Raw genomic sequence first — 276,578 nt, forward strand, 5'->3', positions numbered from 1 at the left:
ACACATAACCCACAGGGGAACCAGCAGAGTGAGGTCACGTGAGGGGAATCTAGTCCAGGAAGAAGAACATGGTCCAGGCCAGATGGAGCTGCTAATAGCCTCTGCTTCCTTGGCCCCACCTTCCCTGTCCTCCCGTACCTGCCCCTTTAAACCTCGAAATTACAGTGAACTCTCTGCTAATGTTGGTTAGAGAAAATATGGGAAGTACAAAAAAGTTAAAGGAAAAAAAAGAAAAACATCAAAGTCACCAATGACTATAACTTAGAGCCAAACATAGATACCATTTTGGCATCAGTCCTTCCTATCTGTTACTTTAGACATCTTTGGAGTATTTTTGGCATGTCCTTTCCATAGCTAATATATCATATTCAATATACAATTTCAAATTCTGCTTTATCAAGTTATTTAACTACATCAGCCTTTTCCCAAGTACTGATGACAACGGCTGACGCAATGGGTTTTCCCTTTAAATGCTGAACCTACATTAATGCATTTAACCCTCACTGCAACCCTATGAGATGAGTACTGTTACTGTGCAGATTTTACGGATGGAGATACTGAAGTCCAGAGAAGTTAAGAGATTTTCCCCAAGGTCGCACAGCTCATAAGGGGCAGTGCTGGGATTAAAACTCAGGAGCCTAGCTTAGCACCAGCTGGCTGCTATAGAGTCTTAATGGAACACGGTATTACGAACTGTGCGGCGTGTATTTGGCTCTGTAGAGTTAACATCCCTTCCTCTCCCCTATCCCCTCAGGTCCTGTTTGGATGAGGCTGTTGTCAACAAGGCTATAGGACACTCATCATGGGAACAATTTTTCGTGTGTTTCGGGTGGTCTCCCAGACCAAATCTCTCAGTCAAAGCCTGGAGCACCTTTAAGGCTCTTGCTCCATGTTGTTCAGCAACCTCAGGAAAGGCTGCATTATTCATGCCATGGATGAATAATTATTATTCATATATTAATATATTCATATATTAATTCACATATTAATCATTATTCATGCCAAGGATGAAGGCTCCCGCTTTGCCAACAGGTAGGGTGTAAGGGGAGGGGGCAAGACCCCAAGGTGTAGGGGACATGAAGCCATATTGGCACATGAGAATTTTGTAGAAAATGGTCCGAGAACCATCTCCGCAACTCCTGGACCCTTCAGCCATTCAAGGCTTGAAAAAAGAGAGTGTAAAGGGGGAAAGAGGTAGGTGAGAGGTTTTCTTTGGAGAGAACTGTTGCCTCACTGTGAGCAGTCTTGCCTTTGAATGAAGATGGAGTGGCCCTCTTCTCCCCACACCTGTTCCTGCAGGAAGTGCCTGTAAAAGAGACTGGACAAGAGTTCCCGTCGTGGCTCAGTGGTTAATGAATCGGACTAGGAACCACAAGGTTACGGGTTCAATCCCTAGCCTTGCTCAGTGATTTAAGGATCTGGCGTTACTGTGAGCTGTGGTGCAGGTTGCAGTTGAGGCTTGGATCCCATGTTGCTGTGGCTGTGGCGTAGACCCCTAGCCTGGGAATCTCCATATGCTGAGGGAGCAGCCCTAGAAAAGACAAAAAAAAAAAAAAAGAGAGAGAGAGAGACTGGACAAAGCAGAGGGGAGCAGGGGACCCTGAGGCCTTTAAATCCACAGGTGGAAACCTGAGGGCAAAGGGCCGAGTACCCAGGTGTTCTGCTCCAACCTCAGCACCTACTCTGTGCCCAAAGCTTGACCCATGTGACCTCAACTTTAAGCCCATTGCACAGATTAGCACACTATGAAAGGATTGCAGGCTGGTCAGTTTTGTGATGAGCCAAGACCATCTATTGTGACCTGTCACCTCCAGACAGAGACAAGGCTGTGGAGTGATCGGAGAGTTGCTCACATTATCTTCCACCCCATACCTGCTGGTGGTGATTAAAGGAAGATAAAAGTGGGACTGCCCAGTGCTTACATGCTGCAGATATAGCTCCCATCTGACATTTGCGGTGTGGACATCATCCCAGCCCAGGGCAGGAGCCGGCCAGCTGGAGCATGTGTTGGATTCTCTGCCTGAGCCTCACCCTCTGCCTAGAGGTGCAGGCCACTCGGGTAAGCCCCCTGCTTCCTAATGGTATTGGACAAGAGGGACATGAGGGAAACAGGGACAGGCCCCCAGCTCAACTTCTTCTGGGGGCAGTGGGGCAGGGACATACAGAGATCTGGGCAGGTAGGGGGGTGGGCAGCTGGGAGTATGAACATTTATAAAAATAATATTATATAATTATAATTATAAAATATATCTTAAAATTTTATGTTTATAATTTATGATGTATATCTTTATAAAATTAATGATATGTAAAATTAGTATTATATTAGTGTGTATATATATATATAAAAGCATGTGTGTGCACATGTGTGACCATCATGTAACTACCAACCAGATTAAGATCTAAAACATTTCCAGAACCCAGCATACCCCTTCCCAGTCAATACTCTCAAAGTAACCACTGTTCTGACTTCTATCATAAATTAGATTTGTCGGAGTTCCTGTCGTGGCTCAGTGGAAATGAATCTGATTAGCATCCATGAGGACACAGGTTTGATTCCTGGCTTCACTCAGTGGGTTGAGGATCTGGTGTTGCCATGAGCTGTGGTGTAGGTCACAGACACAGCTCGGATCTGGCATTGCTGTGGCTGTGGTATAGGCCAGTGGCTACAGCCCCTTTTCGGCCCCTAGCCTGGGAATCTCCATATGCCATGAGTGTGGCCCTAAAAATAAATAAATAAATAAATAAATAAATTAGATTTGTCTACATAAATGAATTAATTTTTTTTGGTCACACCTGGTAAGTTCCTGGGCCAGTAATCAAACCCAAGCCACAACAACAACCTAAACCATTGCAGTGACAATTCCAGATTCTTAACCCTCTGTGCCACAAGGGAACTCCTAATTTTTTTTTTTTTACTTTTTTTGATTTTAATTTTTTCCATTATAGCTGGTTTATGGTGTTCTGTTGATTTTCTACTATTCAGCAAGGTGACCCAGTCACACATACATGTATACATTCTTTTTTCTCACATTATCATGCTCCATCATAAGTGACTAGATATAGTTCCCAGTGCTATACACTAAATTTTTTTTAACTTGGGGGCAAGTTTGCTAAAACCACTTTTAGCATTTTGGCACATTTTCTTTTAGTTTTTTTACTGCATATTTGTACATAGCTCTGATATTAGCATATACACAGTTTTTTTAAAATGATTTTATTTTTTCCATTATAATTGGTTTGCAGTGTTCTGTCAGTTGCTACTGTACAGCAAAGTGACCCAGTCGCACATACATATACATTCTTTTTCTTACATTATCCTCCATCATAAGTGACTAGATATAGTTCCCAGTGCTATACAGCAGGATCTCATTGCTTATTCATTCCAAATGGAATGGTTTGCATCTATTCACCCCAAATTCCCAGTCCATCCCGCTCCCTCCCCCTCCCCCTAGGCAACTGCAAGTCTGTTCTTCAAGTCCATGATTTTCTTTTCTGTGGAAAGGTTCATTTGTGCTGTATATTGGATTCCGGATGTAAGATATCATATGATATTTGTCTTTCTCTATCTGACTTACTTCACTTAGTGTGAAAGATCCATTCATGTTGCTGCAAATGGCATTATCAGTTTTTTACTCTGTTTTGTTTTGTTTTTTTTCACTTAAATCTTACTGCAAATAGGAGTTCCTGTCGTGGCACAGTGGTTAACGAATCCGACTAGGAACCATGAGGTTGCAGGTTTGATCCCTGGCCTTGCTCAGTGGGACCCTTAAGGATCCAGCATTGCCATGAGCTGTGGTGTAGTTTGCAGACGCGGCTCGGATCCCGCGTTGCTGTGGCTCCAGTGTAGGCCAGTGGCTACAGCTCTGATTAGACCCCTAGCCTGGGAACCTTCATGTGCTGTGGGAAGCAGCCCTAGAAAAGGCAAAAAGACCAAAAAAAAAAACAAAAAATCTTGCATAAACTGTTCATAACTTGAGTTTATACCTATTTACTTTGCCTGGTCCCCAGATGTAAACAATGCTTCCCAAATTCACTTCAGCATATATGACTATGGTTCATAAAGGTCTTTGTTTCAATGCATTTCTGACTGTTTTCATAGGGAGGGATCTAGAAATGAAATTACTGAATCAAAGCATGTGAATATTTTATGGCTCTTTTATATTTTGCCAAATTATTTTCCCAAAGCATTGTATCAACTTATCCTCTGCCAACAGTATATGTAAATGTCCTTTCATCGTATCTTTGCCAGAACTGAGTGTTCATCAGTTTTAATTTATTAGATAGAAATTGTGACTCCTGGTTCTAGTTAGTGTTTTATACTACTAAAAACGTGGAATATTTTTTTCATATGTGCTAGCATCTTGCCTCTGGGTAGCAGCACTGGGATGGAGACCACTCCATGTCAGCTCCCCGTTCGGGGTTCTAGAACACTTTTGTCACATGCTTAGGTGCCCCCAGAGGCTGGGGTGAGGACAGTAAAACCCTACTGTTAGTGTGAAACTCTGACCTGAGACACTGTTTGTGACCTTGAGCAAGTTATATGCGCCTTTGAACTTTTGCTTCCACATTTGTGTAGTGGGAAAGTAGTAACAGTTACCTTGTACATTTTTTTAGGAGGATGAGGGGAAAGCACATGTCAGTGTTTGGGCACAGTACCAGGCCATAATAAAGGCTCAGTAAATCATAGTTGTTGGCTATTCAGTCATGAATAGACCCAGAATTCAGGGCAAATCTGGGTAATGTGACAGACTTTGGCCTCTTGGCTCTGTCCCGTGAGACCTCAAGCTAGTCACTGAACACCTCTGGGCCTCTGGGCCTCTAGGCCTCACCCGGCTCCTCCCAGGGACAATGAAAAGCCCAGGACCAGTGAGAGGGCCATGTGAAAGAGCTGTGTAAATTGCAAAAGGGCTAATCACACAGAGGAGGTTTGCAATGGCCCCTTGCCCCCACTGGCCTGAAGGACCACCGTTACAGCCACTCCTTTGTACTCTAATATTGCTTATGGAAGACCTAGAGAGACCTGGAGATGTGGGCAGAGAGGTATTTTTGGCCACCTGCAGCTGCGATGTGACGGTGTGTTCTACCACACCTGTACCAAATGCTATTCCAAAAACCAGTTGCATCAAAATGTCCTGGAGGGAGTTGTAAATCTAATTTCCTGATGCAACCTGAGATTCTCTTTCAGAAGTTGTGGGACCTAGGAATCTAAATTCTCCAATGATATTTACCAGATAATTCTTTAAAAAAATTTTTTTTTGTCTCTTTAGGGACACACCCATGGCATATGGAGGTTCCCAGGCTAGGGGCTGAATCATAGCCACAGCAGCCAGCCTACCCCACAGTCACATCAATGCCAGATCTGAGATGCATCCACAACCTACACCACAGCTTGAGGCAATGCTGGATCTTTTTTTTTTTTTTTTTTTTTTTTGCTTTTTAAGGCTGCACCCGTGGCATATGGAGGGTCCCAGGCTAGCAGTTGAATCAGAGCTGTAGCTTCCAGCCACGCCACAGCAACACCAGATCCAAGCCGAGTCTGCAACCTACACCATCACGGCAATGCCAGATCCTTAACCCACTGATCGAGGCCAGGTATCAAACCTGCGTCCTCATGGGTACTAGTCAGATTCGATTCTGCTGAGCCACAATGGGAACTCCTCCCAGGTAATTCTGATGCGTAATCAAATTCAATAGTATTTGGATCAGGAGTTCCTGTTTCGACTCAGTGGGTTAAGAATCTGACATAGTGTCCGTGAGGATGTAGGTTTGATCCTTGGCCTCGCTCAGTGGGTTAAGTATCCAGTGTTGCTGTGGCTGTGGCGTAGGCCAGCAGGTGCAGCTCTGATTCATTCCCTCGCCCAGGAACTTCCATATGCTGCAGGTGTGGCCATTAAAAAAGTATCTAGATCAGATTCTCTTTCTCTCCCTTTGCAGTATGAGCCCCAGGGGACCAGGGCACAGAAAAATTGTTTTGATGAGGGAGTAGAAAAAAGAAGTGACAAAGGTGCTTCAGGAAGGAGCAATAAATGTGAGGCCTCAGCAACCCTTGGCAATAGGAGTGAGGATGAGAGCCTAGCAGTGTCCATAGGTAGAATCTAAATTCAACTTGGCCTAATTTGCATCCATTGCAAGAGCTGGCTATGGGGTAGGTATGCTTGTAGTGCACCCCTCCCCCATATAAGAATGGATACATTGTAACCCATGTATAACTATACTTATAAGCACATGGGCACACATTTAATTCTTTATTTCCCGTTTATTTTTTTGTAAGTGAGCTATGCTCGGAGTTCCCGTCGTGGCGCAGTGGTTAACGAATCCGACTAGGAACCATGAGGTTGCGGGTTCGATCCCTGGCCTTGCTCAGTGGGTTAAGGATCTGGCATTGCCCTGAGCTGTGGTTTAGGTCGCAGACTCAGCTTGGATCCCGCGTTGTTGTGGCTCTGGTGTAGGCCAGTGGCTACAGCTCTGATTACCAGACCCCTAGCCTGGTAACCTCCATATGCCATGGGAACTGCCCTAGAAAAGGCAAAAAGACAAAAAAAAAAAAAAAGATGTACCCAAGTATACATTTGTACATACATATGAGTATTAATGCGAGTGTGGATTCGAGTGAGAATGTATATATTGTGATTTCTTCTCAGAAATATGCCGGGCAGATGTTAGCAACAAGAAAGTGATGTAGTCATATCAATATCAGATGATCAGAAATCAAAATAAATGATACTTTAAATAACTAGGAAAAAGTATTCATATAACAGACATGAACTTTTATGCACCTACCAATATAGCTTTGAAATCTTAAATAACAATAGAGAAAAATACTAAGAGGAACACAGAAAAAGTAGGCAAATACACAACTGTAAAAAGCTTCAAGCTAGTGCTGGTGCCCATGGCAGATGGGCCAAAGTCTCTTCCGTGGCGAGGATGACCCTTCTCCTCTCTTCCTAGGTACCTTGCACTCCAGGGAGCCTCTAGTGGTTACCAAATAGGGGACCCTCCAAGGAAAGCAGATATGCATGGGGAGGACACCCATCAATGTTTTTCTAGGAGTTCCCTTCTCCAGACCTCCTGTGGGTGCCCACAGGTTTGCTGCCCCAGAACCCCAGAGCCATGGAAAGAAATGAGAGATGCTACCACCCATGTCCCTGTCTAAGAGCCAGAGGCATGTCACCTGGGAGGTGGGCAGATCCTGAGGAAGGCAGTGAACCTATGCCTGCCTCGGGGCCAGGGTTTGAACAACTCGCTGAAAAGAGTGCATTTTATGGCCACAAGCAGGCCTGGGACCATTCTGGGCCTCGGTTTCCAAACCTAAAAAATGAGGTGGTGGGAGTTCCCGTCGTGGCTTGGTGGTTAATGAATCTGACTAGGAACCGTGAGGTTGCGGGTTCGATCCCCGGCCTTGCTCATTGGGTCAAGGATCTGGTGTTACCATGAGCTGTGGTGTAGGTCACAGACACGGCTCGGATCCCGCGTTGTTGTGGCTCTGGCGTAGGCCAGTGGCTACAGCTCCGATTCGACCCCTAGCCTAGGAACCTCCACATGCCGCGGGGTGCAGCTCTAAAAAGACAAAAAACAAACAAAAAAACAAACAAAATAAAATGAGGTGGCTTGGTGTTTAATGCTGTTCTTGATTCTCATGTTAGAGCTCCAGGCAAGGAGGAGGTACTTACTGAAGTGCCGCCAGAACCTGCCAGGGAGCTGAGTTTTCCTAAATGTGTGTGAGGAGTAGTACACACACACACACACACACACACACACACACACGCACACGCACACACACACACACACACACACACACACACAGAGTAACCCCTGAGCTCTTCCCTCTTCCTTGGTGCTTGAGCCTAAAAACAGGTTCACATGGCACCCCCAGCCCTTCCCTGCAGAAGGAGCTCCAAGATAGGAAGGGCATAGGCTCAGTTGCAGTTTTAACGTCCCCAGGTCTTAATGCAACCTCTCGCTCAGCTCAAGCCCTGAATCACATGAGCATGTTGGGACAATGGCTGCCCTTTGAAGCATGAGGCTTGGCAGTTTATCCAGAACAAGTGTATTTACTGTTTACTCGAATCACCGAGTAACCCACTGTCCAGAACATTTCACGGTGAACATTAACAATGTTCAGCATCAGTTGGATAAATATTGGATTTAGAAAACTGTCTACTGTGAGACCTTGGTGTCAGTTGATTAAACAACAAGTACCACCTTGGGTAGTTATTAAGAACAGGGTGTCCGCTGTTAGAACATGGATGACTTATTGAAACACTGGGTATTGGTTGTTAGAACACTGGCCATCGTTGAGAGAAGCCCAGGCATTCTGAGCATTGTGTGACTGTTATTTGGAAGTCCATGGATCAGGTGACAGAACATGAAATAACCATGACCATCAGGGGGTTAGAGATTGGGGTGTCCATTGCATAGAAGTCTGGATGTCAGTTATTGGAACATTGGCCATGAGCTGTCAGACCCTGGCTCTTTGGAAATCAAAGTGTCAGGTATAAGAATTTGTGGATGGCTTAGGACAGACTATGTGGTGGTGATGAAGGGGGGAACAGAGAGAGAGGAAGTTGTTACAGAGATGGTGGCTTCAACCAAGGTAGTTATAGTGGAGATGGTGGGGGTGGACAGACTCCAGATTTATTTTGAAGGTAAAGTTGACAGGATTTGCTGGAGTACGGGATGTGAGTCACGAGGGAAGGAGAGTAATCAAGGATAATGAGTAGTTTGGGGGCAGAGCAGCAAGGGGACTGGAGGTACCATTTATCAAAATGGAGAAGACTAGGGCAAGAGCAGGTTTGGGCAAAACCATAGTTCGTTTGGGGCATGCTAAGTTTGACATGTCTCATAGATATCCATGTGAAGATGTGGGGTAGGTGGTTTGGATAAAAGGAGCTGGAAGGAGATTGGTCTTCAGCATGGTGTGAAGCCCCGGGCCTGGAGGACAACAGCTCAGGAAAGAACAGTCAGCATGAAAAGAGTAATAAGCATTGACGCTTGGAGCACCCCCAGCCCCTGCTTAGGCCTGGAAGAAGAGAAGGAGTCACCGATGAGGTAGCAGGAAAATCTGGAGAGCAGAGTTACAGAAGCCTCGAGAAGCAAAGCTGTTTAAGAAGGAAAGTATGGTCAACTATAGAGGGCTGCCAGGGCAAGTAAGATGATGACAGAGGTTTAGAAGCTGGAAGTCATCGGTGACCTCTTGATGGGAATGGCTTTGGTGGTAGGCTGGGGACAGATGCCTCAGCTGCTTATAACCCCAGTTCTTGGCAATAAGAACCTTGGCTTTCCTGCTAGGATACTGGATGCGATCTATTGGACAGCATCTTACCAACACTGGCTGTGGCTGAGAAGTGAAGCAAGGAAGGCGAAGGCAATCTGTGGAGATAGAGACAAGCTGCCTGCTGGTGACCTTGAAGTGGCTAGTGGGGGTGGAGGGAAAGACAACTTGTTGAAAAGTTTGGCCTTGAGGGAAAGAGAGAGGATAGTTGCTGGAGAAGGTGGGTGGTAGAGGGTAGGTTTGGGCTGAGGGAAGAATGAAAGGGAAGCAGGTACTTCTTTAGGGTTGGGGAGGTGGGAATGAAGTGCACCTACGCACGCATTGCCTGGATTTTGCTTAGGGTTCTAGTCCCTCGCGGTGACAGAACCTGGTTTGGAATATTCTCCCTATTATCATCTCGGCGCTGGGCCCCAACTCACATCGCACCCGCAGATGCCCTCAGGAGCCCCGGGGGAGATCACCTCCATGTACTTCAACACACAAAAAATACGAGTGGCAGCACTTCAGTGAGGACTGTCTGTACCTGAGTGTGTGCGCGCCAGTGTTAAGTGCATGGGGACCCTCTACTACCGCTGAGTACTCAGCCTCTCACCATGCACCATCCCTGCGCTCAGCATGGGCGACAGCCAGGCCCGCGGGAACTGGGCGCTATTGGACCAAGTTGAGGCTCTGCGCTGGATTCAGGAGAACATCGAAGGCTTTGGAGGAGATCCGGCCTGTGTGACTTTGGCCAGTCATAGGGGGCCATGTGCATCTCGGGACTGGTGAGTGCAGTAACCAGATAGACTCAGGCACAGATGCAGGCTCGCGTGTTCTTATGTGTTCTGCGTAGATTACATGTGCAGATTTGCGTGTATAAGAACGTTCTGGTCCGCAGACCTGCCCTCACCCCTGCCGTGGGTACTGCCCTTCACAGCCAAGGATGTCCGTTCCATTCAGTGGGTGGCCCTGGTGAGAAAACCAAGCCAGCCCATGATGGGCAATGCTGAGACTATGGATACTCAGCCAATCAGTTGTGGGCCAGAAAGATACACCGCACTTCCTGCCTCACCACGTTCCCCCCAGAGCTCTATGCCCAGAATAGAGCCCACCATCTGCCCTCTCAACAGGGTTGGGGCCACAGACTAGGCCTGAGTCAGGCCTGGGTTAGAAACTAGGCTTTGCCTCTGACTCCTGGGGCACTGCTGATGTGGAGTGTCCCTGGAGTGCAATTGTGATAAGGTCAGGTGTCCTGTGAGGGACATATGGCTAGGCAGTGATCAGGGACCACATCGGACAGGGTCTTGTGGCCCACAGTGATTATACTCAAAAAACTTGAGCACGTTCTGTGTGCCAGACTCTTTTCTAAGCATTTATATATATTCATTCATTAAATCCCCTCAATAATCCAAAAAGAGAAGTATTCCCTTTCTACACTCAACAAAAAGAGAAGTGTTCAGATGAAGAAAGTAAGGCCCAGAGAAGTTAAGTAACTTTATTAAAAATGCACTGAAGAACAGGGAAAGGGTTTAAGCAGGGGAGTAGTGCAATCAGATTGGCTCAATCTGCTGGGACTGGGGTTAAAAAGAAGCACGAGCTGAGGCTTGGAGATCAACTTGGGGGTGGGGAGTGTTTTATCTAATGGGACCTGGTTCTGAAATAGAGGTAGGAAGAATGGACAGTAGAGGATGTTTGCCGAGTGAAGCAGGAGGCCAAGTGGACAGCATGGGGGCAGCTGCAGCATGTGATGAGCAGAGGAGAGAGGGAAGGTCCCTGGGGCCAGGTGGATGGTGCGGATTAGGAAAGTCTGGAGCAGGTTTGGGGCACATTAAATCTGAGGTGCCCAAGGGGTAGGATGGGAAGGTCCCTGATATAGTTGTTCCCCCCAACTTGGGCAGCAGAGAAAGGCTAGGAGCTATCAGTGCAGGTAATTGGGGCCATGGGAACCATGGGGTCCACTCTGCCCACATTTCTAGCCCAGCAACAGAGAGAGGCCCTTACTGGTTGTTAAACAGCAGAACCATCGCAATGTCACCAGATCCCTCTGGGACCCCTGGGGAACATTGTGCAAACCAGGACATGGATGCCCAGAGGCAGGAAAGCACTGGCTCTAGTACTCTGACCCAGAACTCCTGACTCCCTCTCAGCTTCTACCTTCACTGGGCCCCTTCAGGCTGCCCATCCATGGCCAGATGGACCCCACTTGTGCATCTATGGGTACCATGTCCCCCCCCCCCCCCGCAGATGACATCACCCTTAGCCTGGGGTCTCTTCCATCAGGCCACTTCCCAGAGTGGCACTGCAGTACTCAGAGTCTTATCACTCCTGACCCGGTGAAGGTGGCCAAGGTAGGGACCTCCTCTCCCCCAGGGTCCAGCAAGGAGAGGCAGGATAAAGGCACCCCTGAGCACATCCTCTCTTCACAGAAGATTGCCCGTCTGGCAGGTTGCAACCACAGCAGCACAAAGATTCTGGTAGACTGCTCGAGGGCACGATCAGAGACCGAGATGATGCATATGTCCAAGAAGATGGTAGGTGGAAGTTCCTTCCAGCTCTCTGACCCAGCTGCCTGCAAACAACTCTTCTGACCTGATACCCAGCCCACCCCAGGGACCCTGACTCAGGAGCACATTGGGGAGACTCCCTTTAACTCTAGTCCACTTCTCTTCCCAAAGAGATTCTTCCACCTGAACTCCCATGAAGACCCGGAAGAGATGAGCAGGCTCCATTCTGTAATTTGAGCAGTTATTGAACATCTACTGGGCGCCAGGTATTTAGGATACTCAGTAAACTATTTAGGCCAAAGTCTTTTGCCCGGGGGGCTGGGGTTCCAGTGAGGAGAGATAATAAACCCTACAAATAAATGAATATTCACCTCTGTAGGGAGTGATAAGTGAATAGCAACAATAGGAGCAGGACAAGGAGGCTGGGCATGTGGGGAGGGATGGGGTTTTCTTTTTTCTTGTTTTTTGTATTTTTTTTTTCAGGGCCTGACCCAGGCTCAGGTTGCACCTGTGCCCTACCTTTTGGGTGTCAACAACCCGGAGTTCAGTTGGTTCTTGCCTTTTGTAAGTAAAGAGGAGGGCTGCCCGCTGCAGTGGGGGTAACAGAGGGTGCCTCTTGAGCAGGGCTGGGCACTAGGTCAGATCCCAGTGGCCCCTCTGGGGATGCCCCGTGCTTGGGGGCTTCCTGCAGTCCCTGTGTAGTGAGAGCTGGCTAGGAACAATGGGGGGAGAGAAGTGTAGTCTCTTGGACGTTTGGGGCCCCAGAATCTTAGGTCATAGTTTGGATGGGTTATCCTGTCCATTTCTTATCCTCCAGGCAGCTGTATATCCTGAGGCCCTCCCTTGCTCCTGCGTCAGGGTAGATGACCCAGCTCAGGAGTGGGGGACCCTCCAGGCCCCCACTTCATTGGTGGTGATGGACAGGTTGGGAACAGAAGTGCAGGAAAGGGTCATGGGCTCTTCCTGGGCTTTGTGCTCTGAGAACTCACCATTTACATGGGCAAGAGCCTTGGGGCCTGGTGTAGCACTGGCGGGAATCCCTCCTGATGTTTGGGATTGGCCTACACCTGGGTCTTTGTCTTGTGGAGCAGATCATGACACTCCCGATAAGCCAGCGCCCTCTGAGGAAAGAAACCATCTCCAAGGTGCACTGGCATACCCGCACCCTTTTGGTGAGGGGCTGTGCTGTCAGGGGTTCTCAGTTTGGTTGGACAAGGCTGACCGCCACCCCCCCTTTTTACCTAGTAGCTTCTCTTCACAAAGGGCTCCCAGCCAGAACAGAGGTCTTTCTTGGGAGGCCTGGGGTTTGGCACGGAATCAGATGGCTGCTGGTGGGCAAGGCTCCTGGGGCTTCCTTCAGGGACAGTTCTCATGCAGCAAAAACATAGGGGTAAGAATCATCAAAGAGGGAGACCTTCCTGGGAAGCTCCCTGTCTCCCTTCCCCCAGGCCAAAAACCCCTGGGGCTGCTGAGCCTGGGTCCAGTTACTGGTGTGCCCACCTCTGGCCCAGCTGGCATCCCATACCTCAGGGTGGATGTGGCTTCCCCAGCCATAATATCTCCAAGGAGCAATTACCACTGGTGATGGAGGAGTACCTGGGTGATATCGATGACCATGACTGGAAGATGTTACAGAGCCATCTGGAAGGCCTAGCTGGGGGTGCTACCTTTGGGCACTCCACGCTGTAGGCTGCCCGCCATCACCGAAGTATGTGGGGTCCCTGGGAGTGGACACCCCCTGCCACTGGACTTACCAAGTGCTCACCCATGCTCTCTGTTCCTCTGGGCTGGTGTAGGATTCCACATGGCCACAAAAGAGGCAGCATGCTATCAACTGTGAGAGAAGAGGGGCTGTTCCCTGGGGCTGAGGAGGGCAAGACCAAGGTCCGCCCAGAGGAGACAGCCTAGCATGTTCAGGGAAGACCTGACACACTTAGGGGCACCTTGGAGATCCTGCCCAGGCTGACCAGGGCTTGGGCAACATGTGGGTGAGAGGTCACAGGAGGGGCTGCAGAGGTAGACAGTGAAGAACCATAAATGCTAAACGGAGAGAGGCAAGTTCAGAAGAGGGAAGAGAAAGGCTTCTGCGATCCTTGCCACAATCCCATGAATTATTTTCATGTCCTCAGTTGGCAGATGAGCTACAGCTCAGAGAGGTTGAGTGAGTTGCCCCAGGTCACTTGGCTAATGAATGGCATGGACAGGATTCAAATCTGCTCCCTTGGTTCTGAAGCCCAAGCTCTTTACCCAGCTTGATGCAGGTGGGTGGAATTCGTGGGTTGGATGAGAAGCCCAGGCCAGGCCATTTCCTGCAGCCCCTCTCAGTTTCCCTGTTCATAGATGCTGGCTTCCCTGTCTACGTGTACAAATTGAGCACCACACTCCCAGCATCGTTACCAATCCCGCACTGATGGTGCAGACCATGGGGATGAGATCGGCTTCATCTTCTGGAAGCCCTTCTCCAAAGGGGCTACAGCCCCACCTGCCACCCACGCTGGGCTTCCAGTCTCCCCACCTTTGTATTCTGACCCACCTTCCATTGCTGATCACATGTCAGCACCCCATGCTCTGTTCCAAACGCCACATTCCATTCTGCCTCCAGGAAGGAGAAGGTGCTGAGCCTCTGGATGATGAAATACTGGGCCAACTCCGCCAGCACAGGGTGAGTCTGGGCCCCTGACACATCTGGGCAATCACTCTAAACCTGATGACCAGCTGTTTCAGATACTTGTCCTTGCATGTCCCACAGAAAATGTGTGATCAACCCAAGCAGAATGTCCCATCTTTCCCTAGTCAGTCACCAGGTCCTCGATGTCCCTAGAATATGTTCCTCTTTGTCCCATGACCACACTCTTCACTCACTCAAGCACTCCACAGTCACTGTCAATGCTCTCTCATGCCCAGCTCAATACTGGGAGCTGGAGTTCAAGGCTATCACAGACATGACCCCCTTCTCCAGAGGCTTGTTAATGTTTAACAGAAACATCAGGGGAGTTTCCATCGTGGCTCAGCAGTTAACGAACCCAACCAGTATCCATGAGGACTCGGGTTCAATCCCTGGACTCCTTTGATGGCTTAAGGATCCAGTGTTCCCATGAGCTGTAAGGTAGGTCTCAGATGCAGCTCAGATGCCACATTGCTGTGGCTGTGGCGTAGGCTGGCAGCTGTAGCTCTGATTTGACCCCTAGCCTGGGAACCTCCATATGCCTCAGATGTGGCCCTAAAAGCAAAACAAACAAACAAAAAACATCAAATTACAATCTGGTTTAGTGAGGATTGTGTTGCGGGATCAGAGGCACTTTGAGAGCATCAAGGGGTGTCTGACCAAGCTGGGCTGTGGGGGAGTGGGGGGTTCCCTGGCAGAGATGCCTAGTTCCCCATTTCCACATTCTCTCTCCATTCTGTCCATCTTCCTATGACACTCAAGGGATCTTTCTGAATTATCACCTCTTCAAACTCTGCATGGCTTCCCTCTGCTCCCAGGTAAAGTCCCATCCCCTTAGCTTGGCACAAAATTTTTTAAAACACTTCCTGTTTCAACTCCTCTCCGGATCCATCCTCTTCACACATTCCGTGTTTTTACCTAACCCTGTACTTGCGCTTCCTCCCAAAGCCCTAGGCCTTCATACCTCCAACCCTTTGCCCATACTGTTCCCTCTGCCTGGAAGGTGCCTCTTTGCTATACGCTTTCCTCTTCTTTCTTGAAGATCTAAGTGTCATCTCTGTAAAGCCTTCTTGGACCCCCAACTCCCAAGGCAAGGTGAATGAGGGAAGGGTGAGAGAAGGAGGCAAGATGCACAGGAATAATCCTCTCTTCTGGGCAGAAACCCCAATGGTGGGAAGCTGCCCCACTGGCCACGTTACAACAAGGATGAGAAGTACTTGCAGCTGGATTTAACCACGATGGGGGTGTGAAGCTTAAGGAGGAGAAAATGGCCTTTTGGATGAGGCTGCACCAGCACTAAGGACTGAGAAGCAGGGCAGTTCTGAGGCTGGCTATGCAGGAGGGAGTCTTAGGGGTTGTCCCACCTCCCAGGCCTTGAGGAGATTAGCCATAGACACATCTGGGACAAGCATCTAGGCTCCCTGTTGCTTCAGTCTAGAGCCAGAGCTTTAGCCGTTGTTTGGGGCCCTGAACCACCCCCTTTAGCCTGACATGCCAGAATGCCCACCTATCTCACTGACCATCAGTTAGTCCAGGCCCTTTCACTGCCCTACTATGCACAGCTACTCAGACTCAGAACAAATGCTTCTCCCCCTTCTCCAAATCCTCCCACCCATCAAGGTCTACTTAAAGCCACTTCTTATGGGAAGTCCACCCAGACTGCCACCGCTCCTATCATTGCACCTAGCTTGCTATTTACCATTTAATCCTGTGCAACTTTATGCCTGTTCCCATTGGCCTGAGGCCTTGGGCAGGTTATATGTTACAAGGAGTGAAGCTTTGATAGCTTGGAATCTTCTGTCCCCTCCATACCCATTTCCCCAGGGCCCCTCCAAAGCCTGGACGCAGGAATGATCCTCAGTAAGAGCATATGACTTTCCCTGAATGTTTCCATCTGTCAGATGGTTGGGTGAAGTAGATAGTTTCTCAATGGGAGACCATGGAGGAAGGGAGCGCTGCCACCTGCTCCTTGTGAGGCTTAAGCCTCCTCTGCTCACACAGTCAAGGGGAGCTGCAGCAGAGTCGCCTGGCCTGCAGAACACTTGGCTTTTTTCCTTGTTATCTCAAGTGCACCCCTCAGGACATCCACATTCTGAGCTCTCTGTCCATTGGATTAGGTCTTGGTGTTGCATCCAGACTCCTCACTCTCTGGCGTATCTAGCAACCTGACCTGGGCACACCCCAGCCTGTCCCACAGGTTTTTGTTTGGTTTTGGTCTCCCTCCTTCCTTCCTTCTTTCCTTCCTTTCTAGGGCCACACCTGCAGCATGTGGAAGTTCCCAGGCTAGGGGTCCAATCGAAGCTGCATCTGCCAGCCTACGCCACGGCCACAGCAACTCAGGATCTGAGCCGCATCTGAGAACTACCTCACAGCTCATGGGAACACTGGATCCTTAACCCACTGAGTGAGGCCAGGGATCGAACCCACATCTTCATGGATACTAGTTGGGTTCCTAACCGCCTGAGCCACAACAGGAACTCCTGTTTTGGTTTCTTTGTGGGGTTTTTGAGTGCTCAAGTATGCCTAACACAAAATGTACCATTTTAACGATTTTAATTTCAGTGACAGTGAGTGTGGTCACATTACCATCACTACCATCCATCTTCAGAACTTTTTCATCATCCCAAACTGAAACCCTGAATCCATTAAACAATAACTCCCTATTTCCACTCATCCCCAAACTCTGGTACCCACTCTTCTACTTCCTATCCTATAATTTGTGTATTCCAGGTACCTCATATAAGTGGAATCACACAATATTTGTCCTTTTTTGTCTGGCTTAATTCACTTAGCATATCTTCAAGGTTCATCCACATTGTAACATATGACAGAATTCTGTTCCTTTTTAGGACTGAATAATATTCCATTGTGTGTACATACCACATTTTGTTTTGGTTTTGAATGATTTTTATTTTTTCCATTATAATTGGTTTGCAGTGTTCTGTCAATGTTCTACTGTACAGCAAGGTGGCCCAGTCACACATACATATATACATTCTTTTTTTCACATTATCATGCTCCATCATTAGTGACTAGATATAGTTCCCAGTGCTATACAGCTGAATCTCATTGCTTATCCATTCCAAAGGCAATAGTTTGTATCTATTAACCCCAGTTTCCAAGTCCATCCCACTCTTTCCCCCTCCCCCTGGGCAACCACAAGTCTGTTCTCCAAGTCCATGATTTTCTTCTCTGTGGAAAGGGTCATTTGTGTTGTATATTAGATTCCAGATGTAAGTGATATTCTATGGTATTTTTCTCTTTTTGGCTTACTTAGTATGCGAGTCTGTAGTTCCATCCATGTTGCTGCAAATGGCATTATTTTGTTCTTTTTGATGGCTGAGTAGTATTCCATTGTGTATATATACACCACATCTTCTTAATCCAATCGTCTGTCGATGGACATTTGGGTTGTTTCCCTGTCTTGGCTATTGTGAATAGTGCTGCAATGAACATACAGGTGCATGTGTCTTTTTCCACATTTTGTTTATCCATTTATATGTTTGTGGATATTTGCCTTGTTCCCACCTTTTGGTCATTGTGAAAAATGCTTATGAACATTAGTGTAGCATACCAGAGATTTTTATGTCCCAAACTACAAAGTTGACTTTATTTTTAGGGGTTTCCTGAGTATCTGAGATAACTAGAGGCTGCAAAGACCCATGTAATAGGGGCACCTGATACTTCATACCCCAGCATTTCAGGCCCCAAAGCAAAAGGATAGTTGGAGGAGTGGAGAGAACCCCTTTCAAGCAAAAGTTTATCTTCACAACAATGTTGTCACATGGATTTCATTAATCCTATTCTACCAATAAAGAAATCAAGGCAGGAGATGAGCTAGTGGTGGCAGAGTGGGAATTTGATCCATACCTGTCCGACTCACCCTGCTACCTCCATCCAGACCTAGAACAATCCCTGAGGGAGTGTGGCCTCCAGTGGATGTGTGACAGCTCCAATTTCAGGGGAGGCATAGCTAGAAGAACATTTCTGCCCACTCCTAACCAGGGGATAGGCAACTAAATAGCCACTCATCATAGAAGCCAGAGTGAGGACTGGGAGCTTAGGCCCCCTGGGCAACCTGTGAAGAACTCAGGAGGCTCTGGCTGGGGTCTGGTTGGGCTTGATTCGTCCCAGTGCCTACAGGGGACATCTTGCCCAGGAGATCCTGAGGTCTGACCCCAGGCTGTTCCAGGCCTGCTTTGGAAGGTCTCTCAGTTCTCCCCTCCTCAAGCTTTGCCACACAGGTCTGCAGAAGGGGTCTTCTCCAAGCAGCCACCCACCCGCCCAGAGGCTATCCTTGCCCAAATTAGAGGGAGCGCAGCTGAGCTGGAGCCAGGGCTGGCCAGGCTGGGGCAGAAGTGAGAATTCTAGAGGACTCTCCCAGAACCCTGGGACATCCTCAAGGAATTCAAGCCAGTAAGAACTCGGGTGGGCAGGCTGGGTGCTGGGCTGGGCCCCTGCCTCCCATAGTCCCTGCCTCATACCCTCCTCAGCCATCCAGGAGAGTACCCTTCTTCCTGTCTGCCCCTCCCCATAGCACTGCTGGAAGAGGGCATTGTAGAGGCCTACCTGCTGCCCTGTCTCCACCCCATCTTCACACCCTCACCCAGATCCCTTGAGGACCCCCCAGAGCTTTTCCTAAATCCCCTGCCAGACCCCGCGCCCCAGGGAGAGGTTCTCAGAACTGACTGGATCTTGGTGAGGATCCCAGGACTCTTTTGTGGCTTTTCCCCAAGTTCACCTCCACTCGCCAGGGCCACTTTGAGCACGAAGGCGCCCCGGAGCAAAGCTGGCCTAGGAACGGCGCGCACACGCGGCTCAGCTCAGCCTGAGCCCCACTCCCTGCTCCGGAAGCGGCGCCCCTTCCTCTCCTCCACCACCCCCAGCTTTCCACCCCCGAAGCAGCAATTACCGGCTGGGGCGGCTGAGGAAGGGCCAATTAGTGCGGGAGACGTGGCCCCTCGGCGGTGCCTGCGCCAACCGCAGCCCCCGCAGCGCCGCCGCCGCCGCCCGCCCCCCGGCCCGCCGCCAGCGCCAGCCGCCTGCGAGCCCCGGGGGACGCGCCGTCCCGGCTCCCGCCAACTGCTGTGATGGATCCAGTTGCCTGGCGTGGGGCCAGGGCCTGGGCGGACTCGAGGGCGCCGGGAGCTGTAACTCGCCGCCGCTGGGTGGTGGGTGGGGGCGAGGGGAGCGGGGCTCCCCTCTCTGTGAGGGCTCCTGCGCCCCAGGACTGCCTGCGCCCAGACGCCTGCCTTCAGTCGCCAGGCAGGCGGGCAGCAGCCGGCGGTCTGGGGGTGGGGCCCCCCCGGGGTGGGGCCCTCCCCCAGTAGTAGGCTAGCGATGGAGGCTCCAGGCAGGGGTGAGTTCTGCCCAAGCTCTCTTGTGGCCTCATGGCCCACCTGGCTTGGCACCTCCAAGGCCCAGGCCCAGGCTGACCAAGCCCGGAGCAGTTCCCTGTTGGTGGCCCTGGCTGGGCTTGGCTTTAGAAACCCTCCTCCCATGCTGGATAGAGCCCACTTGGCAGAGAAGTGGGTAGAAGGATGGGTGGGCCAGGCACGGCCTCTGACCTTTTTCCCTGAGGAGTGAACACAAGGACTTAGTCTCCCAGGTCCCTGTCCTGTACAGCCTGCCTCGCCAACCTGTTGGGAGACCTAAGAGGGATCTTGCCCTCCTGGAGCCCTCAGGCTGCGTGGGCAGAAGCTCCAGGTGCTTGGTTGGGATCCCAAGCTAATGGCAGCTCTGAGGTCCAGGGAGGCTTCAGGTGAAGGAAAAGGAGACAGGACACCACCACTTCAAGGCCTCCCCTTCCTCAGCTGACTCCTTTCCAGGCCAAGCTGGACACGCTGGGGCCCTGGAGTGAGAGACAAGGTGGGCCTATGCCCAGGACACACTCTGGATGAGGCTGAAGAAGTGAAGAAACAGTGGGGAAGGCTTCAGTAGGAAGGTTCACACAGGGCCTTCACCAAAGAGATCTGCTATACGATACTTCTCTTTCCCCCACAGGCACCACAAGGGACTGCATTAGAGGCGCCGAGGGCCCTGAGCAGCCCTGGATGCAGTGGCATGGATGCCCAGGTGGCCTTTTCTCTTGCTCCCAACCCCACACAGGTCTGACCTTGGTAGGGAAGGGCTGGGGTCTGCCTTGTGCCCTAGAACCTTATTCTATGACAGAGAGGGGATCCCCTCTCTAAAGGAGTAAGAACTCCTCTTTCTACGTACCAAGGTCATTAGCTGTGGGATGAGAGGGGACAGAGAGACTGTGAGAAATCGGGGTTGGGGACTGAGTGAGGACAGGAGATAAACACACCACTTGAGTCCTTGGTGGAATGAGGTGAGAGAGCATTAAATTAAAGCATGAGGAGGAGTTTCCATTGTGGCTCAGCAGTTAACGAACCCAACTAGCATCCATGAGGATATGCGTTCGATCCCTGGCCTCACTCAGTGGGTTAAGGATCCAGTGTTGCTGTGGCTGTGGTGTAGGCCAGCTGCTACAGCTCTGATTGGACCCCTAGACTGGGAACCTCCTTATGCCATGGGCATAGCCCTAGAAAGACAAAAAGACACACACACAAATACACAAATTAAACATGAGGAGAGGCGTGAAGACCGGTAGGAGAGACAGTGGAATGATCTGTTGAAAAAGTCAGGGAGTGGAGGAAAGAAACAGAAGCAGATAGACACAGGCCCAGGCAGACAAGTGGACAGAGAGCCAGGGCAGTGCTGGGGGCTGCTCAGGCTGGAAAAGGGGAGCACTCGGGTTCTCAGAAGGTGGCAGTGGGCAGGGAGCTGTTTCTCATCCGAGTTGTCTGACCGCTGAGACCCCCCGGGACACTCTAGAAAGGGTCATGGAAAAGCTGACCTGTCATGGGCTGGGCTAGGTTGTCGGGAAAGGCTTCCAGGAAGAGCATCTGGATAGGAAAAACTGGAGGGGGTGGAGGTGGAGAGGGAGGGGGAGCTTTCAGAGGGTACAGTGGGAGCCAAGGCCTGGAGGCAGGAGTTACCCTGTTCCATCCCACCAGTTCTGAGTCACACTGAAATGGGCCCAGAGCTGGAGCACCAGGCCTGTAAGCCTGGGAGGGAGCATGGCCTCTACCCTGAGGCACTAGGGAGCCATGGAGAGGAGTGTCCTGGTCAGACTTATCTTCCAGAAGGAGGTTACAGAGTACAGAGATACTGGAGGAGGGGAGGGGAGGAGGAGAGGAACGGGGGAGGGTGCTGCAGAACTGGATGATGAGTCCTTCACGGAACAGAGCAATCGAATCATAAAGCAGGTGGAGCTTGGAGTTCCCATCATCATGGCTCAGTGGTTAACGAATCGGACTAGGAATCATGAGGTTGTGGGTTTGATCCCTGGCCTCACTCAGTGGGTTAAGGATCCAGCATTGCTGTGAGCTGTGGTATAGGTCGCAGACGCGGCTCAGATCCCACGTTGCTGTGGCTGTGGTGTAGGCCGCTGGCTATAGCTCCAGTTAGACCCCTAGCCTGGGAAACTCCATATGCCACAGGTGCAGCCCTAGAAAATACAAAAGAAAAAAAAAAAAAAAAGGACAGATGGAGGAGTTCCTGTCATGGTTCAGCGATTAATGAACCTGACTAGCATCCATGAGGACGTGGGTTCGATCCCTGGCTTCACTCATTGGGTTAAGGATCCCATATTGCCATGAGCTGTGGTGTAGGTTGCAGAGGCAGCTCGGATCCCACATTGCTGTGGCTGTGGCATAGGCTGGCAGCTACAGCTTCAATTGGACCCCTAGCCTAGGAACCTCCATATGTCGCAGGTGCAGCCCTAAAAAAAAAAAAAAAGGCTAAAAAAAAAGAAAGAAAGAAAGAAAAGGCAGATGGACAGGACTTGATGACAGATGAGGCAGGGGAGGGAGAAGCTGAGAGAGATTCCTATGTGTCCTATTGTTCCAAGGAGCTTTGGGTCAAAGCAGGAGGTCAGCTCTGAGTGCTCCCCACCCCCAGCCACAGGATGGCCCCTGGCTCAGAGGTCTCCCACCCACCACCTAGCTCAGCCTGGGAACTCACCAAGTGGAACCCTCCCAAGGCCTCTATCCCAACAAACTGGGGCCCAGCAAAAGCCCCAAGAGGGAGTCCAGTCCAGGATCAGGACACAGGCAGGGTCCGGTGTTGCTAGGGAAGTTCCACCCCCACCCAGTGCCATGAGGGGTTGGGTTTGGGCCTATTTTGTTTGTGGAACAAATTGGAGGGTACAAAGGCCCATCTGCGGCCTGAAGGAACTCAGAGGCTGAGGTCAGATGGCCTCACGGAACAGAACTCAATGTGTCTCTTTTAGGCAGAGTTTGGGAGCATGGGTTCCTGTCTGGGCCTGTGCCTCTGTGTGTGTCCTCAGGCAAGCCACAGGCCTCTCTGGGCCTGGTTCTCCTCATCTGGGAACAAGCTCTGGGGCAGAACCCTGCTCCAGCCCCAGGGCCCTCCAGCCGTGGTCCACGACTCCTGTCTACCCCCACCCTCTGAGCCACAGGCCCCTGGAAGGGCATGCCCGGGGACCTCGCTGAGGAGCCGAGGGGATATGGTTACCTGTCTCTTACCATGAAAGAGCAAGGACCCTTTTGAAGGGAAGCCTGAAGCTAGGAGAAAGCCTTTCAGGAAATTAGCAACAGTGGCAGGAAAATTCATTAAAAGCTGGCAGAGGCGCCTGTTGCTGATCCATGTCTCTCGCAGCTCTTCTGGCCTGAGGGGAGGACTGGTAGCCTCCAGGGCCTTCCAAAGACCCAAGACGCCGAAACACCGGCCCTGTTGCTAGGACTCTCAGCACTTGGTGGGGCACCACCATCAGTTTTTTGCTTCTGAGACATGGAATGCTACAGTGCCAGGAAAGATTGCTAATGAAGAGGTCTTTGGTTTGAGTACAATTGTTTCTTCTGCTGTGTGATCTCAGACACTCAGTTAACCTCTCTGATCCCCTCTTCCAGAAAGAATCCTGACCTTGCCTGCCTTCTAGGTGACCAGTACATCTATAGTACTCAGCATGTCTGGAAAAGAATAATTTTCTGAAGAGTGAGGATGCAATCATATCTGAACAACAAACTCAGTTGTGGGACCAACATAGCAAGGAAACAGCCTCCAGGTGTTAGCTTTGTTTTCCCGCCATGCCCACATGCAAGTGCTGCAGTGATAACACCGGATCCTTGACCTCCTGCACCACAAGGGAATCTAACATGGAACCCATTATTCTGGGCAGCACACACCTCCCTCCCGCAGCACCCAGATGCGGCAGGCAGAAGAGCTGCTGCAGGACACACCTCCAGAGGGCACCACTTACCCGTTTTATGGTGTGAATGAGCCCTGGGATGTAACCTGAGCTCCATGCCCTACCTCCTCTGCATATGCCACCTACCTGCACACTTAGACCTCCCAGGCCTCAGAGAAGGCTCTGGTGGAACCTCTTGGGTACCACCTACCACAAAGCATCCACGTTAGGCAATCTTTGCCACCCCTTTCTCTTCTCCAGCCTATCCATGGCTTCCTTCAGCTCCCAGAGCTGGTCCAGTCCCCCAGCCATCCAGGTCATCTGATGCTAAGCAGCAGGATCCTTTGAAGGGGCTATGGGTATAGCCTCAGGCCCCAGAGCCCCAGGGGATCCCTTTCAGGGCCACACTGATCCTGGCACTGCCACTGTCCCTGGCTCAGCTACGGAAGGAGGGATACTGCAGGCACTTACCCTCTGCTGTAGAAGAGCAGGAACACCCAGCCCTGCTCAGCCAGCTTCCTTTTTCAGGTCTGTCTGAGCTCATTTTATGGTATTTTGTTTGGACTCAAGTTGTATGGACTCAGGTTGTTATCCAGTTCTTCCCTTGACTGCCAACATTTACAGTTGGAGTTGCATCAGAATATAGAGTTGTACAAATCCTAGAATTGCAGAGCTAGAAGGAAATTTAAAGATCATTATAGCCACCATTCTTTGAGAGTTTATAACTTTGTGCCAAACATTAACTTTATGCAGATGTTTTTGCCTGCCTAGTGCAAACTTTCCTTTTCCTGTGACATCACTCTTCCCACAGAGAGACACAGGGTCCACAATGAGCAGGTAACCCAGACTGGGCCTATTAAAGTCAGTCCCAAGATTTTTGTAGGAATATTAGGAATGGGTAGTCCTTACCACCTGCAGGTGATTCAGCATGTGAATGAAGATAAAGCAGTAATATAGAACAGAGAGAGAGCTCTGGTTTCAGTGCTTGAACGCCTGAACCAAGAATTTTCAGCTAAATGAGCTGATATGTTCCGGTTTTTTTTCTTATTTATATATTTATTTATTTATTGCTTGTTAGGGATGCACCGGTGGCATATGGAGGTTCCCAGTCTAGGGGTTGAAGTGGAGCTACAGCTGCTGGCCTACGCCACAGCCACAGCAACTCAGGATCCGAGCTGTGTCTTCAACCTACACCACAGCTCACAGCAATGCTGGATCCCGGACCCATTGAGCAAGGTCAGGGATTGAACCCACATCCTCATGTATACTAGTGAGATTCATTTCCACTGCACCACGACAGGAGCTCCCACATTCCCTCTTTTGTGAAGCTAGTTTTTGTGGGGGGTTTTTTGTTTTTTTTTGTTTGTTTGTTTGTTTGTTTTTTGTCTTTTGTCTTTTTAGGGCTGCACCTGAGGCATATGGAGCTTCCCAGCCTAGGGGTTGAAGTGGAGCTGTAGCTGCCGGCCTATACCAGAGGCACATCAGCACTGGATCTAGCCTGCATCTGTGACCTACACCACAGCTCATGGCAACACCAGATCCTTAACCCACTGAGCAAGGCCAGGGATCAGACCTGCAACCTCATGGTTCCTAGCCCAATTCGTTTTTGCTGCGATACAACAGGAACTCCTATGTAAGCTAGTTTTAATTGGGTTTCTGGCTCTGGAAACCAAAACAGTTGTGACAGGTAGGAATAGATATCTCTGTCCTCAATTTTTTTTTTGCCAAACCCAGGGCATCTGGAAGTTTCTGTGCCAGGGCTCGAACCTGCAACATGGAAGGGACCCAAGCCACTGCAGAGATAATGCTGTATTCTTAACCACTAGGCCCACAGAGAGCTCCCATCTGTTTGAAGTTTTTTGATTAAAAAGTGAGAAAACATCTGGCTCTGAGTTCCCAGGCAAATCCCTACTCTGACATCAGGTCGCTCTGACAAAGAATGAAAGGACTAAATTTCTTCAACTTTAGGACTCCTTTGCTCTCCTGGGAGCTCTTTCTCTGGAGCTACCTGGCCATGTGCCCTTGTCACTTGTTCTGTCTCAATTTTCCTTTCTTTTATTTATTTATTTATTTATTTTTACAACTGCAACCCAAGGCACATGGAAGTATCCAGGCTAAGGGGCTCAAATCATAGCTGTAGCTGCCGGCCCACGCCACAGCCACAGTGATGCTGGATCTGAGCTGCATCTGCGACCTACACTGCAGCTTGCAGCAGTGCTGTATCCTTAACCGGGTGAGCGAGGCCAGGGACTGGAGTCATATCCTCATGGATACTAGTCGGGTTCTTAACCTGCTGAGCCACAATGGGAACTCCTGCAGAATGTTTTTTAATGAGTGCCCTTGGGATCAAAACCTGTTCGTGGGAGCAGAAGGAGGCACAATTGGATAGAGGGGGAAACCAAGCTCTACTGCAGGCCCAACAGCTGACTCCACAGGGAACTTTAGAGCTAATATGGCCCATCAGCATTGCCCTGCTGGGCCTTTATACCCTCTTGATCAGCCAAGATCAAGAATTGATCTTGAATTGAATGTGAACTGCCCAGGAAGGAAGAATGACCTGCAGGTAGCTTTCTGCAGCCGAGGGAATCCCTGAACGGGATTAAAACATCCCAGCTGCTGGGATAACAAGTCCTTCACTGAAAACAGATCTGGGTGGTGCATCTCTGTGTCCATGTCAATCAGCAACACTGTTCAAGCTGCAAGACATGTTGGGTGCTCCCCTTGAGCAGGAGGGAGCAAGATGAAGTTAGCATCAGCTGGGGCTGGGGAAGCTACCTAGACTGTGGGGCGACTTTGAGGAGGTTGGGTTTAGTCTCCAGGGCAGGCATTGTGAGGATATGTTGTGGGGGCAGTCATTCTGCCCAGCACGTTGAGAAAGGCTTCTCAGAGGCCTCTGAAGCCACACCTAATTGAAGTGTACGAGTTTGCTTGGCTGCGAAGGGGTAAGAAGCAAGCTAAACAGAGGAATTTAGCCAGGGCTGGAACAGCCGGAAGCCAAACTCCTTGCCCATTCACTCAAAAGTGTCATCTAGAGGAAGAGAACTGCTGTCTGCCTTATCAACTGTCCCTCTTGTGTTCCCAGAGGGAAGGCAGGCTGGGGAGATGGCCGTGGGCTAGTAATTCTGCCTGCCTATTTGTAAGGCAATATTACAGCATGATGGGAAACTACACACAAGGATGGTTTACATGGATTTTTTTTTTTTTTTTTGAGGATGGTTTAGAGCTTTGCAAATTTGGGAAAGAATCCAAGAACAGGGCAAGGTGTCAAGGTATCATGAGCAGGGAGACAAAAAAAGAGAAGGTAAAAGAGGATGCATTTGGACTCAAGACTTGATAAATGAGCCAGAAGTGAGTGTTGAATTATTCAATCTCCTTTATTGATCCATTGATCTCTATTTGCAGGTCTTGGTTTATTCTTGGTTGGCATTTCCTGTGTATGAGACAGCGAGAAGAGGAATGGAGGGCGGGAGGGAACATATTTTTAAGACTTAAGAAGAGAAAAGAGGCAGTACCAAAGAGAAATTTGGCAACACATATCAGGAACTTCAAAATGCCTGGGTCTTTTGACATAGTGGATCTATATCTGGAAATTGACCCTAAAAACACTATGCAAAACATTTAAGAAAAAGCCTTAAGCACCACAGTGTTCACAGAAGCCTTATTTTATAACAACGAATAATGGGAAACAATCTAAATAAATATCCAGCAATAGGGGATCGGCCAAGATGCCATTCCGAGTCTTACATGACTACATGGGGAAATACTTATGCCATAGGATTAGGTCATAATGCAGCATTAAAAACTGTATGTAAAGAATGTCCTAACTGTGTGAAGAAATGTGGATTGAAAGAGGCCAGAGAAATTATAGTGAACTGTCAGCAATGATTGTTTAAATATGCACAAGTTTTAAATAGTTAAAACAGAATGTAAGGGTGAGTGAGAGACTCTCATATGAAAGCTGCACAGTAGTAAAATAAACACAAATTCAAGAGTTTCTGTTGTGGCTCAGCAGGTTAAGAACCCACCTAGGATCCATGAGGACGCAGGTTCGATCCCTGGCCTCACTCAGTGGGTTAAGGATCCAGTGTTGCCACAAGCTGTGGTGTAGATCAGCTCCAGTCCTTCATTGCTATGGCTGTAGCATAGGCCGGCAGGTGCAGCTTAGGTTTGACTCCTAGCCTGGGAATTTTCATATGCCATGGATGTGGCATTTAAAAAAAACAAACAAACAAACAAAAAAGTTTGTGGGGAGCCAACTCCTTCCAGAACCCAGGGTGTGCTTGTGTTGTGTTCTAGGTGTGCTCACCATCTCCCTGGCACATTGTATGAACAAATAATAAAATGAGATGATGCTGTGGGACAGTAGGACAATTAAAGCCCCCTGAACTCCTATTTAAAGAAAGAGTATGAGGACTTCCTGTTGTGGCTCAGTGGTTAACAAATCCAACAAGGAACCATGAGGTTACAGGTTCAATCCCTGGCCTTGCTCAGTGGGTTAAGTATCCGGCGTTGCTGTGAGCTGTGGTGTAGGTCACAGAAATGGCTCAGATCCCATGTTGCTGTGGCTCTGGCATAGGCTGGTGGCTGCAGCTCTGATTAGACCCCTAGCCTGGGAATCTCCATATGCCACGGGAGTGGCCCTAGAAAAGGCAAAAAGACCAAAAAAAAAAAAAAAGCATGAGGTTTTCTCCACAGAGAAAGGGGAAGAAGTCATGCTAGGTAGAGGGAACAGTTAGAACAAAGGCACTGAGGCAAGTTCGAAACGCAAGGAGGCCAGTGTGGCTAGATTGCAGGGTGCCGTGGGGAGAAATGTTTGGACATGAGACTGGAGAGGAAAGTAAGGACTGCCAGGGCGTCATGAATGCCAGGCTCAGGGCCTTTACCTCTCAGCCATGGGCAAGCCCGAGACTTGGAGGAAGGGTTTAAGCGCGAGGGTGGTGTGGTTAGTACTGCACATTCTCCAGTCCCCTAGTCTAGTCTGGTTCCCATCACCCGCCAGAAACGTGGAGAGTAGGGGAGGGGCAGGGGGGCTGTCCAGCAGGCCTTGCAGATGGTCAGCCAGGCCTCCTGCTCCCAGCCTGGCCCTCTTCCCACCACACCAGGTTCAGTCCCCATCCCCAGCAACCCAGACAGACCCCTCCACCTCCCATGACAAAGAGGCTCATTTGGAGCCCAGGCAAGATTTGCAAACGTCAAACTTGTAATTACAAGGATGAAATCATCTGGTTCCTTTTAAGCAAACGGGTTTATTGATTCCCAACGCTGAAGAAATGCTATTCTGGGGAAACTTGCTACTCTCTGCTTTCCTCTCCCTGTGGGATGGCTGAGCTGATGGGGGGAGGGTGGCAGGGGAGTGAAGAGGGGAAGAACCTCCTGGGGGAGAAATGCTTAAGCGCCTAAGGGTGCATCGTATTTTATGCAAAATTATATCTCAAAAAAATTATTGAGGGCTCAGGAAACTGCCTCATTTGGGCAGATGACTCCCTCATCCTGAACTTAAACCCATCTCCGTCCAAACACTAGAAGCTGGGTGGAGCCAGGCTTTAGGCTCTTTGCCAACCACTAGTTCCCCTTCTCTCCCACCCCCTTCAACATTCATTTGTGGCTCCAGATCCTATTTCATCTTCAGGATGGTACGGTATTTCCTCAGTAACTGAAGGGGAAAATGTTTTGTTAGAAAAAAATGCACTAGAGGCTTAGGGACCTATGGGGACCTCACCGCCCTTTCAGGAGAGGCAGATGTGGGTGGTTGTGGACACCGGATCTGGATAAAGCAATCCTTTCTGTTGGCCCCGGAAGGATGTCTAGGCCTTGACCTTCCAAGTCAAGGGGGGACAAACAGTTGGGCTCAAGGGGCAGGAGTGTGCAACCATCTGGGGGAAGAGCCACATCCTGCCACAAGGCCCACAATAGGACCCCTTCATTCAACCTATTGGGACCCCTTTGGGAGCATGGTAGAGTGCTCCAGGAGGAATGACCCCAGCCACAGCTCTCCATGAGCTTTCAGTTCAGTTAAGGAGACAAGTGGGACTTTTGGCATCTCTACCAGTAGAGGCCTTGGAGTGGATGGTTAAGGGCACCAGCCCCTCTGAGCCTCAGTTTCCTCATCTGTAGAATAGGGTCAATAATAAACTTGCAGTGTGATGGTGAGGAGTGAACAAAGAGGATATACCCCCAAATGCTTAGCCATTTCATTCGCTCTAATGGGTCAGGGTCTTTTCCACGTCTTATGGTCATTTCTTTACCTTTTCAGAGTCTCTATTTCCTTATCTGTCAGATAGTGACAAGGAGAGCTATCTTAGAAGGTGGTTTTGTGAATTAACTGAGATGAAGGGCATAAAAGCACCCAGCTCAGAGCTTCCCAGTTGGGCCAGACAGTTGAGGCTTCCCTCGATGCCCTGCTCAGTGTTGTGCTTTCTCTGCCCACCCATTCCAGTTCAGTCTGGGAATCCTGCAGAAGCAGCTGCCCACCTGGGAAGGTAGGAGAGAGGAGGCCCTGGGCTAGCTGAATCCTCAGAAAAGGAAGGCTCCAAGCAGCAGGGCTTCTGAGAATTCCTGCCAGGTCTGGGGAGGCTGGGAGGGTGTTTCTAGGCAATGAACAGACACTCTCAGGCTTCCAGCTGTGGGCCCTACTAGAGCTGGCTCAAACTCCTCCATCGGTCCTCCCGGGCCAATCCATATCCAGCTGGACAGAAGCACAGAACTAAACATATCTAATGTGGATGAAAGTTTCCTTTATTAATTTCCTTTAGTCCAGTCTTTTAAATAAGAAAAAAATTAACAACAACAGGCATGCAGAGGTCAGCCGAGGAGATGTCCTCCTTCAGCCTGCGGCTCGTTTCCCCGTAGTCCTGGCCGGTTGGACGCCAGACAATGCCGAGTGTGGGTTACCCTGTGGCCTGGAGTTGCCAAAGGCTGTCTGTGGTGCTGCTGTTCTGGGTCTGCCTGGCAGGCTTTCCCATCCCTTACCCTCAGGACCTCCTTCCCCACCTCTGAGAGGCTGACAGTTAGTGTACTTTGTCCGCTCTGTACTCCCACTGCTCCCAGTCAGCTCTCTTGAGACTAGAAGGGATTTGGCTTGATCCTGACCCTTTTCCTTGTCAAAAAAGTTCATGGTGGCTTTCTGCCTTCGCTGCCCGGATGGTTGTCCATGAAAAAGCTTGTGGTGAAAGGGGACAGAAAAAAGGGAGCAGGTTCTGAAGTTTATCCTTGATTGCACCCACCTGCAGAAGATGGACTCCTGGATGCTGCCAATTTTGAGCAGTTTCCTCAGGAGAGAATCAAAGTGAATGGAAAAGCTGGGAAATTTGGTGGAGGGGTTGTAACAATCAAAAGAAGCAAGAGTATTATTATTGTAGCTTCTGAGGTGCCTTTTCCAAAGTAATTTGAAATATCTCACCAAAAAAAAATGTGAATTACCTGTGTGATTGGTTGCATGTAGTTGCTAATAGCAAAGAGAGTTACAAATTGTATTGCTTCCAGATTAATCAAGATGAAGAAGAGGAAGATGAGGATTAAAATTCAATTATCTGGCATATTTTTTATGCGTTCTTTTTTTTTTTTTTTGGTCTTTTTGTCTTTTTTTTAGGGCCACACCCGGGGCATATGGGGGATCCCAGGCTAGGAGTCTAATCAGAGCTGTAGCCGTCAGCCCACGCCACAGCCATAGCAATGCCAGATCCGAGCTGTGTCTGTGACCTACATCGCAGCTCACGGCAATGCCTGATCCTTAACCACTGAGCGAGGCCAGGGATCGAACCCACAAGCTCGTGGTTCCTAGTTGGATTCATTTCCCCTGTTCCATGATGGGAACTCCATGAGTTCTTGAATAAAAGTTGGGAACCAAAAAAAAAGCTGAGGTTCCCTGGTGGCTCAGCTGGTTAAGGATCCAGCACTGTCACTGCTGTGGCTTGGGTGACTGTTGTGGTGCAGGTTTGATCCCTGGCCTGGGAACTTCTGCATGCCATGGGCGCAGCCAAAAAATAAAATAATAAAACACTAGGGAAAAAAAGTTCATGGTGTCTGTCTGAGTGTCTAGGCCACTCTAGTAATATTTCAACTTTTATTTATTCTACATTTCCCAGGCCAGAAATAATTATTGCTAGAGTCCAAACACCAAGGTCAGCTACAGGTCTACGAGGCCTACCTGGACCCATTGTGGAGTAAGAGTGTTTCTTTGTGAATCATCTATTAGAGACAGAAATGAAAGAGTGTACACAATGTTTACCTAAACAGAACGTGGTTGTGTGGAATGCTATAAGATGGGATGCTGTTTTTTTTCCTACTGTAGAAGCCAACAGCTGAAACTCTGCTCCTCTGACCACAGTACTTGACTGGGAGCAAACTCATCATCTTCCCCTCATTTAAATAATGGCAGTGTTGTCTTAGTGCCCAAAGGTCTTCTTAGCTGAACTGGGAAGACAGGGAAGAGGCAACAGATGGATAAACTTTTCTTTCTTGTGAGTGACTTAGTTCTGCCTTCGTAACTTGGTGTAGGAGCTGCCTCAGTTACTTACCTCTCAACACAAAGTGCACGTTTTGAGGCTAGTTTTGTCTGCACTTTGTGCTGGTGTGAAGTTTCCCTCTTCAGTTTCTCCAGAACTTTTAGAAAGAGAAATTCAAATGGCACCTTTTGCCAGATGTAGTTGACGCAAATGGTTCAGTGTACTCTCCCTCCCTACTTTTGGGAAAACTGCTTTCTTCTGTTGTGAGCCACCCAGGAAGTCCACAACTGCTCTCTTCTTCTTTCAACCATTGGCTTCTCTCTGAAGCTGCCAATCTCAGGCTCCCAACTTGTGATGAGAGAGCATGTGACATAAACTGGCCAGTATCATCACATCTGTCTAGACATGATAATTTGGCAGAGGGGAGAGTTTGTGACTCGGATTGGACCAATCTGGGAGATGGAGACTTGGGAGATGGAGAAGTGGCTGCTCCCATCCTTTGCCAGGAAATAAATGCCATCAAAGAGGCTCCAATAGAATTGAGCAGTAAGAAGAAATGAAGAAGTAAAAGAGTCCCTCTCTGTGATATGTTTACTTAATATTCACACTTTGTAGTTTCAAGGTTTTTTTTTTTTTAATTGGTTTTCTGTCACTTGCAACTGAAAGACACCTGAGGGAAATATTCTGTGATGGCTGGAGGCCCAACAATAGTGGTCGGTGACATCCATATTTATGTATATAATTTCTGTTTGTATAAATACACGCATTCACACAGCTTGGTGTAGGCTGGAGAGCATGCCCTTGGAAGGAGTTGATTCTATGTCTGCCTTTCAGAAAGAGTACGTTTGTTAAAACCACCAGCCTACACATTTGACTTTGCTGAAAACTCCCTCCCTAACCTTGGGTAATCAATCACTAACTGGACTTCAGTTACAGTGACCAACCAATCCAGTTTGCCAGCGACTGAGTGGTTTCCTGGGACACAGGACTTTTATTGCTAAAACCGGGATATTCCATCAACCTAGCTCAGTTCCATATTGATGAAAATGAGATTGGACTAGACAGTGGTGGGAAATTCTGCCAAACCCTGCATTCTGGCAGACGTTGCCAAATGCCCTTGGCACTAATTCTTGTGAGTTTGAATATATCCTTACAATCCTTTGCAACAAGGCTAGCTACTGTCATTTATAGTCGGCACCAATTTACCATCCTTGGACTGAGTTTTTGACAAGCTGGGATTTTAAGGATAGAATCTATTGGGGACCAACTTCAAGTCAAGCTCTGCCATGAATCCCATGTCACACTCTCTCCAGCTTGTGCTCAATGACTTCCCTGGAACTTGTGGATCTTGTTTTTTAGGATTTGATTGCACATTTGTGTAAATATATGGACTGGCACTGGATTGTATAATTCAGCTTGTTCTTTAGAAATGTAAATTTATTGAGTGCACATCATGTGCTAGAACTATATAAAGGTTATCACTCTAACACTGTGAGCTTGTGACTGTCTGCGTTTTGGAAACAAGCACACTGAGGCTTAGCCCCAGTGCCTGTGGAAGGGCCCCAGCCCGCAGGCAGTGAAGGTGAGCGAGATCCCTTTTGAGTCCCTTCTGACTCAACAGCTCTGACCTTTCCACCATGATGTGGATTCAATCGGATTCTTTCGTCTCTTCCACCTTTAGCCTTTGATGTGCACAGCCCACACCCATCCAGGTCGGTTTTCAGACGCAAAGTCTGCAGGGACTTAAGTTTCCTCGCCTTCACGTGACAGTCTGGGGCTACTCCGCGCTGCCGGGGAGCCCAAAAGTTCCAGACAGTGGAAAGAAAGGACTCGCGCGGGCCGCTTCCTGTCTCCTAGAACCGAGAAGACCCCCACGGCGTGACTCCACACAAAGTGGCCCGCGGGCGGGCCTGAGGGCGAGGGCCGCGCGGCAGGAGGAGCTCGGTTTCGCTGCCGTCCTTGGGCGCCGCCAGCCGGAGGGCGGCGCATGCGCGGCGCGGATCGCGGAGTTGTGAATGGTGCGTTTTGTTTGCCGGAGTTTGGGGCGGGCGGGCGCGCGAGGAGGAGGGGTGGGGCCGACGGGGGCGGAGCGGGAGGGCCAGCGAGGTGGGCGGCGAGAGGAAGTGGCTGCGGCGGCGGCGGCGGCGGCGGCCGGGGGCGGCGAGTGCTGGGACCGCGCGGGCGGTAGGCAACGGCTGAGGCGGCGGCAGCGGTAGCTGCAGCAGCGGCGTGGGTTGGGCTCGAGCGGGCAGCGGCACCTCAGACTCCCGGGAGCGGGAGCCCACGCGGGCGGGCGCCTGAAACAAAGGGAAGCGAGAGTCAGGGCGCCGCGGGTGGGCGGTCAGTCGGTCAGCGCGTAGCCGGCCAGCGGGTGCCCGCGCAAGCCCGGAGCCCGGCCGGCCGGCACGGCCTCAGGGCGGGAAGATGCCGCGTGTCGTGCCTGACCAGAGAAGCAAGTTCGAGAACGAGGAGTTCTTCAGGAAGCTGAGCCGCGAATGTGAGGTGAGGCAGGCGGGCGGGCGGCGGGGAGGCCGCGGCGCGCCCCGAGTGGGCCCGGGCGGAGAAAAGTTTGGGCTGCGCGGCCCGCGGAGGAGCAATCTCGCCCGGGCAGCCGTCTGCCCGCAGACTCTGCTTGCCCTTATCGGCGCCGCGCGGGGCGGGCGGCGTCGCGGATTTGGCTCCTGATTTCGGGCCGTCTCTGCCTTACAGATTAAGTACACGGGCTTCAGGGACCGGCCCCACGAGGAGCGTCAGGCGCGCTTCCAGAACGCCTGCCGCGACGGCCGCTCGGAAATCGTAAGTCCGCTGGGCAGGGGAGCGGGGCGCGGGGCGCGCGCAGGGCACTTGTTGCGCGGGGGCCGCCGGGGCCCAGGCGGGTTCCGCGCGGCGCCGCGGACGCCGCGGCTCCCGGAACTGAGCGGGCGCCGTCTCACTTCCTACTCGGGATTCAAAATGCGAAACCAGACACTGGCGGGCCGCGTCCTCGCGGGGAGACGCTTCCCTGTGGCCCTCGGTGGGTGGAATCTGTTTCCCAGACACGGCTCCGCACACACCGTGCCGTGAGTGGAACTCGAACCTGAGCCCAACTAAACAGGGCAAGGCCGTTGTAAGGGCTGTGTCACTGCTTAAAGGGTCAGGGTGTTATTAGTAGGAAGAAAACAGCCGTACGGAAAAAGAATTGGGCTTCGTTCAAGGTTCTAGTTCTTGGGCGTTAGTTTGTCTCTAAGACGCTAGATTTTTAGTAAATCTGTATGTGGAGCTGTCCCACTTTCAGGATAGCTGAGAATAAATGAGAGTAAATCCAATTATCTGTTGTCCTAATAGAGGAAAAAAAAGTCCTCAAGAACGTGTCATTCTCTTCCTAGAATGTTAAGCCTCAGGAGACCCGGAAAGAAACCATTGGGTTTTTCCAAAGCTAAAAAACTCCCGTTTAGGCCTGCAATTCCTAAAGAATTGCATAGCTTTGCAAAACTCACAGTTGATCTGAGGCCGTATTTTAGGTGGTAGATTTCGTACTTCATGGCTACCAAACCTAACGTGAAAAAAAAATTCAGGTGTTCTAGTTTCTCCCATTTTCTGATTTTCCCTATTGGAGGTACTAATGAGGAGGAAATGATCCAAAAACTGGATAGAAAAAAGAGAAGAGGTTGATTATTATTTAAACAAAAAAATTGAAGCAGTGTATAATGGAATCTAATGGTTTCCATGACCTGGGCCATCACATCTCTAGACACTTGAAGTATGGGCACGGTTTGAATTTAGGTTAACAATAGGAAGACTTGAACGTTTACTTTTACCACCCCTTGTACAGTATAGAATCTATTTTTATTGAGATATAATTTACATTATAAAATTTTATCTTTCCATCACTGAAATCAAATTTATTTTTAAGAGTATTTTGATATTTAAAATGAAGGCTTTTTAGAGTTGTGTTACAGATAATGAGAAGATATTGGTCAGATTTATTAGGAGCTCTAGAATGTTTGGTCGTTATTTCCTGTTATAAAAGGAAATCTCTAGCTTTTCACCCACTTTCTTGAGTAGTTGTAATAGTTACATGACTCAAGTATATAGGACACATACTTTTTGGTTTTGGCACTGAGTGGTAGAATAATCATTCATTCATTGATTATATCATCCTTTTCTGGCTTTCCTTTTGGAAAAGGTGGATGGTATGTATACCTAACCAGTGCTTCTCTTGGAGGTAATTGATGTAAGTATGAAAGATGAGTTACAAAATGCTTTCACAGTTTTAGAGCTGAGGTTTTGGGGAAAACCTAATGAAACATAGCTAATAGGGAATCTTTTGTCATATCAGGCTTTATGGCATGTAGTTATGATTTGGAAGTATAATTTAACTCAGTGTATTTGAACTACTAAATTATAGCATGAATTAATACTATAGAAGTATTATAGGTTGCTTGTGTTTGTCATAAATTTTTCTTCAGGGACAGATCAGTCATTCTAATTCTAGGCCTTCCCCCTCTTCCAAATGGCTGATCCTACAAATTTGAATTAGTTATAAATTTCTGACAGTTATTAAAGGTGAAAGAAGCTAGATGGAATTCTATGTAAGATTTGTAATTAAGACAACTTGTTGAATAAATGTAACAGTATTTGAAAGGAATTTCACATTTTCCTCCTTTTCTAGTTTCCTCCCTTTAATTCAGTGTTACCCACATTTACCTTAAGAGATAATTGTTAGTTCTTCAAGGATGGAGACCACATTAATTCTATATATACCCCCACTGTATAGGTTTTGCATAGTGTCTTTTGCATCATAGTACTTGATTATTTGAATTTAGAGGTTACTTAATTTAATGCCCAAAATTTATCTTATGACTCAGGCTGTGGCTTTTTCTCCTTTGACTGTGGAAAATAGGTGTGGAAAGGCATTATTTTGTTTCTGTTTTGACAGCCATATATAGTAAAAATATACTTAGTTCTCATAACTGTTCCCAACCCTCCCCCCACCTTTATTCTTTTTTATTTTGAATTCTTTTTTTTTTTTTTTGTCCTTTTGCTATTTCTTTGGGCTGCTCCCGCAGCATATGGAGGTTCCCAGGCTAGGGGTCCAATCGGAGCTGTAGCCATTGGCCTACGCCAGAGCCACAGCAACGCAGGATCCAAGCCGCGTCTGCAACCTACACCACAGCTCACGGCAACGCCGGATCGTTAACCCACTGAGCAAGGGCAGGGACTGAACCTGCAACCTCATGGTTCCTAGTCGGATTCGTTAACCACTGCGCCACGACGGGAACTCCTATTTTGAATTCTTTTAACTTATCAGGTTAATGAGTTTATTTTGTATTTAGATATGAAACAATGTAAGAGCTGTGTTGCTCATCTCTTCTTAGCTGTAAAACTTATCCAGACTCCATGTCATAGCATGAAACAAATGTGATTATGGGTGAGGAGTAGAATCTATTTGGTAAAATCTGATTTGTTCCTTATATAAGTTCTTATTGTAGTAAGAATGTTAGAGATCTCTTCAATACTAATGATTAATTTAAAGAAAAAACTTGGAGTTCCCGTCGTGGCGCAGTGGTTAACGAATCCGACTAGGAACCATGAGGTTTCGGGTTCGGTCCCTGCCCTTGCTCAGTGGGTTAACGATCCGGCGTTGCCGTGAGCTGTGGTGTAGGTTGCAGACGCGGCTCGGACCCCGAGTTCCTGTGGCTCTGGCGTAGGCTGGCAGCTACAGCTCCGATTAGACCCCTAGCCTGGAAACCTCCATATGCCGTGGGAGCCGCCCAAGAAATGGCAAAAAGACAAAAAAAATAAAATAAATAAAATTAAAAAAAAAAACTTATGAGAGGTATGGTGATTCTGTTGTGAAAGCAGTAAAAGTTATATATTTTTAATCCTGAAGATAGAAAAATAAAGTGTATTGGATGGACACAGGTGTGCTGTTTTACAGTTCATGAAACCTATGCTATATAGTTAGGATGGTCTGAAAATCCTACACGCAGATACTTTTACCATTGTGACTTTGTTTTGTTTTCAAGTAGAATTTTCCTGACTCATATTTGTGTAGGTATTCCATTAAAAAAAAAAAAAGTTCTGTGGTCACATTAATTTGGGAAATGCTATTCTAGAATGATCTGTTTTTACCACTTTTGTCTCAGAGAGAGTGATGTTGATGAGATAAAGGGCATGAAGTGATGAAACAGGAAATCTCTTCTGAGGTTGGTCTTCAGGCAGGAGGTGAGGTAATAAGAACTGCAGAATGCCTTTGCTTAGTACAGAGCTGATTTGGGGTACATTGGTGGCAAAAGATTCGTTACAAGATGAATATTGGAGAAACTTGCTTGGGGAATTTTGACAGCATATTCATGGGCAGAATCTCTTACCTGCTGTCACGCTGCTCTGAGAATTTATTAGCCGAGGCTGAAAAAGTTGGCTGTCTTCTCCAGCTCAAAATTATTATTATTATTTATTTATTTATTTTGTTTGTTTGTTTGTTTGTCCTTTTGGCATTTCTTGAGCGGCTCTCGTGGCATATGGAGGTTCCCAGGCTAGGGGTCTAATTGGAGCTGTAGTCACTCACCGGCCTATGCCACAGCCACAGCAACACGGGATCCGAGCCAAGTCTGCAACCACAGCTCACGGCAAAGCCAGATCCATAGCCCACTGAGCAAGGCCAGGGATCGAACTTAGAACCTCACGGTTCCTAGTCGGATTCGTTAACCACTTCGCCATGACGGGAACGCCCTCAAAATTATTTCTGTTATTTAGCAGATACATGTAGCATTTACTTGGCACTGTCCTCAGCGCTTTATAAATACCGAAACTGAAGTTCAGAATTAAGTAATTTGCCTCAGTCATACAGCCTAGGAAGTTTGCCTCCTAGTGTCTGCTTTTTATTTGAACTATTATTAGTTCATTTCATGTCACATGGTTGGTTTTTAAACTTATGCTAAAGTGGGCAAAGTTTTTTTTAAAGGTTAATCTAATGTTGATGTTTGTTTAGTCTCTATTCATATAAAATATTTACCAAAAGAAAAGGTATTTCAGTTGATCAGAGAGATGCCGTTAAAGATGTCTATAGAGAGTTCCCGTTGTGGCTCAGTGATTAATGAACCTGACTAGTATCCATAAGGACCCAGGTTCGATCCCTGGCCTCACTCTGTGGGTTAAGGACCCCGCATTGCTGTGAGCTGTGTTGTAGGTCGAAGATGCAGCTCGGATCCCACCGCAGTTGCTGTGGCGGTAGTGTAGGCCAGCAGCTGTAGTTCCGGTTTGACCCCTAGCCTGGGAACCTCCATATGCCTTGGGTGTGGCCCTACAAAGACAAGACAAAAAAAAAAAAGATGTCTATAGAGATTTAGCAGTTAGGTTGATAGCTGTACCTATAGTTCTATGCATAGAAATTGGAAATACTTAAATAATTTTTATCTCTAAAGAATCTAAGCTGTTAATTATTAGGGAACTAGTGGATAACTGACTCAGCGAATGCTTTAAACAAATTGCCAAAATTGTGAACCTCTTGCTTTGAGATTAGGACTCAATGCTTGGAAATAAATTATGCTTTAGAACTTTAATTAGTGAAGTAAAACAAAAAGTTCTCTGATTTCAACAGAGTTTACAATTAGACGATGAAAGTGTTTTTTGTTTTTTTGTTTTTTTTTCCAAAATGCTTTTTACTTATTTATTTCAGATTTTCCCTGAGAAAAAGGGACAGTGTTATTTCCATTTTTTAGTGTTTTTTTCATTTTTTACTTGGGGGAAAAAAGAGTTAAATTGCTTAGGGGCTACACAGAATGACACTTTATTGAAATGGTTTTAGATTGTTCTGTTTGTTGAGCTGTAACATCCAAATCTTTTATAAATATTAGATGAATACTCTTTTGTTACCATTAGATCCAGTTCTCCTAAAGTCGAATTTTAGAAGAAGCATGTTTTTTTAATCATCCAAGGTTTTAGAAAGATGAGAAGTACTGTCACTTCACATGCTATATGGTTTATCAGAGCAGAGACAGTCCCAAGTGCATTTTTAACATGAGCGTTGGAGCATAGTGTTTCCTTGAGCAAGGGAAATCAAGAAAAATTAAAATGTCTCATTTATACAACTTTCAATTATGGTGTGCTTTAGAATTTAAAATATTTAGCTCTTCAGTGATTTTCACATTTGAAAATAACAAGTTTTTAAATTCGGTGATGGTGACTTCTGTTTAGACACGAGCAGTGTGCAATACTAACGTCAGCAAAAAATGTCCTGAAAGAAAGTATTGATTCCGTGTCTGATTTTATATTTAAGCAGCCAATGGCAAATGTCCTCAAAATGGAATCAGATGTTTGTAACTTAATACTTAAGAAAAATGATGAGTGCATGTTTTTTACTTTTAAGTAATCTCGGTACTGCTTGGCTTAAGACAGAAACTGATGTAAAAATAAATGACTGCCTGCATAATTTATGTAATGTCCTGCTCCTGATCCTGTTTGTATTGATTTTTCTAAAAGGCTTTTGTGGCCACAGGAACCAATCTGTCTCTCCAGTTTTTTCCGGCCAGCTGGCAGGGAGAACAGCGACAAACACCTAGCCGGGAGTATGTCGACTTAGAAAGAGAAGCAGGCAAGGTAGGAAACATTTCTTTGCAATTTGAAATTCTGTGGACTGTTTTCTATTAGACATTATCTGATGATTTACATTTTAATAAAGAAATCAGAGATCTGATTATATAGGCATATGATCAGATTTGTTTTCTTTCCATATTATAAAGATACAATGCAGTTTTCAAAAATCAATTATTTAGTGTAATTCCATTACTAATTTCACGTATATAACATTCACCATAGAAAGTTCTAGCCCTGGAGTTCCCTCTGTGGCGCAACGGGATCGGCCTCAAAGACAGTAGAGTACTTTCTTACATGTAACATTTGAAACAGTTCCTTTAAGTGTTGACAAGAAGTTTTTTGTTTGGCTAAAATGTTTGTGACTATAGTGTTGTTAAAAAAATGAAATTTAGAGAAAAATGGGAAAAGGCTCTAGGCTTAAAATTTAATATTTAGAAGCAGTTCTTGGTTGACTAATTCTGTTAATATAGCAAATTTAATTTTGAGAAAAATAATATGAAAGTGTTAACTGAAATAATTTTTCTGTTTTGAGGAAAAGCTTCTGGGAAAACAAATAAATGTCTTAAAATTTGTATGTTGGAAGTCTAGGTTGAGATATGAAAAATGCAGGTAGAAATGTATAGGTTGAGAGCCCTATTGGGATCTAAATTAAATGTATTGTAGGGTTTTGGTGAAGTGTTAATAATATCTTGGATTGGTTCATCTTTCAATGTGAAATGTTCTTGAAATAAAATCTTTAAAGGAAAAAAAAGTTTGACCTCATTTTATGCTAAGTATCTCTCCTGTTTGCTTTTCAATTTGTTTCCATAAATGTTTTTATTAACTTGCGAGATTACTTTTCTAAGTGTCAGTGTGAATGGCATAACCTGCTACTTTATCTGTAAAACATGAGAAGCAGCTAAATATTCCTTTGATAAACTTAAAACGTTTTTGTATTGGGCTGTATTAGGAAAAGGATTTTCTTATCTTGTATATATACAGTGAAGAGTTTTTTGTTTAATTTTGTGAATCAAGGTTTAATCTTTTGTCAGTGACAAATCAATTTTTTGATTGGGAGAGGAAAAATAGATTACAGAATTTAAAAATGATTAATAAGTAAGAAATTGGCTCTTCTATGTATTAGCTTGTTTTCCTGCAAGATTAAAAGCAAATGTTCTAAGAGTTCCTGTCGTGGCTCATCGGAAACGAATCTGCCTGATATCCATGAGGACCCAGATTCCATCTCTGGCCTCGCTCAGTGGGTTAAGGATCTAGCAGTGCCGTAAACTGTGGTGTAGGTCACAGACATGGCTCGCGTCTCATGTTGCTGTGGCTGAGGCTTTGGCTGGCAGCTATAGCTCTGATTGGACCCCTAGCTTGGGAACCTCCATGTGCCTTGGGTGTGGCCCTAAAAAAGCAAGAAAAAAAAATTTTTTTTTTCCTTGTTGGAAATACTTCCTTGAAGTCTGTTTTACATGGTAGCTCAGATACTAAAGACAGAAGCTAAAAAAAATTCCTTTTCTCTCAACTTTCGTGCTAAATTATTTTAAGACTTCAAGATTGACATCTCAATGTTTCTGAAAGTTTCTAGTATTTAATAACTGTTGGCCCAAATTAATTTAATGATTTCTGTTTACTGGATTGAAGACTATTATCCTTGGACTTAAGCTATTGAGATATTTTCAGTTATATGAGCCATAAGAACAAAAACATTTGGTGGTTTATTCTAGAATTTAGAGGGTATGTTTTCAAATAATCAGGAAAAGTGATTATTTGAAAACATACTGATGCAAGAAATCAAGAAACTTTTATTTTATTAATATTTGTTTTATGATTTTTTTTCTGTAAAGGGCCAGATAGTATTTTCAGTTTTGTAAGCATATAGTCTCTGTTGCAGCTACTCAGGTTTGCTGTTATAGTGTGAAGGAGCCATAGACAATGTGTAAACAAATGAACGTGGCTATGTTCCAAAGAAGGTAATGCTGGCAGAAATCTGTATCTTTCCCTCAGGTTTAAATCTGTAAATGTTTATGTATAGATGGTCTATTTCTCAAATATAATTTTACTAACACCTTTACTACACCAATGGAATCTACAAGAGAAAGCATTTTGAGGAAACAGACCAAAAACCCTGCTAGTATATTGCTCTACGCCACTGGAATAAGTATGCCAGTGAATTTAAAGAAAAGATGGTGACCTGTGTTTTCTCATCCATAGAGCTCAGGCTACAGGATCTCTTATTTCTTTCTCCTTTTTTATGTTATCTTTCTGATAACCTTTGGGCATTAATTTCTCTCCCCATAGGACCAGGAGTAGAAGCAAAGCAAATTGAAAGAATTTACCTAAATGGTAATTATTTGCTTCTGCTCCTTGCATTGAATCTCAAATCAGTGTCTCTTTTTCCATGTACTCTCAACCTGCTTACCTCCTATAGCAGCTTAGTTCTTGTCCCATTCAAACCCGCCTTTGAGGAAATGAGTGGTTAAGCCTTTTGAGTTAGGCATAATGAAGTCCTGGCTTCATATATGTCTTCATTTACTTTTAGGTAACTTTAGAGAAGTTTTTAATCTTTATGGTCCTCGGTTATAATAGGAGGTTAATAAATACCTGTCAGGGTTGCCGTAGTGATTAAATCAAATAGTGTATATAAAGTGCATAGCTCAGTCCTTGACACGGTTATTCAGAAATTCATTCATTCCTATGGTCTTTGTTGAACACCCTTTTTTTTTTTTTTTTTTTTTGCTTTTTAGTGCTGTATTCATGGCATATGGACGGTCCCAAGGCTAGGGGTCAAACCGGAGCTATAGTTGCTGGCCTACACCACAGCCACAGCAATGCAGAATCTGAGCTGCATCTGCAACCTACGCCACAGCTCACGGCAACTCCAGATTCTTAACCCACTGAGCAAGGCCAGAGATTGAACCCACAACCTCATGATTCCTAGTCAGATTCGTTTCCATTGTGCCACGATGGGAACTCCTGTTGAACACCTTTTATGTATGTTGAGTGAGCACCGTCCTTAGCACTTTAGATACATCAGTGAACAAAGCAAAGATCCTGCCCTAGAAGGTTTTTTATGGAAGGAATGGAGGAATAGACAATATGCATAGTACATAAGTTATGTAATATGTTATAAAGTGGTAAGTGCTCTGATAACAAAGGAAAAGTAGAGTAAAATAAGGGTTATCAATGAGTGGAAATGTTTGCAGTTTTGAATAGAATGGTCTGGGTAAAAAAGGTCATATTTGAGCTTAGACCCAAAGGGATTAGAGAATGATGAGCCCTGCAGATATCTGAGGGAAAGATGTTCCAGACAGAGGAGACAGCCTTGTAAAGGCCTGAAGAGTGGGAGCTTGCACAGTGTGTTTGATAAATAGGAAGCAGGCTGATGCGGCTGGAGTAGATTGAGAAAGGAGGAGAGTAGTAGGAGAGGAGATGAGGGAGATAACAAGCAGCTAGTTTATATGACTGTGGAAAGCCATTGTGACAACATGGACTTTTATTCTGAGTGGAATGGGGCATAGTTTCTTTTGAGTAGATGATGATATGATCTGCCTTAGGTTTTGAAAGGATCATTCCAGCTGCTGGGTTAATAGTAGGTTTAGGGAGCAAGAGTGAAGCAGGAAGACCAATTGGGCTGTTGCAGTAATCTTGGCGAGAAACTAAGGTGGTAGCAGTGGAAGTGGTAAGAGGTAGCCATAGTCTGGATGTATTTTGAGATAGAGCCAACAAGATTTGCTTATGTATTGGATGTGGTATGTGAATGTAAAGAATGACTCAAGCTTTTTTGGTTAGAACAGCAGGAAACATATGATTGCTGTCATGTGAGGTGGGAAAAGCTGTGGGTGAACAATTGAGGAGCAGTTTAGAACATGTGAGTTTATGGTGGTCATTTGTTTCAGCTTCTATTTTCTCACTGCTTTTTCATAAGTGGCTTTTTCTTAGCTCAAGATTTCAGTGGCTTTTTTTTTTTTTTGCCTTTTCACCTTTTTCTTGAGCCGCTCCCGCGGCATATGGAGGTTCCCAGGCTAGGGGTATAATCGGAGCTATAGCCACCGGCCTACACCAGAGCCACAGTAACACGGGATCCAAGCCATGTCTGCGACCCACACCACAGCTTACCGCAACGCCGGATCCTTAAACCACTGAGCAAGGCCAGGGATCGAACCCACAACCTTCATGGTTCCTAGCTGGATTCGTTAACCACTGCGCCATGACGGGAACTCTGGCTTTTTTTTTTTTTTTTAATCAACTTTATGAAGTTTAGTTTACTTACCAAAAAAATGTACTCATTTTAAAGAATAATTTGAGTTTCAACAAATGTGTGCACCCATATAAACACCACCCACAGTCCAGATAATGTTTCAATTGTCCCCAAAAGTCCCCTCTTAAAGGAATCTGAGCGTGGCTTGGCTGGGTGGTTCTGGCTCAGGGTCTCCCATGAGGTTGCAGTTAAGCTGTTGGGTCTGTGCAGTCTCTGAGGACTTGACCGAAGCTAAAGGATCCACTTCCAAGCTCGTTCACTTGACTTTTGCTAGGTGGTTTAGTACCTAGTCATATGTTCCTCACCAAAAAGAAAAAGAAAAGAATGAAGTCACCCTGCTTTTTATGACCTGTTCTCTGATCTCTTGTGTCTTACTCGGCTCATTAGAAGCGAGTCAACTAAGTCTAGCCCACACTAAGCAGGGAGGGGGATGGTTTATAGGAGACTGGGATCACTGGGGCCATCTGGGAGGCTGGCTATACAGTGTTTCCTTAAATTTGGTGAATTCTGAAAAATTTAAAATGCTAATAGGAAACAGAAGCTCCATGTTCCCTTTGGTTTGAAATATTGGCTTTATGATCCAAGAAAATAAGCTTAGAAAAATCAGTCCTTTTATTCACTCTTTCTGCCTTTTTGTTTGTAGGAATATTTTCAAACTAAGGGTGTTCATGCAGTAAGGAAGGTCTGTTAATGGATAATTGACCATCAAGTCAGAGCACATAATTTTACAGTCTTTCAAATGTATTTGAAACTTTTGTACCCAGGTATCTAGTGAGCTGTCTATGTTGAGCTTTTTTTTTTTTTTTTTTGGCCATGCCTGGGCACTTACAGAAGTTGCTGGGCCAGGGATTGAATCCATGCCACAGCAGCAAGCAGCCCAAGCTGGAGCAGTGACAGTGATGGATCCTTAATGTGCTATGCCACAAGAGAACTCCTATGTTGACTTATTGTTTTGGGGGGGGGGCTGGGGTGGCACCTGTGGCATGTGGAAGTTCCCAGTCTAGGGGTTGAATCAAAGTTGCAGTTGGCTGCCACAGCCAAAGCAGTGCCAGATCGGAGCCACATCTATGACCTATGCCACAGCCCATGGCAACACCAGATCCTTAACCCACTGAATGAGGCCAGGGATCGAATCCGAATCCTCATGGATACTAGTCGGGTTTGTAACCTGCTGAGCCACAACCGGAAGCCTCTATATTAACCTTTTTTTTTTTTCTTTGTCTTTTTGCTATTTCTTTGGGCCGCTCCCGCGGCATATGGAGGTTCCCAGGCTAGGGGTCGAATCGGAGCTGTAGCCACTGGCCTATGCCAGAGCCACAGCAACTCAGGATCCGAGCCACGTCTGCAACCTACACCGCAGCTCACGGCAACGCTGGATCGTTAACCCACTGAGCAAGGGCAGGGACGGAACCCGCAACCTCATGGTTCCTAGTCGGATTCGTTAACCACTGCACCACGACGGGAACTCCTATATTGACTCTTAATAAGGGTCTTTCTTAGAAGAGGTTTAAAATAATACAATATATTGGAGAGAGCTCTGGATATGAGCCAAAAGACAATCATAACTGTTTTCCTTACCCGTGAATCAGAATGTCTGCCTTATTCATATACCTCATGTGAAGATTAAATGAGGTACCAGAATATGCGAAAATGCCTTTTAAATTGTTAATCCCTACCTAGTTAGCCTATTTGATGGGTTTGTAGGATGAGATTATAGATAATCATAGAGTTTTAGTACTATCAGGTGCCTTAGGTCAGTATTACTTCAGATAGCTGTACAGTGTTGGGAGACTATACATCTTTCCCTAGTGGTTTATCCTGGTATTTTATAAGCCTTGACACCAAAATGTTCTTAATTCTTCTTTAATTTCAACTGCTTCCTGGAATTCTTGCTGTGGTGTTGTCTCTGTGGTGGCTCGGGTCCCTGCTGAGGTACAGGTTCAATCCCCGGCCTGGCCCAGTGGGTTAAGGATCCAGTGGGTGCAGCAAAAAATAAAAAAACAAAACAAAAATAAGAAACTGCTTTCCTCTGATTTAGCTGTCAGAAGACAAGGAAAGCAACAGGTCAGAATTTAAATCATTTTTATGTTAAATTTTTGTAGACTAGGCTTTCCTCTTAGAACCTATTTCCAGTTAATTTTATTTCAAATAAATGCACATGACCATAAGATATTAGTCTTTTATTTTTTATTTTTTTGGGCCACGCTCATGGCATGTGGAAGTTTCCAGCCCAGGGATCAGTCCAGAGCCATAGCAGTGACAATGCCAGATCCTTAACCTGCTGTGCCACAAGGGAACTCCACCTCCTTAGGTTTTTGAAGTAGTGATTGTTTATGCCTACTGCATGATTGTAGTTTGTAAGCATAAAGGTAAAAGGTTTGAAAATATCTTATGAACTACAAAAAAATGCATTTTATAGTGTTACTATTTGTTTATCATTTTTATTACGGAAATTGAATATACCATCTAGTTTTATCTAGGTATATCTAGAATATGCTCTCTGGTCCCAGAAAAAATAGTTAAACTCTTTATGATTGTTGCATTGCATTTGTAACTTATAATTTTAATTGATAGATAACATTAATAGCCGGCATTAGGAGTGGTTATGAAGTGTATGTCATTGGAGTAGACACTTTTCTTTTCCTTTCCTTTTTTTTTTTTTTTTTTCCTTTTTAGGGTCACACCTGCAGCATATGAAGTTCCCAGGCTAGGGGTCCAATCGGAGCTGCAGCTGCAGCTGCCAGCCTGCCAGCCTACGCCACAGCCACAGCATCGTGGAATCTGAGCTGCTTCTGTGGCCTATACCACAGCTCACAGCAGTGCCAGATCCTTAACTCACTGAGTGAAGCCAGGGATCAAACCCGCGTCCTCACAGATTCTAATTGGATTTGTTTCCGCTCTGTCACGAAGGGAACTCCCACTTTCCTTTTTAGGGCCAAACCTGCAGCATATGGAAGTTCCCAGGCTAGGGATCCAATCGGAGCTGCAGCTGCCAGCCTACACCACAGCCACAGCAACGTGGTATCTGAGCTGCTTCTGCGACCTACACCACAGCTCATGGCAGTGCCAGATCCTTAACCCACTGAGTGAGGCCAGGGATCAAACCTGCATCCTCATGGATGCTGGTCTTGTTGGTAACTGCTGAGCCATGATGGGAACTCCTCCTCCACTTTTAAATATTTTTATCAAGTTATGTGTTTTTTTGGGTTTTTTGTTTGTTTGTTTGTTTTGTTTGCCTTTTCTAGGGCCACTCCCGTGGCATATAGAGATTCCCAGGCTAGGGGTCGAATCGGAGCTGTAGCCGCTGGCCTACTCCACAGCCACAGCAATGCAGGATCCTTAACCCACTGAGTAAGGCCAGGGGTCGAACCCGCAACCTCATGGTTTCTAGTCGGATTTGTTAACCACTGCACCACGACGGGAACTCCACGTGTTTTATTTTTTTCTGACTTTATATTTAAAAGTCTTTTAGCATTTACTTTCATCAGCATAAATGACAAAGCATTGATTTAATCAATGAAGGTAGACTCTTATTTTAAAAGTCTTTTGCAAAAGTCTGTGACTGCTTCTTCTGGAGCATTTTGCTTACTTGCTTTAAGGATCTTTGTCACAAAATAAATATTGTGTCTGTTTATATACAGTTCACAATTTGGCAGAGTTTAGAGGACTCCTTGATGTTAGCTTTGAGAAATCCAGTTTGAGCTCAGCAGCAAGTTCCTTTTCTTCCTTAGAGAGCCCAGTCACTCCAAATAAAAGATACATGTGGTAACACTTCGGAATGTGTTTTATCCCCAAGAGAAATTGAGGCAACTTTATTTACAGCTAGCTTGTCAGATCCGGACTTTAAGTATTTCAATTCTACTAAAATATGAAATTATTTTCCAGCACTTAGTTATCAGTAGTTTAATGCACTGAAATAAGTAATCTGGGTTTTAAAAAATATAAGTACACTCTGTTAATAATCATAAATTTTAGAACTGGAAGCCTATGCTTATATTTTTAAAGAAAAGGTTTTATTTTGATAATTTTAAAATCCAAGGAGAGTTGACTGACTTCGTGAATAAGTAATAATGTTTAAAAATTAGAATGTCATAATACCTTTCAGTTATAGTTACATTGATTTGCATATATGGTCAGTGTTCCTCTGAAGTTATTTTAAAATAATATGCTCTTTTTTTGTGTTCTCTTTTTTCTTCCAGTTTTATTGAGATACAGTTGACATATAGCACCGATTTTTTTTTTTTCCCCTTCTGTTGAATTGAATTATTGTCTGGATTTTTCTTTTAGTGTAAAGATAAAATTTCAGTTTTGGTCATATCTCAATTATATATTCCAAGTTAGAGAAGTCAAAATAATATGTCCGAGGGAGACATCCTTAATTTTTCCTCTTTTTGCTTCTACTTCTTACCCCAGTATTTTTTGAAGATTATTTCAAACACTGTAAGGATAAAGACTATTGAAATGTTAGCAACTGAAGAAGTCAATTTTTGGGAAGGACTGCTGTATCCTAGCTTTACATCCTAGCTTTTTCTCTCATAATTGATTTTTCAAATGTCATTATTGAGATATAATTTACATACACCAAAATTCACTTATTTATTTTTTGTCTAAGGCCGCACCTGAGGCATAAGGAAATTCCCAGGCTAGGGGTCCTGTTGGAGCTGTAGCTGGTTGGCCATTCTCCCCTGCCCCCAGCCCCTGGCAGCTGCTGTTCTGCTTTCTGTCTCTGTGAATTTGATTGCTCTAGGTACCTCATATAAGTGTAATCCTATGGTATTTGTCCATGTGATCGTAACTGGCTTGTTCCACTTACCATGTCTTTAAGGTTCATCCACGTTGTGTCAATGCAGTGTTTTAAAGTAACTGTTTCATGGTGGTGCAGCAGAAACAAATCCGACTAGGAACCATGAGGTTGCAGGTTCAATCCCTGGCGTTGCTTAGTGGGTTAAGGATCCGGCATTGCGGTGAGCTGTGGGGTAGGTTGCAGACTTGGCTCAGATCCTGCGTGGCTGTGTCTGTGGCCGGCAGCTGTAGATCCGATTTGACCCCAGCCTGGGAACTTCCATATGCCGTGAGTGCGGCTCTTAAAAGAAAAAAATAAAGTAACTCTTTCCTGACAAAAGACATAAGGAAAATTTGGAAAATAGACTTTTAGAAAAGATGTCAAAATTATTAATAACTTACTTCTTAGAAAGCCATTGTTAATATTTTGTTATATTGCCAGTCTTTTTTCTGTGTATATTCAAATTTTATTTATTTTTTATTTTTGTATGGCTGTACCCACAGCATGTAGAAGTTCCTGGGCCAGGGGTTGAATCTGAGCCGAAGCTGCAGCCTCATGGTGGTTGTGGCAAGGCCGGAGCCTTTAACCCCCCTGTGCTGGGCTGGGATTGAACCTGTGCCTCCAAAGTGACCTGAGCCATTGCAGTAGGATTCTTAACCCACTGTACTACAGTGGGGCCTCCTGATTTTAAAACAAAAATTATGGTACTTGATATAACATTTACTTTTTATTTTTGGATTTTCTGCACATCTAGTTAATTGTCAGATTCTTTATCTAACATTAAAAATTTTGTATTTCCTGATCTTACTGTTATTACTAAAGAATAGAACATTTAGAAATAAATAGATCCTTTGTATAAGAAAACAACAGCAAAATGAATATCAGTGTTAATTTTTAGAATAAAAATGTGAGAAATATGAACATGGGTGTAAATAAGGGGCACACGTGCAATGTTCATCCATATAGGTAATGTTTCAAATAAATCTAGGAAACATTCAGTCAACCCATACACATGGCAATCATAAGAAAAAAATTTTTTTTTCCTACAGAAAATTTTGGGCATTCTAATAAAGGCATTTGGGGTGCACAGCTAGGGACAGAAAATGTTTATTAACCACCTCTGAATATATAGGACTCCCTTAGCTACTGTGTACTTTAATTTCCTCATTAAAGAACTAGAATAACCTCATTAAAGAACTAGAATAATAGGAATTCCCACTGTGGCTCAGCAGGTTAAGGACCCAGTGTTGTCTCTGTGAGGATGCAGGTTTGATCCCTGGCCTCACTCAGTAGATTAAGGATCTGGCGTCACCGTAAGCCGTGGTGTAGGTCACAGATTCAACTGGGATCCAGTGTTGTGGTGGCTGTGGTGTAGGCCCCAGCTGCAGCTCCAATTCAGCCTCTGGCCTGGGAACATATGCTGCAGGTACAGCTGTAAAAAGAAAAAAAGAAAAAAATTAGAATTATAATAGCAAATAGTTCTGCAGCACTGGCTATGTGCCAGGTGCTGTTTTAATAAATACATAGATAACTCAGGCTGATACTTTTTTGATATCCATTTTACTAGTAAGGAAACATTTGTAAATTTCAATGCTTTATAGCTTGAGCAGGCACAGAGACTTTATTTCTTTGCTATCACTTCTTTTACACTTCATTTTCTGCAGATTAAAAGCCACAGACTAACTGTGTTCATGTTATTATAGACAATGAGTTAGTAGGAAATTTAATTATTGTTACCTTATTTTATGAAAGTATACAATGTAAACAGTTGGAAATTGTTGTCTATTATGACCTTTTCAGTTTAGGCTGGGCCTTCTAAAGTTCATGTGTATTTAGGAGCCAAGAATTTAAAGTAATACTTAAAATGTGCCTTTTGGGGAGTTTCTTTCATAGCTCAGCGGTAATGAACCCAGCTAGGATCCATAAGGACATGAGTTCGATTCCTGGCCTTGCTCAGTAAGTTAAGGACCCAGCATTGCCGTGAGGTGTATGTAAGTTACAGACGTGGCTCGGATCCTGCATTGCTGTGGCTGTGGCATAGGCCATCAGCTGCAGCTCCGATTCGACCCCTAGCCTGGGCACTGCTATATGCCATGGGTGTGGCCCTTAAAAAAAAAAAAAAAAAAGGCCTTTTGGCAGTATAACTGTGCTTTTAGGACTTAGGCTTTGCTGTGCTATATTGTATGTCTTAAGGAGAGGGCCAAGTCTAGGAATGGTTGGCAGGTTTTTATGGATGAAAACCTTTTTTGCATGTATACAGTCAATACTAAGCCCGTTTGTATTTTAAAACTAAAGATGTAAAGGCAGATTAATCTTTGAATTAAAGAGTAGCTTAGGAGCCTTTGACTTCAGCATTTCCATTAGGAGAATTTAGATGTTTTCAAATAAAATATTCTGCCCATATTAAATGATAATTTTCTAATAAGTCTGGCCTTGCTTGGAGAATATTATTTTAAATAATGGCCCTTTGAGAGAATCCTAAATTTTTTCAGGGTATTGCTTATTCTAGTTTTTCAGACCTGGCTTGCCATCCCTTTGCTATCCAGACCATTGCTGCTGAGCCTTTTTTTTCCTCCTTCTTTTTACACTTGTACCTGCCAGACATGGAAGTTTCCTGGGCCAGGGGTTAATTGGGAGCTGCAGCTGCTGACCTACGCTGCAGCTTGCAGCAATGCCAGATCCTTAACCTACCGAACAAGGCCAGGAATCAAACCTGCATCCTCATGGATGCTATGTTAGGTGCTTTTCTTTTTCTTTCTCTCTCTCTCTCTCTCTTTTTTTTTTTTTTTGGTCTTTTTAGGGCTGCACCTACAGCATATAGAAGTTCCCAGGCTAGCGGTCCAATTGGTGCTGCAGCTACCAGCCTATGCCACAGCCACAGCCACGCTGGATGCAAGCTGAGTCCACAACCTATACCACAGCTCATGGCAACACCAGATGCTTAACCCACTGAGCAAGCCAGGGATTGAACCCAGGTCCTTGTGGATGCTAGTCACATTCATTACTGCTGAGCCACAATGGGAACTCCTATTTTGGGTTACACTGATACACAGCAGACACTCTTGAGCCGTTTTTTAAAAATTTTTTAAATTTTTTAATTTTTGTCTTTTTAGGTCCGCACCCTTGACATGTGGAGGTTCCCAGGCTAGGGGTCCAATCGGAGTTGTAGCTGCTGGCCTGTGCCATAGCAATGCCAGATCTGAGCCACATCTGCGACCTACACCACAGCTCACGGCAACACCGGATCCTTAACCCCCTGGATGAGGCCAGGGATCAAACCTGTGTCCTCATGGATGCTAGTCAGGTTCATTAACTGCTGATCCACAGCAGGAGCTTCTGAGCCATTTTTCTTTTTAATTGCCAAAAAAAATTCACATATCGTAGAATTCACCATCTTATCCATCTGTACAATTCAGTGGTTTTTATTACATTTGCAGTGTACCACCTTCATTATCCCTAATTCATAACATAACATTTTTAGAAGTCTGGACCATTTAAAATACATTTTGACAATCTGCAAACTAGTTTTTATGGTGATCACCACCATCAGTAATAGATATATTTATATCATCGCTAATTCTCTAGTCCTGCATTATGGTGAAGTCTTTTATTTGATATTGGAACACATTTAGTGATAGCTTGATTTTACAGCCAAGGAAACTGGGGCCTGGAGACGCTAAATAAATCTTCAGAAGTCTTGTAATCTGTTTCCTAGGTAGAGCCAAGATCCAGACCCAGGTCTTTTTCATACAAGAGTCTGTGTTCTTTGCAGTTTACCGCACTGCTGCTAATAAATAATCATTAGGTAAGTTGCCAGAAACTCCACATACCACCTTCCAAAGTCTTCCAAAGTTATTTTGGTCCAAGTTATTCCTCCCATTAGAGGGAATAACCATTCATTTTTGGGGGGTGGGGCACCGTACCTGTGGCATGTGAAAGTTCCCAGGCCAGGGATGGAACCTGAGCCACAGCAACAACCCAAGCTGCTGCAGTGACAACACTGGATCCTTTTCACACTGCACCACAAGGGAACTCATAACCATTAATATTTTAATATGGTCATTTTAGACCTCATTTTGATGACTTCAGAACAGTCTTTAACATCCATGTTTTTCCTTTCAACCCTTAACTTTTCTTGAATTATTTTTTCTAACTGGGAGTGTGAATAATATTTGCAGTGATAGGAGTTCAGCTGTGGCTCAGTGGGTTAATGAACTGGCTCATCTCTGATATTGCCAGTTCAATCCCTGGCCCAACTTGGATTCAATCCGTGGCCCAGGAACTTCCATATGCCTTGGGTGTGGCTGGGAAAAAAAGAAAAAAAAGAATGGGTTGATATTTGCAGTGATAATCAAGCTCCTGGAAAACACATAATCAATTTTTGTGTTAATTTTATGTTAATAATTTGGTGATGTAAGCTGTAATATTTTTAGAAATAATTCTTACAGAGTTGACTCAAATGGATGACAATAAGCATCTGCCTTTTTTATTTCATGACCTTTTTTTTGTTCTTAATGAAGAAACAGAGTTGAAGTTCCTGCCGTGGTGCAGTGGGTTAAGAATCCAATTGCTGCAGCTCAGGTTGCTGCGGAGGTGTGGGTCCAATCCCTAGCGCAAGTGCAGTGGGTTAGAGGATCTGATGTTGCCACAGCTATGATTTCAGTCCTGGCCCAAGAACTTCCATATGCTGTGGGTATGGCGATAAAAATTTTTTAAAAAAAGAAACAATTTTATAAATTAATTTTGTATGCTTTTCACTTGAAATTATTTCTTCTAGGTCAGAACATTTTAGAACTTTCTTAAACACACATTGTTTACTTTTTTTTTTTTTTTCTGGCTGTGTCCAGGGCATGTAGAAGTTCCCAGGCCAGGGATCAAACCCATACTATAGCAGCTACCCAAGCCACTGCAGTGGCAACACTGGATCTTCAGTCCACTGCACCCCAAGGAAACTCTTGCATTGTTTACTTTGAATCATAGAATGAAGATGGCAGAACTAGTTAAGCTGTCTATTTTGGGAGGAGGGGGAACTATTCATATGATATTCTAAAGTCATGTGAAGAGTTCTGTATTATTTATTGTTCTAGATGCTAAGGGTTTAACCATGAAATTGACTCTCTAGTCTTTTTTTTTTTGCCTTTTCTTGGGCCACTCCTGCAGCATATAGAGGTTCCCAGGCTAGGGATCGAATTGGAGCTGTAGCCACTGGCCTACTCCAGAGTCACAGCAATGTGGGATCCGAGCTGTGTCTGCAACCCACACCACAGCTCCCGGCAACACTGGATCCTCAACCCACTAAGCAAGGCAAAGGATTGAACCTGCAACCTCATGGTTCCTAGTCGGATTTGCCAACCACTGTGCCACGATGGGAACTCCTCTCTAGTCTATTTTTTAGGGAAATAGTCTGCTTTTACATACCCTATGATACTTAAAAAACAATAATGTAGTCCATTAATGCAACTATGGTTTGGGTGAGTTCTGGATGCTAGCTTGTACCACTTACTAGCTGTAGGTGAATAATTTTTCAGTTTTGACTTCTTTTAACTTTTTCTTATTGGAGGATTGTAAAAGTCAAATAGGACTTGGAAAAGTTTTGAAAGCTGTAAAGAATTTATATAAACTTAGAGTGGTAGTGTTCATTACTCTGAGTGAAAAAGTGCCAGGAAGAGAGAATTAAGGAATGAAGGGAGCTATATGGAGCTGTTCTAGGGTGGGGCAAGGACTTAAGCAAAGTCAGTTCAAAGTAGGTGTTTGGAGTTGCACATTCCAGAAATAGCGTTCAGGGTCTCACAGTGTTAAAGTTTATGGTGGTTTGTGATGCTTAGGCTAACATAACATTACTTTTTTCATACAGTGAGAAAGCCAGCAGGAATTTTAAATATACCTCCATGAAGAAAAGTTTTATGTAAGAATATAAATCATATTACAAATTACCAAAATTTATTTTATTTTATTTTTTTAATTATTATTATTTTTTATCTTTTTGCCATTTCTTGGGCTATTCTTGCAGCATATGGAGGTTCCCAGGCTGGGGGTCGAATCGGAGCTGTAGCCGCTGGCCTACACCAGAGCCACAGCCACACGGGATCTGAGCCAAATCTGCAACCTACACCACAGCTCACGGCAACGCCAGATCCTTAACCCACTGAGCAAGGCCAGGGATCAAACCCGAAACCTCATGGGTCCTTTGGATTCGTTAACCACTGTGCCACGACAGGAACTCCTTGTTTTATTTGTTTCTATTTTTTATTTAATTTTTGTTTTTTTAGGGCTGCATCTGAAGCATATGGAGGTTCCCAGGCTAGGGATCCAATCGGAGCTACAGCTGCCAGCCTACGCCACAGCCGCAGCAACACAAGATCTGAGCGGTGTCTGTGACCTACACCACAGCTCACGACAATGCTGGATCCTTAACCCACTGAGCAAGGCCAGGGATTGAACCTATGTCCTCATGGATACTAATCAGATTCGTTTCCACTGAGCCACAACAGGAGCTCCCCAAATTTTAGATTAGACTAAAAGTTTTCAGTTTAACCAAGCCATGTCTGTCTCAGAGTATGAGTATTACTGATGCATGAGCATCTTCTCAGATGGCTCACAGAAAAAGTGGCTCTTCCACACAGTGCGCCATCATTGTTTCTAGGTGGAGCATTCTTATGAAAAATGATGTTTAGTGAAGACTTAATAACACATGACATTAACTCTAAGTGGGACTGTACAGTAAAACCAGTATAATATTTCAGCATGCTTTTTGTGTTATAAAATGTGATACAGTGTGATTTTTGTTGTCATTTAAAATGCCTTATAAAATGTCCCAAATTCGGTGAGGTTATTCTATTTATTTTATTTTTCAAATGTATTTTTTATTTAATGCCTTTTCCATTTCAAAGCCAGTTACCTTTTCATTTTTAAATGTATCTTATAAAAGAGTAAATTAAAAACATATTATGGTTTTAGGAATAATAATAAAAGAAACATCCATGTACTTCCTAATTAAGTTAAGATATAGTATTTCTTGCATATCAAAAGTACAATGAGGGAGTTCTCTCATGACTTAGAGGGTTAAAGATTCGATGCTGTAAACTGTTGTGGCTCTGGTTATAGTTGTGGCACAGGTTTGATCCTTGGGCCTGGGAACTTCCGCATGCCACAGGCACATCTGAAAAAAAAAAAACCGAAAACTACAGTGAGATACCACTTCACACCAGTCAGAATGGCCTTTTTTTTTTTTGTCTTTTGTTTTTTTAGGGCCACACCTGCAGGATATGGAGGTTCCCAAGCTAGGGGTCTAATCAGAGCTGTTGCTGCTGGCCTACACCACAGCTCACAGCAACGCCAGATCCTTAACCCACTGAGAGAGGCCAGGGATCGAACCTAAAGCATCATGGTTCCTAGTTGGATTCATTTCCTTTGCGCTAGGACAGGAACTCCAGAATGGCCATCATTAAAAAGTCTACAAATAATAAATGTTGGAGAGGGTGTGGGAAAAAGAGAACCCTCATGCACTGTTGGTGGGAATGTAAAGTGGTACAACCACTATAGAAAATAGTATGGGAGTTCCTGTTGTGGCGCAGTGGTTAACGAATCCGACTAGGAACCATGAGGTTGCCGGTTCGACCCCTGGCCTTGCTCAGTGGGTTAAGGATCTGGCGTTGCCGTGAGCTGTGGTGTAGTTTGCAGACGCGGCTCGGATCCCGCGTTGCTGTGGCTCTGGCTGGCTCTGGCGTAGGCTGGTGGCTACAGCTCCGACTAGACCCCTAGTCTGGGAACCTCCATATGCCGCAGGAAGTGGCCCTAGAAAAGGCAAAAAGACAAAAAAAAAGATAGTGTGGAAGTTCCTTAAAAAAGTAAAAATAGAGTTGCCATATGATCCAGCAGTCCAATCCCATTCCTGGGCATATACCAGACAAAACTGTAATTCAAATAGATAATACACCTCTGTGTTCATAGCAGCACTATTTACAATAGCTAAGACATGGAAACAACATACATGTCCATTGATAGATGAATGGATAAAAAAGATGAGGTATATATGCAATGGAATATTACTCAGACATAAAAAAGAGTGAAATAATGCCATTTGCCACAACATGAATGGACGTAGAGATTATCATGTAAGAAACAAACAGACTCACAGACAGGACAGGCTTGTAGTTGCCAAAGAAAAGGGGGGTGGGGTAGGGAAGGAGTGGGAGGTTGGGATTAGCAGGTGCAAACTGGTATATATAGGATTGATGAATAGCAGAGTTTTATTGTATAGCATGGGGTACTATATTCTATATCGTATAATAAACTGTAATGAAGACAAATATGAAAAAGAATACATTGGAATTCCTGCTCTCATGCAGTGGGTTAAGAATCCGACTGCAGCAGCTCAGGTCACTGCAGAAGTGCAGGTTCCGTCCCTGGCCTGGCACAGTGGGATAAAGGATCCAGCCTTGCCGCAGTTGCTGCACTGCATAGGTCATAGCCGCAGCTCAGATTCAGTCACTGGTTCTGGCCCAGGAACTTAAATGTGCTGCAGGTGTGACCATTAAAAATATATATTGTATATGTTTATATACCTATACATACACATATGTAACTGATTCACTTTGCTATACAGCAGAAATTAATGAAACATTGTAAATCAACTATACTTCAATAAAATATTTTTATTGATACAGTATTTCTACACTAGGTAGTAGTATTTCTACTGCATTAGAACTGTGACATCTAGTGTGGTAGCCACTAGCCCACATGTGACTGTTGAGCATTTGAAATGTGCCTAGTCTAATTGACATGTGCTGTATGTGGAAAATGTACACATTGAATTTTGAAAACTTAGTAAAGGAAAAAAAATAGCAATAATTTTTATATTGCTTACATGTTGAAATGGTATTTTAGATATATTTGGTTAAATGGCATTACTGTAATTAATTTCACCTGTTTCTTTTTAGTATTTTAAACATGGCTGCTAGAAAATTTACATTTATGTATGTGAGTTGCATTTGTGGTTCCCATTATATTTCTTTCTTTCTTTTTTTGTCTTTTTGCCATTTTCTTGGGCCGCTCCCACGGCATATGGAGGTTCCCAGGCTAGGGGTCTAATCGGAGCTGTAGCTGCCAGCCTCCACCAGAGCCACAGCAACATGGGATCCGAGCCGCGTCTGTGACCTACACCACAGCTCACAGCAACACCAGAACCTTAACCCACTGAGCAAGGCCAGGGATTGAACCCGCAACGTCATGGTTCCTAGTCGGATTCATTAACCACTGCGCCACGATGGGAACTCCCCCATTATATTTCTGTTGGACAGTGATGCCTTAAAATACTCCACTCTCCTAGATCCTGTTGTGTAGCACAGAGAACTCCATCTAGTCACTTGTGATGGAATGCGATGGAGGATAACGTGAGAAAAAGAATGCATATATATGTGTGTGTATGACTGGGTCACTTTGCTGTATAGCAGAAATTGACAACATTGTAAATCCACTAATATAAAAAAATTTTTTAAGAATACAAAATACTCCATTGTTCCTATTCCCCCCTCCACAAAAAAACTTCTCACTATCTTGATTGATGTATTTATCTCTTACTTTTCTTTATCATTTTATTTTTATGCATATATTTCTAAACAGTGCATTGTTTCATTTTGGAAAACTGCATATAGCAAGCACAAACTTCATGGCACTGTAAATAAAGGACCATAATGTCATTTCTGCATGAAAGTTCCTAGAAGATAAGTTGAACAAAATCCCACCGCCAACTTTGGATTCAACTTCCCTGTGAAATTTAAGAGCCTCTCTGTGGAGGTTTGTGAGCAGAGTTCTGACTGGGTTGTGAAAACTTGGGGTTCATTATAGATTTGGGGAGCTGGCACAATGTGAGCCAGTGTTCACAGTATGCTGGAGGTATGGAGGAAGTAATGATTGGAGAGAGGGGGCTACTCTATATTTCTGAGTCTAGGCTCACCATGACTTACCTTTTTTTTTTATTATTTTTTTTTTTAACAGGAGGTTTTCATCTTACAAAATTGAAACTCTAGGAGTTACCATTGTGGCTCAGGGTTAACAAACCTGATTCCATGAAGATGTGGCTCCATGAAGATGTGGGTTTGATCCCTGGCCCAACTCTGTGGGTTAAGGATCTGGCATTGCCATGAGCTGTGGTGTAGGTTGCAGATGTAGTTTGGATCCCATGTGGCTGTGGTGTAGACAGGCAGCTACAGCTCCAATTGAACCCATAGCCTGGGAACTTAACATATACTGTAGGTGTAACCCTAAGAAAAATAAAAAAAATAAGAAAACCCCAAAAAACAAAACAAACAAACCCAACAACCAAAAAAACTCCTGAAACTCTATGCTCATTACACTGTAACTCCCCATTCCCTGACTCTCCCTTCCCATTGCCACCATTCTTGTGTGTGTGTGTGTGTGTGTGTGTGTGTGTGTGTGTGTGTGTGTGTGTGTGATTTTGGCTACCCTAAGTATGTCTTATAAGTGGAATCATACAGTATATGTCTTTTTACAACTGCCTTATTTCACTTAGTATAAAATCTGGAAGATTTATCCATGTTGTAGCATATTGTGGAGTTTCCTTAAAAGGTTGAATATATTCTGTTGTTGGGAGGAGGGACAAATTAGGAGCTTGAGATTAACATGTACACACTACTGTGTATAAAATAAGTAATCAACAAGGACCTATTGGAGTTCCCGTCGTTGCTCGGTGGTTAACGAATCCGACTAGGAACCATGAGGTTGCGGGTTCAATCCCTGGCCTTGCTCAGTGCGTTAAGGTTCTGGTGTTGCTGTGAGCTGTGGTGTAGGTCACAGACACGGCTCAGATCCCATGTTGCTGTGGCTCTGGTGTAGGCCGGCGGCTACAGCTCCGATTCAACCCCTAGCCTGGGAACCTCCATATGCTGCAGGAGCGGCCCAAGAAATGGCAAAAAGACAAAAAAAAAAAAACAAAACAAAACAGGGAGTTCCCGTTGTGGCGCAGTGGTTAACGAATCCCACTAGAAACCATGAGGTTGCGGGTTCGGTCCCTGCCCTTGCTCAGTGGGTTGACGATCCGGCATTGCCGTGAGCTGTGGTGTAGGTTGCAGACACGGCTCGGATCCCGCGTTGCTGTGGCTCTGGCGTAGGCAGGTGGCTACAGCTCCGATTCAACCCCTGGCCTGGGAACCTCCATATGCCGCGGGAGCGGCCCAAGAAATAGCAACAACAACAACAACAAAAAAAGACAAAAGACAAAAAAAAAACAAACAAAAAAACCAGGACCTACTGTATAGCTCAGGGAACTCAATATTCGCCTATATGGGAAAAGAATCTGAAAAAGAATAGATAGATTCACTTGCTATAAACCTAAAACTAATACCACATAGTAAATCAACTATACTCCAATATAAAATAAACATTTAAAAAACCTGTGAGTTCCCTGGTGATCTAGCAACCTGAGTTCAGTCCTTGGTCTGGGAACTAAGATCCCACATCATCTGCTGCATGCCATGACCAAGAAAAAAAAAAAAATTAAACTACTTGCTTTCACACACACAGAAGTTGTATATACAGATGACATCTTGCTTATCTATTCATCCGTCATTGGACACATGAGTCTTTTGCACATTTCAGTTATTGTGGATAACACTTGTGAACAGGGGCATACAAATATGTCTTTGAGATCCTGCTTTTAGATCTTTTAGGCATATACCCAGAAGTGGAATTGCTGGGTCATATGGTAATTCGCTTTTTAATTTTTTGAGGACTTGCCATACTGCTGTCCACAGCAGATGTTTTCTTTTACATTCCACAGCAATGCACAAAAGAGTTCCAGTTTCTTGTCCTCGCCAACACTTGTTTTCTGTTTTTTGTTTGTTGTCTTTTTAGGGCTGCACCTGCAGCATAGGAAAGTTCCCAGACTAGGGATTGAATCAGAGCTGTAGCCACAGGCCTGCACCACAGCCACAGCCACGCCAGATCTGAGCCATGTCTGCAACCTACACCACAGCTCACAACAATGCCGGATCCTTAACCCACTGATCAAAGACGGGGATCAAACCTGCGTCCTCGTGGATGCTAGTCAGATTCATTTACGCTGAGCTATGGCAAGAACTCCTGTTTTCTGTTTTTTGATGATAACAGTTCTAATGGGTGTGAGGTGGTGTCTCCTTGTAGAGTTTAAAAAAATTTTTATAACAGCTTTATTCTTTCTTTAGTTGAAATATAGTTGATGTACAGTATTACGTAAGTTACAGATGTTGAATGTAGTGAGTCACTTTTTAAAAGTTATATTCCATTTATAGTTATTATAAAAAGTTGGCTCTATTCCCTGTGTTATACAGTATTATCCTTGTACTTACTTTATACATAATGTTTCATCATAGATTTGATTTGCATTTCCTGGATGTTTAGTGATATTAGGCATCTTTTCATGTATTTATTGGCTGTTTATGTATCTTCTTTAGAGAAATATCTATTCAAGTCCTTTGCCTATTTTTGAATTGAGTTGTTTGGGGATTTCTTTGTTGTTGAGTTCTGAGAATTCTCTATGTTGGATATTAATCCCTTAATAAGTGTATGACTTGCAAATATTTTCTCCCATTCTGTGGGTTGCCTTTTTACTCATTGTCTTTCGATGTACACATATTTAAAGTTTTAGTGAAGTCGAGTTTGTCTGTTTTTGTTGTTCTTACCTCTGCCTTGTCATCGCCAAGAAATACATATAAATCCAGTGTTATGAAGCATTAATCCTTGTGTCTAAGAGTTTTACAGTTTTAGATCTTTGACGAGTTCTGAAGTAATTTTGTATATAGTGTTAGGTAAGGGCACAGCTTTGTTCTTTTGCATATGGGTAGCCATTTTCCTTGCACCATTTATTAAAGGGCCTGTCCTATCCCCATTGAATAGTCTTGGCACCCTTGTCAAAAAATGGTTTGACTGCATATGTGAGGGTTTATTTCCGGGCTTTCCACTGTAATCCATCAGTCTGTATATGTATGTCTTTAAGCCAGTACTACACTGTTTTGATTACTGAAGTTTCAAAATCAGGAAGTGTGAGTCCTCAAGTTTTGTTCTTTTAAGATTGTTCTGACTATTCAGATCCCTCAAGATTCCACATGATTCTATCCTGAAGCCAAAAGGATGGGCTCTCCTTTTGGTTAATCCATTTATTGAGTGAGTGTGTATCTGTGTGTGTGTGCATGCTTCATCTGTTAAGTTCCCAGGCACATTCTGTATTAAGCCATGTTATGATTTCTATAAGAAGTACTGTTTTTCTGTTTTGAACTGTAAGAAATATATTGGCAAATGACATTAAATAACTATAGAAGAAGCTATTTTTTACACTTAGATGCAACCCAATTATGATTCAGGGACAAGTGAGATTGAATGACGACAGTGATTATCCACCAGGCAAGCCGCTGACTGCATTTCTAAATGGGGAGGAACATGTGACTAAAAGGAGGATGAGTCAGAACCAAGTGTCTTCTAAAGGAATCTGTTAAATAGACTACAGAAGTGATTACAACTAAAGACAGGGTACATCCTTGGAGTTCCCATTGTGGTACAGTGGAAACAAATCTGACTAGTATCTATGAGGATGCAGGTTTGAGCTCTGGTCTTGCTCAGTGGGTCGGGAATCCGGTGTTGCCTTGAGCTGTGGTGTAGGTCAGTGGCTGTAGCTCAGATTTGACCCCTAGCCTGGGAACTTCCATATGCAGGTTTGGCCCTAAAAAGCAAAAGCAAAATGAAATGAAATGAAATGAAATAAAAACAATAAAAGACAGGGGACATACTCTCTTTCTGGAATATCTATGTTTATGTACATTGACTTAACTAACTTAACTAACTTTTTATGAAACCCATCTTTTTTACTTATTGAATTATAGTTCATTTACAGTGTTGTGTTATTTTCAGGTATAGAGCAGTGATTCAGTTATGCATAACATAAATCTTTCCAGTTTCTTTTCCTTCTAGGTTATTACAAAATACTAAATATAGTTTCCTATGTTATACAGTAAGTCCTTGTTGGTTATCTGTTTTACATAAAATAGTGTGTATATATTAACCCCAAACTCCTAATTTATCCCTACCCCTCTTTCCACTTTGGTAACTGCAAGTTTATTTTCTGTGTCTGTAAGTCTGTTTCTGTTTTGTGTATAAATTCATTTTGTATCTTTTTTTTTTAGATTCCACATGTGATATTATATGACATTTGTCTTTCACTATCTGACTAACCTCACTTGGTATGATAATCTCTAGGTCCATCCATGTTGCTGCAAATGGCATTATTTCATTCTTTTTATGACTAGTATTTAGTTGTCTAAATATACTGCATTTTCTTGATCCAGTTTTCTGTTGATGGACATTTGGGTTGCTTCCATGTCTTGTGCATTGTAGTCAGTGCTGCAGTGAACATTGGGCTGCATGTATCTTTTTTTTTTTTTTTAGGGCTGTACCTGCGGCATATGGAGGTTCCCAGGCTAGGGGTTGAATCAGAGCTGCAGCTGCCGGCCTACCCTACAGCCACAGCAACAGGATCTGAGCCACATCTGTGACCTACACCACAGCTCACAGCAATGCGGGATCTTTAACCCACTGAGTGAGGCCGGGGATGGGACCTGCAACCTCATATTTACTAGTCGGGTTCGTTAATCACTGAGCCACAACAGGAACTCCTGCATGTATCTTTTTGAATTATTGTTTCTTTGTATATATGCCCAGGAGTGGGATCACAGGATCTTATTTATGGTAGTTCTGTTTTTAGTTTTTTAAGGAACCTTCATACTATTCTCCATAGTGGTTGTACTGGTTTACATTGCCATCAACAGTGTAGGAGGGTTCCTTTCCTCCACACCTCTCCAGCATTTATTTGTAGATTTTTTTTGCTGATGGCCATTCTCACCGGTGTGAGGTGATAGCTTATAGTTTTGATTTGCATTTCTCTAATAATTAACCATGTTGAGCATCTTTTCTTGTGCCTTTTGTCCATCTGTATGACTTAACTAATATTTACTATTGCCTGTGAAAGAGGTATTATTTAGCCTTGATTTTGTTTTTATTTTCTATTTTATTTTTATTTTTGGCTGCATTCTCGACATGTGGAAGTTTTCAGACCAAGACTCAAACACCTGCCACTTTAGCAACCCAAGCCACTGCTGTGACGATGACAGATTCTTCACTTGCTGCACCACAAGAGAACTCTTCCTAGCCTTGATTTTATATGTGAGGAGTCTGATGCTTTATTAGCAAACGAAATGATTTGTCTCAAATACACTGATAGAATTTAAATCCAGATTTTATCTAATTCCAAAGCCCATTTAGTTTTCACTCTTCCCATGCTGTCTTGGGCTTAAATATAGTGATAATATTCCTTTTCTTTAAAAAAAATAGTTATAGTTCATTTTAATTTATGGTAGTTATCTTCTATAAAGTCCTTGTAGACAGAGTTAATGAGTACTGAACAACTACTTCCAAGAAAAGTATAGAGTTAGACTCCTGTAAGCCTCTGGTCGCAATATCTTCCTCAATCAATTAGTATGTAATCTTGTTTTTGTTTTCTTTTTTTAATGTTTCTGTTTTAAGGCCCCTTGTTTAATATGTTTGTTGGTTCAACATTAAACAACAAAATGTTGAGCATCTAGGGAGTTCCCTTCATGGCTTAGTGGTTAACGAACCATCCATGAGGTTGCAGGTTGATCCCTGGCCTTGCTCAGTGGGTTAAGGATCCTGCATTGCTGTGGCTGTGGCGTAGGCCGGCAGTTACAGCTCCGATTCATCCCCTAGCCTGGGAACTTCCATATGCCAGGGGTGCGGCCCTAAAAGGCAAAAAAAAAGTTGAGCATCTAGGTTATTTGTAGCCTTTTGCCATTATTAAAAAGCCCTCAGAGTTGCCATAGTGGCTCAGCAGAAACAAATCTGACTAGCATCTGTGAGAATGCAGGTTCGATCCCTAGCCTCACTCAGTGGGTTAAGGATCTCACATTGCCGTAAACTATTACATAGGTTGCAGATGCAGCTTGGATCTAGTGTCGCGGTGGTTGTGACATGCGCATATGTCACAGGTATAGCCGTTTTAAAAAGTTGAACAGCCTTGTAATCAAATGTTCTGTGTACATCTTTGATTAAATTTTAGGATATGGCCTTCTTGCTGTGGTGCAGGGGATTAAGGATCTGGTGTTTTTTCTCTGGCGGCTCAGGTTTTATCCCCTTCCCCCTGCGGTGGGTTAAGCTGTTGCTGTAGCTAAGGCATAGGTCCCAGCTGTGAATTGGATTTGATCCCTGGCCAGGGAAGCTCAGTATGCTGTGGGTGTGACCATTACAAACAAATTAGGATACATTCATAGGCATGACATTGCTAGGGCAAAGGAAGAGTCACACTTATTGTCAAAAAAAGCCCCCCCCAGAGTTGTTAACCAGTTCAATATTGTGAGTGAACATTTTTTTCCTATTTTTAACCATTTTATTTATTTTATTTCAAACTTTTTTTTAATGGTAGTCAGTTTTCCCATCTCTACTGATTAAATAAAATACTCTCTTATTGTTTTAAAATGTTGCCTTTTTCATTTATTAAATACTTATGTACTGGTTGTATTTATTTATTTATTTTGTCTTCTTAGGGCTGCAAGTGCAACATATAGAAGTTCCCAGGCCAGGAGTCCAATTGGAGCTATAGCTGCCAGCCTACACCACAGCCACAGCTACAGCAACTCGGGATCTGAGCCATGACCGCAACCTACACCACAGCTCATGGCAACGCCAGATCCTTAATCCACTGAGCGAGGCTAGGGATTGAAGCCATGTCCTCATGGATGCTAGTTGGGTTCGTTAACTGCAGAGCCATGACAGGAACTCCTAACATGTCTTTTTTGTTTGTTTGTTTTGTTTTTTGTAAATTCTTTTTTTTTTTGTCTTTTGTCTTTTTGTTGTTGTTGTTGTTGTTGTTGTTGCTATTTCTTGGGCCGCTCCCACGGCACATGGAGGTTCCCAGGCTAGGGGTTGAATCGGAGCTGTAGCCACCGGCCTACGCCAGAGCCACAGCAACGCGGGATCCGAGCCGCGTCTGCAACCTACACCACAGCTCACGGCAATGCCGGATCGTTAACCCATTGAGCAAGGGCAGGGACCGAACCCGCAACCTCATGGTTCCTATTAGGATTCGTTAACCACTGCTCCACGACGGGAACTCCATGTTTTTTGTAAATTCTTTTTAATTCATGGTGTATCCCCCTCTGCCTTGATGGTAATACCACTATACAAAATGACAGGTAATAAGCATCTATAGAAGCAGTGAATCTTTCCACACTGAAATGTTAGGGAATTTTCTAAGAAAAACATTTCTAAATGCCGGTTGTATTTCTGCTCTTTCGTTAATCATAATTCAGATGTTTATTGAGGGCCTTGGGGTATTGGTCATTCCCTATTACTGTTTTCCCTAATAGCTCACATTTATAGACTAGAGTCACAAGTGTTTAAGCTCTGATAGTTTACTACAAGAAAGTGAAATATTCTTTCCAATTGAAATTTTTTTTCTTTTTACAGTCACATGGCATATGGAAATTCCTGGGCTAGGGGTTGAATCAGAGCTGCAGTTGAGGCCTACACCACAGCCACAGCAACACCAGGTCTGAGCTGCATCTGCAATCTGTCACAGTTCGTAGCAGTGCTGGCTCCTTAAGCCACTGAGTGAGGCCAGGCATCAGACCTGTATCCTCATAGAGGTAGTGTTGAGTCCTTAACCCACCGAGCCACAAGGGGAACTCCCGAAATGGGTTTTTGAGAGTGAAGTATCTGCTTCTTGCTTTTATCAATACCTTTTTACACTTAGCCTTTGTGTATACTGATGTTATTTATGGCTCATTACTAATGTGCATGGGAATCTTTGCAAATTTACAGTTATTCGGTCTTTATTATCTTTATCTTCTTTTGAACTACTCAATAAAGGGAACTCTTTTTCCAAATTTAGATACTCCGAGAATAAGTAGATTCCAGACTTTCAGAGATAAGACTATTTTGTACAGGTTGATAAATGGGAAGTTGACAAGGTTCTCTAACATCTTTCCTCTGACACTTATATTTCACAATCCAAGGTCACTAATATTTAGCTGCTTAAGAAGTTTGGTCCCTTTACTAAATGAAGGGTATAATCATCTCTTCAGCCTGGGCTGCAGAGACCTTGGTGTCTGTGTGGGAAGGGAAAGAATTGCATTTTTACTATTATAGTTGATTCCTTTTTCCCTTGCACACCTCTTTGAGGATTTGGTAAAAGCATTGGACTTCCTTAGAAAAATGCACATGGGCACAGACACACATTTTTACACAGAATTTTGAGAGGTTTCTGGTCTTCTTGCAACTTATTTATAAGCCCAAACTCATGTAGGGTCTCTGAACTTCAGACTAAGAACTCCTGCCTCAGATAAGAGTATTGCTAAAAGTTGCAAGTAACCAAAAATCCTGTAACATGATACTTAGATATGTTATACATCTAACAAAGGAGAAATTTTTACTTGGGGACCTACAACTAACCTTTAGCCACTTGGCTCCTCACATGTTTTCATTTGTCCTTACTGGTTGTTCACAGCCTGCTCTGCTGAATTCTTTTCTACCTACCATTTAAAAGTTGGATTTCCTCAGGGTTCTTCATGCATCCTTCTCTTTTCTTCTTCTTATTGCTTGGGGAATCATTCCTTTCCCCTGGATTTAAATACCACTGTGTTGTTGATGGCTGCCAGATTTATATCATCAGCCCATATCTCTTCACAGAGTGCTGGAATTCCTATATACAACTGGCTGCTCCAAAGTCTCCACTTACAGATCTCATAGATGTCACCTATATAACAGATAAAACTTATTGCAAATATTTTTTTTGGTTTCTCTCTTTTTTTTTTAGGGCCACACCAGGGGTACATGGAAGCTCCCAGGCTAGGGGTTGAATCGGAGCTGCAGCTGGTCTATGCCACAGCCACAGCAACGCCAGATCCAAGCCATGTCTGCGATGTACACCAAAGCTCACAGCAACACCGGATCCTTAACCCACTGAGCGAGGCCAGGGATTGAACCCGTGCCCACATGGATACTAGTTGGGTTCGTTACCACTGAGCCACAATGAGAACTCCTGCAAATATTTTTATAACAACTCTACCTAGATAAAATTCATATACCATAAGAATTCACTGTTTTAGAGTGCAATTCAGGAATTTTTTTAGTATATTCACAAAATTTGCAGCTGTCACCACTCTCATTCCAAAACATTTTCATTACCCCAAAAAGAAATCCCATACCTATTAAAAGTCACTCCTCATTCTCCCCTTAGCCCCTGGCAACCACTAATATCCTTTCTGTCTTCGTATTTCCTTATGTCAAACATTTCATATAAATGGAATCATGTAACATGTGGCCTTTTTCTGGTTTCTTTCACTTAGCGTAATATTTTCAAGGTTCATTCATGGTGTCACTGCTTTATTCCTTTTATGGCTGAATAGTATTCCATTATGTGGCTAATGCCACAGTTGGTACGAAAGTGTTTTTGCTGAATCTCTCCTGCTTACACAATGTGAAAATAAAGTGACATGTAATTTGGATTGAAATAACATCACAAATAACGGATATTTAGAGTTTGAGTTAATTTAAAAAACATGCAATACTTTTGCCTTATTTCTAAAAGAACACAAAATAAGAGGCTGTGGTCACTTTTAACTTTCTATGAAATCATAAACATATCCTCTGATATTTTACTTATTTTGGAAAAGTATGCAGGCTGTTTTGTTGTTTCTGTGTTTGATTAGCCACATCTGTTTACCCATTTTAGGCTATATAGAATCCATTTTATATAAAACATTTCATTGTTTAGGGCAGTGGGTTTAATCTCTAGGTCATATTCTAATACATTTTCTTTTTAGTTTGAAATAAGCCATCATAATTTTCATTGGAAAAAAGTTTTAATGTGTAAATGACTTCATTAAATTATATTACAAAATGTCAAACTTGTTAAGAGACAGTATTACTTTCTTCGTACTTTGAGGTTTGGTATTCATGAATTATGAAAGTGGTCTACACATAAAACTGTATTTATTTGAATGTAAACATCTAACTAAATCATCAGATCATCTAAATAATATTTTAAATTACAATTCCAGGTACTAGTCTTGATGATGAACTGTAGCCATTTTCTGAACCCATTTAGGAATTTCCCAAAACAGATCACTGGTTTTCTTAATAAAGTCATTGATGATAGATATAGAGTCGGATCATGAAGTTGACCTTGTTCTGCTATTAGATATGAGAATTTAAAATAATGAGGTAGATCAGTAGGTGAAATGCTATTTCCTCACTATATAGCACCCCCTCCTCCACTAGAAAGAGTAGGTGGGAATTTTGATTAGTAGATGTGGTGAGTCAAGTTATATTGCTGGGCAGTACAGAGGGGTATTGTTTTTAGGTCTTGCGAGGTGTAAAATATGAGATTTTCACAGTCGCTTGCCTGACTAGATGCACACCAGTGAGTTTTAAATTCACAGAATGGAAGGGAATGAGCACTTATCAGAACAGAAGGAAATGTGTGGTTAAACGGTTTCAGCTATAACTGTAGACTGTTTCCCTTAGTCCAAATGGGAGGAGAACTGGGACATTATATTTTTGGCTTTTTTCCAGTATTAGTAGAAATTGATTCAGCAAAGTTTATTGGGGCCCTTGACAGGAAAAGTAACTGTGTTTAGTAGTGGAGGAGAATAAATATGTACTGAGAAGGTATAAGTCTTTTTGGTTTTTTTTTAATAGGTGTCTCTAATTTTTTCTTGCATATTTGTAATTATTGATATTTATTAAAATCTCTCTAAAAACAAGAATGCCTCAGGATTTTTTGTTGAAGAAACTGCTGATTTGAGTGAAGAAAAAGATGATGCTTCCAGCTTTCTCCTCAAAATGAGAAACCGTCTTACTGATTTTATATAATTATTGATAATAAATAATGCTAATTTTAGCTCACAAAAGCACTGGGATTATCCAAAGAAAGTATATTTGGAATGGGCAAATGAAGAACCTTATTCATATAAAGACATACTTGATAACCTGGGATTTTGAAAGTTCATTGAAAGTTATGCTTCCTCTGCATTTAAAAAATTTTGTTGAGGCATTAAATGATTTTTTTAAATGCTGATTTTCATTCAGAAGCTCATGTTAAATAAGGTAGAGAAGACCTAAAATAACAACGTTGGTTTTTTTAAGTAACTATTGGTTGGAATAGTGTGGTGTTACTATGAGGGAGAATGTAGTAACTAACAGATTTCTCTTTTCCGATCTTTTCTTACTGTATCACAGTAAAATACACACCTCAAGACAATATCATTAGCACCTTTCCTTCCTTCCTCTCTCTCTCTCTCGCTCTCTCGCTCTCTCGCTCTCTCTTTTTCTTTCTTTCTTTTAGAGTCACACCCTTGGCATATGGAGGTTCCCAGGCCAGGGGTCTAATCAGAGCTGTTGCTGCTGGCCTACGTCAGAGCCACAGCAACACCAGATCCCCAACCCACTGATTGAGGCCAGGAATTGAACCCACAACCTCATGGTTCCTAGTTGGATTCATTTCCACTGTGCCACAATGGGAACTCCACCTTTCCTTTCTTGATGGATCCTTAATTTCTCTTGAGAACAATTATATTTTCAGGCAATATGAAAATTAATTTGGGAGTTCCTGCTGTAGTGCATTGGGATCGGTAGCATCTTGGGAGTGCTGGGACACAGATTCAGTCCGCAGGCACAGTGGGTTAAGGATCCGGCATTGCCACAGCTACGGCTTAGGTCAGAGCTGCAGTTGGATCTGATCCCTAGCCCAAGAACTTCATATGCTTCCAGGCAGCCAAAAAAAAAGAGAAAAAAATAATTTGGTGGTCAAAAATGAAAGTAATTTAAATTTAGAAGTCATACCTAAAATAACTTGCTCTAGGTTTTTTTACTTGAAACAGATGAATTCTCTTATATTTAGTATGAATAAATAAATGTTGTATCAGTTAAAGTGCTTTGGCTAAAAACAGTAGAAATCAACACCAGCTAACTTAAGGTAAAAAAAAAAGAAAAAAGCAGCATTACCAGGAATCTATGAGGTAGCTTATAAAACTGAAAGAAAACACGAAAAGCATGTCCCTGGGTGGTTCTAGGTATCCAAATAGGGGAAAACACTATGTACTCTCTTCAGGGACTAGTGAATTAATGTCCTTCCACTTAAGATTCAAAAATCAAGGCCAGGAGTTCCCGTCGTGGCACAGTGGTTAACAAATCCGACTAGGAACCATAAGGTTGCGGGTTCGGTCCCTGCCCTTGCTCAGTGGGTTAAGGATCCGGCGTTGCCGTGAGCTGTGGTGTAGGTTGCAGACGTGGCTCGGATCCCGAGTTGCTGTGGCTCTGGCGTAGGCTGGTGGCTACAGCTCCGATTCGACCCCTAGCCTGGGAACCTCCATATGCCGCGGGAGCGGCCCAAGAAATGGCAAAAAAAAAAAAAAAAAAATCAAGGCCAAGTACCTCATTCTCTTGCCTCAGCTGCAAGAGAAATGATGTCTACTTCAGTATCACCTTATGTAATTTTTACAAAATGTATAAAATTTCCATTTTCTTTCCTTCCTCCTTCTCATTACTTCTTCCTCCCTCCCCACTTTTTCTTTCTGTCTTTCCCCTTCCTTCTTCCCTCCCTCTCTCCCTTCGTCCCTCCCTCCTTTGCAGCATATGAAGTTCCTGGCCTAGGGATTGAATCTGAGCCATAGCTGTGAGCTGTGCAGCAGCTGTTGCAATGCTGGGCCCTTTAATTCACTGCTCAGAGCTGGAAGGTCTAACCTGTGCCTCCACAGCAACTAGAGGTGCTGCAGTCAGATTCTTAACCTACTGCACCACAGTGTGAACTCCTGTAGAACTTCCTTTTAAAAATAATCTGAAAAAATTGTGAGTAGAAATAGAATCCTGGTAAACTAGATTAACTGAATATATATAATATGGCCAGAGGCTATGCTTTCCTATAATTCTTAATTTTGTATTTATTTTTCTTTTTCCAAAGAAAACCAGTTTTCTTAAGTAAGTCTGCCCTTTGTTTTTCATGTGTCTAATAGCTTATCATTGGTTTTCAAACTTTTTTTCTGTGTCCTAGGTATATTTGAAGGCTCCCATGATTCTGAATGGAGTGTGTGTTATCTGGAAAGGCTGGATTGATCTCCAGAGACTGGATGGTATGGGCTGCCTGGAGTTTGATGAGGAGCGAGCCCAGGTAGGGTGACTTCAGGCTTTACTGACTGTGGTCCCTTTATTTATCCCTAATCTTGCCTTTGTCTGGAGATCTGTTTCACCCAGTCTTTAAGAGTAAGTATAGAGTACCATCCTGGGAGCCCCAGCTGGTCCTGGTCTTGCAGCCTGCCAGGAAGGCTGCCTGGAGGAGGTGTCGCCTGTAGTAGCAGCAGTGGTGCATCCCCTGTTTCCTGGACCACAGCTTCCTTACTGCCAGGTTTGTCCATCTGTCCATCCATCTGCTGCGGTCCACAATGGCCACCTTCAGCCGTCAGGAATTTTTCCAACAACTGCTGCAGGGCTGTCTCCTGCCTACTGCCCAGCAGGGCCTTGACCAGATCTGGCTGCTACTTGCCATCTGCCTCGCCTGCCGTCTCCTCTGGAGGCTTGGGTTGCCATCTTACCTGAAGCATGCAAGCGCTGTGGCAGGTGGGTTCTTCAGCCTGTACCACTTCTTCCAGCTGCACATGGTTTGGGTCGTGCTGCTCAGCCTTCTGTGCTACCTTGTGCTGTTCCTCTGCCAACATTCTTCCCATCGTGGCATCTTCCTCTCCATCACCATCCTAAGCTACCTACTTATGGGTGAAACGTACATGGTGGACACTGTGACATGGCACAAGATGCGAGGGGCCCAGATGATTGTGGCCATGAAGGTGATATCTTTGGGCTTTGACCTGGACCGCAGTGAGGTGGGTGTGGTGCCCTCACTCATGGAGTTCTTGGGCTACCTCTACTTCGTGGGCACCATCATCTTTGGGCCCTGGATATCCTTCCACAGCTACGTACAGGCTATCCAAGGCCGCCCGCTAAGCAGACAGTGGCTGCAGAAAGTGACCCAGAGCCTGGTACTGGCCCTGCTGTGTCTTGTACTGTCAACCTGTGTGGGCCCCTACCTTTTCCCATACTTCATCCCCCTTGATGGTGACCACCTCCTTCGCAAGTGGCTGCGAGCTTACGAGAGTGCTGTCTCCTTCCACTTCAGCAACTATTTTGTGGGCTTTCTGTCCGAGGCCACAGCCACGTTGGCTGGGGCCGGCTTCACCGAAGAGAAGGATCACCTGGAATGGGACCTAACAGTCTCTAAGCCACTGAATGTGGAGCTGCCCCGATCCATGGTAGAAGTTGTCACAAGCTGGAACCTGCCCATGTCTTACTGGCTAAATAACTATGTTTTCAAGAATGCTCTCCACATGGGGACCTTCTCAGCTGTGCTGGTCACCTATGCAGCCAGCGCCCTCCTGCACGGCTTTAGCTTCCACCTGGCTGCCGTGCTGCTGTCCCTGGCGTTTATCACTTACGTAGAACACGTCCTCCGAAAGCGCCTGGCTCGGATCCTCAGTGCCTGTGTCTTATCAAAACGATGCCCACCAGACTGTTCACACCAGCATCGCTTGGGCCTGGCTGTGCGAGCCCTAAACCTGCTCTTTGGGGCCCTGACCATCTTCCACCTGGCCTATCTGGGTTCCCTGTTTGATGTTGATGTAGATGACACCACAGAAGAGCAGGGTTACAGCATGGGATACACTGTCCACAAGTGGTCAGAACTCAGCTGGGCCAGTCACTGGGTCACTTTTGGATGCTGGATCTTCTACCGTCTCATAGGCTGAGGCACAGCTGTGGACCTCACAGCTCCCTCAAAAACCCTCCTCCAAGGTTCTAGCTCTGATGGGGGATGAGGGAAAGCCTTCTAATTCTTGGCCCTCTCTCCATCCTTGATTCCTCCCACCAGCATCCCCCCCCCCCCCCCCCCCGCCACATACACACACCATTTCCATGTTTGTCAATCCTCACCTCACCGTAGGACAGGCAAGGAGTGGTCCCTGCTGTGGGCCTAGGAGTGGGAGATGCTTGGGGAAGCAGAAAGGGGGAGATCCAGGGCCTCTCCACCTTTCTTGTCCTTTTTTTTTTTTAGTTTGTTATTATCAGATGAAAGTAGGAACTTTTTAATTTTTTTTTTGTCTTTTTGTCTTTTTGTCTTTTTAGGGCTGCACCCGCAGTATATAGAGGTTCCCAGGCTAGGAGTCCAATCAGAGCTGTAGTCACCAGCCTGTGCCAGAGCCACAGCAACACAGGATCCAAGCTGCGTCTGCGACCTATACCACAGTTCACGGCAATGCCGGATCTTAACCCACTTAGCAAGGCCAGGGATTGAACCCACAACCTTATGGATGCTAGTCAGGTTCTCTAACCTCTGAACCACGTCGGGAACTCCGGAAATATTTTTTTTAAAAAAGAGTAAGTATAGAAAGTCTCATGTTCTTGTAATATTGAGGAATCCTGAAGAAGTTGAGACCCAAATTTTGGTCCTGGTTTTGGGAAAATTTTCCCTTCAGTGATTCTAAAGTTTGCGGGATTACTGTTCTTTGTTTAGTGGGGCACTTCAAAGTCCAGTAGGTGCTTTTGGTTAGTATTTGTTCTAAATCTTAACCACATTATGAGGGTTGAAAAGCCCAGTTTAAAATAAAATGTAGGAGGAGCCCTTTTGGTTTTGTTCATTTCTTTCTTTTTATGGCAGCACCTGCGGCATATGGAAGTTCCCTAGCTCGGAGTTGAATCAGAGCTGAGGCCTACGCTACAGAACAGCAACACCAGATCCGAGTCACATCTGTGACTTATGCCACAACTTGCAGCAGTGCCAGATCCTCAACCCACTGAGCGAGGCCGAGGATTGAACCTGCATCCTCACAGAGACAGTGATGGGTCCTTAACCCCCTGAGCCACAGTAGGAACTCCTAGGAGCAGAAGTTTGGGAATGGCTGGGTGAGGAGCTTGGCAGATTCTCTAGCCAAAAAGCAATGGTTAAACTTAAAATTGTAAACAAACATTTAAGGTCTCTGGAAATTAACCAAAGAACATAAATTGAGAGGCATTTATTCAAACAAAACTAGTGAATTTCCGTAAGAACAGTGATAGTCTGGCATTTTGGTCAGGAACTATTCCCATCTTCTCCCTTAGCTCTCTGGTCCCTAAAGTTCTACCCTGGACACAAAGGCAAGCCATGAGGACTGACAGCTGTGCTGTCCTCTTGGAGGAGCTGATTTCATTGAAATCAGCTTGAAAAAATCTGCTCAGGGATATTACTGAAAACATGGGAGTTCCCTGGTGGCACAGTGGGTTAAGGATCCAGCATTGTCACTGCTCTGGCTCCAGATGCTGCTGTGGCATGGAACTGATCCCTGGCACAGAAATTTTCAGATGCTGTGGGCAAGCCCCCTGCCCCTGTCCAAAAAAAAAGAGAACAGTAGTAGGAGTTCTCTTGTGGCACATTGGTTAGGGATCCAGTGTTGTTACTGCAGTGGCTTGGGTAAGTGCTGTGATTCTGGTTGGATCCCTGACCTGGGAACTTCCACATGCCATGGATGTGGCCAAAAATTGATTGATTTTTTTAAAAAATCTTAAAAAAGGAAACAAGTCTCTTTGGCAAACAATCTGGGAAGGCTGATGTTGCAGGAAGCAACAAAATAGACTAGCCAGAAATTTATCAGGGACATCTAGAGAAAGAGAACTAGGAGTTCCCTTGTGGTGCAGTGGGTTAAGGACCTAGTGTTGTCACTACAGTGGCCCAGGCCACTGCTCTGGCATGGGTTTAATCCTTGGCCTGGGAACTTCCATGTGCTGCAGGTACAGCCTAAAAAAAAAAAAGAAAAGAAAAAAGAAGAAAGTGATAGAGCCCTCTTAAGATCGTACTTAACTTCTCATGGTCCGGAAGGCTGTGTGCATGTATAAGGCTAAACCTATTCAGTAGAGGATAAAGAGGGCCCTTGAAAGTTACTAGTCACTGGCTGACCATAAGGTAGACTGATAAACTCCCTGTACTTTATAAAGGTATTCCCCTGAACCACACACACATCCAGTGGCAAAGGATGGAAGCCTTCTGGCTCAAGATGTTTTAAGTAAAACCTCTCACCAGTGATTGGCTGACCACCAGGTTTTGCTGACCCAGGGGTAACCCTTTAGAAAGCAAGGTTTAAGCAGTGAGCTCAGAGGCTACACACTACTGGGGAAACAAACTCTACAAAATTAGGCAAGTCACTGAGTAGGCAAAGAAACAGCAACAGCACTCTGGAGGCAGGAATGATTCAGTTGCTGTAGTATATTATCTAAAATATCCAGTTTTTAATAGGAAATTAGAAGATATGCAAATAAGCATGAAAGTGTGACTGATACTTGGAAAAAAGCAGGAAATAGAAGCTTTGAGAGAGCTCAAATGATGGTTCTTAGTGACAGAAGCCTTAAAAGCAGTTATTTTTCAGTATTTTCAAAGAACTACAAGAGGAGTTCTCTTGTAGTACAGCAGGTTAAGGATGAATCTGGTGTTGTCATTGCAGCGGCTTGGGTTGCTGCTGTGGCTCAGGTTCAGTCCCTGACCCAGGAGCTTCTACATGTCGCAGGTGTGGCCAGAAAAAAAAAGGGGAGCTCAGCAGGGGGGCGGCGGGGGTGGGGAGTAGTTCCCTTGTGGCACAGCAGGTTAAGGGTCCAGCGTTGCTGCAGCTGTGGCACAGGCTGCAGTTCAGGGTTCGGTCCCTGGCCTGGGAACTTCCACATGGTATGAGTGAGGCCAAAAAAACACTAAGAACTAAAGGAAAATTTTTTCTTTAAAGAATTGAAGGAAAATTATGACAGTGACTCATCAAATAGAGAATATTAATAAGGAAATGTAAATTATTAACAAGAATTACATAGAAATTCTAGAATTGAAAAGTACAATAACTGAAATGAAAAATTCACAGACTTAACAGATTTGACCTGGCAGAAGAATTAGTGAACTTGAACATAGATTAACAGAGATTATCTAGTCTCAAAAACAGAAGGAAGAAACAAAGAAAAACAAACAGTCACAGAGACTGAGTCACCAGCACACATACTAATAGATGGAGAGGAGAGAAAAGAAACCGGCAGAAAATACATTTTAAGAAATAATGGCTGAAAACTTCTAAACTTGATGAATAATAATCATTTCCATATTCAAGAAGTTCAGTGTACTCCGAGTAGGATAAACAGAGAAAACCCACGCATAGATAAATCATAGCTAAACTGTTGAAAAACAAAGAGAATCTCAAAAGCAGCAAGAAAAAGGCCTCGTTTCATACAAGGGACTTACAATAAGATTAATAGCTGACTTGTCTTTTGAAATTGTGGAGGCCGGAGTTAGTGAAATGATATACTCAAAATACTGAAAGAATTTGTCAGAGTATCTGATTATTAACAGTAAGGATAAAAAGCTCTCTCTGTTATTCTATCATCTCTTCCACGTTGTTCTCTGAGAACAGAAATGTAGGAATTTTCTTCTTAAGAGATTAAAAAAAAAAATAAAACCTTCCGAGTGAAAAATTCAGGTTCAAAGTTAAGTTTTGTTTTGGCTGTGGCATTCAGTGGTTTGATGTGGGATCTCAGTTCCCTGATCAGGGATTGAACCTGGGCCACAGTGGTGAAAGCACCAAATCCTAACCACTAGACAACCAGGGAACTCTCAAAAGTTAAAATTCCTAAGAATATTTGCTACTTTTTCATTTCCACAGGGATAAAAGACCTGATGCTTTCAGAAAAAATAGTAAATGGCAATTTAGAAGGTTGTTTCTGTAATTGCAGTTTGAATTTATATTATATGAGGGGGAATTTCAGATTGAGTTGATTGCTAAAATTAAAATATTTTATTAAAATAAGTAGGAGTTCCTATCATGGCTCAGTGGAAATGAATCTGACTAGCATCCATGAGGATGCAGGTTTGATCCCTAGCCTTGCTCAGTGGGTTAAGGATCCAGTGTTGCTGTCAGCTGTGGTGTAGGTTGCAGATGCAGCTTGGATCTGGAGTTGCTGTGGCTGTGGTGTGGGCCGGTGGCTACAGCTCCGATTCAACCCGTAGCCTGGGAACCTCCATATGCCGTGGGGTGCAGCCCTTAAAGACAAAAAAAAAAAAAAATCATAGGTAAAAATTTTTAGTTTAACCTGCAGCATTTTTCTTACTTAGAATTTTCCAGACCTTGTTGCCCTGGGCCACAAATTGAGCTTTATCACTATAAAGTAAGTGCCATCTGTCGTGGTAGTAAACTAATGTAATAATAGGTCTTAGCTATTATAAAAATTTTAAAGCATGTGATGCCAACCATCCAATTGGTAGTCAGCACTTCTCTGAAAATTTCCCATCCTTCCCTTTCTTCTGGAAGGTAGTAAAAGTAAAGAGGCAATGAAATATAGCAGTTAGGAGTAGGAGCTTCATAGTCATGTAATTGTGGTTCTTGGCCCCACCTCTTACCAGTAATGAGGACTGAGTGTGTTCTAAAATTCTTAGTTTGAAGCCCAAACTCCCACTATGACTGCAGTTGGAGATAGGGCCTTTATGGGAGCAATTAAGGTTAAATGACGTCTTTTTTTTGGGGGGGGGGGGGTGTCATACCTGCAGCACATGAAGGTTTCCAGGCCAGGGATGGAATCTGCGCCACAGCTGCAGCAACACAGGATCCTTAACCCATTTCACCAGGCTGGGGGTCAAACCCTCACTACCGCAGAGACAATGCAGTGTATTAACCCACTGTGCCACAGCACAGTCTTAAGAGTGGGGCCCTGGAGTTCCCGTCATGGCTTAGCATTAACGAATCTAACTAGTATCCCTGAGGGCTCGAGTTAGATCCCTGGCCTTATCCAGTGGGTTAAGGATCTGGCATTTCTATGAGCTGTGGTGTAGGTCAGAGACACAGCTTGGATCCCGCGTTGCTGTAGCTTTGGTATAGGCCAGCAGCGGCTACACTTCCAATTCATCTCCTAGCCTGGGAACTTCCATATGCCACAGGTGCAGCCCTATGAAGACCAAGAAAAAAAAAAGGGGGGGGGGGGGCCTGATATGATGGAATTATAACAAGATACACAAGGAGCTAGCTCATTCATTCTCTCTCTCTCTCTCTGCCATGTGAGTACAGAATTCTCTTTAACAGAAGCTAAAATAAACAGGATGGTCACAGTTCCATTTTTAAAATTGTGTAAATATTTCATCTGAAATATTTTCACAGGTATTGTCTTCTTTGCCTGTGTTCAGGGTACCTTTGAAAAACGTTGGGAAGGATGTGAAACAGCACTTGGTATGTTGTTTGATTACATAAAGTTGACACAACATTTGGAAAACTGGCAATAAATGCTAAAACTGCGTATGTATATGCCTGTGATTCGGCAGTTTTACTCTGAGGCATGATATGCAATAGGAATGAATACATATATTCATCGAAAGGTATGTACTAGATATGACATTTGTAGCAGCGTTATTAGTAAAAGCCAAAAGCTGTAAACTGCTCAATGCCCACTAACAGTAGAATGGATAAATTGCATGTTCACACAGAGAAATATAATGAAAATGAAAAACTTCAACTAGCATACCATATGGATGAATTTCATGAATATATTGAGTATACAAAGAAGCACATGCTACATGAATCCATTTATATATAAAAGTAACAAAAATAGATAAAACTAATATTACATGTTGTTAGAAGAAAGGATAGTGGTTTATCCTTGGAAAAGGAGGCTAGTTCTTAGAATGGAGGAGAGGGAGACTTCTAAGATACTGGTACTGTTCTGGTTCTTTATATGGCTTTTAGTTACATGGAAGGTTCAGTTTCTGAAAATTCATCAAGCTGTCCTTCAGGCCAGCGCTATCCAGTAGAATTCAAATGTGAATCACATTATGTAATTGAAATTTTTCTAAAAGCCAATTTAAAAAGGTAAAAAGAAATGCTATTGCTAGTTTTTATATTTTATCTCACCCAGCATATCCAAAATATTATCATTTGAACATAAAAATCAACATAAATATTTACAGATATTTTCCCTTTTTTTTTGTAATAAGTGTTTGAAATCCAGTGTGTATTTTCCACTTAGAGACTCAAATCACATTTCAAGTATGCAGTAGTCATACATGTTTATGGCTACCATATTGGAAAACACAGCCTTAAGATATGTATAATTTTTTTGTATGTGTAATATATTTCAATAAAATGCTTTAAAAGTTTCCTACAATTGATGAAGATATTTCTTGAGTACAATTACATAAACTCAAAATTAGATCCCGTTTGCTGATTGTATTTTTATTTCTTAATTTACTTACTGTAATTTGCAGGGATGAATTTCAATGTCTTTATATATTTGATTTTCAATAATTACAGGTCTCTGAAAGCTTGAAAAACTCAAAAATTTGGTGTTTCACCATGGAATACTTTAATCAGAGGTTTCTAACTAATTTTGAACAAAATGGAACTATAAGGACTCACTTACAAAAAAAAAAAATCAGTGCTACTTCAGGGACTAGGTTGACTTCAGCGGAGTTCTTTAAAGGCTCAAATTTCTAAAATCTGAAGTGCCTCTTGTAATGGCATGTGAGTTTTTTTGTATTCAGAAATTTTATACCTCAGTCACTTTAACTGTGGATACATAAGTGTATTTGTAACTTATGCAACCCTAACTTCTAAATGGTTGGCAGACTATCTCACTACTTTGAATAAGAATTGTTTGGATAACAACTATGAATTACATGTGTACCACAACTAATTCCTAGTAAATTTCCATTTCATAATTTTAAAAATTCACTGAGAATGTTTTTATGCAGTGTTTGCTCTACCAACATTTGTATTTGTATCGTCAATTTAAGAGTCAATAACTTATTTTCATTGTTACTCTTTTTAAATTTAGTTTAGCAGTTACAAAATTGTTTCACTTTCAATATAATAATCTAATCTTCCAAAAGTTGTTTTGATTTTATGATAATAGTAGAAAAATTGAACCATTATTGGGATGAACAGATTTTCTATTTGAAGTACCTGATGATACTGATGTAAAACTGATGTTCTTTAGCTTTTTGCAAGGTTTTCCCCTCAGCAAAACCAGCATATGAACAGCTTTGCTTTTTGTATGCACATGAAAATGTGCATGAAAACTTAGAAGAGTCATTTGATTTAAATAAAAAGTTATGTTCTACAGAATGGTGTTAAATGTACCATTTGCAGCTGCACATGTTAACTTGTCGCCTTTGAAGTGTATGTCGATGCTTCTTCAGCAGTTTTGTTTCTTTTGGTTTTCATATGATCAGTGATATCATCCTGGTCCCCACAGAGAATAGGAAATACCATTATTTTGTACAAATTACACATATATCATCAACTTTCTTAGAAACAAATTTAATTCTTAATATTTCATTAAATACATACTTCTGGAGCTCCCATCGTGGTGCAGTGGTTAACGAATCCGACTAGGAACCATGAGGTTGCGGGTTCAGTCCCTGCCCTTGCTCAGTGGGTTAACGATCCGGCGTTGCCGTGAGCTGTGGTGTGGGTTGCAGGCGCGGCTCGGATCCCGCGTTGCTGTGGCTCTGGCCTAGGCCGTAGGCTAGGTGCTGCCGGTGGCTGCAGCTGCGATTCGACCCCTAGCCTGGGAACCTCCATATGCCGCGGGAGCGGCCCAAGAAATAGCAAAAAAATATATATATATATGTATATATATATATTTGTGTATATACTGCTATGGTGCAATGGGATCGGCAGCATCTCTGCAGTGGCAGGACTCAGGTATATATATATATATATACACACTTCTGTTTTCTAAATTCATTGCACAGAAAGTTATTACCAAACTGTGACATATAGTTGAAGATTTAGCAATATAATAAAGACAGAATCAGTATAGCAAGAATGTAAAAGTATTCTATTTATATGCTCTATGAGTACTGCTGGGCCTTTATTTCAAAACGTGGGTTTTGAAAACACTTATCCACCTATTATGATGACCCCACCCTTGCGCATCTTTGTGCAGATTGTGGTATAGACCATGGAGTAGCAGACTAGCATGTAACAAGCACCTGGTGGGGGCCAGAGTGCTGAAAGCCTCTCCCACTACCACCTGAGACTGGATAGGGTTAGTTGTCCCGAACCATATGAGCATACTTTAGGGGTGAGTGTGTAGTTTTATCAGCAAGAACCCTTTGTGCTATTATTGAAGGAGAGCTGTTACTTAATAAGGTTGCAATAGGAAAGGATCAGGATAACACTGGTAATTGCTGATCATCTTTCAGATTTAACCATTTATTAAAGGGCAGACTCTGTTCATTGCACATAACACTTCACATCTCCCTAGTAAAGACCAAGACAGCAGCTGGAATTAGTAAAGGGCTACCAAATCGCTCATGGCCTTACTACAAATATTAGTAATACTCTTGTTTTATTTTAATAATATAACCTATGATCATTGTTATTTATTTATTTATTTATTTTGTCTTTTTGCCTTTTCTAGGGCCGCTCCCACAGCATATAGAGGTTCCCAGGCTAGGGGTCTAATCGGAGCTGTAGCCGCCAGCCTACTCCACAGCCACAGCCACAGCCACTTGGGATCCGAGCCGGGTCTGCAACCTACACCACAGCTCATGGCAACGCCGGATCCTTAACCCACTGAGCAAGGGCAGGGACCGAACCTACAACCTCATGGTTCCTAGTTGGATTCGTTAACCACTGCACCACGACAGGAACTCCCTATGATCATTGTTAGAATACACCTTAGTGGCTGCTAACTTCCTTTAGTAGTTAGATTACATCTCGTGTTATATGCTCTAATTTCATCCTGAAATTCTTCTCTGATGTACTCAGTCACAACTGATAATCATATATTGATTTTTGTAAGTATTTGTTCATTGTCCACCTGCCTCACTAGGCCAGAAACTGTGAGGGAAGACACCATTTGTTTCCACACATTGTACGCATGACAGTGACTTGGGCATAATAGTGAGTCACTAAATATTTGTGGGATAAATAAAAAAGTGAATGAATGAATGAATGCACAGGACAAAAGGATTATCTTGCTGTCAGCACACGTTCCACTTATATCTAAATAAGAGAAAGCCCTTGAGAGTTGGAAATAGTGTTCTTTCATAGACACCTCTGGCTTATATAGTACATTCTGAGAATACAGTTGATGTGTGTAATAGAGTTTAGTCAAATGCGTAAATCTTTTTTTTTTCTTCTTTTTTTGGCTTCCCAGTGGCATATAGAATTCCTGTAACTCTCACTGTGCTGGGCCAGGTATCAAACCTGAGTCCTGCCACTGCAGAGATGCTGCCGATCCCATTGCACCATAGCAGGATCTCCCACATATGTAAATCTTACATGTTACCTCATTTAATCTTGTGCAATAAGTATTCCTACTATGTACATTTTGCATGTGAGTTTTCTGAGGTTTAGAAAACAATATACCTTGCCCTGGATCATAAAGCTAGTAAATGCACAATAATAGAAACTTGATCACACCTTTCAGTTTTGTTTAAGTTATAGACCTGTGTCAGAATTACAAGTATTAAACAACCCTACTAACAGCCAAGTAAAGAATTTATCACACATGGAGTTCCCGTTGTGGCTCAGTGGTTAACGAATCCGACTAGGAACCATGAGGTTGCAGGTTTGATCCCTGGCCTTGCTCAGTGGATTAAGGATCTGGCGTTGCTGTGAGCTGTGGTGTGGATCGCAGACTCGGCTTGGATCCTGCCCACGTTGCTGTGGCTGTGGCGTAGGCTGGCAGCTATAGCTCCGATTCAACCCCTAGCCTGGGAACCTCCATATGCCACAGGAGCGGCCCTAGAAAAGGCAAAAAGACACACAAAAAAAGAATTTATCACACAGAACAAGATAGTAGCAGTACACAGTTCAGGCCTGGTATAGAACTTATTATTGGGGCTGTGGGTCTTTTCAGTTTTCTGCTGTACTGTGCTCAGCATGTGGTTCCATCCTCATTGTGTTTGCAAGATGGTTGCTGAATCTCTCTCTGGTCGTTGCATCCGTTCCCAGGAAAGTGGAAAGGTGAAATGTTCCTTAAATGACTCTTTTTTTTTTTTTTTTTTTTTGGCCATCCCTGGGGCATGCAGAAGTTCCCAGGCTGGGAATCAAACTTGTGCCACAGGAGCAACCCAGACCATAGTCGTGACAGCACTGGACCCTTAACCCCCTGTGCTACAAGGGAACTCCTTAAATGACTTTCTTAAAAGCCTCATTAGGTGACCTACACTTCTTATTGGCTAGAACTAGAGTTACCTGGCCATTCCTTGCTGCAGTGAATCAAGGACAGTGAATATTGATGAACTTTTTGATAGCATTTTGGTATTTTAATTTCTTCAAGTGTGGCATCAAAAATCCTAGTATTAGGGAGTTAGTTCCCTTGGTGGCTAATCGTGTTAAAGATCTGATGTGGTCGCTGCTGTGGCTCAGGTTGCAGCTTTGGCTCGGGCTTGATCCCTGGCCCCAGAACTTCCGCATGCCATGGGTGTGGCCAAAAAAAAAAAAATCCTAGTGTTGAGAAGTGTGTGAATACAAAGTGGTAGACAGTGAGGGAGCTTTTTTTAAGTTGCAGGGATATTATGGTCAGATTGTACTTTAGAAGGCATGCTCTAATAGCTGTGTTGTGGATTGGGGGGGTTAACAGAATGAAAGAGAGAAGAGATTTTGCAGTATTTTGGGCAAGAGATCTTAGGAGCCTGAACTAAGAAAATGTTTGTAGGAGTGAAAAGACTGAAGATTCAAAAAATATTTAGGAGGTCAAATGGATAGGACTTGGTGGTTGATTGGCTCTGTGGAGATAAGGGGAGAGTGAAATGTCAAAGGTGGCCCAGGTCCCTTGCAGAAGTGAGGGAGTGGTGCCACCATCCAGACGAGACAAGTATAAAGGGAAATTTAAACTGGTTACCTTACAGACACAAGAAGTTTGAGATATCTGGGTTCCGTTCATGTGCAGATCTTTATCGATTAGTTAGGAGAGGATTAGGATAGATTTCTTATCTTTCTTGATAATATTCCTTGAAATTTTATGTACTTTTTCTTGTCTAGAAGTTTCTAACATTTGTGCAGTTGATTCTGTTAGTATTCTCTTTTATATTTCTGGCTTTAGTGTCATAATTATCCTTATGTTGTAAAAGTATTTACTGATTTTTTTTTTGTACTTCTGTTTTAAATATTGACTTGATCAGGATTTTATTTTGGTGAATAGGATGAAGTAAGGACAGAAAAGGGAAGAACATTTTCAGTCGTAAGAATGTGATTGAACACCATAACTATTTACATGTTACAACAGAGCATGGAAATACTGAAGTTTCCTTTTAAAAGTTACTCTGACTTTTTAAAATGATTTTGATGTTTTGAGAAGTACTCTTGCTGTGCATTTCCTTCAAAAAATAAGATACCCTTAAACTTTATTTTTTATTATAAGTCAAAATTAAAATACCTATTTCATGTATTCTTACGACAGCAGGAGGATGCATTAGCACAACAGGCCTTTGAAGAGGCCCGAAGAAGGACACGTGAATTTGAAGATAGAGACAGGTCTCATCGGGAGGAAATGGAGGTGAGAGTTTCACAGCTGCTGGCAGTAACTGGTTAGTACTTTCCCCCAACTCTCAGGCTCTATTTGTGATGTTTATGCATAATGTTTTTTAATAGTTTGTCTTTCATTTTTAAAAAGTTGTGCCATGTGACTTTGTTTTTATTAAATGTAATTACTATAAAGAAAATGAGGCTTAATTTTAAGATCGTACGCGAAGCCTTCATTTATTGGTCTTTGTAAAAGTCATTTACCATGATAAGGTATGTTTTCTATTCATTGATCGAAATACCTTATCTCTTTTTTCTTAATTATCTTTCAGGTTATGTGTAAAAATTACCTGATGTTAATATAGAATACATTTTTTAGGACATTATTAAAGTTGTTTGGGAGTAACATTTTCTGCTTTTCAATAAATATTTGTCTTCGTTTTGTGACAGTGTAATTTTTAGTCCTTTGTGTAATCTCTTTACTGGAAGAAAATTTAATATTTTCAAGCTACTCAAAGAATGAAATTAGACTATTTTTCTTTTAACATTTTTATGGTAACCGTTTTCATCTGTGTAAAGTAAAATACACAGATGAAATCTACACCAAAAAAAATGTGTAGCTTAATTATTAGAAGCCTAACACCCTTGTAAATACCACCTAGGTAAAAAAATAAAAATGTGACAGTAAGTACCCAAGTAAGTACCTACCTCCATGTGTGTAACCATGACCTTCTCTCTCACCTCAAAAGTAGTCATTGTCTCAACTTTTTGAGACTCGTCTAAGTCACATCTGTGACTTAGATCACAGCTCACAGCAACACTGGACCCTTAACCCACTGAGCAAGGCCAGGGATCAAACCCACATCCTCATGAATGCTAGTCAGGTTCATTAATCGCTGAGCCACGATGGGAACTCCTGTCTCAACTTTTAAAGTAATCACTTCCTTGTCTTTTAATAATTTTATTACCCCTGTCTATATCAGTCTTAAACACCCAAATTTAGTCTTGTCCAGTGTTAAAATTTGATATGACTGTCATTGCCACAAGCTGCGGTGTGGGTTGCAGACGTGGCTCAGATCCCACGTTGCTTGGATGTGGCTTAGTCTGTCATCTGCAGCTCTGATTTAACCCCTAGCCTGGGAACGTCCATGTACTGCAGATGCGGCCCTAAAACAAACAAATGAAAAATAAAACAGCTTCTGTTCTGCATGTCTGAAAACTAGAGCCTGTACATTAAAGTAGAATAATACATGTTAATGGTCTCTGGAAAGATTTTAAATGTCTATAATTTGTTGGTTTATATTAAATAGGCAATTTATCAAGTAATGAACTGTGTTGTGCTGGATTCTGCTTCAGGGACTTGAAATATATAGATGAAAATGCATAGTTTCTGTCCTTGAACATCTATCAGTCTGGAGGGAAAATAGATATATAAATAGATAATTGCAGTCTGCTTTAGCAGCAGTCACATGTAAAGGGGAATAGTGGCACTGCAAAGGAAGGAGCACTTAAGTCTGCCTCCTCTTGGGGATTCGCAAGAAAACACACTTGAAGGGATTTGAAGGAAAATGTGAGTTGGCCAGCTAGACAGGCTGGGGAAAGTATTCTGGACAGAAGGAATAGTATGTGCAAAAAAGTGAAGGAGTAAGAGATCTTGCCATGTCAGAGAGTATGCCTGATCCATCTTTCTGGAGGAAACGAACCATGGCTTTAAATGATGATAAGAATTGCTTTATAAAAAGTGCTCTTCACCTGTATTACATTTGAAGAATAACTATTTGACAACTAATGGAACAGCTAGGTATTTTGTGTATATATTTTGCTTAAATAAAATTCTAGATTAGTTGAAATTAAGAATTATCTTTTCTAAAGTGTTACTTTGGTCTTAAAAATAACATTACTTGAAGAAAAACATTTTGGTGTGTGAGTATATTTGTGCATATGTTTATATTTGTGTGTGAACAAGAATATATTCTCTTGATAGAGGTGTCAAGTAATTTGTTGCTCAGATAGACAGATTCCAGTCAGTTTTATTTATGTCAGTAATTGAGCACTTGGGCTTTGTAGTCAGGCTTAATTGAGATTCCTGCTCTATCACTTGGCAACCTGTCTTAAGCCCTTTTCTCATAGAAATCATTGTGAGAATTAAGTGGGAAAATGCTTGTAAAGCACTTAGTATGGTGCTTGGTATGTGTATGCCTACAGTAAATAATAGCCCTGAATACTTCTTTAGCACTAAAAGCTCTACCGCAGTGCTGGTTCCAGTTAATTGAATTATCTGACTAACAAGAACATCCTTTTAGTTCTCTAAAGTGTATCAAGGCACTTTCTCTGCATTATGATCTAGAGCATAAAGAAAGTGGTTACATTTTCATCAATGATTAAGATCCTTTGGTCCCTTATGGTAGTAATTTTAAAAGTCAGTTTTCATAGAGAACTGTCATCTAGAAAATTGGGCTGGAATCTGACTCCAGAGCTTGCACTGGCAGTCTCTTAGGGGAATTTGGGGTATGCATGTCTTTTGGCACTTTATGCATGTGTATTTTGCTTCCCTTTAAAAAATATAACAGTTCATTTTTCTTGTAGTTCACCTCCTTTTCCTACAAGGAGACATTGGAGAAAAATATTGCATTTCCCCCCTGTGATTCAGACATCTCTGGAGGACCTTACAAATATAACCAAACATTCTTTGTATGTGTCTGTTTTTAACTTTTTTTAAATAACAATTTTATTTAAAAATTTTTCTTAGAGTTCCCACTGTGGTGCAGCAGGTTAAAGATCCAGTGTTGTCTCTGTGGTGGCATGGGTTCAATCCCCAGCCTGGTCCCTGACCCAGTGCAGGGGGTTAAGGATCCATCATTGCCACAGATTCGATCAGATTCGATCCCTGGCCTGGGAACGTCCATATGCCACAGGTACAGGGGAAAAAAAAATAGTTAAGTTCATCTAGGTAACATCCTCACTACATTTGAAGGAACTGGGACTCTGAGAAAAATTGACTCGCACTCTTTGAAATAGTTGGTTAATAAAAGTAGTGAAGACTCTTAAACCAGTTTCCTAACCAGAAAGTCTCTACAAATACAGCCTAGCACTGGGAAATGAATTTCCACATCACCCATAAAGATGATTAAGTTGAAAAATAAAGTCTGCCAGAAGAGGTTAGAAACTATTCTGCCTGGAAAAGAAAAAACTGAGGAAGGAAAGCATAATAATGGTTACAGTGGGTGGTCCTGATGCCTGACCAGAGACAAGGGCCAAGGAGAAGTGGTAACTCGTGGGTGGCAGTAACCCAGCAGATGGTCCTTGGAGGCTTAAGATCCTGGCAGCATAGCGGCTAGGGATGTCCCGCCCTGTTTGGATAACCTCTGAGGCCTCTAGCCCTGACATGGTAAGCTTGTAATAGTGGTGCTCATGAGCATTTAATATGTGTATACAGTTCAGTTTACTAACAGTGGAAAGCAGAACTCCAAGTGGTTTTGGTTTCCACCGGTGTTTTTTAACCTGAAATCAGTTCTAAAACTGATTCCTTTTCATTGTTTATCTTTCATACCTTTCGAATTTTATATGATCATCTATTACCCATTAAAAGAAATAAAATTTGTTGTTAGTGTTAACAGAGAATGATGAAAACAGAACTTGCTATCTGTATTTTCTCGTGTATAGGCAGTTTTTTAAAATGTGAAATCCTGTCTTCATTTGAAATTTTATGTGGAACCTTAATATAAAATAGATAAAAGGGGCGCTCTTCTGAATGAAGCTGGAGTAGGGATAATTCTGGTCTCCATATAGAGTTCCAGGGGTGTTTTCGGGGAACCCAGTAACTGACAGAAATGTAACTTGAGAACCTTTGAGGTAGTAGATGAGCATGAGATTTCTTTTTTTTCTTTCCTCTCCTCTTCTTTCCTTTCCTTTCCTTTCCTTTCCTTTTCCTTTCCTTTCCTTTCCCTTCCTTTCCTTCCTCTCCTCTCCTCTCCTCTCCTCTCCTTCCTCTCCTCTCCTCCCTTCCTCTCCTCTCCTCTCCTCTTTTTCCTTTCCTTTCCTTTCCTTTTCCTTTCCTTCCTTTCTTTTCCTCCCTTTTTTTGGCCACCCCGCAGTACATGGAGCTCCTGGGCCAGGGATCATATCTGAGCTGTAGCTGCTACTTAAGCCACAGCTGTGGCAATGCCCGATCCTTAACCCACTGTGCTGGGCCAGGGATGAACCTGTGTCCCAGTGGTCCCAAGATGCCATCTATCCTCTTGCACCACAGTGGGAACTCTGAGCATGAGGTTTCTAATAGATTGCCCTTTCCTCTCCTCTCCTCTCCTCTCCTCTCCTCTCTCCTCTCTCCGCTCTCCTCTCTCCTCTCTCCTCTCTCCTCTCTCCTCTCTCCTCTCCTCTCTCCTCTCTCCTCTCTCCTCTCCTCCCTTTTTTGGCCACCCCGCAGTACATGGAGCTCCTGGGCCAGGGATCATATCTGAGCTGTAGCTGCTACTTAAGCCACAGCTGTGGCAATGCCCGATCCTTAACCCACTGTGCTGGGCCAGGGATTGAGCCTGTGTCCCAGTGGTCCCAAGATGCCATCTATCCTCTTGCACCACAGTGGGAACTCTGAGCATGAGGTTTCTAATAGATTGCCCTCATTTTGAATCCTAGCTCTACACTTATTTCCATGTGACATTGGAAAAGTTGCTTATTCTCTTGACCCTATCTGTTAAATGGAGCTAACACCCTACCTCCCTGGGGTGCTGCCCAGCTCAGTATCTGCCACTTAAAATGGGGCTCATTGGAAGCTGGTTTCTTTACCCTCTCTTTCTGTGCACCTTGGCTCACAGCATACCTGGAGTGGCAGTAAAGGCAGGCATAATCTAACTTGAGTCTGTGAAAAAGTCCAAGAAATGTTGCAAACTGTTTTATATCCTGGTGGTGTTTGTTTGTTTGTTTGTTTTTTAACAACAGGAAAGGATTTTAAACTTTTCCAGCCTCTCTCGGGTTGAATAGTGACAAAGGGTACAAAGAGAATTTGCTGTGTTGGGTGATATTAATTATATTTCCAGTTATATGGGTGTGTTCACTTAGTGAATGCAACAGTCATATATTTATGACTTGTTTGCTCTTCTGTACTTTAATAAAAAGTTGACTTTAAAAAGAAGAAATACTCACAGGCGTTCCTTCTGTGAAGTGCGTATTCTTTGTTATTTGTTGCCACATGGAAGTAACACAGTGTCTTTTTACCTGAGAATCTGGCCACAATTTGAAAATGTTAACATGTTACTTGTGGCAGTCCTTCATGATTCTGTGAAGGAAGATTGAGCTTAATAAGGTACAGACTGAGTGCTTTGGTCATAAATAAGTTTGAAAGATACCTCTGTCATCTGTTTTATAGCAGCTCATACACACCCTGGCTATGTCTAGAGATTGCCTTCAGCTGGATTGGCCTCTTAACCTGAAACTGTAATGTACTACTGTTGGCTCTTAATTCAACTGCAGAGTGACAGGGTGCTGAAAGAGATTTTCTCTGTCATTATCTAAAAAATGCTTTCATTTACTTGGGTTATAAATCCTTAGCATAAATTGTTGTCTTTAATGTTACAGAATGGGTAAATAATTATTGCTTATTCTACTATAGGCAGTTTTAGTGCAGTTTAGCAAACCATATGAGAATTTTATATGGAAACTATTTGGAAATAAAAACAGGCAAAAGACTTTATGTGGTTTTTATATTTGTGTTTTGTATGTTTTTGGAGCCTTCGATTCTGTGTGGTCCAAGAAAAAAATCTCAGCCTCTATTTACTTTAAATTCCCACAGACTGCAGTTTTCAAATCACTTTATTCTACCAACACTTATTTTTATGTAAAGACAAATTAACATAAAAATCTATCTATACTGGACCTTCCTGAGGTGTGTTTTGTGTATAGGCAGTAGATGAGAGTGAACCACGAGTAGGAACTCAGCCTAGGAGTTCCCATCATGGCGCAGTGGTTAACGAATCCGACTAGGAACCATGAGGTTGCGGGTTCGGTCCCTGCCCTTGCTCAGTGGGTTAACGATCCAGCGTTGCTGTGAGCTGTGGTGTAGGTTGCAGACGCGGCTCGGATCCCGCGTTGCTGTGGCTCTGGCGTAGGCCAGCGGCTACAGCTCCGACTCGACCCCTAGCCTGGGAACCTCCATATGCCGCGGGAGCGGCCCAAAGAAATAGCAAAAAGACAAAAAAAAAAAAAAGGAACTCAGCCTAAAAATAAGAATCGGAAGAGGATTAATAAGGGAGGACAAGAATAGTAGGTCTGTCTTTTCCCATAATAAGAGAAAGACAGTTTTGGTTTGGTCTCTAACATAGGGAATTAAGCTTTATTAAAATTTATTTTGTTTTAACATTGTTTTAGTTGGTAAACATTACACTTATCTGCAGGATGTGAACTCTTTTAACATTTGAAAAGTTCATATAGGTAACCCGGGATGTGATGAGCAGCTTTGTTGTGATAGCAACAGCATGAGGCTTACTATGTGCCAGGCAGTGTACTCTAAAACAGTTGTTTTACACTTGATTCTTTTTGGGGGGGGGGGAGAAGGTTGTTGTTGTTTTTGGATTTTTTTGGTTGTTGTTTTAGGGCCACACCCATGGCATATGAAAGTTCCCAGGCTAGGGGTCAAATCAGAGCTGTAGCTGCCGTCCTACACCACAGCCATAGCAAAGCCAGATCTGAGCCATTGCTGCCACCTTCACCACAATTCACGGCAACGCCGGATCCATAACCCAGTGAGCAAGGCCAGAGATTGAACCCACATCCTCATGGATCTTAGTCGGGGTTCATTATCACTGAGCCACCATGGGAACTCCTACACTTGATTCTTAAATGAGCTTATAAAATGCATCTCCAAGGGATGCCTCTAAGTGTCACTGCCTCACTAAAATCCTGTTTAAATGTAAGGAGCACATTAAAGTAAGACATGTCCAAACTCATCAGAACTCATTTTCTATTTGAAAAGCGATTCGAACAACCAGCCCAGTGGATATCCTGATATACTTGCTCAAGGTAGCCACCTGGGTTTCTGAGGTGAGAAGTCATGGGGGAGATGCAGCAATTCAATCATGACCAGCCGTAAAGACATCTTTCCATAATAATGTCTGATATATGGAGAAAACTCAATTTTGTTGAGAAGGTGTAACAGATACTTTTGTAATTCTTGATTTGTTCTGTAATAAGACTAAAATTTACCATGAGGATACTGGGGGGGGGGGAAAAATCTATCTCCATTTTGAAGGAACTAGGCTGAAAGAGGATAAGAAGTTTGTATAAAATCACATAGCTAAAGTAGAACTGCCCCAATCCATGTTTGGAAATGTAGGTTATTTACACTTTTCTTTTTTATATTAAAATGCTACTTTATATTTAAAGTTCTCCTGAAGTTGTTTACTTGTAAGAACTCTAGTTTGTTTTTTGGGGGGGGTTTGTCTGTTTGTTTTTTTGGGCCATGCCCATGGCATGAAGTTCCCATGGCCAGTGATCAAACGCAAACCAAAGCAGTGGCCTGAGCCACAGCAGTGGCAGTGCCAGATCCTTGAACCACTGAGCCACATGGGAACTCCAAGAACTATTTTAAAAAAATTTTTTATTATAGTGGATTTATAATGTTCTGTCAATTTCTGCTATACAGCAAAGTGACACAGTTATACATATATATACATTTTTTTCTGTTATTAACTTCCATCATGAACTATTTTTTTGATGTGCCTGTTAGACCAACTCTTGCAGTCTACTTATTTGACAGGTGTTTGTGATTGCTGACCTTATTTTTACTTTTTTTACTTTTTTTTATTTTTTATTTTTTGTCTTTTTCTAGGGTCTCATCCATGGCATATGGAGGTTCCCAGGCTAGGAGTCCAATTGGAGCTGAAGCTGCTGGCCTACGCCAGACCCAAGCCATGTCTGCAACCTACACCACAGCTCAGGGCAACGCCAGATCCTCAACCCACTGAGCAAGGCCAGGGATCAAACCCGCAACCTCATGGTTCCTAGTTGGACTTGTTAACTACTGAGCCACAACAGGAACTCCCTTTTTTTTTTTTGTCTTTTCTAGGGCCACAGCAGTGGCATATGGAGGTTCCCAGGCTAGGGGTCTAATCAGAGCTGTAGCCGCTGGCCAGAGCCACAGCCACAGCCACAGCAACACAAGAGCCAAGCTGTGTCGGGAACCCCTATTTTTGCTTTTTTTTTTAAACCTTTTTTTTTTTTAATTACTCAAATGAATTTATCACATCTGTAGTTGTATAATGATCATAACAATCTGATTTCACAGGATTTCCATCCCACAACCCAAGCACATCCCCCCACCTCCCACCTATTTTTACCTTTTTTAATAAGTTTGGAGAAAGTGCATTTCTTTCTTTTGTATTAGGACTTAAAACTTCTGTTTTGAGTTCCCGTTATGGCTTGTTGTGGTTAGCAAACCCGACTAGGATCCATGAGGGTGCGGGTTCGATCCCAGGCCTCGCTCAGTGGGTTAAGGATCCAGTGTTGCCGTAGCTGTGGTGCAGGTTGGCAGCTACAGCTCCAATCAGACCCCTAGCCTGGGAATTTCCATATGCCGTGGATGCGGCCCTTTAAAAAAAATTTTTTTTTCTACTTTGTGTCTCTCCGGCCTTGGCAATCAGGAGAAATAGCAGATGACTCAGGAGGTTGATATTAGTGCTAGTTTTAAGTTAAAGGTTCATCTTCGTCTTTTTAAGAGTTCTGAGTGTGTTCTCACTGCTACCAGCTAACTGTGAAACCCCAGGGGAATCATTTAACCTTCTTGGTCTTAGGCCTATCATCTATAACATGAGAGTTGAGCTAGACCTCTCTCTATAAAGTACTGTGCCTCTAAAATTCTGTTTTTCTGTGTTCTGACTTTTAGCCAAATGTCACACACAAAGTGATTTGCATGTTATCTGTACATAGTAAACCCTCAATAAGTTGGATCCATTTTTAATTATTAGGGCATTTTCTCATGAAGAGTTTTCTCTAATTTGATTATCTTGATAATAAAAGAATGGAAATGACCAAGTTTTATTCATTTTTATTTGGTATCCCTGCTGTTGGCTGCTTCTACACAGCCCTGACCAGTAGGGAAAGCTCCAGAGTCTGGTTGCTATTCTTTGTCTTTTCTTTTCTTTTCTTTTTTTTTTTTTGTCTTTTGTTGTTGTTGTTGTTGCTGCTATTTCTTGGGCCGCTCCCGCGGCATATGGAGGTTCCCAGGTCAGGGGGTCTAATGAGAGCTGCAGCCACCGGCCTACGCCAGAGCCACAGCAACGCGGGATCCGAGCCGCGTCTGCAACCTACACCACAGCTCACGGCAACGCCGGATCGTTAACCCACTGAGCAAGGGCAGGGACCGAACCCGCAACCTCATGGTTCCTAGTTGGATTCGTTAACCACTGCGCCACGACGGGAACTCCTCTTTTCATTTTTAATACATCCCATGACTGTCATCTATAAATTGGGTTTGCCATGTTTCTGGGTGACCGTATATTGAAAGAAAGAAAACAGGAACAACTGGTAGTGAGAGGTCTGTAGTAAAATGTCTAGATTAATTCTTTATGAATATTAAGAACAGACTTGTATTCTGAATAGGCTCGTGAATGTCTGCTTTATATTAAAACTCTTTTCTTAAACAACTGTTAATATGTTAAAACCAAGGGCCTATGTGGTTTAACTGGGGAAAAGAAAACTAGAAATTACAGACTTTATTATAATAATCAAATTCGCAGAGTTCCTTTGCCATCTAGTTTGTTAGTCATAGAAGAATTCCTTCTAAAACATCCAACCTCCATTAGGAAACTACTGCAGAAGAAAGCACTGCTAAGGCAGTCATCTAGCTGTTGAATTCCAGTCTTGTGGAAGCTATTTCACTGAACCTAAATCTGTTTCTGTCTCCTTCATATGACAGCCAATAAATCTTCCCTTCTAGCGTTAAATTTCCTCCCAGTCTCACAGCTCTCTCATCTCCCCATTTCTGCTGTCATTCATCCTCTGTCAGACTTCCCCTTATTTTTTTTATTTTTGATTCTCATTCATAGTGTCTTCCTTTACATCTTCCTCATTCCTTTTTTTTTTTTTTTCTTTTTAGAGCCGCACCCGTGGCTTATGGAGGTTCCCATGCTAGGGGTTGAATCAGAGCTGTAGCTGCTGGCCTATACCACAACCACAACGTGAAATCCAAACTGCATCTTCGAACTACACCACAGCTCACGGCAATGCTGGATCCTTAACCCACTGAGCGAAGTCAGGGATTGAACCCACGTCCTCATGGATACTAGTCAGGTTCGTTAACCGCTGAGCCATGATGGGAACTCCGTCCTCATTCCTTCTTTATAATATAAGTATAAACTAAAAAAATAAAAAAATAAATAAATAGTAAAACAACTTTTCTTTCCATAGCTTTTACTAAAAATATATTTTAAATAAATAAACCCATGAAAGCTTCAGCACAGCTGTGACCAGTAGGGAGAGCTCTAGCTGCTGATAACTGGTTTTTTTCACTCATTTGGAGTCATCCCTTTATTAAAATAATTTGAAAATTACTGTTATTTGAAGACAAAAGCTGAAATACCTTTTCACAAAGCGTTATTGGTAGGTTAGTAGTAATTCATAGGTATATAATTAGGATTGATTTTTTTCAGTGTTTCTTCATTGCTCAGCCCCTTTCTAACCTTCATTGACTGAAACCAGATGCTCATATCACCATCTCTGATTTTGCAGAATTGATCTGTCCTTACACTACATTTAGCATTGATTCTATATGGAACATAAATTGTTTTTCTGATGCATGTGCATTCCATAGCTCTTTCAGTCTGTACCCATGCAGCATAACATTAACCTAACTAGTTAATTGAAAGAAACGTGCTAAACTTTAGTCAGTGTGCAGTCTGCTAGTTAAAAAAAAAACTAAGGTTTGCTAGAGAAATATATCACAATTTATAAGAAAGATCACAGAAGTTAGTATTGGGTTTTATGTGACTTCTTTGAAAGTGGATCAGGCAGTATCATTTCTTTCTAAACAGCATAATCCTCTTAACAAATTATATAACTGGAGCTTCTTACTAACCCTGATTTTGTAATACAAGTGAATGTGTCTTGCTGACATGATTCTTTGAAGGTCAGGGATGCTCTTTCTTTAACAAATGTTTTAGATCTTAAGAACTGAAATCAGAACATTTCGGGAGTTCTCATCATGGCTAAGCAGAAACAAATATGATTAAGATCCCTGAGGACGCAGGTTTGATCCCTGGCATTGCTCAGTGGGTTAAGGATCTGGCATTGCTGAGAGCTGTGGTGTAGGTCACAGATGTGGCTTGGATCTGGTGTTGCTGTGGCCATGGTGCAGCTCCAATTGAACCCGCTGGGAACCTCCATGTGCCAAGGGTGTAGCCCTAAAAAGACAAAAAAAGAAGGAAGTCAGAACATTTCATTTTTGGTTAAATTTGTTTCCAGCATTGAGGTATATGGAATGGGTGGCTAACGGGGACCTATTGCATAGCCCAGAGAACTCTACCCAGTATTCTGTGATAATCTATGTAGGAAAAGAATCTGAAAAAGAATGGACATTTCCTTTTTTTTTTTTTAGGGCTGCACCCGCAGCATATGGAAGTTCCCAGGCTAGGGGTTGAATCAGAGCTGCAGCTGCCCGCTATAGCCACAGCAATTCGGGATCTGAGCTGCATCTGTGACCTAACACCACAGCTCATGGCAACACTGGATCCTTAACCCACTGAGTGAGTCCAGGGATAAACCTGCATCTTCATGGATCCTAGTCGGGATCGTTAACCACTGAGCCACAAAGGGAACTCTGAGAATGGATGTTTGTATATGTATAACTGAATCACTTTATTGTATGGCAGAAATTATCACAACCTTGTAAATCAATTATACTTCAATAAAACTTTAAAAAATGTAAAAAAAATGTTTCCAAAAACTGACAATGGACAATCATTTGGTGATAATAATACATGACTCGGAGTTCCTGTCGTGGCTCAGTGGTTAACAAATCCGACTAGGGACCATGAGGTTGCGGGTTCGATCCCTGGCCTTGCTCAGTGGGTTAAGGATCTGGCATTGCCCTGAGCTGTGGTGTAGATTGCAGACGCAGCTCAGATCCCGTGTGGCTGTGACTCTGGCGTAGGCCAGCAGCTACAGCTCCGATTAGACCCCTGGCCTGGGAACCTCCATATGCCACGGGAGTGGCCCTAGAAAAGGCGAAAAGACAAATAAATAAATAAAATTCTTAAAAAATAATAATACATGTCTCCATTTAACTGAAGACTGCACGGGTAATTGCAGTTGGTCCCAATTGTTGGCATATAACAGGTGGCTAAAACAAGATCCAGATGAAAGATGATGGTGGCTTGGACTGAGATGAGAGTGGCAGAGGTAGTCTTAGAAGTGGTCAGATCCAGCATATATTTAAATGTAGAGATGTCAGAATTTGCTTTTGGGTGTGAGAGAAAGAGATGTTATGGGTGACCTCAAGTTTTTTTGCCTAAACAACTCATAAAAGTCCTTTACCTAACATAGGAAAACTGTTGCTGAAGGAACCAGGTTCTGTATACAAACAGATGTTTGCTTGACTGACATTCGTAGTCACTAAAGAACACTTAGGGCAGATGTATTGGACTTTGTGAAAGAAACTGAAAGTAATTATGTGTGGGAGCACTGTATCAAAACTTATGTTAACAGAGTGTCATGCACAATATGTTCTTAGATATTCTCTATTAAATAATTTTCCATAAATAGTTTAAATAGAAATGTTTATTCTAAACCAAAACTTGAAATCCTCAGTATTTATAAATGTCAAGCCTCTTAGCTGTTAAGTGTTGTAAAGATACTTCTGTGTATATAAGTGCACCAAGGGCTCTAATATCATATTTCTGTTTTTGCTTTTGAAACAATACTTTATCCGTAGTATTTCTTAATTTTATTTCTTGAGGTAGAAATTTCTGGTTAAAAGCCATTTGGCAGGAGTTCCCGTCATGGCGCAGCGGAAACGAATCGGACTAGGAACGATGAGGCTGTGGGTTCGATCCCTGACCTTGCTCAGTGGGTTAAGGATCCAGCATTGCCGTGAGCTGTGGTGTAAGTCGCAGATGCGGCTCAGATCTGGCATTGCTGTGGCTGTGGTGTAGGCTGGAGGCTATAGCTCTGATTAGACCCCTAGCCTGGGAACCTCCGTATGCCACAGATGCAGCCCTAAAAGGAGAAAAAGACCAAAAAAAAAAAAAAAAAGCCATTTGGCAGAGGCACTTCTGTGAGAGATGAAATTCACTACTATATTTTTATATATAGTAGGCCATACACTATGTGTAAATCAGTTCCTATATTTGTAAAATAGATAAATAATAGCACCTATGTAATAGTTGGTTGGCAGAGGTTAAATTTGTTTGCCCATGGAATTGCTTAGGAAAAATTGTCCAGCCTATAGTTGATTGTCAATAAATGTCATCTATTATTAAAATAAAGGGAAGTGGGGAGTTCCCGTCGTGACGCAGTGGTTAACGAATCTGACTAGGAACAATGAGGTTGCGGGTTCGATCCCTGCCCTTGCTCAGTGGGTCAAGGTTCCGGTGTTGCCGTGAGCTGTGGTGTAGGTGGCAGACGCGGCTCGGATCCCGAGTTGCTGTGGCTCTGGCGTAGGCTGGCAGCTACAGCTCCGATTCGACCCCTAGCCCGGGAACCTCCATATGCCGCAGGAGTGGCCCAAGAAATGGCAAAAAGACAAAAAAAAAAAGGGGGGGGGGAGTGGGAAAGTTTGCTTCTAAGGTAATTGGGTGATGTGTTCAAGTAAAAAGCCCTTTAGTCCCAAAACTGTAAATGTAGATGTGTTGTTCTTTTATCCATAGTACATATTTTGATTATGCACTTTTGAATATAAAGAGGTTTTTCCTCTTGGGTTGTTTTTTTTGTTTTGTTTTGTTTTGTTTGTTTGTTTGCCATTTCTTGGGCCGCTCCCTCGGCATATGGAGGTTCCCAGGCTAGGGGTCGAATCAGAACTGTAGCCGCCCGGCCTATACCACAGCCACAGCAATGCGGGATCCGAGCCGCGTCTGCGACCCCCACACCACAGCTCATGGCAATGCTGGATCTTTAACCCATTGAGCAAGGGCAGAGATCGAATCTGCAACCTCATGGTTCCTAGCTGGATTTGTCAACCACTGAGCCACGACGGGAACTCCCTTCTTGGTTTTTAAGGAAACTTTAGCAAAATAGTTTATACATCATCTAAATTGTTCTTTTTTCCTGTTACATGTCAAAATATTGGCTGAAAATTTTTTTGGTTGAAAACTTTTCTTATATGCTACTGTATCTTTTATTTATCTAGCATTTTGATATTCAAAAACATATTTTGACCCCAAATTATGATTTTGTCATTACAGGCAAGAAGACAGCAAGACCCTAGTCCTGGTTCCAGTTTAGGTGGTGGTGATGACCTCAAACTTCGTTAATTAGTGGCACAGAAGATGTGCCCCCGCATCTTTACATATTCATTGTTTCTAGTCTGCAGAAATATTAAAAGACCAGAAACTGTGATAACTGGAGGTACTACAGTCTGTTTCTCAACCTTAGGCAGTAACAAGACATCACAAACTGCCATGGTTTTGCACTATGATATAATACCTGCATTTCTAATTTTGTATGCATGTAGCCAGTAATAATTTGAAATTTCTTTCTATGCAAGCTTACCTTGTTGGCGTTATTTTAGTGAGTTGAAAGTATCTACTTGTAAAGCTTTGTTTTTCCATTTTAATTTAAAAGTTCATGTTATTTTAAAACAAGTCAAGAAATTAAAATTTTTATCAGAGGGTTTTTTCCCCTAATCAGTTGCTCTTTTTTTGGTAATTTTAGATGTGTTGGTTATACAGCTTCATTTTAGATAAGCATTTTTGGTTTTTTGTTTTGTTTCCCACATTTCCTTTTGTGTTTTTATAGTCTATGGCATTTTTAAACTGCTGATGGTTTGCATTATTTACAAGCTTAAAAACCTAGTAGCATAGAACTGTCTGCCACAGCCTTCTAACACAAAGTTTACAGTCATCAAAGTTGCAGTATCCTTTTAAATGTTGATAATCAGCTCTTTTTCTTTCCTTTTTCAACATAAAAATTTTTAATTGGTATTAACTCTAGTCTGCCCCAGAACTGTTTTAGATTCTCTTCTGTAATCATGAGTTTGTGTGAAGATATTCTTCATAGACGATAATTAATATTCTACTGAAATGCCTAAAGAAGTCGCAGGCTGGCTTCTGTTTTATTCAGGGATTTTTTTTAAAAAGTCAATCAGAAAAGGGATACTGGAGCTTCTTCATGTATGAAACAGCATATTAAACTGGAGACAGTGATGAATCAGCTACAAAGGTAATATTGTATTAAAATCATGTTTAAGATAGCTGCTTTTTATGTGTATTTTATAATGCATGCTTTTGTAAAAACAATGCTGGCTGATGATAGTCTCAGAGAGAAAATGTTCATCTGTGCAGAAGATACATTTTCTTCCATTAATTATTCTGGAGAAAAATTCACAGGTGTTATATATGGTATTTTCCAAAAGGACTATTAATGGAACCTTTTGAGATGAATTAGTATAAGAATATTTTTTAAATAGGTTCACTGTCAAATTGATTGCAACTTTTTTTTTTCTTCAAATACAAGACTGGAAAAAAGTGCTAAGTCATTAGCATCTCCTTACAAATATTTTTCATGGTCACATTCATTAACTGTTACTGTATTTCTGAATTTTTGCAAAAATGTATTTTATCATAATAGAATGGAATTATTTTAAAGAGTTTGAAAAACTGACATAGTCAATTCAGAAAATGAACTGAGGTCTGAATAAGGTCATTGCATTTAAAACATATGTATACTTAAGGGAGGTGTGTGACTTTCATTGTATATAGGTCTTATAATTCATAAACATATCCTGTATCAGAATAAAAATGTGTGTTATATATTTGAAATCATGCATGGTAAGGAGTGTGTTTAAATTGTTATAAACAATAATGCATCATAAAAGACCATGCTGATCTTGTGTAACTAAGTACCATGAGTGAATCTGATTGGTATTTGATGTGGTGCAGCTCACATGTTTACACACTTGGTGCCCTAATTTCCCCTGAGGGAATCGCCTTTTAAGTGGTCCTTACAGTGGTGTTTTAAGGTTACTTTATCACAAAAGCTCCTTGTTTTTTGACTTCTGCACTTAAATTTTTTTTTTAATAACATGATGATGGTACATTTTTCTCTATTGCTTCTAGCTAAGGGTTTTCAGTCCACCAGTAACTAAGATCAAATGTTATTAAATGTTCATCTTACCATCCTTCTGTATATACTGAATTTTTCCTGTCATTTAGCACTGTGCTGCTTCCATCTGTCTTAATGCTGGCATTAAGATCATGAGCCCTTTTTCTCCAGTAGTGCAGGCTTTGAAGATTACTTTTATTAAGTTATTGATGCAATTTGATATTTTTCCATAATCTATATTTAAACAAAATTACATCATTGCATCATTTTTTCTAAATTCATCTCCTTTAAAACTTGCCTTAAGCTACCAAATTGCTTTTGCCACCATTAGCCATATTGTGTGTTTGTATGTTTAATTTACTTTCACAATAAACTTCTGTGTAGTGAACTTCTGGGTCTTGGCTCTTCATTAACATCCAACAATTTCTGTTTTAGTATTTGTTATGACATTCAAATTGATTTTGTTGTTTCTAAACTGTTCTTGCATCCTTTTTCTTTTAACCTTTAAAAAAAACCACCATCACCAACAGTGGCATCTAGTGGTCATTTCTGTTAATTCCAAAGAAAACTTTAATGTAAATAATCAGAAAGAATACTAAGTTCCTGATGTATTATTATAGTTTTTTTAAAAAATCTGGCTTGGAGTTCCTGTCGTGGCGCAGCTGTGAGCTGTAGCGTAGGTAGCACACGCGGCTCAGATCCCACGTTGCTTCGGCTGTAGTGTAGGCCAGCAGCTACAGCTCTGATTCAACCCCAACCTGGGAACCTCCATATGCCATGGGTGCGGCCCTAAAAAGCAAAAAAGAAAATAAATGAAAAATATAGCTTGATTTACCCATCCTATGAAATATGACTAGAGTAATGACCTTGGAGGGAAGGAATAATTGCAAAAACTAAACATCCAGATAATTGCCATCTTTCAAACTAGTCATTTTAGGAATATACACAGAATTTGTGCTGGTGTCATATTAGACACTCATGCCATAAGCCAGAGTATGAATTATCCATTGCTGCATGCATTGCCCCCTAAAGTTTAGCCACTTAAAACAGTAAACAGGAGTTCCTGTTGTGGCTCAGCGGAAATGAATCTGACTACTATCCTTGAAGATGCAGGTTCGATCCCAGGCCTCACTCAGTGGGTTAAGGATCTGGCATTGCCGTGAGCTGTGGTGTAGTGGCAGACATGGTTTGGATCTCATGTTACTGTGGCTGTGGTATAGGCCACCAGTTGTAGCTCCAATTCGACCCCTAGCCTGGGAAGCTCCATATGCCTAAAGACCAAAAAAAACAAAACAAAAGGCAAAAGGAAGAGTCAAATTGTCAACCTGGGCTATAGTCATCTCAAATCTCAAGGCTTAACTGTAGCTGAAGGATCTCCTACCAAGCCCACTCTTGTGGTCATTGACTGGCCTCAGTTTCTCATGGGCCTTTGGATGAAAGTCCTTGATTCCTTGCTCGCTATTGGGAATGGAGACCTGCTTCCTTGGCATGTACGTGTCTCCATTGAGCAGCTCATAGCTTGGTAGCTGGCTTTCCCCAGCAGGAGTGATCCAAGGAAAAGTGCATGACTGAAATAAAAGCTGCATCTTAATAACCTCATCTTGGGCTGCCATATTCTGTAAGAAGTGAGTCACTGGGTCAGGCCCATACTGAAAGGAGTATTAAGCTTCACCTCTTGAAGGTTGAAATGTTAGAGTTTGTGGACGTATTTTTAAAACCATCACAGCCATACTGCTGTGTTTATATACTTAACAGTATTTATAAAACTTTGGCATTTTGATCTCCCAAACATTCCTTAAAGGTAAGGTTTCAGTCATTTTCAGGCATACTTCAAGGTATGATTCCTTCTAGATAGCATCAATTCCCTTTCTTGCATCACCACCATATATACCTATATGGCATTTCAGAAATGTTCCAGGGGGAGTTCCCATCACGGCTCAGCAGAAATTAATCTGACTAGCATACATGACAATTTGGGTTTGATTCCTGGCCTTGCTCAGTGGGTTAAGGATCTGACGTTGCTGTGGCTGTGGTGTGGACCCGCAGCTGTAGCTCCACCTCAACCCCTAGCCTAGGAACCTCCGTGTGCTGCCCTAAAAAGACCAAAAAAAAAAAAAGATGTATCTCATTTACTAAATACCCATTAAGTGATCAAACTGGGCTGACAATCACTGGAACACTGCCAGCCATATGACAGAGTCAAGGAGATCGTGTAATGGGGCACTGACTTTTTAAACTGTCACCTGAAATTGACGCATGTGACTTCCATTTGCATGTGACCTAGCAGATCATAGGAACATACCTAACTTGACCTGGGCAGGGAATTGCTATTCTACTTTTTGCCCAGGAAAGAGAATATATTTGAATAGTTCTAAAGACCACCCTTTGAATTATTAAGTATTAAATTTTACTCTCCTTCCCACAACAAAACATATCTACCATGGGAGACAACCTGAGAGTCCCAGCTGATCAGGCATTGAGCTGAAATTCTGTGATATGTGGTTATCTGTCTTCCACACACCCAATATCCAGTGGTGAAGCAGGGACAGGAAACACTTCCATTCAGAAAAGGAAAGAATAGTCATTGGTCTTCTGTGAAATGACAATTATGAAATATCATTAGGCAGACCCTTTGAGGGCCCTCTACTCTGAGAGGGGAATGTTGGTAAAGCTGGAACTTTACCAATGGAACTCTCCGGTCCATTACTTTTCATGACCCATGATCCCATAGTTTGTGGGCTTTTTTTTTTTTTTTTTTTTTTAACCTTGACAAATACAGCCAATATTAACCATGGTACTGAGATCCTATTTTCCAAGCTCTTTACCTAGGGCTTCAAACTTTGTACATTCCTGTCTCGTAAACTACCACGTGACAGTTTTACCAGAGGATTGGCATCCTTCCAGCCACTTTCCTGTCTGAGTGACACTGCCATCCCCCCAGCTACCCAAAGCTGGAAACTTGTATTTTTATTCTTGATTCCTTTTCTCCTTTATCTTCTACAACCAATCTGTAGATCCTGCCGGTAGATTCCATCAATTCTCTTGTCAGTATTAGATTGTTTTGTTTTGTTTTTGGCTGTGCCCACAGCAGGCAGAAGTTCCCCTGCCATAGCAGTGACACCAGATCCTTAACCCACTGAGCCACAGGGAACTCCTAGATTTTTTTAAAAAAGTTTTAGTTATACACAAAACTTTTACTGTGACTCAGACTCTCTTATAAGTGCAGTCCTCCTAACAAACCTGTGAGGTTGTAGACATTTCACAAATGAGGAAACTAAGGCATGGAGAAGTTAGGTAACGCCCCAAGCACAAAACTATTAAATGGCAGGATTGGGATTCAGAGTCCCAGTCCATGTGCTTAGCCACTCAATATACTCTGACCCGAGGCTGTCCCTGCATATTTGACTTGGCCCGCCTTGATGACTACCTGTTTTCCCCAAATAGTCTCGTAAGTCCACCAACAGCCAGTCCAATATTTCTGAACACTCTTCACCCTCCGTTGGGGGAATAGCAGTTGCTGACATTCTTCTAAATTGTCCTACTCCCCTGAGGCAGCTCCTGCTTCTGCTCTGTGTACCGGGGCTCTGGCCTCCTCCCGAATCACATTCCCACAGCTGTCACTCCTACCCCTGACAAAAACCTGGGTGGCTCACACTTAAGTCAAAGATTTAGGATAGCACAATGAGCAAATATAACCATTTGTTGTTGACTGAAATGGTTCACAGAAACCTATCTGCCTATTATCCCAACAAGGAATTTCTTAGGGGCCTCCCCAACATTGTTCTTCCTCTTTCTTGGGTTTTCCAAACTGAAACAATGTTTTTCACTCCTGACAAAAAAATTAATCAGTTGATCTAAAAAAGAAGGAGAATATTTTATTTGAGCCAAATTGAGGATTATAATCCAGGAACCACATCTCAGGAAGCTCTGAGAACTGTTCCATTAGAGGTCAAAGCACAGTTACGTTTTTGAGACAGCACTGTACATTAAATGACATGTCAACAATTCAGGTTCCCATTGTGGCACAGCGGAAACAAATCTGACTAGGAACCATGAGATTTCGGGTTTGATCCCTGGCCTTGCTCAGCGTGTTAAGGATCAGGCGTTGCCGTGAGCTGTGGTGTAGGTCGCAGACACGGCTCGGATTCAGCGTTGCTGTGGCTCTGGCGTAGGCCGGTGGCTACAGCTCCGATTAGACCCCTAGCCTGGAAACGGCAACCTCCTTATGCTGTGGGAGCAGCCCTTTGGCAAAAAGACAAAAAAAAAAAAAAAAAAATTCAGGCATTCCCGTCATGGCTCAGAGGAAACAAATCTGACTGGCATCCATGAGGACCCGGGTTTGATCCCTGGCCTTGCTCAGTGGGTTACAGATCTGGCATTGCCATGAGCTGTGGTGTAGGTCTCAGAGGCAGCTCGGATCCCAAATTGCCGTGGCTGTGGCGAAGGCCAGCAGCTGCAGCTCCAATTCAACCCCTAGCCTGGGAACCTCCATGTACTGTGAGTGTGGCCCTAAAAAGACAAAAACAAAAACACAAAAAACAGTTCACATAATCCAGATCACGCATGCCGGGCAAGTAATGGATCATGGGCCATTGTGGCCCCTTAAAGATTAAAAATGAAGATTGTCTCAAGGAATTGTGACCCTTGATGAGGTTAAAAAGGAATGTTACCTCCTGAGGAGGTCTGGGTAATGCAGATGCACAACACACACTGAAAGGGGAGGGTGGAGACCAAAATTTTATGTTAAAAATTTCCTTTTCTTAACTTAAAATGTGAATTTTATTTCACCATCAACATTGTTATCCATAGTGTGTGGGTTTCTTGTTCCTCTCTCACACCCCTCTTTGTCCACCAGAAATAAATCCTTCCAAGTATTTTTTAAATAGGAGAACCATTAGTCTAATTGGATTTGGGTTCGATTCAGACATTACAAATTGACTAAAATTACACCCCACCAACCTTAGAAGTTTTTCTTTCCAGGTCTCCTTCCCAGCAATATCTAGGCCAGCTGCCCAACAACATATCTTTATGTATTGTTTGAGTGTAGGTTTCTTTCTTTTTTGGCCACAATGTGCAGTGGCTAGATGCAGAATCTCAGTTCTCAGACCAAGGATTGAACCCAGGCCACAGCAGTAAAAGTGTTGACTCCTAACCACTAGACCACCAGGGAACTCCCTCCTAGACACATTTTTTTTGTCTTTTTTTTGCTATTTCTTGGGCCGCTCCTGCAGCATATGGAGGTTCCCAGGCTAGGGGCTGAAGTGGAGCTGCAGCCACCGGCCTACGCCAGAGCCACAGCAACATGGGATCCAAGCCGCGTCTGCAACCTACACCACAGCTCACGGCAACGCCGGATCGTTAACCCACTGAGCAAGGGCAGGGACCGAACCCGCAACCTCATGGTTCCTAGTCGGATTCGTTAACCACTGCGCCAGGACAGGAACTCCTTTTTTTTTTTTAGTGGCCGCAACCAAGGCATATGTAAGTTCCCAGACTGGGAGGTGAATCCAAACCTAATTGTGACCTACACCACAGCTGTGGAAATGCTGCATCCTTCAACCCAATGTGCTGGGCTAGGGATCAAATTCACGCCTCTGCAGGGACCTGAGTTGATGTAGTCAGATTTTTTTTTTTTTTTTCCCTAAGGCTGCACCCACAGTATACAGAAGTTCCAGGCTAGGGGTCAAATTGGAGCTGCAGCCGCCAGCCTACACCACAGCCACAGCAACACCAGATCTGAGCTGCATCTGTGACCTACACCATAGTTCAGAGCAATACCAGATCCTTAACCCACTGAGTGAGGCTAGGGATAGAACCAAGTCCTAATAGATGCTAGTCGGGTTTGTTACTGCTGAGCCAGGGTGGGAACTCCCTGCAGACAGACTTTTAACCCACTGCACCACAGCAGAAACTCCTAAACACATCTTTAATACTTGCCATGTGTGGTAAGAAGTAAATGTCCCTGGCCCCCAGCCTCCTTCCCAGTATTAGGTATTATTGATAATTTTATGTTTATCTTTCAAGAAATGTTGTCCTTTTTTCAGTATGGCCACTTTTATTTCTGTTTTTACAGAAAAAAATGGGTCATAATACTACAATTTCGCACCTAGTTTTTTTCTTGTGGAGGTCATTCCACATCAGCATACAAGGGACATACCTTATCTTTTAAAAACTCATCCTGTTATATATATATCAGAGTTTAGTTGGTCACTTCCCTACTGATGGACATCTCAATGACTCAGTTCTATTAGTCTGGCAAAGGATGCTGCAATTGGACAACCTCCATGTTTGTTTTAATACAAGTAGCAGTGACTTCAAGGTATTTTGTGTGTGTGTGTGTTTTGTCTTTTTGTCTTTTCTAGGGCTGCACCCACAGCATATGGAGGTTCCCAGGCTAGGGGACTAATCGGAGCCATAGCCACCAGCCTACACCACAGCCACAGCAACACACAGGGTCCGAGCTGCATCTGTGACCTACACCACAGCTCAAGGCAATGCCAGATCTTTAACCCACTGAGCGAGGCCAAGGATCGAACCCACAACCTCATGGTTCCTAGTCGGATTCATTACTACTACTGCGCTACGATGGGAACTCCTGACTTCAAGTTTTGATAGAGCCTCCACATTCCACTCCTACTAGTTTAAGAATTTAGCTTGTCATTTTCTCCCCTACTAAAAACCTTCCTCCACAGGCAATGTAATGTTAAGAATTTGAGTTCTCGGGAGTTCCCATCGTGGCGCAGTGGTTAACGAATCCGACTAGGAACCATGAGGTTGCGGGTTTGGTCCCTGGCCTTGCTCAGTGGGTTAACGATCCGACGTTGCCGTGAGCTGTGGTGTAGGTTGCAGACGCGGCTCGGATCCCGCGTTGCTGTGGCTCTGGCGTAGGCCGGTGGCTACAGCTCCGATTGGACCCCTAGCCTGGGAACCTCCATATGCCGCGGGAGGGGCCCAAGAAATAGCAAAAAGACAAAACAACAACAACAACAACAAAACACACACACACACAAAAGAATTTGAGTTCTAAGGCCTAGAACCACGAGCCATTCACCTTCTCTGGGCGTCAATTTTTTTTTTTTTCCTGTAAAGTGAGATATAACCAATCTTAGTCTCAGGGCGGATGTGACAATCCAGACACTGCGTCCATGAAGAGTTGGCTCCAGAAGATGTCAGTATTAGAGTGCCCAGAGCCCGAGCTAAAAGCTTTTAAATGAGGAAACTGAGGCATAAAGACGACAAGATCTTTGATCAAGACCCCAGAGACAGCGACACAGCCGACTCTTGCTAAGTCTGAGCTTCAGCAGCCTCGGGATCCCAGCCCTGGGGCCTGCGCACAGCACGAAGTAGTCAGTCAGGACGTCCTCCCCTACCTAGACCTCTCCCCTAACTCCCCCCGCCCCTACACACGCACTTTGAGTACGACCCGAGACCCAGGGGCTGCAGCGAGGAGTCATTCCTGGCCAACTAGAGGTAGCTGCTGCCGGGGTCGGTCTTGGCCCCAACCGGGAGAGGCAGGGCGCTTGCGGGCCTTGTGCTTTGAGACTCCGTGTCCTCACTCCCCGGTGGGCCTCAGAGGGTGCGCCCCCATAACTCGCCTTTTGAGCCCAGTGAATGTGGTTGAGACGTACGCGTAGACGGCAGACGGGTGCTATATAGCCGTGTTACATGTGTGTTGCCCGGTTCACACATCTTCGTGTGGAACGTGTGCGATGTGGTGTACAGATGTGGGGGTTCAGGGAGTACGATGCTCCTGGTTCCAAGAGAGCCCGCACTTCCGTATGGTACCGTAAGGCATCTATTACAGCCGCCTATCCGGAGTTTGCGCGTGCGTGACTCCGCCTTGGTCCCGCTCTAGCCGTGGAAATCCCGCCTTCGCCCCGCCTCCGCCACACTTTACGGCCCAGCACGCCACTTTTTGCCGCAGACGCTCCAGCTCCCGCTGCCGCTGCTGCCCCAAGCCGCCGCGGCTGCTGCCGGTGAGGTGAGGTGTGGTGAGGTCAGGTGAAGTTTGTGGGGCTGGTAGCGCTGGCGACTCGGTGGGAGGCGGCGAGCAGGGCCAGGGGGCGCGGTGGGTCACCCGCTACTTTGTCTCTTCAGCTCCGCTGCCATCTGCGCTACGGCAGGGAGGCCGCCTTGGCCCGGCGAGCCGAACCAATGCTGGATTTGGAGGTGGTACCCGAACGCTCTCTGGGGAACGAGCAATGGGAATTCGCGCTGGGTGAGTGGGATCCTCTCTCACGACCCTACTCGCCGATCCTTCCTTCCTTCTTGGCCCTTCCCACCTCTGGCCTCCGCCCCTTACCCTCCTGCGCCCACGGCTCCTCAGCTCTTTGGGCTCCGGGCACTAGACACCCTCTCCTATAGTCCCGACCCAGTAGCCTATCGCACAGCCGGGCCTTGAAGTCCCTTTCTTCGTTCCTCCGCAGGCCTCTCGAGGGGGCAGTGCTACAGTAATAATAACAACAATAATGGCTGACACACCCCAAACACTAAACTCAAGGCCAGGCCCTGCTCTCTGGTGTCTAATTATCTCAAGTATGCCTCCGGGGACTTGATGGTAGCTACTATTGTTATTACTATCCTCACTTTGTGGACCAATAGCTTAGGAGTGACTGACACCGCCACTGTAGTCTGTCTCTTTGCTTTTCTGGGCTGTTGATTGCCTCTCCGGAAGGAGAAACCTAGGCACCTTTACTATCATCAGATGTTGGGGATCTGGTCAAGAGAGTTGAGGAGAGTTTGTGTGCGTTAAAGGAACTTTTGTCTAGTTTCCTTCTTGTTTTTAATGTGGTCAATATGTTGTGTAATCCTAAACCTAATCCTTAGTGGACAGAGTTAAAAGTTGAATGAGACAGGAGTTTGGGGAAAGTAACATTTAGTTTGTGGGGAATGCAGTTTGGACATTTTGTGGGTTTGGGCCCATTTTTCCCTATCCTTAATGTCACCACTTTAACGTGTACAAGTATTGCATTCGGTAACCCCAGAGTGTGTTTACTTTTATTTTCCCGCACTAGGGAAAGGGGGTGGAGAGCAGGTGTCTGTGCTGTTTGTACAGGCTTGAACTTTTGTCACACTAATTATGGCTACTGGACTGAGTCAGCTGCTCCATTGGGCTATAGCTTATCCTTGAATCTGGAAGACTTATATTTATGGAGATAGAGTAGGTGAGAAACTGCAGAACAGATGTGCTGATAGGACTCTGCCGGTGCTCTGTGTCTCCATGAACTGAACAAGCCTCCTCTGGGTTGTGGGAGCTGATTTGGTTTATTGAGAATTTTCAGCTAACTTCTCTCAAAACTTATACCTCTCCTCAGAGTTCTTCACAGAATTTTAGCTGGTAGGAAATACTCCAGCTTCTTGTGAAGCACCAAGAACTTGATTGGGAAGCTAGTGATAGCTTAGTTTCCAAGCCCATTTGTTATGCTGATGCTGTTTGGCTTCTAGGTGGGAAGGAACCTTCCCTAACCTCAGCTTTGGCTCATACTAGGGTTTCACAGGGCAGAGTGAAAACCACAGCCATCGCTTCAAACTATGCTTGATGGTGCAACTAGGTTGTAGATCTCTGTGGTACAGTCTTGGTCACAGGTAATGATTAGAATGGAATTCCCTGGTGGCTCAGCTAGTGAAGAATCCAGGGTTGTCACTGCTGCAGTTTGGGTTGCACCTATGATGCAGGTTCAGTCCCTGATCCATGAACTTCCATGTGCCATGGACACAGCCCCAAAAAAAGTAATGATTTTAGGGTATCATTTGAGATTTCAAAAAATTGGGTGGGAGAATAAGACTTGATACACTAACCCCTACTCCTAACTTTGCCAGTTTCTAGTAACCAATGGTTTGGGTAGTTCCTTCAAACTGCCTAGAGAGCAACCACAAACAGTAAAAAGAGCACTTCTTTACCCTGGGTTCAGAATTAAACTTTGAGGGAAAGCTCATAGAGGGTACCTGCAATTTGGTGATTACTTTGTGTGTCTTAAAAATTACATCTGCCCAGAGTTCCCATCATGGTGCAGTGGTTAACAAATCTGATTGGGAACCATGAGGTTGTGGGTTCTATTCCTGGCCTTGCTCAGTGGGTTAAGGATCCAGCATTGCCATGAACTGTGGTGTAGGTTGCAGACCCGGCTTGGATCTCGAGTGGCTGTGGCTCTGGCATAGGCCTGCGGCTACAGCTCCGATTAGACCCCCTAGCCTGGGAACCTCCATATGCCGAGGGAGCGGCCCGAGAAAAGCCAAAAAGCAAAAAAAAAAAATTACGTCTGCCTTAGGTTACATTTTTAGGCTTAAGTCACCCCAACCCTGTAAGGTAACTTCTGTTTGCCAGATAAGGAACAGGCTCAGAAAGGTAGGTTAAAAAGTAGCTGAACAGGAGAGTTCCCGTCGTGGCTCAGTGGTTAACAAATCCGACTAGGAACCATGAGGTTGCGGGTTTGATCTCTGGCCTTGCTCAGTGGGTTAAGGATCCAGTGTTGCCGTGAGCTGTGGTGTAGGTTGCAGACTCGGCTCGGATCCTGAGTTGCTGTGGCTCTGGCGTAGGCCAGTGGCTATAGCTCTGATTAGACCCCTAGCCTGGGTACCTCCATATGCTGCGGGAGCGGCCCTAGAAAAGGCAAAAAGACAAAAAAAAAAATTAAAGAGTAGCTGAACAGGGACTTCCTGCTTCCCACTCTTGTGCCTTTTGCGGATGGGCTCAGCTTTGTCTCCAGACTTCTTTTCAGAATCTATGCAAATGCAGGTGTATCTAGCCCTTGCTATTATCTGCCTGGCATCACAATGCATCCAGATTTTTGGCTGCCTTCCTAGCCTTTATGTACTGTTGGGAGATTGGGGGAATGCCGACAACACAGGGACAGGAAAACCTAGACAGAGAGGAATCTTTGAGGGTGCCACTCATGGCTTGACCAGTGGTAAAGTAAAGGCAGTGCAGACTTGAAATGTTTTCAGTGAGACCTGCAGAATGTATCGAGACATCTTTTAATGTGTTTTTAAATTAATCTTGAAAATGCCCAAGCAGGGTAGATTTAAAGGGTCACTGAAGAATAGCCGCCTTCTCTAAGATTACCTTGTTCAGAGAGACTGAGGGCTTATTCTATTGAAGACTCATTCTGTGAACTCTGATTATAATCATTGAAAGTTGAGTAAGAAGTGGTCGTATGCCCTGAAGAGCTTAGTTGAATGGGAGGGAAGGATTACAGAAATAGTTCATTTTATTAAAATGAGGTGGAGGTTGTATAGGGTGCTATGGAAGGGGAAAAGGGACCTCACCTGGGAATTCAGGGAAGGCTTCCTTTCAATCTGCAGAAGTCAGCACCAATCCTGGAGCCAGTGAGCACCAGGGAGGCCTATCAAAAGTCTACTGACAAAAGTTTTCATCTATACTTCCATAGACATAAATCTTCCAGTCAGCTTTTTTAAAAAAGGGGGGGGGGAGAAAGGATAGATGGCGTATGTGGGGAGCTATAAGTAATTTGGTATTGTAATTAGTGGAAAAAGAAAAAGTACTAGTGGAAAAAGATCAGTTCCCCAGATTCCCTGTTCTTTTTGGTAGTTAGTTGCCTGGGATGCTATAAAAGAGTTGCTATGTTATATGGAAAAAAAGGATGTCTGTTAGTAAAATGGGCCTGGGTTTAGGAAGAAAGTTTGGAGACTAGATTTGGAGAGGTAAGGAAGAGGAATCTAGGGGTTTCTTGATTCAGTCATGAGTGACTGTGGATGTTAGAGATACTGAGATCCAGAATACAGAGGAAAAGCCAAAATACCACCTTTCATCTGTCAACTTTTTTTTGCCTTTTGATATATACAGAAAACACATAAGAGTCAGAAACTAGGTTGAGTGAATGAGGAATGGCAGAAGGAAATACTGCCTATCATACTTGGGAAAGTTGGAAGAATAGCAGGAGAGAATGGTATTAGTAGAGACAGGATGACACTTCTCAGAGGGGGAGAGTGGTCACCAGGGCCTCTACAATCTATATATTGTACTTAACTGCTTTGTTTTACTCATTCAGAGTCACCAAATACAGAGAGCCACTATTTTGCCAGGCGTGGTGAGTGAGCGTTGGGGGATAAAGCCTAAGACAGACACTGTCTCTATCCGTAGGATAGGAGAGATTCTTCCAAATAAATGGGGTAGGAAGCTTCATTAAATAAGGCAGCCAGGGCAGTGAAGTCTGAGCCAAGACCTGAAGAGAGAGAAGAACCAGCTATGGGAAGAACGTTTCAACAGAGTCAAGAGTTAGTGCAAAAGCCTAAGGTGGGAAGGAGCTTGATCGATGTGTGTTAGGAACAAAGGGAGGCGTGGAGAGGAGTGGAAAGGAAAGTGGAGGTGGACATGGTCCAGAGTATCCATAGCTTTTAGGTAACAGCGTGCTCTTTGGATCAGGTAGGACAGTGCTCTGGTTTCTTTGCAGTATACATGGTTGGTTCCCTTTCCAGGCCTTTGTAATCTTTCTTCCTTTACCAGCAGCTGTGTATGTGACCGTTGGTCATCAGTGGCTGCTTTGTCTCCTCTAGGTGAGTTACTCCCTGGATGGCTCAGGACCCAAATAGTCCAAGGCCAGGAATTTGATGTGGTTAGGTGGGAAAGAACCCTCTCTCAACAAACTCGTTTGTGCCATGTGGCCTCCTTTTTCTCAGCACCTGAGATTATTTGTCCCCCCCACTTCCCCTGGTAGATGCTTGCCCACTCCCTCTGAGAGAGACAAGAATAAATACGCCTCCGTTTTAGGAATGGCAAAGCGAGTGATGCCTCAACTTGTTCACATTCTCAACCAGCACTTACTAAGTCTCCACTATGTGCCAGGCCCTATGCTGTAGAAGGCTGAGAAGTTCCTTAAGGTCTGGTTGCCTCTAGTTTTCTTCAAACTGTGGACTGGACCATTGTTTTTGTTTTTGTGTGTTTGCTTGTTTTGTCTTTTTGTCTTTTCAGGACTGCACCGTGGCACATTTAAGTTCCCAGGCTGGGGATCAAATTGGAGCTGTAGATACCAGCCTATTCCAGAGCCACAGCAATGCGGAATCCAAGCTTCGTCTGTGACCTACATCACAGCTCACGGCAACGCCAGATCCTTAATCCACTGAGCGAGGCCAGGAATCGAACCAAGTCCTCATGGATGCTAGTTGGGTTCACTAACCGCTGAGCCATGACGGGAGCTCCTGTTTGTTTGCTTTTTAGCACCACACCCTCATATGAAAGTTCCCAGGCTAAGGGCCGAATTGGAGCTACACCTGCCAGCCTATGCCACAATCAGAGCAACACCAGATGTGAGCTGTATCTGGGACCTACACCACAGCTCATGGCAAAGCTGGATCATTAACCTACTGAGTGAGGCCAGGGATCAAACTCTAGTCCTCATGGATACTAGTTGGATCCTTTACTGCTGAGCCACGGCAGGAACTCCCATAGACTAGACCACTGAAAGAAGGCAGGATTAGATCATTGTTTAAATGTGGATAGGCCACACATTTTTTTAACCTGATTCGTTGTATGTAAGCTCTTTTCTGTATATCTTGAATCAGAGGTAAGTTGATCTTGAATGAGAGCCACCGTGCTGCCTCAAGGTCATATGATGGTACCTTTTTCTCTCATTACATGTCCCACAATCCTTCAGTCCCACTAAATAAATATTCAACAGCCACTGTGTGGTCAGCCCAGTGCTGGGGATCCAGAGTGGTGAATAATACAGACACACTGTCCTTGTATTCATGAAGCTATAAGTCTTTGTTTTGGATTCTCTCTGTGAGATTCTGCTTGTTTGAAATATAATGGACTCTGTGAAAACATACTCTTTGCTGTTTCCCATTAGTTCCTGGAATCTTAGAGATGTTATTGGAATTTGGGTTCCTTAAACTGGGAGCATATGTAAATTTGTTTATAATGGGCCATGAGTTCAAAAATCAAGTGTTAAGGGTGTTCCTGCTATGCCACAGTGGGTTAAGAATCCGACAGCAGTGGTTTGGGTTGCTGCAGAGGTGCAGGTTCAATCCCCAGCCCAGCACAGTGGGTTAAGGGTCCAGCATTGCTATAGCTGTGGCATAGGTCACAGCAGTGGCTAGGATTCAGTCCCTGGCCTGGGAACTTCCATATCCTGCAGGTGCCAGGGGAAAAAAAAAAAAGCAAGTGTTAAGATTTAGAGAATGAGGGAGTTCCCGTTGTGTCTCAGCTGGTAATGAACCTGACTAGTATCCATGAGGATGCGGGTTCGATCCCTGGCCTCACTTAGTGGCTTAAGAATCTGGCATTGTCATGAGCTGTGGTGCAGGTCGAAGATATTGCTCAGATCCCTAATTGCTGTGGTTGTGGTGTAGGCTGGCAGCTGCAGCTCTGATTCAATCCCTAGCCTGGGAACTTCCATTAGGGTGCAGCCCTAAAAAGACCAAAAAAAAAAAAAGAAGAAGAAGAAAAATGACGGCATCTACTTTGTTGGCCCCAAAAAAAACAGAGATTACAAATACTTAAAAAAAAAAAAAAAAGATTTAGAGGATGTGAGTTCCTACTGTGGCTCAGAGGGTTAAGAACCCGATAGTATCCATGAGGATAAGGGTTAGATCCCTGGCCTTGCTTAGTGGGTTAAGGGTCCTGCGTTGCCACAAGCTGCAGCATAGGTTGTAGACGCACCTCAGATCTGGCATTAGTGTGGCTATGGTGTAGGCCAGCAGTTGCATCTCTTGATTCAACCCCTAGCCTGGGAACTTCCATATGCTGCAGGTAAAACCCTAAAAAGAAAAAAAGGAAGATTTAGAAGATGTTTGTAGGTTGATAAGTGAGAATCCAGTGAAATCCTTCATAAAACAAGTTATGAAGACTGTGACTTTTCACTTTTTAAATGAGCCCTTACAAATCATGTGCTCCTGCCAACTCTTCATTTGCTAGATGAGAAGGCAGATAACAGAAAGGAGGAGAGAAGGAAACCGGCCATAGGTTATATGTAATCATAGCAGAGAATCAGAACCTTAGTCTCCAGAGTCATGTATTTCTCACTGTGTTCTTTGGTTCCTTGCTTTGTCCAGGCTTCTTGCTCTCCTGAGATCAGCAGAGAAGTGCCCATTTCCAAGAAGCCTTTATTTACTCCCTCCACTTATACAATCTGACTATTCCCTTAGTGCTTGCTGCTAACTTTATTCTAGCTCTTACTATTTATTAAACTTTTATTTACTCAATATATCTATAAACCTTAGTGGCCCCCACTCCCACCCCAGGCTTTACTGCAGGCACTGATGTCTCATAGAGTGATAGACATCAGTAAGTGGATAGCCTAGGTAACCACATAGGTGTCCTTGCTTTATTTCAGGAATGCCTCTGGCTCAGGCAGTAGCCATTCTTCAGAAGCACTGTCGCATCATAAAAAATGTCCAGGTTCTCTACAGTGAACAGGTGAGTGGTAGCTGGTTTGTTTATTGAAATAGCATCCCTAATCAGTGAGTCACCTCTAGGGGTTGATGCTCTGGAGATACTGACCGGCAGGAATTCCTGGGTCACTGTATTTGAATGGGATAATATTCAACAGTAGTCAGTTACCAAGTACATTTTCTTTGATTATGAAACATGTGTCATTTTGATAATCTAGTGCTGCCACGTTTGAAAGATCAGTAATAACTTATTTTTTTATTGTGTTTGACTTACCTATAAGCCCTTAAATGGATTTTTCAGTGGGAGGTCACCTCAAGGATTGTCTGGTCTTCTAGGGTGATTGCTTCCACTTTCATGTTTGAATTAGTCTTTTCTGCTTTGTTGGCTGCTTTGGTTTTGTCCACTGTTGAATAGCAGATTTCTAGCTTGTGGAGCATCCCAGACTTGAAAAAAAAGCAGGTATAGTTAACCCCTTTAGTGAGAGTGATCTGATCTGATATATAGAAATTGCAAAACATTGGCTCCAAATTAATGGACATATTTTACTCTTTTTTTTTTTTTGGTCTGATTTATGATGGTCTCTATTAAATATTGTGCCAAGAATTAACCCCTGTAGTATAATGTTGCTTGTACCTACATAGACCTTTTCAGTTTCCAGAAAGAGTATTTTAGGTTAACACCGGAGAAGAACTTTTCTGAACATCAGGACTTTTTGTATTAGGTTTTATAGGTAAAGTTAGAAACTTTAGAAATAGAATTCTTCTTGTCCTTCTAAAAAATGTAGTCTCTCTTTTATTGAACTCTCTGAAACCTGTGGTTCTTCTAGGATACAGACTGTATGCTGCCCTGTGGAGCAGCCTTTGGGTTCTGTGTGTTGTAAACCTCAGGGAATAGTTTTTGTTGTTGTTGTTGTTGTTGTTGTTGTTGTTGTTGTTGCTATTTCTTGGGCCGCTCCCGCGGCATATGGAGGTTCCCAGGCTAGGGGTTGAATCGGAGCTGTAGCCACCGGCCTACGCCAGAGCCATAGCAACGCGGGATCCGAGCCGCATCTGCAACCTACGCCACAGCTCACGGCAACGTCGGATCGTTAACCCACTGAGCAAGGGCAGGGACCGAACCCGCCACCTCATGGTTCCTAGTCGGATTCGTTAACCACTGCGCCACGACGGGAACTCCTAGGGAATAGTTTTTGATCCTACACAGGCTATAGGATGTCCTCGGTGCCTTTTCTGAAACCCTGTAAGTACCACTTTGATGATTTTAGTTCTTTTTTTTTTTTTTTTTTCCTTTTTAGGGCTGAACTCTCAGCATGTGGAAGATCCCAGGCTAGGGGTCAAATTGGAGCTATAGCCGCTGGCCTACGCCATAGCCACAACAATAGCAGATCCAAGCTGCATTTGTGACTGGCAGTGCCAGATCCTTTAACCCACTGACCAAGGTCAGGGATCGAACTTGTGTCCTCTTGGCTACTAGTTGGCTTCGTTACTGCTGAGCCACAGTGGGAACTCGTAGTTCCATTTGTTTCTTAATTAGTTTCAGATACTAAAGCAAATTACACTTAGTGTTTTGGGGGGTTTTGCTTTTTTTTTTTTTTTTTGTCTTTTTAGGGCCGCACAGTGGCATATGGAAGTTCCCAGGCTAGGAGTCAAATTGGAGCTGTAGCTGCTGGCCTACACCACAGTTCACACCAACACCAAAACTTCAGTCCACTGAGTGAAGCCAGAGATCGAACCTGCATCCTCATTCATGGCTGTTGTTCAGATTTGTTTCCACTGAGCCACGACAGGAACGCTACCCTTAGTTTTGTTTTGGTTTTTTGTTTTGTTTTGGTTTTTGTCTTTTTGTCTTTTCTAGGGCCTTACCTGCAACATATGGAGGTTCCCGGGCTAGGGGTCAAATCGAAGTTGTAGCCGCCGGCCTACACTAGGGCCATAACAATGCAGGATCCAAGCCGTGTCTGCAACCTACACCATAGCTCACAGCAATGCTGCGATCCTTAACCCATGAGCAAAGCCAGGGATCGAACCTGCAACCTCATGGTTCCTAGTCGGATTCGTTAACCACTGAGCCATGACAGGAACTCCTCCCTACCCTTAGTTTTGATGTGAAGATAAGAAGTGGGTGAGATTTCAATGAGGCTTCCCAGTTTGGCTTAGTGTCAGAATTGAGCCTGTTCCCAACCTAAACCCAGACATTACATGTTTACAGTACTGTACCCCTCTGCCAGTCTGGTGGGGCCCATGTGAAGGGCCCTGCTAAGATAAGGAATGCTTGATCGCCAAACAAGTACTTGAATATTCTTGTGTCTATCACAGAACACAGGACTTGTGGAAGTGGCCAGGGGTTCGTGGAGCCATAATGCCAAAGTGATGTCTCATTTATAGAGTGAGTGATGGTGGCTTTTCCTCTTTGTCACACTTAAATCATCCCTAACCTAATCTGACTTTCAGCATTTGCCCATGAGAAAATTATTCATGAAAAGCAGCAACCATCAAAACAGCTTTTTTCTTGAGCTTATATCCACCTGTACATTTAGTTAAATATGATTTGGGTGTCCAAGATTAAATACTTTTGAAAGTAGGTTTTAAAATTTCTTTTTCTTTCTTTTCTTTTTTTTTTTTTTTTTGCCTCCACCTGTACATATGGGAGTTCCCCAGCCAGGGATCAAATCCAGGCTGTAGCTACAGCAACAGCAGCACTGGATCCTTAATCCACTGTACCACAGTGGAAACTCCCTAACCAATTTTTTTACCTTTTTTTTAATCTTTTTTTTTTTTTAGGGCCATACTTGCAGTATGTGGAAGTTCCCAGTCTAGAGGTCGAATCAGAGCTGCAGCTGCCAGCCTATACCACAGCCACAGCAACTTGGGATCCGAGCCGGATCTGCAACCTACACTGAAGCTTGTGGTAACGCCAGATCCTTAACCCATTGAGTGGGGCGAGGGATCAAACCCACATCCTCATGAATGCTCAGGTTCTTAACCCTCTGAGCCACAACTGGAACTCCGTAACTAATTTTTTTTAATGAAGTTTATTTCTTTTATCATCACCTTTGTTTCTGTCATTCCAGTCTTTGGGACAAGTAGTAGTTTCAGCATTAAACTGATTTCTCCCAATTTCTTCTAAGCAGCTGGAATCACAGATTTGGTGTTTTTTTATTATTTTTTATTATTTATTTATTTATTCATTTATTCATTTATTTTGCTTTTTAGGGCCGTACCCGCGGCATATGGAAGTTCCCAGGCTAGGGGTCAAATTGGAGCTACAGCTGCTGGCCTACACCAGAGCCACAGCCATGCCAGATCCGAGCGCGTCTTCGACCTACATCACAGCCCACGGCAATGCCAGATCCTTAACCCTCTGAGCGAGGCCAGGGATGGAACCCAAAACCTCATACTTCCTAGTCAGATTTGTTTCTGCTGTGCCACGACAGGAACTCCTGTTTTTTTTTTTCAATCTGAAGATCCATGTTTTCCCCATTTCTTGGTTGTGTGACTGTGGCAAGTTAATAATCACTCTGGTTCTCCTTCTATAAAATGGATATAATTTCCTTATAATAGAATAATCTTTCGATGAGGATCAAAAAGAAATGGTCTCTCAGAGCTCTACACAGTGCTGCTTAAATGTGGGTCCTGTCCCCTCCTACTCTCCTTCCCTTTCTCATTTGCTTCCTTGCTTCTCATCAAGTGCAGAGGATCATTTGACCTCATTAAAAGTTACAGAAATACTGTTTAGCACTGGAAACTATATCTAGTCACTTATGATGGAGCATGATAATGTGAGAAAAAGGAATGTATATGTGTATGTGTGATTGGGTCACCTTGCTGTACAGTAGAAAATTGACAGAGCACTGTAAACCAGCTATAATGGAAAAAATAAAAATCATTAAATAAAAAAGTTGCAGAAATAGGAGTTCCCGTTGTGCCTCGGTGGTAATGAGCCTGACTTGTATCCATGAGGATGTGGGTTCGATCCCTGGCTCCACTCAGTGTGTTAAGGATCTGGCATTGCCATGAGCTGTGGTGTAGGTCACAGAAGCGGCTTGGATCCCATGTTGTTGTGGCTGTGGTATATGCTGGCGACCACAGCTCTGATTCAACTCCTAACCTGGTAACTTCCATATGCCACAGGTGCAGCCCTAATTAAAAAGAGAGAGAGAGAGAGTTACAGAAATATCTTGTTTTAGAGGGAAAAGATGTTAGACACTAGCAGAGACAGCTTTAGTGAACTGGAAGCGCCTGCTTAAACACCATATAGTATGTGTGTATTTGGTTCTGGAGATAGAAATTACTAATAAAACACTGATTGTAGAGTTCCTATTGTGGCTCAGTGGTTAACGAATCCGACTAGGAACCATGAGGTTGCGGGTTCCATCCCTGGCCTCGTTCAGTGGGTAAACAATCCGGCATTGCCGTGAGCTGTGGTGTAGGTCGCAGACTCGGCTCGGATCTGTTGTTGCTGTGGCCCTGGTGTAGGACCCCTAGCCTGGGAACCTCCATATGCTGAGGGAGCTGCCCTAGAAAAGGCAAAAAGGAAAAAAAACCAGAAAAACACTGATTGTGAGGGTGTTTGCTTGCTTTTGAAAATTGTTTAGTTATGTCCTGAATTGTAATAATGCCAGGAGAAAAATCTTGGACGTGCGTAAGAAAATTCAGATACTGCAAGGAAGGATCTTGAAAGATAGTAAAATGTTGTTTCATCCTGCTTACCGACTTGGAAAATCCCTCTCAGAAATAGAACTGTGTGTTCTGGATTGAGAATAAGTGACCTCAGGTCAGGGTTCATTATTCCATTATCTTATTTGAGAGCTAATGGTTTTAGACATTCATACCGACCTACTGGAAATTTATAACTCTAGTGTTTTTGACCTGTTGGTGGTACCTGCGCCTGCTCTCTTGTGAGATCAATGAGGTGGAGGGGAGCAGGCAACCTGAGCTAATCTCAGAAGCTCTTTGGAGAAAATTTTTCCAGTGAGGCCCATACCAGCTGTGGTACCTAGCCCTCCAGGCCCTGATCTCTATCTCTGACAAGCACACCTTATTCATTCACTGGGGCTTCCTTGAGAAGCCTTATAAAGAAACTTCTCTAAACCCTTTTGATAGCTTTGTGCCAGTTTCGAGAAGGGGCAGGGTGTTGGATGGTGGTATTTTTCTTCTACTACTGGGCAGCCTGGTTCAAGGCTATGGAGTTTTCAGACTTTGAATTGATTGTACTGCAGTAGAAGGAGGGAAATGGGACAGGCGCTAGGCAAGAGTACTGAATGCTGAGTGCTGTGCTAGGTGCTTTTTGACCTACAGTCTCCCCCTGTAGGGGAAGGGATGATGGTATTTCCATTGAGAAACTGGAACTCAGAGCAATTTAGAGAGTCATTTGAGGTCACCAGCTCACCGAGACTCAGCCAGCTCTATCCACTGCTCTCTACTGTTGCTCCCCTTCCCCCAGGACTCAGAAGGGGCAGATGTAGAAATATAACTCCTTAGTTCTTAGACTTAGTCTTTTAGGAAAGAAGCACATGTGATGTTGGATGGTGGGTGGAGGGAGGGGGGTGTAAGAGTGTCATCTTGGTACATAATCAGATCACAAGGTACTTTGTCCTGGAATATGGCCTAAAACAATTTAAGAATAAAAAGTGTTTTCCTTACAGCAGAAATTGACAGAACATTGTAAATCAACTATAACAAAAATTTTTTAATTAAAAAAAAAGTGTTTTCCTGCAGATGGTACAGACGGCCTGAGAGTGAAGGGACATAGGTTCAGTTGACGTGCATTGACCATTACCTGCTGATTTGGGATCCTGGCGAGGCCTTTTCATGAGGCTTATATTCGTCGTCAAATACTCTAGTTTTGACAGCAATAAACCCATGCTTACAGATGTGGACTTTGGACCCTTGAAAGAAAATATATTCACAAAATTTTGGCCCTTTCCCCCAAGTAATAACTCAAAGCCTGGGAGAGAGGCTCTTTTCCACCAGGTTGGATGGAAGTAAAGGACATGCTGCAGTCACAGAAGAGTTGCTGGCTTCCAAACCTGTCAGCTGTCTATACTTAGATATTCCATGTGCACTGCATTTATATTGTAAGGTTTTAGTAGGTGTTATTGAGTAAATTAGTTGTTCAGAGTGTATATTTATTTATTATTTTGTTTTTTATAGTCTCCTCTAAGCCATGACCTCATCCTTAACCTGACTCAGGACGGGATCAAACTACTGTTTGATGCTTTCAATCAGAGACTTAAGGTAACTACAATTGATAACTAAAGTTTCATGTTAGACTGATTAATGTGTTCAATTGCGGAATGTTTCTGAAACTCGTAAGTGGGAATAGACTTTTGTGGTTCAGAAACAATCATGATGTAGGGAACTAAAGCTGTGTCTGTCCCCCTAAAAAGAGAGAAGGTGGGGTGGTTGGAAAGCAGCTGGGAAGGGTTCTAGTCTTGAGCTCCAGAGGTGAAAGGGAAAAGGTGTTGGAGATTTAGGGAACATGCTTGGGGGGGGGTGCTTTATGTTGAGCAGGAAAATGAGAGGAATTAAGTATTTGGCATAGATTATCCTGAATCTTTTAAAAGGTACTTAAGATGGGGCCTGACTACAGAATAGGACCAAAAGACTTTAGTCAGGTTCTTTTTTTTTTTTTTTTGGCCATGCCCACAGCATGCAGAAATTCCTGGGCCAGGGATTGAACCTGAGTCATAGCAGTGACAAAGTTGGATCCTTAACCACTAGGGCACCAGGAAACTCCTGACTTTAGTCAGGTTCTTGTATCCTGTTGTTTTGCTTCATTCTTGGGTCAAACAATAAGACTTGGAAGATGAAAAATGGAACTGTTCTTCCTAAAATGCTGAGACTTGGACATTACCACCAGCAGCAATGAGTTGATTCTTTAACCCCTTTAAGGAAATATAAACAAACAACTTGCTTGTATGTAGGATTGTCTTAATTGGCATTTCAAATGTAGTTTACTAAGACCTATTTCAGTCCACGATGTTTTTAACACAGTGTTTATAAATGCCTGGGCATCACAGATTAGTCATGTGACTTCAGACTCATGCCTCAGTCATGCGGTTGAATGTTGCCCCTTGTAGTGGCATGCCAGAGCAGTCGTGCTGGTTAGATTATAGAGTTGCCTTTCTGAAAGACTTGAATACTTCCTAGTTCTCATCATCCCATCACAAGTAAGCTACTGAGGTAAAAAGACAGAACATGGGAAAAGAATCTATACATGGAATAAGAATTCCTCATTTATGATAGTTTTTTAAAAAGGAAAGTTTTTTTGGTTTGGTTTGTTTTTGTTTGTTTGTTTTTGTTTTTTGTCTTTTCTAGGGCTGCAGCATATTGAGGTTCCTAGGCTAGGGGTAGAATTGGAGCTGTAGCCACTGGCCTACGCCAGAGCCAGAGCAACTCGGGATCCGATCCGAGGCTTCGACCTACACCATAACTCACGGCAATGCTGGATCCTTAACCCACTGAGTGAGGCCACGGATCGAACCCACAACCTCATGGTCCGTGACGGGAACTCTTCAAGAAGGAATGTTTGATGTGAACATCCTTAGCCCTTCAGCTCCCATGCCTCTCCTTATGGGCTCAAGCATCCTGTTTTTACTGACGAGAAGTTCCATACAGGGCATTGGTAGAGAATGGTCTTCAGTATGGCTTCATCACAAATTGGGGGAAGTTAATCTGGAAACACCTTTACAAAGAGTCATTTGTCTCTAATTTGGTAAATCCATTTTTAGGAAACAACCCAAAAAGATTATGGGGAGATTGGGAGTTCCCATCGTGGTGCAGTGGAAACGAACTCGACAGGTACCCATGAGGATGCGAGTTTGACCCCTGGCCTTGTTCAGTGGGTCAGGGATCTGGTGTTGCCATGAGTTGTGGTGTAGGTTACAATACACCACTTGGATCTGGCATTGTTCTGGCTGCAGCGTGGGCCAGCAGCTGTAGCTCCAACTCGACCCCTAGCCTGGAAACTTCTATATACTTATGGGGGGATTAATATTGCCAGATATTTACAGCAGCAAGAATTTTAGTAGTAATGAAAAGCTGGAAGTAACCTAAGTGGACAAACAATAGGGGATAGATGTATTCTTTTTTTTTTTTTTTTTGCCTTTTCTAGAGCTGCTCCCACAGCATATGGAGGTTCCCAGGCTAGGGGTCTAATTGGAGCTATAGCTGCCAGCCTACACCACAGCCACAGCAACATGGGATCCAAGCCTCGTCTGCAACCTACACCACAGCTCACAGCAACGCCAGATCCTTAACCCACTGAGCAAGGCCAAGGATCGAACCTGCAACCTCATGGTTCCTAGTCTGGATTCGTTAACCACTGTGCCACGACTGGAACTCCGGAATAGATGTATTCTATCATAGAATTACAGTATAGTGAAGACAATATGAGACGTTCAGTAGCATTTAGTACATGTTAGGCACATACTGAGTACTTCCCATGCATTTCCTAATTTAACCCTAACAAGCCTATGAGTAGTACTAACCAGTGAAACGAGAGGGACAAAGGATAAGTGGTCTGATACCAAGCTTTTAACCCTATGTTATCAGAGTGTGGTGACCAACCACTGAGGGTAGAAATGGCTTAGTTTCATTTGATGAAGGTGGGAAATAAATGTGATAAAAACTGAAGAAAAGGGTGTGAACATACTATGTGGAAATGTGAGGAATGGAAAGTACATTTGAATGGGAAATGAAGTAAAATAGAACCTTCTTTCTGTCTTCTGTGGGAGCCCTATGAAAGAGAGGCTGGGGCCCTGCCTGAGCCTCTGGAAACTGAGGGCACAGTCCTTCAGGTGCCCTTGGTTGGAACCAAGTCTGACCTGACCCATCTGCCTGCCCCTCCATCCAAGGGCTTCAGAAGCCTCCTCTCCCCAGTGCTATCTCCTGCAGTTTTCCCATCCTCTTACTCCCTGCCTGGGAAAGAGCCCTATGGAATGAGACTACACAAGTCACAACCTTTACAGCCACTTATCTTTTCCTTTCCTATTTTGGCTGCTGCCATATCTCTTCTTCTGGGGAAAGCAAGGTCTTCCAGCCAGAGGGTAGAAAACCGTGAGCTTCAAGACTATCCCAACTACTTGTCCCTGTGGCTCAGCAAGCTCCATGAGCCAAAATCTGCTTGGTGATTCTGGCAAGGGACCCATAATGCTGACCATCTTAGAGTCCATGATGTCACAAGTGCCATGCCATAAATGTTGGTCTGGGCTGTTGGCAGGTGAGTGGGAGTGTCACAGGAAGAATGTCCTGGAAGCCCACCCCCACAAGATGGGTGGTACGAAGCCCTTAGAAGAGAGTGGTAGCAATCAGAGTGGCTGAGTTCCTGCCCCTGCTGTACAAGCAGGGCTTCTGACTGAGAGTTGAGGCTTCTGCCAGCATGGGACCCTGGTCTCGGTAAAATGGCATATCAGTTTGGCATAATATATTGCCATACCCAGGCTTTCTGAAGACTCACTGTCTTATGAATCACAGCTATTCCCCTGCTCTTGCACCTCTCTTGACACCTCTTGTAATGTTTTTGAGGTTCTTGTTGCCTTTAGCTAGCTTCATGCCAGGCAGACACCCTGACATGTGTTGTGTACCTCCTCTGTGTGAACTAATAAGCCAGACCTCGAGGGGCTTAACTTTAATGGGACCATGAACAGTCTTTTCTAATAGTGTAGGAAAGGGTAGATTGAAATATTATGACAGCCCAGCAGGGGGAGTGATTCTTAGCAGCAGGTAGGATCAGAATAGCTGCGTCTTATTATTTCTGCTCCAGTGACAATGCCAGGTGCTCCTGCACCCAGAAACCCACAGCCCTTTCCAGGATGAAGCCCTGATTGTCAGGGCAAACAGCCGTTGAACCAGTTCTGCTTGTTAGTCTACAGTGGGAGTCTGACCTCTCAGCTGGAGGATAATAGTGGTGCTGCTGGCTGCCTAGCCCTTGACAGCATTACATAGAGGACTTCAGAGTGCTCATTACTTGGCATCAAAAGAGGATGGGCGTTCAATACCTTTTCCTTTGTCTCCTCCCTGAATTCTTGGCATTTCATCTGACCCTTTGAAATTTCACAAGGGTCCTGAACTTCTCCAGGTTTGATCAGATGCTCTTCATTTAAATATGTAGCTGGGAGTTCCCGTCATGGTGCAGCAGAAACAATCCAACAAGGAACCATGAGGTTGCGGGTTCACTCCCTGGCCTCACTCAGTGGGTTAAGGATCCAGCATTGCCATGAGCTGTGATGTAGGTCGCAGACACAGCTCAGATCAAGCGTTGCTGTGGCTATGGCATAGGCCAGCAGCTGTAGCTCCGATTAGACCCCTAGCCTGGGAACCTCCATATGCTGCGGGAGCAGCCCTATAAAAAGATAAATAAATAAATAAATTTGTAGCTGACTGTTGTAACACTTGACCTAAGCTAATATAATATGACTTGTTTTCCAGTAGGATAGAGCTCCCTCTTTTTTCTTTTCTTTCTTTCTTTTTTTTTTTTTTATTGGTAAACCACACCCAAGCCACATCTAAGCCACAGCTGAGGCAATGCCAGATCCTTTAACCCACTGTGGTGGGCTGAGGATTGGACCTGTACCTCTGCTGCGACCAGAGCTGCTGCAGTCAGATTCTTAATCCACTGTGCCATGGCAGGAACTCCAAACCTTTTTCTTTTGGCTATGTCCATAGCATGTAGAAGTGCCTGGGCCAGGGATTGAACCTGCCGCCATAGCAGTGACCCAGGCTGTTGAATTGACACCACCAAATCTTTAACCTACTGCACCATGAGAGAACTCTTTGAAGCTGTTGTTTGTTTGTTTGTTTGTTTTTTGCCATTTCTAGGGCCGCTCCCTCAGCATATGGAGGTTCCCAGCCTAGGGGTCGAATCGGAGCTGTAGCCGCTGGCCTACGCCAAAGACACAGCAGCGCTGGATCGGAGCCATGTCTGCAACCTACACCACAGTTTATGGATCCTTAACCCACTGAGCAAGAATCGAACCTGCAACCTCATGGTTCCTAGTCAGATTCACTAACCACTGAGCCACGACAGGAACTCCCTGAAGCTGTTTTTTTAAAGTGGGTTTTGTTTTGTTTATTTTATTTTGTTTTTTCCTGTTTAGGACCACACCGTTGGCTTATGGAAGTTCCCAAGCTAGGGGTCAAAGCGGAGCTGTAGCTGCCAGCGTACACCACAGCCACAGCAACTCGGTATCCAAGCTGCAGCTGCAGCCTATATCGCAGCTCATGGCAACGTTGGATCCCCGACCCACTGAGGGAGGCCAGGGATCAAACCTGCATCTTCATGGATACTAGTTGGATTTGTTTCCACTGTACCACAATGGGAACTGCCTAAAGTGGGTTTTTATAATGTAGCCAAGTATGGAATAAAAGGAAGGGCTCAGTATCCCCCTTACAGGTTACAGCCTTAACAAGCTACATAAATTTGTTTCTGTGGCGCTTTCACTGTCCTATAGCATGGTATGTGCAATCTTCTGTATGACCCAGCAGTAGATGAAATATAAAAACCTGACTCAGAGGAGTTCCATGGTGGCTCAGTGGGTTAAGCAGTTGTCACTGCTGTGACTCAGGTCGCTGCTGTGGTGTGGGTTCAGTCCCTGGCCCAGGAACTTTCACATGCCATGGGTACAGTCCAAAAAAAAAAAAAACAGGGAAAGAAAAGAAAAAAAAATGAGTTCCTATTGTGGCTTAGCAGGCTAAGAACAAGACTAGTATCCATGAGGATGTGGGTTCAGTCCCTGGCCTTCCTCAGAGGGTTAAGGATCTGGCATTGCCAGTTCAAGCTGCAGTAGGTTGCAGATGCAACATAGATCTAGCATTCCTGTGACTGTAGGCCAGCAGCTGCAGCTCTAATTGACCCCCCTAGCCTGGATACTTCCATATACCACAAGTGTGGCCCTAAAAGAAAAGAAAAAAAATTGAGAACAAAAAGTAATCTTTTTCAACTACGAGCTTTTTTTCTTTTTTTTTGGCCACACCCAAGGCATATGGAAGTCCCCAGGCTAGAGGTCGAATCGGAGCTACTGGCCTATACCACAGCCACAGCAACTCGGGATCTGAGCCACGTCTGTGACCTAGACCAGAGCTCATGGCAACGCCAGATCCTCATCCCACTGAGTGAGGCCAGGGATTGAACCCGAGTCCTCATGGATCCTAGTCAGTTTCATTAACCACTGAGCCATGAAGGGAACTCCCTCAACTATAGAGCTTTAACAACTCTTAAACATTTTGTTTTTTTGTTTTTGTTTTTAGGTGATTGAAGTATATGACTTGACTAAAGTAAAGTTAAAATATTGGTAAGTTTTCTCATGGTATATGTCATAGGCTTGATACACATGAGCTTTATCTCCTACCCACGTTAAGTTAGTAAAGGATTCCCATCTACAACAGCTCTGGGATTATAGCCTGGTGTCATGATTTCCTCAGGCAGCCTTGAAACCTATCCAGTTTCCTGAGGAAGAAAGGGAAATCTCATTAACACACCGTGTGTGAAACACTTCACGTAAATGTCATTTATTTAATCCCAGAATAAAGCAGGACCTCAGCTCAGAGGTCTGTGACTCTCTCCTGGGTCATAAGTACCCTTCCCTTCATAGCCTCTTTTGACAGCTTGTGTTTTCATGACTCCCAGAGGTAGAATAAACCAAATAGATCAGACTCCAAAGCCTATGCTAAAGAGAATGCCAAAAAGATCACTACTGGGGGGCCAGAATCTGCTTTTTAGAATGATAGGAATTGACTGGTGTGCAAATATTTGAGCCCCCATTATGGTTAGGTGCTGTGCTGGCACCTAGAATATTCCATGCAGTAAGCTTCCTTAACAGACTTCCCTTTTCGAGGGTATGAAAGGGATCAGTTCCTGGGCTGATTCAAGCAGTGTTTGCTGACAGAGAAGTGGATAAAGCAAATGTGTAATAGCACTGACCCCACATATTCTTGTTGGGGCCTTCATACGTGGTAAGGTCTGGCTTCTCTTTACCCTCTTAAGAGTCAGTGGTGGGTAAGAGCAAGGGGTCTAGAATCAGGCTGCCCTGGCTTTGAGTAATGGCTTCATTTTATTACTCTCTGAAATTGGAAAAATCACTTAATTTCTGTGAGCTTGTTTTCTCATCAGAGAAATAAAACCAATAATGTGGTTGCTGGGTTAGGAAGATTACATGAGATAATGCTGGTAAAGCACATGGCACAGTGCTTGGTTAAAAACAAGTGTTCTATAAATTATATTTAAAAAATTATACTTAACCTTTAGACATTATCCTTAACGAGTTCCTGTTGTGGCATAGTAGAAAGGAATCCAACTAGAAACCATGAGGTTGTGGGTTCGATCCCTGGTCTCACTCAGTGGGTAAAGGATCCTGCGTTGCAGTGAGCTGTAGTACAGGTCGCAGAGGCAGCTCGGATCCCCTGTTGCTGTGGCTGTGGCTTAGGCCAGCAGCTCTAGTTCCAGTTCGACCCCTAGCCTGGAAACCACCATATGCTGCTAGTGCCGCCCTAAGAAGCAAAATAATAATAATAATAATAATCAACCATATCCTTAAAGTTAAAAATGACTTATCTTTGAGCTCATCATCTGAAATCATATGCCTCTCTTTGCTCCCAAGCCCACCTCCTTCCTAGATGTTTTTCCTTTGATTGGGATCCATTCCTTCCCATCTGCATACCTGTTCGCCAAGTCCATGAGTGCTGGCTCTTCTGCCTGTTAGGAAGACAAGCTGCCTTGCTTGCCTCTACCCTTCTTTTAAGACATTGATCCCTTTTTAAGAAGGTGTAGCTAAACTACTAGTTGACATCCTGGGAAACCACCTTAATACTGTTCACTGTTTAGTTTTGTTTTTTAATGACCACACCTGCAGCATATGGAAGTTCCCAGGCCAGGGACTGAATCCACGCTGCAGCTGTGACTTACACCACAGCTATGGCAATGCTGGATTCTTAACCGACTTGCACCGGGACAGGGATTAAACCTGTGTTTCTTCAGTGACCCAAGCCACTACGGTCAGATTCTTAACCTACTGTGCCACTGTGGGAACTCCCCACACTGTGTATTTCTGTGACCACTCTTGATCCAAGTCCAAATGCCATGGGGCTGAAGCCAGATATATTTCCTTCTGAACTGGGCCTGGTGGCCACGATCCTCTTAGGAGGACCTAGGGGACTAATTCTCTGTATCATCCTTGGGAGAGTTGACTATTTCTGACCTCATTAATTGTCCCTTATTTAAAAATCCTATAGCTAGGAGTTCCCATCATGGTGCAGCAGAAATGAATCCAACTAGGGACCATGAGGTCACGGGTTCCTTCGCTGGCCTCGCTCAGTGGGTTAAAGGTCCGGCGTTGCCTTGAGCTATGGTGTAGGTTGGATCTGGCATTGCTGTGGCTGTGGTGTAGGCTGGCAGCTGTAGCCCTGATTAGACCCCTAGCCTGGGAACCTCCACATGCCCCAGGGATGGCCCTAAAAAGCAAAAAAAAAAAAGAAAGAAAGAAAATCCTATAGCTGGAGTTCCCGACGTGGCTCAGTGGTTAATGAATCCGACTAGGAACCATGAGGTTGTGGGTTCGATCCCTGACCTTGCTCAGTGGGTTGAGGATCCGGCGTTGCCGTGAGCTGTGGTGTTCGTTGCAGACACAGCTCAGATCCCACGTTGCTGTGGCTCTGGCGTAGGCCGGCGAGTACAGCTCTGATTCGACCCCTAGCCTGGGAACCTCCATATGCCGCGGGAGCGGCCCAAGAAATGGCAAAAAGACAAAAAGAAAAAAGAAAAAAAAAGAAAATCCTATAGCTAAACTTTTATTTTGGTATAATTGTAGGCTTACCTACCTGTGTTTTAAGAGTAAGTCTTCCAGCCACCATCTCCAGTGATCTGTGAGTGAGCCCATCGTGCATAGCCTGGTGTTAAAAAGTATCTTTGTTTTTCAGTGGTGTGCATTTCAATTCTCAAGCCATAGCTCCCACCATTGAGCAGATTGACCAGTCTTTTGGTGCAACCCATCCTGGAGGTAAGCCAAATCTGTCTGATTCCTCTGGTCATCTGTAGCAGCCCACATTAATAAACCTGGCAAATGGTGCCAGCCCAAGCCCCCAAAGCCACGTTTCTCTAGGATGTGGGGGTTGGTCCTTGTGAAGGAAAGCACCTGCCCCTTGTTTTCTGCCTAGTAGGTCAATTCAGAAAGGAGACGCAAGGAAGGTATTGCTAGTCATTACTTCCTGCCAGACTGGTTTGTGTTTGCAACTTCTGATGCCACTCATCCATGTCATTTTCTTCTCACTCCCACAGTGTACAACTCTGCTGAGCAGCTCTTCCATCTCAACTTCAGAGGACTGTCTTTCTCTTTTCAGCTAGACTCATGGATTGAGGCTCCCAAGTATGAGGTTAGCTCTTCTCTTTGCTTGATATTGTTGCTTAGTGCCCAGGTGATAAAGGTCGGCAGACTGTGCCATTGGAGGACGCTGGATAGATACCCTTTCTTTGGTTTCCTCATTCTGAGGTCTTCAGGGGCCAAGGGGATGGAGTGGGTGAAGTTGACAGAACAAAGCCAAAGCTGGCATTCCCAGAAAGAGGGTGCTTCCAACTAAAATGTGAGCTTGACCCCACTTTTCAGAGGTATATCCATGTCGTGTGCTTTTTTGTTTGTTTGTTTGTTTTTGTTTTTAAGACCTCACTTGTGGCATATGGAAGCTCCCAGGCTAGGGGTCAAATCAGAGCTTCATCTGCCAGCCTACACCACAGCCACAGCAACTCAGGATCCAATCCTCGTCTGCGACCTACACCACAGCTCACAGCAACACCAATCCTTAACCCACTGACCAAGGCCAGGGATTGAACCCATGTCCTCATGAATACTAATTGGGTTCCTTAACGCTGAGCCATAATGGAACTCCCATGTCATGTGCTTTAAAACTCCAAATACCCCAGTTTTTCTTAATGGCCTTATAATTTGAGAGATTTTATCCTTAGGTATCAGCATCCTTACAGTTATGAAATAATTAAAGATGAAATTGCATGGGAGTTCCTGCTGTGGCGCAGTGGGTTAAGGATCCGATTGCAGTGGCTCAGAGTCAGTCCCTGGCCTGGAAACTCCATATGCTGCGGTGCAGCCATTTAAAAAAAAAAAAAAAAAAAAAGATTGGCATTCCCATTGTGGCTCAGCAGGTTAAGAACTTGACACAGTGTCCATGAGGATGCAGGTTTGATCCCTGGCCTCACTCAATGGGTTAAGGATCCAGTGTTGCTGGAAGCTGCAGCGTAGGTTACAGATGCAGCTTGAATCTGGTGTTGCTGTGGCTGTGGTGTAGGCCAGCAGCTGCAGCTCCTATTCAACCCCTAGCTGGGAACTTCCATATGCTTCAGGTGTGGCCCGAAAAAGGGGAAAAAAAAGATAAATAAAAATAAGAAAATTTTTAAAAATTTAAAAAAAAAAAAAGAACTTTACTTGGAGGTAGTTTGGACTGTGTGCTTTGGCCTGACCAGTTCTTAAAGACCATGAGTTTTTGGGGAAATGCCAGAGCCTGAGCCCCAGTGTGCTTTTAGTGAAATATTTGTCTTATGTTTGCAGCCCAATTTTGCCCATGGTCTGGCTTCTCTCCAGATACCCCACGGAGCAACTGTGAAACGAATGTACATATACAGTGGAAATAGCCTACAGGATACCAAGTATGTGTGGGGAAGCACGAACTTCATGCTAAAGCCATGAGCTCCCTGGGAGGGAGGGTGAAGCCTCTGCTCACTCTATGCCTGCACCTAGGGCTCCTGTGATGCCTCTGAGCTGTTTCCTGGGCAATGTGTATGCCGAGAGTGTAGATGTCCTTCGAGATGGAACTGGACCCTCAGGTTTACGACTTCGCCTACTTGCTGCAGGTCAGTTACTGGCTTTGGGGTGGTGGATTCTCTGTTATATCCTTATTGAGATAGTCTAAAATCCTATGTGGTTAGGGATAGTTGGTAGAAGACAAATCATGCTGATGTTTATGGTTAAAGGTTTCATTTAAATTTGTGAAGGGATAAGAAAGACATAGTCTTATATTGAGCAAATCTTACACAGTAAAACTGCTTCCCTCAGCATGTGCATAATAAGCCTTCTGTGTACTGAGGTAACTGTGTGGTTCCCAGGTACTGGAGCTAGGGCTATGGTATTGTCTTTTCTCCCATTTCCCACCCTTTGTGCCCATTTCTTAGATTGGACTGGAAAGAGAAAATTGTGGTTTGGCCATGCCCTGCTAGGTTTTGCTGGCTGTGAACAAAAATAGTTGCTGGAGTTCCCTTGTTGCACAACAGGTTAAGGATCTGGTATTGTCACTACAGTGGCTACGATGGCTATTGTGGCATGGGTTCCATCCCTGACCCAGAATCTTCCACATGCCATGGCCACAGCCCCCCCCCAAAAAAAGATTTGCTGCCTTCAGTAGCTTGTATCTCCAAGATCCATGCCTCATCCTGTGATTTTCTTGTGCTTGGACAAACTCAGCTCCTTTGGACCTTGGTTTATGCTTAGTGGTACAAAGATCCTCTGGTGTGGCGTGTGCCTTCATAAAAATGGCCTGGGGACTGTGAGTACCACAAAGGGGCTGTGCCTTCATGGAGCTCATAGTCTAGCCAGTCTTTGTTCATAAGCTGGGGTCTTGCATCACTGTCTGGGACATCAGTTCTCAACTGTTAGGAATCTGGTATGTAAACTCTGAACTCAATCCCCTGAACAGTTCAATAAGTTGAGAGCCTCCAGGTTAGAAATTTTTTAAAATGTTTTCTAGCCATGGCAGAACACCAGGTACTTAAAGGACTGTTGCCCTTGAGCTATGGTTTTTTAAGAGAATTGACATATAGCAGCCAGGTCAAGTGATTTAGGTCTGTCTTCTCAGGAGTATTGCTGCTTGAAACAACAGGGTAGTTAGGGATGTTGTGATTATCCCAGGTGACAGTAGGAGGAGCCTTTTGAGAGTGGAGGTCTCAGCCAGTTCTGACCGCCACTCTATATAGGACACTCCTAGCAGTCTCACTACCTGTAAAGTCAGTGGGGAAAATACTGAGTTGTTGTCCAACCCAGTACTCATTGAGAGTTTGCTTCGGCAAGCAGAAGGGTAGCTTGTCCCAGCCAACCCATTTCTCACATCTTTATCCTACAGAGTGTGGCTACAGTGATGTTTTACAGGAAAAGTCCATTCAGCTGTCTTTCCCCACCAGATTTTATAGGATTCACTCCAAGGAATCAGAAACTAAAATAGTCTCCTAAAACTAAGGGTGATTTACCTGAGGAGGCTTCAGGTGGAGTGAGACAAGAGAGGAGACTCACCTGTGAAGGGTGCCCCCCTGTAACCCTATCTGATCCATTCACAAGTATTTAGTATCTGGAGACTTTGGGCACATAGGGTTTTTTTTTGGTTTGGGGGGGGGGGTTGGCTGTACCCAATACATGCGGAAACTTCTGGAGTCAGGGATTGAACCTATGCCACATCTGCAGTGACAGTTCCTAGATCCTTACCCCGCTGTGCCACAAGGGACCTCCTGCACAGTCCAGCTTGGCAGGACATTTGGTGGGTTCCATAGGTCACCCAGGCTTGCTTGAGCTGCAGGATTTCTGAACAGGTTAAATGTGAACTCTGCTTTTTCCCAGGACCTGGTTAAACAGTTTTTACTCTGCCACTCAGTTTATGTATGCTGTGACGAAAGAATCTTGGGTTAGTTGGAGAACTTAGAACTTCAAAATTCAGATTTTGAATCCCTGAAATCTTCTATATGTAGCAAATGGATTGTTATACAAGAAAGAGCTTTGTTGGCTGTAAAGCCGTGTACAGAGGAAGGTGATGGTGGTGGTTCACAGTACCAGGAATCGCAATCCTCAGATTCTTGGCTTCTTTTTTTATTTTGGGCAAAACACTTTTGTCTTCCTATCCACAGAATGGGGGAATTTTTACTGTTGGTGTGTCTCTTGCTATTCCACAAGCACTTCTATGTATATGTGTTTAACTGGAAACATTTCTGAAATGTATTAGACAAAGTCAGGGTTGGTTTTTTTAGGTTTTTTTTTTTTTTTTGTCTTTTTAGGGCCACACCCGAGGCATATGGAAGCTCCCAGGCTAGCAATCAAATCAGAGCTGCAGCTGCTGGCCTACACCACAGCTCACAGCAATGCCAGATCTGCGACCCATACCTAAGCTCACGGCAATATGGGATCCTTAACCCACTGAGCAAGGTCAGGAATCAAATCTGCATCCTCATGGATACTAGTCAGGTTTGTTACAGCTGAGCCACAACAGGAGCTCCCAAAGTTGGGATTTAAGGATTCTTCCCAGAGGTCTCACTGTGGCACAACAGGATATGTGGTATCTTAGGAGTGCTGGGGCGTAGGTTCAATCCCCGGCCTGGAACAATGGGTTATGGATTCTGCATTGTCCCACCTGTGGCTTTGGTCACAACTGCGGCTGTGGTCTGATCCTTTTGTGTGTTAGTAGGTCTGGTGTTTGTGGAATTAGGGAGTAATTAAGTTAATGGGTGCTTTGCTTTTGGCTCTTTTATAGAGTTATCTTCAGGTCCGGTCTCTAGTTGGGGGTTACCATTGAGAAGTACTTCTTTTTGTTGTTGTTGTTTTTGTTTGTTTTTGTCTTTTTAGGGCTGCACCCACAGCAATATGGAAGCTAGGGGTCGAATTGGAGCTACAGCTGCCGGCCTATGCCACAGCCACAGAAACGCCTGATCCGAGCCATGTCTGTGACCTACAGCACGGCTAATGGCAACGCCAGATTCTCAACCCACTGAGTAAGGCCAGGGATTGAACCCGAGTCCTCATGGATTCAAGTCCGATTCATTACTGCTGAGGCACAACGGGAGCTCCCTGAGAAGTACTTCTTAACATCAATCCTTGTATCTTGTCGGGACCTGGAAAGTGGCTAGAGATAATAATAGCACCCTTTTATACACTTCAGTAGCATCTGTGCTCCTGTTTATTTTACCACAGTTGTGTTATGGTCTGATTGGAATTTTTACGCCATAAGCTCCAGCGTGGGCAGAGACTGCACCTGTTTTGCTCACCATTGTTAACTGAGCATCTAGCAAAGTGTCCAACCCCATGGTAAATATTTGGTGAGCCACTGAGTGTCATTTCCAGAGTTTCATGTTATTTTTATGGTATTGAATGAGTCTCTGACATTATTTTGAGTAGATAGTGATCTTTTGTAGCATCTCAAGTCCTTGTGACCTTATTTCTGCTTGCATGCAGTCTTGCCCCTAGGTGGACCTGATGATGCAACATGCAACCACTGGTCTCGCTGGGGCTCCTAGGACCCTGGGCTGAGGGCTAGCAGGCCCTGATTGGGACCATTCCTACCTTGTTCCCTGCAGGTTGTGGACCTGGCCTATTAGCAGATGCCAAGATGCGGGTATTTGAACGCTCAGTGTATTTTGGTGATTCCTGCCAAGATGTTCTTAGCATGCTTGGCTCTCCACACAAAGTGTTCTACAAGTCAGAAGACAAGGTAGGAGAAATGTGTTTGTAAAATGAATAGGTGTTCTCACTATTTTTTAAAATTTGCATTAACTTAATAATTGAGTAAATATAAAATATTTGCTATTTTCCCATAGAACCTGGTCTATTAATGTTGATGGAGAAGTAAATTAACAGCTCTTTTCTGAGCCTTGTTGGTCAAATGGTTCTGCCTTTCCTTGGGGACCAGGGCCCAGTCTGTAGTCACCCAAAGCCAGCTGGGTTGTTTGGCACCAGCATATGGGATTCCCACACTCTTGCTTACCCCACAGATTAATGTTATACAAGAAACACAGTGTGTAGATTCATTTAATCTAAGAATTGTATTCAGGAGTTGGATTTTAATTCATGGTAATTTTTTTCCCCAACAGATGAAGATTCATTCTCCTTCTCCTCATAAGCAAGTTCCATCCAAGTGCAATGACTACTTTTTTAACTACTTCACTCTTGGAGTGGTAAGTTGTGATTGCTTAGAGAGCATTCCATTTCTGTGGGGGTGAACAGTGCACCTGGGCACACCTGTGTGTCCACACACAGCTATAACCTACTCCAGCTGCCTTTACCAGTGCCATCTTGCATTGGCATTGGTACCCCAAAGTAGGCCTTTCTGGTCACCAAAATTGCTGAGAAACAATACACGAGTTCCCGAGTATATCTTGACTTCTCTTCTGAGAGAGACATGTCCCACAAGTAGAGGCGACAGAATCATTCAAGTTAAGTTTTGGGAACTGCTGTTTTGTAAAATATAGGAATCTCTTCTTCAGCCACAAAACAAGGATACGAAAAGGCCTTAAAGACTGGGCGTGTGCTTACCTATTTTTAGGGGATCACGCACAATGCATTGCTGCAGCCCGATGCCTCTGTACCTAATGTGCTGAATGGAGCTGTGGCCACCATCAGTGCTGACAGTCCAGCTGGTAGTTGTGATGCGTGTGAGAGAAATGACTGTGTGAACATGCACCAGCGGAATACATCTCAGAGGTCAGGGCTGGCCTGGATCTTGGGTCTTCAGACCTTTCAGCTTTCTAGGACCTGAGGTCCTGAAGCAGAAAAGAAAGAATCTACTTCAGAGAGGAATGAAGGAGGGGGACTGGGTCTGCCAATGTGGAAAAGACTAAAGAGGCACCAGGAGTAGTGGGGGAGTGGCACTGGGATCATAAAATCTTGAGGTTAGGATGATGGCAGGAGGGGATGGCAACATTATAAGCTAGACCTCTTTGAGTTCAAGGACCAACTTGATGATGAGCATTAGGAAAGATGGAGTGAATGGACCAGCCCTAATAGGACATGTTATACCTTTTTTTTTTTTTTTTTTTTAATGCTTTTTAGGGTAACACTCGTGGCATACGGAGGTTCCCAGGCTAGGGGTCTAGTTGGAGCTACAGCTGCCGGCCTACACCACAGCCACAGCGACACAGGATCCAAGCTGCATCTATGACCTACATCACAGCTTCTGGCAACACCTGATCCTTAACAGAGCGAGGCCAGGGATCAAACCCGCAACCTCATGGTTCCTAGTCAGATTCGTTTCCACTGCACCACCGCGGGAACTCCAAGACATGTTGCAGCTATCAGTGGAGGAGTGGAGTCAGGGGTAACCCTGGAGTCACAGACGTGACCAGCTGGCAGGAGACAAAGCTAAGAAGGGTGTGGTGGGGTGTGAGGAAGTGTTCAATAGGCTATGTCATATCCAGATCTGAGTCCTGGCTAGAAGCTGGAACTTCAGTTCTGGGGGTTGCTGACTCCCACAGAGAGGGCCTATGGAAGCCGAAAGGGTCGGCAAGTCAAGGCATTCAGGATAGCCAGGTACCTTGAGCCCCTTGAGAGTCAGGGGGCCCCTGAATCTTCTCGGTAGCCTTTAAGCCAAAAATCTATGCTTGGTTAGGTTTTTAATCAGGCACCTTTTGTCCAGAAAGATCTCCCTGATCGTGTCCTCAAGCAGTGGGAGCTGTAGCACTTTGTACCTGTTGGTCCCACTGGTACACGGTTTGGAATGGGGAAGCCTGGTTGGATGTGTGTCATCATCCTGTCACATGCGGCCTCCGCTGTTCCCTGGACTGTTATTTGGGAGAAAGCATGGGCATCCCCATTGTGGAGTAGGTGTCTCCAAGTTGGACATGCCCTCAAAAAGCCCCTGCCCTGCCTCAGTAACCTTCCCCACTTGGGCATCCTTCTTTTCTATCCCAGGACATCCTCTTTGATGCGAATACACACAAAGTGAAGAAGTTTGTCCTACACACCAATTACCCTGGACATTATAATTTTAATATGTGAGTATACCTCTTCCTGCCCCTCCAGGCAAGAGAGTTCATCACTTTGGATGTTTGCTGTTTCATGGAAAGTGAACATTTCCTGAGTGTTCGCTCTGTTCCTGGTATAGTGTCCCATGACCTTCTATCTCTCCATTTACACCCATTTTACAAATAGGAAGATGGGTTCAGAAAACTTAGCCTCTTAGCCAGGGTGATAGGGTCATCAGACCCTGAAGCTATGCACTTTTCTATTTGACTCAACTGCCCAAGTCCGGCCTCTCTCAGTGAACACTGTGTTGGTCCCAGAGCTGGGGCTTTGGGCAAGTGTGCTTGATTCTGTTTTTCCTGGGGTGCAGGGTTGCAATGTGGGGGTGATCAGTCCTCCCAGGGGAGGCCAGCCTTTACCTATCTGCCTTCTCTCTCTAGTTATCACCGCTGTGAGTTCAAGATCCCACTAACCATAAAGAGAGGTGAGTCCTCAGTGTCCTCAGGGTAAGGAAAAGGTGGGTTTTTAAAATTGTATTTATTTGTTTGTTTGTTTTTGGTCTTTTTAGGCCCACACCTACAGCACACGGAAGTTCCCAGGCTTGGGGTCAAATAGGAGCTACAGCTGCCGGCCTACACCACAACCACAGCAATGCAGGATCTGAGCCGCTTCTGCAACCTACACCATAGCTCAGGGCATTGCCGGATCCCCAACCCACTGATTGAGGCCAGGGATTGAACCTGCATCCTCATGGATACCAGTCAAGTTTGTTAAAGGAAAGGTTTTAGAGTCAGTCTCGCACCGTGAGAAGAGATGGCGATCCAAGCAGAGAGAGTGGTTGGGTTTGTGGCGTCTTTGCCCATCTGCTTCTGCCTGTAGCCTCAGCAACTCTGGGTTGGTCTCTCTGTTTTGGGGGCCACATTGTTCTTGATCTGTAGTCTCTTGGAGGCCTTCAAGGTCTTATCCTGTGACTGTGGGATTGCTCATTTCCCAACTTCAATCCCAGTCATAGGATGGCTAGGGCTGAGGTTACAGGTGGGCTCAGCCATCTATCTGAGCAGGTGTCTGAACTAAATCCAGGCCGGGCCAACTACCAGCCACCCTGTGTTCTCTTTCAGAAAACACAGATGGTCAGACAGAAACATGCACAACCTACAGTAAGGTAAGCTCCTATTTTCCCACCTAACACAGTCTGAAAATGAGGTTGGCATGAGCCTGTCAGCAGTCTGGATCCCCTCGTCCTTTGGACCAGCCATTGATTCCAAGTGCGGTTGGATCCCTGCTAATCCCCTGCCACTCCCACCCCTCTTACAGTGGGACAACATCCAGGAGCTCCTAGGCCACCCTGTGGAGAAGCCTGTTGTCCTGCACAGGTGAGTGAAAAGTTGCTGCCTCTGACCACCCCATCTAGATCTTCATAGCCTAGAAGGCCTAGGGAAGCCTAGCAGTAGATGTGGCTTAAATATGACAGAAATTTCTGGTCTTGCCACCAACATGCTTCCTGCGTGTTAGGACTGGGCCAACTGTTCTGCATGTTTACTTACACCAGAGAGGCTGCCCCATGGGGACAGCTAACCTCCCACCCCCCACCCCCACCTACCTCCAGGTATGGGGACCTTTTCACCTCTATTCAGAAAGGGAGGCAGTTTTGACTAGCTGTCCTGGGCTCTTTTTTCCCCCATCAAAATGGCTATGCCTGCTGTAGTTCACAGCCTAGTACCCGGTTGCCATGCTGTCTGAGGCTCCCTCTCCCTCCTGACTTTGCACCACTCCAGTCCAGTTGCGTAATAACTTTCTGTGCCAACTGGACTACATAGGATCCAGAGCTTGAATGAGATCAGTCACTCTGCTTGGGACCTCAAAGGCCTGTGTGTGAAGTAGGCACTCATAGCCATGAGGGACTACTGGCTAATAGCCCCCATCCCAAAGGGACTGGATGTCCCACCTGGCCTTGGCCTCTGTCTCCCTCTCTAATTCTGGCTTCCCTGGCCTCAGGTCCTCCTCCCCAAACAACACCAATCCATTTGGCTCCACCTTCTGCTTTGGTCTTCAGCGGATGATCTTTGAGGTAAGTCCTGTGAGGGGCCAGTGGTTATGGCAGGGACAGGCAGGAGATAGAGGAGGGCCTGAGGAAGCTTAATCCCACAAGGTGAGGGGAAATGGGGGTCCCACGTTTATATCTAAAAATGTGAGTACAATAGGAAAGGGAACCACAGGGCAACGGGGACTCAGTCCTGGGGTGTTGGGGGCCTTTAAATGCCATATGAATGAGCATGCTATGAGGTGATTGGCCGTGGAGGGCCCACTGGTTTGGGGGAAGAATGGCCTGCCCTGTTGTTGTCCCATCTGGATGCCATACCTTCAGCAGGTCCCTGGGGGTTCCAGCACTGGACACATGGTTGTGGTGACGTTTATGTACCCTAGAGGAACAGACAGGCGGGGGTAGAGATGACCCCTAGCATAATTTGGGGGATGTTCGTGAGTCAACCCAGTCCTGTGTGCAGGTGTATTGCACACACAACCTCCAACCTCTCTGCACAGGAGCTGCCTTCTCTGTGGTCACAGCCCAGTACTGTTCCCACTGGTGGTTTTTAGGGGTCTTGTTGCCTGCTCTGCTTGTATCCCCTCAGCGACTCCTTGACTTGCTGTCTTCTTCTCACATCAGGTCATGCAGAACAACCACATTGCCTCCGTGACCCTTTATGGCCCCCCCAGGCCTGGTGCCCACCTGAGAACCGCAGAGCTCCCTTAGGGACATGACCACCCATGTCCATCTGCCCCATGGAACTTTGCATCGCATCCTGTTCAGCGGGCCTCCCTGTGCCACCTTGTGGGTTTCCTTGGACACCTTGCCAGTGTGGAAGGGCTGTTGTGATGTTTTGCAGTGGGGCTCAGGCTGGGTGCTCTGCCATGGGCGAGAGACCCAAACGTTCCTCTGTCCATTCTCAGCCTGCTGGTGCCAACAGGAACACAGACTGCAGAGAGAAGCACAAACTCTGAGCCTTGATACTGGGACCCAGGAGCCTCTGGACTAACACATAGGGAGGCAGGGTTTTCTCTCCCCTGTCCCACATACATTGGGAAAACTTGGGGCGCTTACTGTGGCTAAGGAGACAGGAACAAACAGGACAAGGATAGGTACCTGCCTTTGGCACAGCATTGCCACATGACCGTTAAGCAGGTAGCATGTCCTTATTACTTCATTGCGACTTTTGCACTACATCCACTTGAGTTACTTGATGAAGCTGGCTGCGTGGCCAAGGTGGCCCACCTGCCCTCCCCTGTTCCTTTCTTGCACGCGCTCCCTGCCAGGCCCAGTAGGCACACCCAACTGGTTGAAACACAACTTTCTACCATCAAGGTACGTACCCAGGCCCGGTTCCCACCCTTCTTGGAGCCAGCCTCTAAGGTCACCTGTGCCCCCACTCTGCCCCAACCTGGCTGGCAGGGCTGCATGTTTCCATCCTGTTTGCCTCTTTTATTTAATGCCAAAGTTTTCGCCAAAGACATCTTCGTCCTTTTGTTGTGTTTCAGCATTCTGTTCTGCACTGTGGGCTTGGCTCCCCTGGCTGGCCCACTGATGGCTCAAGGCCTCTGGGGCTCGAGGAGGGCTGGGCTGCTCAGTCTCTTCTTGGGATTTGCTGAAGAAAGTAGCATATGGAGTTCCCATCACGGTGCAGCGGAAAGGAATCCGACTAGGAACCATGAGGTTGCGGGTTCCACCCCTGGCCTTGCTCAGTGGGTTAAGGATCCGGTGTTGCTGTGAGCTGTGGTGTATGTAGGTCACAGACGCAGCTCGCATCTGGCATTGCTGTGGCTGTGGTGTAGGCCAGCAGCTGTAGCTCTGATTAGACCACTAGCCTGGGAACCTCCATATGCTGCGGGTGCGGCCCCAAAAAAGAAAAAAAGAAATTAAAAAGAAAGTAGCATATGTGCTTTAAGAATATTAATCCTTTTGAAAAGAATTGAGAAGAGAAATGTATAATTTTATCCCATTTTTAATATTTTGGTCTAGTAACTTGTGATACATAGATGACAATTTTGTGAGTTTTTCAGATGTGTGTACAGATTTTTGTAAATACGACTCTTTTGTAATTAACTCATGTACAGCCTCATCCTGTATAGTTTAACAATGAACGTGCAGGGGACCTGCCCCAGGCTTCTTTGTGGTGCCTGGCCCTACAACCAGGCTTGTGTGACGTTCCCATGACTTTGTGACTGATTGGTGTGTCTTCCCATGTGGACTATGGCCTGGCCAGAGACCCACCCCCGCACTCCCTTCCGTGGGGCAGCCAGGACTGTTCCTGTCCTCCTAGAATGGGGGAGCCTTCTTCATTGCCCTGCCTATACCCCTTCTCCAATAAAGACCTAAGCCCCCAGCAGCAGCTCACCATGTGCTGTTGCCGAGATGTTTGTACTAAAATAAGCATGGAGGTGTTGATTTTTTTTTTTTTTTTTTTTTGAGAAAGGGAGTGGTTGAAGAATATGGGAAAATGTACAGCACAGCATTCTTAGAAGAGGTTCCTTGGCTCCTCTGAGGAGTGCAGGGCAGCACAGGCTCCAGCAGGAGACTGGCATTGTGTAGGTGAAGAATTTTTTCCCTCAGTAGCTGGAAGAGTAGGTAGGACAATGTGCAAAGTCCCTTTGTGCCTCCATCCCTGATGTTCCAGCTAGTCCAGGGCTCAGAAGGATTTGGTCCCAGGAAAGTAGGCATTAGAACATCTAAAGATCTAGACAGGGAGTTCCCGTTGTGGCTCAGAGAGTTAAACCCGACTAGTAGCCATGAGGATGTGGATTCGATCCCTGGTCTCACTCAGTGGATTAAGGATCTAGTATTGCTGCAAGCTGCGGTGTGGGTGGCCAAGATCTGCTGTTGGTGTGGCTGTGGTTTAGATCATCAGCTGCACCTCTGATTTGACTCCTGGTGGGGAAACTTCCATATGCTTCAGGTGCAGCTGTAAAAAGAAAAGAAAAAAATAATAAAGACCTGGACAGGTATACAAATCCAATTTGGAGGTGCAGGTTTGAGGCAAAAACAACTGCTTTCAGATTGAGCTATGGCAGAATGCTTGCCAGTTCCATGAAGACTGAAGCCAGACTCCTACCCCTCCATGTGGGGTCCAGCCTTGAGGGAGACCTACATTTGTCAGCATTACCCTAGCAGTTCCAAACTAAGGAGTCTGGTCCCATTCCATGAGCCTCTGCCACCACCACCCCACCCCCAATACACACATCCCTAGTAGGAGGACCAAACATGTTCACCTGCTTGGCAAAGAGCCTGGTGTTCCGCCGTCTCAGCCCTGGCTATCTCCAAAAGCCACCATTAGATTGGTTCCAGGTCACCTTCCAGCAAGGTGGGCCAGCAGGAACCAAATGCATTCCCTGGCACATCGTGGAGGCAGACGCCTGGATGCCCTTTCTAGGGAAGAACCGCATAGACCACTAAACGGCCTGGGAAACCTACCCTTCAAACTACCTCCCACTTTGTACTGGGTCTGAATGAGCGGAGTGAGGAGCTATATGATAGGTGCTAGGGGCCCCACTGGAAGGGGCCAGCAGCAACAGGCCATGGACGCGCACAGGCTGGCCCATGCGGCCCATGCAGCAAGTGCCACATAAGCCAGATGTCAGCAGCCGAAAGCCCGTGCACTACAACCAGCTCGCGGTAAAAGCAGGGATCGAAGGTGCGTAGGTGCGGGGCGGCTGAAGGTCGAGGGATACCAAAGGTTCGGAAAGCAGGGTGAGGCTCAGGCGTGAGACGCAGTCGCTGCAGACACATTCCCAGAAAGACATCGTCGATGGGGAAGAGCTCAACCTGCGCGCAGGCGCCGGCCAAGCGGTGCAGCGTGGCTCCAGAGAGCACGAAGCCACCGCCGCCTGCGTAGGCCGGATACGCCTGCAGGCCGTATACAGCCTCAGGGATGTAGTACTTGCTGGTCCGCCGGCGGATTGGCCGCGCCTGCACGATCACATCACCTGCAAGCAGATCCTGCGCCGGGTCCCGCGGCGCCAGGAACTCCAGCAGATTTCCCACGTGCACAAACACGTCGGAGTCGCCCTTAAAAACGAAGCGCACGTCGGGGCAGTAGGCGGAGGCCCAGGCCAGAAAGTGGATCTCCTTGAGCGTTAGGTTGAAGAAAGTGTCGTCGAAGGCCCAGAGCAGGATGTCTGCGTATGCGCGGCTCTCGGCACGCAACATAGCGCTCCAGTGCGTTCGAGTGCCCGCCCCCTCCGCGTCTGCTGCGTCTGCCCCGTCCGCGCCTGCGGCCCTGGGCACGCCCAGCAAGAACACCCGGCGCACGAGCGCCCCCTGCACACGACCCTCAGCACCCCATGTCTGGCGCACGGCTTGGCGCCGCTCGAAGTCCGCCGCCACTGACTTGACGGCGATGAGCAGGTCAGGTCCGTCAGCAGGTACGCCATTTCCTCGGCACTTGTGTGGCTGGTTAATGAGCAGAGGGAAGCGCCGCTGGTCCTTGGCACGTAGATAGCGGCCAAAGTCAAAGGGTCCCGTGGGTGTGGGCGTGGGCGGCTCCGGCGTGTCCCCTTCATAGACCGGCGGGGCCGCGCCCGTGTCCGGCGCCTCAAACACTCGGACCCCCGGGGTGGGCCCTGGCGCCGCCACTCCTTCAGCTCGCGGCGCACTCGTTGTCTGGGCCGAGCCATCGCGCTGCGCATAAAGCAGGAGGCCGAGGGCGGCGCCGAGGAGCAGCGTGATAGATGCTTCTCCACGTAGGCGCAGCCTCCGCCTCATGTCCGCGTGGCCGGCGCCCGCGCCCCCTGCGGAGAAACTGAGTCAGGGGTTCACGACACCGAGGGGAGGGGGTCTGAAGGCCACACGCCGGGGGTCTCCGGCTACCGACCGTTCATCTCCCTCCGGTGACCTCCTCCTTTGGGCCCTGTCCCCCCACCTGGATGGGTACTCTGCAAGGGCAAGAAGTGACTCCTAGTAGCCGACTCCCACCCCCTCAGCTCCGGCCCAGGACGGTGCCCCAAAGTCGGGGCAGGGAGACGCAGAACCGCGGCCCCACCCCTTTCCCGCGCAGAGGCCAAATCCCTTCTACCCATCCCTACCCACCACGGCGATCCTTGGGATCCTGACACACGTTCGGCCCTTGGGAGCAGCTTGGCCCCGGATGCCGGGGCCTCCGGGGCTCAGCGCAGGGTCCCAAGGGCGGCCATGGACGGGGCCTGGGCCAAATGCAACGTTGGCAGGAAGGGGGGGACTGAGGCTGCTGCCACGTGACCCTACAGCTGTACGCGCCCGGACATCTGGAGCTCAGCTCCGCCCTGGCGCCGCCCGAGTGAGCGCTCTCTCCGAGTGGGGACTAACTCTGAGAGGGATCCTCACCGCCATCTCTTTCTGGGTAAACTAAAAGGCATTGGTTCTGATCTCCATCCAGGCTCACAATCCCCAAATCTGGGGAACGGGAAGAAGCATTAGCCAGCCTTTGTGGTTAGTTTCCCCACCCCTGCTTCCCCAGAGCTGGGTAGGGGCTGGCCTGGCCTCAACCCCAGGGTATGCCAGCTGGAAATCCCTGGGGCCCAGTGTCTTTGGCATCGACCTGGCCCCTTCCAGCCCATCCTTGGATGCACCACTCCAGCTTACTAGGCCCTGGTTCCACAAGACAGGATCCAGATGGGGACGCTGCCCCTTAGGGAGTTAAGTGACTTGCCCAGGATCATACATGCAGAAAGTTAGAGCACTGCCCCAGGTTTTCTGGAATTTAGTCCAGGACTCTTTCCTCTGTCCTCCCTTGTTGTCCCTCTCCCTAACCATCCACTAGGATACAGGACAGGAGGCCAACCCTATATGCTTTAACTTTCCAGATGAGCGCTTCAGTCTGTCTCCCCAGAGGCAGTTCTGAGTCCCCTACCCCCTAGTGCCCGAGGCCAACATAGTCTCCTGCGGGTAGGAAAAAACAAGCCTGGGCCCACTGCAGGCCAGGTAGGCCAGTTTGTGAGACTCCTGAAGTAGGCCAGTGAGCAAAGGGTTTAATCTGGACCCAGGAAGACAGAGAGGTGCTCTGGAGATTGAGGGTCCAGGCCTTACCCAGTTCTCATGCCACTTCTCTCTTCCTGGAACTCAGAGCCCATGCACTGGAGTGGACAACCCCCACCTCCCACTTTGCCCCAGACCTTTTTTTTTTTTTTTTTGTCTTTTTGCCTTTTCTAGGGCCGCTTCCCACGGCATATGGAGGTTCCCAGGCTAGGGGTCTAATCAGAGCTGTAGCCGCTTGTTCTACACCAGAGCCACAGCAACTTGGGATCCGAGCCTCGAGCCGCATCTGCGACCTGCACCACAGCTCACAGAAGAGCTGGATCCTTAGCCCACTGAGCAAGGCCAGGGACCTAACCTGCAACCTCACGGTTCCTAGTTGGATTCGTTAACCACTGTGCCACAATGGGAACTCGCCTGCCCCAGAACTTCTGAGGGCAGACTACAGGAGCTGGCACTGCTGCCCAATGCCACCCTCTTTCCAGTGGCTATGACTGCTCCTTCTGACTTCTTCCCCCCAGTGTTCTCCCTTACAGAGTAAACCCTCCATTCTGAGCCTCACTCTCCTGTTCATAGACTTCTCAGGAGTCCTCTACTGCTTCTCCCTCTGGCTTCAGTTTGTCCCCACCATGTCCCAGAAACAACCCCCACCTGTTAGCCTTTGCCTTGACTCTTCAGCCTTGGGGGATGGCAGCCTCCATCACAGCAGGCATGAATTCCCCTGGCTTTCAAATCTAGGTTTCCTCCCTCCTCTTTGGGCTGCTCTTTTATTGGTCTTTGGGACCTCCCCTTGGGCACCCACTCCCACCTGTACGGTTCTAAATCCTTAGCCTTGACCCTCTCCTGAACTTAAAACCATAGGTACAGCTATCCTTGGACTCTCCTTGGATGTCATGCCCAACTTGTCCCAGACAAAGCAAGCACTTCACCTCCCCCAGGACCCCTATCTCGGCAGGCAGCTCCACCCTCCACCCAGCTGGCAAAGGCAGAAACTTTGAGGTCCTCTCCCACCAAGCTTGTTATCCTTTGTCCTGAACAGCTCTCAGGGTTCATCCCTTCCCTCCATCTCTGCTGCCAGCTGCTCCAGTCTGGACCACTGTCCTCTATCAGTCTGCATCCTTACCAGCCTCCCAGTCTCATCTACCAAAACCCTTTAAAGGCTTCTCACTGGCCTCTGGATAAAATCCAACTCAAAATGGCTTACCAGGCCCCATGCCATCTGCCTCCCCCACTCACCAACAGGTCTCTGCAAATCCACCTACCCCTAGAGCCAGCCAGTCTAAACCTTCTCAGTCTAAGCCCTCCCTCTCAGCTTCCTTAAGACCTCACCTGAGTCTGGCCATGCCCAGAATATTGACTTTCTCTTCCCCTCCCCCCATTCATACTCATTTCTCTCCCAGGAAGTTTCACCCCTGCTCAGCTGCAACCCCAATTCCTTGTATTTTTCACATCAAAAAGTGGGTAGTATTTTATTACTGATGCTTAATATTCAGAGTACCATACTGAGTGTCAACTGGGAGCAGGCAGGATTCGTGTATCTTGTTCAGCACAATATTTGTGACACTTAAGATGATGCCTAAGATACAGCAGGTCCTTAATGAATTAATGAATAATAATTGTTCATTCGGTGAATGAAGAGGTAAGGTCTGGCTGAAAGCCCCTCTTCTGGGGTGGGAGAGGGTGAGGCAGACTTCTGCAGCAGGTCACCGGTTAACTCTGTCTCTATCATAGTATTTAGAGCAGAACCTCCAGCAGGCATAGTGGATGCTTGTCCGTCTCCGGGAGAGGGCAGTCACCTCTGCCCAGCAGCTCCAGCAGCTCAGCGAAGTGGGGTTAAGTGTCATCTCAGAGTCCCATGGATGGACAGAAGATCAGCAGTAGCAGCAGAAGGGAACCTATGGTCATCCAGGTGCCCCAAACCCTGGCTGGGCAACCGGCTGACCACCCCCTTTCTCTGGTACTCAGTCTAGGCCAGGCTGCCATCGGGATTCGCCAGGCCCAGCAAGTCTTCTGCCAGGCTGGTGAGCTCGTTCTCCTCAAGCGCCTCTACCAGGCGCTGCAGCGTGGCTCGGCGGCCCTCGGCCTGCACAAAGCGCCGCAGCAGCTGGAAGGCCTGCTCGTACAGCCCTTCGCGCTCGTATTCATAGGCCAGTGAGTCAAGAGCCGGGTCCCGCAGCGCCCGGCAACCACGCTGCAGGGAGCGCCCCACCTTGCGCCACTTGAGGCCCACTGAGCGGGCAAACGTCAGTTGGTCCTGCAGGCTCAGCGGCCGGTTCACTGCAGGGGGAATGGGAAGTGGCGTGAGCTGGGGAGAGGAGACACTTCCATTCCCACCCTGCGACTATCCTGCCCAGACCTCGCCCCTCCCCAGACTCCATCCTACGGAGGACCCAGCCTTTGCCGCTCTCCGGGCACCTCACCGACAGGCTGACCCTGGAACAGAAAAGTCTGGCCAGACGGCGGTGGCGGCAGCTTCTCCTCCGCCGTAGAGGTGGCTGGAGCGCCCTCCACGTCACCCCCTTGGCCCCCTGAGCCGCAGGTCAGATTTCTGAGCGCATCCTCCAACTCTGTGAGTTCCTCATCCCGGAGCCGGTCAGGCTAGGGAGGAGAGTGCGGCATTGGTGGGGTCTTAGCCTCGGATCCCCACCCCACCTCACCCTGGCCCCAGCCCGGCCGCACCTTCTGGGCGAAGATGAAATTCAAACAGCGTTCCTCGTCTGTCAGCAAGGCGTCCAGCCGCTCTGCGCTGGCGCGCAGCTCCAGTTGCAAAGGCACGGAACTCAGGGCCAGAGCAGTCTCCAAGCACGCCTGCAGAGCGGTGCGCAGTGCCCCCTCGCGGTAGGCCCGGAGGAAGCGGCTGCAGGCCTGGCGCCCACAGAAACGCAATTGAACAATCAGCTGCGGATCGCTGCGGTGAATCTTGAGCATCTGCAGCTCCTCCGGGCTCCCGCCACTCTCTGCGGAGGCGGGCAGTCAGGCACCACGAGGTCCCCTATCGGGCCCGTTCTCCAAGAGGCCAGAGGAGGAACGAAGCCCGAGGTCAGACTCCCTCCCCATCCCCAGACCTGGGGGCAAGGGTATAACCCAGAGCTCCCAGCAGGGAAGCAAAATTGGGAGGCAGACAGCAACAACCCAGAATAAAGGCCAAGACCTCTCACAGAGAGCACCTTAAGACGGAGTGGGTGTCACTTTAGCCCCGTCCTTGAATCCTCAAATGAGGGTGGGCACAAGGGATGTGGGAGACTTTGCAGAGTAGAAAAAGGGGCATTTATCCTGGGCAGCCAAGCCTTCTGAGTAGGTGACTGTCGGGCCAGGGGAGGGGGCTGGAAGTCTCAGGTCTTCAGCCTCCTAGAGTGCAGCTCCCCTTCTCCCCCTGCCCAGAGGCTGGGGCCATATCCCCCCAACCGGCTAACCTCCTGTGGCCTCTGCCCTGAGATGGGAAAAGAGAAGCCAAAAGGCAGGTACTGGGGGTCTTTGGCAAGGAATGCTGCAGTGAGAGAGGAAAAGAAGAGAGAGATGAGCAATTAGTAGAAAGCAGTGAGCAGGCTGATTGGGAGAGTGGGGGGTATTGAATAGGGGCACTTGAGCACACACATAAGTAGATCATAGACAGAGGGACACAGATCTATGCCCAAGGGCACATGTGAAGAGAAGACAGAGCCTACACAACCAGGCGTCCTCCTCCTCCCTTCCCCAACACACCTCTTCCTTTAACCAGTGGTTAAGCACAAGCCCACAGAGTTGAAGAGTTGGGGGTCTCAGCCCTCGGCCCCACCCACAAAGGCCCCAGGCCACCCCTGCCTCTCCAAGGGCCCACCCACTCACGCACCTGCAAGGGCAGTCCGCAGGGCCCTGTACACTGCTGCTTTCTGCTGCTGGTGAGCGTAGGACTCTGACAAGACCACCTTGTCCAGCGAGGACTCCACAAACAGGTATGCGCTGCCCACCCATTCCTCGAGCCCATTTGGCCCAGCTGCCATTCTGCCTCCTGGGGACAGAGATCACCCCCCACCCAGTCGTGGAGACAACTGTCCTGTCCTATGTGGCATGGCTCAGCTGTCCCCACCCAGCTGGCACACTTACAAGGGGAAGTTCGTCGTCCCACAGGCAGCCCCCTGTGCTTCTAGCTCTGCATAACCCAGCCCAGCTCAGCCAAGATTTGCAACAAGGACCGTCCCTCCACTGCTTTCCCAGAAGGAGCTCAGGGTCACAGTGGTGGGAAAGGAGAGGGACAGTGTTGCAGTGGAAGCAAATTCTGCCCCTTCCTCAGGCCAGGGTACTCTCTTGTCAAAGCTGACTGGAAACATCCTTAGCCTGGGTGGTGCCCATGCCCCACAGCCAACCAGACCCAGGTCCTGGTAGGCCCTCAGCTTAAATTTGAGCCCCAAGGGTCCCCGAGGGCTCCACCCCACTAAGGGTTTCTAACTTGCATTCCTGCTATGCCTTCTGGCTTCACTTGAAAGGACACATGTAGTTTGTGCCTGCCCAGATCCTTCCCTCAGTCCTGACTGACCTCGGGGCCTTCCCGCTTCCTTTTTCTTAGTCCGCATGCTGTGGTAAGGGCTGATCCCACTCCCTAGCTACAGGCATGGACAAGTGAAACGGCCTGTTCAATCTGCATATTCCAGTCACCTCCCTGAAATGATTTGCTCAGAGGTGGGTATTGGATTCAAGTTGGGCCAATCAAGCTGCAACTTTGGCTGGACCAATAGGAAAGAGGTAGAAGTTTCCCCTCTGTATCTAGAAGCTGAACTAGAAAGAAGGGTAGTTGTCTTTTGCCACTGCTTGAGGGGAGGCTGACTGAGAATGAAACTGGCACAGAAGGCTACCGAGACAAGAGAGAAGTTCGCTCCTAACCACACCATGCTCCCTGGCTCTTGCTACACCCTGCACTTCCCAGTTATGTGAGCTAAATCATGCCTTTTTGTTCTGAAGTCCTTGGAGCTGGGCTCTTGTCTTATGCAATTCAAGGTTTTCTGTTACACATTCCTTCCCTGTCCAGCCAGAGTCAGGGCCCAATGGCACTAGTAGCTCCTCCATCTCTCTTGGACAAAATCCTAGCTCTAGACCAGGGGACAAAATCCTGTCAGGGAACCACTGCCCTGGCCCTCACCACAGTGGCCTGACAGTTACTGCACCATGAGGCAGCAGGTGGGGAACTGGCTTGCTTCTTCCTCCTGACCTCACCTGAGGCAACATCCCACCTTTTCCGTGGAAAATGGGTTCAAGACCCTACTTCCTGCCCCATCAGTCATACTGCTTTAAGCACCCTCTGGTCTTTAGCATTTATATATAGTGGGATAGGATGGGTGCTGAGCCCCCTCTGTGAGCCCTTTGGGAAGGACAAATGGGGTGGCTTTAGGTGGCATCCATTTACATGAGTGACAGGGAACTTCAAGGGAGGGATGCCAGGAGGAGCTAGGACCACAGCCTTGGACATTGTTGGGGAGAGAGAAGGGACCCTGAGCTCAAAGCAGAGGCTGTGTTTCAGATCTGCCCCCAGACCCTAACCTAAGAGCCAAAGCTGGGACAGTTTTGACCCCAGGATCACCCAGACCAGCAAGAAAAATGATATCTGGGAGTTCCCATCGTGGCGCAGTGGTTAACAAACCCGACTAGGAACCATGAGGTTGCGGGTTCGGTCCCTGCCCTTGCTCAGTGGGTTAACGATCCGGCGTTGCCGTGAGCTGTGGTGTAGGTTGCAGACGCAGCTCGAATCCCGCGTTGCTGTGGCTCTGCCTTAGGCCAGTGGCTACAGCTCCGATTCGACCCCTAGCCTGGGAACCTCCATATGCCGCGGGAGCGGCCCAAAGAAATAGCAAAAAGAAAAAAAAATTAAAAAAAAAAAGAAAAATGATATCTGATATATCCCTACCCTGGGTCTGAGCACAGAGGACATACCTTTGAACACCACCACCCCCATAACTTTTTGGTAGAAAACATATTAATACTTGTATGTTTACCCAAAACAGTGTGAAAGTTAACAGGAAGTATCCTTTACCTCTATTGGGGGAGGGGGAGATTTGGGGTGATTTTTATTTTCACTGTATTTAGCAATATTCTACTTTACGTAAAATGGACATTTCTGGAGTTCCTGTCGTGGCACAGCAGAAATGAATCCAACTAGGAGTCATGAGGTTGCGGGGTTTGATCCCTGGGCTTGTTCAGTGGCTTAAAGATCTGGCACTGCCGTGAGCTGTGGTATAGGTAGCAGACTCGGCTTGGATCCTGCATTGCTGTGCCTGTGGTGTAGGCTGGCAGCTATAGCTCCAATTTGACCCCTAGCCTGGGAACCTTCATATGCCGCGGGTGCTGCCCTAAAAAAAAATAATAAAATAGACATTTCTTTTGTATTAAAAAGGGAAATTTGGGGTTTTTTTTTTAAGCAAATACAAAAACAGAGTAGATGACAAGATCAAGATCAGTAAGGAGGGAGTTCCTGTCGTGTGGCTCAGCATTAACCATCCTGACTAGGATCCATAAGGACTCCGGTTGGATCCCTGGCCTCTCTCAGTAGGTTAAGGATCCAGCATTGCCCTGAGCAATGGTGTAGGTCGCAGATGTCGCTCAGATCAGGCATTGCTGTGGCTGTGGTGTAGCTACAGCTCCAATTGGACCCCTAGCCTGGGGACCTCCATATGCCTCGGGTACCGCCCTAAAGCCAAAAATAAATAAATAAATCAGTAGGTAGACAAGTGGGAAGTTCAGAAGGAGTGGCCCAAGGGGTGAAGAAGTAGGGGCAGAACCAGGCCATCGCCTATAGTCTGCCCAGTTGGCCTATGTGCCAGACACTGAAAACCTGGAGGAGAGGGGATGCTCTGTCACACTCACTGGGACTGGACAAATGGAAGAAGTCAAGCAGGTCTGCCAGGCAGGAGTCGAGAAGGTCAGATAACCACTGAAAAGCAGCCGCGGCCCTAGAATCCCTGGTCCCTTTGGGAACTCCTTTCTACGTGTCCTTCCACCGAAACCTCTCCTCGGGAAGCCCCGCGCCTCACCCACCGGGAATCTGCCTCTTTGTGGGAGGGGCCAGGCTGGGTCTCAGGAAAGCTTAGCTGGGCTGAGACTAAGGGACACATGGGTACCGACTAAAGAAAATATGCCCATGCCACCAGGAGCCAGCCGGCGCAGCGCTCCATTAACACAGCCGAAACAGTCCCCAGGTAGCCCCACCTCCGGCCGGTATCGGACAGTGACAGCCTGAGGGCGTGGCCCCACAAGGACTGAAAGGCTTTGAACCCCAGCTGCTCTGGAGCCTCCCCCAGCCCATCCTCCTGCTGGTGTTTTCGCACTTGCTGTTCCCTGGGGCCAGCAAGGGCTTTCTGCTCAAAGATCCCCGACCCGCCCTCTCACCCACAGGGCCCTGCCGTCCCTTGAAAGACCCTAACTGGGACAAGAAACCCGCGGGGATCTAGGTCCGTACCTTCTCTCCCGACTCAGCCCAATAGGCCACCGCCCAATAGGTGGCCTACTGGAAACAGCCCAGTAGGCCACCGCCGCCACCTGACCCGGGCAGGTGACAACTGTGCCGCACCCTTACTCCTGAGCCAGCTCCTGCCGGCTCCGGGAAGCCCCAGCTCCTGCCGGCACCGGGAAGCCCACTCACCCTCTGCACTAACCTGACCGCCTTGGCCCGGCCCGGATTCCCACGCCCGCCGGGCTCCACTGGACTGGCGCTGCTTCCGGGTGTGCGCGGAGCGCAGGGGCGGTGCCCCAGTCTGGGCCGCCCAGTCCGTCCCGGCGTCCCGCCCCCCAACTCCGCGCTCCCCGCGGTTCCTTCCCGTTACCGTCCTCTACCGCCAGTCCCCCAAGCCTCTGGGCCAAAGCCCACCTTGTCCACTGAGCAGGTAAGACACTGGCGCCCGAGTTAGAAGACAGGAAGAACTACCCGCGACGAGGGACTTGGAGGACTTGCCGCTCTTACGAGGCTGGAGGGTCCCTGTGAGAGCTGCTCCTCTTCCTCCAGCAGGGAACGACGGATCAACAAAGGGGCGCCCCTGGGGACTCGACTCTTCTGGTGCCTTCTGGGTGGTCGAGCTCACAGTTCTTTGGTCTTTGCTAACTCCCTGACACTCTAAACTCGGTGCCGGTTGGTGCCAAGTTCAAGCTTGGACCAGGATATCAAAAGCCCCAGGATACACGAGGCGCAAATTCCAGCAGGGCCCATTAGCCTGGACAATATGGAGGGAAAGGAGTTCCCTTAAGAATCCGGCGCAGTCACTGCAGCAACTCGGGTTGCTGCGGTGGTGAAGCTTCAATTCCTGGCCCGAGAACTTTCACGTGCCGCGGGTGCGGCCAAAAAAAAAAAAAAGAGAGAGAGAGAGAGCAATATGGGAAAATAGAAAACGCTGAGTGCGAAAACTTTTAAGCACCTTAAAATAAAATCGGCAACTTTAAAGATGACACACTTTCCAACGACGGCCGTACTCTGAGGTGGATCTGCAGAATCCCAGCTGAGCCTAATTTGCCCAAGGGGAACTTTAGGCTGCTCGGGGTTCAGGATTGGAACTTGAACCCAAAGTCCCTCAGCACCCACAACCCCAAGTTTTCTCCGCCCCGCCGGTCTTTCATTGCAAGTACCCGGAAAGCCTTCCTTTGTGATGTGGAGGAAAGAGCCTCCCTTCTTGGGCGGATTCAGCCGTGCCCCACCCGCACCCCTGCTTCCTGATTGGCTTGTGGTCCCTGCCAATTAAAACTTTTCCCTAATGCTCCCGCCCTATTAACCCTGCGGTCACCCTGTAGTGACCCGCGGGCTAGAACAGCGTTTCTCAACCTGGGACTTTCAGAATCCACGGGCTTTTCTTGAAATTCAGATTCCTGGGGAGTTCCCTTCGTGGCTCAGCGGTTGTTGAATCCGACTAGGATCCATGAGGATTCGGGTTGGATCCCTGGCCCCACTCAGTGGGTTAAGGATCCAGCGTTGCTGTGGCCTAGGCCAGCAGCTGTAGCTCCGATCAGATCCCTAGCCTGGACTCTTCCATATGCGGCAGGTGCAGCCCTAAAAACAAAAAAAAAAAAAGAAAAAGAAAAAAATATCGGATTCCTGGGCACCACTCTTTTCGGAGAGGTTGATTAGGTGGGACTGCAGAATCTGTATCGTGAACAAGTGTCTGGATGATTCTGGTTCCCCACACCCTTTGAGAAGCCCTCATTTCAATGGCCCTTGGTGCTTGGGTGCTGTCCTTCACTAGTACTCAGGGTCGAAGTTGGGAGGGAAGAGTTCAGTGACCCCTGCAAAATTAGTCTGGGCCGTCTGGAGGCCCAGGTGAGTGTGTAATAGAGGGAGGGCAACGGGGGGTAAGACCATCCCTCTGAGCTGAGGGAAGGATGTGGTTGTCTGGAGTCAAGGCCTGTGCAACCACCCTCTAACTTCCTTAGAGAAGACTTGGGAAACTGGGGGAAAGATCTGATAACATAGCCCCAAATCCAAGGATTCAGCTTTATCAAACTGCCATATAAGTGTATAGCATCAACTGTGGATTTGTTCAACAAATGAGAATGCAGCTTTAAGAAGCATCACAAATCCTCAGCATCCAGAGCCGACTTCATGGGTCTGAGACATGTGCAGCTGCACAGGGCCCATGCTTGGTTTAATAACTTTGTTAAATGATCTGCTGTCACTGCTGTCTTGAAATCCTTAATAAAGTTTTTGTTTTGTTTTTGCAGCGACCCCCTGGTGCAGCATGCAGAAGTTCCGGGGCCAGGAATGAAACCGCACCTCAGCAGTGACCATGCCAAATCCTTAACTGCTAGGCCACCAGGGAAGTCCTGAAATCTTTAATAGGGTTTTGAACAAAGAGATCCACATTTTTATTTTACAGCGGGCTCTGCAAATTATGCAGCAGCTCCTGGGCCACAAGCATTTCTACACATAGACTCCAGGTGTTCCCTTCAACATTTGGGCCTTCCTGAGCCCAGGGACATCCCTTCCTCTCCAGGCAAAGCACTGGGAGCAGTGGAGCCCCCAAGCCCGGCCAGACCATGGGCGAGCCTGGAGAACAACTGCCTGAGGAGGTGCTAGTGCTCATCTTCCGCCATCTGCCCCTGCGAGACCGAGCAGCGGCTGCCAGGGTCTGTAGAGCCTGGGCTGCCGCTGCCACGTGCAGCGCTGTGTGGCACAACACGAACATCAGGTAAGCCATCTCCTTCCCCTCCCACCTTCTGTCTTGGTGGAGTCGAGGTTGGGGAGATGCCATGACTCTCCCCATATTAAAAGGCATAATCATTTCTAACATTTATTGGCTGCCTACTGTGTACTAACCATTGTTCTGAGTGCTCTACATTTAATTAATTAATTAATTAATTAATTAATTTGTCTTTTCTAGGGCCGCTCCCTCAGCATATGGAGGTTCCCAGGCTAGGGATCTAAACGGAGCTGTAGCCGCCAGCTACAGCCACGCCAGATCTGAGCTGCGTCTGCGACCTACACCACAGCTCACCGAAACGCTGGATCCTTAACCCACTGACGGAGGCCAGGGATCTAGCCCACAACCTCATGGTTCCTGGTCGGATTCGTTAATCACTGAGCCACGATGGGAACTCCATTACATATATTTATTTAATCCTCACGAAAACTTTATGTGATAGGTATCTCCATTGCACAGGTAGAAAATTGAGGCAGAGAGATTTAATCAATTCATCAGCCGTGAAGTAGCAGAGGCCAGAGGCGTGTGATGAACCTGGCAATTCGGAGGCCACACTTCACCTCCTTAAAGACCCCTGGGAAAGCCTAGTTCCTAAAACATAACTGGCTCTCCCTGGCATGGTTGCATCTGAAGTCTTCTAAAGGGGTTAGGTGGGAGATCCCTCCTAGCATCACAATGGAGCGACCAGGCATGGTCGGGAGAGGGAGGTATGTGGGTAGTGGGCAGGAAGTGGCTATGAAAGTGGGCCAGGCTGAGAAGTGGGTGGAGGCCTCTCTCCAGGTCGCGGGGACTCTGCCGGCTGGCCGCTGGCCACTGACCGATGCCTTTTCTCCACCTTTCTACCCCCAAGTTGCGACTGTGAACTAAAAAGCATGCTGCCACCATATCTGTACGCCTGCCTGGACCAAGTTCACAATCTACGGCTGGAATTTGAGCCGTCGAGGGAGCCAAGCCGTCGGATGGCTACGGAGTTGCTGACCGCACTGGCGGGCCGTACGCCCGGGCTGCGAGGCCTGTGTCTGGAGTGCCGCGGAGAAAAGCCGCTCTTTGACTCGGGCCGCGACGTCCTGGACGCCGTGCACGCCCTCTGTGGGGCAGCCCGCGCGCTGCGCCACCTCGACCTGCGGCGATTGCCCTTCACACTTAGCGACACGCTGGTACTGCAGGTGGCACACGGCTGCCGCGAGCTCCGCAGCCTCTTTCTAGATAATGGTACGCTAGTGGGCAGCGTGAGGCCCGGCTCCGTGCTCGAGCTGGTAGAGGCCTGCCGGTGCCTGCGCGCCCTCGGCCTGCACTTGGCTAGCCTGTCGAGTACCGCGCTCGAGGCACTAGCGGCGCCAGACCGCGCGCCTTTCGAGCTCCTGGCCGTGCGGTGCGCGTGCCCCGAAGATGTACGCGCGCCCCCCCTGCCAAGCGAAGCCTGGGTGGCGCTGCGCCGCCGCCATCCTTGGTTGGCCGTAGAGCTGGAGCTGGAGCCGGCGCTGCCTGCCGAGAGCGTGACGCGCATCCTGCAGCCTGCCCTGCCTGTGGCTGCGCTGCGTCTCTGCCTCTCTGGGGACACCGTTGGGCCGCTGCGTTTCGCAGCGCGCCACTACGCCGCAACCTTGCGCTTGCTCGAGGTGCGCGCCGCCGCCTCAGCAGAGCTCGACGCCGCGCTGGAGGAGGTGGCGGAGCGCTGCACCGGCCTGCGCGAAGTGCACTGCTTCTGCTTGGTGCGACCTTCTGTACTGCACGCCTTCCGCGCGCACTGCTCGCGCCTGCGCAGCTACACGCTCAAACTTACGCGGGAGCCACATCCCTGGCGGCCCACGCTTGTGGCGTGATAGGATAAACCCTTTCACCCCGCGCCGACGTGTGGCCTCTGAGACGCTTCGTGGGTTTGCCCCGGGGCACGCCAGCTGCTATCCCGCTCCCTTAGGACTCTGAGGATAGGAGCCTTTGGGGTGGCATCAGTACTAAGCAGGCGCGCCCTGAGTCCACTCAGTTGCTCCCAACATCTGCAGACACCCATTGTTCCCGCGGTACCGGGATCACCCTCTTCAAACCCCAGTCCTCTGCAAATGTTGCGCTAGCTTGGCGGCCCCGGCATGGGGGGAGGGAGGGCACTGACACAGTGGTGCCTCAGGGATGAGTGTGAAATAAACAAATCAAGCATTGTCTCCGCGTCCTGTGAAAGGCAGGGTTGGCTCTGAAGTGGGAGGGCAGAGAACCGCCTGAGGCCGGAGGAAAGGGTCCCGCTAGTGCTGGGAGAGTTCCAGACCTCAAGGTCCCTTTCTACTGATGCTGCTGCCTGGGTCAGGGGCGGGGCACTCGCAGTTTTGGAAAGACCACAGCCCCTGGGTTCGGCGGGAGGTGGGCCAGTTTCTCCTTTCGCCCCCTCCCCCCCAACCCGGCTCCTATCAGCCTCTCGACCCGAGGCTTCACTGTGACCACGTCATTGCCTTATGGGACGGTGCCAGCCCACACCAGGCTGCGCACTGGCGATTTCTCCCGAAGAACAAATGAGGAAACAGCAGGCCTGAGAGGATGGAACTCGAACCCACATCTTACCCCCAACACACACTTAACCGATCCTCCACTGCCCTTTCTGTCGGCTAGTGCTGCGGCCTTGGTCAGAGCCCCGCCCCGCGGGTTAGCACGTGGCCCCCACCTGACCCCGCGCCCGGGAGGCGGAGTAGGGCGGGGCGGGCGGCAAACGCAGCACTTTCCGCGGCTTTGACAAGCCTGCGGCGGCCGGCCCGAGCGCTTAACGGGGCCGAGACTGCGCCATGCAGGAAGCGCCAGCCGCGCTGCCCACGGAGCCGGGCCCCAGCCCCGTGCCTGCCTTCCTCGGCAAGCTATGGGCGCTGGTGGGCGACCCGGGTACCGACCACCTGATCCGCTGGAGCCCGGTGAGGGCCGGGGCCCCTTGAATTCCTTAGTGGTCCCTGGGATCCCTCCACGTCGGGGAACGTCCGCGCTCACCCAAACCCTGCCTGGGACGGGGCTGTGGGTCCCTTGATTCAGCCGTCCAGGGTATGCGACAGTTTGGAGGGGGTGTTCGAGATGGAGGTGAGGCGACTTCCTCCGGGCAGAGGAAAGAGTAGGAGCCCTCTGGAGACCTAGAACCCGAAGGTCATTTCGTTCCCACTCTACCCTATCAGACAGATCGAAAGACAGCTCAGGAGAAGGGAAGGGCTGGGTCTGGTTCCAGCTCAGAGTCACATCCTGGGTTGGGGAGCCGTTAGGGCTGAAACCCAGGTCTGGCCTCCATTCCTTCTTTCAGAGAACCGAGTATGTAGTATAGGTGGGCCGGGATAAATCATTGTGGTCGCCCATGGATAGGTCTCAGAGCTGGTTCTGGCCTTGTCCCATGTCCCCGTGGACAGTCTGGGTACCCAGAGTGAGTGTGCGCGCGCGCCAGAGCGCTGGCTTGGCCGTGGGCGGGCTCGACTCATGGTGTCGTCCGGTCTCCGCCCGCACGGTGGGTGGGCGGGCGACGCTCTCTGCAGAGCGGGACCAGTTTCCTCGTGAGCGACCAGAGCCGCTTCGCCAAGGAAGTGCTACCCCAATACTTCAAGCACAGCAACATGGCCAGCTTTGTGCGGCAACTCAATATGTGTGAGTCCCCAGGGCCACGGCGGGAAGCAGGCGTGGGTGACTTGGTGCGCGGGGACGGGGCCATTTATGGCCCGGCGCCCCACACTCCTAGACGGTTTTCGGAAGGTGGTGAGCATCGAGCAGGGCGGCCTGCTCAGGCCAGAACGAGACCACGTCGAGTTCCAGCATCCGAGCTTCGTACGCGGCCGCGAGCAACTACTGGAACGCGTGCGGCGCAAGGTGGGGGCGGCCTGCAGGAACTAGCAAACCTGGGTGGAGATGGGACAGATGTTCCATGCGACTCTGACCTGAGGGTGCTTTCGCAGGTGCCGGCGCTGCGCAGCGACGACGGCCGCTGGCGCCCTGAGGACCTGGGCCGACTGCTGGGCGAGGTGCAGGCTTTTCGGGGAGTGCAGGAGAGCACCGAAGCGCGGCTGCGGGAGCTCAGGCAGTGCGGGGGAGGGGGCAGAGGAGGATGGGAGGATGGGGGAAGGGGGGGATCTGGGCGAAAGGACACTGGCCTTCAAGAGTTTCTGGGCAGCTCTTTTTTTCTCTCTGGCCTTGGCTCCTCCATCCAGACCAATGGGCTGTGGAAGGAAGTCTGTTGTCTATGGGTGGTTGATTATCTGAGTGGGCGGCCGGTTCAGGCCTGCCATTCTGGGGGCGGGGGCTGGTGGTAACTGGGTGAACTCTCAGATGCCTCAGCACCCTCCCACGCCTTTCCCCCAGGCAGAACGAGATCTTATGGAGGGAGGTGGTGACGCTGCGGCAGAGCCATGGTCAGCAACACCGCGTCATTGGCAAGGTGTTTGTCTCCCCCACCCTGCTATTACCACTCCAGAATATCCCCCCATCCACCTAGTCCTGGAAACCACCTGGAAGTGCCCTGTGAGGGTGGGGGCAGAAAGTCCAAAGTGTGAGTTAACTCTTTGCTTCTTCTTCAGCTGATCCAGTGCCTCTTTGGGCCACTTCAGGCAGGATCGAGCTGTCCGGGAGCTAAGAGAAAGCTGTGAGTGAGAAATCCCTCACCCCTTCCAGGACCCTCCCCGCCTCCCTTCTACCCCCAACTGTACCACCAAAACCCCCACTCTCAGATCTCGAAGTTCCAGGGCCTTAACCCCATCCTTCCACCCATCATCCCCTTCCCCCTCACCCCAAAGCATTCCAGCAGCCAAGGGTCTGGGACCCAAACCATGCTCCCTCCCTCCCAACTCTACCCCCAAAGGGCCCCCATCTCTGGGGGGAGCCCCTTCCACCTCCAGCATGTGACTGATGCCCTGGCAACAGGCTTCAGCTCTGCTGACTTGGCTGCTGGGGCCTGTGGGAGGGAGGTGGTGCAGGCTGAGGGGCATGGGAGATGAACCTGCCCAGCCCCCTGCCTGAGCCCTGGCCACCCTGCACAGGTCCCTGATGCTGGATGAGGGGTGCCCAACACCAGCCAAATTCAGCGCCTGCCCCCTACCTGGTACTCTCCTGCCGGACCCTTACTTTATCCAGTCGGTAGGTTTTTCCTTCTCTCTTCACTAGACACAGCTCAGCATCTGGAGAGCCTATGCCCTTTCCTTATTCCCCCAAAAGAAGAGAAGATGGAGGCCGGCCTTCCTCCCAGCTAGACCCAAGCCTCCCAGCACAGGCCAAGCCTCCCCTCCTTAGACCTGGTCCATATGGGTTCTGGCTCACCCTGTGACTTGAGGTGAAGGGCTGGGCCTAGTCTTCTACTTGCAGCCCCTCCCAGAGACCACCTTCGGCCTCAGCAGCCCTCACAAGGCCAGAGGCCCCATCATCTCTGACATTCCAGAAGACACTCCATCCCCTGAAGGAACCAGGCTTTCTCCCTCCAGTGGTAGCAGGAGGTAAGACGGACAGGGGCTGCCCTCTGAGGAGCCCGTGGGGGAGGGCCTGGCAGCCCAGATGGCTGTGGGGATAGGGGGCCAGGTCAGTGCCAGGGTCTGGTTGAAGCTTTTCTCTGGTGCAGGGAGAAGGGCCTGGCACTGCTCAAAGAAGAGCCGGCCAGCCCAGGGGGGGAAGGCGAGGCTGGGCTGGCCCTGGCCCCAAACGAGTGTGACTTCTGCGTGACAGCACCCCCACCACTGCCTGTGGCTGTGGTGCAGGCCATCCTGGAAGAAAAAGGGAGCTTCAGCCCTGAGGGGCCCAGGAATGCCCAACAGCCTGAGCCAAGATGCCCCAGGGAGGTTCCTGACAGGTGAGCAGATGGCCTATTCTTGACTATAAGCCCTGTGGGCCAGTTCTGTAGGGCTCAGGAACCTGCATTTTATTTTATTTATTTTATGCTTTTTAGGGCCACATGTGTGGCATATGGAAGTTCCCAGCCTAGGGGTTGAATTGGACCTACACCAGAGCCACAGCAACGCGGGATCCGAGCCAAGTCTGCGACCTACACCACAGCTCACGGCAACGCCCGATCCTTAACCGAGCAAGGCCAGGGATTGAACCTGCATCCTCATGGATCCTAGTCGTGTTCGTTCACCGCTGGGCCACGAAGGGAACTCCAGAATCTGCATTTTAAATGCAACTACTGGGTGGTTGTAAAGATTATAAAGTACACAACACTTTTAGAACCTTGGTACTGATCATTGCAAAGGGAGGGACACAACCCAAACCTCAGGCCAAAGAGAGACGGCAAAGGCATTCTATGTGTCTCTTTATGTGTGTGTGTGGATCTTCTTGCGGCATTTTCTAGATATCAGATTTAGATCCTGATGTATCTGGGTTCCTTAGGAACCTAATGAGGGTGGGGGGGGATGGAGGTAGGCACTGCAGGCCCATGGTAGTTCTCTATGCACAGGGGACCCCTGGACCTGGAGAGGGAAGGCAGGAGCCCAGAGAGTCTGCTGCCTCCAATGCTGCTTCGGCCCTCCCCTGAAAATGTGGAGCCTGCGGGGCCGCTGGATGTGAGTAAACCTTCAGCAGGGCAGGGGCACAGGACTCAGTGGTGTGCAGCTGTTTGAGCAGGCTGGGGAGGGCACCACTGACCCAGAGCTGCCCCCAGGTGCTGGGTCCCAGCCTCCAAGGGCGAGAATGGACTCTGATGGACTTGGACATGGAGCTGTCCCTGGTAAGACAGGAGTGGGGAGGGCGGAGGGTTTCGGGCTTGCTGAGCAAGCCCTCTGGTTCAGGGCTGTCCTCCCTCAGCCAGAGGCCCAGTTCCCCTCCCCACCTGCTTCCTGGGGTTCTCTTATGCAGTTGCAGCCCTTGGTTCCAGAGAAGGGTGAAGCTGAGCTGGCGGTCAAGGGGTTAAATTCTCCAGGCCCAGGTAAGGATTGTGGTGACTCAGGACCTGGGGGAGGCCTTGACTGGCCTGACCTACTGTGACTGGGTGGGCTGGGGAGTTGATGTTTTTGAAGGGAAATCCCCAGGTTTCTGTACAGAGTGCTGCTTAAGCTACTTAAGCCTCTGGGTCAGTGGGGAGGTTGAGAGTGGCTGTTTCATCCTAACTGACCAGAGGGCAAAGCGAATGAGGCTCTTCTTCCCCCAAGAAAGGTGACCGTTTCTCCCCACTGAGCACAACCCCACTCCTCCTAGGGAAGGACTCTGCGCTTGGAGCGCCTCTTCTGCTGGACGTCCAAGCGACGTTGGGAGGCCCAGCCCTTGGCCTGCCTGGAGCTGTAACCATTTACAGCACCCCCGAGAGCCGGGCCTCCTACCTGGGTCCAGGGGCCAACCCCTCTTCTTGAGACCCCCTCTCTTCTGAAGCCAGCCTGGCTGAAGGGCTGGCCCGCAGCAGCACGCCCTGCTCGGCTTCCTTGCGCCCCCTGGCGGAGGCTGAGTGAAGCCCCTTCTACTTAGCAGCCCCTCTCCATTACCGAGCCCTGCATAAAACTGCATTTTTTTCTGTGTTTCTGGTCTCTTTTCTCTACCGACCAGGGAGCACACAAGTCATGGGTGGGGGCGGGGGCGACTTTGCATTCGTAGACGCGTCCAGATCCCAGAGCTTTAGTCTTTAATCGAGGAGCCCCCAGAGAGTGCTTGGGGAGCCTGCCCCTAGTTCTCCGGCTTAGGCCCCATCCTCCGGGTCCGGATCCAGGGCCGGCCAATGGCCACTACGACCTCCGGGAAGCAGGGGCTTTGAGGGTCACATCCAGCACCACAGCCCAACCGCTTTGTGATCCTGGGTAAGCTGGTCTTGTTCTCTGGGCCTTCTTATCCGTGACAGGCAGAGAGGGGTTGCCAAGAGAATGGGTGTAAAATGCCTGGGGAAATTAAACAAAAGACGCCGGGGAATTGCTGGGGTACTAGGGGCTTTACTGTCCCCTCCCCGGCTCCTCCCGTGCGCCCCGCCCAGAATGTTGCGGGAAAGCGGACTCGGCGTGAGGGCCCGGCCGGCACGCCGCCCCTCGCCCAGCCTCACCGAGTCGGGAGAAGGACGCCCCCCCTCCCCCTCCCGGTTCCCGGCAGCCCCGGCCGCCCCGCCCCCGCCGCCGCTGCCGCTCCTACTCCCATCCCGCCGGCCCTTTCTGCCTCGTCATCTCCTGCCCCACCGAGGCTCGACCGGAGAGTGGGGCCGCCGGCAGCGCACGGACCGGGAGCTCCACCCCTACCCCCCGCTGGGGGAGGGCAGAGAAACTGAGATTGGGCAAAATCCGCGCCCCGACAGCACGAGCCGCTCCCAGAGGAGGTCTGTGAGCCCCGCCTCTCCCCGCAGGACTCCAGCTCTGGAACTGGGTGGAGGGTCGTTAAGGGTCCTACGTGCGCCAAGGCCCCCGCAGTTTCCCGCAACCTCCGCCCCTTAGCACACGAACGCGCGCAGCGAGGTGGGGAGGGCGGCCGCGACCCACGCCCCGCACCTGGAGCCGCCTGGTGCTTCGGGAGGGATCTGGGCCGTGACCATTGAAGGATGTAACTTCAGTGTTCGCTTCTGAGCGCTGAGGCCCAGAAATCCGGACCAGATGGGGTAACGAGGGGAGGAGGCTAAAATGAAAATAACTTGAGTGAGAGGGAGTCTGGTCCCTCCTTCTCTGCACCTGTACAGAGTGTGTCCTCTCTCCCTGCACTGGTGACTGAGGGAGAGGCTTTCTCGAAGCCTCAAGTAAAGAGGGCAGAGTCCAGCGTACACAGTGCTGTAAGCCTAGTAGTGAGGGTATATATTGGTCACTGGGGTCCAGAGGAGAAGGACCCAGTCTGCCCTTGGGACACTCAGGCACGTGGATAGACAAGGGGACCTTTGAGTCTTGGAGCGTAGGTGGATTCACAGTATGGAGGGAGGAAAGGGCATTCCAGACCCAGGGAAGAGCATCTGCCAAGTTTGGGAAGTGCTAGGGGCTTGTTAAGTTCTCCCAGGACTGAGTGGTACAGGGAAGGGGGGGGAATCTAGCTGTCCAGGGGGTGAGAGGTGGCTACTGCTGCCAAGCCAAAGGGTCTGGATTATCTCTGATGGGCCGGTGGGGGTGGGGGACAGGGAGTTATGGTTGATACTCTGCTTGGCAGGAGACCCTGTAGTTCAGGCTGGAGCAAGTCAGATTCCAGTTCTGCCACTTGGTCTCTCTGAGCCTGTCTCCTCATCTGCAAAATGGGGACAGTAATCCTACCCCAGAGAGATGTCAAAGTCACAGTTCTGCGGGAGTGATGGGATGGGAGTGAGAGATACTCAGACAGACTATCATAGGAGATGAGGTGACCATGGAGGAGTTGAGGGAGATGCTGATAGAGACTCACTGAGAGGTGGAGGAGCAACATTTGTCGCAATAGGACATGAAGGGAGAGGGAGGGCCGGGGTAGTCCTGGTCTCTGTTCATGGCCTAGGGAAAGGGCTGACATTCAGAATGGTCAGGAGGGGTGAGATGATGAGGGATGCATAACATGACACCAGGTAGTGAGAGACCTGGGGGGCAGGATAGGGGCTAGGACCAAATCTACTCTCTCAGACCTAGAACCAGCTAAGGAAGTAGAGGAGGGACCCCAAAGGGACGATGAGATCCAGGAGGGTGCTTTGCAGACAAAGCCAAGGCCTAGGGAGATGGGCTGAGAGAGGGATTAGTCCAGGGCCTGACCTACTTTCCTCTGGATGCCAAGGGCCTTGCTGCCTGGGTCAGGACACCCAAGAGGAGATGGGCCATTGTCCTTGGTTGTTAATAAGTTAACAAAGTAGAGTTCCCCTTGTAGCTCAGAGAGTTAATAACCTGATGCTGTCACTGTGAGGATGCGGTTTGATTCCTGCTCCTGCTCAGCGGGTTGAGGATCCAGGGTAGCCACAAGCTGCACTGCATGTCATAGATGCAGCTCAGATCTTGTGTGTCTGTGGCTGGGGCGTAGGCCTGTAGCTCCAGTGATTCGATCCCTGGCCCGGGAACTTCCACATGCCACAGGTGTGGCCATAAAACAAACAAAAAGAACAAAGCAGGTTAATTTCTGCCTAATACCTGCTGTTTGGTGGGGACAGTCTCTCAAAATCAGAGGATCCGTGGAGGAAAACAGTGAAAAGTCAACATTTGAAGTTAGCTTTTATAATTTGGGCCCTGGATATGATGGCTGTGAATCATTCCCAGGGCAGCTGGGAGACAAGTTTGGTCTCAGGTGATGTCAGGAGATCTTGGTCAGAGGTAGGACTCAAGAAAATTCAGGTCTCCCTGCTCAGGTATTAGGGAACCAGGAGAGACCATGAAACCATGTGTTACAACACGGCGGTATTGGTGACGGAGTGCAGGGGCAGAACCTGTCCCGGAAGGATGGACCTCACGGTCAGGATAAGGAGCCTGGACTTCCTCCAGCTGGTGAGAGGAGCAGGGGGAGCCCTCAGCACTTTGGGATCTGGAACTCTGCAGGATCCAGGCTGGAAGTAAGAGCTAGACTTAGTGGTGAGGTTGACAGAAACACATGGCAGATAAGGAAGGAAAGGACTTGACTGCAGGCTGGATGCGGGGTATCAGGATCAGTGGTAGGTCCTTCTGCCTGTTTTGTTGGGAAAGCAGGTTGGGAAAGAGAAGTTAGTTTGGATCAACTGAGCCTGAATTGATGGCGGGATCTGCAGGTGGTGGGAGCTCAGGAGAGAGGACCTGTTTGGGGAGAGCCATCAGGTAGGTAAGGGTCCTGGGATAGCGTAGAGGAGGGGAGGAGAGCCACAGTTGACATTTAGGGACCCAGGAAGAAGCCTGAGGAGGAGCCGGGACAGAAGCGGCCAGGGAGGCAGGAGGATGGGCCCAGTGCTGCACTGAGCTTCGTAGCTGTCCTGCTGCCGAGGTCGAGCTGAACTCAAACCCCAGCCGCAGGTGTTCACTGGGGCCCTGGGAGAGAAGTCGAGGGAAAGGGAGCTCCGACTCCCACTACCTCCCCCCACCCCGCACCTCCCATGCAGCCCCCACCATGGGCAACGCGCAGGAGAGGCCGTCAGAGACGATCGACCGGGAGCGGAAACGTCTGGTAGAGACGCTACAGGCAGACTCAGGGCTGCTGCTGGATGCGCTGCTGGCACGGGGCGTGCTCACCGGACCAGAGTACGAGGCGTTGGACGCACTGCCTGATGCCGAGCGCAGGGTACGTCGCCTGCTGCTGCTGGTGCAAAGCAAGGGCGAGACCGCCTGCCGTGAACTGTTGAACTGCGCCCAGCGAACCGTGCACGCGCCCGACCCCGCCTGGGACTGGCAGCAAGTGGGCACTGGTGAGCGCGAGGGGCGGGGCCTAGCTCAGAGGAGGGGGCGGGGCATGGGGAGGGGCGGGGGAGGGCGGGAGCTGTGGTCTTCCCCAAAGACCCACACGAGCGCAGAGGAAACGGCAGAGAGGTAAATTGAGCCTGAGACACTCCCACCACCGCCATAGGCTACCGGGAACGAAGTTACGACCCTCCGTGCCCAGGCCACTGGAGTCCTGAGCCAGCTGGCTCAGGGATCGCATGCCCCTGGCTGCCTAGAGCTTCAGATTGCGACGAGGCCCAGAGTCCTGAGGACTCCGAGGCAGCACAATCCGGAACTCCTGAAGAACCTGAGCCACAGCTGGAAGCTGAGGCCTCTGAAGAGGCCGAGCCGAAGTTGGAACCCCAAATGGATCCCGAACCAGAGGCAGAGGCAGAACCAGAACCAGAGCCTGAACTGGAGCCAGAGCCTGACTTCGAGGAGGGAGATGAGTCTGAAGGTGTGAGGCTGCCCAAACCTGGGGGAGGGTATGGCCTGGGAGGCGGAGGAGGGGCTCCACCTGACTAACTACTACCTTTCCTTCATCTCTAGATTCCTGAGGGCCATAGCACTGACAGATCCCTCCATGCCCTAGCAGGATAGCATCAGGGATCCTGCCTTCCTGGGGCTCAGATTCCATCAAGGCTCCATCTGGCCCATTACCACTGAGGGTGAATAAACTCTGGAGGGTCAGCCTGGACTCTGTGATTCTGGCTTTTTGCCCACAAACTAGGGTGTGGACCTGTTCCTCTAAGTCCCAATGACCTTGGCAGCCCTGTGCCCATGGCCCGGTCCTCAGCCCCAATTCCGTTCTCAGTAGCCCAAGTTGTACCCCTGGAGACCCCAGACCCAGGCCGCCAGTGGGACAAGGGCCAGATCCTGGGGTTCTGCTCCAAGGCCCTTTTTATCCATATAACCATTTGGGGGCATGTGTAGTCATCAGCCCCACCACATGAAAGCCCCTGGGCCTGGCACAGTTAAGCCAGGAAAGGGGCCCTTCTCGCCACTCAGGGGAGGGCTAGAGCTTACAGCCTTGAGAGGAGAGACTGAGAGAAAGAGGAAGGAATCTTAAATAGACGGAGCCCACACACGTCATTGTAATTGTTTTATTGTCTGGCTTCTCTCAGGACTGGGAGCCCAGTGAGGGTTCTGACCGGTTAACTGGCACACAGGAGGCGCACTATACATATTCACTGTCTAAATGAATAAGGACTTTCCAGCTGTTTCCAAGTGTTTGGATGGGAAAACTAAGGCCAAGAGGGCAGACTTAGTTTACCTGGCATGCCGCTGTTAGCCCTCAGGCCCCAGGGAGGACTGGGTCAACCTCATATAGCTGAGTCAGGTGAAATTAGAAACAAAAATTATCTATCTTGGCACCTCTCCTGGTCTAGAAGGGGCTCAGGACTTGGAACAACTAGGAACCTGCCCCTCAGGCTTGAAGGCAGCTGCTGCCAGACTATGCCAACCTTTGCCAGAGACCAGCTGTGAAGGTACAGTAAAGACGGGACAGCAGAGGCCAGCACAGGAGGGGGCAGGGCCAGCTGAGCTTTCAGCTCAACTCACAAGGCCTGTGTGTGTGCGAGTATGAAATAAGAATAGAGCTAGGGAGAATTCCAGTTGTGGCTCAGCGGTAACAAAACTGACTAGTATCCATGAGGACGCAGGTTCGATCCCAGGCCTTGCTCAGTGGGTTAAGGATCCGGTGATGCCATGAGCTGCAATGTAGGTCACAGACATGGCTCAGGTCTCGAGTTAATGTGGCTGTGGCATAAGCCACAGCTACAGCTGCAGTTCAATTGCTACCCTAGAAACTTCCATATGCCGCCGGCGTGGCCCTAAAAAACAAAACAAACAAACAAACAAACAAAAAGAAAAGAGCTAGGAACAATTGGTGCCTTCCAGAGGAGCCCTGTTCCTTGCACCGAACCTTTGGAAGCTGCTGCCTCCCAGCCCCAGGAAGTAGGGCACATAAATCGGGAATAAATACATGACAGTGGGAGAGGCAAAATGCTGGCCAGGGCACCCCAGCCCGGCTGGCCTCCACTACCAGGATCCCTGGCCCTTGAGTCTGTGTCAAAGCTAGGATCTCAGGCTCAGGCAATCACCCCAGGAAAAGGGAACCCCCCCCCCACCGCCAGGACCCAGTGAGAGGTAGACAGCGTGAAAGCTGAAGGAGCACCAAGGGACCAGGTGGGGGAGGAAAGGACTGGAGCAGGTAGACACCCAAAGCCATCTCATGCAAGACCAAGTTTCTACTTCCTAACCACCCCCCATCCCCACCCATGCCCAGCTTTCTTCTGCCTCCGGGCTTTCTCTGTGCTCAACCGATGGCTAGAGACAAGGAGGGCAGACTTCGTTTGCCTGACATGCTGCTGTTGGCTCTCACGCCCCAGTGAGGCTACCAAGGGATACAGACTTTCTGATGTTGCTGCTCTTTCTCTTGATGAGGCCGGCCCTCCCCATTCCCCAAGAAACATCCAGGCTGTGGAAGCAGAGAGCAAGCAGCCAGCTTCATGTTCTGGGGACTAGTTTGAGCCCTCTGTCCAGGGCCTCTGCCTGTAGCCCTCAACCAGCATCAGTCAGGCAGCAGGCGGCCCAGCTCTGCCTCATCCAGCCGGTTGGTGGCCATGATGTGCTCCAGCTGCTGCCGGTAGCGCGCCAAGTCCTGCATGAAGTGGGGCACCCGGGTATTGTCCAGCACCCCATGGGGCCGAAGGTGGTCTACATCCTCATAGGACACCTGCAGGAAGGAAGCCGGGCCTCAAGGGTGGGCAGGGCACCCTGGCTTTCATGCAGCTTGTCCCACCTCTCCTGCAATGGCCCATAGCCCTTTGCTCCTGGAACTCCTCACTGTCCTCTCCTGATCTACTCCCAAAGTTATGTACACCGAAGCTCAGTTCTGGGGGTTTTCTCTTTCTCTCAACACCTTCTTTTATCCTCATGGTTCCTAGTCAGATTCGTTAACCACTGCGCCACGACAGGAACTCCCAAAAGGAGTCCACTCTTGGGAGTTCCTGTTGTGGCGCAGCGGACATGAATCCAACTAGTATCCATGAGGATGGGGGTTCGATCCCTGGCCTTGCTCAGTGGGTTAAGGATCTGGCATTGCCATGAGCTGTGGTGTAGATTGCAGATGCGGCTCAGATCCTGCATTGCTGTGGCCAGCAACTGTAGCTCTGATTCGACCCTTAGCCTGGGAACTTCCATATGCCGCAGATGCAACCCTGAAAAAAAAGGAGGCCACTCTCTGAGGATCTCTCTAGCTTGCCCCTGCCTCTTCAACTGCATGGCCACTACTGGCTTGGGCCAGAACACCATCAGTTCTGCAAAAGTGATTGGAAAGGCTCCTTCTCCTTTCCCTGTACTCTCTTCCCTAGGCCTCTCCCTCCCATATGACAAACAGAAGGAGACTTATAAAGCAAACATCTCTGCCACTCTTCTGTTTAAAGCTCCTAGGATTTTCCATTGCTTTGGATGAAGTTTGCCTTCCTCAGCCTAGCCCACCTACTCTGTGCCTGGAACTTGGTTCTGGGCCGTTTCCCCAGGCTCCTTCCCCAGGCTTCCCTGTTTGCTCCCTTAGACTGGTGTGCTCACCTCCTTTGAGATTCAGGGTCTGCACTCACACATCTGCGGGCTGGGTCAGGCACTATATTGGCGGCTAGACTATCATTTCATCTCCTGTGCTCACCTCCAGCCACGATCCCCTTACCAGAGAGGCGTGGCACCCGGTCCTCAGTCAAGTTCCAATTGCAGGCTCAGGGAACACTGCCGTGAGGGAGAGAGCTGGCTGGGACCTCTGAAGGCCTGCAGCCCCTCACCTTGCCCAGCGAGGTCAGCAGCGGGAAATCAATGGTTTGGCGATGCCGCAGAATGCGCACGATGCCGTCCAGGTACACCTGGTCCTTGCTGAAGCAGCCTGTGGACACAGGAGGGCCATGAGCCCCAAGCCCCAAACCCCAGCCTCACCCCCACCCACGCCCCAGATCAGGACACGCCCCCGCTGGGCGCCCACCCGGCCGCGAGGTGTCAGTCTGGCCGCGCTTGGCGCGCACGCAGTACTCCCAGCGCACGTCCGCGTCCTCCACGTAGCGCGCCAGGTCCTGGAAGAGCTGGCGGAAGGACATGCGCGCGGCACGGTGAATGGTGTAGTAGAGCAGCGCGGCGCGCCACAGGAAGGGCTGCTTGCGGAAGAGCACGCTGTGCAGGCTGGCCAGGCCCTCCTCGGTGGGGTTTGCGGGCCGCAGCCCGTATTGCAGCCGGCCCTCGGCGCTGTGCCACGGCTGCTGGGCGTTGTTCACGCCCCGAAGGTAATGAGTTCCTATGGGGAGAGCGAGGGGGAGGCTGTGCTGGGCCGAGCATCCAGGAGACCCTCCTGCCCAGCCTGGGCCCTGCTCTGCATGGCTGGACCTAGCCAGTGACTCACGCATCCGTATGCCCCCAAACTAGGCTCTCACACAAGTTCACCTCCTCAAAACACAGGCTCACCCAACCGCGGGCAGCATGAAGATCCTTCTCAGGTGAACTTGCACCCACGGACCCATAGTCTCACATGCAAGACTCCTCCGCCACCCGACCGAGCCACACACAGAAAACACACACCTCTTCCAGATTCACACTGCTTGCCAGCCACACACACACACACACACACACACACACACCCCTCTCCCAAATTCACACTGCCCACCATCTCCCTCTAGAGACGCAGGAACTCACACACCACCCTGCCCCTGCATCCTGCATGCCCATATCATGCTGATGTCCCCAGGAAAAACCACCTTTGCCCAGAGCAGCAGGATTCTTGATGAGGAGGGACAGATAGAAAAGAATAGTAATTAATGTCCCATGCTCTCCTTCCCAGCCTGGCCTAGTCCCTCGTAAACGCAGCTCTGTGTATCTTCAGCCAATTCCAATCCCAGGATCTGAACTTCTGCCCATTCTGGAGGGCCTGCCTGTTGGCTGGGCTAGTGGGACCCTTAGGCTTCTCCCTCTGGCCTGTCTGGGGCCTCAGCAGCCCTGCCCCACTATCAAGGGCAATCAGAGAGGAAGTAGAGGGAAGAAGAGACACCCAAAAGGAACAAGAAATGGAGGTGAGCCCAGAAAATGAAATGGCCTAAGTCTGGGAGCCAGAGGGAGGAGGGAGCTGGTCACAAAGGGAAGGGACTCACCTCCAGAAGGAATGGGGAAAAAGAGAGCGGGTGGGGTTACTGGAGCCCCTCACTGCCCTCCTCATGTCCCAGCCCCCTCTCCACCCTACCCACCCACCTACCCACACCCTGACCTATCTCGTGTCGTAGCATGCCCTCCAGCCAATACTGGCGGGCTCCAGTCAGGTTGATGGCCAGTGTTGGTCGGCTGTTCTCCACCATCATCACTGCCTGGGACAGCAGGTCTTCACTCAGCTGCACCACAACCTGCAGGTGGGAAGAGCCCTGAGCTGTGGCCTTAGCCCTGGGGCCAGTGTGCAAGGGCAGCCAGGCTGGACACTTGGCCAGGACATCCATCCTTCCCCACCTCTGTTAGGAGCCAGCTCCCACCTTACTGGGGCAGGGGCAGGGAAAGGGGCTTGCCTGCAGTCACTAGTTTTACCAGTGTGGAACTAGACTGGCACTGCCCACTTGGGAGCCTGATTTGGAGCATGTGGAAAAGGGTCCCTGCAGGTAGGACGAGCTCACCTCCCCAACGCAGCCCTCCTTCTGCATGTATTTGCGCACAATGGACCAGATCTGGCACTTGGTCAGCAGCTGCCCCCCAGTTGCAGCCTCGAAGTGTTCATAGGTACCAAACTTCTCCAAGACAGCCTCAATGATGCCAACTGCCTGCACAAAGGGCCGCAGTAGCAGGTCAGGCCAGGCCTCTCAGGCGGTTGGGGCCAGGGTGAGGTGGGCAGTCTGGACTGACCTGATGGATGAACTGTCCGGAGGCCTCACAGTACTTCTCCAGCACAGCTGTAGGCATGGGCTCCTGGTACTCGAACTGTGGGTTGTAGGTATAATGGGACTGGAAGAACTTGTCCCGCTCACGGTCCATGTTGGTTGGCCGCAGAGCCACCAACATGCAGGGGCTCTTGCTGCCACCACGGCCTGCATCCTTTCGAGTCTTAGCAATGTGAGGCAGGGAGGCTGCAGAGCGCAGGGTGCCCCCACCTGGGTCCCGTCCCCGTCCAGGTGGGGCCCGACCCTGGGTGCTGCCCCCCCGCCGGCCAGTACTGTTTACGGTGTAGGTGCTCTCACTGCGACGCATGTGGCCACGGATGCCCAAGTGCAGCTCAGAGAAGGGCTGCAGCTCAGGTTGGGGCCGCAGGGCTGAGGGAACTGACAGAGCCAGTGGCAAGGCCAGGGACCGAGGCCAGGGGTAGAGTGCTGTCCCATCTCGGTCTGAGGGCTTCAGCCTATGGCCCAAGGATGAAGGACTGGCTGGAGGGCTGGGGGGTGCCTGTTCATACACCTGAGCCCCTGAGTCCAGCACCATTCTGTCCTTGGGGTCACATCCAGCCGGGTTCCTCCAACTCCCCACACTGTCGACTTCTGGGGACACAGAAAGGCAGGTGGAGGCCAGCATGAGTGGGTGTGGCCTGAGGACCGGGAGGCCCCGTGCTCCACACTGCCCTTGTTGTGCCTAGGACCTGATGCCAGGTCTTCACCTGCCCCCTCACCTCTACCCCCGTGTCCCTTCCCTCCAGCAAGCTCACCCAAGCAAGGTGGATGAGGGGGAAGCAGGTGGTGCTTGGTGGTGGTTACTCAAATGCCTGTAGCAAGTGAGCTCCTGAGAGCAAGGCCTAAGTGCCTATTCATGATTCTAATCACTGTGCTCAATGCCCAGCCAGACTGGGAGCTTGGTACCGTGTAACCTGAGCTGCCAGATGACGGCTGCGGGGGTCTCACTACTGTCCCTCTCACTGGGCTCCATTCACATCCTCCAGCCCATTGGGCCTCACACAGTTTGAATGCCCCTGTGGCCCTTGCTTTTGCTAGTCTCCCCCGACCCCTGCCACCTGGCACGCTCTTCCCCCATCAGGACCATCTGTTCAAATCCAAATCAGAATCAGCTTTCAGTGAGCAGAGGGGAACTTCAGCAAATCCAAGCCAGCCCCAGGTTTGTCTCCTATCAGAGGCATCTTCCTAGTGGTCACCCAAGGCCAGTGTCGGGACACTCACCCCTGATTGGACTGTACCAGGGCTCGGTCCATTCCAGTCTCTCCCCAGAGACTGACTGATGGTTCCAGCCTCCAAACTCTCCTGCCTGCTCAGGGACATAATTCCAGCATTTCTCCTCTCTCCCACATCATCAATGTCTTCCTCTCTACTGGATTCTTCCCATCAGCATAAACACACACTGTTATTTCTCCATCTTAAAAAACAAAACAAAACCCTCGCTTGACCCCACACTCTTCCAGCTCCACTGCATCTCCCTCCAGCTTCTTCTCAGGACAGCACAACACCTTACGTTATCTACATTCAGTTTCCAATTCCTTCTTTCCTGTTCATCAGTTTCATTCCAATTAGGCTTCCCCCCACTCTCCATCAAAACTGATCTGACCAAGGTCACCAGTGATCTTCATATTGATCAGTAGAACTTGACAAAGTTTATCAGTTCATCTGGGCTTAGCTAAGTTCTCCACTTGGTTCTCAAATACACTGGAACGTAGTTCGCAGCTCACTGACTGTTTGTTCTTGGTTTTCCTTGCTGGTCATCCCTATCTTCCTGACTTCTTAACACTGTAATGCCCAGGACTTGAAAAACTCTGTCCTCGGAGTTCCCTTCGTGGCTCAGTGGTTAACGAATCTAAGAACCATGAGGTTGTGGGTTCGGTCCCTGGCCTTGCTCAGTGGGTTAAGGATCCAGCGTTGCTGTGAGCTGTGGTGTAGGTCGAAGACTTGGTTCGGATCCCGAGTTGCTGTGGCTCTGGTGTAGGTCGGCAGCTACAGCTCCAATTAGACCCCTAGCCTGGGAACCTCCATATGCTGAGGGAGCGGCCCTAGAAAAGGCAAAAAGACAAAACAAAAAACAAAAAAACAAAAAACAAACCTCTGTCCTCATTTTCATTTACACTCCTTCCCTGGGTGATCTCATCCACTGTCATGGTTTTAGATATGTCAGCCCCAATTTCTTCCATTAACTTCAGACTAATGTTGCCAGTTCTCAATTCAATATCTATGTCTGAATGTAGAAGAGGCATCTCAAACTGAACATGTCTCCTGTCTGGAATGCTTTCCTTCCTGTAACTGAAGGCGTCATTCACTTTCTTTCCTCAGATTTCTGTACAAATGTGATTAGAAAAGCTTCCCTAACACACCCTTTATAAAGTAGTAAACCTCCTCTGCCCTCTCCATCATAGCTCCCCTTCCCCATATTATTGTTCTCTGAAGCAGTTATCATCATCTGAAGTACAGTATATATGATTAGTTATATGTTTTCTCCTTTTCAGTGTTCACAACTGTGTCTACAGAACAGTACCTGACCCAGAGCAGTTGCTCAATAAACCAAGCAGTTGCTCATCTGAAACCAAGAGCCCTTCTCCATGTCAGAACTGGAATCATTCCTTCCCTGCACTTTGCTTCCCCATCTGGATCTGATTCCCTCCCCCTCCCTGCACTCTGCCTAGTGACAAACTGATGGAAAAGATTTCAGGTCTCAAGTTTCCCTCCCCTCAGCTAACTATACACTTTTCTGGATTCCTCGCTGGTCTCTGGGCCTCTGCTTTACCAACCCCCTTCACCTCCCTTTCTTTCACTTGACCTACCTCTTTGCAATTACCAGAATTCGCCTGTGTTCCTTTCATGTCTCAGGTCTTTCTGCCAAGAATGCCCTCCCAATGTCTCCCTGTAGCAAACTCCTAATCATTCTTCAGGGTTCAGTTTAGGCCTCACCTCCTCTGGGAAGCCTTCTCAGCGTCTTAAAGGCTTCCAGGGCCTAGGCAGCTTCTTTACCACCCTAGGCTGTCCCTGTCGGAGCCTCGGTCCGTGTCCCCCCACTATCCCCTGAACTCCCTGAGCGCAGGGACGTGTCTGATTCACCCTCATGACCCAAGTACCCCGCACTAGATATAGAATGAATGAAAGATGGCTGTGGGAGGAGCCCCGGCTGAAGGCGGAGTCTGACAAATGAGAGGGTGTGGTCTGTACCAATAAGAAACTCCGGGAGAGGATAACGTGGAAGAAGAGCCAATGGGGACGAGGAGATCGAGGAGGGGCGTGATCTACAGCCAATAAGTGGCGGTGGATGGGGCACAGGGCGTGCCCAATGGAGGGCGGGGCCAGAGGACAATGGATCGGGGTTCCCTGGTAGATGAGTAGGGGTCGAGTCCAACGCCTTTTCGGCCCCTCAGGGTTAGGGGAATTCCTTCCGCGTGCCGCACCCCCACCTGTTCGCTCCTCTTCTTGCTGCTGCCGTTCCCGCTCCGCAACACCGGTGGCCGGCCACCCAACCCACGGGAGCCGACGCTAGTGACGCACGCACTCGGGCGCGCGCACGCTCGGACAAAGGCGCGCGGACTCGCGTCAATCTTCTCAGCCGCACGCGCCGAAAAACACGGCGCGGGGTGGGGCCAGGCAGAGCAGAGGGGGAGATATTAGCCATCGGGTCACGCCCCTGGGAGGGGCGTTATCTTAAGCCCGCCCCCTCGACAAGGGTTTTTGCGGGTTTCACGGCTTCAAGCGCTACTCAGAGGTCCGACGCGGGACCCAAGAGGCGCGAGCTCGTTGCCGATGCGCGGATATGTGTGGATGTAGTTCGCATACAGCAGCGGAAGCCCAGATACTTGGGAAAGCAGCCCACACAGGATTAATGCCGGGATAGGTGGGGCACAGCCGTGTATCAGAATTGGAGCCATGATACCTTAGGCGCGTCACTGCACGTGGTCCCCCGACTTTCGCGGGCACTTTTATTTCCTCCCCCTTTCTCCAGCAAACACATCCAGGCCGTGAATGGGGCCGTGGCTTTATTTTGCAGGCAGCTGGAGGTCAGGCACAGGACCCCGAAGAGAGGCAGGAAGACAGCGGGGGTGCAGGTGTTGGCACGAGGCTGAAGAGTGCGCGGCGTCCAGCTTGGGGCGATGGCTGTGGGCCGACCTGCAGGGAGCTGAGTGCGGCCAGGCGCTGCTCCCGCGACACGTCCCCGCGCAGGTCCAAGAGGGCGGAGACGTGATCCTCGCTGAAGATACGAGGTGCATCAGCCCCGTCCAGCCCCGCCCGCGTCCCTTCTCCCCTTCCGGGCTGTCTTCGCACCTCACATCGGGAAATTGTTGCCGCAGGCCTGCCACCTCGAGGCCAAGTAGTGTGGGGTCCCGGAGGTTCAGCAACTCCCTCAGGGCGAGCAGCACCGGCGCGCACTGAACGCTCTCCTCCAGACCCTGAGTACGTCGGGATAGATCTCGCGCCAGCCCTTGGCCCCCACCCAACCACCGAGACTCCCTCCCATCTGCTCGCTCAAGGAGTTCTCACCAAACTGAGGAAAAGCTCCTGAAGCTGGGCGGCATCTTGCCGTAGGCGCTCGGCCGCCTGTGTCCGCTCCTCGGCATTGCGGCACACTAGGCGGCCTTGCATCAGCGCACGTAGGTACTGCAGCACCACGATGTGCTCCGCCTCGGCCAGCAGCAGCTGCGGGAGCTCGATCGAATGGGTCCAGGATCCTTTTCCCATGAGCACTTTCACCCCTCCCTAACCTTTTTCCCCAAGCGCACCTGGACCGCGGGTTTCCGCACGTGTCGGAAGTCCTGGCAGAAGCGCGCCGTCCGCTTGCACACATCGTCCAGTAGCTCCGGGCTCGACAGCCACCGGCGCGAAGGTAGAGCTTCGAACAGGGGCTGGGATCAGGGCGGAGGATGGTCAAAGACACAGCTGCAGGGACGATTCAGACCTGGCATTCTCTGCAGAAACCCGCATCTCCAGCTGAAGCCTCACCTGTAGCTCCGCTAGCAGCGCCTCCAACACCAGGCGGCAGATCCTCCTCTGCAACTCGTCCAGCGCTGCCTCCACTGGAGCCAGGGTCCCTGGGGCCACCCAGTCGGGCTGCAGGACGGACACGGAGGAACTGGACCGACCAAAAGTAAGGCTTCAGGACCAAGGCCAAGGCCCAAGAGGCTCTCGGTTGTCTAGCCACTTGGACGCCACCTAGTGGCGGAGGTGTGTAGCGTGAGGGGACAAGAAGGGCGGCTCCGCGCACGTCTGAAGGCCTGGGGCTTGGACTGAGGCCAGGAGCGGTGGGCTCAGCGAGCTAGAAGGCACACAGGCCAAAGCTGGACCTGCCTCTAGTTCATGGTGTGACCTTGAGAAATTCATGTCTTTCTGTTTCTATTTCGGTAAGGGCAGAGTCAAAATCATTGACTTGTTTGTCTTCTGCCCCCACCTCAAAGAACAGGAGACTCAAGAGGAAGGGAAAGTTTTGTTCTGTTTACAGCTGTAACCCCAGATATTACCTGGCAAAGAGTAGGGCCTTGTTAAGTATTTTTTGAATGAATGTATAATTGACACTATGTGCCGGGCACTGTGGTAGGTACTTCACATCGCTTATGTGATTCTCAAGATTTCCATTATTACCCATTTACTGCTGATGAGAAAAGCAAGACTCAGATTAGGTAACTGGCCCAAAGTCACATAGTTAGTAATTAGCAGAACTAGGATTGGAATCCCAGAGCTGTGTGAGTCCAAAATTCCTAAAGGCCTAGTGTGAGCTGTGTCCATACCTAATAGGTGCTCGGTTAGAGGTTAGTGAAGGTGGGGTTCTCTGGGGGTCTCCTGGTACCTGAGTGCTAATTGATGGTTGAGGGTGGCCAGTAGGTAGAGCACGTAATGAGGGGCCATTGCTTCCCCTCTGAGATGGTCTCGGGAGAATCGGATCAGAGCATCACTGAAGCTGCAAAGAGTAGATGTGGTTCCTGTACCTGCTGTCACTCTGGCACAACCCCAGTCCTCTGGCCCCCACCTCCAAGAAACCCAAGGCCTTGTTTTGAAAGAGCCCTTTTCCGCGGGTGTGACTAATTCACTCGGAGCCCCTTAGGGCTGCCCCAGGAGCAGGACCAGGGGTGGGGAGCGGGTCAGTGCCTTGGCAGACCTCCTCAGGAATGCGTTCAGTTCTGACAGAGCCATGCCATGCACCCTCCGCTGCAGTGACTCACTGACCATGCTGGTCACTCGAATGTTCTCTTCCAGGATCTACAGGCAGGGATGGGCAGCCATCAGCGAAGTCCTAGTCCTGCCCTCCTTCCCTTTCCCTACAAGAGCTTCCCGCCTGCCTCACCACTTTTCACCCACCTGCAGCACAATTGCCGGCATCGGTGAGTGATAGAAGCCAGATGGGTCTGTGTCAGGCTCCTGGTCTCGGCTCCACTCAGCTACCTCCCCATCCAGTGCCTTCTGCAACCACTGGGCCACACTCGCCTGGGGAAAGGGACAAGGCACAGAGGATGCAGCAGGGCACGGACACTACCAGAGACAGGTAGACGTGCCACTTCACAGATACAGGCCCACAGCTGGTGGCAGAGCTGCTCTGAGCCGGAGCCCCAACTACTTACCTGGACTTTGGCCACAAATGTTGCCTCCAGCTGCTCGATGTTCTCCAGGGTCAGGAGGGGCTCCAGATCAGACACATCAGCCTCAGGCCCCAACTCCAGGCTCCCCATCATTTCTGGACTGAAGATGGGGGGCCCAGTGTAACACTGAGCCCCCAGCCTTTGATCCACCCACTGCCCATTGCCCCGAGAACACTGACCCCAGGTACACATGCAGTGCCCAGTGCAGTAAGGTGAAGGCATCAGCAGCTTCCAGCTCAGGCCCTTCCAGAAGTTGTTGCAGGCAGCGGCGCAGGCCACTGTGCAGGGTGTGGGCCCACAGCTGGACCACCTGGTAGTGTGGTGGGCAGCAAGGTGCTACTAGGGCCTCAGCTGTGGCCAATTCAGCTGGTAGAGCCACCCGCAGAGCCTCCAGCCATTCTGCTAGAGCCCCCGGCCCAGGCCGCAGAGGTGTCCCAAAGTGGATCCGCTCTAGGCCCCCCTGTAGTGCCTGCAAACAGCGCTGCCGCCAGTTCCGGGGGGGCTGCTCCAGGGAAGTTGTGTGTCCAGCATCAACCTCTGCCACACGGACAGCAGCCACCAGCAGGGATGGGTCCTCTCGTGCCAGATGCCCCGCAGCCCCTGCAGCCTCCTCCACAGCCTGGCCCAGAGCCTCGGCCAGAGGACCCAGCCCCTCGAAGACTGGCAGCTCCAGGCCCCCCAGAGGCGCCCGAGTCTCCTCTTGCAGCTGCTCCAGCTCCCGAAGGCTCACATATGCCTCCAAGAGCCGCTGGGCATCAATCAGGGTCTGTGTGTGGGCCACTGCAGCCGGCACTAAGCAGGGAGAAGAGACAGCCCTGGGTCTCAGCCTTCCCACCTGGGCAGTGGTTACAGCAGTGGATGCAAAGCTCCTGGGGGCAGGGTGATGTGTAAAATATTCAATAATCGGCACAGTAGAGCATGGCCAATCTCACAGGACCCAGGAAGGGCTGCATGGTGAGCCAGGCTTAAACCCTTGAGCTGATGGAACATAAGGAAGTCAGGGGGCCTGAAGGGAAGGCTGAGAGGAACTCAGGGGCCATGCCAGTGGCTATTCATCTACCCTGTTCGAGAAATATTTCAATAAATTAACAGCCAAGGTGGCTAGAGCCACTTGACTGGGTGTCAGTCCTGACTCCGACTTTCCATGCTTGGGCACCCCAGAATGAGCTAATGTGCACCCTGCTTCATATGCCATTTAAAGCCCGAGCTACTGTCTGGGAGGTCCCTGGTGTGTCCCTCCACGCGGTCTCCCACTGCTGCCCCAGCCCCTTGATCAGTGGTGGTGTTTGTTGACTAGCTCTTGGAGGGCTGAGGCCCAGGGCCTTGCACACTCACCAGCTCGCAGCCGGGGCAGCAGCTGAGACATGGCCTGCAGTTGCTTGTGCTGGACAACCTGCCTCTGAAGGGGTTCTAGGGTCTTCGCAGCCTCGGCCATATCCCGGAGCAATCCACGGGCCTGGCCCAAGGCCTCGCGGGCTCCCTGCACGGCTTCAAGAGCCTGGGCCAGCTGCCACACACCAGTCTTCACACCCTCCAGGTAGGACTGCACCACCGACTGGGGGAGAGAGGCCACCAGTGAGGCCTGGCCAGTCCCACAGCCTGCCCCCAGCACTCCTGCCTCCTGCCTGCCTGAGGCCCACCTTGATGCGTGCTTCCAGGGAACAGGTCCGCTGCACCTCGCGGCTGCGGTACTGGCCCAGCCTGGCCAGCTGTTCCGGCCGGTAGAAGACGCCTGAGGCCCACTTGAGTGCTGCACCCCGGGCCAGCTGCTCCGCCCTCTCCTGCTCCGGCCACTCAGGTCCTAGGCAGGAAGAGCCTGGGCAGCCGCATCTTTTGGGCAGGGCCTACAGGAAGCGGCTGCCACCGAATCTGCTCCCCTACTCAGCCTGTTCCCCCAGAGCCCATTCCCCTCCCACCTCCCCCCTGCTCTCCGACCAGACCTGGCAGGGAAGACTCAACCCCTCCACTCCCATCTTTCTTGAGGCCATCCCTCCCTCAGCCCACCCAGAAGGGCTCCTACCCGGGGGAAATGCAGGCTGCATTTTGTTGTTGGCTGCTGAGTCCGTGGCAGGCCCTGGAGGAGCTGGAGCAGAGACAGGAGTGGGGGTGAGGTGATCCAGGTTAGCACAGGCAGAGTGGGTGCTCCTCTGAGCTGCAGCCTCTGTCAAGGCCCCTCTGAGCAGGAGGAGGCCTTCCTAAGGAAGCGCTTCAGGAAATGCGAGGGAGGTGGATGTGTTGAGGAGGCGCCTGAGACGCCTTCGCCTGCTGGGTTTCTCAGTTTTGCCCCTCAGATGCCAAGTGAAGCCGGGTAGGCACAGGCCGTCACTGGATACCGCTCTGCTCGCACTCTCAGTTGCAGAGGACAGTTTGATACGGGACTCTCTAGCCTTGACCAGGCGTCCAGTTCTCCCTCCCCCACAAATAGCCTTAGCCTTGAGGATGGCCCTCTCCCCCAGCCCTCTGGGCAGAACTGGGTACTCCCTCCACTGGCTCCCGAGGCCCACACCTTGGCAAGCAGCAGGAAAATTCCTCTCCCCAAGGAAGCCTCTGTCCCACCTCCCTGCCCAGGAGCTGCCTCCGCCCTCCAAGGTCCCGCCCTCCGCAAGGCCACATGCAGAAAGGAAGGAAGCTGAGTCTCTGGTACTTTATTCCCAACAGGAAAGAGCATCTGCATTGTGGGACGGGGTGGGGAGGGCTGGGCGCCACTTCCTTGGGGGGAGGGGGGTATACTCCTGTGATTACTGAGTCTTGAGCAGCCTAAGACCTCTTAGTGCTCAGCACACAGACGTGAACTAGACGGCCCCAGCTTGCGTGGAGCGCAAGCTTTGCAAAGTTGAACAACGTCACTGTGTGAAAATCGCGTCGATGGGCCCTTCAGAGGCAGGTGTGTACCTCTGCAGAGAAGCGAGAGACCACAGGCTGTCGTGAGGAAGGTGTGTGAGGGGTGGTAGCGGAGAGGGGTGGAAGAGTTAGAAAACCTGTGTTTGTCTTGAGAGTTAAAGGGAGCCGTGGAAGGGACTACTAGGTAGTAACAATGTAGTGGACACTGGCTGCCACCCAAATCCACCCTTCAGGAAAGAGACTTGTTCACCTAGTTGTCAGGAAGGTAGGCTGCGGAGGTCTCACAGCTGAGTCTCTCCATCAGTGTTAGGGTATAAAGGCTGAGTACTTTGCCTTGGAACTTGCCTTTAGAAAGCTCACCCCAGTTTCAGATCTCCTATTAGGATAGGCCGAGTCTCCTATTCTAGCTATATTGCACTTTAATTCTCCTCTCAGCCCGATTCTGCCTGTCTTTCTCCATTACAGGTGTGGATACTCAAACTTCCTGCAGGCAGATCCCTTTCTCAAAGGCTGTTTCCAGAAGTACTTGACCTAAAATAAACAATGACAGTGTTAAAAATAACACAGTGAGGAATTCCCTAGCAGCTCAGTGGGTTAAAGATCTGGCCCTGTCACTGTTGTGGTTGTCACTGCTGTGCATGGGTTAGAGCCCTGGCCCTAGAACTTCTGCATGGCATGGGCGTGGCCAAATCAATAAATAACAAATTGAGGAGTTCCCCTTGTGGCTCAGTGGGTTAAGAACTTGACATAGTGTCCACAAGGATGCAGGTTCAATCCCTGGCCTTGCTCAGTGGGTTAAGGATCTGGTATTGCTGTGGCTGTGGTGTAGGCTGGCAGCTGTGGCTCAGATTCAACCCCTAGCCCTGAGAACTTCCATATGCCACAGGCACAGCTGAAAAACAAAAACAAAAACAAATTGATACTAGCAAACATAATTTGTCCACATGCCAGGAACTAAGTGCTTTACATATATTTACACATAGGTAAACATGTTTGCCTTCGTTGAAAAACGGTTATAACTCCATGGCATCCAAGCACTGCAATGTGGAGATGAGAGAAAGTTGAGGCTGGGTTCAGGGAAAGAGTGGTGATGGAGAGAAGTGGACAAGTTAGATGTATTTAGTGTTTGCTCTTTGGCAGGACGTGAAGCACAGGATTAGGGTGGGTGATCCAAACAGTGCGGCAGCCATTAGGAGCAGGTTTGGGAAAACACATTGGGTTCATCAGGCATCACGGGCTCCTTTCCTGAGATGGGGGTTGAGGCTAAATTAGTAGAGCAGGAGCAGGTTGGCTAGCAAGGAAGGTTCTGGTGACTCCCCCGTCTCTACTGCCAGGGCTGCCCAACGACTTCCTCCATATCCTTCTTCAAGACTCCACATCCTGGGAGGTCTCCCAGGATCCCGGGTTGATTTTCGTCCTCTTCGGCAGTTGGATATTTGTTGATGGTCCCCGAAATTTTTCGGCCGTTTCCGCATAGAGGAATTGCGTGGGATTCCCTGGGAGGGCGCGGGGCGGAAGCGGAAACAGCGACGCTGGCGCCGGCGGCCAGGCGGCCAGGAACGGAAGCGGAAGTGGCGGCGGCGCCGGCCTGGCCTGGCCTGGCTGAGGGGAGGCGGCGGGCGGGCGCGATGGCGGAGGCCGGGCCACAGGCGCCGCCGCCCCCAGGCACCCCAAGCCGGCACGAGAAGAGCTTGGGACTTCTCACTACCAAGTTCGTGTCGCTTCTGCAGGAAGCCAAGGACGGCGTGCTTGACCTCAAGCTGGTGCGGCCCGGGCCAAGGGGCGACAGGGGGGATAGTGGACCAGGCCTAGGCCGGTAGCGGGAACCCCCGAGGCGGGCCAGCTGAGCCATCAGAGCAGGCCGCCATACATGTGCTTCCTCACAGGAGGGAGGCGGGGAGCTGTTTCATTCATTCGGCCGAGGCCATTGGGTGTCAGCTATATGCCAGACTTGGGGCTGCAGGTTCTGGTCCTCGTGGCCCTCCCCGGCAGGTGTAGGGAGAGGAGCATCAGAACATCAGCTCAGGCTGCGCCAGGCCTCTTCCCGCCCCGCAGTCCTGAGCTGCTCTAGTGCCTGGGAGGAGGGTTAGAATCCAGATCACCCCCTTTCCAGACTACTCCAGACCAGGTCTCACCTGAGAGTGGGACTGAGCATTTCCCACTCTCTTTTGCCTGCCAGGCAGCTGACACCCTAGCTGTGCGCCAGAAGCGACGGATTTATGACATTACTAACGTGCTGGAAGGTATCGGGCTGATCGAGAAAAAATCCAAGAATAGCATCCAGTGGAAGTGAGTGGGGGCACCTGGGAGGGCAGTGAGACCTCCTACCCAAAAGTGTCAAGGGTGTGGGGTGGAGGGTTAGGAGAGAGCAGGGGCCATGGGACCCAGAGTTCCTGGCAGCCCCTCTCAGCTCCACTCCCTGGGCTCAGGGGTGTGGGGCCTGGCTGCAATACACGGGAAATTGCGGACAAGTTGATTGAGCTCAAGGCAGAGATCGAGGAGCTGCAGCAGCGGGAGCAAGAACTAGACCAACACAAGGTGTGGGTGCAGCAGAGCATCCGGAACGTCACAGAGGACGTGCAGAACAGCTGATATCCTCCTGGCGGTCCCTGCTCTGGGGGAGGGGGGGTGGGTGGGCAGGGAGCCCTCTAGTCCATTGGGTTTGCTCTGTGGTCCCCTAGGCCCCATCCCTCTTGGGAGGATGGTCCTTCAACTTCTGGTCAGGCCTCAGCCTCGGGCTCCCTCCTCAGAGCTTCTCCCCTACCAGTCATGGCCTGTGATCCCTTCTCATGTAGACCCCAGGCCTCAGGACTTTCCTTAAGGGCATGTTTGTCAGACCTCTCCGCAAGAGCTGGGTCTTCTCCGTGGTCTCTTATCTGTTGCCATAGGCAGGGCATCAGCTGTTCTCCTTAACCCCCACACCTTGGCCTACGTGACTCATGAGGACATCTGCAGATGCTTTGCTGGTGAGCAGAGCCTGGGTGGGGGGAGATGGGGGTGGCTGGGCTGAGCCACAGCCCTGAATAGTGCCCTTATTGCCCAAGGAGATTTTTGTCTCTTAAGTGGGTTTCTGGGGCCTGCCCAAAGAAGAATCAGACAGGGTAAGTCCTGGGTTTGAGGGCTGCTGGGACTCTGTGGAAGCTAACCACACTGAGAGGGCTCAAGAACCCTGGACTGGGTCCCTGGGTCAGCTTCCATCTACACTGTCCCCTACATTTGGCTTCTCAGGTGTGACAGAAGCACACAAGGGGAAATGTGCATATACACATGCATGCCTGTCTGCAGGGGACAAGGGTGCCCACTTCCAACCTAGAGTTAGTTTAGATGCATTGTAGTTACAGGAACTGTTCCTTCTCAGTCTTGCATCTTCCAGGCTGGTTCTGGGCAAGGGACATTGGCCTTGACTAGAATATCTCTGTGTAAGGAGCAACCCCATCATTCGAGTGAGATGCCCATGGCCAGAAATCCTTTGAGCATCCTTCAGATAGATGCTCGTGTCTGAACCCAGATTTTCTGGTTATTGACCTTTGGACTCTTAGGAGGAGAAAAGCTTTAGTTCTTTGCTCTCTCATGGTAGGGGGTGCGTGAAGCCTACTGTGCAGCCCCTCCAAGCCCATGATCTCCTTCCCTGCTTCAAGGGACAGGTACCCCCTTCTCAGCTCAGATTGAGCTGGTGGATCTTGACCCATCCTCCTTGTCATTCCAGGAGACACCCTCCTGGCCATCCGGGCCCCATCAGGCACCAGCCTGGAGGTGCCCATTCCAGAGGTGGGTGCTCAGCACAGTCAGGCGGGGTGGATTGAGGGCGGGTGCTGGCTGCGGAGCCCGATAAGTCCCGGGTGGGGTCGGTAGGGGGAGGCCTGGGGTTTGAGGTTATCTAGGAGAATGGCAGCCTGGGGTGGGAGAGGACACTGGCTCAGCAGGAGCCAAGCCTGCTTCCAGTTCCATCTTTCTTCCACCCCCCACCCCCACCTCCAGGGCCTCAATGGGCAGAAGAAGTACCAGATTCACCTGAAGAGTGTAAGTGGTCCCATCGAGGTGCTGCTGGTGAACAAGGAGGCATGGAGCTCACCACCCGTGGCGGTGCCTGTGCCGCCACCTGAAGATCTGCTCCAGAGCCCACCTGCTGTCTCTACCCCTCCCCCTCTGCCCAAGCCTGCCCTGGCCCAGCCCCAGGATGCCTCACGGCCAAGCAGTCCCCAGGTGACCACCCCAACCCCTTCCTCCGGCAGCACTGAGGCCCAGGGGGTGGCCGGTCCAGCAGCTGAGATCACAGGTGAGGCACATGGGTAGTTGGTGACAGGGTGATTTCTGGGGCCCTGGAGGCAATACCTCTGTGTGACAGAATGTCCTTCTAGATTGGAGGAGACTCTGGGGCAGGTTGTCTCTCCATGCCCTCACCCCGCGCACTGGCCTCTCCTCACTAGTGCTGTGGATGAACCCTTTATAACAGGAAAGTTCTGACTATGCGAAAGGGCATTAGTGCTGGCAGTTTCCCCCCAGATCTGCCAACGTCTCACATGACCTGGCAGCCCCTCTCGAAGTGTGATCACAGTGGCCATGTCCATGAGTCTCCTTCCTGCAGGACTCACACCTCTGTCTTCTTCAGTGAGATTTTGATGTTACTTTCCTGGGAGTGGTTGGCAGTGCCTAACTCTCCTTGGGCCCAGGAACCAGGGCTATAGTCATCTTGGCTGTGGGTTCTAGAACGGCCAGCTTCGATATCCTGCTTCCTGTTCCCAAGTGACTGGGTTTGGGGTGTGTGGTTGCAGTGAGTGGTGGCCCTGGAACTGATAGCAAGGACAGTGGTGAGCTGGGCTCCCTCCCACTGGGCCCGACAGCGCTGGATACCCGGCCGCTGCAGTCCTCTGCCCTGTTGGACAGCAGCAGCAGCAGCAGCAGCAGCAATAGCAGTTCATCCGGACCCAACCCTTCTACCTCCTTTGAGCCCATCAAGGCAGACCCCACAGGCGGTGAGTACTTGTCCCCTTGGGAGCAGGGAGAACTCAGCCTCAGACAGTCCTAGGTCAGAAACAGAACTGGGCCTGGAACGCAGCTCTCCTACCTCCTCAGCCAAAGCTGGCTGGCCCCACAGCCAACCCCCTGCCATCCACCAGAACTCTGCCAGCCAGAGCGCCCCTCTGCCCCCTTCCTGGGCTGACCCAGAACGCCCTGGCCCTCCCCAAGCCCTGTCTACCACCTCCAGGACTCAGGACAGCGTGAGCACTCTCCTGGGGAAAGGGCTGCAATGTGGCCTCAGGCCCCACAGGTGGGCAGTGTCTTTTTCAGAATGGGAATGCCATCTGCCTGGTGTCTCCTTTCCATCTTGTGACTTGAGTGCTTTTTCCAGGACTCATTCCCCTTAGGCCCACAAGCACCACTAAGTCTCCCTCATTAAATGACACAGTGTCCCCTGTGTCCCCCTCTCTTACCTTCCCTGTATCCTCTCTGTCTGGACTTCCTGAAAAAGTTATCTCTACTCTGTCCCATATCCGGGTCCCCCAGTCAGCTGGAGGATGCAGCAGTCAGGACCCCCACCCCCCCGCCACGCCAGTGCTGCTAGTCCTGACGGCCAGTGCTGGTGGGTTTCCGGGCTGATTTGCTCTGATGCTCTCTTGCTCTGTCTTGATGTGCCTTTTCTCCTTTGCCGTTTATGATGTCAGCTCTTGGTTCTTGGCTCCTAACTGGCTTCTTGTAACTTCTCTCTGGCATTCCTTTAAATCTGGCTTCTCAGAGTCCATCCCCCTGGAAGGCCCCAGTTCTGAGTAGATGGATTCCCAGCATCTGTGTATAGGTTTCTTGCCTAAACTTTACTTCCTGTGTCCACGTGCCTTCCCGTGCACAGCCGACAGGCACCTCATTCCCATGTGTGTTCAGCCGAAACTCGCTTTTCTTTTCCTTTTTTTTTTAATACTGATTTTTATTTTTTCCATTATAGCTGATTGGCAATGTTCTCTCAGTTTTCTACTGTGTAGCAAGGTGACCCAGTCACTCTTACATGTATACATTCTTTTTTCTCACATTGTCATGCTCCATCATAAGTGACCAGACATAGTTCCCAGTGCCATACAGCAGGATCTCATTGCTTATCCGTTCCAAAGGCAATAGTTTGCATCTGTTAACCCCAAATTCCCAGTCCATTCCACTCCCTCCCCCTCCCCCTTGGCAACCACAAGTCTGTTCTCCAAGTCCGTGAATTTCTTTTCTGTGGAAAAATTTCATTTGTACTGTTTATTAGATTCCACATATATGATATCGCATGGTATTTGTCTTTCTGACTTACTTCACTTAGTATGCATCTCTAGTTCCATCCATGTTGCTGCAAATGGTATTATTTTGTTCTTTTTTATGGCTGAGTAGTATTCCATTGTGTATAAGTACCATGTCTTCTTAATCCAATCATCTGTCGATGGACATTTGGGTTTCCATTCTGAAGAAGACACTGCCCACCTGTGTGGCCTGGGGTGTGGTCTCTGAGCCTGGCACCAAAGAGGTGCTTATTAGCCAGGTCAGGGTGGACAGGTTATCTTCCCTCAGACAGAGTGTCCTCCGTCAGCCAGGGTGTGCACACTGAGCCCAGAAAGGAGAGGATGTACTGCCTTTCAGCAGAACTGCAGAGTTGGAAGGGGCAGTGCCAGCTGCCTCCCCTGGGCCTTTGGCACCCTGGGCTCGGCACTGAGGAATTACAGTCTGGGGGGACCAGCTTGGCCTGGTGCAAGACCTATGTCTGAGCTGTGTGGAGCCCCCGGGTGGGTGGTGTGGGATCTGGGGAAGCGGGGGCTAGAGTGGGACCCGGCTGGCCCTCTGTGCTTTGAGAGTGGCTTTCTTGTCTTTCAGTCCTGGAACTCCCCAAAGAGCTGTCAGAAATCTTTGATCCCACGCGAGGTAGGGCTGTGTTCCTCCCTGGGGCTGGGGTGAGGGGTACAGCTCATTTGGGTCTTAGGGCTCTTTTCTTGCCCTTCTGAGGACCTTATGCTTGTGTTTGGTACTTGGGCAAAGGGTAACGTTCCTGATGGCTGGGTGGTCCCCTTCATGGGCTTTGGCGGGTGGAGAGGTGGGAGCCAGGATGTAACTGCACTCTCCCTCCACCCCCAGAGTGCATGAACTCAGAGCTCTTGGAGGAGCTGATGTCCTCAGAAGGTAGGTGCCCAGGAAGGTGGGGGTGAGTGTGGGCAGGGTTTGGGTGGCTGCTGAGTGGAATCTTGGCTCTGGGGCCTCAGCCTGTCCCTCTCCGCAGTGTTTGCACCCCTCCTCCGCCTTTCTCCACCCCCTGGAGACCACGATTACATCTACAACCTGGACGAGAGTGAAGGTGTCTGTGACCTCTTTGATGTGCCTGTTCTCAACCTCTGACTGACAAGGGCATGCCCTTTGTGGCTGGGACACAGACTGTCTGACCTGGGGGCTGCCTGGGGACCTCCCCGACCCCATCCCTACACAGCTTGAGAGCCACAGACTCCTGGCTTCCCCAGACTTCCCTCACTGCACAGTTCTGGCCACAAGTCCTACTCCTGCACCAACACCTGTACGGTGCTGGCAGAGCAGGGACAAGGGGCTTAGCCCACTCCACGTGGAGCCAAAGTGTTTGCCTCTCCTGTTTTGGAGCCTTTCCCTACCTAGTACCCTCCCTGGGCCCTCCCAGAGTTGAGGCTCAGCTGCCACCCAGTGGCACAGAACCGAGGACCCTCCATCACCCTCATAGGGCAGCTTGTCCAGCCCCACTGTCCGGTACCTGTCAGCCCCTGTCGCCTCCAGGAGGAAGCATGGGGTGGGGCTGGGTACTTGCCAGCACCACCCAGCCTCCTTCGCTTCTGCCCACACGCAGTCATACAGCTCTCCTGGTCCTCTCGTGTGCCCCCTTCTGCTGGGCCCCTGGCCCTGAGGACCTGTAGGTGGTGGTAGGGCTGCCAACAGGAAGGAGCGGAGAGCTCTAGCTGGGAATCTGGGCGAGTGAGTCCCTGAGGATTGGCCGAATCTCCGTCTGCCCCCAGCCACCCTCTTGTTTATTCATTTACCCTGTTAGAGCCATTTGCAGAGATTTAGAAAGATTTGCAGTAACAAATGGATTCCTATATAAAGATTATTTTTATACTTTTTGCAGCAAAAGGAAATTGTAATATTTGTACAGTGTCCAAGTGAATAAAGACCGTGCCTAAGGCTATCTCTGATCTGGTTCTTTCGGAGCCCCGCCCTGGGACTCTGCTGGATCGGGAGTGGGACTGGGCGGGTCACCCTTCTGGGAAAGGAGGCGTGGCTGTGCTGACAGCTCTCCCCACCCCCACCTGCCGCACCTTGGGGCGGGACGGGCCGCCTTGGCGGGGCGGGGCGGGGCCGGCGCCCTCCTACCCTCCTACCCCCGGACTCCAACCCGGAACTGGCCTCGGCTCTGGCTCCCTTGGGAAGGCCGCCGCGCCTTGTCAGGAGTAGGAGCCTGGGCTCTTAAGTGCGGGCCCCGGGAGCCAAGCCTCGGACCGAGGACCGCCTTCGTGCTCAGGGCACCCAGACCAGGTGTGCCCTCGGCCGGGAGGTTGCACATCTGGAAAGTACAGGGGGCCCCCACCTCGGCTAGACCATGGCACCCTCGCGGAATGTGGTGAAGATCGCCGTCCAGATGCGTGAGGCCATCCCGCAGCTCATCCAGCTGGACCAGGTCGCCGGGCCTGTCTGTCCAACCCCCCCCACCTAACTCCGGGGCGCCCCCATCCCCTCAAACAGCCCACTCCACCCCTCCCCCAGGCTCCTCCCCAACTCCTCCCCACTCCCGCCCGGTTCTCCTTGCAGGCGAAACCCCTGGCCGCTGTGCTGAAGGAGGTGTGCGAGGCGTGAGTGTGGGCCTGCGGGGCGGAGGGCGGGGGTGGGGAGGGGGCGCCCTTCCCGCCTCGCTGAGCCTCTGCTGCCTGCAGGTGGAACCTGCCTCACTCTGAGCGCTATGCCCTGCAATTTGCTGATGGGCACGGGAGATACATCACTGAGAACGTGAGTCCCCTCTCCTTCTCTGCCCCACATTCCACTCTGCGACCCCTTTTAACCCACCTGGCCCTGACTCCTCAGAATTATCGTCCTCCTATCTGGAACCTCCTCTTTCTTTTACTGACTCCCAAATCCTCCCTCCTCAACAACACTAATTAACCAATTCTCGGAGCCCTTCTTGACGTCTGTTTTCTGCCATCTTTTCCAGAACCGCATGGAGATCAAGAATGGCAGTATCCTATGCCTCAGCACAGCCCCAGTAATGCCCCTCCTGCCCCTGCCCCTCTGCTCTGCCCTTTTCTGCCCACCTACACCTCTGCCCTAGGTCTGGAGGCCCCAGCCCTGGCTCCAGCCCAGCAGTGCCCCACCTAGTGGACACCTGAGTTCCCCACATCCCCAGTTCCCACTCCTTCCCTCCTCACCTCTACTCTTGCTCCCGCCCCTGCCAGGACCTTGAGGCTGAGCGGCTTTTAGGTGGCCTGCAGAGTGAGAGTCCTGAAGGGCGCCGGGAAGCCCTGCGGCATCTCGTCGTGCTGGCCCCAGACATGACCTTTGCCCGGGAGGTCATCAGCCGTGATGGGCTTCAGAGAATAGGCACCATCATTGAGGATGGGGATGAGTGAGCCCAGGGCTGTGGTGGGTGGTGGACATGGTGGGGCTGGCGGTCCTGGTCTGGCCCTGCTCAGCCCCAGATGTCCCCTCAGCCTAGGGGAGTTGCTAGCCCTTGCACTGAGGGCCTTCTTGGAACTCATGGAGCATGGCGTGGTGTCCTGGGAGACGCTCAGCATCCCCTTTGTTAGGAAGGTGGGTGGGTTTTTCTAGAGGCAGCAGGTGGGAGTGGGGCAGTGGCATGGTGTCAGGGTCTGGCCATCCATGATGATGAGGTGGTGACAACTTTTGCTCCTCTTACAGGTGGTGTGCTATGTGAACATGAACCTAATGGATGCATCTGTGCAGCCCCTGGCCCTGGGGTTGCTAGAGAGTGTCACCTTGAGCAGCCCTGCCCTGGGCCAGCTGGTCAAGAGTGAGGTGCCACTGGATAGGCTGCTGGTGCACCTACAGGTGTAAGTGTCTGGAAGTGGGGTACAGATGAGGGGAGCAGGGCTGGACCCTGGATGGCCAGCTGAGGCCTCTTTTTTGGTGGGGGTGGGTACCTGAAGCATATGGACGTTCCCAGACCAGGGATTGAATCCAAGCTGCAGCTATACCCCATGCCACAGCTGCTGCAGTGCTGGATCCTTTAACCCACTGCACCAGCCTGGGGGTGGAAACTGTGCCTCCGCAGCAACCCAAGCTGCTGCCGTTGGATTCTTAACCCACTGAGCCACAGGGGGAACTCCTAGCTGAGCCCTCTTCTTGTTCCAGGATGAACCAGCAGCTGCAAACCAAGGCCATGGCGCTACTGACAGCTTTGCTGCAGGGAGCCAGCCCTGCTGAACGTAAGGTGGGTGTTCATCCAGCGGCTGCTAGTGGCTCTGTGCTCCACAGCTGGCCTCCAGGATGGGTGCTCATGGTGGAGCTTAATCACCTGAAACCCCTTCCCACCCACCTTAGCACATGCTTGACTACCTGTGGCAGAGAAACCTTCGCCAGTTCATCTACAAGGTAGGAAGGACCAGGCCAGGCAGACCCTTGCCCACTCCTCTCTCCGTGGACCCACACTCACACCTGTGGACTGGCTCTCCTCCAGAACATCATCCACAGCGCAACGCCACTGGGCGACGAGATGGCTCACCACCTGTACGTACTGCAGGCCCTTACACTGGGGCTGCTGGAGCCGCGCATGCGGACACCACTGGACCCCTACAGCCAGGTGGGTGCCTTTGGGGTGCACAGGGCTGGGGATGGCTGGAGCTTGGCCCTGAATGTTCAGTCTTAACACCCCTCCCACAATGACCCCAGGAGCAGCGGGAGCAGCTGCAGGCCTTGCGCCAGGCTGCCTTTGAGCCGGAGGGGGAGTCCCTGGGCTCCGGGCTGAGTGCCGACCGTCGCCGTTCCCTCTGTGCCCGCGAGTTCCGCAAACTGGGCTTCTCGGTGAGTGACCCCTACACAGCTCCCTTCCCCGGCCTCGAGCGGGGCTGGTGTTGTTCCAGAGGGCCAGGGGCCCTCCTGAGCTGCCTGTCCCCCTTCCCAGAACAGCAACCCCGCGCAGGACCTGGAACGGGTGCCCCCTGGCCTGCTGGCCCTGGACAACATGCTCTACTTCTCCAGACACGCACCCAGTGCCTACAGCCGGGTCAGTGATGGGCTGCGGGGCAAAATAGCAGGACGCCCCCAGGGCCAGGTCTCCATGGGCTTCGTCGTGACTCCCCCCATCCTGTGCTCCCACCACCCAGTTTGTGCTGGAGAACAGCAGCCGTGAGGACAAGCACGAGTGTCCCTTTGCTCGGAGCAGCATCCAGCTGACGGTGCTGCTGTGTGAGCTGCTCCGTGTTGGGGAGCCCTGTGAGTAGCACCGGGCACAGCGTGTCCAGGAACGGGGGACGGAAGGGCAGAGAGGGCCAGGGGCGGCACACACTTTCTCCCTGAGCCCCTCCTGCCCCCCCGCTCCAGGCTCCGAAACAGCCCAGGACTTTTCACCTATGTTCTTCGGCCAAGACCAGAGCTTCCATGAGCTCTTCTGTGTGAGCATCCAGCTGCTGAATAAGACCTGGAAGGAGATGCGGGCCACTCAGGAGGACTTTGACAAGGTGTGTGGGGCGGGAGCAGGGAGACCTGGGCCAGGCCAGGGGCCTGTTGGGTGCTGGGGCTCAGACCTCAGGCCCTGAGCTATCTTGGGGTGTACCCCAGGTCATGCAGGTGGTGCGGGAACAGCTGGCCCGCACCCTGGCCCTGAAGCCCAGCTCCCTGGAGCTCTTCCGAACCAAGGTGAATGCCCTCACCTACGGGGAGGTGCTACGGCTGCGGCAGACGGAGAGGCTGCACCAGGAAGGCACGCTGGCCCCTCCCATTCTGTGAGTCGGTGGGGATGGGTCCCAGTCCCAGCGCCCTCCTTGCCTTCCGTGCTGCCCCACAGACCCCCACCGGGTCGGTCCTGGTCAGCGAGTCCCCTCCCCCACCCAGGGAGCTGCGGGAGAAGCTGAAGCCAGAGCTCATGGGCCTGATCCGCCAACAGCGTTTGCTCCGCCTCTGCGAGGGGACCCTCTTCCGCAAGATCAGCAGCCGGAGGCGCCAGGGTCATTGCGTGGGCAGCGGGGGTAGAGGGCGGCTGGATTGGGGTCAGGGAGCGTCCCTCTCACCACTTCTTTGTGCCCACAGACAAGCTGTGGTTCTGCTGCCTGTCCCCCAACCACAAGGTGCTGCAGTACGGGGATGTGGAGGAGGGTGCCGGCCCACCCGCTGCCGAGAGCCTGCCCGAGCAGCGTAAGGAGGGCAGGGTGGGCGGCAGACACCAGCCCGCCCCACGCCCCGGGCCGCCTCAGGTCCCCGGGGTCAGTCTAGCCTTCTTCCCACAGTCCCTGTGGCCGACATCAGGGCGCTACTGACAGGCAAAGACTGCCCCCACGTCCGGGAGAAGGGCTCAGGGAAGCAGAACAAGGTTTGTGCTGTGGAGACCAGGGGCCCCTCCTGCCCGCACTGCCCCCCCGCTCAGGGCTCCTGGCTCCCTTGCTTCCCCAGGACGTCTGTGAGTTAGCTTTCTCGGTCAGCTATGACCACGGGGAGGAAGAGGCCTACCTCAACTTCGTCGCCCCATCCAAACGGGAGGTGAGTGTCTGGACAGGCTGGGCAGACCGGGCAGATGGGCAAGGGGAGAGACGGGCAGGCCCTCACAGAGCCGGCCTGTCCCCAGTTCCATTTGTGGACAGACGGGCTGAGCGCCCTGCTGGGCAGTCCCATGGGCAGTGAGCAGACACGGCTGGACCTGGAGCAGCTGCTGACCATGGAGACCAAGTTGCGGTTGTTGGAGCTGGAGAACGTGCCCATCCCTGAGCAGCCACCCCCCATCCCCCCGCCCCCCACCAACTTCAACTTCTGCTATGACTGCAGCATCGCTGAACCTTGACAGTGAAGTTGGCCAAGAGTCACAAAAGGTGGAGGGAGAGAAGCACAGGCTTCCTGACGAGCAGAGGCTGCCGCAGAAATAAAGTCTGCTTGGCTCTTGGATATGTGTCGAGCCAGCTCTGAACGTTGTAGGCCAAGCCTGCCTTCACACATAGCTGGCAAATGAGATGTGGACATCAGGCCAGGGCCACAGCGCAGGGCCATAAACCTGGGCCCCTCCAGTTGGGGGGCCTAGTGTCTGAAGGAGCATGGGGAAAAGGTTGGCCCTGTTAGCTTTCTCCAAGAGGAGTCCTCAGCTTCCCTCCGTGCTAGGCCTGCCGAGCCCGGTGGCCTAAAGTCTGAAGGTGCCAGCTGAGGGAGGTCTGGGGCTGCCAGCCAGTTGAGAGGTGGCAGGGAAGGGGGTATTTCCCTGAGTGGATGTCTTCCTGGGCAGCATTAACAGCGGCCTGGTCTGGGAACCGTGTTTCCAGAAGGCTCCCAACAGTCTGAGCTCAGCCTTCAACCCTGCTTGGCCCCACCCTTGTGTCCTCTGTGAGTCATGGAGGCCCCCTGGGGAGAGGCTTGAAAGGAGAGATGTGAAGTTTGTGCTGGAAGGCAAACTGAAGATTCCAAAAGATGTCCCCCAGGCCCGTGGGCGGATGTGGGCTGACTCTGGTAAGAGGGAATTCAGTGCAGGAAGCCCATGTTCTCATTAAAACCCAACTGCAGGAGCATGGGTGGGGACCATGGACAGACCAGAACCCCTGGGGGTGTTGGTCAGGTTCAGAAGCTGTGGTCATGGACCCCAAGCCTTGGAGACAGAGAGGAGCAAACCCACCCACAGGACCCACAGGTGAGCTGGAAGCTGCCAGCTACCACCCTCTGACCTCCTCCATGCCTCTCACTACCTGACTTTCCCAATGCCTCCTGAAAATATCTTTTTAAGTGCTAACCATCAGCATGTTACCTAAAAACTGATGCTATGGGCCCCCCTTTGGAGAATGTGCTGGGGGAGCTCTTGCTCCCCCTCTCCAGCTATGCTTCTGACTTGAGCATCCAGAGCCAACATGCCCACTCGTGGGTGCAGACTTCCCGTCACACCAGGAATAGTCTCCTCTTGGTTCAAGGTGCATGTGGGGGCAGGGGATCCCAAAGGCAGTCAAGTCTCCTAATACCATCAATTCTTTCTTCTCAGTGTCTCCGGTCACTTGTTCAGGCCACCATCATCTGGGCAAGAACCTCCCGACCTACTGCCTCCTGTCTTGCTCCTCCAGTCTTTTCAATATCACCTACCCCAGCTGCTTTCTCAAACAGGAAGCTGATGTGATCGCGCACACACACACACCTACACCCCTCCTGTATTCTTCAGTGCTTCCCTACTGCCAGTGGATAATGGGTTGCAGACATGCGGTTTAGCCCTTCTGACAGACTGCCTTTGACCTCAGGGTTCTCGGAGCTCAGTCCAAGCTGGTATCCTCCCGGCCCCCACCCCCCGCCAGCCCCAGCTCTGCCTCTGTGCACCTCCCTGGTCCCTTCTAACTGCTTGTCCCCTTCCCGGCCTCCTCTTTTTCACTGACTTGAGTCTTGCTTGACCTCCCAGGCTAAGCTCATTGCTGCCCTGGGCTCCCAGTCATGGGAACTGCCTTCTCTGTGTGTGCACAGCCTGTATACTGTCCTGGCCCTTCCTGTTGATGGATTTCCTTCCCCAGCTGGCCTGGGGGCTGGGAAAGTGCCCCACCTCTGACTCCCCACCTAGAACACAGTGCCCACAGGCACTGAGCCCGCCTGGTTGGCTGCTCCTAGAACTAATGAACAGATGGGTGGACAAAGTGTGGGTGGATGCATGGAGGACACTTTGTCAGGGCTGCCTGAGAAGTCACCAGCACTGTCGAGGAGCTTGGACTAGATGACCTCTAATGACCCTTCCTACCCAGAGATGTTGTCCTCTTGCGTATCTTTTGTGTGTGCATGTGTCCTGAAAACAGCCTCGCTGACTCAGTCGGGCATCCTTAATCACAGTGGCCCTGGGGTCTGGCTGGGACCAGTGCACACAGATGCGCCTTTGCTGTAGGACATGTCCTGGGGCTCGTGCTGGGGAGAGGCCTCCAGAGTGTCCCACAATGTGGGGGAGAAGCTAGGCCCCACCAGGGGCACCTGTAGGGCTTTGGGCTGGGTGTAAGGAGCAAGTTGTCTGGCCCTCTGGTATTTCCTGCCCATCACCCCTGGGCTGGGCTGCTTCACCTGAGGTGGGAAGGGCAAGGGCCCCTGAACTTCAGACAAGAAGGTACGATCTGGAATTTTTAATCTTGTTGGGTGTACAACAAAGACTGTGGCTTGGCTGCTGAAGTTCAGTGCTGGTGGGGGGCCGGAAGAGCTCCTGAGAGGAACCAGGTGGGGCACAGGCCTTAGTGTGAGAAATGGGCTGGGCAAGAGCAGGGTCTGCTCCTCCCCAGCACCAGACCCAGCCTCCCTGTGGGCCTGGCCTCTGGACCTAGGCCTGGACAGGAGAGCGGGAGGTGGTACTTCTAGGGGCCCAGGGCAGTGACATGTAGCTGGACAAAGTTCGTGCTGGGCTGTGGGACAGGGGCAGGAAGCCCAAGTCCTAGAAAAGGGGTTTAGAGCTTGAGAAAGGGGCTCTGGGATACGTAGCAGGAGGAGGCAGGAGGCACTGTGTCAAACTCTAGGTCAAGAGGCCAGGGCTGGGGACACCGGAGGTAACAGGCTGAGCCACAGGGCTGGTACTGACCTGTCCTCAGAGTGTTAGGGTCAGGTCAGCCCCTCCCACGAAGCGGGACTGGACACAGGTCACCTGGGGCAGTTGGGCTTGGAACCGCCTAACGGAAGTTATGCTGATGCCAGGACACAGGGCCACATCTACCATCTGGAGCTGCCTGCACGCCTGCCCAATGGAATCCAAAGTTCTGCGGGGAGGCCGCTGGATGAGCACCCGACCGGGCACAGGGCCCAGCCCAGCCCAAGCCCGCACACCAAGGCAGCGCCGGACACACTCACCGCGCTGTGAGCTGACTGCAACTGGACAGGTTGAGGTGCTGCAGCCTTGGCCAGGAGCCGGCTGCCTGGGCCCAGCCTTCGTCACTGAGGAGGCTGCAGTGACTCAGTGCCAAGCGCTCCAGGCTGGGGCAGCCCCTGGCCACAGCGACCAAGCCCTTGTCCGTGAGAGCTGGCAACAGACTCAGGGAGAGCCGCTTCAGCTGGGGGAACTGGAGCACCTGCAAGGATGGGGTGGAGGATGATGTGACGCTGGAGCACTTCCAGCTTCCCCCATTTGCAGCCAGAGGAGTGGCTGCAGGCAGCAGAAGCTAATGAGAAAGGAAGGTTTTCCAAGCAAAAAATGGGTTGACCCGGGCCCCTGGCTCCAGTCCCAGGATCCTCAGCCCATCCGAGCCCCCAAGCCACACACCTTGGTCAAACTGGCATCAGTCAGCTTGCTGCAGGCTGTGAGGTCCAACTCCCGCAGGGCCTGCAGCATGAGCAGGGAGGGGCCCTGTGGCTGGGGAGAAGGATCCTTGAGGCTGGAGGCCTGATGTTCCAGCTCTCGGTGTGGCTGTGGGAGGAAGCCCCTGCTTCTCAGGTTCCTCCTGAGTTTGCCTTCAAACGTTCCCAGGGAGACTCAGGAGGGCAGCTGAGCTCGGGGAGCACCCCTCCCCCCATGACTTCGAGGGTCCCGCACCTGGGGCCCCTGCGAAGTCTCCTCACTTGGTTCCTGCAGCCCCAGAAGCCCCCAGTCCCGGAGCTCCTTGCACCAGGCCAGGCGCAGGACTGAGAGCTGGGTGAGGTAGGTGCAGATGGCCTGCATGGTCTGGTTGCTGAGAGCCACACAGGAGGATAAGTCCAGCACCCTGAGGCTTGGGCCCAGCACTGGGATCAGGGAGAGCACCGAGGCGTCCTAGGGGGGAAGTGGAAAAGGGAGAGGGCAATACAGAGGTGTCTTGTGCCTGTGTCGCCAGGTTTGGCAGGGGTCACTAGGAAGCTTCTGCCCAAGGTTCCAACCCCACAGGCAATAGGGAGGTCCCACAGGGTCCATGGAAGACAGCAACAATGTGCCTGTGCTGGTCAATGGCGGGGGGGTGGGGGGCGGCTGTAGAGGTGGGACACTGGGAGGCCATGAATGCCTACACTGGCTGGGCAAGAGGATGCAGGTAAGCATTTTGAAGGTTTCCATCCGGCCCATGCTCCCAGCACCGCGGTGCACATCTGATCCTGGTGGAGCCCACCAGATATGCTCCCTCTAGAAGTGTGAGGGCACAGAGAGGGTAGGGCTGCCCCCGGCCAGGAGCAGTTGGCGTGGGGGCGGGGACTAAGGGCAGAACAGAGCAAACTGCTTTGTAGGGAGATGCAGAGACACAGAATGGGGGGGCCCCAGGGAGAGCAGTTAAGAGACAGTGGTGAAGCGGTGAGGGCGGCGCAGGGCAGGGGAAGAAAGGCATTTGTGGGGGAAGGTTGAGCCGGTTTCCAGGTGGGGAATGCCCTGGGCACCATGCTAGACTGAAGGAATAATCTGCTAAAACGGGAGAGATTGACCTTGCCAAGACTGGGATGCCACCCAAAGGGACTGGGCTATTGATGGAACTGGCTTCAGGCAAGAATTGACCCTGCTGCTGCTACGTCCAGTTACCCCCTCGGGCCCGGATGGAGCAACCGCTGCTCCTGTAACCTCGCCTCACTGCCCCTTCCCAGCAGGGCTCACTTCCTTTCCCCAGCCTTCTTCGCCCCCAGAACCCCCACCCTCCGTCCCCTCCCGAGACTGCAGTGGTCACCAAGACATTGGCTTGTGACGTGTGTGTCACTTTGGGCTGCCCGCCTGCCCCCAGCCGTGGACCGCCCTCTATCTCTGTCTGCCTTGGCTCCTTTCCCCTTCCAGCCTGCGTCCTGAGTTCCGTTCTAACGGCTACTCCTTGGATACAAACACCAGGCACCTCCCTGGTGCCTCCCTGCCAGTCCCCCCAGTCCCTGGCCCTGGTGAGGAAGGAAGGGGATGGGACGCTCACCTTGAGTGAGGAGCAGTGGGCCAGGCTGAGGGAGGCCAGTGGGGGTGGAGCTCCGCGCACCGAGCCCAGGGCCTGGGCCAATGCCCGCCCTCTTAGCAGGCAGCACTCGGCCAGGTCCAGGCTCTGCAGCTCCTGCAGCCCCCCCAGCGCTGAGCATCCTGCATCCGTCAGCCGCTGCAGCTTCCTCAGACTCAGCCGCTGCAGGTGCCGCAGGCCCCGGCTCACAGCTAAGATTGCCCCGTCAGCCAGTTCTGAGCAGCCGCTGAGGTCCAGGGAGGTAAGGCCTGGTTGCTGGCAGCAAAGGGCAGCCACGGCCTCTGTGGAGAGGTCCCGGCAGCTGTGCAGGCTCAGCTCCTGCAGCCTCAGCCCGGCCACTTGGCCCAGGGCCTGCAGGGCCTCGGGGGGCAAGCCAGTGCCACTCAGGTCCAGGGCGTGCAGCCTAGCAGCCCGCTCCTTCACAAACCGCAGCAGGTTGCAGAAGGAGAGTTGGGAGGGGGAGGAGTCCTGGGGGCCAAGGGAGCCCTGGGCTGGGCCCAGTTCGAAGGTGAGGTGGCAGTAGGCCAAGGAGAGGCGCTCCAGGCTGGGGGCGCAGCTGCTGAGCCGGTTGAAGCTGAGATCGGCCAGGTCCCGCAGGCTAGCCAGACTGAGCTCACGGAGGCCGCTCAGGGCCTGCTGGACCCGCTGCGCCGTCTCGGGCTGAGCCAGCAGCATGCCTGATGTGAAGAGGCTGTTGCAGCCACTGAGGTCAAGGATACGCAGGGCCGGGCAGCCCAGGATCAGAGCCACGAAGGAGGCCTCTGTGGGGCTGCCTCCACCAAGGCACAGGCTCTGTAAGTGCGGCCCTAGGTGGTCGGCAACAGACTGCAGCACCTCGTGTGAAGCCGGCGAGCCATCCAGGTTGGTCAGGCTGATGCAGGAGATGCCCCTGAGACCCAGGCTCTTAATGGCCGGAAGGGAGGCAGAGGACACGGGGATGTTGTACCGCACGTGGCTCTAAGGGGCAGCAGTAGGCCCAGGATTAGCCCCTGGGTCTCAGAGTGTACTGGGCATCGGGTCTCATGGCAATTCACTGGCCAGAGTTGGGAGGGCACGTCAGGAAAGGGCCCTGTGGTGTGTGGTGGGGACCCACTGTGGTGTGGGGTGTCCTGTATGGTTGAGGGGGCTGCCGAGGGGAAGTGGGAGCTGGGAGGACAGTTCACACTGGGGCTCAAACGGAATGACTGTAAGGGGACGACAGGAAGGCGAGTGGTGGACAGAATGAATGCCTCTGGAGGGGCTGGGCCAGAGTGGGGACTTGCTATGCTGGGTACGGCAGGGTTGGGGGGTGGCCTGGAGGAGAGCCAGCAAAGCACCCAGGGAGCAGGACAAAGTAGGCTGGACCCCAACCTTTGGGACTTTCAGATAGTGGCTCTGAGACCAGGCCTCAGCTTGGCATTAGCTAAGCAACCAGCCTCTGCCACATTCTCGAGAGAATATAAATAGCTGTCAGACCAGCTGACGGCAGGAAGAAGCAACACAGGTGTCGCTCACCACAATTCCCTGTGACCCACGTGCAGAAATCTGGGGCAGGCAGTGAGGCTGCGGTCCCAGGATGGCCTCAGTGTCTCGGCCACATGAATGTTTGTAAAAATGGGTTTTGTGTGTTGTTGAACATGTGCGCATGCCCGTGTGTGTGGTGTGCGCATGCGTGGGTGAGTGCGGGAGCTCACACGTGTGGGTCCTTTAGGCTCGAGAGTTTAAGAGGTGCTTGCGATGCCTGCGGCTTGTCATCGGAGGGTCTGTCTTGCCTGTCCAGGTAAGGAGGGACCAGCGTCCCATTTCTGTGGATAGGAGCTCAGAGACTGAATCTCAAAGGCGGGGAGGAGTTGGCCCGGCTGTAGGGGAACAGCGTGGGGAGCCCGCAGAGTCGTGGAGTGGGGGGAGAAAAGCTCGGGGCTACGTGCTTGACGTGGTCGTGGGAAAAAGTTGGCTTGTGTAGGAGTTTGTGGAGCCCGCAGTGAGGGAGATGTTTTTGTAGACGCTTCCCTGACCTGGTGCCAGAAGGAGTCAAAGGACAGTGGGGAATGTGGGGAACTAACTGGTCTCTGGGGGGAGGGAGAAGAGAGCTGGGTTTCTAACATCCGAGCCCTGTTTCTCTATCCCCGGCCCACGCCCAGGCTGCAGGCAAGTGGTACGCAATCAAAAACTCGTGTTTTCACAAGCAAGCTCCCTGAAAAACCTGTCCTCTGGGAGTTACGGCAAGCGCAAGCCGACACTCCTTGCTTGTTGTCCACAGAACATCAAAAGGGAACCAGAAAGGCAGACACGACACCTAATAGGCGCTCCGGCAAAATGCTTATCCACAGGATTCGCCCAGAAAGACACGTGGAGCTCATTCCCAGGTACGAGAACCAGCCGCCTATGGCTGTCGCCACAGAAAGGAGCCTGTGCTAAGGGGGAGACCAGCTCCTGCTCGGGAATCTGGTGCTCAAACCAGGTTCCCATTTTAGACAACAAGGTTGTTATGGATGAGAGGAGCACTCCCCACAGATTCCCCCGTGGACATCGGGAGACAATGGGGGTACTGGGGACCTCGGTCCCCCTCTCAGATCTAAGGAGAGAGCTGGGCAGGATCCCAGTGTCTGAATGTACTCAAAGGGTCAGAGAGGAAGAGAAAGGAAAGGTAAAGCCTGCTTCCAGCCATTTCCAAGCCCTGCAGTGACGGAGGAGCCCATCCGATGATGAGTAGAGTGAACTCCGGAGGGGGGACTGCAGAGCCCTGCTGGTTGCCAGGCAGCACCCGCCCCCACCAGTCACATGCCACCCCCGCAGGCCTCAGCTCCAGCAGCCTTCAATTTTCCTCCTTTTTAAATCTTTCTGAGCCTCAGCTGCCAGGAATATTCTTCCCTCTCTCACCGCTTTCCTGTGAGCAAGGTAGACAATCCCCGAGTTCAAGTGCAGGGCTGGCTGGAGGCAGCAGAAGCTACCCAATGAAAGGGCAGGGCTTGGCCTAAAGGACTTTCAGCTGTGGGGTGGGGGTGCGATTTGAGACCACCTCCCCACTCCCCGCTGATTTCCTTAGTGGGGGAGGAGGCAGCCGCCAAGCCATCACACAGGTGCTCTCTCCTGGACTCAAACACAGGAGCTCAGGAGCAGCCTGTTAGGGCCACGTATCATTCGTGGCAGTAGAGCAGCAGGCAGAAGCAGCAGGGTTCTGGTCTCTGGCTCCAATGTAGGAAAGCCCCCTTCTTGGGCCCTAGGAAGATGCTTCTAAAGGCCCAAAGGAGGACTCCATGGGTACCTGCTCCAGCTTCAGCCACCCCATCCACAGAAGGGCTAGCTCCCTGGTCTCCTCCTTTCCCAATGCTGGCGTCTTAAGTGTAAATGAGTAATTATCTGGCAAATGTGCTAAACCTGCTAAAAGTGATACATGTTCGCTGACTGTGAGAGGCCAGGACTCTGTCGTACCTACTAAAGTCCTGAAGCCTGTGTGAAGACTTGGAAAGCCATCTCAGAGACACGGCTCTCCTGTCTGTAGGCACAGGAATCCGAAGTTAACATGCCTGCATCTAGAAGTTCTTTGAGAGGGAATTCACATTGTGGCTCGGCGGTAATAAGCCCGCCTAGTATCCATGAGGATGCAGGTTCGATCCCTGGCCTCGCTCAGTGGGTTAAGGATCTGGTGTTGCCATGAGCTGTGGTATAGGTCACAGACATGGCTTGGATCTGGTGTTGCTGTGGCTGTGGTGCAGGCCAGCAGCTGCAGCTCTGATTCGACCCCTAGCCTGGGAACCTCCATATGCCTTGGGTACAGCCCCTACCTAGCCTGGGAACTTCAATATGCCACAGGTGTGGCCCTAAAAAGCAAAAACAAACACAAAAAACCAAGAAGGTCTTTGAGAAAATCTATGTCCTGGCACTGAGGGGTTCTGGTCTCCAGTGAGTAGTCAGATCTTGAGGGTCATTTCCAGGGGCTTTAGAGACACCTCAAGCAGCAGAAGGCAGGAGCTGAGCCATCCTGACATCTTCACAGTGACCAATCTGGTGGCAGACAAACAGGGCTCCCTCCGGAATGGACACAGCTCAGGTGTATGTTGGGGTGCTGCCTTTGTCTATCTTCTTATTTGAGAAAAATTGGAATTAAGTGGGGGTGGGTCAGGGAAAATAAGAAGTCACCTAGTCAGCATCCTAGCCTGGCCTGGTGAGCCATGTAGACCCCAGCTTGGCGCTGATGAGACAGAATCTTCTGTAGCACCTACTAGCTGGGGTACTACCTCCTCATCCACCTGCTGAGCCCTGGGAGGTGGTTCCTGCTAGTAGGTGTCTCCAGACTACTTTCTGGGACGTGACAGTGGTGGGATATCAGCAGGGCCCTAGGTGCCCAGGTAGCTGTGGCCTGGCTTCCCAGCGGGGATGGCTGAGTTTGGCAGAGGAACCAAAAAAGTTCTCGATCAATGCTCTGTCTGCAGCTCATGGTTAGCTGGAGCAGCCCCAGTGCTAAAATGGTAGACTCTACGATCCCAGGCTCTGACCCCGGCTGCCTCCTTTTCCTCATTTCCCTTATCCCTATTCTCATCTCACCTTTATCCCCGGAGGCTGACTGCCCACTTTGCTTCTTCTGCCTTCTCCTTCTTTGCTAGACTCCAAAAGGCCTCTCCCCTGATCACTTCTCCTCAAGGTCCTAGTGGCCCTGCCCCTGTCAGGCTGCTGTGCCCATTCTCCTTGCCCTCTGCCCAGCCAGGATGACAAGGCCGCCGCCGCCTCTGGGTGTGTGCTGGGGATACAGCATTCTGCCCAAGGAGGCCACGCTCTCCCCCTTGGCCTGCGCTGTCAGCACTGGCCTACCCCTCTGTCAGTTCCCTAAGACTCTCTCTAAGCCCATGATCTTCTCCAGCCCCTGGTGCACCCTCCGCTCACTTCAGCCTTCTCAGAGAGGACCTTTCCGCTTCACAAAGAAACCACAGCCCCTCTGCCTGTTCACATCTGCCAGCCCACCCCTGGCAGGACCCATCCTAAACTCCTTCCCTCTCCTGCTTTTGGATTCAAGGCAACACCCTCCTCCCGGCCACTGAGCCTGTCCCTGACCTTCTCCTCAAAGCATCCTGCAGTCTCTGCCTTTCCACTGCTCCTTTCTCAGGGTCCACAAACACCCCAGAGTCTTAACAAATAGCCTCCCTGGGTCCTGCACCCCCTCTTCTCACCTCCCACCCCTCCCTTCTAGAGTCATGCTTCTTGAAAGCACAAGGGCACCCACACTCACTGTGGCCACCTCTTTACCACGGACTCGCCCACGTCGCCCTCCATCACTGTCTCCAGAGAATCACTGCTTCCCAGCAGCAGCTCTTCTCCAGCAAGGGCATCAACATCCAGGGAGTCCTCTGCTGACCTCGTACAAGTGCCCTCTCTGTCATGCTACCTGCTATGGATGGCCAGTCTCCCACTAAAGCTCTTTCCCTCTCGGGGTGCTGAGCCTCTGCCCTCTTAGCTCTTCTGTCTTCTAGCCTGCACCCCATCAGCCTCTTTCAGGGTCACCAAAAAAGAGAAAGACTCAGTCATAGGCCAGGGCATTCTCCATAGTTGGCTCCGCTCCACCACACACGCAGTTTCCCTCCTCCCCAGCGGACTGCCCTGCATCCCCCTCCAATTACTGTATTTGTGGTTCACACCTTCTTCCTGAGAGCCACGGCCCGATGGACCTCTGCAGATACAAAGGTGTAACCTGCCCAAATCTGAGTTCACCGTCTTATTCCTGGACTCTGGCCCTTCTGAATCCTCAGCGTCCTCTACCAGTCACCCAAGTCAGAGATCTGGGTGTCTTCCTAGACGGTTCCCTCATATCCACGATGACCGAAGTCTCCATCCCATCTCCTCGATACACTGTAATACGGCTTTCTGCTCCCCCCTCACTGCTCTGCCTTAGCTCAGGTGCCCTTACTACCTGTCCGAATATATTACAGCAGCTTCCTCCTGGTCAGGATCCTGGCCTCCAGACTCCTTGGTTTTGTTACCAGGGTGATCCTCACAAAGAGGTAACTGGCCATGCTCTTCAGGCCCTTTGACGGGTCGCCACTGCGCAAGATGGAGACGGAGCATCCTGCTGGCACCTGAGCCTTTCTCTGTCAGACCCCTGCCTACTTCAGTCCCAGCTTTCCATGCCTGCACCCGCTCCACGCTGGCTCTGCGAATACCAACTTGTGATTGTTGTCTCATGCTCTCAAGCCTGGGTTAAACTTTTTTTTTTCCTGGATTGTTTTTTTTTTGGGGGGGGGGTGCCTGACCCCTCACCTACCCCTATTTGTCTATTTAGAGAATACTCATTCCTCTAGAGATTGAGCCCAAGCATGCGCTTCTTCACAGGGTCCTTCCTGGATCTTCTCTGCATCCTTGGCATGCCTCGGAAGGCTCCGAGTGCAGCACCCAGCCCCCTCCTCTCGACTTGTGCTGTCTCCCTCCAACTACCAACTCTGAGTGCGTGTCTGCCCCAGCTTTGCACCCCTGAGGCCCAGCTCGGTGCTGGGCACAGATAGGCAGCATCACCACCTGAGTTAGTGATGCCCTCCGTGTGTCTCTGGTAACTTTCTCTCTCGTGCGTTGTGACCATTCAGAACATCTCTGCTGAGGCCCTGGCCTCAGTTTCTCTACTTACTCCCCTAGGATAGCTTAGCCTCCGAATTCACCAAGCAAAGAACCCACCAATCTTTAGGGAACTTCCTCAGCAAATAGCATCATATTGCCATCCCCGCCCCTCCGCTTCCTGAGGAGAGGGGACATCCCCTCCATTTTCCACAAGACCAAGCCTGGAGCCTGTCTCTGCTACCACCTCAGGTGGTAGCCACCACCTCTTTCCTCCCTAGTGACTCCTTCAGCATAGAAACACCTTACCGATTTCTCCCACTTAAAGTCCTTTTGTCGGAGTTCCCATTGTGGCTCAGTAGAAGTGAATCGGATCAGGAACCATGAGGTTGCAGGTTTGATCCCTGGCCTCACTCAGTGGGTTAAGGATCCGGCATTGCTGTGAGCTGTGGTGTAGGTCGCAGAAGCGGCTCGGATCCCATGTGGCTGTGGTATAGGCTGGTGGCTACAGCTCCAATTAAACCCCCAGCCTGGGAACCTCCATATGCCGAGGGTGCCAGCCCAAAAAATACAAAAATACAAAAAAAAAATCCTTCTGTCAAGCCCACCTCAAGCTCTCTTTACATTTGGGTGTATTTCCTTCCTCTCATGAATAATTTTGCAAATGAGGTCTCACTTCCTTTCTTCTCATTGACTCCTCAAGCCGCCTGGCTTCCCTGCCAGATGCCAAAAGGCTGAAGCCGTTGGTGACCTCCCTGGATGTCAAACATCATGGACACTATCTGTTCTTTATTTTCTGGACTCTGTGGGATTTGACACTGTTAGCCATCTACTCAAAGCTTTTTTTTTTTAATATATATAATGATTTTTTTTTTCATTATAACTGGTTTACTCTCTACTCAAAGCTTTTAATGTTCTTCACCTTTGACTTCCGTGCCCTACTCTTGCTGGGGTCTCCTCAGCCCCCTCTGCAGACCCCTTCCCCCTCCTGCCTTTGCTCTGGGGTCCTCCCCTGGGCTTTCTCTGTGGCCTGCTGTTCAGGGCTCTTCATGCTCTCCCTGGGGGAAGTGACTTAGAGCCATGGCTTAAACCTCCACCTGTTCTTTAATGACACCCACATCTGTATTTATTACCAACCCTTCTCTTGAATTCCTCTCCCATAAATCCAACTGCCAACTGGATCTCACCATTTAGTTGTCTTTTACTTCAAATTTTCAACAAGTTCAAATCAAATTCCTTTAGACACTAAGCTCAGTGACACTGGATAGATAACAACAGAACCTACCTAAACACACATATTTGATATGTGACAGAGGAGGCTTCCAATGCATTATACACAAATGGTATTTGGGCTATGTGAAAACTAAGCAGTTTAGCTTTCTATCTTAGAGCATAAATCAAAATCAATTCCACGAACCAAAAAATTAATAGAGTTCCCACTATGGCGCAATGGGATTAGTGGTGTTATGGGAGCACGGGGATGCAGGTTCGATCCCCCCACCCAGCACAGTGGGTTAAAGACCTGGCATTGCTGCAGCTGTGGCTTAGGTTGAGACTGTGGCTCTGATCTGATCCCTGGCCTGGGAGCTGTGTATGCCTCAGGGAGATCAAAAAAGAAAAAAAAATGTATATATAAAAATTCAGACCTTAATACATAAACAATTTGGCTGTGAATCTAAAACTGCTCTAGGAAATAAAAAAAATTTTAAAAAAGCTAAATATGATTGTACATTTATCAGATCTGAAGAGGCAAAGGATCTCTAAAGCAATGGAAGAAATAAGAAAGAAAAGAATGTTCAGAATCAACAACCTAAAAATTCAACCTCTATCCCATAAACATCTACAAATTAAAAGGCAGATATTCTTAGAATATATTTCAATATGTAAAAGATGAGTCTCTTTAATGTATAAAAAGTTCACACAAATGGATAAGAAAAATACCAAGACCCTTATAGTTAAAATGGATAAAGAACACAAATAAAAGGGGGAACTCAATGGTTAGGTCATGAGAAAAGTGTTTAACATCAGTGATAATCAAAGAAGTCCAGACTAAAACAAAGAGCTAAACCAAATCTAACAAAAAAGCAAAGCTATCATTGCTTGCCTTTCAACCTAGCACAGACGTCTGCTTTCATCTCCTAGTGGGCTGTCTCCCTCCACTCCGACCAGCCCCCTCCAGTTCTCCCTGCGCTGTGGGATTTCTACCTTAGAAATCATCCCTCCATCTCACACACTTTCGCCTTGACAATCCTTAAAGTGCCCATGACGGGAATCAGGAGAAAGCTCCAGCAGTGCCACCTGACACATCTGCCAGCTTGCTGTCTGACCCTCTTCTAGCTTCATCTACCACAGACATTTAAGTTCCAGTTCAGAGGGAACTCGTGTGGTCATTTCCAGAACTATTTTACACTTTGGTGCCCTCACTCGTGCTGTGATTCGTTCTGGAAGACCAAGCTTATCTTCATCTTATTCCTTCAGGGAGCCTTTCCTGACGCTGCCAGTCCCCTTTGGATGTCCTGCATGTCCCCAAGGCACCCTTCATTCTACAGCACTGAGCACATGGCATCCTGACCACTCACGTATTTGTTTTTCTCCTTCACTTAGACTATTAGCTTCTCAGGGGAGGGGACTGTTTTTTATTCATCTGGAGAGTCCCAGCACTGCACCCAGAGCCAAGAGTGTATGAATAAGTATGCAGGAATGAATGGATGGCTGATGTATGAGTAGGGCCATAAGCAAGCTGAAGCATGGGCCGGGCGGGGGTGGACACCTTACCTCCTGAAGGGCATTCCGGGCTGCACAGTACCAAGCCCGACTCACGAGGGAGGCCTCTTTTTGGTCTGACAGAGGCAGGAAGCTCAGAATATATGTGAGCATCTGAGGGAAAAAGATAGGGCATTGGGGACTATTAGTGCTGGTGGGAGCCTTTGGAACCTTCTCCAGCTGACAGCACAGGTCAGACAGGACTAGAGGACTGGTGTCTAGTTCATCTTGGATCCTAAGCTTCATAGGGTCTTCACTTCCCCTCTTGAGCTTCCAGGTAGTTTGACTGTGAAGAAAACTTTCCTCAGCACCTCCTGGATGCAGGCCGTTTTTAACTGATAAAAATCAAATTTCCTGCTTATCTGGGTACTGGGTCCAGATACACCTAGTTCAAATCCTTAATTAACTGACCTCTCCGAGTCTTGTTTTCCTGATCTATATGAGGCTCTTTAATGATTTTTTTTTTTGGGGGGGGGTGTCTTTTTTGCCTTTTCTAGGGCTGCTTCCCATGGAATATGGAGGCTCCCAGGCTGGGGTCCAATTGGAGCTGAAGCCGCCGGCCTACACCACAGCCACAGTCACAGCCACGCGGGATCCGAGCCACGTCTGTGACCTACACCACAGATCATGGCAACGCCAGATCCTTAACCCACTGAGCAAGAGCAGGGACCGAACCCGCAACCTCATGGTTCCTAGTCGGATTCGTTAACCACTGCGCCACGACAGGAACTCCTTGTTTTCCTGATCTATAAAATGGCATTTGTAGTGAGATTTAAATGGGTTATTGTGACCCGTAAGTAACATGGTAAAGGGTCGAGTAGAATCTAGAACACAGCAAGTTGGATGCCCCTCCAGTAGCTTCAGGAAGTCACACTGGGACTGCGCGCTTTCCTGTCTTCTTCACTTGCCAACTCACCTTCTCATCAAGACCCAGGCTGGTAGGCTCGGGCTCTGACTCCACCTATGCTCTCTGAGGCAAGGGGTGGGTGGGGCTTGGAGGCCTGTGAGACCAGAAATGATCCGGTACTAACTATTCTTTTCTTCTGGAATCCCCCCCCCTTTCTCTTTTAAAATAGCCGTTCCTGCGGCATATGGAAGTTCGTGGGTCAGGGATTGAATCTGAGCCCAGCAGTGACCTACACCGCAGCTGCTGCGGCAATGCTGGATCCTTTAACCCACTGTGCAGGAACTCCACAGCAACCCAAGCCACTGCAGTCAGATTCTTAGCCCACTGCATCACAGTGGGAACTCTGGAATCTTCCCTCCCGACTCCTGTAACACTTTTTTAGGACTCCTTTCACCACTCCAATTGTCCTATTTCTGCATTCTTCTGTGGCTCCCAGGGCTCAGACCTAGGTCTTTCAATCTGTTTGCTTTCTAGGATAATAAATTCATTAGCATGGCTTTAATAGTTACCTCTACAGGAATAATCAACAATTCAGTATCGCCAAATTGTTTTATCACTCATGTGCTAGTCTAGTATCACCAACTGTCCACAGCATCCTTTCTCCAAATGTTTTATCATCACCTTCCTTTCAATCTCAGTCCAAAGCAGCCTCTCCTCCCACCTTTCCAGGCCTTGGGCTTCAAGGCCAACAGTGTATCTTGCCTGAAGATCCTGATAATACTTTGTTCTCTTCATGCTCTTTTTGTCTCTCACTCTCAGATACAGGTGTAAAGCACAGGCTTTAGGCCAGGCTAACTTAGACTCATTCAAATCCCAGCTCCAACAGTTCCTAGCTGTATGATCTGTTTGACCTCAGGCAAGTACTTGAGCTCTTTATGCCTCAGTTTCCACACCTGTAAAATAGGGATATTAAAAAATCTAGATCATAGTCTTTATGATGGGGATTAAATTTTATATATATATGGTGTTTCATAAATCATTGCTGGGTTGCTACTATTAATGCTTCTACTTTTGAAACCTTACCATCTTAGTAGCCAACATCTTCTTCACCCCAGAACTGGATTTCTTCCACAGTCTCCCACCTGATCGCCCTGCCTCCAGGCTCATCCTTGCTAATCAATCTGCACACTGCAACAAGGTTAGTTTCCTAAAAAAATAGCTTTCAGTTTCAGTGCACTCCTGATGAAAACCTTCAGCGTTCCCTAGTACCCTCAAAACAAAATCTCTTCTCCTGGGCCAGTGCTGCCAGGCCTCCAGGCCTGACTGGACCCCTTGTCCAAGAGCTTCCCCAACCCACAAACCTACAAACACAGCCTGTCTACTTCCTTATTTCCTTTTGCCTATGTGGATCTTTTCCCTGGAATGTTCTTCCTTAAGCCTGACCTCACCAGCGCATTCTGATCTCTTCTTCCCTTTTCTGATCCCCAGTACACAGAAGGTACTCAGCCAACACTTACAGATTGAATGAAGTAAGGATGGATGGTCTTTTACCTTGATATTCACCAAAGGTTTGCTCAAGGAAGGGGTGGGAAGATAAAGCAGATCATTACTGAAAGAATGACTGGGGAGAACAGCTTCTGGGCCAGGGAAGCTGAGCCTGGGGAAGAGATCACTGATGGGGACTGGGACTGATCAAACCCCTGTTCCCAGGGGAAGGTAGGAAAACCTGCCTCAGTTGAGGTAAGATAGTGGCCATCCTGCCTTCTGGGGTTCAGCAACCAACCCAAGGAGCAAAGGGAAGGCAATAAAGCTGGCCTCACTGAGGGGAGGAAGCATGATTCTTTGAGCTGAGAAGGGAGGAGGCCTTTCCAGAGGGACCAAAAGAGGCAATGATAGGGAGGAGTGGTCATGCTATGAACCCCATCCCAAGGAACTACTAGATGACTGGTCATCTCTGAGATCTTTGGGGATGGAATAGATATCCTCTGGGGCAGAAGGAGGAAAGGATCCCATGGCAGGGGGCTCACTGGGGTTGGAGCTGTCTTGTTTTTGCTAAGGGGAAGGAGCACCATTCTAAGGACCAGTGGGGAAAGGGTGGCATGTCTCCCTTGGGCTGTGGGAGGGGGCTGCCAAGTCTCAGAGCAAAAAGGATGGAGAGGCCACCGCAAGAGACCACTGGGGACAAAATCTGTTACCTCTCTACAGACAATGGCAGCAGAGTGGTCTTGCTCCCGGCTAAGGAAAGAGAAAACATCCTATGGGGTGAAAGGGGTAGGGATGGCCATCACTATGGGCAGAAGGAGTCCAGGGGCAGGCCTCTCCCCAGGGAAGGAACTCAGAGACCATGCCTGAAGTTGATGGGAAGGGGCAGTCAGGTGCCCACCGCCAGGCGAGGGGGGCGGGGGCGGCGTCTCTCTGGGAGGAGGGAATGGAGAGACCATTCCAAGGGCCAATGGGGACAAGATAGGGTTACCCTTGGGGATGATGGGATGGAGCCGATATCTTCCAGAATTGAGGGGGAGGGGCAGCCATCGCAAGAGATGGGGGATAGGCAGAGGCCCTGTCCTCGTTGAGGTGAAAGAGCAACAATCTCCTGGGGCCGATGGGAACGGAGAGGATGGTCCCTCAAGGTAAGCGGACGGAGTGGCCCAAAGGCGGGGCCATTACCCATAGCCTGCTGGTCCTAGGATCTCCCGATGCAGGTCGTTTCCGCCAGACGGGCGGGGCCAGGCGAGCTATCTGACAGCCCCTCCCCACAGCCTGGGACCCCGAGGGCGGGGTCTGTCCCGAGCTAGGCCAGAGGGCGGCCTCCTCTCACCTCCAGGGGCAGCGACTCCGCCATCGCATCCCTGCCGCCTCCGCCCCCGCGCAATGCTTTCTGGGAAGTGTAGTCCGGCCGACTCTGCTGGGCGGAGCTTGGGAAGGAAGTGGACGTCCCATTTCCGTCCCAGTTGCTGACGATTTGGGTCTGCACCGGAAGTGCCTTGCTGCCGATGTGTTATCCAGTGACTGCGGTTTCTGTCTCTCTCCCTTCTTTCCCTGCCTGGGTATTTGCGTCGCACCATGGCGGTAAGGAGGGCGGGTGGGGCGGAGTCGTCATGGCAAAGCGGTCCCGGGGCCGAGAGACTGAAAACAGAGGGAGGACCGCAAGGGACGTGGGTCGGCCAGAGAGGGGCGCCATCCAGTGGCCGGGCCGTACCAGATCGAGGTGGGCAGTGGAGAGGCGAAGGACCCTTATCAGAAGTCTTGCCCGAGTGGGCTAGGCTTCCGTACCAGACAGTATCAGGACTAGCTAGAGGTTTGAGAGGCCTACGCCGCGTCAGCTCAGATCTGGTCTACTCCTGCAGAGGCCCAAGAGGGGCACCATTCAAGCCCACTCAGAGGAGTCCCTTCTAAAGGGTTTGTCCGCCCACAACTGAGTTATCAGAGGACCCAGGAGATACTGTCCTAGTATTGGATTGTTTCCATCCTGAGCAGGAGGTAGTCATTGCTGCGTGTGCAGGGAAGATGGTGTCAGCTCTAAGCAGGATAGTTTGGAGAGGTGGACATTCCAAGGATTGTAATAGGTTTGAGCACCATGGGGATGTCAGATGAGGTACAGATGGAACTCTGTAGCTAACCAGAATGGTGGGAAAGTAGAGAAGACCCTGGCTGACGAGGGTTCTGACAGCATCTCACCATCTCTCTGCAGCCTAAGGGCAAAGTGGGCACGAGAGGGAAGAAGCAGATATTTGAGGAGAACAAAGAGACCCTGAAGTTCTATCTGCGGATCATACTGGGGGCCAACGTAAGTGCTTGCTTCCTTGCTAATGTGCCCACCCAGGGTCCCGCAGTCCTCAGCTCTGTTCAGTGGGGTGGAGTGGTGGTGGTATGTGACAGCCAAGGCCTGAAAAGAAAACTCCAATTGAAAATAAATGAGGGAGTTCCTTTTGTGGCTTAGCGGTTAATGAACCCAACTAGGATCCATGAAAGATGCAGGTTCGATCCCTGGCCTCACTCAGTGGTTTAAGGATCTGGCACTGCTGTGAGCTGTCGTATAGGTCGCAGATGTGGCTCAGATCCCACATGGCTGTGGTGGTGGTGCAGCCCAGCAGCTACAGCTCCGATTCAGCCCCTTGCCTGGGAACTTCTGTATGCCCCAGGTGCGGCTCAGATAAAAAAATTGGGGAGTTCTCTTTTGGTGCCTTGGGTTAAGGATTTGGCATTGTCACTGCAGCAGCTTGGGTCATTGCTGTGGTGTGGGTTCAGTCCCTTGCCTGGGAACTTCCACACACCTCAGGTGTGACCAAAAAAAAGAGTTCCCTGTTGGCTCAGTGAGTTAAGGATCTGGCATTGTCACTGCTCTTGCTCTCGTTACAGCTGTGGCATGGGTACAAGCAAAAGAAAAATAAGGAATAAACATTGGAGTTCCCATTCTGGCTCAACGGGTTAAGAACCTGATGGAGTGTCCGTCAGGATGAGAGTTTGATCCCTGGCCTCACTCAGTGGGTTAAGGATCTGGCATTGCCGCAAGCTGTGGTGTATGTCACAGATGCAGCTCTCACCTGAGATTGCTGTGGCTGTGGCGTAGGATGGCAGCTGCAACTCTGACTTGACCTCTAGCCCAAAACTCCCATATGCCTCAGGTGCAGCCATAAAAAGAAAAGAAAAAAGAGCTGAATAGTCAGAACAAAAAAACAAAAACGAGGGTGTCCCAGATGGAGACTCTTCCCCTCCTAAGTACACAGGGCCTTCTTTTGTAGGCCGATGGGTCAGAAGGGAGTCTGGGTACTCGGGGAGCTGACCTCAACGCTGTGAGAAGCTTGTCCTCCTTTCATAGCATGGCCTTAAATCTTGGTTAGAGTTGAGGGAAGCCAATGGTTTAGTAAGCTTTTTTTTTTTTTTTTTGTCTTTTTGCTATTTCCCTGGGCCGCTTCCGTGGCATGTGGAGGTTCCCAGGCTAGGGGTCTAATCGGAGCTGTAGCCACCGGCCTACGCCAGAGCCACAGCAACGCAGGACCCGAGCCGCGTCTGCAACCTACACCACAGCTCACGGCAACGCTGGATCGTCAACCCACTGAGCAAGGGCAGGGACCGAACCAGCAACCTCATGGTTCCTAGTCGGATTCGTTAACCACTGCGCCACGACGGGAACTCCTAGTAAGCTTTTGATCCCAGCCTGGTCCTGTGTCTGCCTACAGGCCATTTACTGTCTTGTGACCCTGGTCATCTTCTACTCATCTGCCTCGTTTTGGGCCTGGGTAAGTGTCCCCCATCCTGGCAAGTGGATAAACTTGTAAGGTCAGTGGCTGGCCTTTAATACCCCTGTTTTTATTCTGCAGATGGCTCTGGGCTTTAGTCTGGCAGTATATGGGGCCAGCTACCATTCTATGAGCTCGATGGCAAGGGCAGCCTTCTCTGAGGATGGGGCCCTGATGGATGGTGGAATGGACCTCAACATGGAACAGGGCATGGCAGAGTGAGTGTCCCCCGCTGCCAGGCCAGGTGAGCGGCCCCAGGGCTGGGGTGCTGGGGCCCAGGTAGCCCAAGACCCACAGCTGCCTGCAACTGGAACAGGGTGGAAAGGAATTGAAGTAGGGCTTGTCTGCTATTTTTGGCCCTTGCAGCCTCCCTTCTATCCACAGGCACCTTAAGGATGTGATCCTACTGACAGCCATCGTGCAGGTGCTCAGCTGCTTCTCTCTCTACATCTGGTCCTTCTGGCTTCTGGTATGTGGGTCATGGGGCTCCCAAGGAGGAGCTAAGGCTCGAACCCTTCTCTTCTTTCATTTCCTGTACTTGGCTTTAAGTTACCTTTTCTCTCCTAGGCCCCAGGCAGAGCCCTTTACCTCCTGTGGGTCAATGTACTAGGCCCTTGGTTCACAGCAGACAGTGGCACCCCAGCACCAGAGCACAACGAGAAAAGGCAGCGCCGACAGGAGCGGCGGCAAATGAAGCGGTTATAGCCACTGACATTGTGGCTACGAGTTTCTGGGCCCTGGGTGGCTCTGTCAGGCTGTGTAGCCCCCGTGCGATGAGCAGCGAGGGCCTAGTCCAGGGGCCAAAAGCAGTCTAAGGCATAAAATTGTTGAATAAATGGCTTATGATGTGGCTAACGCCTGTGTGCATGATAATGAGGGATAGAGCAAGAACAGCCTCCTTTGGTGATTTCCTTCTGCTATAGGCCCAGCATAGTGGGTACTTTGCTTTTGCTTTGTTCTGCTTTTGGTGGCACCCTCAGCACGTGGAAGTTCCCGGGCCCGGGATTGAACGCATGGTACGGCAGTGACCTGAATTGCTGCAGTGACAACGCTGGCTCCTTAACCTGCTGCGCTACAAAAAAAACTAGCATGGTGGGTACTTTGAAAGAAGAAAAAGGCTGTTGGATTGGTAGTAAAACTTTATTACGCTCCATGCATCCAGGGAGCTCACACATGCACACACACTCACACAGGCACACAGCTAATACTGCTCACGGCACTGGCCACGGGCACAGTGGCCCTAGTGTTGAGAAGAGGCTGAGCGTTGCACTCTGTTCCCTCCTCACTGTAGTCTCCTGCACGGCAGGCTGGGGCACAGATGGGTGTGTGGGAGGCAGCGCCTTCACACTTCTAAGCCAGGACCCTTGCTCAGTCCTAGTGCCTGAACTAGGTCTTCCCCAAGGCCACTCTTCAATGTCCGTCTCACTGCAAGGACAGAGCAGGGTTAGAGGGGGCTATGGGGTTAAGGTGGTTGGCGGGCTTGTGGGCAATACTTACAAGACTTGCGGTTGCCACGGGAACGCTTGCGCTCCCGAGTGGCTAAGGCACGAGGACTGCTCTTGGTCACCGACTGCACCAGCAGGTCCATGATCTCATCTGAAGTGTCACTGGGTAAAGTGGAGCCGGGAGGTTCTTCTGGGGGTACAGTGGAGGGCCCCACTGTGGTAGGCATGACTGGGGAGCTGTTCTGGACATTGCCTGAGGGAGCCAGAGAGGAAGTTCAGGCCAAGGTGGCCCCAGAGCCCACCGCCCCCAGAGGCCACAGGTCCCACCTCTGCTGCGGCGGCCGTGTGTGGCGTCCTCAGGCTTGCTGGCCAGCAGACTCTTCATGCTGGCGTGACTGTCGGCATCCCCTCTTCCTGGCCCACTGCTCACAGCCACTGGGACAGATGGGTGGCTGGGAGTTTCCCCAGCCACACCTGAGAACTTCTCTGTCTGGAGAGGGTAAAAGGGTGAGTTGGGAACAGAGGAAGAAAACCATGGGGGTGGTGGTCACGACCCAGGAGGGACACCCACCTCGGTGATCATGCGTCCCCGGGTCTTGTTGCGCTCACGGTACGTGGCTCGCTTCTGCTGCTGCTGCAGCACCCGCTCCCGGCAAGTCCGGTACTCCAGTGCAAACTCCCGCAGCGTGTGGCAGAACTGCATGATGCGGACCTCACGGGCTGCCTCTGCCGTGTACCCCAGGTACAGCAGGAAGGCGTGGAATCTAGGCACGTTGTGGAGGGGAGAGGGACGGTGTGTCTACTTAGGGTTTAAGGGATGGCGGTGGCAGTCCGGCCTCTGGCCTAAACCCTCACCTGTTGCACACACGGCGGTGCACAACCCTCAGCATGGCAACACGGCGGGTACAGTGGGCCAGGAAGTGGGTGAGGCGGGCACGCAGGGCTGGAGCCAGCTCGTGCTTGGCCAGGCTCCTCAGGCTCTCCTCTGCTGCCCGGCTCCGGCGCTCCAGCTGCCCCAGGTTCTCAGTCAGCTGCTCAAAGTCCACCTAGAAAAGCAGGGGGTACACAGGCTGTCCCCCCACAGAAAGACACTGCCTCAGGCTGCCTCTGTGTGTGCTGGGCCCTGCCCTCCAAAAGCTTACAGACTAATGCAGGAGATGGTCAAGTCCACGCGATGCAGTGGGGAACAGAGAAGGCTGCTTGGGATAAGTGGCAGCTAAAGAGACCCAAAGAGAGAGTAGATGTAGCCAGGCCAATAGAGGAAAAAGTGTTTCTGACCAAGGACACAGTCCATGTGAACACCAGTAGCCTGAGCGAGCCCTGGCAGGGCAGCCCACTTAAGGAGAGGAAGCAGTGTGTTCCCTCATGCCACAACTAGTCTTAAGCCTCTAGCAGGTGCTGACCTTGGCACAGCGGGTCAGGGCAGGAATTTCTGAGTAGAGGTCGGAGGAATCGGGCCGGATCTGGAGCACCAGGGAGCAGAGATGATGCAGCAGTGACTGTCGGCGCACCGTGTCCTTCACCTCTGACACCTTCTCCAGGTAGCTCAGCTCAAAGCCCCTGCTCTGAAAGGACCTCATCTGAGCCTGGGCCCTGGTTGTCCCCAGAGCCCTGGCCTCCCAGCTCTTTTGTGCCCTCAACTCACCTGGGAGCCATTGAGGAAGTTGCCCACAGCCAGCAGGGTGGCCAGGATGCAGCGGAAGGTGGCATTTTGCACCAGCTGTTCCATGCCCACTTTCAGGTCAAACAGCGGCTCTGCGATTTCCTGGTGTGAGAGGCCAGGGACTCAGATTACATGGTCATCATGCTCACCTGTCCCCCCTGCCTGTCCCATCCCATGACCCAGGTACCCGCTCCATGCTGTCATAATCCAGCTTGAAGGCCCAGAGTTGTAGGCGGGCAGCCAGGCCTCCGATGGAGGCGAGGGTCATCAGGAAGTTTTCGGCTGGGCCCAGGGGTATGTCAGGATTGGCTAGCTGGGCCTCCTCGATCTTCTGCCGCTCCTCCTCCGTGGGCATCATGGTCAGGAGCTTCTGAGAATGCATCCGCCACCCCACATAGGCCACTCAGTGCTGGTCTGAGGCCTCAGGTATTGGTTTGGACTCCTCCCTGGGTCATCTGGGGCAGCCCCAGAGTCTGAGGACTGCCCTGCAGAAATGCCAAGCCCATGCCCGCCACTGGAGGGTCAGGGAAAACCCACTGCCTGAAAGAGAGGGCCAGACTTCCTATACCCCCCACTAGGTCATCCCTACCTCAATGCCATCCTTGCTGACAGCAAACTCATCAAAGTTGAGCAGGGCAGCCTTAATGACGTGCACAGGTGGTAGTGTGGTTAGGCCGATGTTGATGGCATTGCTGCGCTTGGGGTCCAGCACTGTGGTCATTGTGCGGCGGCCCTCACCAGCCTTCTTTGGAGTTGGGGGAAAGGCAGATGAAGGACTCCTTTCTTTTTCTGCTTCCCCATGTGGGAAATGAGTAGCAGCCCCAGCAGTTCAGACCCTTGAGCTCTGATTTCCTGCCCCCTCCCCTGGGGTTACCTTGCAGATGAGGGTGGGCTTACCTTAGAAGGCAGCACATCCTTGGCACGAGACTCAAACAGGTGTTCTAGCCGGGCTGTATCCACTGAGACAGGCTCTAGTGAGGCCCACAGGGTGGGGCAGGGCCCAAAGCGGCTGCTAGAGCCTCCATGGGCCCCAGCCAGCTTTAGCTCTCGCCAGAAAAGTTTTACTGTCTTCCTTTTGGTGGGAAGGGCTAGGCCATCAGGTGCTGAGGGGGGAAGAGGGGCAGCTGGGGGTGGTGGTGGTGGAAAGGGACTTTTGCTGAGTGGGGGAGGTGGGGGTGGAGGAGGCGGGGGGCCTCCAGAGAGCAGGGGCAGTGGGGGTGGTGGAGGTGGGACCCCATTCCCCGCCTCCACAGACTCTATGTTCAGCATGTCTTGATCTTCATCCTCCCCTAGATCTGAGAAGTCCAGGTCCCCAATGCAGAGCCTGGGTCCACGGGTAGGGAGCTCCTGGATGGGCTCAGGCTTGGGGCTTGGTGGGACCAGTGGCTCCTTGGGCTCTGGCTCAAGGCTCTGCTGGGCCTGGAGTAGGATTCGAGGGGCAGCATTCTGGGGTGTTCTGGGTGTAGGGACTGGTTCTGGGGAGCCCCGCTGTTCCTGGGTGTCTAGGGAAAAGGAAGCAGCTATCAGTGTCATGCTCCCTGTGGAGCAAGAGGACCACATGGGTGCATCCTGCCCACCCACCCACTCACCTGGGTGCCCATCATCATCATCAGGCATGGCTTCGGCCAGTGTCTCTGCCCGGCCCTGGGCCAGTGCAGCCTGCTTTGCTGTTTCTGTGACTGCTACATTCTCCAGGAAGCGAGCTCTAGGGGAAGGCACTTGTCAGTGAGGGTGTTTGACACCCCAGCCCAGGGTGCTGTACATGCCTCGCTGGGCCCTGGGCATCGTCCCTAATTGCAGGCACACACAGAACAGTCCATGCGCTGAGCAGACCCAAGACCTGCCCCCCCCCCGCCCCTATTCAGCCTCCCTGTATAAGGGGAGGGTCCCTACCAATCCAGGATTCTCGCTCAACATATGGGGAGAAGTTTTTTTTTGTTTTTTTTTTGTCTTTTTGCCTTTTCTAGGGCCGCTTCCTATGGCATATGAAGGTTCCCAGGCTAGGGGTCTAATTGGAGCTGTAGCCACTGGCCTACACCAGAGCCACAGCAATGCCAGATCCGAGCCGCGTCTGCGACCTACACCACAGCTCATGGCAATGCCGGATCCTTAACCCAGTGAGCAAGGCCAGGGATCGAACCTGTAACCTCATGGTTCCTAGTCGGATTCATTAACCACTGCACCATGACGGGAACTCCCCTGGGGAGTAGTTCTAATTAATGTTTAACTTACAACGCTGCTGCTGTTCATGTTCATTGTTCTGATTCTAGACAAGGACCCACAGAGCAAGGGAAGGGGATGGCTGTCCCAATGGACACACCAGGCCGTCCCTCCCTTGGCCTATCTGGCAACTCTTGAGAGCCATGGCCTATACCCAGAAAAGGGCCTGTAAATTACAAGCACTCAATTTATGCTGAGTAATGAATGTGATCCTGCCTCTTCTTTGGCCTCTCCAGCCTCTATTGGCACTCTCTGTCCTCCCCTTAGCCCCAGGCTTCTCCTCCACCTACCTCCACACCATACAGTACCCTAGATCCCCTCCCAGCCCTAATCCTGGGCTGAGGACAGAGGAGAAAGGGCTCCAGCTTGGGAGTCCACATTCTCATCGCCGGTCAAACCTATTAAGGTGTCACTATTGAAGCACAGGGACTTGCATGACCCCAGTGAACTGTTTCCCACTGCTTAGTCCTTGGGTAACCTGAGAGAAGAAGGGGCCTGAGGTCCCCCAGCTCTGGCTGCATCAGGCACATGGCACCCCTGCCGGGGGAAGCAATGCTGAAGCCCTGAGCACATGGCAGGCCTGGCAGGTTGGCCTCTGTACTTACTCCAGCCTGGCCTGCCCAGGAGGGGACTGGGGGACAGGTGGGCTCTCAGGGGCCCTGGGTAGGAGGGATGAGAGGAAGAGATGGTAATTGTGGTGCCTGCTCCATCCCAAAGCCCATTTGCTCACACCCATACAGAGCTGGGCAGTGATCAACAGGAGTTCCTTCCCGGCCACAATGAGAAGAGGAGGGGGGTGGGGGAGGTGTGACACGAGGAAGCTGGAAGTGGAGAGGAGAGACTAATGTGACACAGGACAGGGTAAGTAAAAGACAAAGAACAAGAGAGTCAGAGACGCTGGCAAATAAAGACAGAAGGGGATAGGGAGACAGAGTGACATTGGCAAGGGCAAGTGGAATGCCAGAAAGAAATGAAAAGAGGCTGCAGGAGGAGGAGGTCCAGTCATAGCCGAACCCCACCCCCAGCAGTCACTTACCAAACAGGAGCAGTTTGGTGAAGTCTGGAAAGAAAGAGAAAGCGTGCGTTTGGGCAGAGAAGGCAGAGGGCTGGTGGAGGGGGCACAGAGCGGAGGAGCAGTTGGAGAGAAGACTGGGACAGCCTCTATTTCCCAACTTACTTGTAGATGCTCCTTTCGCAAGAGCTGTCGGATGAGGGCGCCACGGAGATGGTAGGAAAGAGGCTCACGGAGGTGTGGGAGCTGGAGGCGGGGCCTGTAGCTGGGGCGGGACCTACCGGGCTGGAGGCGGGGTCGGTGGAGGAGGAGGTGGAGACTACGGGCGAGGCAGGGCCTGTGGAGCTGGAGGCGTGGCCTGTCAGGAGGCAGGGCTACTCCTGGCGGATCCAGCCCTCCGCATTTGCAGAGGGACGTTGGTTCTTACCCAGGCTCCGGGGAGCGCACTTCCAGAGATCTGCGGCTGCGCTTGCCCTCCTCTGAAGAAGGCTTTCGGCGGGTGGTGCGCCGCCCACCTGCCATAGCTTCTTCCATGTCTCCATCCTCCAACCGCAGGGCGCTCTAGCAGGTTTGGGCCCAGATGGAAGCAGCTGAGGCCCAAGTAGGTGGGATGGGGCACTGAAGAACTGCACCCTGACCCCTCCCCTCCCCGGTCTGCAGTAGGGACCTGGCGGCCTGGCCCACCTCGTAGAGCACAAGCTGTGCACGCAGATCGACGTCAGTGCCTGCAGTGCTCAAGTGGCGCTGGACCAGTGCCTCCATGCCCTGCTGCTCCAGCGCATCCGTCACGTCATAGAAAGAGTCCTGGTCTGGGAGTGCTGCCAGAGTCTGGAGGGTTGGGGATATGAGGGCAAGGCTGAAGCTGATGTGGGACTAGAAGTCAGGAGCCTGAGGCGTCCAGGATTGGCCTTGGTTTTCCCCTTGCTCCCCCAACCCCACCTTGTTGATGAGGGTGACAGTATACACCAACAACTCTGGGTCAGCGCCATTCTTCTCCTCTAGGATGGACACCAGATTGGCCCACGGAAGAGTGCCTGCCACAGAGAAAGGGGAGTAGTCATGTGGGGACAAGTAGGAGCACTCTGAGCAGCAGGGGAGGGAGGGACAGTCTCTGACCCGTGGTGCTGGCCACAGAGTTGACCGCGCGGATGAACAGCGGTGCGTTGCTCTCAGAGTATTCCACAAACACCAGCAGCAGCTTCAGGGCTGTCTTCACCACCAAGCGGGACTGGGGGGAAGGGTCATCACACATGAGTGGGGCTTGGGCCACACTTGGGCCCCTCCTGGTGGGAAGCGGGAAGGGCTCCTGCGGCTGGACCCAGCGAGAGAAGAGTCTAGGCAGAAAGAGCCAGCTCTAGGCCCAGCCAGGTGTTGAGGTGCCTTCGAGGCTTAGAGGGGCATTTCATTCCAGCCCACTTTGCAAAGAGGAAATTGAGGTCCAGAGAGAAGCAGTGGGAAAAGGGTGCATGGCTGGGAGGAGGGCCACTTACCAGGCTGGCACACAGTGTATACAACCACTGCACAGTCTCACTGTGGGCCACCACTCCCAGCATCCCATCCACAAAAAGCATCAGCTGGCCTAGTGCTGGGGACACAGGGACAGGAAGAGGTCAGTAAGGGGTTGTTGAAGGCAGGGGTCACGGGCAAGGGATGGGGCTGACCTCGGAGGATGTAGCTCTGGTAGTTGTGGTCGGCAGCCGCACCCACACGGATTAAGCAACTCAGCCCCTCAGAGTGCACGAATTCAGGCACCAGGTCTTTGTCCTCCTGAGGGGAACCATGGGGGAGTTTAGGGGAGGCTCAGGCTGGATGCCCACCCCCAGCTCACCTCTGGGCCTCACCTGGAAGATCTGCTTTAGTGAGAAGAGGGAGCGTCGGAGCTCAGGGCCACTGGAGCCATATAGCTTTTCTGCAAGGGGTAGGTGGGCATGGAAACCACAAAAGGACAGAGACAACTTCTACTGGGACACAACCACAACCCGCAATCAAAAAATATTCTAGTACTCTTGAACACCCCAACTCCTCCTCTACCTCCCAACTCTGGGCAACCCCCACCACAGATTAACTGTGGCATCGGCCTGGCCCTGGAAGAAGAGGGCAGGGTAGGAACAGTAGGGTCACACATCTTGTCTTCCAACTGCCCTGTCTACAGGCCTGAAAGAAACTGAGCCAAAAGGGGTATATGTATGGCGGGGTGTTTCTGGACACTGATGTCCTCACACACTCACCCAAGATGGCATTGACCCTCACAGAGAGCTGGGTCCGCAGGATCAGAGTAGGCTTCCGCCCTTTGCTGGAATCAAGTAGCCCAGTCAGCAGCTCCCAGCCCATTCTTCAGGGTCCCTCCCCCCATGCAAAGGCCTCCAAAGACCTCTCCACATGCCAACCCTAGCCTAGCTCCTTCCTCCCCAACTGCTTCTCCAAGCCCAAGAGTTGTCCAAATAGGAAGGCTGGTGTGAAAACAGGCATCTCAGGTATGTGGGAGAGCCCCACTCCCATCCCAGGCAGCAGGTAACACTGGCCAGGCCTTGGGATTCCCCTGGCAACAGCTCCCTCGGGCAGCAGGAGGTGATGTACAACCCCGGCTCGAGATCAAGTGTCTTGGTTGCTGACACCTGAGCCAGCCCCTCCAGCATGGGGGCAAGGGTGGGAGATTGCCTGGTCTTCCTGGCCCTATCAGCTCTGACCTGATCTCTTCAAAGAAGCCCTCCAGCATCTCCCGCTGCTCTTCCAGAGACAGCTCAGGGTCCAGGTAGTATCCAGATGGAGACACTTGCAGGGCACAGTCCTCTAGCTGAGGGCAAAGGGAAGAGATGGCAGGAAGGAAGAGGAATATGTATGGAGACCCCAAGACCTCCTACCTCCCAATCGGGGTGCCGGCAGAGGCACACCACAAGGGTCTGCTCTGCAGCCATGCATTCCTTCAGCAGTCATCTCTCATGGATTTACTAAGTGCAAAGTCTATGTAGCTCACAGGGCTTTCTCCTGGCTCATAACCTATCCATTCCTTAAGTTTCAGATTAGATAATGCTCTTTTGGAAAGCTTTCCTCAACTCCTTTAACCAGTTCAGTGCTACTCCCTCTAGCCTGTGTGTATACTCTCCTCTGAGGCTTTCCACATGGCATCATCACATCCTGGACAGTAGTCTCCTGCCCCACTAACTGTGTGTTCTCTGGGTGCAGGCACCATGTCTGTCTTGTCAGTAATATCTGCAGAGCCTAGCACAGCACTTGGCACACAGCAAGTCGTCCCTAAATGGTTGTTGAGGTAGTGAATGTGAATGAGGAAGGGGACTGGAGAGAACACGGGAGGAAGTTCCTGCCTTCGAGGAAGTTCGCAGCTCTGTGAGGTGATAAGTTACAGCCACAAAATATTCAAATCCAGAAAGAATTTAAGAATGCAGGGGGGGTGCAAACCCAGCTAAGAGGGGGATATGTGTCTCCCTGAGTTAAGACTGCGAGGAGGGATCCTAGTCCCTTCAGGCCTGAGGGTCCTTGCCCTACCAGGAAGTGGGCTACAGTCACTATGGCTCTAGTTGGACTTCACAGGCCTCCAAGAGGCCTATTAAACACCAGATTTTAGGGTCTGACTCAGTCAGCTTATAGCAAGTCCCAGAACCTCCGCTATAACAAGAAGGCACATGCTCCATCCATGAGTCTGTTGCCCAGGGGTCCCCCCCTGCCCCAACCAGGCCTGATGCTTGAGAAGTGCCAGTAGGGAAGCCTAGTGAGGTGACTCCAGAGTATGGAAGCCTCTCCCCGAAATGTGCTCCACAGCACAGTGCCAGTGTGCAGGGCTCAGCAAAGTTCCCTTGATTCGAATGGTCCTGCTCCTTCAGGGGCCCAGGGAGAGCCCACCTCTGGAGAAGCAAGACATTTTGTGGCTCCATATTACTGAGAAAATCAATCCCAACATTTGTCTGCTGTTCTGTCAGCCCTGCCCTGCTCTGGACCCAGCCCAAGGGCTTTCAGCTGCCCTTGGTCCTCTGGGGTTAAAAGAGTCCCGTTCCTACCCCTACTTAGTAGCCCTGCTCATGACTGAGAGGATGATCTGGGTCCTTCTTGGCAGCTCAGCCTGTAAGGCCCTTGGGTGAACTCCCGCTCCTCCCCGCCCCTGGCCCCACCCTGGGCTCCTGCATGGGACATGGGACACAGGACAAACACTCCAGCCTGTTCTCTGTCCCACTTCCTGCTTGGCTGCCTGCCCCGCTCTGGGCGCCTTGGGCGGGCCTGGCCTCTCTCCCTTCCCTGGGAGCAGAGTCATCCTCTCCAGGGCCTACTGGGAACCGGCCCTGAGACAGGGCAGCAAGGCCCCAGGGCTGGGGTACTTCATCCAGGGCTAGCTGAGGGCAGCCCCACATTCCTCCTGATTCCTCTTCCCCCAAGGTGACTCAGCAGCCAACCCACCCCACCCCAGCCTGGCACAGCTGCATCTCCTTCCATGTTGGACTGGAGGACTCTGGGACCCTAGAGAAACACACCTCTCCCAGAGCCACAAATCCCCTCAGGGGTCCTCCAAATCACACACATTCAAACATTCACAAAGCAGGCTGGTTTTAGGTGCTAAGGACAGAGCAGGAAAAAAGACTCTTCCTCTGTCTTCCAAGCCCACGGGGGAGGCAGAGACACTTGAAAAAGGCCACAAATAAATGGAGAAGCATAACTGCCACAGTGCCCAAGAAAGGGGAGGGGTGGAGCGCTGTAAAGGCAAACACTGGAAGGGTGAGCAGATCACACCTGGCAGTAGCTTACACACCCAAATATATGGTCAGAAAGGGCATATGTATGCTCCTGGCTATGCACAGGCAAGAAGCACACCCACAGAAAGCTCAGGCCCAGCAAGCTCCCTTCCTCTCCTGCAGCTACACATGTGGGCTCTAATCCCAACTGTGCTGGGAATGGCTCTCTCCTTCCAGAAAACCTGGGATGCCTGCATCTACTTGGGGCAGGGTCCTGAAGACTAAATGCTCCACCACCCCCAGCCTCCTCAGATGAGCAGATTGAACCCTCTTCCCTCCGTGGCTGCTCCCAGTGGCCTCCCTAGCCACTTCATCAATCTTATGCTGCCAGGGCTCCATTTCTGGGGAAGAGGTCCAGAGATAGTAGCTAGCCCAAAGCCTTCAGGACCATGCCCCCCACTCCAACTCCTGGGTGGAGATGGGGGCAGGGATGGGTTTGGGTCAGGCAAGCTGCAAAGAGTGGAGACTTCCTGCCAGCTGGGTGCTGCTTGTCCCTCACACCCCTGGCCCCTTGCTGGGGTCACCCTTCTGAGAGCCAAACCTCTGGGCCTTGTTTCTCACACCCTGGGGCTGGGCCAGGTTGGAGTAAGCCCAAACCCTGGCCCTGCGGACAGTGCTTGGGGTCAGCACAGGCTCGGTGTGGGCCCACATCCCTGACTCCCTCCTGTCTCTTGTCTTCCTCACTTCTCTGATGTCTGTCTTGGGGTGGAGTCCCTCCCTCATTATTCCCAGGCTCAGCCCCTCGTTTCAGCCTCCAGCCCACTTTCCTCTCTTTTTATTAAGGTATAGCTGACTTATAAAATTATGTGTTTCAGGTGTACAGCATAGTGATTCACAATTTTTAAAGATTCTACTCTATATCCTTGTAGCTTATTTACTGTATACATAATAGTTTGAACTTCTTAATCAGCTACTCCGATCTGGTCCCAGCCCACTTTTCTCCTGATTCCTTGGGCTCAGGCTTTTCTGGAGGCCCAAACCAAATTGTTATATTGTTTTATATGCAGGGACAAGCTTAGGGGACCATGGTGTCTACTCCCCAATATTTTTTCTTTTCTTTTTTTTTTTTTTTTGCCATTTCTTGGGCCGCTCCCACGGCATATGGAGATTCCCAGGCTAGGAGCTGAGTTGGAGCTGTAGCCACTGGCCTACACCAGAGTCACAGCAACACAGGATCTGAGCCGTGTCTGCGACCTATACCACAGCTCATGGCAACGCCGGATCCTTAACCCAGTGAGCAAGGCCAGGGATCGAACCCGCAACCTCATGGTTCCTAGTCACATTCGTTAACCACTGCGCCATGATGGGAACTCCCCCAATATTTTTTCTAGCAGTATAATCGAGGGAGAATGAACATGCTAGGGGCAAGGGAGATGGAGAAAAGGGCAAAATTATATCCTTTTTTTAGGAAATAATTTGTTAACTACATTTTTCTTCTCCTTTGCTAAAAATGTAAGACCCTGTGTGCTGATGACCCTTCTTCTCTTTTATCTTGGGTCTCCAACTGGACCTTGGCTTCCTGGATTAGATGACATGAAAGGGCCTTGATGAGGGAAGCCTACACTTGTTGTGCCTCCTCTGTGTCACTCACTGGGCTATCCAGTTCCTTTGATTCTCCCAATAATCCTTTTAGAGGTGGGGGAAACCAAATTCAGTGAATGTGCCCCAGGCTGTACAACCAGGAATGGGACCAGAGCTACCTGACCTTGATCTTGGACAGTGGACTTTGGAAGCATTCCAGGGAACGCTGGAGGGGAGTTGGAGTGAGGGCTCGGGCCTGTAGGGTTGGTTTCCAAGTCTGGAGACTGCCCTTCAGCTTTCTGAACTGTACAAATACCCCAACTGGTCCTCCCAGTTCCAACAAGGGAACAGGAGTGAACACATACACATCATACATGTTGGGGTAACAGTGCCTACTTCTGCCAAGACCAAGGTCTCTTACCAGGCTGCGGCCCAGAATATCCAGCAAATTGGATATGTTGGCACCAGGGAAAGCTGGGAGGAGACTGTGACTCATGCCCACACCACAATCATCTATAGTCTCCCAAAGAGACCTCATATCAAAAAAGGGCTCTCAGTTCATTAGAGTATCCCATCTTACCCTTAAGAATCCTCTAGGATGCCTCCAGTTGGTCCCTGTCCCAGAAGGTTAGGTGCACACTAGCCCCCTTGCCACAACTGCTCCTGAGGGGTAAAGTGAGGCTGGAGTAGGCAGGGACAACGTCAGGAAACAAGTACCACTGCTGTTCCACTCTAATGTTAAGCCAGGCTGGGGAAACAAAGTTGCTGGTAATGGGAGTTCCCGTCGTGGCGCAGTGGTTAACGAATCCGACTAGGAACCATGAGGTTGCGGGTTCCGTCCCTGCCCTTGCTCAGTGGGTTAACGATCCGGCGTTGCCGTGAGCTGTGGTGTAGGTTGCAGGCGCGGCTCGGATTCCGCGTTGCTGTGGCTCTGGTGTAGGCCGGTGGCTACAGCTCCGATTCAACCCCTAGCCTGGGAACCTCCATATGCCGCGGGAGCGGCCCAAGAAATAGCTAAAAAGACAAAAAAAAAAAAAAAGTTGCTGGTAATGAACACATTTCTAGGGCTATCTCTGCTGCTAGGAAAAGGGGGATCCTCTGGCCTCTGCATCAGGGGCCTCTGCATCAGGGTCCTCTGCCCAGAGCCCAGTGAGAGAGAAGTGCTATCCTAGATGTTGCAGGGCCTTTAGATATCAGGGAGGGGCTCCTGAGGCAGGCCCGGAAGAACAAAGGGTAGCAGGGAGAGTGGGACCAGGTGGCTCTGGGGAACGAGAAGAGGGCAGGGCCAGAGGGCCAGGTTCTCAGGCTGGGTGAGGCGCTAGCACAGAGGGGAGATAGACACTCCGGAGTTCTCCTGGGGATAACATGCATGGCCCAAGACACTGCCAGGAGCCCCCCACTCCCGCCCCCAGGGGCAGGAGATGAGTCAGAGGCTGTGGCCAGGAGCTTCCTCCTAGACTGGGAGGAAATGAGCAAGGCCTTCTCAGACCTGAAAGTTCTGAATCGTTTAAAAAGGAAGCCCTCAGGGGAACTCTGGAGGCTAGCTCCACCCTCAAAGGGGTGTGCATAGTGGAGCCCCAGAGAGAAAGTGGGCTGGGCCCCTGTACATTCCCAAGGAAGGGGTAGGGTCTTCAGGGATGATGGGGGTCAGTGTCCAGAGTGGGAGGGCAGAGGTCATTTGGCTGTGAACTGTTCTCTTGCTGAACAACTGTGCAGAGGATGAAGGAGTGAGTAGAGAACCCCCCTTCTTATTTCTGCTCTACAGGCTGGGATGGGGATGCCTGGGTTTCTGGGCCACCTCTCCTCTCTAGAGGGCTGTGGAGGCAGGTCTGAGTCATGTCTGTACCCCTGGGGCACCCAGTTATAGGACTAGGGGAGGGGCCAGCTGTTGACATTTCCTACAAGGAGGGGCCCTGTTCCCCCTCCCTCAACTCTCTGACATCCTGCCCCTACCCTATTCTCAGCCCTTCTTCCTCTGGCCTTCTATTCTGGGGCTGTGGTCACAGTTTATATTTGGGATGAGCACATCACAGTGCATCTGACCATTCCTGGCAGAACTGCCAGCCCCAGGGAGTCTTGGCTCTAGGCACAGTGGTAACTCAGTGTGCTAGCCTCCAAATTCTGCCTGTGCGGGATTTGGCAGTTCTCAGGTACACAGGTGGGAGATCCTGAAAGTGGGGAGACCAGGAAGGACCAAGCTAGGGAGTACTTAACACATTATCCTTGCTTTCAGCAAGGGAGCAGAGAACAGAAGGCAGAGCACCTGGTGAGGGAGTGGTGGTGGTGTGGTCCTAAATGAGGGGGAGGGGTGAGGGTAATTCTGAGCCTCTCTCCTATAGTTGACCTCCCAAACTTGCCCCTAATTGGGAAAAGGGGTGTTATGGCTAAGTCCTGCCCTAGAGTTGGAGTGGGAGGAATACTCTGTTCTCTGTTGTGCTCCAGGCTTATTTCAGTACTAGGAGTTCTGGGAGCCTGGAAACAAGAACCTGGCCTCAGTTCAGTACCCTTCTCTCCCCTGCGCCCATCTTGAAAGGGAGGTGGCCTCTGGCTGGAGGTGCTTCTTTCAGGCCCATTTCAGTTTGCTCCTTTGAACAGGGCAAGACAAGGAGGAGTGGCATCAAAACTCTGGAGAGGGCAACATGCTACACTCTTCAGTCCTTGTCTTTGAAGCCCTGGCTCTGCTCAGACACGCGCAACTCCCCAGGCCAATAGTCTCAGCACCTCTCCCGCCTGCGCTTGGAGGCGGGGCTGCCCCGCAGCGCTAGGAATGCAAGCTGGGGGCCCGGCGCCTGGGGCACATTCCAGGGGAGACCCTGGGCCCGGGGGGCAAGTTTACGCAACTCGGCGTCCAGCTAAGCCTGGGAGCACCCCCATCAACTCTCTCCTCTCTTCCTCATCATTTGATGCGGAATGGCTGGTGGGACACTGCGAGGAGTGGTAGTGCGCCTAGCAGAGTTCTGGCCCGGAAACCAAGTGCACCGGAAAAGGCCGCCTGCGGGGGGCTGCGCGGCTAGCAGAAGGGGAGGTAGGGCCGGCCATCTGGAAATGGGCCTTTCCCGGCACTGTGCACGAGTCGGCTCTGGGGCGCAGGCAAACTAGAGCAGGCCGGCAGTTTAAAATTAGCCCGGCCTGCTCCCTCCCTTCCAGCCCCCGGCGGCTGCCGGCAGCTGCACGGGATGGTGGGGGCGGTGACTCAAAGGACTTTTCCACCAGTGCAGCCTCCCGCCAGTGTCCCGGGTCAGGCTGCTTCCCGGGGATTCCCCCTCACCCCGTGAAGTCTCTTCTCCGCCGCACTCCCAAGCCGAGCTTCCACCTGCAGGGACAACACTCAGCCCAGCAGGACCCAATCCAGCCTCTAGACACCTCCAGTGGCCCGCCCCCGGTCCGCCCCTCCTCGTGGTCCCGCTTCCACCTCACCTGAAGCAGATGAAAGCTAGCCGGTCCTCAGCTCCGCCTCCTAGGTCCGCTACCACCCAAACACCTACCGCCACCCTATCCAGAGCAGTTAATCAGGCAAAAAGGCAGCGAGCGAAACCCGAGCGCCTCCCCCAGGTGGGCCTCATTTTCAAGGGACAGCTTGCGTGGCGCACACAACCACCTCCCTTCTTCAGCTTCCTTCAATTTGAGAAGCGGCCCCCCCAAGCCAGGCAACGTAGACCTTGGGTACCTAACCCAAAACTTTCCTGGTGGAGCACCCAAAGGCTTTCACGGCGCCAACCCTGAACCCTTGGTGGCCCCCAGCTTTTCTCCCGCTCCCCTCACCTTGAGCGGCGCCCCCAGCAGGCGGTGCAGCGCGGGTATCTGCGCGCCCAGGGGCAGTGCCCCGTCCAGGCTGCAGGTGGGGGCCCGGCGCGGCTCCGGGAAGTTGGCACATGCGAAAGGGTCGGTGTCTTCTAGGTACTGTACCCGCACGGTCACCACTGATACCGGCTCCCCGTCCCCGCGGTCTTCCTCGCCGGCCATGGCTCAGACCCTGGCTCGAGCCGCGCACCTCTGGGCGGGTCCCGGCCCAGCCGCGGCGTCTACTCAACTAGTTCTGCTGTCTGGGCGGGGCCAGACCCGACGCTGGGGGAGAGGGGCGGAGCCAGACGGAGGCGGGCCCGAAGAAGGGGGTGGGGCCAATAATAGTCTCCCAGCGCGCGAGGTGGAAGCAAGCACCGCTGGTGGCGGAGCTTGCAGCCAAGAAATTCAGAGGGCATGATAGTCCTGTTAGTTCATTGGCTAGTCCGGCAGGAAAATTCGAGCTCGCGCACACCCCTTTCGAGAGCGCGCAGAAGCTGGGAAGCTCTTTGGGCTTGGGGGCCGTGAAACTGCGCTCTCTTGGGGTTTGTTAGGACAAGGTGGGTTGGAAGTTTCTTAAGACCATGGGTAGCCAGGTTCCTCTCGGTGTAAGGACGAGATGCTCCTGATTCCTTCAATTGAGAGATGAAGTGGATGGGCTCCCCTTATTTGGGGAAAGCAAGGGAATGGGTCTCTTTCAGCTTGGAGCAAGGAGTGAATATAGATTACACTCAATTCGAAGGAAAAGGTGGGATCATTTACCATTACTTGGAGGAAGAAAAAGGACGTGCCCCTCACTCTGGGAAAAGGATGGGATGACAAGTTCTGCGGGGAGGGGAACTTATTACACTCAATTTGAGGGAAGAACTGGGTGGGTTGCCCTTCAGCTGCAAAGAAAAGTGGAATCGGCCCTTTTCCATTTGGGGAGAGATAAGCTGAAAGGCCCTTCAGATTTGGGGGAAAAGGTGGGTAGGTCCCTCTTAGTTTGAAGGGAATCGATAGGGTGGGGTTTCCACAGTTTAGGGAAGATCCCCTAAAAGATAACGTTTGTTTCATTGAGTCTCATGGAAAAAGTGAGACGAGTTCACTGTATTCTAAAGGAAAGGGAGGCCGAGTGCCCCTCGGTTTGGTAAATGAAGAGAAACAACTTCTTTCTTAGCTTGGAATGGGCTGGGCCCAATCTGGGCCTTGGGGTTTCTGGGGACGGCGGGGACAGTTGTCCCTCTCGGCTTTCTATTAGAGCCCAGTGCGCGTGCGCAGCTCTGGTCCGGGCGGGGGCGCGAAGGGGTCTCAAGCTTCTGAGGGCTGCGCGGAAGTCGGTGGCGCACTGCCCCCTGCAGTCTGCACGGGGCAGTGCCGGGGCCCGCGGCCTCATTACCCAGGGTCGGCTGCTTACAGCCGGCGGGCACCCCAGTGGCAGTGCCGCATTCCTCCCGCCTGGACCCAGCTCCCTGGCAGACCCCCGTCACCCTCGCCTCCGGCCAGTTCTACGCAACGGTGTCCCTAGAGGACTGTGGCCGCTCACGGCTCTGAATCCGGGTCGGGGAGGTTTAGAGAAGGTTTGGGGGAGCGGACTCGATGGAATAGGTTGCAGGACTTAGGGGAAGGCTGCGCCGGGGAATTTCCAGAGCCGAGACAGATTTAGAGCGGAGGAGCAAGGGTCCAGATTGCCGACGCTCAGGGCAGGGGCTCCGAGTCCAGACCTGGCTTGGGGGAATCGGAACTAGGATTGGGGGCAGCGGGCCCCACGTGCTCGTGACGCGGGGGCGGTCGGTAGGCGGTGGCGGCGACGCGGGGCCGGCGGCCGTGGGGCGCCGGGAGGGGTGCTAGGTTGGCGGCAGGATGTTGCGCGCCGCACTGCCGCTGCTAGGGCTGCCCCTGGCGGGGGCGGGAACAACCGAAGAGCCCACCCTGGAGCTGGGGTCGCCGGGTGAGCCTCCCCCGGGATTGGCGCTCTTCCGCTGGCAGTGGCATGAGGTGGAGGCGCCCTACCTGGTAGCCCTGTGGATCCTGGTGGCCAGCCTGGCTAAGATCGGTGAGTGCGTGTGTGCGTCTGCTTGGGCGGGCGGGTGGCCGGCAGCGGACCCGCCCCCAATCCCGTGTCCCCAGATCACGGCCGGCTTCTTGGCGTGCCCCGACTTAGGTTCCTCCCCTTCTTGCGTGGGAGCCCTGAGGATTTGCCTTCTCAGGCTGCCCTAGCTCTCTCCAGCCTCATCCCTATACTGCTTTTCCCTTTCTCTCCCCTCTTCTTGCAGTAAGCCCGGTTTACCCTCTCCTCCAACCCCCAGCCTCCTAAAAACCTGTCAGTGGTGAGGGACGTGTGTGGACATTGAAGGGAGGCTGTTCTCTGGCAAACCCAGGCATCCTGGTCCTGTGGAAGCAGCCTTCCCTGGAGGCCACGTCCAAGTGCCCATTCTCTTTGGATACTAAACTGCCACTTTTCTTCTGACCCCCTCTGCTCTCCTAAAGGTGCCCCCCTTCAGGTCTACCTTCTTTCCACTTCAGGGTATAGAAACTTCCATTTATTGGGGCCTTACTATGTGCTGCCTGCCTTAGATGCTTTCTTACATCCAACCTCCTTCAGTCTGTACAATATTGAAGGTTGTATTTCAGAGTCCTTTCCTTGAGTAGAGCTGCTTTTCCTTGCCTCTGTCCCTTCCTCCCCACTTCTGAGCAGCCAGTGGTCTCTCCTCCCACCAGAGACCCTCCTCCCTCTCCCTGTTGTGCAGGCTCTGCTGTGGGGTGACTAATTATAGCTGAGCGTTGCTACTCTCTCCCCATCTATGCTGGCACAGCCTGTACTCCATCCTCACCAATACAGTCTTCATGTAGGAATCACATAGCCTAGAATTTGCCCCCCACTTCTCCCAGGGACACAGTCAGGGGGGCTGGGCAGGAACAGAACTCTCCATTCTGCTTTGGCAGCCCATTAATAATGGAAGAAAAGGGCTTGAAATGCCTTCAGGGAACCTAGTTCTGAAAATAGGCTTTTATGAAGGGTTTGGGATTGCAGGGCTGGGTATTAATGCATGCTGTGGAAATAAGGGTGGAATAGGGTCCCTGAAGGAGAGGAGAGGGGGCCCAAAGGTAGGGATGAGAGTGGGGAGAGCTATGGCTGAGCTCATCTTAGGCCCGGCAGCAATGTGAGCAAGGTGGGGAGGAGCCTCAGATTTAGGAGCCAAGAACTGGGTTTGTTGAGAAGTCTAAGTTGGACTTCCTGTCTTGTTTAGGGTTTATAGCAATGACTAGAGTTTCCCCTATAAATCATAGTGCTTTTTCTAGCTTGGATGACATCTATGGAGGGGGAAGGAAGCCTTTTTCTCATCAACAACAAAAAGTCCTTGGGATGGTGAGGGGAGATATGTAGAATGTTCAGAGATTCCTTCCCCCAGCTTCACTGCTAGATTTCGCCCCCTTTTATTAAAAAAATATTTATGTAGATCCCATCATGTGCCAGGTACTGTCCTAGGCCCTTTGGGTATAGTTTCCAAAGGGCACTGTCTTGGCATTGGGTCTCATACAGCCTAACTTGGAGCTTTCCCCCACTAACCACCACACTCCAGGGACTGTCTGGGGAGAGCTGCTTATCTGGTCTCAGGGCTCAAGGGAAAGCCAAAAGAATTTATATTAGGAGGCAAAGTAAGGAGTGCCAATAGTGCCAGAAAATCATTTCATACCTCCTTTTCTTTCCTAGGGACAGAGCTGTTATTATTTCCCTCCAGAGTCATATTGGATTAACATTTGTTGAGATCCTATTGTGTGTGTGTGACATTCTGCTAGGCACACTGACACTATATCATTTTTATCCTCACCCTGTGTGAGGGGTATTTTTCCTATACTACTGAGAAGAAACTGAAGTTCAGGTAAATTAAATAATTTGCCTGAGATCATACAATTAGGAAGTGATGGAGCCAGAAGACTTGGATATCTTCTCATTGCTAAATCTAATGCTTTTTTCCTTTTTCAATATATATATTTTTTCTTTTTTTGGCTGCAGTTTCGGCATATGGAATTCCCCTGGCCAGGGACTGAATCTGAGCTGCAGCTGTGACCTAGGCCATAGCTGCACAACAATGGATCCTTAACCTGCTGCATCACAGTGGGAACTCTGAAACCTAATGCTTTTTAAACTACTGAGCCCTTAGTGAGCCTATATAATGAAAAGCACATTGGGCTAGGAGAGCTACAGTGCTCCTAGGAGGATTTAATATGCATTATGGTCTAGCTGGGGAGGTAGGATACAATGCTAATAGGTAACATTTATTGAGAGCTTACTGTAAAGTGCTGGGCTAAATGCTTTTGAGTAGACTGTCTTACTTAGACCTCACAACAATCCTATGAGATCATTACTGTTCTTATCCCCATTTTACTGAGAGAAAACTGAAAGCCAAAGAGGTGAAGTTAATTTGCTCCAAGGTCACAGAACTAGTAAATGGAGGAATTAGGCTTTGAACCCAGGCAGCCTGACTCCAGATGCCCTGATTTTTACAGTTATGCTATGAATAAAAATATACTTAGTATTTGCTGAGTTTCAAATAATGGCAATGGATAAGGGAGATCAGAGAAAGGTGAGGTTTCTCTGAGGGTCAGAGTAGAGAGGAAGAGGCGTTTCCAAAAGTGGAAAAAGTAAGCAATGACCTAGGTTCCCACGACCATGACAGGGGCACCAAAAAAACAGTTTTGGCTGCAGTGGAGTGTTTGGAGCCCTGGAGGTTGAAGATTCTAAAAGTTCTGAATTTCTTTCTTTTTTTTTTGGTATTTTTGTCTTTCTAGGGCTGCGCACCCATGGCATATGGAAGTTCCCAGGCTAGGGGTCAAATTGGAGCTGTAGCCGCCAGCCTACGCCACAGCCACAGCAACGTGGGATCCGAGCAACGTCTGCGACCTACACCACAGCTCACGGCAATGCCAGATCCTTAACCCACTGAGTGAGGCCAGGGATCAAACCCTCAACCTCATGGTTCCTAGTCGGATTGGCTTCCACTGCACCACAATGGGAACTCCCTGAGTTTCTTTTCTTCTTCCTTGGTCCAAGGGTCAGGGGTCCTGACCCTAAATAACCTTCTTAGACTGAGAAGTTATAGGCCTCTGTGTGTGGGTGTGTGTGGGTGTGTGTGTGTATGTTCCATAAGCTGATACTTCTTGTCCTCTTCTTGCATTGTAGTGTTTCACCTGTCTCGGAAGGTGACATCTCTGGTCCCTGAGAGCTGCCTGCTGATTTTGCTGGGACTGGTGCTTGGGGGCATTGTCTTGGCTGTGGCCAAGAAAGCTGAGTATCAGCTGGAGCCAGGCACCTTCTTCCTCTTCCTGTTGCCCCCTATTGTGCTGGACTCAGGCTATTTCATGCCCAGCAGGCTGTTCTTTGACAACTTGGGTGCCATCCTTACCTATGCCGTAGTGGGCACACTCTGGAATGCCTTCACAACAGGTGCTGCCCTCTGGGGCCTGCAGCAGGCTGGACTTGTGGGTGAGTGTCCCAATACCCGGACTGGCAGCAGGTTTTGCTCCTCATCATCCAACTCCCTTCTCCAGCTCTGAAGATTCTATGATCTTGATGAGAGCCATGCCCTGAGAGCTCTATCATAGGTCCCTCCCAACTGGAGTGCAAGGCAATGCTCCAGATGGGCCTTCAGCCTTCATCTAGGTTTCTGGCAGATGAATCTGGGCTTCTGCAGATGACAGCTGAGTAAGGGTCTGGCTGTGGGCTGCCAAGGCTGGGAAGCCTGCATTACTACTCTGCTGCCTCCTGTCCTTTTTTACCACACTGCCACTTGCCAGCCTGGCTCCCCTGAGGCACAACTCACCATTCCTGTGAGGGCTCTCCCTGGGCCACACCAGGGTGGTTTTGTTTTTAGTATTATTTACAATAAATACATATACATCCACATAATGCAAGATACTACACTGGGTGCGCTCTTTACTCATCCCCTGACTCTTCATAGAAACCCTGGTGGGGTAAAATTTGTCTCATTTAATCGATGAGGAAATAGAGGCCCCTGAACTCTTCTCTATATTAGGTTCAAGGTTAGCAGGAGGGGTCTGTTTTACTGAGGCTCTGCGCCTGCAGACTACTCTGTCCTGCTCCCTTCTTCCTCATTTCCTGTCCTGCAAATCCATTCAACCCTGAGTGTTGATAATTCAGACTTTTTCCAAGGTGTAAGGGGAGGCTTGCAATTCCCACTTGGGGACACCACCCTGGTTTTCCTAATGAGTCAGTGAACTCTTTGGGGTACAATGGGAAGGGAGGAGCTCAGACCATAATACTAGTAACCCCAATAAATAGGTAGTATCTATTGAGTGCTTACTAGGTATTGGGCAATACCTCATAAAGAACTTTTTATTATTCCCCATATATACATAAGGAAGCGGGTTCACAGAGATTACATGATCTGATCCAATCCCACCTGCAGTGGGTGCTTTTCATACTCTATGCAGCCCTCATGGATGGACGGACCCCTCCCCTGATGCTGAGACCTGTGAGTGTTGCATTCCTTAGGCTGAGAAGGACAAGGGTGGGAGAAGGCACTCTATTTTGTTCTCCTCCCTAATAAAGCCAGTCAGCAGCCAATTTCCACCTGCTGGTGGTCATGAGTACTGTCGCTGCAGCTTTTATTGTCAGTGCCACCTTAGCTTTCCCAGGTTACCCAGAGCTGTTGCAGCCATCTCCTAGGTTGATTTTTGCAGCAATCTTGTCAGGTAGGAAAGATGGGGAGGCAAGGCTTAGGACAAACAAGTCACGTGACAAGTGACAGTGCCAACATCACTGAGCTTGTAAGTGTCAAAAGCCAAGCATTGGACTCAAGACCTAAAGTCCCCCACCCTGCAGGCCAATGCTCTCTTCACCATCCCAAGCCCCCTCTAGGCGTCCTTGTTTTAATAGTGGGGGTGGAGTGGGCTTGTCACACGGACTGCTTAGGTGACTCAGTATCTCACCATCTGCTCTCCCCCATCTGTCCCTCGAAAGCCCCTAGAGTGCAGGCTGGCTTGCTGGACTTCCTGCTGTTCGGGAGCCTCATCTCAGCAGTGGACCCTGTGGCTGTGCTGGCTGTGTTTGAGGAGGTGCACGTCAACGAGACCCTCTTTATCATTGTCTTTGGCGAGTCCCTGCTCAATGATGCAGTCACCGTGGTGAGAGTGCTCAGCTGGCTGCCGCTCCCTGAACCCTGGCTGCCATGCTCTGACCCTTTCCCGGGTCCCCTGGGGAAGAACTATGGCCTCTGCTTCCCCTTTCTCCCCGCAGTCCAAATCGCTGCCTTCCCCCGTTGCTCCTGACGCTCCTCTTCTCACTTAGGTGCTGTACAAGGTCTGCAACTCCTTTGTGGAGATGGGCTCTGCCAACGTGCAGGCCACTGACTACCTGAAGGGAGTCGGTCAGTATTTCCCCCCTCCTGGCGGGCAGTGAAGGTCTGCCTCCCCCGGGGTTGCTGAGCCCCTGCCCCCAACTGTGTCAGGACAGAGGATGCTGCTCAGGTTGCCTCTTTCCCTTCTCTCCTCTATGGAGACATAGGGCCCTGAGAAGGAGGGGCTTTCCTGAGATCCTAGCTGTGGGATCCTGACCCCTGGGCAGTGTGGTGGACATCACCCTCCACTCCCTGCCAGGCAGCAGTCTTGTTGGCCCAGTGGGGTCCGGGCCAGGGGTCATGCTGACAACCCACTCCTCCCCCAGCCTCCTTGTTTGTGGTCAGTCTGGGCGGGGCAGCTGTGGGCTTAGTCTTTGCCTTCCTCCTGGCCCTGACCACACGCTTCACCAAGCGGGTCCGCATCATCGAGCCACTGCTGGTCTTCCTCCTCGCCTACGCAGCCTACCTCACTGCTGAAATGGCCTCACTCTCCGCCATTCTTGCGTGAGTCCTGGGGGCCTTGCAGGCAGGCAGCTGGGAGGGGGCACTGGAGACGGTTGCCCCTCACATGGACAGAAGCAGGACCCTGAGGAGCCCATAGGTTTCCCTGAGCCCTTGTGGGAGCTCCTAGGAGACACTAAACCTCAGGTAACATTCCTGGACTTGCCTCTACAGCTGTCCTGAGCACTCCAGAACCCAATCTTCCTCTGCCTGAAGTGCTCTCTGGGGGTGTGGGCTGAGCTGGAAGTGGCCTTCGAGGCCTGGTGCCACTGGCTCTGGTGGCCACACAACTCTAAAAAGTGCCTCAGATAGTGTGCTCGTCAGAGCGTTTCTCCCCCTTTCTGCTCCAGGAGGCACTGAGTGGGAAACCTGGAGATTTGGACCCTTTTATCCCAGGACAACCAGTACTCTCTTAGACAGTCTCTACACCTCCCTGGGCTTTGGCTGTGAGAATCTGACATCCTGTGATGGGCAACACCCTCTCCTGCGCATGCTCAAACCCCAGAGGCTGTGCTTCCTGTGACCCCTCCTCACTCGCCCCCGACTCTCCATTCCTCTCCCAGGGTGACTATGTGTGGCCTGGGCTGTAAGAAGTACGTGGAGGCCAACATCTCCCATAAGTCCCGCACAGCTGTCAAGTACACAATGAAGACTCTAGCCAGCTGCGCCGAGACCGTCATCTTCATGCTGCTTGGCATCTCGGCTGTGGACTCTTCCAAGTGGGCCTGGGACTCTGGGCTGGTGCTGGGCACCCTCTTCTTCATCCTGTTCTTCCGAGCCCTCGGTACTGCCGGCACCCTCTGCTTTCCCATCCTCCTTCCTGCCCACCCTCCCAGTTCATCTCCCCGTCTGAGTCCACATTAGGAATCTTGTCAATTCCTAAGCCTCCCCTTGTTGCTCACCCTGCACCCTCAGCCCATCAGACCTTAGCCCAGATACTTGGTGCCATCCACTCCCCGTGCCTTCCACTCCCAACACCCTGCTCCTACTGGCCTCCCTCCTGCTGTAGGCGTAGTCCTGCAGACATGGGTGCTGAATCAGTTCCGGCTGGTCCCTCTGGACAAGATCGATCAGGTGGTGATGTCCTACGGGGGCCTGCGAGGGGCTGTGGCCTTCGCTCTCGTCATTCTCCTGGACAGGACTAAGGTCCCTGCCAAAGACTACTTTGTGGCCACCACTATTGTGGTGGTCTTCTTCACAGTCATTGTGCAGGTGGGAGTGCCCATGAGGCTGGATGGGGAGAGGGTCTGGCAGGCCCTGGGGGAGGCCTGGAGCCTATGGAAGAAGGGCTCTTCTTCCTATTGGTGGGTGCAAGGGTCCTGACTTTCCAGACCTTGAGTGTAATAAGGTGGGGATACTGAAGAGGAAGCTGAGGCCTAACCATGGGGAGAGAAAGATGGCAGGGAACTGAACAGGGCAGGACTCACTGGCTGCCTGTCTGTAGGGCCTGACCATCAAGCCACTGGTCAAGTGGCTAAAGGTGAAGAGGAGTGAGCATCATAAACCTACCCTGAATCAGGAGCTGCATGAGCACGTGGGTACCAGAACCCCATCCCTCCACCTGTCCCTCTCTCCCTTCTCCTATTCTGAGCAGAGTCCTGATCCGGTCCCCCTACCCACCCCTTCTAGACTTTTGACCACATTCTGGCTGCAGTGGAGGACGTTGTGGGGCACCATGGCTATCACTACTGGAGGGACAGGTGAGGGAGCTGCCCCGAGGCTCCTTCAGCAGCAGCAGCCCCACCAGCCAGGGAAGCATGGGGCTGTACCACACTTCTGAGAAGGAACACAGCCAGGCTGTGTACTCTCAGGATGAGACAAGGTTCCCCAGTGAGGGCTGCCCTGCCCTACCCTACATGGTCTGGCACCTCCAGACTCCAGCTGCATTATGCTCAGCTGTATCTTTGACTGTCTGCCTGCTAATGACATGAACCCTGTTTATAAACTCAGGACCCACCATGCTCCCCCTATCCTGGCTACCCGGACCTTTGCACATATTGTTCTTTCTACTAGACCATTCCCCTGCCTCCATCTCACCTATTTAACCTCTTCATCCTTCAGACCTTACCACAGGCATCAAGTCCTTAGGGAGGCTTCCTTGGCCTGACTAGGAAAAATCCCTCTCATGCTCTGTAATTATCCTTTGTAGTTCTCATCATGGTTGCCATTTTAGTTATATATAATAACTTCATTAATGTCAGGCTTCCCCACAACACTGACAGTTCCATAAGGGCAGAGACTAACTTTGAGATTCTTCCTGACTGGTGCCCATACCAAGAGACCTAGGCCCAGCAATGGCGGTGCCCCTGCCCTGTCTGAGGAAGGGCCAGCCAGCCGGGCCTTGGGGATGGCACTCAGGACCGGGCCTGGCATCCTCTGTAGGTGGGAGCAGTTTGACAAGAAGTACCTGAGTCAGCTGTTGATGCGGCGGTCAGCCTACCGCATCCGGGACCAGATCTGGGATGTGTATTACAGACTCAACATCCGGGATGCCATCAGCTTCGTGGACCAGGTGGGCCGGCAGCCAATGGTGAGTGGGCAGGTGGCCAGCAGGGAAAGGCAGGAGAGGGAGACAAGCAGACAGGCTCTGAGCAGGAAGTTGGGAATTCCCAGCAGACTCCATGGTCTTATGAAGTGGCAGCTACAGTAACCAGCCTGGCCTGATGCTGACATTTATGGTGTAGCAGGAAGTACAGAAAGATGGCAACAGCTGGACTCTAGAGTCAGCAGACGTGATTCAGTTCCTATCATTTCAGGCTTGTGACCTTGGTTAAATCACTCATCCTCTCTGAGGTTCAGTTTCCTCAACTGTAAGAAAGCAGAAATAAGAGTACCTCTGTGAGAGTTTTGTAGATTCACTATAAAAAGTGCCCAGCACAGTACCTGGAACATCAGAACAGCGAAGTGTGTTAACAGTTGTTATTCTTTTTATTATCCTCTGACGGTCTGGGCCACCCTCTATATGACTGCCGTCTGACCTCTGTCTTGGCCCCAGCAGGGAGGTCACGTCTTGTCCTCTGCTGGGCTCACTCTGCCCTCAATGCCCAGCCGCAATTCTGTGGCCGAGACCTCTGTCACCAACCTACTGTAAGTCCTTGAGCCCCCTTCCCCTTCCTCAAGCTCCTCTCTCTGAATCTCTTCTGGGGGAGATCTGTGAGCACCTTTGCTTCTGCCCTTCCCCTGGCCTGTGCCTCCCAGTACCTCCCCAGCACGTGTCCCCTGCCTCCTGCAGGAGGGAAAGTGGCAGTGGAGCATGTCTGGATCTGCAGGTGATTGACACAGTGCGCAGCGGCCGGGACCGTGAGGATGCTGTGATGCACCACCTGCTCTGTGGAGGCCTCTACAAACCACGCCGCAGGGTGAGAGCAGGCAGGGCGTGAGAGTTCTGAGGGGGAGCATTGTCTGGGGAGGCCATGAATGAAGGTTCCAGAGGCAGCTGGCACCAGCCTGTGGAGAGTTATCGATGCCCAGCTAAAGAGTGTGGGCTTCATCTCGTGGGTTATAGCTTTTAGGTTTTTTTGTTTTTTTTTTGAGAAAGGTTGGCCTGTTATAAGAACTGTTTAAGAATGTCTTCTCTGGTAGTAGAGGGCAGATCAAATTGAGAGGCTGGAAGAGCCATTTGGGAAGCTGGAGTGAAACGTAGACAGATTAAAGCTGGGTGACTGGAAGGGAGAGGGGCACACAGGACTGCATGATCAAGCAGGAAGGGGACAGCAGGAGTTAGAGGACAGAGGGCTTGATGGGGTCTCAGAGAAGCAGGAGTGCTGAGGAAGGCTGTGGGACCAGTTTAACCCGGGGGAGGCAGACATCCATTTTAGGTAACATTAGACCAGTGCAGGTCATGATGCTTGGGGGTTGAAGGGCCCAGCACATCCAGGAGGGAATCTGTTGCAACCCCACAAGGGGGCAGCAAGCCATTACCTTGACCCTTTCTGAAAGGCGAAGCCAGCAGTTAACCATTTCTGGCAGCTTTAAGAGTCAAGGCTGTTTCCACCACTGAGTTAGAATTGGTTTACTTTTAACTTGCTCCCACTGGTCCTGATTAGACTCTGCAGCTCTGCAGAGTCATTCTTCAAAGGCATCAAAATAGCTCCCTTCCACACAGATCTTCTTGCCCTCGGGCCAGCGGCTCCTGGCCCTCATGTATCTTCTTTGGTAATTAGAAATGAGGACCCAAATGGAAGGCGGTTGAGCAGGGCACAGGGCCGCTCTCGCCTTTCTAGTTCTGGAACTTGCCATTCTCTTCCCATAGCCCAGACTCCCTCCAGCTTTGGCTCACCACCCTGAGGCTCCATATTGTCTTTACAATCAGGCAACCCCCCATGTCTTCCTCAGTTAATGGCTGTTAAACCCTGTCTCATCCAACCTGTGGGTTTTTTTGTTTGTTTTTTATTTTTACTTTGTTTTAATGGAAAATTTCAGTCATTCACAAAACTAGAGAGAACAAAATAATTCTCATTTAATCATCACTCAGCTCCAATAATTATCAACGCATGGTCAGCTTTGTTACGTTCTATACCCTCCACACACACACCCCATGTACACTTTATTGTTTTAAAGCAAACACCAGACATATTGTCACTAAATATTTTCACATGTATTTCACGAGAATTCTTAAAAAAAAAAAAAAAAAAAACACAGGAGATCCCGTTATGGCGTGGTGGAAAGGAACCCAACAAGTATCCATGAGGATGCGGGTTCGGTCCCTGGCCTTGCTCAGTGCATCAGGGATCCCGAGTTGCTGTGAGGCTCGGATCCCACATTGCTGTGGCTGTGGCATAGGCTGGCAGCTGTAGTTCCCATTCGACCCCTAGCCTGGGAACTGCCATATGCCGTGGGCGTGGCCCTAAAAAGCAAAACAAAAACAAAACAAAAACCCACATCGTATCATTATGACTTAAAACAAATACCAGTAATTCCTTCTCAAATATACAGCCAGTGTTCATTAACTGGTTGGATCAGGATCTAAATAAAGTCCACACTTTGCATTTAGTAATTATCTATTTTGCAAAAATCTGTAATAGTTTCTTCTTTTTTTCTCATTATTTATTTACTGAAGAAACTGGATATGTTGTCTTAGAGAATTTCCCATTTTATAGATTTTGCTGATTGTATCCCAGTGGTGGTGTTTTACATGTTCCTCTATACCCCGTATTTCCTGGTAGTTAAATCTAAAGGACTGGTTGTACTCAGGAACATTCGAGAGGTATGCTTTGTATTTCTGATTGTATTGTACTCTATCAGGAAGTACATAATGATCAGCTGTCTGTGGATATGTGTGTATAAGACTGGTCAATGGGTTCAGTCCACTGAGTTCTTATGTAGTCAATTAAAAACTGGATTAAGATTGTACTTACCCCTGTTAAATGTCATCTTATTTGATTTAGCCCATCATTCCATCGTTTGGATCCCATGTCTGCTACCAAACATCTCCTCAGATTCACATCACATGAAAATATGATAAGCCTGTTAACTTTGTATTCATCCAAATCAACATAAAAATGTTGAACAGGATAGAGCTGAGGACAGAGCCCTGTGGCATGCTACTAAAGACTTTCCTCCAGACTGACATGGATCAAGCATTTTTTGGGTATGCTTACTCAACCAGTTCTGAATCCACTTAGTTATGCCAGAACACAATCCATAATTCTTCATATTCTTCACAGAAATATCATTAGAGAGAGACAGAAATGCAGTTAAGAGACATGATTATAATTTAAGAAAGATAAGGGCTAGAGATAAAAATTTGGAAGCACTGTATCAGGTCTCACCTGACTCCGTCAGAATTTCCTGGGAGCTTGCTAGAATATATTCCCAGCTTCATCTCCTGGAGACCCTGATTCTGTAGTGTGGAATGCAATGAGGAATCTGCTCTTGATAAGTCTCTAGAGGGGATTCAGATGCAGCTGGTCTGCTGGCTGGTGTTTGGGAACCACAGATGTATCGCTGGACTAGCTGGCGCTGAGAGAGTGGATATATTCCCCGGGGAGAACCTTTGTGGGGAGGGGTGCGGGCAAGGAAAACACTGAGGAATGCACATGGAAGAAAAGGAAGTGTAGCCAGCAGAGAGAGGAGACCTTGGAGGGGCAGTAGCAGATGGTGTCTCAGAGCCCTGGGACAGAAGGAGGGCTAGATGCTGCACAGAGGTCAGACCAGTGCCTAACTAGAGGCCATGGCATTGATGACCAGGGAGAAGGCAGCACAGTGGAGGTGAAGACCCTGGAGCTGTATTTCTGTCATTCAAGGAAGTACTGGGTACTAGGTACTAGTATCAGAATGTAATTGTAAGAGTTTAGCAGCAAAAGGGAGGCAGTGGTGTCAATGGAAAGGCCTTTTTCAAGGAGGTAAGGGCGAGAGCATGCTTAAAAGCAGAGGAGAGGAGGCCGGTAGCAAGGGAAGGATTGAAGATGCCAGAGAGAGGAGGGACAGGAAGGAGGGGCAAGAGCAGGGAACTGATGGAGGCAGGGAGTGAACTGAGGGAAGCCGAGGCAGAAGTTGGAGAGTGAGGAGCCCTGTGAAGGAGCTGGGCCCCTGCATCCCCAGGAGAGAGGGGCACCTCTGGGTGAGTCTGCAGAGAGGGCAGATGGGAGGAGACTTGAAGGGGGCTCTTCACTCTGGCTCAGGGAAGCAGTAAAGGAAAGGGATCAGATTGGGGCCATGGGGCAGGACAAGATGACTTGGAACATGCAGGCATGACCACTGGGTAACAGAAAGGATGCCAAGCAGCCAAGGGCAGAGATGGAGACAGTTTAGGTGAGTGAGTAGTGGGCTTGGTTTTTATTAGAAAGAGTTGGAAAGAGCAGATGACAGGGGTGGTCCTAAACTGGGCACAGGTAGTTAGCTGCTGGACCAAAGGGGTTCAGGTTGTTAGGAGAGACAGTCATGATTTCCAGCCTGAGTCATGGTGGTGGATGTAGAAATGGTTAGCTGGAGAGTTCCAGCTGGACAGCGTCTGGAGTCGAAAAGAGGAGGCAGATGGGCCAGGCATATGGGCCAGGCTCAGATAAGAGGAGGTGCAAAGAAGGAAATGCCCCTTCGGTCTCACAGTAGCCCCAAGGGACAAGATACAGGGTCCCCTGCCGTTTGTTACTTTTGATCAGAGAGAACTGAGAGAGCAGTAGGAGAATAAGGGAAGCCAAATTTGGGGGAATTGGTTCTGGGATAAAGGAAAGTTCTCCCCTAGTGAACTGAGAATATAAAGTATGGCTGGGTCCCTATTGTATTTTTTCTTTTGTTTTTTAAGTCCATGGCTAGTTCTGGAAATAGTGGGTTGGCATGACCTACAGTGAACATGGGGCTGTGGCCTGGGGTTCCTGTGGGAGGCCAGGGCACCTGGCCTCATGGTAGGGTGGGGCTGTCATTGCCAGTACAAAGCCAGCTGCAGCCGCCACTTCATCTCTGAGGATGCACAGGAGCGCCAGGACAAGGAAGTCTTCCAGCAGAACATGAAGCGGCGGCTAGAGACCTTTAAGTCCACCAAGCACAACATCTGCTTCGCCAAAAGCAAGCCACGACCTCGCAAGGCTGGCCACAAGAAGGCACGTGCTTTTTCTGGGACTCCTTTTGGGGCTGCAGGTTGAGCTCCCAAGTGCTGGAGTCTAGTCTAGGGGGACCCCCTAGAGGGATAATCCTTAGCGATTTGGGGGTTGCAGCAGCTTGGGTTCCCCTTTGCATCTTCCTGGTGTCCCAGAAGGGGAAGGCAAGGACTTCAGAGGGAGTTCAGCCTCCTGACCATGTGGTCACCTGCTGGGAGACAGCAGGACAACCTACCAGAAGTGAAGTGAGCAGGAGAAAGGCAGATTATTTGTTAGGGGGACTCTCTAAGCTCTTTATTCAGCCCAGTCTGATATACTGAGAGTCCTGGCTGGGGCACGTCAGAGTCTACACAACTTGCCGGAGGGACCGAGGGGTGGGAGAACCACTGGGATTGACAAAGATTCCCTCCTCTGCCGTATCAGGAAGACTTGCCTTACTGGTGACTCATCAGATGACAGGGTTAGGTCTGGAGCTAGGGCCAGAGGCTGAGGGTTTTTTTCCTTGGTCCTCAGAAGGATGGCGTGGCTAACACTGAGGCTACAAATGGGAAATCTCCTCGAGCCCTGGGTTTCCAGGACACAGGCAAGCAGGGAGTGGGGGTGGGACTGAGGATGGAATAAGGAGTGGAAGGGCAGGGGCCTATCTGCCAGAATCCTGAAGGACTTCCTCTGCCTGGCATTCAACGCCATGACGTGGGGCTCTTCCCCTCAGGGATTAGATGGGTACCCTTGATTCAAAGCTGGACCTGTTCCAAGCAGTTATTATGCATCTGTGACAGGAGGCATCTGATAGCTTAACCACAGGTTGTGTGCCCTGAGGATTTGGGGAAGGTGTCCTAAAAGGGGAGCTTGGTCTGGAGACCTTGAAGGATGGGTGGACACTGGAGTTGAGTGTCCTTGTCTCTAAAACCAAGAGTTTGGACAAGCTACATACTGATGGGCCTTCCAGCTCCCGAGATTTTTACGCTTCCAGTTGATGACGGGATCTGTGGCTGAGAGAAGATGGGGGAGCTAGAAAGTGTGACTTCCCGAACTGGCTTCCTCTGAGGACCCAGCTTGTCCTGCTGCCTTCCTGGGCTCTGCAGCCCCATGTCCCTTCCTCTCAAGCCCCTAAACTCCCTAGGCCAGTGCTGTAATAGCACAGGGCAAAGCAGGTGCCTCTGCCAACTGTGGGCTCTGCCTGGGTAGACAGGAGGACCAGCCTAGGGTTGTGCAGTACCAAGAGGCAGCTGCTGGGCTGGCCACCCCCACTCCACTCTTATCCCTGTCTAGCTGCTGTGATCTTAACTGTGGAGTCTGAGGAGGAGGAGGAGAGCGACAGTTCGGAGACAGAGAAGGAGGACGACGAGGGGATCATCTTTGTGGCTCGGGCCACCAGCGAGGTTCTCCAAGAAGGCAAGGTCTCAGGTAATGGCTTCCTCCTGCCTAACTCCCTCTGGAGCAAACTGGAGCTGTGCAGTTAGCTTCCTCCACCTTCACTGACAGCCTCTTCTTTCTCTAGACAATCCCTCTTCCCATCTGCTCATGTATTCACCAACCAGCATTTACTGAGCACCTCCTTTATGTCAGACATTGACATACACACCTGATTCAGCCCTCACAAAAACCCACATAGGGAAACTGCGTTCAGAGGGATTTGGGACTTGTCCAGCATCACACAGCAGAACCAGAATTTGAACCTGACCTAGCTGATTCCAGAGTCCACAGCCTTTTCATGGCCACACCACCTTCCTTTACACTCTGACGAGAAACACAAGGTGATAAACAAACGTAACATCAGGTTCTGCTGTGACCCATGCTCAGGTATGCCCCTGGTGGGCATGGCAGCCTAACCTGAGAGAGGTGCCTGAATTCATCAAAATAGCATTACTGTGGATAAAAAATATAAATGTCTCCATACATGGAGACCTAACTCACTCATAATAGTGCCACTGCTAGTTGGCTCTAGCACCCTCGTATGGCTTTTAAAAAACATCTTATAGAAAATTTCAAAATATACAATAGATAGAATATCAAAATAAGCTCCCATCGATCCACCACCCAGCTTCACTAATTACCTATGCCTAACTAATCTTAATCTTTACCCTCGCTATGCCCCTCTCTTCACTGGGTTCTTTTGAAGCCAATCTCAAATATCATATCATTTTATCAATAAGTTTTTTACCATGCATCTCTAAAAGATAAAGATCCTTCTTAAAAAACATAACCACAATACCATTATCATATCCAAAATCTGTTATCAGATATCCAGTGTTCAAATTTCCTTGTCTTAGTATCTTTTTTTATAGGTTTGTTCAAATAAAAATCCAGGTAAGACTCACACATGAGATTTGGTTGATAAGGCTCTTTTAACCTAAAGCAGTGCTTAAGAGCCTAGTGGTAGAATGACTTTGCACTCTAGGGGACTGTCTGGAGACATCTTGGGTTATCACAGCTGGAGGGGTACCTGTGCATTGAGTGGACAGAGCCCGGGGAGCTGCTAAATATTCCACAATGCACAGGACAGCTCCCCTCCCCCTACAACGAAGTATCTGTTCTACCCTGTCAATAGGGTCGAGTTTGAAAAACCCTGATTTTGTAGGTCCCCCAACCAAACCCCACCACATACTTTTTTTCTTGCACTTTATTTATTGAAATAACTTGGTTACTTGTCCCACAGGTTTTTCCTGTCTGGATTTTGCTGATTGCATCCCCAGAGTGTCTTTTTTTTTTGGGGGGGGGGTCTTTTTAGGGCCACACCTGAGGCATATGGAGGTTCCCAGGCTAGGGGTCCAATCAGAGCTGTAGCTGCTGGCCTACACCACACCCACAGCAGTGCAGGATCCAAGCTGTGTCTGTGACCTACATCACAGCTCACGGCAACGCTGGATCCTTAACCCACTGAGTGAGGCCAGGGATTGAACCTGTGTCCTCATGGATACTAGTCAGATTCGTTTCTGCTGAGCCATGATGGGAACTCCCGCAGAGTGTCATTTAATATGTTATGCTGTCCTTTCTATTTCCTTTAACCAGTAATTAAATCTAGAACAGATTTGGTAAGTACACGTCATATGTGAAGTTCCTGAACCACATAAAAGAAGCATACACCACCTGGCTCTTTCTGTGAAGTTGACATTGATGACTGGCTTCACCTGTTGTTAGCCTGATCCATCTATTATCAAATTCCCTCAGCTTTTCATCTGATGGTCTTGGCAGCCACTGGTTATCACTGCCAGATCCAACATTTTATAAGGGGTTACACAACAGTGATATTCTACATCTATTTTTTTGTCTGCCTTGGTTAGCAGGAATTCTATTAAAAAATTTTCCTTCATAAATTACTTAGTTGCTCTGAGATACAGTTTATATAAGGACCAATGGATAAATGTTTGAATTTTTCCTTTTATTAGTTTTCAGACCAGTTTGCTAGCATTCTCCAAAGGTGAACACTGAAGCTTTTTGTAGTTTTAGCTTTTTGTAATTAAAATTTAATTCATTCCAGGTTTTTTTTTAATTTTAATTTTTTATTTTTTTTTAGGGCCACACATGTGGCATATGGAAGTTCCCAGGCTAAGGGAAAATTAGAGCTGCATCTGTGACCTACACCACAGCTCACAGCAATGCTGGATCCTTAACCCACTGAGCGAGGCCAGGGATCAAACATGCATCCTCATGGATACTAGTCAGATTCGTTTCCGCTGAACCACAAGGGGGAACTCTCATTCTGGGTCATTTAAGAGAGATAGTTTTACTTTCTTTTCTATTTTTTAAATGATTTTTATTTTTTCCATTATAGTTGGTTGGTAGTTTTACTTTCAATCACAGCTTCAATACATTTCACAAAGTAGTCAGTCAAGTCAACGTAGACTTCATCAAGAAGACACATATTGAGCATGCATTATACCCAGTGGCTGGGCCCTCCATCCTGGATGCCATCAGTTCTGGGATTCTCAGCTCATGTCCCTTGTGTTCTGGCATCCCCTTCATGGCATAGCTTTAGCCTGATGTTAGGTCTTGTGAGCTCACACTCCTAGACTCTGTCCCACCCAAGGGCTGTGATAGAACTCAGGCAAGGAGTCCAGTGGCCGAGCCTCAAGATCCCCACCCCCACCTGCTGCCGTCTCACCCTGGGATGGGGCTTGGCAGGACGTGGTTTAAGATCAGTGCTGCAGTTTGGGTGAGGGCTGAGCCTAGATGGGTTTTTTTCCTGCCTTGCTCTTGCTTTCTCTTGTTTTTGTTATTTTCATTGTTTAGGTATTTGTTGAGCAACTGCTACATGCCCAGCCCTGTGCTAGGTGCCAGGGATACCAGAGGGAGCAAAACCAGCTATGGCGCTTCCTCTGGGCAAGGCATACAGCAAATAATTGCACAAATGGATGCAACATGGCAACTATGGAATGAATTTATTTATGAAAGTCTGCTTATACTTGAAAAGGATTCCATTAGGTTGGTAATGAGTATGTGTGTACTCTCTGTCTCCAGGGAGCCTTGAAGTATGCCCAAGCCCACGCATCATCCCTCCCTCCCCAACCTGTGCAGAGAAGGAGCTACCCTGGAAGAGTGGGCAGGGGGACCTGGCAGTCTATGTTTCCTCAGAAACGACGAAGATTGTTCCTGTGGACATGCAGACAGGCTGGAACCAGAGCATCTCATCCCTGGAGAGCTTGGCATCCCCGCCCTGTACCCAGGCCCCAACTATGAGCCGCCTCCCTCCCTATCCACTGGCTGCTGAAGAGCCCCGGGCCCCTCTCGACCTGCCTCCCGACCCTCGGCCTAGCTTTGCCTTTCCCCCAAGCTTGGCCAAGTCTGGCCGCTCTCGCAGTGAAAGCAGCGCTGACATCCCCCGGCAACAGGAGCTGCAGCCCCTCATGGGACATGAGGACCACACCCATCTTAGCCCAGGCACTGCCAACTCCCACTGGTGCATCCAGTTCAGCAGAAGTGGCCGGCTGTAGCCCAGGGACTCAGGGAGAAGCAGGGGGCCAGCACTCTCACGTGAAGTCTTCTCTGCACAACGGGCAGAGGAGCCCACTCAGCTTGACATGGGGTTAGAGGGACCTGGAATGAAGAGGCAACTGGGCTCCCTTGGGGAAGGTCAGAAGGGTCTCCTGAGCTGGTCCTCACAGGGACCCTTTCCACCACCCTCCCTGCTCTTAACTCTTGCTACCGTCCCTTTCGGTAAGGCCCGTATACTAGCACAAGACCCAGTCCAAAGCGTGTAAGGGGCTAGGCCCAGAGATGTGGGTAGCAGATGCCCCTTTCCCAGTGGGTCCTCCTGGGGTCACTCCAGGCAGCTGTTCTTGCCCCCAAAGCAAGGGTATCATTCCTCAGCTGACAGTGGCCTGTGTGCCCTCCACCCTTTCCCTAGCACCAGTTCAAGGACAGTGTCCTGGCAGTGGGGCTCCATGAGGAGCTGGTCCTCAAAGGGATTGGGATGGGAGGTGCAGCAGGCTTTGCTGCCCTGTTGGGTCAGCCACCCACAGCCTATTTGTTTAGGGGAGTGGGAATCTGTCTCCACCCCTTGCTTTACCTTCTCCCCTTGCTGCCAGCCACTGGGGCAACAGTTCCTCCTTTTCCAGGACTATGGCCACAGGCCGGGGCCAAGCTTCAGATCAGGGCTGCTTCTTAGCTGGGGTCACTCTGGGGAATCTGCTGCTCTGCATCCAAGTGTGGATCTTTCAGATCCTTGGCTCTGGGTTTTCTGAGGAGGGGAGACAGTGACTTCAGGGCTCCCATACATCACCTCATTATTTCCTAAACAGGAAAGCAGCCAAGTATCCCAGGGCTACTGCTCCATTGCTCTGGGGGCTGGGATGCCTGGCTGCAGAAGTAGGGAGGCTACTGAGTGGCTGGTGACTTTCCTTGGGTTAGCACCTGCCCTGTGTCTTGTACCTTCAGCCTAAGACACATTAAACATCTCTCAAATGGATGCATGTCCCCTGTCCATGTGTCTGGGGATTCTTGGGTGAGGGCACTGGGGCAACAAGGGCATCTGGTGAGAGAGATGGAAACTTCCAATCTGCCTGCCCCACAGCTTCAGGGACAGAGAGTGAAGCAGGGGTAGGAGATGAGGTTTTGGGAAGGACTGTTAGGCCCTATGGCCCTCTCTCCCTCCTCTCCCGGCATCTTCCCAATACATCACCTTACAGGAGGCCTGCAGTGGCAGTCCAGGGGATCGCTGTATGGGCAGGGTTACAGAACTGGGAGTCCACAAAATGGGAAAGACCTGCAGGGAAAGAGACCCCAAGGGTCAGGTGTCAACATGCCCAAAGATGCAGCCACCACACGCTGGGACCGGATAACCCTCCCTTAAACACCTGGAGGCAGGTGTAGCACAAATGAACTGAAGTTTTCTGCACATGGCAGAAGTGACCAGAGTCTCAAGGGAACTGGTTCCCCTGAGTATTTCCAATACAAATTGGGGAGTGTGTCCTGAAATATCTAGGGATAGAAATTCTGATAAAGCAGACCCAGATTCAATTCCAACTGCACTGGAAGATTTTTAAAAACAGGGCCTTCTCAGAGTTCCCACTGTGGTGCAGCAGAAAAGAATCCGACTAGGAACCTTGAGGTTGTGGGTTTGATCCCTGGCCTCACTCACTGGGTTAAGGATCCTGCATTGCCATGAGCTGTGGCTTAGGCTACAGACACTGCTTGTATCCCGAGTTGCTGTGGCTGTGGTGTAGGCGGACAGCTGTAGCTCCAATTGGACCCCTAGCCTGGGAGCTTACATATGCTGTGGGTGCAGCCCTAAAAAGAAAAAAAAGAAAAAACAAAAACAAAAACAAACCAAAAAACCCAGGGAGTTCTCTTGTCATGCAGTGGGTTGAGGATCTGGCACTGTCGCTACAGTGCCTTGGGTCACTGCTGTGGCACAGGTTCGATTCCTGGCCCAGGACCTTTCCACATGATGCAGCCAAAAAAAAAAAAAAAAAAAGTCTACCTTTATGAGAGCTAAAATACATACCATAAAATTCACCTATTTAAAACGTACAGTTCAGGAGTCTAGATCAAGATGGCGGAGGAGTAAGGTGTAGTGTTCACCTCCTCCCACAAACACATAAAAAACCCAGCTATATGGAGAATGATTCACACAGAACATCTACTGAACACTGGCAGAAGATTTTTTTTTTTGTCTTTTTGCCTTTTCTAGGGCCGCTCCTGCAGCATATGGAGGCTCCCAGGCTAGGGGTCCAATCGGAGCTGTAGCCACTGGCCTACGCCAGAGCCACAGCAACGCAGGATCCGAGCTGCGTCTGTAACCCACACCACAGGTCACAGCAACGCCAGATCCTCAACCCACTGAGCAAGGCCAGGGATCGAACCCACAACCTCATGGTTCCTAGTCAGATTCGCTAACCACTGAGCCACGACGGGAACTCCCAGAAGATCTTAAATCTCCACAAAGGGCAAGAAACCCTCCACATCACAAAAGGAAAAAAAAAGAGAGAGAAGAAGAGGAATTAGGAAGGGACTAGCACTCCTGAGAAGGAGCTGTGAAAGAGGAAAGGAACCCACCCCCTGGGAAACCTCCTGATGGGGAGATCAGCAGAGATGGAGGAATCTCAACACCTCAGAGAAAAGCGCAGCAGCTGGACTGAGGAGGGGAAATCAGAGAGAGAGCTGCACAGACAGTGGTACCACCTCCCAGGACACCACAGCCTGAGATACTCAAGCGGGGGCTGGGTGCTGAGACTCAGGCTTTGGAGGTCAGTTCCAGGGAGAGGACTGGGGTTGACTGTGTGGAGACAGCCTGAGGGGCTAGGAAGCAGTGTGCCAACAGCTGGGGAGTGGAGCTCCAGAGCTGAGGAAACCTGGGAGGAGGTCTGGGCACACAGGAGAAGCAAGGTGCCATTGTTGGGGAGGGCAAGAAGAGAAGGGGCAGACCGCCATAGGAGTATCTTTCTCTGAGTACCCACAGACTCTTGGAAGGTGGGGCTACAGGCAGCAAGGTACCTCTTGCACAGGCTATAGGTGGCGGCGCCTTCCATGCAGGCTAAGTGTGACAGGGTGCCTCTTACATGGTCTATAAGTGGCAGGGGTAAACTCAGTCATCTCAAACTTCAAAGGTGGGTGTGGCCCACCACCACTAGGGGTCCTTGAACAGGCACCACCCACTGCCTCAGTCACCTCAGAGGTTGGCCCAGAGGAGGGCACTGCAACTGAGTACCAACCTTTGTTGCCCTCACTTCCCTGGGAACACACATGGCCTGCTGCTGCAAGTGCCAAACACTCCAGGCACTGTCTCTACCTGTCTGAGGGTCACTGCCACTTCCTAGGACCCTGCAAGTAGGAGCAGCCTGTACCACCTTCCCATGGGTCCTTGCCACTGTCAAGGGCCCAGAAACCAGGCACTAGCTACTAGCCCATATGCCACAGGTACGGCCCTAAAATAAATAAATAAATAAACAAAAATAAAATAAGTAAATAAAATAAAATAAAAAAAGAAGAGGACACAAGCATAAAATAAAAGGTAATCATCCAACAAAAAAGAGAGAAAGGAACAAAGGAGAAACATAGAATCAACTGAAAACAGGTTTAAAATAGCAATAAATACATATTTATCAGTAGTTACCTCAAATGTCAATGGACTGAATGCTCCAATCAAAAGACACAGAGTGGCAGAATGGATTTAAAAACAAGAGTCTACAATATGCTGCCTATAAGAGACTCACCTTAAAGGCAAAGGACACATAAATTGAAAATGAGGTGATGGAAAAAGATATTTTATGCAAATGGAAAAGAAAGGAAAGCAGGAGTTGTAATACTCATATCAGACAAAATAGACTTTAAAACAAACGCCATAAAGAAAAACAAAGGACACTATTTAATGATAAAATAATCAATTTAAGAAGATATTGCTTGTCAATATATATAACCCTAATATAGAGCACCCAAATATATACAACAAATGCTAACAGACGTAAAAGGAGAAATTGAAAGGAATACAATAATAGTAGAAGACATTTATGAGAAACCCACAACCAGTATAATACTCAATGGAGAAAAGCTGAAAGTCTTCCCACTAAAATCTGGAACAAGACAAGGATGCCCACACTCACCACTTTTATTCAACATAGTACTGGAAGTCCCAGCCACAGAAATCAGACAAACAAAAGAAATAAAAGGTATCCAGAATGGAAGAGAAGAGGTAAAAATGTCATTGAATGCAGATGACATGACACTATACAGAGAAAACCCTAAGGACTCCACACTGAAACTACTCACACTGATCAATGAATTCAGCCAGGTAGCAGGATACAAGATAAACATTCAGAAATTGGTTGCATTCCTGTATACTAATGAAATATTAGAAAAGTATATAAAAGTGGAGTTCCCGTCGTGGTGCAGTGGTTAACGACTTGGATCCCGCGTTGCTGTGGCTGTGGCGTAGGCCGGTGGCTACAGCTCCGATTCAACCCCTAGCCTGGGAACCTCCATATGCCGCGGGAGCGGCCCAAGAAATAGCAACAACAACAACAACAAAAGACAAAAAAAAAAGTATATAAAAGTACAATGCCTTTAAAAATCACACCCCAAAAAATTAAATACCTAGGAATAAACCTGATCAAGGAGGTGAAAGACTTACATGCTGAGAACTATAATACATTAATCAAGGAAATTAAAGAAGATTCAAAGAAATGGAAAGATATTCCATGCTCCTGGACTGGAAGAATTAATATTGTTAAAATGGCCATACTACCCAAAGCAATCTACAGATTCAACGAAATCCGTATCAAATTACCCATGATATTTTTCACAGAACTAGAACAAACAATCCAAAAATTTATATGGAACCATAAAAGACCCAGAATTGCCAAAGCAATCCTGAGAAACAAAAAACCAAGCAGGAGGCATAACTCTTCCAGATTTCAGACAGTATTACGAAGCTACGGTAATCAAGACAGTGTGGTACTGGTACAAAATAGACATACTGACCAATGGAACAGAATAGAGAACCCAGAAATAAACCTTAACACCTATAGTTAATTAATCTTCAGCAAAGGAGGCAAGAATATAAAATGGGGAAAGGACAGTTTTTTTCAGCAAGTGGCGCTGGGAAAACTGGACAGCTGCATGTAAATCAATGAAACTGGAACACACCCTCACACCATGCACAAAAATAAACTCAAAATGGCTTAAAGGAGCTCCTGTTGTGGTGCAGCAGAAACGAATCCAACTAGTAACCATGAGGTTGTAGGTTTGACCCCTCGCCTAGATCAATGGGTTAAGGATCTGGCATTGTAAGCAATGAGCTGTGGTGTAGTTTACAGATGCGGCTTGGATCCCACATTACTGTGGCTGTGGCATAGGCTGGCAGCTGTAGCTCCTCCATTTTGACCCCTACCCTGGGAACCTCCAAATGCCATGGGTGTGGCCCTAAAAAGACAAAAAAAAAAAAAAAAAAGGCTTAAAGACTTAAACATAAGACAAGATACCATAAAACTCCTAGAAGAGAACATAGGCAAAATATTTTGACATCAACCATACAAATGGTTTCTTAGGTCATTCTCCCAAAGCAATAGAAATAAAAACAAAAACAAACTGATGGGACCTAATCAAACTGACAAGTTTTTGCACAGCAAAGGAAACCATAAAAAAAAACTCCAAAAGACAACCTACAGAATGGGAGAAAACAGTTTCAAATGATGCAACTTACAAGAGCCTAATCTCCAAAACATACAAAGAACTCATACAACTTAAAATGAAAAAACAAACAACCCAAATGAAAAATGGGCAGAAGACCTGAATAGACATTCTCCAGACAAGACATATGGATGGCCAACAGGCACATGAAAAAATGCTCAGTATCACTAATTGTCAGAGAAATGCACATCAAAACTACAACTACTCACACCAGTCGAATGGCCATCATTAGTAAGCCTACAAATAAAATGCTGGAGAGGGCATAGAGAAAGGGAACCCTCCTACACTGTTGGTGGGAATGGAAATTGGTATAACCACTATGGAAAACAGTATGGAGGTACCTCAGAAAACTAAATATAGAACTACCCTATGATCCAGCAATCCCACTCCTGGGCATATATCTGGACAAAACTTTCATTCAAAAAGATATATGTGTTGGGGGGCGGGAGGTTGTGCTTGGGTTGTGGGAGGGAAATCCTGTGAAATTGGATTGTGATGATCATTATACAACTACAGATGTGATTAAAAAAAAAAAGATACATGCAGCCCTGGAGTTCCCACCATAACTCAGTGGTTAACGAAACCGATCAGGATCCATGAGGATGTGGGTTTGATCTCTGGCCTTGCTCAGTGGGTTAGGATCTGGCGTTGCTGTGGCTGTGGTGTAGGCCAGCGGCTACAGTTCCAATTGGACCCCTACTATGGGAACCCCCATATGCCACAGGTGTGGCCCTAAAAAGACCAAAAAAAAAAAAAAAGATACATGCACCCTTGTGTTCATTGCAGCACTATTTACAATAGCCAAGACATGGAACAACCTAAAGGTCTAACAACAGACGAATGGATTAAGAAGATATGGTACATTTACACAATGGAACACCAATCAGCCATACAAAAGAAAAAATAATGCCATTTGCAGCAACATGGATGGAACTAGAGATTCTCATACTAAGTGCAGTAAGTCAGAAAGAGAAAGACAAATACCATATGATATCACTTACATCTGGAATCTAACATATGGCACAAATGAACCTTCCTAAAGAGAAAACTTGGAGAACAGACTTGTGATTGCTGGGGGGTGAGGGGGAGTGGGACAGACTGGGAGTTTGGGATTAGCAGATGTAAACTACTGCATTAAGAGTGGATAAGCAGGAGTTCCCGTTGTGGCACAACAGAAACGAAAGGAATCCGATAAAAGAAAAAAAAAAAGAGTGGATAAGCAATGAGATCCTGCTGTATAGCACAAGGAACTATATCTAGTCACCTGTGATGGAATGTAACAGAGGATAATGTAAGAAAAAGAATGTATACATGCATATATATACATACATACATGTAAATATACACACATATGTATGACTGGGTCACTTTGCTGTACAGCAGAAATTGACAGAATATAAATAAACTACAACAGAAAAAATAAAAACCTAAAAAAAAGATCTTTCTATTGAGATTTGTGATATTAACAAAGATGATTTTTTAAATGTTATATAATGAAAATTTTCAATATTTGGAAGATCTACATAACTCAGCAAGTTAGTATTTTTCAAATGATGGATGCATGATATTACAAAATCATGCATGGGTAAAAGATTCATTTAAATGCAGGATGTACCAATGGATTTTAATATAACAGAGTACAAAAATTCGTTGATATGGTTTCAGATTTCACATATAGCTAAACTTTGAGAAACTACCATTTGCTCAGTTTTCACATCATATCAAAGAATATTCACTGAAAAGGAACTATATCTGAGAGGCTCATTCACGTGAGTGAGAGTTCTGAGCCCCGCATTAGGTTCCCGCACTTGGGGCTCTGGCATTGGGAAGGGGAACCCCTGAAGGATTTAGCATTGAGGGCCAGTGTGGCTTATGCACAGGAGCTCCATGGCACTAGGGGAAACCGGGACTCCACTCCTTTTTCTTTTTCTTTTTTTTCCCCTTTTTTGGGCTGCATCCACAGCACATAGAAGGTCCCAGGCTAGGGGCCAAATTGGAACTGTAGCTGCTGGCTTACACCATGGCCATAGCAACATGGAATCTGAGTAATGTCTGCGACCTACACTACAGCTTATAGCAATGCCGGATCCTTAACCCACTGAGCGAACACATGTCCTCATGGGCACCAGTCAGGTTCCTCACTGCCATGATGGGAACTCCGAGATTCCACTTTTGAAAGGTGCACACAGGCTTTCATGTGCACTTGGTCCCAGGGCAAAGCAGAGACTACAGGAATCTGGGTTAGACCTACCTGCGGTTCTTGAAGGATCTCCTGGGAAAACTGGGGTGACTGTGTTTCTTTGTGGGGGAAGGACACTGGAGGCAAAGTCTTGGGAATAAACATCAGTGTGAACTCCTCTAGAGGTAGCCATTTTGTAAAAATCTGGCCCCAGCCATCAGGGCTAAGAAGCCCCAGGCCAAACAGCAAACATGTGAGAACACAGCCCCACCCATGAGCAAAGAGGCTGCCTAAAGACCCTGGAGTACCACCCCCCCCACCGCAGCTGCCTGTAATCTCACTCAGAGACAAAGGCCCACCCACCAGAGGGATACAAATAAGCACCACCTACCAGCGGGCAGGCACCAGTACCTCCCATCAGGAAGCCTGCAGCAAGCCATGTAACAACTTCAGCCAGACCTCAGAAGCAAGAGAGAATACAACCGTATTATCCGGAAAAAGGAAACCTCACCAAAAATCTACACAAAATGAAAAGGCAGAGGGTTATGACTTGGATAAGGGAACAAGAAAAAAACCCCAAAGAAACAGCTAAGTGATCTGGAGATTACTGACCTCTATGAAAAATACTTTACATTGATGATATAGCAAAGATGATTTAAGATCCTGGAAATAAGCTAGAGGCAAAGATTGATAAATTACAAGAAACACTGACCAAAGAAATAGAAGATTTAAAGCTTAAGCAAGGAGAGGTACAAAATACATTAACTGAAATAAAAAATTCACTTCTAGGAACCAAGAGCAGAATACAGGAAGCAAAAGAACGAATAAGCGAGGTTGAAAAAAGACTGGTGGAAATCACTGACTTGGAACAGAAAAGAGAAAAAAAAGATTGAAAAGAAATGAAGCCAGTCTAAGAGAATTCTTGGACAACGTTAAACACACCAATATCCATATTACAGGGGTACCAGAATGAGAAGAGAGAAAGGGACAGAGAAAATATTTCAAGAGATAATAGCCAAAAACTTCCCTAACATGGGAAAGGAATCACTCATTCAAATCCAGGAAGCATGAGTACCAAATAAAATAAACCCAAGGAGGAACACTTTGAGACACATTTTAATTAAACTGATCAAAATTAAAGACAAAGAGAAATATCAAAAGCAGCTAGGGAATAGAAACAAATTATATACAAGGGAACCCCAAAAAGGTTATTGGCTGATTTTTCAGCAGAAACTCTGCAGGCCAGAAGGGAGTGGCACGATACATTTAAAGTGATGAAAGGAAAAAACCTTCAGCCAAGACTACTCTACTCAGCAAGGCTCTCATTCAGATTTGAAGGAAAAATTCAAAAGCTTTACAGACAAGCAAAAGCTAAGAGAATTAAGAACCATTAATCCAGTTTTACAACAAATACTAAAGGAATTTCTCTAGGTAGAAAGGAAAAGGCCACAATGAGAAACAAAAAATTTACAAGTGACACAGCTCACCAGTAAAGGCATACATATAGTAAAGGTAGGAAATCATCCACACACAAATATGCTACCACAACCAGAAATCATGAGGAGGGTACAAATGCAGGATACTGGAGATGTACTTGAAATTAAGAGACCAACAACTTAAAACAACCTTGTCTATATATAGCCTACTATATCAAAACAATGGTAATTGCAAACTAAAAATCTACAATAGAAACACACACAAATAAGAAAAAGCAATCCAAACACAACACTGAGGATAGTCAACTGAACAACAGAAGAGAACATGAGAAGAAGGGAAGAAAAAGACCAACAAAAACAAATCCAAAACAATGAATAAAAATGGCAATAAGAACATATATATCAATAATTACCTTAAATGTAAATGGACTAAATGCTCCAGCCAAAAGACAGAGACCGGCTGAATGGATACAAAAATAAGACCCATATATATGCTGTCTTCAAGAGACCCACTCCAGTTCTAGGGACACATGCAAATTGAAAGTGAGAGGACAGAAGAAAATATTCCATGCAAACAGTAATCAAAAGAAAGCTGGAGTATCAATACTCATATCAGACAAAATGAACCTTAAAATAAGGAATACTATAAGAAACAAAGAAGGACATTATACAATGATAAAAGGATCCATCCAATAAGATATAAAAATTGTAAATATATATGCACCCAACACTGGATCACCTCAATGTATAAGGCAACTGTTAACAACCTTAAAAGGAGAAATTGACAATAACACAATAATAGCAGGGGACACCCCACTTACAGCAATGGAAAGATCACTCAGACAGAAAAGCAACAAGAAAAACTTGAAGAGTTCCCGTCGTGGCGCAGTGGTTAATGAATCCGACTAGGAACCATGAGGTTTCGGGTTCAATCCCCGGCCTTGCTTAGTGGGTTGAGGATCCGGCATTGCCGTGAACCATGGTGTAGATCACAGACATGGCTTGGATCCCACAATGCTGTGGCTCTGGCATAGGCTGGAAGTTACAGATTCAATTAGACCCCTAGCCTGGGAACTTCCATGTGCCATGGGTGTGGCCCTAGAAAAGACCAAAAAAAAAAAAAAATCCAACAAACAAAAGTCTAGGACCAGATGGCTTCACAGGCTAATTCAATAAAAAATTTACAGAAGAGGAGATCCCGTTGTGGTGCAATGGGAACAAATCTGACCAGGAAACATGAGGTTGCGGGTTCAATCCCTGGCCTCTCTCAGTGGGTTAAGGATCTGATGTTGCTGTGAGCTGTAGTGTAGGTCACAGACTTGGCTTGGATCTGGCATTGCTGTGGCTGTGGTGTAGGCCAGCAGCTGCAGCTCTGATTGACCCCTAGCCTGAGAACCTCCATATGCTGCAGGTGTGGTCCTAAAAATAAAATTAAAAAAAATTAGAGAAGAAGTAACACCTATTCTTCTGAAACTATTCCAAGAAACTTCAGAGGAAGGAACACTCCAAAACTCATTCTATGAGACCACCATTGCCCTGATACCAAAACCAGACAAAGATACCACAAAAAAAAGAAAGAAAGAAAGAAAGAAAGAAAGGTCAATATCACTGATGAACATAGATTTTTAAAAAATCCTCAACAAAATACTAGCAAACTGAATCTAGCAACACATTAAAAGGATTATACACCATGACCAAGTGGGATTTATCCCAGGGATGCAAGGATTTTTCAATATCAAATCAATCAGTGGACACACCACATTAACAAATTGAAGAATAAAAACCGTATTATGATCCTCTCAATAGATGCAGATGAAACTTATGACAAAATTCAACAACCATTTCTGATAAAAACCCTCCAGAAAGTGGGCAGAGAGGGGTTCTATCTAAACACACCCATTGGTAACAAACCCACAGGTAACATCATTCTCAATGGTGAAAAGCTGAAAGAATTCCCGTTAAGATCAGGAACAAGACAGGGAAGTCCGTTCTTGCCACTACTATCCAACTTAGTTTCGGAAGTCCTAGCCATGGCAATCGGAGAACAGAAAGAAATAAAAGGAATCTAAATTGGAAAAAATAATTAAAACTATCACTGTTTGCAGATGGCATGATACTATACCTAGAAAATCCTAAAGATGCCACCAGAAAACTGTTAGAGCTCATCAATGAATTTGGTCAGGTTGCAGGATACAAAATTAATACACAGATATTAACTGCACTTCTATATACTAACAATGAAAGATCAGAAAGAAAAATTAGGAAAATGATCCCATTTACCATCACATCAAAAAGAATAAAATACCTAGGAATAAAACTACCTAAAGAGACAAAGGAGGGAGTTCCTGTCGTGGCGCAGTGGTTAACGAATCCGACTAGGAACCATGAGGTTGTGGGTTCAGTCCCTGCCCTTGCTCAGTGGGTTAACGATCCGGCGTTGCCGTGAGCTGTGGTGTAGGTTGCAGATTCGGCTCCGATCCCGCGTTGCTGTGGCTGTGGCGTAGGCTGGTGGCTACAGCTCCGATTCAACCCCTAGCCTGGGAACCTCCATATGCCGCAGAAGCGGCCCAAGAAATAGCAACAACAACAACAACAAAAAAGACAAAAGACAAAAAAAAAAAAAAAGAGAGAGACAAAGGACCTGTACTCAGAAAACTGTAAGACGCTAATGAAAGAAATCAAAGATGACACAAACAGGAGTTCCCAGCATGGTGCAGTGGAAATGAACCCAACTAGGAACCATGAGGTTGTGAGTTTGATCGCCTTGCTCAGTGGGTTAAGGATTGGTGTTGCCATGATCTGTGGTGTAGGTCGCAGATGCAGCTTGGCTCTGGCGTAGGCCAGCAGCAACAGCTCCGATTAGACCCCTAGCCTGGGAACCTCCATATGCCGAGGGTGTGGCCCTACAAAGACAAAAGTTAAAAAACAAAACCAAACAGAGCACAAAGACGACACAAACAGATGGAAAGATATACCATGTTCTTGGACTGGAAGAATCAATACCTTCAAAATGACTATACTACCAAAGGCAATCTACAGATTCAATGGAATCCCTATCAAATTACCAATGGCCTTTTTCATAGAACTCGAACAAAATATTTTAAAGTCTGTTTGGAAGCACAAAAGACCCACAATAGCCAAAGCCGTCCTGAGAAAGAAAAATGGAGCTGGAGGAATCAGGCACCCAGACTTCAGACTCTACTACAAAGCCAGTGATAAGTTCCCAGGAGTCAGGGACAGACCCCCCTCACTCCCGCCAAGCCCCCTGAATGTGGCTGTTCACCTTGGAGACCTGCTACAGACATGGGTACGGCCCAGCACAAGATCTACACCCTTTCCAGAATGCGGATGCTCAAGCTGGGCAGCAAGCAGTTCCTGTTGTGGTGCAACGGAAACGAATCCAACTAGTATCCATGAGGATGTGGGTTCCATCCCTGACCTCACTCAGTGGGTTGGGGATCTGGCATTGCCATGAGCTATGGTGTAGGTCACATGTGGCTTGGATCCCAAGTTGCTGTGGCACAGGTTGGCAACTGCAGCTTCCATTTGACCCCTAGCCTGGGAACTTTCATATACCGCAGGCACAGCCCTGAAAAGCAAAAACAAACATAAAACAAAAACAAGAACAAAAAAAAGCCAATCAAGTTGGGCAGCAAGAAACAATGGCCTGTAGATTCACTTGCAAAGATTTTCTCCCATTCTGTGGGTTGTCTTTTCATTTTGTTTATGGTTTCCTTTGCTGTGCAAAAACTTTTAAGTTTGATTATGCCCCATTTGTTTATTTTTGTTTTTACTGCCATGACTCTAAGAGGTAGATCTGAGAAGATGTTGCTGTTTATGTCAGAGAGTGTTTGGCCTAAGTTTTCCTCTAAGAGTTTTATAGTGCCTGGTCTTATATCTAGGTCTTTAATCCATGTTGAGTTTATTTTTGTGTATGGTGTTAGGGAGTGTTCCAATTTCATTCTTTTCCATGTGGCTGTCCAGTTTTCCCAGCACCACTTATTGAACAAGCTCTCCTTTCTCCATTGTATAGTCTTGCCTCCTTTGTCATAGATGAGTTGGCTGTAGGTGCGTGGGTTTAATTCTGGGCTTTCTGTCCTGTTCCACTGATCTATATTTCTGTTTGTGCCAGTACCATGCAGTTTTGATGACTGTTGCTTTGTAGTATAGTCTGAAGTCCGGGAGCCTGATTCCTGCAGCTCCTTTTTTCTTTTTCAGGATGTCTTTGGCTATTCTGGGTCTTTTGTGCTTCCAAACAAACTTTAAAATATTTTGTTTGAGTTCTGTGAAAACTGTCCTTGGTAATTTGATAGGGATTGCATTGAATCTGTAGATTGCCTTTGGTAGTATAGTCATTTTGATAATATTAACTCTTCCAATTCACATGGTATATCTTTCCATCTGTGTCATCTTTGATTTCTTTCAAGAAAACCTTTGCAAGTGAATCAACTGACAATGGATTAATCTCCAAAATTTATAAACACCTTCTGCAGCTCCATACCAAAAAAACAAACAACCCCATCAAAAAATGGGCAGAAGATCTAAACAGACAGTTCTCCAAAGAAGACATACAGATGGCCGAGAAACACATGAAAAGATGTTCAACATCACTCATGAGAGAAATGCACATCAAAACCATGATGAGGAGTTCCCCTTGTGGCGCAGTGGTTAACGAATCCGACTAGGAACCATGAGGTTGCGGGTTCGGTCCTTGCCCTTGCTCAGTGGGTTAACGATCCGGCGTTGCCGTGAGCTGTGGTGTAGGTTGCAGACGCGGCTCGGATCCCGAGTTGCTGTGGCTCTGGCGTAGGCCGGTGGCTACAGCTCCGATTCAACCCCTAGCCTGGGAACCTCCATATGCCGCGGGAGCGGCCCAAGAAATAGCAAAAAAAAAAAAAGGAGAAAAAAAAAACACCATGATGAGGTACCACCTTACACCAGCCAGAATGGCCATCATCCAAAAGTGTACAAACAATAAGTGCTGGAGACAGTGTGGAGAAAAAGGAACCCTAGCACACTGTTGGTGGAATTGTAAATTGGTGCAACCACTGTGGAAAACAGTACAGAGATTCCTCAGAAAACTAAACATAGAACTACCATTTGATCCAGCAATCCCACTCTTGTGCATCTATCCGGAGAAAAACATGACTCGCAAAGACACATGCACTCCGATGTTCATTGCAGCACTCCTTGCAATAGCCAAGACATGGAAACAACCTAAATGTCCATCGACAGAGGAGTGGATCAAGAAGATGTGGTACATTTACACAATGGAATATTACTCAGCCATTAAAAAGAACGAAATACTGGAATTTGTAGCAACATGGATGGACCTAGAAATTATCTTGCTACGTGAAGTCAGCCATACAATGAGACACCAACATCAAATGCTTTCACTGACATGTGGAATCTGAAAAAAGGACAGACGGAACTTCTTTGCAGAACAGATGCTGACTCACAGACATTGAAAAACTTATGGTCTCTGGAGGAGACCGTTTGGGGGGTGGGGGGATGTGCTTGGGTTGTGGGATGGAAATCCTGTGAAATTGGACTGTGATGATCATTATACAACTACAGATGTGATAAATTCATTTGAGTAATAATTAAAAAATGAAACAATGGCCTGGTGAAAACAACTGCCTGCATGGATTAACCACCAAAGATTAACTGTCCTCTGTCATGGGACCCAGCCACCTACGCACCCCTCCTCCTCCTCCATTGTTCCCATCAGCCACAGATTCCCATCACAGATCCTTTATAAGCTTAGCACCTTCTCACGGTCAGGGCTGGCTCCATCTTTAGCTCAGCCCACCTCTTTCTGATAGCTTAATAAACCTTTCTTCCTTTACCAACTTGGCCTTGTGCATTTCTCCCTCAGCAAACAGTCATCAAAACAGTATGACCCTGGCACAAAAACAAGAACTATAGATCAGTGGGACAGGATAGAAAGCCCATAATTAAACCCACACACCTACAGTCAACTAATCTATGACAAAGGAGGCAAGAATATACAATGGAGAAAAGACAGTCCCTTCAATAAGTGGTCCTGGGAAAACTGGACAGCTATATATTAAAAAAATGAAACTAGAAAACTCCCTAAACCACACACAAACATAAACTCGAAACAGATTAAAGACTTGAATATAAGACTGCATACTATAAAACTCTCAGAGGAAAACATAAGCTGAACACTCTCTGACATAAACCTCAGAAATGTCTTCTCAGATCCACCTCCTAGAACAATGACAATAACAACAAAAATAAACAAATGGGATCTAGTTAAACTTAAAAATTTTTGCACAGCAAAGGAAACCCTAAACGAAACAGAAAGACAAAACAAAACGCACAGAATGGGAGAAAATTATTTGCAAATGAAGCGACTGACAAGGGATTAATCTCCAAAGTATATAAACACCTCCTGCAACTCCATACCAAAAAATAAATGAATAAATAAACAAATAACTCGATCAAAAAATGGGCAGAAGATCTAAACAGACAATTCTCGGAGTTCCTGTTGTGCGGCAGTGGAAACAAATCCGACTAGGAACCATGAGGTTACAGGTTCAATCCCTGGCCTTGCTCAGTGGGTTAAAGATCCAGCGTTGCTACAAGCTGTGGTGTAGGTCACAGACTTGGCTGGGATCCTGAGTTGCTGTGGCTGTGGCTGGCAGCTGTAGCTCTGATTCGACTCCTAGCCTAGGAACCTCCACATGCTGCTAGTGTGGCCCTAAAAAGCAAAAATAAATAAATTAAAAAAAAATAAAAAATAAACAGACTCTTCTCCAAATAAGACATACAGATGGCCAAAAAAGAAAAGATTTTCAACATCAATGATTATTAGAGAAATGCAAATCAAAGCTACCAGGAGGTACCACCTTACACCAGCCAGAATAGCCATCATCAAAAAGTCTACAAACAATAAATGCTGGAGAGGATGTGGAGAAAAGGCAGTCCTCTTACACTGCTGGTGGGAATGTAAGTGCAACCACTATGGAAAAAAGTATGGAGACTCATCAAAAAACTAAAAATAGAATTACCATTTAAGCCAGTAATCCCACTTCTGGGCATCTATCTGAAGAAAAACATGGTTTGAAAAGATACATGTACCCCTATGTTCACTGCAGCACTATATACAACAGCCAAGACATGGAAGCAACTTAAATGTCCATCAACAGAGAGGAGTGGATAAAGAAGATGGGGTACATATACACAATGGAATATTATACAGCCATAAAGAGGAATGAAATAATAACATTTGCAGCAACATGGATTGTTGAGACCATTGAAACTGCTGAAGGATGCAGTAAACAAATTTGGCACACGTGCAAAACCACAACCACTAAGAGATAGCTTTATCATTAACTGCCTCTGATTTTGCTCATTAACCTACGTAACCTCCCCTATTAAAAGGCATGTGGGCTAAAACCTAGGTGACCTTTGTTCTGTGGAACAGAGTGCTTCCTGGTCCCCCACCTTTCTAGATGTAAGAGAGTCTTGTGCGCTTTGTTATGCTGTACTGTCCCTCTTCCAAGATCTCCCATTGCCCTGCAGCACTGGACGTGGCAATGGATGGACCTAGAAATAATCATGCTAAGTGAAGTTAGAGTGAGACACAATCATCATATGCTATCACATACGCAAAATCTAAAAAAAAAATGATACAATGAACTTTGCAGAACAGAAACTGACTCAGACTTTGAGAAAATTATGGTTACCAAAGGGGATGGGGGGGATGGGCTGGGGGTTTGGGTTGGAAATGCTGAAAAATTAGGTTGTAGTGACGGTTGTACAACTAAAAAAATATTATAAAATTCCATGAGTTAAAAAAATAAAATGTACAGTTCAGTGCTTTTTAATACATTCAGAGGAGTTCCCGTCGTGGCGCAGTGGTTAACAAATCCGACTAGGAACCATGAGGTTTTGGGTTCGGTCCCTGCCCTTGCTCAGTGGGTTAACGATCCGGCGTTGCCGTGAGCTGTGGTGTAGGTTGCAGATTCGGCTCGGATCCCGCGTTTCTGTGGCTGTGGCGTAGGCTGGTGGCTACAGCTCCGATTCAACCCCTAGCCTGGGAACCTCCATATGCCGCGGGAGCGGCCCAAGAAATAGCAACAACAACAACAACAAAAAAGACAAAAGACAAAATAAATAAATAAATTAATTAATACATTCAGAGTTGTGCAGCACTCACCACAATCTAAGTTTACAACATTTTCATCACCCCCCTCAAAAGAAACGCTATATTCCTCACCCTCTGCCTAGCCCTAGGTAATTACCAACCTGTTTCTTTTTTTTTTTTATTGGTCTTTTTTGGTCTCCCCAAGGCATATGGAAGTTCCCAGGCCAGGCATGAGATCAGATCCAAGCCACAGTTTCGACCTACACGACAGCTGTGGCAATGCCTGATCCTCCAATCCACCGTGTTGGGCCAGGGATATGTCCCAGCACTACAGAGATGCCACTGATCCCATTGTGCCCCGGTGGAAGCTCCGACAACCTGTTTTCTATCCTCACAGATCTGACGAACTTAACATACTGCAAAAGTTACTAATTTTAATCAATAAACTTTTTTTTGTACATTATGCCTGGGGAAGGTGTGAAAAGGAAGAGTGACTTAGGCTTTGCCTTCACATTGCTTATGGTTGGCAGTGATGAGGCCAGTTAGTTTCAGCTCTTATTCACTGGCTGTTATCATAGATAGATGATATATTCTCTCTGAGCCCCAGTGTCTTCATCTTTAAAATGGGATAACAATTATACTTATTTCATAAGGCTGCTGTTAGGATTAGACGATAAAATGAGAAGAACCTAGTACACAGCCTGGCCACAGTAAGGGGTCATAAATGTTTGCGATCATTTTTACAAGGCAAAGAGCATGGAAAAGTGCTGTGGGGCCTTGAAGATCTGGGAGGGCTTTGGGAAGAGTTGAGTGTGTGTGTGAGAGCGGTTCAGGCAACACAGGCGGAGTTGTGTGGGTGCATTCCAGGTAAAAAGAGCAGCCTGAATAAAGGATGCCTGAAACACATATGGTGAAAAGCAAATTATTGTGGGTGATGTGCTAGGGAGAGAGCAGTCAGGGACACCAAAGCCTTGTGCAGGGTGACCTGCTGAGTTTTGGTGGTGGCAGAGAACTGGCCTGGGAGAATTGTGATCTGGGAATGTGGGCAGTGATGGGCATTGGGAAAGGTTGAGTGTAGCTGGTGCCAGGCGGAGGATGTGTGAAACCCCATGTGGAGGAAGGATGGATAGGAGAAAAGGCTAGAGACCTGTTGGAAGCTCCTCTAGCAGCCCAGGCAGCCATTCTCAGACCTCAGTATTAGAATCACTGGGGAGCTTGTCAGACTCCTGGGCCTACCCCAAAGTTCTGACTCAGCAGATCTATGCAAGCCCAGAAATCTGTAATCTTAACCAGCTCTCTGGAGGGAAGTGGTCCAGAGACCACATCCTTCAAAAATTACTAGATTAGAAAGGTTTAGAAATAAAATCCACACCATCAGTTTCTGGGGAAGGGGTGCAGAGGGGATCCTGGGCCTAGAACTGGGTAACTAACAACATGGGGACTGCCAGACAGATAGGGTTGGTCAGAGATGAGCTGACTGAGAGGAAGAAAGCAGGTGAGCACAGAGGAGGGGAGGAAGGCACCTGAGATGCAGGAGAGCATGCAAGTCACCACTTGATTGGACAGGATGGCAGAAATGGCCTCCAGTGCTGCCTGAGCTACATCCAGGCCTTGAAGGAGGAAGGATTTTGACCTGGAGAAATGGGCATGGGAATTCCAGATAGAGGGGACAGTTTGAGATAAGACTTGCAGTCAGATGATTTTTCCAGGCCTGTATGAGAGCTGGACATAAAGACTATAACAGCTCTGGATGGCCTTGAATGCCACCTTAAGGAGTATGGAGTTTATTGAGAAGGTTTAGGAAGATTTAGGGTATCTGTCACCCTCACTGTCTGGGGCAGTACTGAAGAAAGAAAGCAAGGTTTGGGAGGGAAAGAGAGCAATGACTGTGGTCTCTTATCACTAGGCCCACTGAGGCAGAGAGCTCCCATTTCATCTCTGATTGATTCACGTTGGTAAGAAATGCAAGGCTGAGGGAAGGCTGGGGAAGGGGCAGTGGAGGGAGGCCTATCCCTGTTTTATGATCTCAGTGGAAAAGGCTGCTGTGAGTAGATTTTGTTGCCAGGAGAGCCACAGAGATGGGTCCTATGAGTCACTGCTCACTCCTGCAAGCTCAGCCCACAGAGCCTGCTGTGGTCAGTGGCCCAGGCTGGTTCCAGGCCCAGCCCCCAGTGTTACCCCACCAAGGCCTCGGTTTGTCCCAATTTCTATCTGTGCCTTTGCCATCCTGGGGCTGTGCATCCTGAAGCTCTCTTCCTCTTCAGTGTCCCTTTCAGAGCCTCTGAATCTGCCTCCACTTATGACTCTGTTTACATCTGACTCATGAATGGGGAGCCTCAGGAAGGCAGGGCTAGTGTGACCAGTCTCAAGCACCCCTCAAGGTTTATTCCAGACCCTGTGCTGGGTGCTGAAAGGACAGAAGTGGACAACCTAGTCCAACATAGTCTCTGTTTTCACAAAGCTGACAATGCACATTCTATGCGGAGTGAATAAACCAAGGCCTGGCCCTGTCCGTGAGTCTGTCTGCCTGCCTGTGCCTAGGGGTGCTGGGGTCAGCTATGGCCTGTGGCTTGAGGCTTTTTATTTGCCTTTGGCACTGGGGAGGTACATGTGCCTGCCAGCAAGTCCAACCAGTTCTTAGGGCTCACAGGGGGCCTGGCTGGTGGGTGGGGATGGGCAGCAGAAGAAGACGGAGGGAGCTGGAGGCAGTGACTCAGTGGGGCGGCTCTAGGACAACTGGGGAGGGAGCCAAGGTTGGTCCTGATGCTCACTGAAGCTAAAAGAGAGTGGGATGAGAAGGCCTGCTGGTGCTTGGGAATGGAGCAGGACAACCCCAAGGCTCCTCACAGCCACATCGGCTCATGAAGAAAGCTCCAGAGTAGCTGCTCTGAGAATGAGGACTTGGTGCTGATGTGGCAGCTGGGATGGTGAGGGAGGGGGGGACGACGGCTGTTCCCTCTGTGCCTGATTCTGATGCCCAGGTTCCCTCTTCCGGCAGCTTCCCTGGGCTCACGAAGGAGGTGCCACCTTAGAACCAGGGAAGCCACTACACTCCCTGCCCTCTCCCTGCAAGGAACCAAGGGTCTGGGTATGTTATGGGGTACAGTCTCTTATGGCCACACAGCCTACCTTCTTATAACCTTCCCACAAATTTGGGGGAGTGTTAGGCTAGGTCCACATGCCCCAGAGGGACTTCACACCTCAGAGCTAGGAGAAATCCCACAGGCCAACTGTCCAAGTGACTTTCACCAGTTTAGATTCCCCTGGCTGAGGACGAAATGATGGGCAGGGCACGAACACAGCTCCAGAGCTGGCAGCAAGTGGACCTGACATAGGGGATCTTCCCTAGTCCTCAAGACAATCTCAGGAAAAAGAAATGACTTTCTTTTTCTTTTTTCTTTTAAACAGGCAAGATGAGGCTCAAAGAGAACTGAGTTGCTGGAGTTCACCCGGCTGGTAAGTGGAAGAGCAGGCCTGGCTCCAGAATGCCGACCTTGGTCCCACAAAGGCTGTCCTCTGTGGAACGGGGTGTGAGGCTGGGAATGGGGTGTCTGTGAAAGAAGTGCCAAGAACGTAAGGGCGTGGAGGCTCTGGGCCTGGTGGATTGGTGGATTCTGGCAGATGTGGGTTAGCTCCCACCAGAGCCCCCTCTCCGCCCCCTCCTCACCTCTAGCCCAGGCAGTAGCCCCCACATCCCATCATGGGATCATACAACCTGTCTTTTGGTACCTGGGACTGAGGATTGGGGCGGCAATGGAAGGGCCCCTCCCTCCCAACCTCCATGAAGATACTCCTTCTGGCACCCAGCAACCCCAAGCAGCTGGTCTGGGCTTAAGGAGTGTCTCTCCCTAA

The 276,578-nt window shown here is 48.8% G+C and overlaps 17 protein-coding genes and 1 pseudogene across 62 annotated transcripts; 12 read left to right on the top strand and 6 right to left on the bottom strand.

Annotated features, from left to right (window-relative positions):
• The first annotated feature begins 1,575 nt into the window (after window positions 1-1,575).
• Window positions 1,576-15,719, top strand: CES4A (carboxylesterase 4A). The gene is given in 20 exon segments (XM_053743517.1): window positions 1,576-2,059; window positions 2,148-2,151; window positions 6,949-7,098; window positions 7,101-7,167; window positions 9,721-9,747; window positions 9,749-9,867; window positions 9,870-9,992; window positions 9,995-10,035; window positions 11,495-11,555; window positions 11,558-11,598; window positions 11,677-11,781; window positions 11,926-11,994; window positions 12,238-12,318; window positions 12,846-12,926; window positions 13,285-13,462; window positions 14,095-14,149; window positions 14,151-14,238; window positions 14,361-14,416; window positions 15,579-15,658; window positions 15,661-15,719. Coding segments are annotated over 20 exon segments (1,542 nt in total). The 5' UTR covers window positions 1,576-2,002.
• Window positions 15,720-30,425: 14,706 nt separating this feature from the next.
• On the top strand, window positions 30,426-31,151 carry LOC125133180 (60S ribosomal protein L22-like; annotated as a pseudogene).
• Window positions 31,152-34,227: 3,076 nt separating this feature from the next.
• On the top strand, window positions 34,228-102,873 carry CBFB (core-binding factor subunit beta). 4 transcript variants are annotated; one of them, XM_047789730.1, is made up of 7 exons: window positions 34,228-34,579; window positions 34,787-34,873; window positions 40,541-40,657; window positions 72,788-72,904; window positions 79,926-79,994; window positions 86,179-86,305; window positions 100,628-102,873. In XM_047789730.1, the coding sequence occupies exons 1-7, from the start codon at window positions 34,502-34,504 to the stop codon at window positions 100,648-100,650; spliced, it is 618 nt and encodes a 205-aa protein (XP_047645686.1). In that variant the 5' UTR covers window positions 34,228-34,501; the 3' UTR covers window positions 100,651-102,873. The 4 variants fall into 4 exon arrangements, with proteins under 4 accessions (XP_047645686.1, XP_047645685.1, XP_047645688.1 ...); XM_047789729.1 differs by having other exon boundaries at window positions 86,179-86,274; XM_047789732.1 differs by lacking the exon at window positions 79,926-79,994.
• LOC125132460 (protein-serine O-palmitoleoyltransferase porcupine-like) lies at window positions 72,911-74,866 on the top strand. Its single transcript, XM_047789728.1, has one exon. The coding sequence runs from the start codon at window positions 73,176-73,178 to the stop codon at window positions 74,526-74,528; it is 1,353 nt and encodes a 450-aa protein (XP_047645684.1). The 5' UTR covers window positions 72,911-73,175; the 3' UTR covers window positions 74,529-74,866.
• A 7,709-nt stretch (window positions 102,874-110,582) lies between the features above and the next one.
• On the top strand, window positions 110,583-144,046 carry PHAF1 (phagosome assembly factor 1). Its single transcript, XM_047790811.1, has 16 exons — window positions 110,583-110,703; window positions 117,776-117,858; window positions 123,987-124,070; window positions 130,083-130,126; window positions 132,747-132,826; window positions 133,105-133,199; window positions 134,384-134,481; window positions 134,573-134,685; window positions 138,160-138,293; window positions 138,673-138,756; window positions 140,489-140,571; window positions 140,980-141,023; window positions 141,658-141,701; window positions 141,854-141,912; window positions 142,535-142,607; window positions 143,205-144,046. The coding sequence occupies exons 1-16, from the start codon at window positions 110,640-110,642 to the stop codon at window positions 143,289-143,291; spliced, it is 1,269 nt and encodes a 422-aa protein (XP_047646767.1). The 5' UTR covers window positions 110,583-110,639; the 3' UTR covers window positions 143,292-144,046.
• Window positions 144,047-145,450: 1,404 nt separating this feature from the next.
• Window positions 145,451-147,786, bottom strand: B3GNT9 (UDP-GlcNAc:betaGal beta-1,3-N-acetylglucosaminyltransferase 9). Of its 2 annotated transcripts, none has more exons than XM_047793615.1 (2): window positions 147,618-147,786; window positions 145,451-147,319 (listed from the first exon to the last, which is right to left on the bottom strand). In XM_047793615.1, exon 2 carries the CDS (start codon window positions 147,291-147,293, stop codon window positions 146,070-146,072), a length of 1,224 nt encoding a protein of 407 aa, XP_047649571.1. In that variant the 5' UTR covers window positions 147,294-147,319; window positions 147,618-147,786; the 3' UTR covers window positions 145,451-146,069. The 2 variants fall into 2 exon arrangements, with proteins under 2 accessions (XP_047649571.1, XP_047649572.1); XM_047793616.1 differs by having other exon boundaries at window positions 147,614-147,786.
• Window positions 147,787-149,977: 2,191 nt separating this feature from the next.
• On the bottom strand, window positions 149,978-157,147 carry TRADD (TNFRSF1A associated via death domain). Of its 15 annotated transcripts, XM_047793624.1 has the most exons (7): window positions 156,911-157,147; window positions 156,463-156,709; window positions 152,368-152,526; window positions 151,952-152,025; window positions 151,218-151,495; window positions 150,959-151,136; window positions 149,978-150,815 (listed from the first exon to the last, which is right to left on the bottom strand). In XM_047793624.1, the coding sequence occupies exons 3-7, from the start codon at window positions 152,487-152,489 to the stop codon at window positions 150,505-150,507; spliced, it is 963 nt and encodes a 320-aa protein (XP_047649580.1). In that variant the 5' UTR covers window positions 152,490-152,526; window positions 156,463-156,709; window positions 156,911-157,147; the 3' UTR covers window positions 149,978-150,504. The 15 variants fall into 15 exon arrangements, with proteins under 15 accessions (XP_047649580.1, XP_047649576.1, XP_047649577.1 ...); XM_047793620.1 differs by lacking the exon at window positions 156,911-157,147 and having other exon boundaries at window positions 156,463-156,788; XM_047793621.1 differs by lacking the exons at window positions 156,463-156,709; window positions 156,911-157,147 and adding an exon at window positions 156,370-156,456.
• FBXL8 (F-box and leucine rich repeat protein 8) lies at window positions 156,285-160,840 on the top strand. Its single transcript, XM_047793617.1, has 3 exons — window positions 156,285-156,385; window positions 158,205-158,671; window positions 159,534-160,840. Exons 2-3 carry the CDS (start codon window positions 158,520-158,522, stop codon window positions 160,504-160,506), a joined length of 1,125 nt encoding a protein of 374 aa, XP_047649573.1. The 5' UTR covers window positions 156,285-156,385; window positions 158,205-158,519; the 3' UTR covers window positions 160,507-160,840.
• Window positions 160,841-161,358: 518 nt separating this feature from the next.
• HSF4 (heat shock transcription factor 4) lies at window positions 161,359-166,119 on the top strand. 2 transcript variants are annotated; one of them, XM_047793637.1, is made up of 13 exons: window positions 161,359-161,574; window positions 162,175-162,283; window positions 162,375-162,502; window positions 162,589-162,713; window positions 162,992-163,067; window positions 163,207-163,271; window positions 163,666-163,762; window positions 163,974-164,115; window positions 164,342-164,465; window positions 165,069-165,174; window positions 165,273-165,338; window positions 165,467-165,536; window positions 165,806-166,119. In XM_047793637.1, the coding sequence occupies exons 1-13, from the start codon at window positions 161,452-161,454 to the stop codon at window positions 165,955-165,957; spliced, it is 1,383 nt and encodes a 460-aa protein (XP_047649593.1). In that variant the 5' UTR covers window positions 161,359-161,451; the 3' UTR covers window positions 165,958-166,119. The 2 variants fall into 2 exon arrangements, with proteins under 2 accessions (XP_047649593.1, XP_047649592.1); XM_047793636.1 differs by having other exon boundaries at window positions 161,360-161,574; window positions 163,988-164,115; window positions 164,238-164,465.
• A 575-nt stretch (window positions 166,120-166,694) lies between these two features.
• On the top strand, window positions 166,695-170,584 carry NOL3 (nucleolar protein 3). The gene is made up of 4 exons (XM_047793635.1): window positions 166,695-166,898; window positions 169,572-169,874; window positions 170,033-170,344; window positions 170,437-170,584. The coding sequence occupies exons 2-4, from the start codon at window positions 169,580-169,582 to the stop codon at window positions 170,442-170,444; spliced, it is 615 nt and encodes a 204-aa protein (XP_047649591.1). The 5' UTR covers window positions 166,695-166,898; window positions 169,572-169,579; the 3' UTR covers window positions 170,445-170,584.
• Window positions 170,585-172,374: 1,790 nt separating this feature from the next.
• On the bottom strand, window positions 172,375-179,627 carry MATCAP1 (microtubule associated tyrosine carboxypeptidase 1). 2 transcript variants are annotated; one of them, XM_047791643.1, is made up of 8 exons: window positions 179,246-179,627; window positions 177,039-177,231; window positions 175,783-176,408; window positions 175,557-175,700; window positions 175,163-175,295; window positions 173,897-174,202; window positions 173,703-173,800; window positions 172,375-172,624 (listed from the first exon to the last, which is right to left on the bottom strand). In XM_047791643.1, the coding sequence occupies exons 3-8, from the start codon at window positions 176,350-176,352 to the stop codon at window positions 172,460-172,462; spliced, it is 1,416 nt and encodes a 471-aa protein (XP_047647599.1). In that variant the 5' UTR covers window positions 176,353-176,408; window positions 177,039-177,231; window positions 179,246-179,627; the 3' UTR covers window positions 172,375-172,459. The 2 variants fall into 2 exon arrangements, with proteins under 2 accessions (XP_047647599.1, XP_047647601.1); XM_047791645.1 differs by lacking the exon at window positions 177,039-177,231.
• A 177-nt stretch (window positions 179,628-179,804) lies between these two features.
• EXOC3L1 (exocyst complex component 3 like 1) lies at window positions 179,805-184,909 on the bottom strand. Its single transcript, XM_047791642.1, has 13 exons — window positions 184,431-184,909; window positions 184,051-184,211; window positions 183,746-183,965; window positions 182,590-183,202; window positions 182,393-182,510; window positions 182,133-182,258; window positions 181,933-182,033; window positions 181,624-181,734; window positions 180,783-180,912; window positions 180,563-180,685; window positions 180,324-180,479; window positions 180,108-180,232; window positions 179,805-180,033 (listed from the first exon to the last, which is right to left on the bottom strand). The coding sequence occupies exons 1-13, from the start codon at window positions 184,450-184,452 to the stop codon at window positions 179,844-179,846; spliced, it is 2,196 nt and encodes a 731-aa protein (XP_047647598.1). The 5' UTR covers window positions 184,453-184,909; the 3' UTR covers window positions 179,805-179,843.
• A 1,896-nt stretch (window positions 184,910-186,805) lies between these two features.
• Window positions 186,806-193,412, top strand: E2F4 (E2F transcription factor 4). The gene is made up of 10 exons (XM_047793989.1): window positions 186,806-187,014; window positions 187,431-187,540; window positions 187,681-187,842; window positions 188,174-188,217; window positions 188,958-189,019; window positions 189,230-189,527; window positions 190,024-190,224; window positions 192,089-192,136; window positions 192,347-192,391; window positions 192,489-193,412. Exons 1-10 carry the CDS (start codon window positions 186,880-186,882, stop codon window positions 192,602-192,604), a joined length of 1,221 nt encoding a protein of 406 aa, XP_047649945.1. The 5' UTR covers window positions 186,806-186,879; the 3' UTR covers window positions 192,605-193,412.
• A 159-nt stretch (window positions 193,413-193,571) lies between these two features.
• On the top strand, window positions 193,572-198,323 carry ELMO3 (engulfment and cell motility 3). Of its 5 annotated transcripts, none has more exons than XM_047793970.1 (20): window positions 193,579-193,901; window positions 194,033-194,073; window positions 194,155-194,227; window positions 194,430-194,480; window positions 194,671-194,840; window positions 194,926-195,025; window positions 195,134-195,285; window positions 195,587-195,665; window positions 195,776-195,826; window positions 195,912-196,034; window positions 196,124-196,255; window positions 196,356-196,457; window positions 196,558-196,666; window positions 196,775-196,911; window positions 197,012-197,175; window positions 197,285-197,397; window positions 197,480-197,584; window positions 197,677-197,759; window positions 197,840-197,926; window positions 198,012-198,323. In XM_047793970.1, exons 1-20 carry the CDS (start codon window positions 193,824-193,826, stop codon window positions 198,222-198,224), a joined length of 2,163 nt encoding a protein of 720 aa, XP_047649926.1. In that variant the 5' UTR covers window positions 193,579-193,823; the 3' UTR covers window positions 198,225-198,323. The 5 variants fall into 5 exon arrangements, with proteins under 5 accessions (XP_047649929.1, XP_047649927.1, XP_047649926.1 ...); XM_047793972.1 differs by having other exon boundaries at window positions 193,807-193,901; window positions 194,033-194,062; XM_047793974.1 differs by lacking the exon at window positions 197,840-197,926 and having other exon boundaries at window positions 198,028-198,172.
• Window positions 198,324-200,487: 2,164 nt separating this feature from the next.
• On the bottom strand, window positions 200,488-216,266 carry LOC125134543 (F-box/LRR-repeat protein 2-like). 12 transcript variants are annotated; one of them, XM_047793982.1, is made up of 7 exons: window positions 216,192-216,266; window positions 212,539-212,640; window positions 203,212-204,150; window positions 201,894-202,109; window positions 201,624-201,767; window positions 201,215-201,432; window positions 200,488-201,123 (listed from the first exon to the last, which is right to left on the bottom strand). In XM_047793982.1, the coding sequence occupies exons 1-7, from the start codon at window positions 216,213-216,215 to the stop codon at window positions 200,955-200,957; spliced, it is 1,812 nt and encodes a 603-aa protein (XP_047649938.1). In that variant the 5' UTR covers window positions 216,216-216,266; the 3' UTR covers window positions 200,488-200,954. The 12 variants fall into 12 exon arrangements, with proteins under 12 accessions (XP_047649938.1, XP_047649936.1, XP_047649932.1 ...); XM_047793980.1 differs by having other exon boundaries at window positions 203,212-204,204; XM_047793976.1 differs by lacking the exon at window positions 216,192-216,266 and having other exon boundaries at window positions 200,488-200,579; window positions 200,949-201,123; window positions 203,212-204,204; window positions 212,539-213,023.
• A 39-nt stretch (window positions 216,267-216,305) lies between these two features.
• On the top strand, window positions 216,306-219,468 carry TMEM208 (transmembrane protein 208). Of its 2 annotated transcripts, XM_047793990.1 has the most exons (6): window positions 216,310-216,442; window positions 217,065-217,160; window positions 218,554-218,613; window positions 218,695-218,831; window positions 218,998-219,082; window positions 219,181-219,468. In XM_047793990.1, the coding sequence occupies exons 1-6, from the start codon at window positions 216,437-216,439 to the stop codon at window positions 219,316-219,318; spliced, it is 522 nt and encodes a 173-aa protein (XP_047649946.1). In that variant the 5' UTR covers window positions 216,310-216,436; the 3' UTR covers window positions 219,319-219,468. The 2 variants fall into 2 exon arrangements, with proteins under 2 accessions (XP_047649947.1, XP_047649946.1); XM_047793991.1 differs by lacking the exon at window positions 218,554-218,613 and having other exon boundaries at window positions 216,306-216,442.
• Window positions 219,469-219,734: 266 nt separating this feature from the next.
• On the bottom strand, window positions 219,735-235,263 carry FHOD1 (formin homology 2 domain containing 1). 5 transcript variants are annotated; one of them, XM_047793961.1, is made up of 25 exons: window positions 234,976-235,098; window positions 234,631-234,705; window positions 227,641-227,747; window positions 227,182-227,246; window positions 226,795-226,862; window positions 226,615-226,720; window positions 226,444-226,538; window positions 226,070-226,181; window positions 225,893-225,987; window positions 225,638-225,781; window positions 225,381-225,514; window positions 225,119-225,298; window positions 224,978-225,001; window positions 224,547-224,600; window positions 223,311-223,426; window positions 222,619-223,223; window positions 222,311-222,466; window positions 221,909-222,091; window positions 221,704-221,823; window positions 221,462-221,623; window positions 220,914-221,104; window positions 220,630-220,822; window positions 220,386-220,548; window positions 220,111-220,311; window positions 219,735-220,038 (listed from the first exon to the last, which is right to left on the bottom strand). In XM_047793961.1, the coding sequence occupies exons 3-25, from the start codon at window positions 227,667-227,669 to the stop codon at window positions 219,956-219,958; spliced, it is 3,279 nt and encodes a 1,092-aa protein (XP_047649917.1). In that variant the 5' UTR covers window positions 227,670-227,747; window positions 234,631-234,705; window positions 234,976-235,098; the 3' UTR covers window positions 219,735-219,955. The 5 variants fall into 5 exon arrangements, with proteins under 5 accessions (XP_047649917.1, XP_047649915.1, XP_047649914.1 ...); XM_047793959.1 differs by lacking the exon at window positions 234,631-234,705 and having other exon boundaries at window positions 222,311-222,463; window positions 234,976-235,263; XM_047793958.1 differs by lacking the exon at window positions 234,631-234,705 and having other exon boundaries at window positions 234,976-235,262.
• Window positions 235,264-236,321: 1,058 nt separating this feature from the next.
• On the top strand, window positions 236,322-256,277 carry SLC9A5 (solute carrier family 9 member A5). Of its 6 annotated transcripts, none has more exons than XM_047793963.1 (16): window positions 236,323-237,028; window positions 240,158-240,460; window positions 241,958-242,121; window positions 242,285-242,363; window positions 242,660-242,837; window positions 243,398-243,618; window positions 243,844-244,046; window positions 244,279-244,368; window positions 244,464-244,534; window positions 245,217-245,364; window positions 245,833-245,921; window positions 246,067-246,193; window positions 250,202-250,372; window positions 250,883-250,952; window positions 251,642-251,776; window positions 254,831-256,277. In XM_047793963.1, exons 1-16 carry the CDS (start codon window positions 236,836-236,838, stop codon window positions 255,301-255,303), a joined length of 2,715 nt encoding a protein of 904 aa, XP_047649919.1. In that variant the 5' UTR covers window positions 236,323-236,835; the 3' UTR covers window positions 255,304-256,277. The 6 variants fall into 6 exon arrangements, with proteins under 6 accessions (XP_047649922.1, XP_047649919.1, XP_047649920.1 ...); XM_047793964.1 differs by having other exon boundaries at window positions 245,217-245,346; window positions 245,830-245,921; XM_047793965.1 differs by having other exon boundaries at window positions 245,217-245,346.
• Window positions 256,278-276,578: the final 20,301 nt, after the last annotated feature.

This window comes from Phacochoerus africanus, chromosome 8 (genome assembly GCF_016906955.1).
Source record: "Phacochoerus africanus isolate WHEZ1 chromosome 8, ROS_Pafr_v1, whole genome shotgun sequence".
NCBI classification, from domain to species: domain Eukaryota; kingdom Metazoa; phylum Chordata; class Mammalia; order Artiodactyla; family Suidae; genus Phacochoerus; species Phacochoerus africanus.

Bases quoted from the DNA above. Each gene is read 5' to 3' on its own strand.
- PHAF1 (XM_047790811.1), top strand. From the start codon at position 110,640: ATGCTGGATTTGGAGGTGGTACCCGAACGCTCTCTGGGGAACGAGCAA. The intron at 117,859-123,986 runs GTGAGTGGTAGC...TGTTTTTTATAG, and splicing joins AGGTTCTCTACAGTGAACAG to TCTCCTCTAAGCCATGACCT. The intron at 133,200-134,383 runs GTTAGCTCTTCT...TTATGTTTGCAG, and splicing joins TTGAGGCTCCCAAGTATGAG to CCCAATTTTGCCCATGGTCT.
- TRADD (XM_047793624.1), bottom strand. From the start codon at position 152,489: ATGGGTGGGCAGCGCATACCTGTTTGTGGAGTCCTCGCTGGACAAGGT. The intron at 151,496-151,951 runs GTTAGCCGGTTG...CCGCCTCCGCAG, and splicing joins CAGGGCAGAGGCCACAGGAG to AGAGTGGCGGGAGCCCGGAG. The intron at 151,137-151,217 runs GTGCGGCCGGGC...TCTCCTCCCTAG, and splicing joins ATTTCATCTTCGCCCAGAAG to CCTGACCGGCTCCGGGATGA.
- LOC125132460 (XM_047789728.1), top strand. From the start codon at position 73,176: ATGGCCACCTTCAGCCGTCAGGAATTTTTCCAACAACTGCTGCAGGGC.
- HSF4 (XM_047793636.1), top strand. From the start codon at position 161,452: ATGCAGGAAGCGCCAGCCGCGCTGCCCACGGAGCCGGGCCCCAGCCCC. The intron at 163,068-163,206 runs GTGTTTGTCTCC...CTTCTTCTTCAG, and splicing joins AACACCGCGTCATTGGCAAG to CTGATCCAGTGCCTCTTTGG. The intron at 165,175-165,272 runs GTGAGTAAACCT...AGCTGCCCCCAG, and splicing joins AGCCTGCGGGGCCGCTGGAT to GTGCTGGGTCCCAGCCTCCA.
- MATCAP1 (XM_047791645.1), bottom strand. From the start codon at position 176,352: ATGGTGCTGGACTCAGGGGCTCAGGTGTATGAACAGGCACCCCCCAGC. The intron at 174,203-175,162 runs GTCAGGGTGTGG...CTCTCCCCATAG, and splicing joins CATGCTACGACACGAGATAG to GAACTCATTACCTTCGGGGC. The intron at 173,801-173,896 runs GTGGGCGCCCAG...CTGTGTCCACAG, and splicing joins GACTGACACCTCGCGGCCGG to GCTGCTTCAGCAAGGACCAG.
- ELMO3 (XM_047793970.1), top strand. From the start codon at position 193,824: ATGGCACCCTCGCGGAATGTGGTGAAGATCGCCGTCCAGATGCGTGAG. The intron at 194,481-194,670 runs GTAATGCCCCTC...CGCCCCTGCCAG, and splicing joins TATGCCTCAGCACAGCCCCA to GACCTTGAGGCTGAGCGGCT. The intron at 195,286-195,586 runs GTAAGTGTCTGG...TTCTTGTTCCAG, and splicing joins CTGCTGGTGCACCTACAGGT to GATGAACCAGCAGCTGCAAA.
- CBFB (XM_047789729.1), top strand. From the start codon at position 34,502: ATGCCGCGTGTCGTGCCTGACCAGAGAAGCAAGTTCGAGAACGAGGAG. The intron at 34,874-40,540 runs GTAAGTCCGCTG...TTTTTCTAAAAG, and splicing joins GCGACGGCCGCTCGGAAATC to GCTTTTGTGGCCACAGGAAC. The intron at 86,275-100,627 runs GTGAGAGTTTCA...TTGTCATTACAG, and splicing joins CTCATCGGGAGGAAATGGAG to GCAAGAAGACAGCAAGACCC.
- FBXL8 (XM_047793617.1), top strand. From the start codon at position 158,520: ATGGGCGAGCCTGGAGAACAACTGCCTGAGGAGGTGCTAGTGCTCATC. The intron at 158,672-159,533 runs GTAAGCCATCTC...TCTACCCCCAAG, and splicing joins TGGCACAACACGAACATCAG to TTGCGACTGTGAACTAAAAA.
- FHOD1 (XM_047793958.1), bottom strand. From the start codon at position 235,176: ATGGCCGGCGAGGAAGACCGCGGGGACGGGGAGCCGGTATCAGTGGTG. The intron at 226,182-226,443 runs GTAAGTGGCCCT...CCTTCCCCCCAG, and splicing joins ATACACTGTGTGCCAGCCTG to TCCCGCTTGGTGGTGAAGAC. The intron at 220,039-220,110 runs GTAAGTATTGCC...CTGTCCTTGCAG, and splicing joins CCGTGGCAACCGCAAGTCTT to TGAGACGGACATTGAAGAGT.
- NOL3 (XM_047793635.1), top strand. From the start codon at position 169,580: ATGGGCAACGCGCAGGAGAGGCCGTCAGAGACGATCGACCGGGAGCGG. The intron at 169,875-170,032 runs GTGAGCGCGAGG...CCACCGCCATAG, and splicing joins CTGGCAGCAAGTGGGCACTG to GCTACCGGGAACGAAGTTAC.
- B3GNT9 (XM_047793615.1), bottom strand. From the start codon at position 147,293: ATGAGGCGGAGGCTGCGCCTACGTGGAGAAGCATCTATCACGCTGCTC.
- E2F4 (XM_047793989.1), top strand. From the start codon at position 186,880: ATGGCGGAGGCCGGGCCACAGGCGCCGCCGCCCCCAGGCACCCCAAGC. The intron at 187,843-188,173 runs ATATCCTCCTGG...TAACCCCCACAC, and splicing joins GAGGACGTGCAGAACAGCTG to CTTGGCCTACGTGACTCATG. The intron at 189,020-189,229 runs GTGGGTGCTCAG...CCCCACCTCCAG, and splicing joins TGGAGGTGCCCATTCCAGAG to GGCCTCAATGGGCAGAAGAA.
- LOC125134543 (XM_047793976.1), bottom strand. From the start codon at position 212,772: ATGAAGCTTAGGATCCAAGATGAACTAGACACCAGTCCTCTAGTCCTG. The intron at 204,205-212,538 runs GTAAGGTGTCCA...GCTGCCCCTTAG, and splicing joins CCCGGAATGCCCTTCAGGAG to AGCCACGTGCGGTACAACAT. The intron at 201,433-201,623 runs GTGTGTGGCTTG...CCATCCTTGCAG, and splicing joins CTGATGCCAGTTTGACCAAG to GTGCTCCAGTTCCCCCAGCT.
- EXOC3L1 (XM_047791642.1), bottom strand. From the start codon at position 184,452: ATGCAGCCTGCATTTCCCCCGG. The intron at 180,480-180,562 runs GTGCGCTTGGGG...GAGCTCCCGCAG, and splicing joins TGCGGAAACCCGCGGTCCAG to CTGCTGCTGGCCGAGGCGGA. The intron at 180,233-180,323 runs GTGAGAACTCCT...CGACGTACTCAG, and splicing joins AGGAGCTTTTCCTCAGTTTG to GGTCTGGAGGAGAGCGTTCA.
- TMEM208 (XM_047793990.1), top strand. The intron at 218,614-218,694 runs GTAAGTGTCCCC...TTTATTCTGCAG, and splicing joins CTGCCTCGTTTTGGGCCTGG to ATGGCTCTGGGCTTTAGTCT. The intron at 219,083-219,180 runs GTATGTGGGTCA...TTTCTCTCCTAG, and splicing joins TCTGGTCCTTCTGGCTTCTG to GCCCCAGGCAGAGCCCTTTA.
- SLC9A5 (XM_047793963.1), top strand. From the start codon at position 236,836: ATGTTGCGCGCCGCACTGCCGCTGCTAGGGCTGCCCCTGGCGGGGGCG. The intron at 242,838-243,397 runs GTGAGTCCTGGG...TTCCTCTCCCAG, and splicing joins TCACTCTCCGCCATTCTTGC to GGTGACTATGTGTGGCCTGG. The intron at 246,194-250,201 runs GTGAGAGCAGGC...TGTCATTGCCAG, and splicing joins TCTACAAACCACGCCGCAGG to TACAAAGCCAGCTGCAGCCG.